General features: G+C 44.7%; 1 protein-coding gene across 2 annotated transcripts; it reads left to right on the top strand.

Annotated features, from left to right (window-relative positions):
- The first annotated feature begins 90,674 nt into the window (after positions 1-90,674).
- PLXNC1 (plexin C1) lies at positions 90,675-229,324 on the top strand. 2 transcript variants are annotated; one of them, XM_077111612.1, is made up of 31 exons: positions 90,675-91,727; positions 109,608-109,748; positions 122,075-122,209; positions 125,702-125,802; positions 145,419-145,533; positions 151,788-151,935; positions 155,437-155,521; positions 157,459-157,561; positions 157,704-157,805; positions 168,919-169,058; positions 171,710-171,889; positions 174,126-174,213; positions 177,270-177,473; positions 177,587-177,772; positions 180,599-180,701; positions 183,405-183,506; positions 183,801-183,904; positions 186,835-186,873; positions 187,127-187,251; positions 187,801-187,999; positions 192,335-192,481; positions 205,667-205,844; positions 208,152-208,255; positions 217,169-217,223; positions 219,523-219,554; positions 219,651-219,758; positions 220,966-221,129; positions 223,005-223,152; positions 225,322-225,462; positions 225,551-225,625; positions 226,816-229,324. In XM_077111612.1, exons 1-31 carry the CDS (start codon positions 90,675-90,677, stop codon positions 226,918-226,920), a joined length of 4,710 nt encoding a protein of 1,569 aa, XP_076967727.1. In that variant the 3' UTR covers positions 226,921-229,324. The 2 variants fall into 2 exon arrangements, 1 of the variants encoding a protein (XP_076967727.1); XR_013155866.1 differs by lacking the exons at positions 223,005-223,152; positions 226,816-229,324.
- Positions 229,325-229,536: the final 212 nt, after the last annotated feature.

Consider the following 229,536-nt stretch of genomic DNA (forward strand, 5'->3'; position numbering starts at 1 on the left):
ACATCTAGACAAAGGATCAATAAAGAAACAGAAAATTTAAATAATACAATAAATGAACTAGACTTAACAAGCATTTGCAGAACATTACACCCCACAACAGTAGGATACACATTTTCCTCAAGGGCTCATGGATTATTCTCAAGGATAGGCCATATGCTGGGTCACAAAGCACAACTCAATGAATTTAAAAAGGTTGAAATCATACAAAAACTTTCTTGGATCATAATGGAATGAAGTTGGAAGTCAATAACAAGCAGAGGGACAGAAAGTTCACAAATATATGGAGGCTAAACAACACACTCTTAAACAACCAGTGGGTCAAAGAAGAAATTATAAGAGAAATCAGTAAATATCTTGAGACAAATGTAAATGAAAATGCAACATATCACAATTTTGGGGTGCAGGAAAGGCAGTGCCAAGAGGGAAATGTATTGCCTTAAATGCCTATATTAAAAAAGAAGAAAGAGCACAAAACCAAAGAATTAACTGTTCACTTGGAAGAATTAGAGAAAGAACAGCAAACTAGCCCCAAAGCAAACAAAAGGAAAGAACTAACGAAGACTAGAGCAGAAATAAATGAAATTGAGAACATGAAAACAGTAGAGAAAATTAACAAAACCAGAAGTTAGTTCTTTGAGAAAATCAATGGACCCTTAGCTGGGTTGACACAAGAAAAAAAAGAGAGAGAGAGAGAGGATGCAAATAAATAAAATCAGAAATAGAAGAGGAGACATAACCACTGAACCTGCAGAAATGAAGGAGGTAATGAGAGGATACTATGAACAACTATATGCTAATGAACTAGACAATGTAGATGAAATGGATAACTTCCTAGAAAGGCGTGAATGACCAACATTGACCTGAAATAGTTGACTTCAACAAACCAATCACAAGTAAAGAGACTGAATCAGTCATTAAGAAGCTCCCCCAAAAGAAAAGTCCAAGACCAGATATCTTCACATGTGAATTCTACCAAGCACTCAAGGAAAAATTAGTACCAATCCTGCTGAAACTCTTCAAAAAGAGGAGGGAATGCTACCTAAGTCATTCTATGAAGCCAACATTACCCTGATACCAAAGCCAGACAAAGATACAAGAAAAGAAATTGCAGACTGATCTCTCTAATGAATATAGATGCAAAAATCCTCAACAAAATACTTGTAAATCAAATCCAGCAGCACATTAAAAGGATTATACACCATTACCAAGTTAGATTTATTCCAGATATGCAAGGATGGTTCAATATAAAAAAAATCAATCAATATAATACACCATATCAACAAATCAAAACAGGCCAATGGGCTGAACCCTCGATCTTGGGGTTCATCCCTATGAAACTTATCCCTGCAGAGAATAGGCTAAGCCTACCTAAAATTATGCATAGGAGTCACCCCCAGAGAGCCTCTTTTGTTGCTCAAATGTAGTCCCTCTCTCTTACAAGCTCAGTGGGTGAACACCTTGTCCTCCATCCTGCATGGGACATGGCTCTCAGGGGTGTAACTCTCTGTGCAATATGGGATAGAAATCCTGAGATGAACCAGGACCTGGATTCAAGGGATTGAAGGGGCCTTCTTGGCTGAGGGTTGGGGGGGAGAGACATGAGACAAGGTGGAATTTCCATGGCTGGTGGATTTTGGGCAGAGTTGGGAAATTGTCCTAGAGTTGTTCTTATGCATTGTGTGGATATCCCATTTTAGTTTGTGGTGTGTTGGAACAGGTGGAGGGAAGTGCCTGGAGCTGTTGAGCTGTGTTCTGGTGGCCTTGATTCTTGAAGACAATTGTATAAAGATATAATGTTTATGGTGTGACTGTGTGATTGTGAAGGCCTTGTGTCTGATGCTCTTTTTGTCCAGGGTATGGACAGTTGAGTAAAAAAGTATGGGTAGAAAAATAGATAAGTAATAGAAGGACAAAGGGTAAAATAAATTGGATACATGGAGGTACTGGTAGTCAGTGAGAGCAGGGGGTGGGGTGTAAGGTATGTATGAGTTTTTTTCTTTTTGTTTCTTTTTCTGGAGTAATCCGGGTGTTCAAAAGGGTGATCATGGTGATGAATGCACAACTGTGTGGTGATGTTGTGGGCCATTGAATGTGCACCATGTGTGAATGTATGTGTGTGAGGATTTCTCAATAAAAATATTTTTTAAAAAATCAAATCAATGAGTTGAGGGAAGATATGGCAAAAGAGATGAAGGATATAAACAAAACATTGGGCAACCATAAAGAAGAAGTCAATGCTTGAAAAAAACAAGTGGCAGAACTTCGGGGAATTAATGGCATAATAGAAGAGATGAAAAACTCAATGGAGACTTACAACAGCAAATTTGAAGAGGCAGAAGAAAGGGTTAGTGAACTAGGGGACACGACATCTGAAATCCTACACACAAAGGAACAGATAGGGAAAAGAATAGAAAAATATGAGCAGGGTATCAGGGACTTGAATGACAACATGGAGCACACATATATACATGTTATGGGTCCCAGAAGGAGAAGAGAAGGGAAAATGGGACAGAAATAATAATGAAGGAAATAATCACTGAAAATTTACCACTTCTTATGAAAGACATAAAATTACAGATCCAGGAAGCACAGCATACCCCAAACAAAAATAGATCTTACTCTAAGATACTTACTAATCGGGTTATCAAATGTCAAAGACAAAGAGAGAATTCTGCAAGCAATAAAAGAAAAGTGACCCATCATGTATAAGGGATGCTTGATAAGACTATGTGGGGATTTCTCAGCAGAAATCATGGAGGTGAGAAGGCAGTGGTATGATATATTTAAAATACTGAAGGAGGAGAATTGCCAACCAAGAATGCTGTTTCTGGCAAAATATCCTTCAAAAATGGGTGAGAGTTTAAAATATTTTCAGACAAACATATATTTAGAGGGTTTGGGAACAAGAGACCTGCTCTACAAGAAAGATTAAAAAGAGCGCTACAGGCAGATAGGAAAAGATAGAAGAGAGATGTCTGGAGAAGAGTGTAGAAATGAAGACTATCAGTAAGGGTAAAAAGAGAGAAAAAGAAGATATATATCTGAATATAGTTATGGCACATGCAACAACATGGATGAACTTTGAGGACATTATGCTGAGAGAAATTAGCAAGAAACAAAAAATAAATATTGTATAGCCTCACTAATAAGAACTAATATTAATGAGTGAAATTTGAGAGTTGAAGTTGAGAACACAAGCTATTAGGAGATAGTAAGAGAGTAGAGATTGGGCATTTGATGCTGAAGGAGTATAGAATGTTCAGTAGGACTGATTATAAAGATCCAGAAATGGATAGCACAGTACTATCTGATGGTAGCACAATACTGTGAGTACACTGAATGAAGCTGAGTGTGAGTTTGGTTGAGGGAGGAGGGCTGGGGGCATGTATGTCACCAGAAGGAAAGATAGAGTATAAAGACTGGGACAAAATAACCTAGCAATGCCGAGAGTGGACAATGATTGTAATTAAATGTGCAAACATAAGAATGTTTGCATGAGGGAAAGTAAATGAATGTCAATATTGCAAGGTGTTGAAAATAGGATCATATACAGAAAAAATACAATGAATGCTAACTAGGGTCTATAGTTAATAGTTACATTGTAATATGCTTCTGTTACATGTGACAAGGCACAGGACAGGAGTCATGTGATGTCTCCTGGCCCATTTGGTCAGAAGTCCCTGAAACACACATCTGTTTATGATTTAAAGTCATGGTTTAGAAATGTCCTAATATTATGTTTGATGGGTGAGTATAAATTTATGATTTTGTTAACTGGTGTAATTAGTAAATGGATTATTTTACATTCAAGACATGTTAATTTAACTGATGGTTAGTTGAGAACGACAAATGCATTTTATTTTAACTTTGCTTTCTTATCACAGAGTATAGAAGCCATGGGTTAACCCCTTGTCCCACAGTCATGGAGGACACCCGTTACTTTGTGTGACTATTGGGTGCTGTTGGGTTATGTGGGGACATAGACTCTGAAGTCCACTGGTGTGTTTCTCTGGAACTGCCGCCTGTCCCCTCTGCTGCTGTCACTTCTCACGGGTGCTAATCCGCTCCTAATGAATAATCGGCTGCTTAGATCAAAGTCCAGGAATGTGCCCTTGCCCTGCCTTCGAGTAAAGTACAACTATGCCTCTGGAGAGCCATTCCTTTGACTTCAAAGTTAGGTTCTATGCTCTGGGCGGTTGGCATTCCTAGAAATATGATCCCGGAGAAGCAGGGCATGGCTTAAATGCTTACCTGTTGATCTATTTAGCAAAAATATATGCTCAAATCATAAGACTAAGTTTATAAACTACTCTTTGCTTAAGCAATTAGGCTTCCAGAAATCTCTGACGCCCGAAATCTTTCCAGGAACACAAAAATCAATTGACTGAAAAAAACCAAAAGCCTAAAATGCCATATTCTTTGTCTTCAGAGAGGACACTGAAGTCCCTCAGGGTTCTCTGGGAAAATCTGTGATTGTCTCGGGTTTGTCATTGTCAGTAGAATCAAATTGAACATCAGATCTGTTGGAGATATTTAGAAATAGAGATCCGAGGAAGATAAAACAGTACATGTTTGCAGGGTGGCTCTCCCTCCCTGATAAAGAGTGCGTAGCTATGGATAAATTGCTTTGGGTGAAGGGGCAGACATTAAATGTTTTAGGCTTTGTAGTCCAGAAATATGCTCATTGTTGCATATTTGTCTTTGTGGTTTTTTCCATTGCTGTAAACTGTAAAAGCCAATATTAGCTCACAGGCTGTGTACAAGCAGGCTAGATTTGGCCCCTGGCCCTGGTCTGCTGTCCCCGGACTTAGAACACTGAGATATGTGAATCCTGACTCCACCACTAGCTACACAATCAGGGAAAAGTGAATTAAGCTTTCTAAACCTCCATGTCACCATCTGCAAAATGAGAAGACTTACCTCCTACATCGCAGGCTTCCTGCTTGGATGCTTATTCATAGTGCCTGGCACATGGCAAGTCATTGCATGAATGGTGACTGGCATTGCTATTTCCTGAATTGTCACAATCTCTGTTTTGATGTGGCTACTTTCTCTTTGCTTTTTCTTTCTCTGTAAAGATCACTCAAATGTTAGGGTTAGGGTTACAGGGGAGGATTAGGTCTATACGTGTTAGTCCTGGAGGGGTAAGATGGGTGAGACGATGGCTCCATGTGCTCACCCCACCCTAAGTGCCACAGACGGTACCACACACAATGGACAGATGAGACCAACAGCAGTTGATGAGTCACAAATACTCACAGCCCAGGGAGGAGGCCACCACATACCATGCTGGACACATGGGGATGTCCTCAGGAGCAGGGGCTGTGGGAGGCTTTGTAGTAACAAGAGGGTGAGGTGACCCCTGGTTCCTACAGGAGGATGTGATTGGCTTGCTGGAATAATTACACAAGCTGGCAGGGAAGTGAAATCCATTACATATGGAGGACTAGATGGGGTGTAGGTGGCCGGCTGATAGGGGGAACAGGTTGTGGGGGAAGCCCATCTCTCTGGGTGGGGGACATATCTGGTGAGAGCAGGGGACTCATGATCAGGACTTTGGGGCTGTTTCAGTTAGCTAAAGCTGACAAAATGCAATATATCAGAATTGGGCATGCTTTTATAATGGGGGTGTATTAACTTACAGGTTTACAGTTCTGAGGCTGTAAAGATATCCAAATTAAGGCATTGACAGAACCATACCTCCTTCCTGAAGAAAGGCTGCTGGCCATCTGGGACTCTTGTCACATGGGAAGGCACATGGTGGCATCTGCTGGTCTTTCTCTCCTCAGTTTTGCTACTTTCAGCTTCTGGCTGTGCCATCTCTCAGCTTCTCTGGCTTTCTCTCAGCTTCTCTTCTTTCCCTCTTAGCTTGTGTGTCCTCTCTCAGTTTTCATGTGTCTGTTTTCTGGATCTTCTATCTTTTATTCTCTTATAAAGGACCCCAGTAAGAGGATTAAGATCCTCCCTAAATGAGGTGGGTCATTTCTCAACTTAAGATCATACTCACCAAAAGATCCTATTTGCAATGGGCCCACAGCCACAGGAAAGGATTAACTTTGAGAATGTGATCTTTTCTGGGGTACACTGAGCTGGGGTACACAGGGGCCCTGTGAGTCTCAAGGATATCAAGGCAGCAGTTGAAATTTTGTGTCCTACAATTCACTCCATAATGGCTTTCCTTCCAACCAGACAAAAGCCTGAATTTGCACCATGAGAATGGCTCTTTTGAAACATGGCACCAGGTCTCCAGAGTCCCCTGTTAGCTGCGGGTCATCTGATCTCCCCGCCAATACACAGTGCAAGGTTACGGATCAAATTCGCTAATGTTTGAGCACAGAGCCTGAGGGAAATGTCCACAATACAGACAGGCCAAGGAGGAGATGGGCAAGGGTTTGTGAGAGATGGGGGTTGGAGGGGAGGGGAAGAGGCTGGAGGGGAGACTCCAAGAGGGGAGGGAGAGACAAACGTCACAATCTGGTGCCTGGTAGATTTTCCTGCTTCTAGCCCCTTCTCGCTCTTAGTTTCTGGCACCAGCACCCTAGGTTACTGGTGCTTGAAATTTGGTTTATTCTCCCAATCCCAAGTCTCATTAGCCGCATCCTGCCTGGAGGACTTTTTAAAGAATCAGCCCATGTCACTTGCCAACAGAGCAGCCTGTTGTTCCAGAAAGTTTGATATACTTGAAGTGAGGTTCAAGGGGTTTTATTTTTTCCTTGTTGTTTTTATGAGGGTGAATGTGCATAAAACAAGAACCTACAGTAAAAGAAACACCCATTTAAGCCCCAGTCCCCTTCCCCATCAGAGCACCTCCTACCCTAGTAGTAGCCAGTACCCTCACCATCATGGTATTTATTTCCTTGCTCTTTGTAAAAACGAAAGAAAGAAAAATAGTTTTGCTATCTAATTATGCATACCTGGACAACATACTTAAATATATTCTGCTTTTGAATTTTACCTAAATGGAATTGTGCAGTTTGCATTTTTGTGTGCCTGGTTCACGTTTGAGATCACATCTTTAAGAAGTATGCCTACGATGGTGTAAAGCGGGACTTGTTTCCTTTGACTGTGTTGTAAGATTTCACTCTCAGTTATTTACAGTTAACAGACGTGTGGGTTGTTTCCACATTGGGGCTGTTACAAACAATGCTGCTGTCAACATTTTTACACACACTCTTGATGCCAGAAGAAAGCATTTCTGATAAAACTTAGGATGGAATTGTGGTCCTAGAATAAATGTAACTTCAGTTTTATTAAGTATTGCTAAATATTTTTTCAGTACAGTTTTTTTTCCTGCTCTTTTCTCATGGCAGAGCAGTTTTTATTAACTCATATAATAAGAATAAAGAAAGAATTGTTTCCACATTATTCCTAATCATCTTTGATGCTTCTATCACAACACAATGCCTTCATTCATTCAGTCAACAAATGTAGAAAGCACCCTGCATGCTAGCACCACACTAGGTGCTGCGCTTCTTATAGCAATGCCCCAAACAAGCAAATATCTCCAAATTTACACGGCTTATATTCAAGTGGGAGACAATTACAAATGGATTAAAAGGTCTTTTACAATATATATATCAAATGTAGAAAAATAAAACAGGGGCAGGGATAGGGAGTGTTGTGAGGGGGCATGCAATTTTAAATAAGGTGAAAGAGGAAAGTCCTGAGAAGGAAACATTTGAGCAAAGATCTGAAGGAGGGAGGGAAGTAGCCATGAGGATTAGGTGGGTGGGAGGATGTCCTGGGGAGAAGGGACAGCAAGGTAGGGATATGCTTGGGCCATCAGTGGGCTAGAGGAGAGCAAATGAGGTCCAAGTAGGAGCAGGAACAGAAGGGATGATTGCATGGGGCCACCAGAGGCACTTCAATGCTTCAGTGAAATGGTGAGCTGTTGTGGGGTTTGAGCAGAAAGCATGACAAGAGCTGACCTTTTTCACCCTGTCTGCTGGGTTAAGAGCAGGCCCAGAGGCCCAGGGTGAAGGCTGGGAGACCAGTTGAGAGGTCAAAGCAGTGATCCAGGCCAGGGATGATGAAAGAGTGGACAGGAGTGATTGCAAAGTTGGAGAATTGGTTGGGTTGGGAATATATTTTGAGGGTAGCATCAAGAGGAGTTACTGAAGGAGTGGATATGGGGTGTGAGTAAAAGTGAGAAGTCAGGAATTGCTCCAAGATTTGGAGCCTTGAGGCAAACCGTCTGAGAATAAAATTTATTTAGGGTTTTCACGGTGCATTCATTTTAATTGTCTCGGTTTGTCCTCTCAAACAGGGTTTCACGGAAGTCTCCATGGGCTGAGCTCAGGTTTGGGAGATGCCAGGCCTGGGTCTGGTACGTACTCTCACAATGACCTTGCCCAAGTCCCTTAAGGTCTCTGAGCCTCAGTTCCCCCATCTGTAAAATGGAGACATAGATGAGCCATAGATTTGTTGTGAAGTTGGCAGTACCTGGAACATGGGAGTTGGCCAATGGTGATAGCTGTGATTATTTTACTAACAGAACTGAAATTAGAACATGGACCTCTGTCCCCAATCCTGTGTTCTTTCCCTGACTTCTCACTGCTTCTCATTTCAGGACAACTTACATGATCAATTGGTCACTTTTCTTGGTAATAAATAGCATTCCATTTTCAAGCATTTTAATTATGCTCAATCTTATTTGAGGAAAGTTTTCTTCCAATAAACTCTTTTCTAAGAGTCAAATGACAGTTCTCAATGTAGGACATGCTCTGTGGGTGCTGGGGCCGAGGAACGTTCTTTGGGTGACTTTTAGTCCCTATTGTCCCCTTCTAAGCAAGAGCCATGTGCTCAAAGGATTTCTTCACCCGTGGTTTAGACTGAATCAACCAGACATGTTGGCATGTATCAAGCACTGCTTCACTCTAGCCAAAGACTGAATTCTATAAAGCAACAGAAGAAACTCTCCTTCCCCCTCCTCTCATAATTTAGAACCTAGACAAGGAGAAAGGAAGAAATGTTGACACCATCACACGGTGAGCCTCATGGGGCTTAAAGGAAGAGCAGAAGGGTCTAGTGGAAAGAATACTGGATGAGGAATCGAACACTTAGTCTTTTACCAGCTGCGAATCACAATCACAACCTCTCTGAGCTTTAGAGTCTTTGACCATAAAATAACGATAGCAGTATTTGCCCCTGAATCTCATAAAATTATTAGAATCATTAGAGTAATTGTGCAACTCTAAGGCATCATAGGTCATGAATCAGTAAGTAGAATTACAATATTTATTAGGCATCAAATGCATAAGCCATAATCCCATCCGTCTTCTGCTGCGTCCCAGAGCATGGCCAGTGGACCTTCATTAGGATCACCTGGACCTGCTTAGGATCATGCTGAATTCTGGACTCCGCCCCAGCCCAAGCCTCCCCCCTCCTCCCCCCTCCCCAGGTAATTCTAAGCACAATAAAATGTGGAGCCACTGGCCCAGGAAACTAACTTTGATGGAATAGGAAAAAGAGATAAAGGATCATTATTACTATTTAAGAGCCCATAGATTCTTAGATTCAGATAAGTGCTAACCCATAATATAAATGATAGACCCTATTCATCATATTTGAATCTTCCCAATAGGTGTTACCTAGAGTTCCATTTAAAATAGCTGGATAATGCCACTTGCCAGAATTTAACATAGACAATCTGAGCTGTTACACAGATCCCTTTAATGCACGTCTTTTTTTATCGTTTAAAGATGAATTTCCAATACCCTTTCCATGTGTCTCCTATGTCCCCAGAACACTCAGCTTTGGCTTTTCTTGGTACTTTGCTAAGTGCCACACTGCTTTTATGCCAACATTTCAGCACTGAGCTCATCTCTGGCAGCCATCCTATGTCTATGGTCAATTTAGCAATCACACCTGTGATACTGATCTGAGCAAGTGCACAGAGGACAGCTCGTCCTGGTTGAAAGCAGGTCCTCAAATCCTTGCTGTACATTGACTCAGCAGGACCCAGATGCTTCCAAAAGCCAGAGGGATGCTGGGAGTTTTTAAGCCTTCTGCCTGCATTCTCTTTAATGCAGATAATAGGCCTACCAGCTCAGCTCCAAACCCCAGAGCTTTTGACTGGGCATTTCTCCATTCACTCAGGACACAATAAGCTGTGTGGACACACAGATTCTCCAGAATACATTTGGAATAGGCTGAGAATGTGGTAGAGGAAGAGGGCAGAGGAAGTTCAAGAATGACCCACAGCATTTGGTGGTTTGTTTTGGTAGATACAGCTCCTTTTTCCTCTGACACTGTGGTCTAACATAAAAGGACTAGGGACTTCTCTCTCCACCCTCCTTCCCCTGACACACACATGCACTCACTCACACACACACACACACACACACTGCTAAATGTAGGACTATTCCAGCTCATGGGACAAAGGCAGCTGCAGAGCACCTCTCAACACCAGGGAAGAGGGCAGCCAGGTGAGGGCAGGCAGTGAGTCTACAGCATTCCACAGGACTGGGGGCTGTAGCCAAAGAATAATTTTCCTAAAGAAAACTTCCAAGCACCTGATGATAAATTGAGAGTGAAAAAGTAGCACAGGACTTAGGAAGTCATTAAAGATCAATGCCTTCAATGCAGGAATGTAAGATGCGGTAAGGACTGTGCGAGTTAAGGTTTAAAATGAAGTCCGGAGCACAGTACCTGATACCTAGCAAGCACTGTATTAATGGGAACTATTGCTGTAATTACATGAATCTTCTTGATGACTCCATGGGCCCAACTGCCTGGCTATTGCTTGTTCCTCAAGAGCAGCCAATCAACCCAACAGGCAGTGAGGGGAAGGGTTAGGTACAGTTTGTAGGTCTCTCAGTTTTCCAGGGCTGTTCTGACAAATACCAGAAAACTGGTTAGCTTAAACAATAGGAACTTATTGTCTCACAGTTCCAGAGACCAGGTATGGAGAATGAAGGTCCTCAGGCCATTCTCTCTCCCAGAGTGTGTAGCATTCTGGTGGTCTCTCATTGGCAGCCCTTGGGGTTCTCTGACTTGCATCTCTGCTTCCATCACATGTCAAGCTGCATCACTCTCTGGCTTCATCTGCTTTCTGGCTTCTACTGACTGACCGCTTCTGAATTTCCTCTGTCTACAAGGATTCTGGTCATATGGGTTAAAGCCAACCCTGATTCAATTTGGCCTCAATCTAAAGAGGATCTTTGCAAATCCTTTTAAAAATAAATCAACACGGGGATGCCAGGGTAGTTCAGGGGTAGAATTCTCTCCTGCCATGCGAGAGACCCAGATTCGATTCCCGGCCCCATGCTCTTCCCAAAAAAACAGACAAGCAAACAAAAAATTCAACAACTGGTGCTGCAATAATGGGATACTCATATGGAAAAATGATGAAATGTGACCCCCACCCTACAGCATACAAAAAAAAAGTCAACATCTTCAAAAGTCCTGTTTACAAATGTGTTCACACCTACAGGACTGGGAGTTAGGACCTAAATGTGTCTTCATGGGGCCATAATTCAATCCCCAACAAGGTCTGAAGGCTCCTCTAGCACTGGAGACACCCCTCCCCCATCACCCCACAGAACAAAGGCTGCCCATTCATTCATTCATTCAACAAATATTTAGTAACCATTTACATGTGTTGCACACTCTCCTAGGCACTGAAGCTAAAGCTTTAAGAAGACCTGTGAGTTTTTATACTCACAACACTTCTATTCCAGTGTAGAAAGACAGACAGAAAATAAATAAGGAGTAATCTATGGCTTGTGAATTTAAAAAGGTGGGGTTTGGTGATGGACAGTGGCTGAGCTGTGCCTCTCTGTGGAGGTGACATCTAAGCTGAAACCTAAATGACAAGAAAGAGCCACCATTCCAAGAAGTGAGGAAGAGTTTCCAGGCAGAGGGGACAGTGTGTGCAGATGGCAATGAGAGGGAACACATCTGCAGTGTTTGGAAAACCAAAGTAAGGTCAGTGTGGCTGCAGCACAGACATGGAAGGCCAGGGGCCCAGGGAGGTGGGAGGAGAGCCAGGGCCAGAACATGCAAAGAGCTGGGATTTATTCTCAGTGTTGTGAGAAGATCACGAGTTAATGCAGAGAAATGTTATGAGAACTTCCTATGCCCATGCAACTAGGCACGTAGCCTGGCTGTTACCAGACTGGCCCCTAGAAATGAGGTGGAAGCAGGACTGTGCATAAATCATCTGAGCCCTGGGCCTGGAGTGACCTTAGGAAAGCAACTCTCCCATCCAGGAGGGGAAGGCATTTTGGGATGAATAGCATCTCTCCTAAAATTCATTTGTACCCAGAAACCTCAAATTGTGACATTATTTAGAAATAGAGCTTTTGCAGATATAATTAGTTAAATTTAGATGAGATCATACCAATTTAGGATGGGCCCTAAATCCAATGACTGGTGTCTTTATAAAAAGGAAAAACAGAGACACAGATGCAGAGAGAGAATGCCGCATGAAGACAGAAACAGGAACTGGAGTGACGCATCTACAAGCCAAGGACATTAAGGATTTCTGGGAACCACCAGAAACTAAGACAGAGACATACAGCAGATTCTCCCTCAGAGCCACAAAAGGAACCAACCATGCCAACACTTGCTTTCAGACTTCTAGCCTCCAAAACTGGGAGAGAATACATTTCTGTTGGGTTAAGCCACCTCAGCTTGTGCTCCTGTTACGGCAGCCACAGGAAAGTAATCCAGCATGGAACATGTGCATGTGCTGAAGTTGTCTACATATCAAAGGGTCAGGAGACCCCAACTGCAGCAGGTTGCATTATTATCTTGCCATTATTTTTGTTTTCATAATTCCCCTGACCCACTGTGGCCCCAGCCCATGTTGCTTGCCCATCTGGAAAGCCCTTCTTCTTCCTAGCTAAGTGGTCACAGCTCACCTCCTCCAGGCTGTCTTCCCAGACCATTCAAGGCCTTGCTGACCTCCCACAAACTTCAAAAGACCTTAAAACTCATCTCCCTTGTGGCATTCTGTGCACATGACTCTTACGTTTTCAATTAGATTACAGCAGATGTCAGGCTTGGGAGTCCTTCCTCATTCCACCTCACCACCTAGCATGAAGTTGAGCCTCAGCAGATGCTTGCAAAAGGCTTCCTGACTAATTAGCTTGAGCGCTCAGCTGGGACATGGAAATAATCTTTAAAAACCTAATTGAGTAAAACAATAGACTTAATGAAAATAGATGCCATCTGAATGCAGATGAGAACCAAATTTTGGCAAAACAAGCCAATAGGATTATTCCATCATTCTGCACCTAAAAAATGTGAGGGACGAAGAGCAAAATGAGTGTGTCCGGTGACATCAGCTTTGGCAGTCCCTAATGGAAAGTGACCCTGCCAGAGCCTGCTCGCTCATTCAATCCGGGAAAGCTTTCCATTAACACTATTAACCTGGAGCAGCGGTCAGAGGCTGCTCAGCTCCTCTGACCATGTGCTCAGCTCCAGTGGCTGAATCATCTCCATCTCTTTTGGCCTTCCTAATTCCTTCACAAATTTAAAGAAGCAAAGGAAGCGGAGTAAAGCACCAAATACTATCCATGCTCAAGAAATCTGTAATAGAAAGTAGCATGGCCAGTTCCTTCCATCCCTGGGAACTCTTCCCATTAAAAACATTTCTCCCTTATATCCATTGCATCCTCAGCTCAAGGAAAATTCTCAGCTCCCCAGCCCCAGCCACATACCAAGAGTGATTTCATTCTAGGGAGGGAAACTACCCTTTTCAATTTACAGGTTGATTGTTTGACATCAACCAATATTTCCCAGTATGGTGGGCTGAACAGTGCCCCCACTCCCCCAAATTCATGTCCACCCTCAGAATGTGACCTTATTTGGAAATAGAGTCTTTTTAATTTTTATTTTAATATTTATTTGAGGATGTAATTAGCTGAAAGTTAAGATAAGGTCCTATTGAATTAGGGTGGGTCCTAAATCCAATGGCTGGTGTCCCTATAAGAACAGGAGATGACACAGACACACCTAGGGGAGCCCAGGTGAAGACAGAAGTAGAGATTGGAGTGAGGCTGCTACAAGCCAGGGAATGCCAAGGAGTCCTGGAAGCCACCAGAAGCTAGGAAGAAGCAAGAAAGGACTCTTCATTTGAGGCTTCAGAGGAAGCATGGCCATGCAGACACTTCAGTTTTAGATTTCTCGCCTCCAGAGCTGCGAGAGAATAGACTTCTGTGGTCTTAGCCACCCAGTTCATGGTACTCCTTTGTGGCTGCCCTAGGCCATTAACATACCCAAAGCAGCCTGACCGAAAGCCTCCCCTCCCCGCTCCCCTGAGCCTGGCACCCTCACAAAGTGCACAAAGACCCCTGGAAATGGAGGTGTGAAAAAGAACACAAGAAAGAAGTAAAAGCCAGACGTAACAAGAAGTAGACAAATTGCATCCTCTCTGAGCTATAAAATTAGTGCCAAGGGAATTTTATTATTACCGGAGAGGCTCAGCAAACCTGTTCTCAAGGCTGGAAGGGGCTGGGCTGCAAAGAAGGTTACACTGCCCTCTATTGGGGACCTCTAAACCCTCTGCTGAGGGTTTTTCATTCACGTCTCAGTTGGTCATTGAGAACTATTATCTGAGATAACAGACCAATAGCTTGTCCAAGTTCATGCAACCAGGAAATGACAGAAGGAAGGATGCTAAGCCAGGGCAGAATGTCTCCAAGGTTCATTTTCTTGCCATTCGTCTTTATAGTTAAGCTTTCCTTCTTGGACACTTAGTTTCAGGTACCTTAATCATGCATGGTGGGTCTCTAGCATGGTGGTTCTTAATGCGAGCTGTATATTAGAATCACCAGGAGACATTTTTCTCACCTGCCAAGGACCCAAGTCCCACCTCCATGGGGAGGGGGGGTTGCTTTTAATTGATCTCAGGTGGAGTCCTGGCTCAGGTGGGATTTATTATTTATTTATTTATTTATTTATTTATTTATTTATTTATTTATTTATTTATTTATTTATTTATTTATTTATTTATTTATTTATTTGGCATGGGCAGGCTCCCAGAATCGATCCCAGGTCCTGACAAGTCAGGTGAGAATTCTGCCACTGAGTCAGGTACATTTTAAAAGTTCTCCAAGTGATTCTAATATGTAACCAGTACTGAGAATTCCTGCTCTACCTGCAGAAGGGATGGAGACAGAAACTGGTGGTGCCCCCCAACCTAAGACTCAGTGTTTAACAGAGAGCAAGACTGAGGGCTTCACTAAAGAAAAATTACTTTGGGAGGGTGGTGGCTTAGTAGTGGAAGGCTGCAGGTAGACTCTGGGGGTTGTGGGATCTGCATAATGACCTCTCAAAGATCCCCACATCCTAATCCCCAGGAACCTGTGGCTAAGTTACCTGACATGGTGAAAGGGACTTTGCAGGTGTGATGAGGTTAAGATGGGGAGATTTTCCTGGATTTCCCAGTGGACCTGATATAACCACAAGAGACTTCCAACGTGAAAATGGGAGACTGGAGAGTTGGAGTCAAAGATTGACAATGAAGCAGAGGTTGGAGTGAGGTGAGGAAGCGATTCAAGGAATACAGGCAGCCTCTAGATGTTTCTCAAAAGACAAAGAACCTGGATTAGGGAATGAGATTGTGTTATTCTTTACTGGTTAAGGTAATACCCTGATACATTCCAGAGTATTTTGTGGGCAGAAAATAGAAAAGTATTTATGAGGTCCCTTGTGGGACTGGGGAAAAATGTGGAACTATTAAAGTTCCCCACCTTGGGAATTCCTGATATTCTCTCAAGCATTAGGGAGTTCCAATTTAATAAGCCAAGCCCTTGATCTTGAGGTTTGCCCTTTTGAAACTTATTCCTGCAAAGGAGAAGCTAAGCCTACTTATCATTATGCCTACGAGTCACCTCCAGAGAACCTCTTTTATTGCTCAGATGTGGTCCCTCTCTCTCAGCCAACTCTGCAAATAAACTCACTACACTTCCCCTTGCATGGGGCTTGACTCCCAGGGGTATAAGTCACCCTGGAAATCTGGGACATGACTCCCAGGGTTGAATCTGGCCCTGGCATTGTGGGATTCAGAATGCCTTCTTGACCAACAGGGGGAGAAGAGATGGAACAAAATAAAGTTTCAGTGGCTAAGAGATTTCAAATAGAGTGAAGAGTTCATTTTGGAGTTTATTCAATAGATATTCTTTTTTAGTTTCTGGTCTATTAGAATAGCTAGAAGGAAATACCTGAAACTGTTGAACTGTAATCCAGTAGCCTTGATTCTTGATGGTGATTGCACAACTATATAGCTTTTATCATGTGACCATGTGATTATAAAAACCTTGTGACTAACACCCCCCATATTCAATATGGACAGATGAGTAAGAAAATTTAAAAAAAGTAATAGGGGGATAAGGGATATGGACTGTTTGGGGTGTTCTTTTTAATTTTTATTTTATTATTTTTTTCAGAGTAATGAAAATGTTCTAAAATGGCTTGTGGTGGTGAATGCACAACTATATGATGATACTGTGAGCCACTGATTGTACGCTTTGGATGGATTACATGGTGTGTGACTGTATCTCAATAAAATTGCAGTCAAAAAAAGAGAGAAAGAAAAAGATTCTCTTCTGATTCTCCAGAAAGAACCCAGCCCTCCCAACACCTTGACTTTAGCCCAGTGAGACTGCTCTTGAACTTATCTCCAGATCTGTGTTGTTTAAGCCACTAAGTTTGTGGTACTTTGTTATAGTAACAATAGGAAACTAGTACATACGTCATGCCTCTTTACTTTACTGAGTCTTGGTTTTCTCGTTTCTAAGATAGGATAATCACACCTACTTGATTGTTTTGAGGATTAAATGCAATAATCATAAACAAAATGATTGGTCCAGTGGCTGACATACAGGATGTGTTTAATAAAGAGTGCTTACCATACTGACCATGAGGAGTGGTCTCTTTGCAATACGAGATTCCTGACATGGTAGCTCTGGGTCAGAACAGGTGGGGCAGAAAGTAGAATAATGTAAGAAATTAGAAGTCAGAGACTTCCAGCTGTTCCAAATACATTTCTATGGTACAAGGGATTGGGGTGAATAAATTAGCAAAGTCTGGTGGAAGAGAGCAGGAGAGGCAGGATTTTGCATCCAGAGGGCCTTTGGGGAAAGTTTGCACTTGATTGTTCTAGCATCCCAGCTGAGGTAATTCAGTATTCCCAGCACTGTTGAGTTTCCTGTCCTGGGATTCAGTACCTTTCTTGTAGGAATTCAAATAAAAAAGGAGAAAAGGGAGGAGAACCATCATGACATCCAACAGGCCTGGAAGCATGGGTTCGCCTGCATTTTGTTTAGGGTCCAAATGCAGCCAGTGGGTTCATTTCTGAATTAATGGACAAGTTCAAGTTCTTAAATGCTCCCATTTAAGAAGCTATTAGCTTCCACTGAATAATGTATAATAATGTGCACTCTGACACTTATTGGACTTGTGACCTTGGGCAAATTACTTAACATCGCTATTCTTCAGCTTCTTCATTCTGTAAAATGAGGAGAAGAATAATACCTGCTGGTAGAGTTGTTATAAGGATTGAATGATATAATACATGGAAAGAGAATACTCAAGTGTCATCACACAGTCATGTGCTCAGTAAGTTAACCACTAGCATGTCTATCAGGGTTGCTTTTATTTTGGGAAAAGATGTATGGATGGGTGAAGGAAACCACCCACTAAGTAGAGCTGACCTGACAGTACTTTTCAATGTCCTCAGATTGTTTTATTGAATTTCTTTTAAGGAGTGGCAAGAGAAGGCAGTCCAAAACAGGAGCTTATTTACCTAGCCAATCTTCATTGAGTGTCAATTATGCACCAGCCACATTTCAAGGAATAGGGAACATCATGAAAAAACCAGATCCATTTCCTATCCTGAAGGAATGTTCAGTCCAATAGTGGTAAGTGACAAATCCATTATAAGACAGCAAGATCCATACTACATAGAGGTAAGTAGAGCATGATGAGGAGATTTGTAGGAGAGGCCAAAATCTAGGCCTGGAAAAGGGGGCATGAGGGAAGACTTCCTTCAGGAAGTGAAATGCAAGCTGGCTGAGTAGTTGTTTCCCAGATGAAGGGATAGGGCTGTGAAGAGTTTTAGAGAAGGAAAGGTCTTCTGTAGGTCCGAGGTGAAGAGCAAGCATTGTTTTCAGGGAACTGTAAAAAGTCAGGTTGAGTTAGGGTGGGGTTAGGTCCAGAAGTGGGGAGGCAAGAGATGTGACTGGAGATATAAGTGTTATTCAGATCATAGTGTAACTAAGAACCACAATAAGGAGTTTGGATTTTAGCTTGAGGACCTCGGGGAGCTGTCAAAAGGATTTAAGCAAGGAAATTTTGTAATCAGATTTGAACTTTAGAAAGATCACTCTCAGGGGAAGTAGTTGAAGAGGACAAGATGAAAGTCAGGAAGACAAGCCACGAGGCTACTGCGATAATTCTGGTGATAAAATTGTGCAGAGATCAGTGGCTGAGAGAGTGCAAATAGAGCTGAGAGACTATTCTGGAGGTTACCTTATGCAAGCTCCAGCTAGATATTGCTAATTACCATGGTTTGCCAAATCCCAGCCAGAATCATTCCTGTTAACCCTAAAGAACACCTAGGACTCTTCCTGAGATTCTACAAAAGTTTCACACACTAAGATTACTTTCCAGAAACCTACATCCTCCAGATGGGTCCCTAGGCCAGATAAGTCCTGAAACCCAGAGGGGCCAGTCTCCCCAAGAACATCAACTAGTTCCATCTCTGATCCCATATTATCAACAGCATTTTCCAACATAAAAAAGTTAGAATGGGCATAACCCAAATACCCCTAAAGACTGGGGGAAGAATCAAAGGAAGAGGAGGAGTTATAACAGATAAGATAGGATTTAACAAATAAGTGTGATTGCTGTATCATTATATTGATGTTTCTCTTAGTCTCCAGTGTCTTGGAGCAGCTAGAAGGAAAAACCTAAAATTGTGGCATTGTAACCCATACCAAACTCTTAACTCTGTTCTATTACTGCTTGTCACAATGTACTTTTAAATGTATTGCTTCTTTTGTATATATGTTATATTTCACAATAAAAAATGTAAAAAAAAAAAAAAAAAAGTAGTGTAGAGAAAGCCCTGGGGACTTCTCAGAGCCAAAAAACCCATGCCCTAGTTCCTCTTTGAATTCCCTCTTGAGTTTCCTTTTGATATCTTTTGAAATTTGAAATCCCCACCAACACAGCTGACCCAGATAGCCAATCAAGCCTTTAGCCATATTTGACCCAAAACAAAATAAAGCCAACCTGCCCCAAAGCCACCCCTATAAGATGGACAAACCCTACTTAAAATAGGAGTCCAGTTGACTTCCTTTTTATATCTATAAAAATCTTTTGCCTTTCCTAGAACCCTGAATTTACTTCTGCACTTGCAAATGACCCAGCTTCCTTTGCTGCAGCAAAATTTTGGTGTCCCAAATAAAATGCTGTCATCTGCTAAAACTTGACTCTCATTTGTCTTTTGACACTAGTGAAAGATAATGGAAAATGGAGCTAAGGTACTGGCTTGGGGGTTAATCAGGGATAGGTTTAGTGACATTACAGCAATCAAACTGGCAGACTCTGTGGTGGGGTAAGAGAAAGGGAGGGAAAAAAAATGACTGACTCCCAGATTTCTGACTTGGGTGACTGGTGCTACCATTCACTAAATCAGGAACTACAGGAAACAGAGCAGTTTGAGGTAATGAGTTCACATTGAATGTGAACACCTTTAAGTGGAGATGTGAAAGTGACAGTTAAATATACAAATGTGGGGTCCAAAAAAGAGAGTCATCAGCTCATAGTTGGTCTATCTGAAGACATGGGAATGGATGAGACCACCCGAGGAGAATGAAGAGCAGGAAGAGATGATGGCCAAGAATCAAAAGTCAGGTAGAGGAAGAGTAGAAAATCCAAAAAGAAAACTGAGGCTAACATCTCAAGAGAAGAAGGACCAGAAGTCCAGGAAGTGAGTGTTTCAAAGAAGGGAGTGGTGCATAGTGCTGAATGCTCGATTGGAATCAAAAGAGACAGGGATATGGGCTCGACAAAATGAAAGCCACTAACAGCCTTTGACAGGAGCAGTTTCAGTGGAGTCTAGGGGGTGGAGGCCTGATGGGTAGGCAAGAAATAGAAGACAAACAATCGGAAAGAGCAAATGGGTACTTCTCTTTCCAGATATGAGTATGATCTTCTCTTGCCAGAACTTTATCTGAGGAGGAGAGCAGAGGGATAAGGCAATAGTGGGAGGGAAGCAGGAGGTGGAGGAGAAAGTTTTTTTTGGTAACACAGGAAAGTCTTCAGAGTGTTGAAATGTTGCTGGTGAGGAAGAAGGGATGAAAGGGAAAATTGAAAGTACAAGAGAGAGAGGGAGAGACAGAAAGAGGTCCCAGGGAGGACTTGGGGGCCAGTCTTCTAGCATTCCTGATCCTATCATCCACTAAGTTTTCTAGAACAAAGTAAAGGCACGTGGAGACAGCTTTCAACCAGGCCTTGCTTTGAACAAGCAGCCCTGAGTGGGGGGAGAGCGGTAGGGTGGGTAGTGGGAGGAAGTGACCTATAAACAGGGGCAATTTAACATAGGATGTGAGGGAGAAGGAAGAGAAAGCCCCGGGGTTTTTTGCTCTCTCTATATTTTCAATTTATGAGGCTTCTGAGTTCTGGTCCCCAAGAGTTCCCGATTTCACAATTATGTCCTTTCTGGCAACACCAAACTGTTTTGACTCCTACTCTGAAACAATACCATTTAATCTTGATTTTGGCCACACCTGGATTCAGGCAGAAGTAAATGCCAGACAATTCAGACGTGGCATTACACAGTAATCTCTTTATTAACTCATCTCAGCAGTTGAAAGCATTGGAAAAACACTGTAAAACCATTGTAACCAAGCTTATAGGCCCAAGGGTGACACTACGACATTTCCCTTCCTACCTCCATTATCCTATAATATGGCAAGACCTCTCTACTCCCAAAGAGAGCACAAGATAAAGGGGGAAGCTCTACTTTGTTTTTAGACGGTGTTGTGCACACTTTGAAGAAAAGAATAAGACTCCAGACAGAAGAAAAACATGGTATCAATTATGACTTTCCTTACTAGCTGTATTAGTTTGCTAAAGCTGCCAGAATGTCATATACCAGAAACGGAATGACTTTTATAAAGGGAATTTATTACATCATAAGTTTACATTCTAAGGCCATGAAAATGTCTGAATTAAGGCACCAACAAGAGGTTACCTTCACTCATGAAAGGCTGATGCCAGCAGGAACACCTCTGTCAGTTGGCAAGGCACGTGGCTGGCATTTGCTTGTCCTTGTTCCTGGTTCTGTTGCTTCCACCTTTTGATGCCAGTGGTTTCTTCTTTAAGTGTCTGTGGACTTTCACTTGGTTCCTCCAGCGCACAACTCTGGGTTGGCTTGCTTAACATCTCATGGAAAGGTACATGGTGACATCTGCTGGGTTCTGCCTATGTCTAGGCATCTGCTCTCTCTGTCAGCACTCCAAGCATCTCCAAACATCTGTGTCTCTTGTCAGCTCTGAAGCAACTGTTCATGAAGTATCTGCAACTGAGGTTTCTTCAAAATATTTCCCCTTTTAAAGGACTCCAGTAAACTAATCAAGACCCACCTCGAATGGACAGAGTCATGTCTCCATCTAACAAAAGGTTGCACCCACAATTGGGTGCACCACATCTCCACAGAGATAATGTCTACCCTAAAATACTGAATATTTTAGTATTCTACCCTAAAATACTGAATTGGTATTAAAGGACATGACTTTTCTGGAGTACATAATACTTTCAAACTAGCACACTAGGCCAGGTGAAGTTACAACGAAGTTCAGATATTGGGGGGATGGGGAGCCTGGCCTCCAACATATTTCCATGCTGGGTCACCAAAATGTGAGTGCATTCTCACAGCAAGTAGAGTAAACCATATTCATCCTGACCCTGATCCCACTAAATTTGTAAATTATGATTATTCAATATGGCTGGACAAAAGCTTATTTTTGTTCTATCTGGATAAAAGCATCTCTTAGCAGACTGACAAGGTAAACAAGCTTGACATATTTAACAAAATTTACTTTTAAAATGTTTTAGAAGCACACAAAGCATTGTCATATACATTAACTCTTTGTAATAGTCCTGAAAGAGGAGGTTTTATTTACAGAAAAGGAACTGACATTCAGATGGGCAGGTGACCTGCAGAAGTTCACACAGCTATGAAAGTGGCAGACAAGATAAGAGCCTAGATATTCTGACTTTTCTAGTTATGTAATTTTTAAATACCATTTGTTAGTCCTCAGGGCTAATATTAGTGGAACACATTTCACTGTGTGAATATATAATAAAATTCATTTACAACAATGGGTGTATAATACACATATTTTATTAATTCAAATTGGACATCCTAATTAATTAAAAATAGGTCAGTGTGATCCTGATGATTGAGGAATTTTAACAGGTCTATCGTAGTATAATTTACATACCATAAAATGTACCCATTCTAAGTGTATAATTCAATTATTTTTAGTAAACTTAGAGTGTTGGGCAACCATTACCACAATCCATATTTAAAACATTTCCATCACTTCATATAGATTCCTTTTGGCTACTCTCGCCTCCAACTCCACTCCAACTCACTTTCACCTCCAACACCAATAAATCTCTACTCTCCTCCTTGCCTACTTAAGTGCTGATCCTCTTTCTATCTCTATAGCTTTGCCCTTTTCCAGAATTTCACACAAAAAAATAGATCACAGAACATGCAATGTTGGACCCAGCTTCTTTTACTGAGAATAATATATTTGAAATTGAGTTTTTGATCAGAGTCTGAAAATTTGTGAAGAAAGTATGAAATTCCTGGCTCTAGCACATTTGAGGGAGTCCGACCTTAGAATACTAGGTAGATCCCGAAACTTATAAAAAGGGAAAAAACATATTAACGTCAAAAACTTGAGAATCAGGTTAATATCTGAACATTTATAAGCAATATAGAATACTAAACAACAGAGGAGCACTGTCTACAAAGTTCTGAGGAAAAATTCCATATCCCTAAACTATTTATCAGTAGTCAGGTAAAATAAAGACTCTTCTGAACCTCCAAAGCATCAGAAAGTTTATCTCCCTTTTTGAAAGAAATCACTCAAGAAATTACTCAAAATAGAAAAGAAACTCAATCAAATGAGGACTTGAGATCTAAGAAATATAGAAATTTAAGAAATAAAAGAAATCCCAGAATAACAAATGCACAACAGACTTAGGAAACAAGCAGCCCAAAATAGTAGAGGAAGAGAGAGAACTCTAAGAAAGATGACCTCAAGAAGAAACTGTATTCTAGCCACAACATAGAATGATTAAGAAACTGGAAGATTATAGTGATAGAAATATAAAAGCATAGGTCCTTTCACAGTGAACAAGAAAAAGAAAGGCAATTAGAATCTCTGGGAAAAACAAAAGCTCTAAAAAAGAATATTTGGTCTGAAAGTGAAATATTGAGCAACTCATAAAATTAAGCATGTGACATTGACACTTAGAATCCTCTCTTTCACGTTTCACAGTACTAATGCATGGGTATATATTTCCCTAGAGATTCAATCATACTACTCATCTTTGCAATTATATAATAGTTATAAAAGCATAATATTCTGATTACTATCTGTTGATTTTTGGAAGCTATTTATAGAAACTTGGAAGACAAGAGCTGTTATAGAAAAAAACAGATGCATTATAAATCTTGAGACTCTAAAAATAATGGTGTGGCTAACAAAACTCAAGAAGTGTGTGGAGAAGTGGCAGGCGGTCTAGGGTGGTAAGTTCCTTGGCCTATACTTTGAAGACTAAAGAGATACTACTTGGGATGGGCTAAGAAACAGAGGTTATAAAGGTTAACTAGTAAAAGACTAAAAGCAACTTAACAAAATTCAGGGGTATAAGAGAAGAGAGCTGGAAGAGAATGTAACTTGAGCTAAATTCCTCATGTTTCCTATTGAGGAACTTCTAAATACAGTTTAGAGCTGAGCAAGAAAATAAGCTGTATGTATATGTGGTGTCTTGGAGCTATATGCTTAAAAAACACAGTTCTGTGGGCGTGAACCCTTGTAAATAGGACATTTGGGGGGGGTGGTTCCTTCAGTTCAAGTGTGGCCCAGTCTGGGTTTTAATCAGGATGGACTTAGTCCTTTGACCGGAGTTCTTTATAAGCAGAATGAAATTCAGGTGCATAGAGAGAGAAAGTCACAGGAAGAAGTCGCAAGTCAGAGGAGCCCAGAGAGGCCAGGGGAAGCCACCATATGCACTGTCATGGGACAGGAAAGCCAAGGAGCCCAAAGGATCGCCGGCAGCCAGTACTGGAATACCACAGTCTTCTGGGAGAAAGCATCACTTTGACAACGCCTTGAGTTTGAACTGCAACTAACCTCAAAACCATGAGCCAGTAAATTCCCATTGTGTAAGCCCCCCCATTGCATGGTATTTGTTTTAGCAGTTAAGAAACTCAATATATACTCAGTATATTATGTATAAGTATCAATAACCATCAGAAGAACTCCAAACAGAACAAATTCAGAGTCATCCTCGCTGGGAAAAGAGACCAGAGTTTAAAGATCAGGAATAGGAGGCTTTTCTTTTTCCTTTGAATAATTCTGCACTGCTCAGATTTTCTCTAACATGTCCATATATTAATTTTTTAAATGTTTTAATTCACTGAAAAATTTATTATAGGTCTCAGAAGCAAAGAGATCCAGAGTGGTATGGATGATGGCATATATGTATGTGCTCAGAAATGCAGATCATAATACGGTGAAGAAACAAGACAATTTGTTTGTAAACTTAGATGCGGTTACAGAAGCAACAGGCAGTATCATAGTTGTTGCTTCCCATGGACTGAAGCACGAAGAATGTTAAGGAATGATGCGAAAAACAGACAGGATCAGAGGGTCTGAAGTTAGGAGTCAAGGGCTTTCACCAGAATCAATAGTTACCCAGGCCCAGAAATAATAGTTTGAAGACGTTGAGTGAGACCATTATTGTCTCTATGTTTCTCTTCAACCTTTAATGTCCCTCTCATTCTTTCTATTCCTTATGCATTCATCCTGATTCATCAAAATAGTATTGAATCAACATCAGGTATAATGAGCATATGATTTTTATACATGTGTTTATAATTTTAATATCTAGCATTTGTTACATCCATTTTACATACACTGTACCTGACATTGTATACCAGGCACTTTAAAGCCTTATCTCATTTAATTATCACAAGCTCACGTTGAAATAGCTATCCCATTTTCATTTTATAGATGCAAAACAAAACAGATCAGGACAAAGTGAAAGGCAAAGTGATTCTTTCAAGACAGAACCAAGATCCAATCTGTGTTAGTTAGGGTTCTCTAGAGAAACAGAATCAACAGGGAACACTCGCAAATACAAAATTTATAAAAGTGTCTCACGTGACCGCGGGAATGCAGAGTCCAAAATCCGCAGGGCAGGCTGTGAAGCCGACGAGTCCAATGGAGGGTCTGGACAAACTCCACAGGAGAGGCTCACCAGCCGAAGCAGGAATAAAATCTGTCTCTTCTGAACCCTCCTTAAAAGGCTTCCGGTGATTAGATTAAGCATCACTCATTGCAGAAGACACTTCCCTTCGGCTGATTACAGATGGAATCAGCTGTGGATGCAGCTGACATGATCATGATCTAATTCTATGAAATGTCCTCATTGCAACAGACAGGCCAGCACCTGCCCAAACAGACAAACAGGTACCACAACTTGGCCAGATTGACACATGAACCTGATCATGACACATTCCTATAATAAATTTAAAATTGTCATCCAACCCCTTGTACTCACTTAGCATTATGTCTTCCTCAAATTCATTTCTAAGCAGGGGATTAAGTTTCCTCTGAGAAATAAACTCTTGCAACAAGATGAATAAAATGACATTAGATCAAATGCTTGGCAGGTGAGGAGAATCAGGGATAATTCATCTTTTGGGCTTGGACATATAGGGTCAGTACTTACTGCTAATTTACTTGCCTATTTGCCCCTCTGGATAAGAAGCTCTGGGAGAAAACCCAGAAAAATCTACAACAAAATTACTAGAGCTAATAAATGAGTACAGCAAAGTAGCAGGCTACAAGATCAACATTCAAAAATCTGTAGCTTTTCTATACACTAGTAATGAACAAGCTGACGCGGAAATCAAGAAACGAATCCCATTTACAATCGCAACTAAAAGAATAAAATACCTAGGAATAAATTTAACCAAAGAGACAAAAAACCTATATAAAGAAAACTACAAAAAATTACTAAAAGAAATCACAGAAGACCTAAATAGATGGAAGGGCATACTGTGTTCATGGATTGGAAGACTAAATATAATTAAGATGTCAATCCTACCTAAACTCATCTACAGATTCAATGCAATACCAATCAAAATCCCAACAACTTATTTTTCAGAATTAGAAAAACCAATAAGCAAATTTATCTGGAAGGGCAGGTTGCCCCAAATTGCTAAAAACATCTTGAGGAAAAAAAACGAAGCTGGAGGTCTAGCGATGCCAGACTTTAAGGCATATTATGAAGCCACAGTGGTCAAAACACCATGGTATTGGCATAAAGATAGATATATCAACCAATGGAATCGAATAGAGTGCTCAGATATAGACCCTCTCATCTATGGACATTTGATCTTTGATAAGGCAGTCAAGCCAACTCACCTGGGACAGAACAGTCTCTTCAATAAATGGTGCCTAGAGAACTGGATATCCATAAGTAAAAGAATGAAAGAAGACCCGTATCTCACACCTTATACAAAAATTAACTCAAAATGGATCAAAGATCTAAACACTAGGTCTAAGACCATAAAACAGTTAGAGGAAAATGTAGGGAGATATCTTACGAATCTTACAACTGGAGGCGGTTGTAAGCCTCCTAAAGCAAGAGCACTGAAGAAAGAATTAAATAAATGGGAGCTCCTCAAAATTAAACACTTTTCTGCATCAAAGAACTTCATCAAGAAAGTAGAAAGACAGCCTACACAATGGGAGACAATATTTGGAAACGACATATCAGATAAAGGTCTAGTATCCAGAATTTATAAAGAGATTGTTCAACTCAACAACAAAAAGACAGCCAACCCAATTACAAAATGGGAAAAAGACTTGAACAGACACCTACCAGAAGAGGAAATACGGATGGCCAAGAGGCACATGAAGAGATGCTCAATGTCCCTGGCCATTAGAGAAATGCAAATCAAAACCACAATGAGATATCATCTCACACCCACCAGAATGGCCATTATCAACAAAACAGAAAATGACAAGTGCTGGAGAGGATGCGGAGAAAGAGGCACACTTATCCACTGTTGGTGGGAATGTCAAAGGGTGCAACCACTGTGGAAGGCAGTTTGGCGGTTCCTCAAAAAGCTGAATATAGAATTGCCATACGACCCAGCAATACCATTGCTAGGTATCTACTCAAAGGACTTAAGGGCAAAGACACAAATGGACATTTGCACACCAATGTTTATAGCAGCGTTATTTACAATTGCAAAGAGATGGAAACAGCCAAAATCTCCATCAACAGAAGAGTGGCTAAACAAACTGTGGTATATACATACGATGGAATATTATGCAGCTTTAAGACAAGATAAACTTATGAACCATGTAATAACATGGATGGACCTAGAGAATATTATGCTGAGTGAATCCAGCCAAAAACTAAAGGACAAATACTGTATGGTCCCACTGATGTGAACGGACATTCGAGAATAAACTTGAAATATGTCATTGGTAACAGAGTTCAGCAGGAGTTAGAAACAGGGTAAGACAATGGGTAATTGAAGCTGAAGGGATACAGACTGTGCAACAGGACTAGATACAAAAACTCAAAAATGGACAGCACAATAATACCTAATTGTAAAGTAATCATGTTAAAACACTGAATGAAGCTGCATCTGAGCTATAGGGTTTTTTTTGTTTTTGTTTGCTTGTTTGTTTGTTTGTTGTTGTTTTTTTTACTATTATTACTACTTTTATTTCTTTTCTCTATATTAACATTTTATATCTTTTTCTGTTGTGTTGCTAGTTCCTCTAAACCGATGCAAATGTACTAAGAAACGATGATCATGCATCTATGTGATGATGTTAAGAATTACTGAGTACATATGTAGAACGGTATGATTTCTACATGTTGTGTTAATTTCTTTTTTTTTTTTTCTTTCCGATAATAAAAAAAAAAAAAAAAAAAAGAAGCTCTGGGAGAAAAGGAACTATGTCTATCTTTCTCACTATTGACTCATCATTGCTTACATATTCCCTGGAATAAAAGAGTGCTCAAAGAGCAGTTGTGAAGCAAATGAATGGAAGGATGGATATCACTGCCTGTGAGGAGTAACAACCATACACAACTGCCTCTGGAATCTTTTTCTGATATTTCTCCTTTAGCTCTTCTGGTAGTTTTTCATGAACTCTTTCATATGACCTTTTACTTAAGATATTTTGGTCCTTATAATTTCAGCCATATCCTATAATGACAAGATGATCAACACCAAATTTCCTAATCATTTTCTTTTTCTGCTACATAACAAGGCTCAGACACAGCCTACCATTTCTCTTGAGATAATATTTATACACCTGAGCTGCTTCCAGTACCCAAATCCATGTGTATGTGGGTATAACAATGTGAATAATTTTTGCCTTATACCTTCTCAGTAGTATGAATGACTAAAGGAGCTAATGGAAGGAATATTGGGTAAATACTGTGTAAAGTCTAAGTCCTAACTCTAAGCTCTGCTTGTAAGTCTTTCCAGTAACAGAAAATTGCTTCCCTTTGGCTTCCTTAACCATGAGATGGGTATAAAATCATGTGGTTCTTAGGACACTTCCTAAAACTAATTTTTTCCCACTTAAATGAAAAAAACAACAGATGTTAAAGTGCTTGGGCATTTCACTGAGTTATGTCATTAGGGTTAGGAAGCATTGAATTCAAGGCCTTAAAGCAAATGTTGCAAGCTGCTAACTTGAGGGATCACATTGGATTCACAGAAGTGTTTTATTTGTCCAGTGGGTATTATTTTTAAAATTGAATTCAGTTACTAAAGTGTTTAAAATTTGGGAGACCTCATTAAAATTCTGGCTGCTTCCGAAAAATCCAAAGATTTGGCACCCTAGGCCCACATTGCTACTCGGTCTCAAGTGGCTGGAGCTGAGCAGTGATTGCCTCCTTTGAAGGGCATGAGCCCTCGAGCCTACCGCAGCCCCCACCACTTCCTATTTTCTCACTTCCAGTCTTTGACTCACTTATGTTACTGTCTGGTTCCCAAAGGCGTCTGAATTTGGCAACCTCTGTTTTAAAGGGATTTTCATAGCCTGTAGTCAAATCCTCATTCTGCAACTACCAAATTGATCCTGTTCAGAAATAGTTCCAAAGAAGAAACTCCCATCCTACTCTTGTTCCAACATTGAAAATGTTCTCTTCTCTACTGGAAAATGTCCTCTCACCATAAAGAAACCCAATAAAAATAGCATAATCTTAGCACTAGATGATATCTTATGGCTTATCTAGCCCAAACCCCTTATATTGTAGGCGAAAAAACTAAAGTGCTAGATGGTTAAGACGCTTGCTTGAAGCCCAACAACTAACAGAAACCAGAACTAGACTCACAATGGAAAGCTTCCCAGGCAGCCATTTGTGCTCCTTGCCAGGGTAGTCATGGAAAACAGCTGCTGACTTTCCTTTACGCAAAGTACAATTAGACTTGAACCCAAGGGCAGGAACTTTTGTTTTGTTTATTTATTGTTCTAGACTTTAGATTCTCTAGGAGCTTCTTTTCCTACCCTTAAATACTGTGAAGCCCTTCTTTTGATCCTTCTCCAAATTTCCCAACATTTTTCCTAGCGGTGTAGTCCACTTGGGCTGATTATCTCAAAGCTCCTAAGTGCTCTATCACCGTTTCTTTAGGCCACTACAATGCTTGTTTTTAAGAGGTACATTTGGGCACTTGTTCCCCTTTGGTCCTTTAGGTCTTTAGCTGCCATGCTTACAGTGAGCAGCTGTAGGACATAATGATGAAAAGCTTAAAGATCAGGCAGGACCTGAGTTACCAGCTGTTTGACTTTCATTTTTTATTTAGCTTGTCTCCTTGCAGTTGTAAGATGGCTGGCACAGGCACAAGAATTATGTCTTCATACAATCACGTCTATGGATTGGAACTATTTTCTAAATTTTCTAAATGACAATGTCCTAATTGAGGTACTCAAACTTTTTTGGTTTCAGGGCCCCTTTACATTATTAAAATATAAAGAAGGCCTCAAAGAACTTTTGGTTTTGTGTACGATATTTATCAATATTTACCATATCATAAATTAAGGCTGACATTTCTAAAATACTTACATATTCATTTTAAAAGAACAAAAGGAAACCTATTACACCTGAACATCAATAACATATACTATCTTCCAGGGTTCTCAAGAGAAACAGAACCCACAGGACATACTTTGTATATGTACTGATTTATTTTAAGGAATCGGCTCATGCTGAAGCAGGATGAAATAGGACAACTCCCAGTTCCTGGTTTCCTATTCAGCTCTGATAGAGTTAACAGACAACTGCCAGTTCCTTGTTTCTTATTTAGCTCCAAAAGAACTAATACAGAGCTGTATGCTTCCTGGGACCAAAATTTCCCTAAAGCCCCAAAACCTTCCCAAACCACTGAAACCTCCCGAAAGCATGAAAGCTTATAGAATTCTGGGCCCAAACAAACCCTCTTAGTTAATGACAGGAAGCCTAGGGTCATAAAGGTCGTTAGCCATTTGCCCAAAGACAAATTTTAGGTGTGACAGAAAACCACAAGTTATCCATCTCCTCCAAAAACAAAGAAAACGCCTGCCTGGCACCCAAAGAACACCATGGGAACCAGCACAAAGAAGACACCTAGTGTTCAAAGATTACTATGGAAACCTGCCACCTACAAAGCTTTCCTATAAAACTAGCTGGCCAGCTCCACTCAGGGCATGTCCCTCTCTTGGGCATGTCCACGTTAACCACTCTACCATGTACTCTCTCTTATTGATAAACTTCACTACCTATTCCTACTGACCCTTTTGTCTCCGAATTCTTTTAGTTTCAAGGCTATTGAACCTGGATCAGAGCTCAGCTGGCATCATTTCCGGCAGGGCACCAGTTACAATTGTGGAGACGACGAGTCTTAGGATCTGGAGGGCAGGGAGGCAGCCTGGAAATTCTGGAGAAAGTGATGTTGACATCTAGACTCTGAAATCTAGGGGAGGCTGGCAGAAATTCTGAGGGAGTTGTTGTTGTAGTCCTGAGGCAGAATTTCTCCTTTTTTTCCTGTGGAACCCTCAGTTCTTTGTGCTTCCAACGGATTGGATGGGACCACCCACAAGATCGAGGATAATCTCTACTTATAGTCAACTGACTGTAGATGATAATCACATCTACAAAACACCTCCCATAGCCACATCGAGGCCAGTGCTTCACCAAACTACTGGGCACCATAACCTAGCCAAGATGACACATAAAATTAACCATCACACATATTTTTTATGAAAAATAACTGTAGTTTCCAAAGAAAAATTTAGTAAAAAGAATAGCACTGTTTTACATTTTTTGCAAATCTTTTTAATGTCTGCCTTAAGGGAAATAATAGAAGACAGAAATAATAGAATACACATCTGCTTCTGCATTCAGTTGTGATATGTTTTGTTGGTTGACGCATACATAGAAAAATCTAGCTTCAAACAGATATGTGACTAGAAAAAGGAGGAGTCTATTAACAGACTTTTAAGATAATATTCTTCTTTGATGTTGCACCAAAACTTGACAAGTTGTCATCTCTTAAAGTTTAGCACAATTGTAAAATCTGAAAATACATCAGTGTGTTTTTCATACTTGATTATATTAAAGTCTTGCACATTGAATTTTGTAAGATCATGAAGTAGTTATTTGGAAAATACTGGTTCACTGAGTTATGCAGATCTTCCAAATGTTGACACATTTCATTATGTGGTATAAAAAAAATCATATTCATTAATATCACCAGCAATCTCATTCTAATTTCTCTTGAAACCTTCATTTTATCATTGGCAGCAAATACTGTCTGGTGTTTTCTTGTTTTGACTGACTCACTTGATTTTTTTAGAGCTTTTTCTACCACATACCCAAAGTTTGCTTTTCAGTTATTCTTTCAAGTAAAATGGTGTTCTGTAGAGAAAATACAAATGGCTCAAGAATATATGAAAAAGCTATTAGGGAAATTTAAATCAAACCACAGTGAGATATCATCTCACACCTACTGAATGGTCACTATTGAAAAAAAAAAAAAGCAGAAAACTACAAGTGCTAGAGAAGATGTGAAGAAAGAGGCAAACTTATTCACTGTTGATGGGAATGTAAAATGGTACAACCACTCTGGACAGAAGTTTGGCAGTTCCTCAGTAAGCTAATTATAGAATTGCCACATGCTCCAGCAATCTCATTACTAGGTATACAGTAATATATATATACCTAGGAACTCAAGGCAAGGACACAAACAGACATTTTCACACCAGTGTTTACAGCAGCATTATTTATGATTGCCAAGAATGTCCATCAACAGATGAATGGCTAAACAAACTGTGGTATACACATGATGGAATACTATGCATCTGTAAGACAGAATAAAGTCATGAAGCATGTAATAACATGGATGAAACTTGAGGTCATTATGCTGGGTGAAATTAGCCAGAGACAAAGGACAAATACTGTATGATCTCACTAATATGAACTAACATTAATGAGTGACCTTTGAGAGTTAAAGTTGAGGACATCGGTTATCAGGAGATAGAAAGAGGGTAAAGATTGGGCATTTGATTTGGAAGAAATACAAAATATTCAACAGGACTGATTGTAAAGATCCAGAAATGGATAGCACAATACTATTTGATGGTAGCACAATATTGTAGGTAGATTGAATGAAGCTGAGTGTGACATGGTTGAGGGAGGATGGCTGAGGGCATGTGTGACACCAGAAGGAAAGACAGAGGGTAAAGACTGAGACCTACAACTTAGTAATGCCTAGAGTGGGCAATAATGGTACAAATATAAGAATGTTTTTGCATGAGGGAGAACAAAATGAATGTCAACATCCCAGGGGGTTGAAAATGGGATAGTATGGGGGGAATACAATCAATGAAAACTAGGGTCTGTAGTTAACAATAACACTGTAATACGCTTCCATTGACTGTAGCAAAGACATCATACCAAAGTTAAAATATCAATAAGCAGGAGATATGGGGGAGAGGTATGGGGTTCTTTGCCAAAAAATGGAAATGTCCTCATATAGACTGTGGTAGTGACAACATGGCTGTGTAATCATACCAGGAACCACCGATTTTTTACTTAAGTTGCATTGTATGCTATGCAAATAAAACTGTTTAAAAATGAACAGAGAGATACAAGTGCTAAAGAAAATGTGGAGAGAAAGGTATACCTATTGGTAGGGAAGCTGAGAGGTGCAGCCTGTCTGGAGGGCAGTGTGCTGGCTCCACAGGAGGCCGTAGTTGGCTGTATACTTGGAGGAACACAAATGGACATTTGTGCACTGGGTTATAGCAGCAGTATTTGCATTATGCAATGGATGGAGGTGGCCTAAGGGTATATCAACTGAGGAATGGAAGGGGAAACTATGCTATACACATACAATGGTCTACTGAGTGGCTGCAATACAGAATGATGCTGTGAGGCAAGCAACATGGTGAATGAGTGTTGAGGACAGTATGCTGAGTGAAATAAACAAGAAATGAAAAGACAAATATTATAATGCCTCAATAATATGGACTAATTATAATGTGAAACTCTGAGAATTGAATTCGAGAGCATTCAATTATCAGGTGGAGGCTTATTGTAAAGGTTCCTAGATTGTAAACTCTTACAGCAGACATGAATGCCAATATCATCTATTCTGGAGTTGTGACTGTTATTTCTAAATTCTGAGATGCTGAGCTCTTTGTGCATAACCTGGAACTTAAGGTATCTGTGTGGCCTGAGACTCAAAGCTAGAGTTCTGTAGCTATGAAAGTCAGCATGACCCCATACTGCAAATGTTAAAAACACTGGGAAAATGATCAGACTTCAATTAGAGAGGTGAATGAAGCTGATCTGAGTAGGACTAAGGTAAATCAGACGAAAGGGAAAAGGATGATATTGTCCATATTTTAAAACTTCAACTTCTGGTGAGACCAAAGGAAAAGGTGTTTATTTGGTGCAAAATATATATTTTCGGTAGCACATTATCTAATTTGATTTGTATGGTCAGCTTATGCAAACACGATAATTGCATGGAATCCTGAACAGGGAGTGAGATCATGTTGGTTTGTACAGGTAGGAGCGATGCCCTGATACATCCCAGAGTAATCTGGGCAGAAGATTACAAAGTATTTGCAAAGTTCCCTTAAGGGACTGGGGAAAATGGTGAAAATATTAAACTTCCCCACCTAAGGAAGACCTGATATTCTCACAGTCACTGGAGACTGCCAAGTTGATGGCCAGGCCCTTGATCTTGGGGCTTGCCCTTATGAAACATTCCTGCAAAGGAGAAACTACGCCTACTTGTAATTATGCCCAACAGTCACCCCCAGAGAGCCTCTTTTGTTGCTCAGATGTGGCCTCTCTCTCTAAGCCTACTTGGCAGGTGAACTCACTGCCCTCCACCACTATGTAGGACATGGCTCCCAGTGATACCAGACAAAGGCCATGGATTCTTCTGCCCAACGCGTTCAATAACCAATTCTTGAGACACCAGGGTTTCAAAGAGAGAAAGTGTTTATTACCACACATATAGCAGGACACTAGATGGCCTAATGGCCCAAAGTCTGTCTCCCCCGAACAAAGGAGTCTCGAGATTTTTAAGGTCTCTAGCACAGGGAGATGAGGTCATTTACAAGACAATAGTGTTCATAGTGAGTGCACAGGTGAAAAGAAAACATTGTTAACATAAATTGAAAGGAGCTTTCTATCCTTCAATGGCAGAGCCTAGCGGTGCCAAATGGCAGAGCTCAGCAGAGCCAAAAAGAGATTGTTGTTAGCATAGGTTAACATAAGAAGGCAGAGCTATCTGTCTTTCTATGACAAAGCCCAGCAGATATAATTTACAATTGTGAGGGACTGCTAGTTAATTGCTGTTCTCTTTAGAGCTGAGGCTTGTTAGAGAAGAACCAGACAAGGGGCATTATGGTTCTCACAGCCACTTGGATACCAGGTAAAAGATAAGGGCTTTTAACAACCCTCCACCCCATGTCCAAAACATTTAATTATAGTTCAGGGCTTCCCAGTACTTCCCTTTGTTCCAAAATCTCAAAAGCAAAAGGGAACATTTATATAATAATTCAGTAATTAAAATTATCCCATAACTCCTAATTTCTTGGTTACACCAAGGCTGAATATTTCCCTGGCAATGTGGGATGTGATTCCCGGGGATGAGTCTGGCCCTGGCATCATAGGATTGAGAAAGCCTTCTTGACAAAAAGGGGCAAGAGAAATGAAACAAAATAAAGTTTCACTGGCTGAGAGATTTCAAATAGAGTTCAGAGGTCAATTTGGAGGTTATTCTTGTGCATTACATAGATACCGCTTTTCAGTTTTTGGTATATTGGAGTAACGAGAGGGAAAGACCTGAACCTGTTGAAATGTAATCCAATAACCTTGATTCTTGAAGATGATTGTATAACTATAGAACTTTTAAGATGTGACCTTGTGATTGTGAAAATCTTGTGACTGACATTCCCTTTATCCAAGGTATGGACAGATGAGTAAGAGAATAAACATTAAAAAATAAATAAGAGGGTTTTTTTTAATTCTTAATTTAATTTTTTTGGAATAATGAAAATGTTCAAAAATCTATTGTAATGATGGATGCACAGCTATACGATGATACTGTGAACCACTGATTGTACACTTAGGATGATTATATGGTATGTGAATATATGTCTCAATAAAATTGCATCAAAATAGTATTCTGTGAAAAAAAAAAGCAGAGTTCAGTTTGCAGCTTAAACAATTGCACAAGCAATTTTCCTCAACACAACCATCCTTTGCCACGCAATAGAAATTATTTATATGTACTTCCCAAATCAAGGTCTAATGTGTAATAAAGTTAGTAACTTTTACTACTTCAAGGCCATTCTGAAATTAAACTCTCTCTCTTTTTTTTGTACTCTGAATGTGTGGTGGTGAAGAATACAACGACTGCAGTTTAGTGCCATGATTCACACTAAGCCACCAGCAGTTTTACCCACCACTGCTTCTGTACCAACAGTATAACCAGTGCAAAAGGGAAATAGCATCCTGAGATTATCTATCTACATATATATATATATATTTTTTTTTTTTTGTATGCTGTATGGCAGGAGTCACATTTCATTCTTTTTCCATGTGAGTTTCACGTTACTGCAGCACCATCTTGTTGAATTTTTTATTGTTTTCTGTTTGTTTGCTTGTTGGCTAGGTTGTTTGCTTGTTTTTTGGGAAACGCATGGGCCAGGACTCAAACCTGGGTCTCCCGCATGGCAGGCAAGAATTCTACCATGGAACTACTCTCACACTCCCAATATATATTTTAATATATATAAATTTTACCTGTATATTTTACATATATATATATATTCAGTTGGATCTATATACTCACTGGATACAGATATGCAATTTTTTTTTTTTTTTTTGGCATGAGCAGTCTCCAGGAATCAATCCTGGGTAGAGAATTCTGGCACTGAGCCACGTTGCCTGCCCAGATCCTTAATTTTGAAAATAATTTTGACCTTACAGTCTCCTGCAAGGGTCTCAGGAACCCCCAGGTATTTACACACTTTGAGAATCACCAACCAAGGTGAAAGGAAGGCCAGGAGAATGAGTATCTAAGATTTTCAGCCCCTTTCTCCGGGAAGCAGACACTGCCAGCAAGCAAGAAAAGGTGACGAGGGGCTACTTGATGGTCATCAGTGGTACCTGTCGCCGCCATCGAGGCGTGCTCGGCACAGAGGAAGCATGTGATAACGTTGGATTTGCTGTTGTAAGTATCATCGGCCTTTAGAGGAGCAGTTTGTTTTCCCTTCCCATTCCTGCACGTTTTCTCAAAGCGACTGGTTTACCTTCTCTTCTTAATACCCTGGAAGGTGCAATGGGCATTTTTCAGAGCTAGGTTAGTTAACCTAAGATCTCACACAACCGGGAGTGGATTGTACCACTACTCCAGGGCAATGCTTTGGGCCCCACACTGAGTTCTGTGAGCAACTCGTGTCCATGAGGGGCCTTATCTGGTCGCCTGGACCCAGGAGTCACAGCTCTCAAAATAACATTAACTCAGACCTCCAGAAAGCTCCTTCTAGCCCTTAGACCACAGAACTAGGTGTGGGATTCTAAGTTCTTTGTCCTCTGTGATGCTAAATCTGGTTTCTCAGTTAGCTACTACCGCAAATGAACATTTTCTAAACTCTTTCCCTGTGTTAACTTACGTCAGTGGAGAGCTTGCATTCTATTCCTATTACTTCATCTTTCTGCAGAAATGTTTTCATTGCCTACCATATATCACCGGTTTTAAGATGCACTTTTTTCACATTTTAACATCTCTTAAATTAAAATCCATTTTGCAGTCCATGGCAAATGATAATTTATTTGGCAGGGTGTTTCCTTTCTTAGTGAAACGTAAAGTAATGGCCTATCTGTGATTAATGGGGTCTTAGATCCAACAAAATAGGTATTTAAAATTTGATCTAGACTTTCCCAGCCCTGATAAAAGAAATAACCATTTGAAGAGCACCTCTATACTTGCTGCAAAACTGTTATTTAACAGCATGCATTGTATGGTTTAATGTCTCTAAAACAAAACTGTCAAAATAAATTTCATCGAGTTCAATGCTAAGGAAATAAAATGACCTCTCCCATTGAATTGCCAAGTCTCCCTTATTGGAAGTCCATAGCAATAGACTCTTGCAGCGTTCTTTTTTAACTCAGACAGCCAAGAAGCTTAGAACTAAGTTTTGTGCCAAGTTGCAATAGCCTTCTTTATTCTAGGTTCTTGCTTCTAAACTTGCATTTATCATCTTTATCCTCATTTTAATGTTGGTGAAGAAAGTGCTATTTGTTCCTTTTCAGAAGTAAGTGGGACACAAACTAAACAAATAAACAAAGTGTCCACATTCTCTAAAATATGGTAGCTACAGGTGAAACCACCCTCCTAGGTCAGTGATTCTCAGCCTTGCTTTCTGCCCCCAAACGCCCCCTGACAATCCCATCTCATTACCCTCAATGAATCGGTGAGGGAGGAGGGATGAGAAAGGATGGCCCTCTGCTTAGAGGAGCACAGGGAATCCCTCAGGCTATGCCATGAGCCCATGTGATTCCAGCCTCCACCCACCCCTGCTTTTAGCCTTCTTTCTATGCCCAGGAGAGTGACCTGTCCACAATAATGGCTTAATTGTTATTGAAAATGATTAAAATAATATATAATACAAAATTAGGCATAAACATTTGGGAGGGGCCCCAGCAAGTGCAAGGCTCTGAGGTTGAAGCTTCGGTAGTCTTTAGGTGTGGCCATGAGTCTGACCAAAGAGATATGCACAGAAGCGTTGTGTGAGAATTCTCAGAGTTTCCTTAAAGGGAGGGAGCAGACTTCTCTTTTCTCTTTCTTCCATCCTGCTGCCTGGAACTCACCTATGATGAGCAGGGCTCCAGCAACCACCTTGAACCAAGAGAGTGAGGCTCATACACCAGAGGGTAGAGCAGAAAGCCTGGGTCTCTGATGACTTCATGAAGCTGCCTATCAACCCTAGGGAGCTCCCTCGCAGAATTCTTTTTTTGTGTGTGTGAAAGACTAAAACTTTGACTACCAAACCACCATCTTATGGGGCTCTCCTACTGCCAGCCAGGCACAGTTCCTCACTGATACAGCATCATAAAATGATCTACACAAGAAGGTCAGGGATTAAGGTCATGAGCTGAGCCCCTGGCCCTGGGGTCAAAGAACTTCTTTCCAGTCCCTGTTATGCCAGTGCTCCCTATATGGTCTTAAGTAACCCAGCTAATTCCTGTTTATTCAAGTTCCTTCATTAAAAAAAAAAATAGAACTTCCTCCCTAGTTATATTGACTAAATAACATGAAAAAGGAGAAAGTATTTTGAGATGGTAGAAACTTTCATCTTTGTAATTGTTAGTTGTAGTAGTGATGCTCTGTGAAATAATCTTTCCTTTGTCCCACTCCTGCTAAATGGGTTAGACTTTCACATCCTTGGCAGCAATGTTGAGGTTAAAAATCAAATCACAAACAGTGGCTAATGGAGCTAGAATCGTTCAACTGGAGAATAGAAGGTGGGAGAAAAGCAAGCATTACAAGTCTTCAAATTATGGGACATTTGCAAAGAATGATCAGGGGTTTCTGATCTCTTCAATGAATAAAAGATCATGACCAGGGAAATAAGAACTTTCTAGTGGGGTACTGTCTTAGAGCCAGTTCCCTAGGACCAGAGTCTGTGGAATAGGAATTCTTGCAGAGCTGGTTTCTTGGTCGCAAATTCTCTCAGTGACTTTTTGTCTGAAAATGTTTTAATTTCTCCCTCATTTTTGAAGGACAATTTTGCTAGGTATAGAATTCTAGGTTGGCAGTTTTTCTCTTTTAGTAATTTAAATATATCATCCCACTGTCTTCTCGCCTCCATGGTTTCTGCTGAGAGATCTATGCATAGTCTTATTGGGTTTCCCTTGTATGTGATGGATTGCTTTCCTCTTGCTGCTTTCAAGATCCTCTCTTTCTCTTTGACCTCTGACATTCTGACTAGTAAGTGTCTTGGAGAACGTCTATTTGGATCTATTCTCTTTGGGGTGCGCTGCACTTCTTGGATCTGTAATTTTAGGTCTTTCATAAGAGTTGGGAAATTTTCAGTGATAATTTCTTCCATTAGTTTTTCTCTTCCTTTTCCCTTCTCTTCTCCTTCCAGGACACCCACAACACGTATATTTGTGTGCTTCATATTATCATTCAATTCCCTGAGTCCCTGCTCATATTTTTCCATTCTTTTCCTTATAGTTTCTGTTTCTTTTTGGATTTCAGATGTTCCATCCTCCAGTTCACTAATCCTAACCTCTGTCTCTTGAAATCTACCATTGTAGGTTTCCATTGTTTTTTTCATCTCTTCTACTGTATCTTTCATTCCCATAAGTTCTGTGATTTGTTTTTTCAGACTTTCCATTTCTTCTTTTTGTTCATTCCTTGCCTTCTTCATGTCCTCCCTCAATTCATTGATTTGGCTTTTGATGAAGTTTTCCATTTCTGTTCGTATATTCTGAATTAGTTGTTTCAGCTCCTGTATCTCATTTGAACTATTGGTTTGTTCCTTTGACTGGGCCATATCTTCAATTTTCCTGGTGTGATTTGTTATTTTTTGCTGACTTCTAGACATTTAATTACCTTAATTAGTTTATTCTGGAGATTGCTTTCACTTCTTTTACCTAGGGTTTTCTTGCTAGATGAGTTTGTTGTCTATCTGTTCTTTGACCTTCAGTTCAGCTTTTTCTGGGCCTCTAGCTTAAGTTTTGTTTAACAGAGGGTAATTTTTCAGTTCTTGTTTTCTTGTTTCTTGTCCTGCTTGTAAGGTGCCTTTTCCCTCCCCACCCTTAGGAGGGTCTACATAGGTTTTACAGACTCCAGCCAGGTTTTCCCGGACTAAACTGGCCTCCTATCAGGGGGAAGGAGTCACCTGCGTCAGTTTTCCCTGAGGGTGAGACCCAGCAGGTTGAAAGACTTTCCTGTGAAGTCTCTGGGCTCTGTTTTTCTTATCCTGCACAGTATGTGGCGCTTGTCTGTCTGCGGGTCCCACCAGCAAAAGATGTTGTGGCTCTTTTAACTTTGGAAGGCTCTCCCTGCTGGGGGCGTGGTGGAGACAGAGGAGAGGTTGTAGACTGGTTTTAATGGCTTCAAATTGCCAAGCCCTGGGGTCTGAATTCCTTGAGAGAGGGATTCCACCTAAGTTGGGCTTCACCCCTCTCCTGGGGAAGGCACACGTGGGAGATAGCCCTGAAAGCAGTCTGTTTCTGCCTATTCCTGGGGCAGTTGCAGCCCGAGTAGTCCCACCACTGATTCCAGAGGCAGCCAAGCCTCCGTAGAAACAGCCACAAAAACTTGTTTCATCCCCTTTCCTCTTTATCGGTTAGCCCAATAAGCAACCTCCGCCTTGACCAGTTTCACCTGAGCTGGGGGCCTATTTTTAGTAGTCAGAATTTGTTTAATGCCACAATTGGTGTTTGGTTGGACTCAGTCCCTGCTACTGTTAGAGTCTCTTTTCTTTCCCTCCGGGAAGCCTCCTGTGGGGTAGAGGCACTGGGCGCCGGGGCTTGGGGAACTCACGGTTCCGGAGACTCGCAGCCAGTCCAGCTGGTCCAGACTGGGGTACGCTGTGTGTCCGGTCACTATCGTGGCTCCGGGAGCTGTTCTGTACTGTTTCTGGTTATTTAGTAGTTGTTCTGGAGGACGAACTAAGACGCGCACATTGCTAAGCCGCCATCTTGGCCCCTCCCTCCCAACAGCCCGAAATAGGAATTCTTAGCCAGAAGAAAGAAGTAAGGGAGTGAAGGAAGCAGGTTAAGGCAAGGGAGAAGATGGATGAAGATGTGGGTTCACATCTAGCTTCAGCCTGATCTCATAGGGAGCACGTAGAGTGACTAGCATCAAAGAATCACCCTGCCTCAAGACAAGGGTGCCATGCTTTTATACCTCTGCACCAACCAGTCACTGGTGCAGGCCACCCTTGAGAGGGTGAGTGTTGCATAATCTCCCAAGCATCTCTGGTGAGGAGGTTCCCATTGACCAAGGACAATTCTCCAGAAAGGGTGCAGCTCAGATCCAATAGTAGCCAATGCTTGTAGCAGCTGTGGTATGGATGCACTAGTCCAATAAATGGGCTCTGAGTAGGGCACCCCTAGTGTCTGCTATAGGAACTGACCACAGAAATGCCAGAGTGAGTGGAAGAAAAAAAGTGTGTGGGTGGGCGGGATTTGCAAGAAAGAGATGAGTAGAGGAGATTCCATCATAGACTATGGAGCCCTGCTGTTCTCAGCTTTTCTGCCCCTGGCAATTCTATTGGGAATGGGAATGCACGGTATCCAAGAGCCCATCCTGAGAATATGTCAAATACTTAGAGGACAGAGATGAACAGGGAAAATTTTTTTCTTCTTAATCCTGGCTTATTTTTCTTTCCCCCATAATCAGTGGCCACTGTTAGAGGCAGTTGGGAATAATTGTTTAAGTCAACCCCCTGTTGTGTCTGCCCTTGGAATAGTATGAAGCTTCCTGAGCCTCTTTTTACTCCAACTGTAAATAAGGATAACTCTCGTGGAGAGATGACTTGCTGTCCACACGTCCCCACTGCCAGGATATGCTGCCCACTCAGACCCTCCAATTCCCAGTCCCTCTCGCAACCCCATGTACCTCATCCTCACCAATGGGATGTGATTAGAAGTGATAGTTTCTGATCCCAGGTGGTTAAGAAGTGGGCATAACTCATCCCCATCTCTTCCCCAACCTAAAACTGAAAGGAAAGGACTCTGAAGACATAGAGGAGATCAGAGGCATAAGAGGGAAGGAACCTGCTTCCTCCATCACAACCCTCCCAGAAGTGAATGGGAAACAAACTTTTTGTTTTGTTAAAGCACCAACATTTGAGGGTATTGTTAAAAAAAAAAATTATGCTACCCTAAGACAATTGGAAAGCCCACTTTAAGGTTGTCACAAGATTAAGGGAGATACTACCTGGGAAGAACTTAAGGTACCCTGATACTCTCCATCAGATTCCCCCCCAGAGTCCCCACAGAGGAACACAGAGTCTATGTGAAGGCCATATGACTGATGTTTCTCAATATTTTGCTGAGGAATGTGCACAGGCAGCTTTAAAACGAATCTCCAGCCCCTCTAGCAATCTGACACATAGAAATCCTGGAACCACAGTTGCTGAGCTCAGTGTGTGTTAGATAATAAGTACTTAGAACTGTCAGTTATCATGAGCATTAAGAAGGAGAAGGGGTAGGATATTTTTTTATGGAAAACAATAATAAAAATGCACAATGCCAGTCATTTACTGTATACCTGTTATGTGCTAGCCATTGTACTAAGGACTTGGATATGTTCATTTAGTTCTGACTGTAATCCAATTGAAATACAGATATCATTAGCTTCATTTTACAGATGAAAAGACCAAAATTCCAAAAAGCTAAGTAGCTTGCTAAGTTCATAAGTGCCAGAACCAGAATTGGAACCCAGGTCTATTTAGCCCCAAAGCCTCTGCCTTTTCCTCTCTACTATATGCATCCCAGGCTCCCCACAGGAGAGTAATTTAAGCACCATGAAGCTAATTCCAGCTCTCTGTCCCTTGCTAGATATTTTATCCCCTTGAAGTCAAAGGGGAATGCAGAAAGCAGGCAATCCCAAATGGAAACCAGATCTCAAAGGTACTTTTTTAAGCTGTGGTTTATATAGGTCACCCTGCTGCAACATTTCACAAGCTTCTCTTAATTTTGACTCCTCCCCATATCATAAATTGTCACATAATGGAAGGGAGGAACCAGAAATATTAAAAAAAGAAGTATAATGCTGTGAAGTTTAATTTCATGTGTCAATTACCTAGGTCATGGTGTCCAGTTGTTTGGTCAAGGATGGGGCCTGCTTGTTCCTGTGAGAGTATTCCTTAGATGGGAATTGCAGCTATCATCAGTTCACTGCATCTACAATGAACAAAGGAGCTTGCCCTCAGCAACATGGAGTCTCCTCATTCAATCCATCAGAAGTCATAAAAGCCAAAACTGAGGGTTTTCAAGATCAGAAGAAGAGTTTCTGCCTCAACATCAGCATTTGCTCTTGCTGGGATTTCCAGCCAGCCAACTTCCCCTGGGGAATTCAGCCTAAGGATTTCAACATCACCTTTTTTGGAGTTTTCAGCTATGGCCTGCCCTGCAGAGTTTTTCGGACTTACCAGTTCCCTGGTTGACACAAACCAATTTCTTATAATCCATCTCCTAACATCTCCCCCACCACACACATATCTTCAGTTGGTTTCAGTTTTGTTTCTCTGGAGAACCCTAATACAGAGAAGTTAGTGTTTTTTCCTCTCAGGTTGGAGATGCTACCTTCTGCGGTCCCCTCTGGCTTCCCATGTGAGCTCTAAGCCTTCCATGACTGCCCACACCACCTGCGAGCCCAGGGACCTGATTCTACCAGACCATCCCCAAGACTGACCTACACATACCCTTGGGCCAGTGCCAGTAAATCAGACGTAAACAAAGGTTCAGAGCCTCCAATTCATCTCGGAGAAAGGGGAAAGGCCTCTGCAGGCCGTAAGTGTCTCTATCATGGACAGCACAGCGTGACCGACAAGAAGGCATGGGGGTTGGGCTGCTAGGGGAGGGGATGAAGGGCCATGTCCCCTGAAGAACAGAGCAGATTGGGCTTGACTTAAGTCCAAAGAGCTTTTCAATTTCCATCGTTCACACCTTCTAAACCTTCCCGACCTGGTGAACTGCAAATTGGGTTTTTGTCAACAGTGGTTGTGCTCTTGGTGATAAATGCTGATTTTGCTCTTTGCTATCAACTCAAGGAAAGAGAAACAAGGCCAGGGTTGCTGACGCTTATACTTGGCCTTTCACTTGACAGATTTCTCCACAGCATTGGGGGATTTGCAGGTGTTAAACATATTTCTCCTGCTCTCTGAATTCTGAACCAATGGAGAATTCAAGGAGACTCCAAGTTCACGACAATGTGCTATTGCCAACAAGGAGGGTTTGAAGGCATGGCTTGGATCCAAAGCCAAAAGAAGCATCCTCCTCTTGCCCTGAATTGAAGTCATGTTGGGTCATGGGAGGACAGCAGCAGGACATGTGCAGAGTTGCAGACCAAGCCTGCCACGTGGGGGAGGAGGGAGAATGGGGAGCACCCACAGACAGGCAGAAGGTGCTGAGGGAGGAGGCTCAGGGTCCTTTCCCATTTCCCCCATCAGTTCAGTCTCTCTGCCTGCTCCAAGGAAGATGAATGAGAAAGGCTGGAAGTGTCCTTCCCATAATATTCCTGGGGATAGGGAGGTGGGTGGGGCCTCTCCTCTTCTGTATGGATTGTGAGGAATGGGGCAAATCAGCTTCCCTCCCAACAGACTGCTAAAGATGGAGAGAAAGGACCCGCTAATTCTGGAGGTGGCTTGGAAAGCCTATTAGACACTGCGAGAAAGAAAAACCTCTGAATTGGCCACACAAATGCCATCTTTCAGCTGCCCTGGGTCTCATTTTTTGCAACAAGAAGCTCACTAGTTTTATAGCTCTTAGCTGAATAGGCTGGATGCATTGGTTTCTATTGATCCACATTTGCCTGTCAGGCTTCTCCAGCCAGTGCCCCAAGAATGTTTTCCAGGTCCCCTTTCCTGAAAGCATTATGCAGTTTGAAGTAAAGGCTGGCATTCTGAAGTATTGCTTTTCTTGCACGTACTGTACTGTCTGTTCTTGGAGGTAATGGATTTTCAACTCTGTTTTCTTTTGCCGCTGTCACTGTTCTGTTGTCTCCATAGCCTCCAGAATGCATTAGTGGATTAGGCAAGGGTGAAAATTACAGTGTCTTGGGCTCTGCATGCTTTCCTGGTCCACCTGGGGTTTTCCAATCTGCTAGTATTTCACAAAGAACACATTATTTTAATTATTTTTGACTCTGTAGATGCATCATATTTTTCTCTGCCTTCTCCTCCTTGGCTCCCAAACCCTGCTCATTGCTCCATAGCCATCTACTTCCTGGCCTGTTAAAGTACCTGCTGTTGCGGCGCCTTCTCCCAGGACCTTGGGATCTTAGGACACTGGTCCTTGCTTAGCACCACACGGGCAGACTTGTTCTGCTGCCTGGAAAGCCAATGATTTTCCAAATCAAGCTTGACGCATAGGTTTAGTTGATTGGCTCTTCTAACCACTGTCAAGTTTCCTTACTTAAAATACGTGCACACTGGAAATTACACCCTTGCTCAAGCAGGGCGAGATGTTCCAGAAGAAGCCACCTAAGGGCAAAGGTTTAACATGGTGGGTTCCACCTTGTTGTGCTGTGGCTCTTTCCCTGACGGGCCAGCTGCAGCCAAGAAGTCGAGGTGAGCCACGTCCCACGGGAGCCAACAAGAATTGTAGGCAAATATCCTTAGGCTGATTAATAGCGATGGTATCTTGAGTTTGTCTCCCTTCCAAAGAACTCCAAAGAACAAAGTGTTTTTTACATATATATGCTCTCAGCTTCATAGATTTTTTCCTATTTTATTTTCTCAAGCAAACCTATTTTAAGAAGCTCTAAAACACCCCTCAGTCTACCCAAGTCCAGGCCTTCAGTCTCCCTGGACTGGCCTTTGGTTCTGCTTCTCTGCTGTTGATCCCCAGCCATCCTCCCCACGGCTGCCAGCTTCAAGCTCCTGGTGCCCAGACTTGATCATGTTTGTCTCCTGGTTAAACCCTGTTGGAGACATGCCTTATTGACTTGAGTACAACTGCCTCAGTTTTGGCCCGAGGCACACCGTGAAGAAGACCTGACTCCCTTTCTGAAGCGTTGGCTGCTCTCCAGAACTTACTCTTTGCTCAGTCCAGTTAGACTGTACGCTGCTCCCTGCACATGTCCTGAGCTACCCCTCCTCTGCCCTTGCCTTGGCCTTCTCTTATCAGGATCCTGCCCATCGTTCAAGGCCCACCCTAAACGCCACTTTCTTCAGGAAGCCTACCCTGATTTCCTTTGGATGTGGATGTGGAGTCGCCATTTTCTGTTCGGTTCTCTACCCATTTGTGTCCTCGCCTTACCCTTCTCTTCAAGGGCAGTTTCTCTTCTGTTCCTCTTCTATCCCTTACAGCACTTGAGACAGTGTCTTACAATTAGTAGGTGCTCAATAAATAGTAATTGGGTTGATTCAGAGTTATATTAGTCACTTTTCTTATTATGGACATGGAAATGCCATTCTTCCCAAACGTTTGCTATAATATTATAAAACCCATTTCCAAAATGGCTTCAAGATAGAAAACTTGTGCTACTCAATTTTCAGAATAGTTTGTCTTCTTTTCATGAGATTTTTAGGAAGTATGGTGGTATGTAGTGGGGAAAGTGGTAAGGGACTGGACCTAGTGACTCCAAGGTTTTGAATCCTCATTCCACCACTGGCTACTTGCTTGCCCTGAGCAAATTACTTAATCTCACTGTAATTCGCTTTTATCTAAAATGGAGACAAGAATACTTATTTCATACATTTATTATGAGAATTAAATTAGAAATGGTCTATGAAGCACCTGATTCAGTGCTTCATACATAGCAGGTTTCTAGTAAACGACAGTTTCCGTCATCATTTTTATCCTGCTCATATTTCATTTCAGAATTAAATGTTGAAAGTTTCACTGAGTATGCATCAAGCACCTACTATTTTCCTAGCATGCTACTGACTGTGGGGGGCTAGGGGTGCAAAAATTCTTAGGCCTCAGTGTGCAGGATTATAATCCGACTGTGAGCAAAATAGGACATGAGAACATTTATTGAACTGTGCTATAGACAGACGTTCAAATGTATCTTAAAAGGTAAATGATATTTACTTATACCAAAGGGAGACGCAATGCAAATGAGGCAATAGAGGCTGTTGGTCAGGCCCAAGGCCCCAATTCCAAGGCCCCGAGTCCCCTATGCTACTGAGTCATACATTTAAATTACCTTAAAGAGGAGGATTCTTAGGCCTGAGAGTGTGCAGTTCCATCCAGCCCCATGCTTGGTTTAATGCTTTGTTACTGCTGTCTTGAAATTCGTAATAATTTTTGAACAGACCCTATGCTTTCATTTTGCACTGAAGCCCACAGGTTTTATAGCTGGTCTTGCTTGTAGGTATCTGAGTTTGCAAGTCCTGCATTAGTGTCAGCTTTTGGAAGCTGGGGTTACACTTAATTCATTGTGTCTCCAGTGCCTGGCGCCTCACGTGTTCATAAATATTTCCTAAATGAATGAATGAGTTTCACTTCCACAATCATGTGGGTGACAAATGCTTGCACACCCACCTTTACCTAAAGTTTTAAACTTAGAACTTACAAAGTGGGGTGCTTGGAATTTTTTTTTTTAATACAACATTTGCCTCATTCCACAAAATCTGCAGGCAGAAGAAATAAAGAGAGCAGCCAGCTGCCAAAAGGCTTTTTCACTTCTGCTCTTAACACCTCAGTTTCACATGTTCTTTTTATGCACCTCGGGTTACAACCCGAGATCTCCCAACACACACACACACATACACACTCTCCTGAGATTGCTCTGAGATCAACTTGCATTCTTGAGCAAATTGATAGCATATATTTAAAAACAATTCAAATACAATTTCTGAAAACTGATGGAGTAAAACAGACAAGCAAAAGATACATATGAAAAGCCCTTCAGATCTACTTTGAAAAGAAAGAGTCACAGTATTCCTTCATAGTTTTTACATTGTAGAGTATCTTCTAAAGTCTTTTTGATGATGAGACTAATTTCTCTCATTGCCAGCACCACGCCCCCTCCCGACTCTATGATCACAAGGAGAATGTGGCTAGGAAGAAAGAAGAAAAGACCTCTCCAGAGGTAAACCTTTGCTTAAACCAGGATTTTATTAAGTGGTATCTCAGAAATGTCCTTTCAACATTCAAATGCCCAGCCTTATGGAAAAAAAAAAAAGACAGATACGGAAGACTTGCGTCAATTTCCTTACACCCCCAGAGATCATTTCCACCTTAACCCAAATGAGCCCCCAAACCACGGCACCAGATGTGCAATTGAGCAGCTCCTGGCAGGTGAGATTTTGATCCTCTCTGCCGGCCGAGGAGGTGGGCTGCTGTCAGTACCTGGGACCAAGACTGGCCTGCCGTGGGCCTGCCAACCTCACTCCCAGGCTGGATTAGCCAAGTCAGCCACGTGCCTGCAGAGTGCCTACTAAACACGCCACAGGTGACCTCCTGAGCACTGGGGAATACCAAGGTGAGCACATCAGACAAGGTGCGTCTTCTCAAGGAGGTGATATACTTATAGACAGCAAATGAGCAAACAAATGAACGAGATCAACTCAGACTGTGGTTGCAACCTGTCCAGGAGGTAGTCAGGAAGATGCCCCCAGAGAGGGCTGCGGGAGGGTGGGGGCTCGCTGCCCTCTGGGTCCTGGGGAAGGGGCTCAAGGAGGTGAGTCCCAAGGCTTAGATGAGCAGACCCTGTAAGGAGCTGCGGGGAGGGCACTTCAGGCAGAGGAACCAACAAATGCCAAGGCCCAGATGTGGAAAGGGCTTGGCTGTTCACAGGCAGCTACAGCCAGAGCATAATGGGCAAGGGGCAGGTGGCGGAGGGAGGCGGGACCAGGTAGGCCAGACCAGGTAGAGCCCAGGAAGGATTTTGACCAGGTATGGGAAGCCACTGCAAGGTGTTAAGCAGGATAACGACCTGATTTACATATTTCAAGAGTGATTAGTTGCAGGTGGAGAATGGATTGTGGGAGTCTCCTTTCTTCTTCCTTTTGGGAATATCACAGGAAGGGGAAGCAGAGAGTGCACTCTCACCTTTTCTTACCCAGTGGGACCCCAGCCAACACGGGAGGCTGGACTCCGGCCCCAGGTGGATGCTGAAGGGTCCTTTGGCTCTGCGCCTGCCTCACTGCTGGGCCTGCGTCTAAAGCATTCTGTTGTGTCACACTCCCCTTGGGTAAAAATGAGGAGAAGGTTTTTGTCTCCAAGGGAGCTTCTGGGGGGAAACTCTGGGAAGCCCTGACACCGGGCAAACTTAGAGGGAATTTCCAGACCAGTGGGTCTCTCTAGATGGAGTGTGAAGATGGCCCTGCACCAAGGAGCCGGCAGGGGCATCAGACATGCTGCTGATGCTGCCCTAAGTGGGCAATGATGCTTTGGGGGTGGAGCGGGAGGGGCTGCGTCACTTCCTTTTTGGGAACTGCTCCTCCCTACTCCATGGGTTCATAGAGAGCTTCAAGTAATTGGGTCTCCTTTCCTGCTGCAGGGACGGACCTGCGACTGCCTAGGCAATCAGACCAGCAAATCACCCAGAAGAGTGACTGGCTCAGAAGGAACCAACAGAACCAATCCAAGTTCTTTCGGGCCCTGCCCTACATCCTCACAGTAAAGAGAGTGTCTCTTTTTCTCAGGTGTTACAAACTAGAAGGATGACATAAGCATAATAAACCGTCCAGTGGCCATCTCTGCTGCCTTAAGGTCAGAGCATGTTTGAGCATGAACACAGGAAAAAAAAAATAAGAAAAAAAAAAGACCGTTTTTAAATGACACTGTTTGAACTCCTAGAACCAGCAACACCTGAAGCCCTTAGATTCATACCCCACCCTCTTGGATTCCCCAGATGACTAAGCCAATAAATTCCCTTGATTGCATTGGCCAGTTTTAATTGCATTCTGTCATTTGCAGACAAGAGTCCTAATTATGACATGGGCTGTCCAGCAGAGAAAAAGAGAGAAGAAAACCTCCCCAATTAGCAGTGCCTAGCCAAGAGCTCGGTGACTTGAAATTATCAAAAATTATAATTTATGATTTAGTTATAATTTTAAAAAGATGAAGATATCTGATATTTAAGGAGTTTGTCTTTTATTTCAAGACAATAGGGATCCAGCAAGGCACATTAAGCAGAGGAATATGTTTAAATTTACATTCTGAACTAATCACCATGGCAACAGAGAGAGGTTGTTGCTTTAAAGCAAGGTGGGAAAGTACAAAGAGCTGTGGCAGTGAGGATGGAGCTGTGACATATTACGGCAGAGTCATTGTCAGGGCATAGTATACTTTATTGGCAAAATTAGAATTAACACCCCCAAGTCAGGCCCTATGTCAAAGACTGCTAGGAATATAATCCTGAGGTTTTAGCTAGACATGTGATTGCCCAAAATAAAAACTACATTTCCCACTTTTCCCGGGAGCAAGGAGGTCCACGTGACTGAGTTCTGTACAGGGAATTACAGACGCGCCTCCTTCTGGGAACGTTCTCTGTAAAATATCTACTACCCACCCGTTCTTTGTCCTGTCCTCCTTCCTGCTGGATGTGATGGCTGGAACTGGAGCAACCATCCATGACCTTGAGATGACCATGACCTTAGGAATAGAGGTCAGGTATAGCAGAGAAAGAAGCTAGGAGTAGCCTCTGTCCCTGATGGTTTTTGGAACAGAACCTTCAGGTCAACCCAAGAGGGCCAACCTCCAGATTTTCACGGTAGAGACAAACTTGTATTTGATCTCTTTTATCCTTTTACCTAATTAGCCAGACCTGACCCTAACTATTAAAGCTCTCATTTTAGGTGTTCATAAAATTCCCAACTCTAAGAACCATTTGTTTTTGTCACCCCCTCTGGCCTTAAGCATATTCCACCTCTGTCTCTAATGTCTTTTTTTTTTTTTTAAAGGCAGGCACCGGGAATCGAACCGAGGTCTCCGGCACGGCAGGCGAGAACTCTGCCTGCTGAGCCACCGTGGCCGCCGTCTAACGTCTTTTTTGCATCCTTGGCACCCACACATGCAAAACACCAAGCCCCAAAGCTAGTAGGTGCTCGACAAACGCTGAGGGGGTAAAGGAGGAGGAACTGCAGTCCCAGGAACTTCATCATCGAGCCTCAGAAGAAATTTCTAAAATGGATTTCATCATGCAAAATAGTGAATGCCTTGCCCCAGCTGCACTCTGGCCACCCGGGTGAAGGATAGGGAGGGGCTCTTGGGAGATACTGACCCTGGTTACTGCACCTGGGGACGAGTGGTCTTGAAAGTACTGGCTCATCGGCTCCTCGGGGGCCATAATTTTTTATCAGTTTACAGCTGCAGGAGGAGGAAAAACATCAGGGTGAATATGGTGAGATTCACCAGCGGGCTTTAGACAGCTCCCTGTTGCCCCCTCTCCCAGCAGCCTCTGCGTTTCCTTGGTAACACTGATCTCATTTATAACTAATTAACATTTCTGTAATTATTTTTTCACTATTACTCTCTTACCTAGACCACAAGCTCCTACCAAAATCAAGAACCAAGTCTGCCTTCTTCATCCTGGTATTTGGCGCATAGAAGGCACTCAGTAAAATAATGCTTGAAAAATAAGCGAATCAATCAACGTTCTCATGCAAAGATGAACAAATAGGGCGGGTCAAGATTTAGCCTTTGCAAATTTTAAAGGAAATCATTTTATTGATGGATAGGGCCATCCTTATGTATGATACCTGGTAGAAATGAGTCAGTTCCTCCGCTCGATTTTCATAGTCTCAGGTGACCTCTCTCTGTTGCCCAGAGCTCCAGGAAATGCAAAGTAATGTTAATATTTACTTAAAAAAAAAAAAAAAAAGGTTGGGTGATAAACCGGCTGGGGCCAAAAGGGAGAGGGCATTCAAAGTCCAAGCCCAAGGTCAGACAGAATGACAGACATTCCCGGCGCAGGACTGCAAGCTAGGGGCGCGGCGGGAGGGGCTGGCCCCGCGGGGTGCTGGCGCGGGGGAAGGGCGCCCTCTACCGGGGGTGAAAGGAAAAGCGTGGCGCGTTGGTCCCGAGCCCCGCGCGTGGAGACCAGCTCCTGAAGGCCGAGAAGTGGAAGGGAAGAAAAACCAACCCAAACCCCCGCCGCGGTGTTCTCACGAGTATTTTCTACCCTCCCCGCTTCAGCCCCCAACTCCCCCCCTGGTACACCCGGAAGGAGCGCGGTTAATTGCTGAGGTTGACCGCCAGGGTCCTGGGAAGGCGGGGCGGGCTGCCCACTCCCCACCCCGAAAGTTCAATGGAAGAAGAGATTGCTTGGGGGGGATGAGAAGTGGCAGAGCCCTCTTCTGACCACGTCTCTACCCTCTTCCGGGTTCCCTGGCTCGGATCTCCACGGAGGGGGCCGAGCTCGGCCTGGGCGCCTGGAGCTCATTCTGGGGGGCATCCGCAGTGCGACCCTCAAACGGCGCAGGATACATTTGAGGCCCGGAATCAGACCCCCTCACCCACCCGTGGCTAAGTGGAGGGTAGGAAGGGGCGCGCGGACCCACGCGGGGACTGAAGCCTGGCTTCACACGCACACACCACACGCACGCACGCGCGCGCACACACTGGTGTTCTTCGACAAAATCGGGGGACCGGATCAGTAGCTCCAGATTCTGTGGTCTTTTGCGATCCAGACCCTCGGGAGGGGAGGTGAAGAACGGACGGTGTGAACGTGAAAGAGAAGACGACCGCGGGAGGGGCCGTCAAACCTGCGGCTTCCCACGAGAGACGCGCGGGCGGCCCGGCCTGGCCCCTCTTTACTGGGGCGGGGGTGACACCTAGTGTTCAGCCGCCTCGCCGTCCGCGCCTCGCGCCGGGTGTGCCGAGCCGCGCTTGCCTGCCCCGACGCTGTCTGCTAAAATCCAGACGGCATCTTCCCGGACTTCCCAGGGAGCATCTTCGGTCACATATTAACAGCCCTTCACAGGCAGTGGTAGCCACTCTGGTAAAAACGCCCTTGTCGTCCGGAGGACTTCGCTGGTCCGTCACTCATTCACTGAGCCATACTGGTTCCAGGCGCTGCGGATACAAAAATGAGGGCAGCTGGTTCCTGCCCTTGAGGAAATCTGCAGCCCAGCTGGAGGAAAATGGGCCAGTGAAAAACAAAACTGTGCTACAGCGGGCAAATGTTACGTTAAGAACATGTACTGGATGCTCTGGGGTACTCGGGATGGCCCTGACCCTGCCTGGGGGTGTCAGGGAGGCAGGCACCCTCGCACTGAGTGTTGGAAATGACATGGTATGGAAGGAGGAACTCTAAGACAGCCCCCAGCACCCCCAGCCCCTACTGTGCACACACCTTCTACTGGTTATGCGATCAAACACTAATCTAGGTCCTACTGTGGAGGAATTTTGCAGATAAATTAAAAATCCCAAATTAAAAGAGAGTATCTGTGGTGGGCCTGACCTAATCAGGCGAGCCTTTAAAAGGAGCTGGGTCCTTCCTGATGGAATCTGAAGCATAAAAATGAATTCAGCATGGGAAATATTCTCTTTTGCTCACTTTAGAGATAAAAGGGGCCATGTGGCAAGGAATGCAGACAATTTGTAGGAGCTGAGCGTGGTCCCTGGCTGACAGCCGACAAGGAAATGGGGATCCCATCCTAAAGCACTAAAAACTGAATTCTACCAACAACGAGTGAGCTTGGAAGTGGATTCTGGGCTGTTGAGAACACAGCCCCCAGCTAACACCTGATGTTAGCCTAGTGAGACCCTGAGCAGAGAACCCAGCCACGCTGTTCCTGGACTTTTGAGCTACACAATTATAAGCTAGTAAATGGCGATTGCTTTAAGCTGCTAACATTGTGCTGAATTGTTATGCAGTCACAGAAAAATAATACTGATGGTAACCTCAAAGAGGGAAACAGCGTGGACAACAGCTCAGAAGCATAAGGCAGCAGGGCACATGGGGAACAGAAGTCACTTCGCTCAGCTGGATTTTAGGGAGCAAAGGAGGAGGTCAAATGTCATGGTACTTGACTTTGAATGAGGGGTACTGTGCCCTTGAGCTCGTTAACCTAGCTCTCTGTGACTCAGTTTTCTCAAGGTAAATGGGGCCAGTAGTGGTAGTTAAAACAAAAAGTTGTGTTTATGGGACATAATACATATAGAGCGGATAGGACTGTGTTGGGATAGGATAGGTGTTCAGAAATGTTAGGTAATAGGAGTTGCCATATTCAGTCATATGGAGAGTGGATTTGGATAAGGAGAGGCTGAATAACGTGGTTCCTTACAGAGTGGTCTGGGACCACTTGTGTTGAAATCACCTGGGGGCTTATTTAAAAAATGAATGTCAGTATCCTATATTAGGATCCTGTATTGGGAGTGCTGAATCGGAGTCTCTGGGGGTGGGGCCTGAAAATACGTACTTTTAAGATGCTTCCCAGGTGATCTGTTTTAGAACCACTAGCAAGAGACAAGGAGACTTGTAGCTAGGCTATTTAATAGTCCAGGAAAGAGCAGCTGATGGGCTCACCTGGGGTTTTGGCACTGAGAAGCGGGAGCGCTGTGGTGGACTGCAAGCTGTGCATAACTGATCAGGCAGGGGTCGTGGAAAAAGGGAGGGCAGAAAACCAGCAAACTGCATTTTAGAAAGGTGGGAGGAGTCTGTTGGCTCAGCTTGGCTCATGCAGGGCTGGGAATCTGTGGGACGTCCGGGTGGAAAGTCATGTAGACAGACAGACTACATTTCCAGGGAGAATTTGAGACTGGGGATGCAATCTTGAATGTCCACGAGTAGGTGGAATCAGGGGATGATCTCTGCAGATGGAGGACAGAATTTCAAATGGACTGTGGGCTGGGCAGGAGCTAGGAGACCGAGAGAATGACCTCGAAGGGTTGATGGGGATACTGTGTGGGGAGGTGCCCAAGGAGGCAGCTGTTACCAGACAGATGGAGGAAGTCAGATGCATTCCTGGAATGCAGCTCCCTGAGGGCCAGTGGTGGCGTTTCTGAGGTCCATCCTGATGGGCAAGGAGGAAGGACGCCAGGGAATAAATAGGAAAAGGGGGAGTAGAGATTTTTTTTTCAGGAATCTGGCTGTGAAGGAGAGAAATAGGGCAGGGCTAGAGATATACCTCAACTCCTGTTCCTTGGTGTAAACCTAGACACGTGCTGACAACGTGGTCATAGCTGGCTGCCAGGCACCTGCCCAGCCCAGATGGTGCATGTTGCGAGGGGGGGAGGGGGCTGGCAGGGGTGAGGTTCTCAGAGAAAGCAGGGAGCCTGCATGTCAGAGATCAAGGATACAGATATGCTTATCAGTGTGGGGGTGGGACCCAGGAGGCAAGAAAGAGGGGCGGGAGTGGAGAGAAGGGCTCCTCTCTGTTGGGAGTGAGACATGGAGATGATGAGGTCTTCTCTTCTTTTTGGCCAAAGGATGACCGAGCCGTGGTGAGGGGTCAGCTGGGATTAGAGAACAAAAGTCCTGAGTGGAGGAGCCGTGTGACTGTGAGAAAGCGCCTCAAGTATTCTTTGCCTCAATTTCCTCATCTGCACCACGGGAATAACAGTAACACCTGTCTAAGAGTGCTGTGGCAAGGACCTCCTGAGATGGCGAGCGCACATACTGTAGGCACTGAGGTATGACAGCTATCCCAAGGTTTATTATCGTTCATATTAGAAAAAGGCGCATCTCTGTTCAAAACCCTCCACTTGCATCCCATCTCACATAAACTAAAAGCCAAAGTCCTGAACTATGACCTACACTGCCCTAGATAGCTGCCCCGACCCCCTGCCCCTCTCTCCCTTGGTTCTCTCAGCTCAATGTCTCCTCCGCCGGGCATCAAACACATCAGGCTTCTCCTACCTCCAAGCTTTACCTTTGATGCCCTCTTGTCCTAGATGTTGCTGTGTTTGATTCCTTCACCTCCTTCAGAAGTTGGCTCAGATGTCTCCTTCTCAGGGGAGCTTCCCTGGTCACCCCAATGTCACCTGACAATCCCCTTGCTCCACCCCCATGCTCCCTCTCTGCTCCCCTGCCTGGCTTTGCTCCCAGAACCTGCCACTGTGACCACCTCCATGTTTTATTCATGCCCTTCATAGAACGCCTGGCTTTTGTTCATGGCCATCTCCCAGAGCCTACAACATACAGTTGGCTTTTAACAAATATGTCATGCATGAATCATCCCTTCACTAAGGACTTGCCTTAAATGGTGCTCCTCAGAGAAGCAGCACCGCCCCCCTGCCCCCCCCCCCACCGTGACCATTCTGTTTAAAGTAGCCACCCAACACTCTCTATCCCCTGACTCAGCTGCAGTTTGCTTCGTAGAACTTATCCATACTTGATGTGCTGATTTGAAATTGTTATGTACCCCAGCAAAGACATATTCTTTTAATCCAGTCTTGTGGGGGCAGACCTACTGAGGGTGGGAACTTCTGATTAGGCTGTTTCCATAGAGATGTGGTTCCTCCCATTCAAGGTGGGTCTTAATTAGCTTACTGGAGTCCTTTAAGAGGAGCACATTCTGGAGAAAGCTCAGACACAGAAAGCTGAGAGAGGAAACCAAGACACAGAAGCTTGGAGATGCTAAGCTAAGAGATGAAACCCAGAGTCTGCCCTGGAGAAGCTAAGTGAGGAACCACAGACATTTAGAAACAAAGTCACAAGAACCATCAGCTGAGAGAGCTGTTTGAAACCAGAAGCCAGGAGAGAGGACAGCAGATGTCACCATGTGCCTTCCCATGTGACACAGGAATGCTGGATCCCATCGGCCTTTCTTCAGAGTCAAGTTATCTTTATCGGGATGCCTTAATTCAGACATTTTCATGGCTTTAAGACTGTAAATTCATAACTTAATAAATCCCCCTTAAAAACACCAATTCCTTTCTGGTATATTGCATTCTGGCAGCTTTAGCAAACCCAAACTCTTTGTATCATGTATTTGTCTATTTGCCTATTGTTTGTCTTACCAACCAGAGGTCAACTCTTGGAAGGCAAGGACTTACTTTAGTTCATTGGGGTATCTCAAGTGTCTATCATGGCACCAGGCACGAAGTAGACACACAATATTTGTTGAATGACTGCATGATCATTATTTACTAATATTGTAATACTAGTATTGGGAAGCAGGTCAGGAGCAGTTCCCTGTGGGAGAGTGGACAATGCCCTTTGGACAAGATGATCTTAAACTCAGCACCCAGAGGAAGCCACAGTGGGGAACAAGGATCTCCAACCCACCCCAAGCCTGGGCCAATCCCCACCCCAGCACCCTGGGCTCAAAGCATGGCCTGCCCACAGGCAGCAGCCAGGGTGCTTTCTTTTCTCTCTTTGCAGAGCGCCTGGAATGGGATACACTGGTGTTCTATAAAGGCTTGTGAGGGGAATACACAGAACTTCCTGGAACTTTAGAAGGAGCAGCATTAACACATCTGGTCAGTATGTTCTTGGGCGTGTATGAAGCAGCACTTAATTTTCAGTGAAAAACACTTGCTAAAGCAAGCCATTTGGGTAATGTCTCTGCCTCAGTTTCCTCCTCTGTAAAATGAGGGGAATAGTACCCACTTCCTAAGGCTGTTATAAGGATTAGACATTTATAACAGTGCCTGGTATCATGACTCAAGTTCTCTGAGATGTCTTCCTACTTCAAGCCAACAAATTAGCTGGCCATTGTTTGCTAGATGCTGGCAGATGACACCATACTCCTGGTCAGAGGCCAAGGGCTGTATATCTCACAGCCCTTGGCCAGAATCACAGCCTTGGTGCCAGTCCTCAGAGCTCAGTGCCCATAGGATGATGCAAAGGTGACACCTCCACTCACAGTGGGTTCCATCACAAGACAGGAACCCTGAGCATAAGGAACCCAGATCTTTTATCATGGGCAGTAAACATGCCTGCCCTTTGCTCTAGAAGACACATGTCTATCAGCCAAGGCTGTTCATGTCTTGAAAGGGTAATCCGGAACCCAGGCAGGCCACGCCTCCACTCACAAGACCTGCAAAATACAAGAGAGCCATTGGGACGTGTCTCCCAACAGCATGTGGCCGAAACTACTATTATTATTATTATTATTAATTCCATGAAAAGATGTACCCATACTACATTATTTCATTTCTTTTGGTGTCTCTGAAATTGATAGAAATTATGACAGAATAAACCTAGGCTAAAAAGAAAAAGTTACAAGGACTAATGACAAGTCACGGAATTTGAGTTACTGTTTGGTGATTAGACTACCAAATGCGTTTCACAAATGGGTTTCTGGAAAACCTGCGGTCAGCAATTGATTATGATACTGAGCAAATGAATTTGCAATCTCATGATGAATAGTCTATTACTCCCTATCTTAGAATCTCGGGCTCTCAATCTTATTTGACAAAGTGGCATGTATATTCTATTGCCAGGAAGGAAGGCAGCTGTCAAATTCCTAATTTTTCTCTTTGAAAAATTAACATTTAACTCAAATGTGAGATCTGGAGGAACACATAAGACCTTAATTATAAAGGGGAATCCGAGATTTACACTAATTAATAAGCTGGTGAAAAATTCATTGAAACTCAGAGGAGAACCAAGGAGAAAAAATGGCCAATGTTAACACCAAACCCTATAAAATGTTTATCCAAAAAGGCAGCTACCCCTCTGTCATGATTATAATTTAATTGCTCACATGATTATTTCATTTGTAAGACTTTAGTTGCACATCAAAAACCATACAAAGAATATTTCTTTAAATGTTGCACTTTCTAGCAGTTACACTAGCATATTAGAGATTTTTGAGGAAGACCAGCTTATCTGGAATATGAAATTATTTTTTAATGTGAAATAAAGACAGCCCTATGCATCTGGCTTTGCCATTCACGGGCCGTGACTCGCAGCAAGTTGCTTAAGTTCTTTGAGTCTTGTTTCCCCATCGGGTGAGTGGGGATACTAACTCCTGGGGCTGTTGTGAAGGGAGAGGATTATAATTGTAAATTACTGCATTTCTCCTGCCTTCCAGGTTCTTCACCACCCCCGACCAGGAACAGGACAGGGACTGAGATAAAGTGACTGGTTTATTATTGATACAGCTGGATTGGTGGTTAAGATTATTTCCGGGCTGCAAATGGGCTTCCCACATACTCCGTCCCCACGCACCCCACTCCCCCACCTCCCTGTCTTGGGATCTAGCTGTGGGAAGAGTTGGATCTGCAGAGAACTTGGCCTTGAAGGAGGAAGCTGGTGAGGCAGGTGGGGATGGGGGGGGTGGGGGGCGGAGGCATTGGTGAGCAGAGGGGCGTGGCAGGGTGGGCGGAGGGGCGGGGCAGGGTGGGTGGGGGGCGGAGGCATTGGTGAGCAGAGGGGCGGGGCAGGGGGAGGGCGGAGGGGCGGGGCAGGGTGGGTGGAGGGGCGGGGCAGGGTTGGGCAGGGGGGTTGGGGCGGAGCTTGCCCTTTGACCCCACCCCACCAGTTAGACAGGGGCCTACGCCCTGGAGAAGTAACCTCCAGATAGACACACGCGAAGTTTCCACTCGGCGAGCCCTAGGAAGAGGGAAATCCTCCCTCGCCCACCCGCCCCCTCATGTCCGCTCGACAGCCGTCCCCCCCCACATACTCCCCGTCCAGAGCACAAATCCAACCCCCATCCCTCAGGGTCCAGCCCAGCACACCAGGCCCTCTGCGGTATGGGCCCTGCCTCTTGCCCACGCCCCCTGCCCCCCCCCACCCTACTTCCCTTCCGTCGGCCACCACCCGTAGTCACCAAAAGCACGATGCTCCTTTGTCGTCCATACCTCCATCCGCCCGCTTTGCCCAGTCGGTGGACGCGGCACATGCTCATCCTGTAGGACTGCTGACTGTCCCCTCTGCTCTAAGCCTCCTCTGACTCTCCCGGGGTGGGGTGGGGTGGGGTTCCGCTGAGGGAGGGGTGGGATTAGAACCCAGCACCCGCGTGGCCTCGAGCAAGGTCCTCAAAGTCCTGGGTTGACTCCTCATTGGTGAAGTAAGAATAACAATAGTACCTCGTGATAAAGATTATGCAAAGTAACGTATTTGTGAAAGCCCATGAAAACGCACCTGGCTGCTACCAAGTACAGGTGCTGGCTACTGTTCTTGTTATTGTTCACTAACCTTGCAAACTGGCCACATCCCAGTCCCACCTGGCCTACTATTTACTTAGTGTACTTTCTTTAGCTTGATTTCATTAGAGTGTGAAATTGCACGTTTAAAAGGCCAGTTATGTTTATATATGTTAAAATAAAGTGCATAACTTTTCAAATGAAACCAGATCATTTGAGGACTTCCCACAGCCTTTTTCTCTCCAGCACCCCTGGAGAAACACTGTTTTATTCCAAGCTCTGGATCACACATCCACCGCGGGTTGGATCATGGAGGCGGGGCCGGGCGTGGTTCATCCTTTTTTTTCTAATGATAGCAGCTAATGCAGAACTAAGACAGCGCTTATACAGGAATAGACTTAATCACAGTTTTCCTTCAAGGAATTCTTTTTGTTTGTTTCTTTGTCTATTATTTATTTTTATTAGAGAAGTTGTATATTTATTGAAAAATCATGCAGAAAATACAGAGCCCCCGTATCACCATCCCCATGATTAACATTTTGCATCCCTGTGGTACCTTTGGTAAATTGATAAGATAATATTATTATAATTATACTATTACCTACACTCCATAATTTATATTAGGACTGTTTGTCCTAATATACTATTTGTGTTGTATAGTTCTGTGGTAGTTATTTTTAGTTTTAGTTTTACTCCAAGAATGTATATACAACCTAAAATTTTCCCTTTTAACCATATTTCAGATATATATTTCAGTGGTGTTAATTAAATTCACAGTGTTGTGCTACCTTCACCATCATCCATTACCAAAACTTTTCCATCACTCCAAACAGAAATTCAACACCAGTTAAGCATTAGCTCCCCATTTCCTACACCACTCCAGCCCCTGGTGATCTATACTTTAGTTTCTGAATCTATGAATTCGATTATTCTAATTATTTTGTATCAGTGAGATCATATAATATTTGTCCTTTTGTGTCTGGCTTACATCACTCAACATGACGTCTTCAAGGCTCATCCATGTTGTCACATGTATCAGAACTTCATTCCTTTTCATGGCCGAGTAATATTCACATCTATTTCACATGTTGTTTATCCATTCATCTGTCAGTGGACACTTGGGTTGCTTCCTTCTTTTCACGATTGTGAATGCTGCTGTGAACATTGGTGTGCAAATATCAGTTCAAGTCCTTGCTTCCAACTCTTCTGGGTGTACACCTGGATTTGGGATTGCAGATCATATGGGTAATTCTTTTGGTAACTTTGACAGCTGCTTCATCTTTTATACTCGGTGGCTTGCAAGTACCCCTGACAAGTTGCACACCCTCAGCAGTAGTTGTTATGGAAGAATGGATTTAATTGAATGGATCAACCTAGGTTTAAGAAGCCAGAACATTCTACATGGAGGTCAGAAAATAATACGCAAATTAAGAATCGCCTTGTGCTGACTGGATGACCTTCCCACTTAGGTTTGCTTCTCCTCTTTCGACAAACTAACCTCCTTGCTTATTTGACAGCAAAACAGAGGGGTTTTCAGGATGGCATGAATCCGGCGGTTGTAATGAACCAGATATTGGGAAAAAAAAAAAAAATCAGATTTCAGCAGCAGCAGAAATTTCATGTTCCTTTCACTGTTGGAAAAGCACTTGTCCCTTAAGCTCGGAGAGATGAGAAGCTAATAATTTATACTGAAATCCGGTGAAGCCTTCCACAAAGCCCAATCGCTTGTCCCTGTCCTGTGACTGACAAGTATGAAAATAGAGACTGATTTGAAAACCTAGGGCTATTTAACTAGAGCGGCATTAATTCTACCATTAGACACCAAGCAATGAGAGGTGGGGAGGGCTCCGACACCACAAGAAGCAGATGCTGCTAGTAAAAGGCCACGCCTCTCTTTCAAATGTGCAATTCACACCAGCTCTTCAAGTTCCAGTTAGCTTTCTAAACCTCCCGAACCTCAAATTGGCAAAAATAATTTTTTCCCTGCTAGTTAAAATGCCCTGAAGCTACAGTCATTAAATTTGCTGGACAACGGCAGCATTCTGATGTTATCGGCTCTGTCTTCCTGTTTCCATGAATAATGTATAAGAAGGAGCTATTAGAAAGGGATTCTTCCATGGCTGACGATATTTTCCCCAGACAAGTCCTTGAATTCTCAGGCATTTCATCTGTGGCTCTAAAATACCTCCCACCTCTCCTCTGACTGCCTTCTGGCTTTCTGCCACTCAAGGAGACCCAGAGATGCTCTCTCCTGGGTTCCCTAGACAGTAAGGCAATTGGGAGAACAAGGAAAGACACCCCCTACCTGCCATCTTTTCCATTTTTGGCCCCTGTCAGAGGAGTTGTGCTGGAGCTGCTGATGCCAGTATCCTGGGTTCGATTATGTCCTTGCCTCCTATGGGGCAGACTGGCTTTGTATGCAAACTCCCACCAGAAAATGCTTCTTGGGCACAGCTAAGGGCTGGTGGGGAAGGTGTGCCAGGATCCTCTACCCTTTGTCTAGTCAAATAAAAAACAAATGGGGACTTGGTAAGAACAGACTTCATTCAGAAAGACTATTGCAAGGAGAGAACTCTTGCTGTGGAGAGATCATGCTGACTGTAAGATCAGCAAGTAATTCAAAGGTTAGGCCATGTTCTAGTTTGCTAGGTGCCAGAATGCAATATGCCAGAAATGGCACAGCTTTAAAAAAAAAGGGGAATTTAATGAGTTGCAAGTTTACAGTTCTAAGGCCGAGAAAATGTCCCAATTGAAATAAGTCTATAGAAATGTCTAATCTAAGGCATCCAGGGAAAGATACCTTGGTTCAAGAAGGCCACTGAAGTTCAGGGTTTCCCTCAAGTGGAAAGGCGCATGGCGAACATGGTCAGAGTTTGTCTCTCATCTGAAAGGGCACATGGTGAACACGGCATCATCTACTAGCTTTCCCTCCTAGCTTCCTGTTTCATGAAGCTCCCCCAGAAGGAGAGAATCTTGACCCAAATTTGATTAACATTTTGTTCTGATTGGTCAGTGGGGACAAGCAATTCAACTTATCATTTATGAGACAAATGATGGGAATTTGTAGGGCCTGTGTCTGTCCTTGTCATAGCTAAACAAAGAGGGGGAACCCCCAATATGGGGAAAAATGGTTCTTTGCAGTAAGCCTTTTTCAGGAACAAAAAAGGTGGGTGGGATCAGATGTGGCCTCTCTCTCTCTAAACCCAGATCTGTAAGGAAAATCAGAAAACCCTTTCTCTCCCCCCTACCTGGGGCATGACATTCAGGGTGAAAATCTCCATGACAACGTGGGGCATGACTTCTGGGGATGAGCCTGGCCCTGGCACCATGGGATCGACAACTCCTTCTGGACCAAACAGGGGGGAAAATGTGAAATAAAGTAAGGCATCAGTGGCCAAGAAAGATCAAAATAGAGTTAAGAGGCTATTCTGGAGGCTGCTCTTATACAAGCTTCAGTTAGACAGTGCTAATTGCCATGGTTTGCTAAACCCAACCAACATCACTCCTGTTGACTCTTAAGAACACCTAGGGCTCAAACTGAGACTCTATATAAAGCTTTCATGCACTTGGTTTGCTTTCCTGGAACCTACAATTCCCAGACAGTTCCTAGGTCAGATAAATCCTGCAACCCAAAGGGACTAGCATCTCCAAGATCATCAATTGATTACATCCCCTTATCCTTTAGTGTGGACACCCCTTCTCAACCTGAAAAAGTCAGAATGGGCATTGCCTAAAGATCCCTGTAGATTGAGAGAAGGATCAAAGGAGAAGGAGCAGGTAATGACAGAGACAATGGGATTTGGCAAGCGAGTATGGCTGCTGAGTCACTACAGCAATATTTCTTCTAGCCTCCAGTGTTTTGGAGCAGCTAGAAGGAAAAATCTGAGATGGTAAAATGGTAACCCATGACACACTCTGGGATCTGTCCTGTAACTAGTTGTTGAAGTGTGCTTTGAAAATTACTGTTTTTTTCTTGCTTTGCTTTGTATATGTTATATTTTACAATAAAAACATTTTAAAAGGTGGGGGAGGGGCAGATTTCTTAACCCTCAAAGTTTTCCAGGATTACAGGGATCCAGTAAAGCTCAACGTTGTCAATCTGTACCTGCTCACACCTATGGTCCCTTTCCAAAGAAAGCAAAGACCTTTCAGCCACCCCCACCTTCATTCACTCATTCATTCAACATATTTTTATTATAGATGAAACATGCAGTGAAGGAAGCATACAGTAATCAGGGATTACAAAAATGAATATAACATTTTCACAAAGGAAGGGATAAACTGTAAGAGTATATAATAGAGGGATGTAGCCAGGGTAGGGGAGTCAGTCAAAGTGAGGAGTGAGCTAAGAGCTGAAAGACAAGGTACCTGTCAATGGATAAGCATCCGAGAAGCAATGGGAACGCACAAGCAAAGGCCCTGCATTGGGGTGGAGAGGGGCAGGGCCCCCGATGGAGGAACTGAGAAAAAGCCCATTGGTCCAGAGCATAGTTTGCAAGCAGGAGCTAGGACTTCTCTGTGACCTTTGCACTCATCCACGCTTTCTCCTTCCTGACACTCTCCCCTCCCTTGGATTCCAAGAACTTCTCAGGGCTGGTTTCCTCCCTGCTGCTGACTCTTCCTACCCAAGGGGAGAGTTTTCCCACCCTCCCAGGCCCCTCCGCTGTTGCCCTTTAAATGTTGGTGTTGCTTAGAGCTTCCCTCCCTCTGTGCCCCGGCATCAGGAAGAATGCCTGCCACCTAGAAGGAACGCAATGAGTGTTTGTTGCTAAGTTCAAACCAAGAACTTGGAAATATCCCAAATGCCCAATATGGGAGTGGTTAAAAAAAAAACTATGGTACCCTGACATCTTGCAATGTCATGCAGTCATCATAAATGAAGTTTTTGAAGACTAATGACTTTGGAAAATTCTCATGATATTCATTTTTAAAAACGCAATGCAAGATTCTTTATAAAGCATGAACTCAGTGGAAAAATGCACATGCAAAGAAAAAGACTAGAAGCAAAATCATTGAAATATTAACAAGGGCTGTCTCTACTGGTAGATTTATTGGAGGTTTTGATTTCCTTTTTCAAACTATTCCATTTACCCCAAATGCATTAACCGTTTAATTAATAAATAGTTTAAACTAATTGATTTAATTTCACTAATATCCAATAAATAGCCATTGAGCACTTACTCCATGCTGGCACTCCCCTAGTAATTCAGTGCCGAACAGGACACAAACAATACCTCTGTGCTGAAGAATTGCTTTTATATTTTGAAAAAAAAAGAAAGGTTATTTGAAAAATCAAGATGTAAAAAAGAATAGCCATCATCTCTTCTGGGAAACAACTGAAATAAAAATGCTCTTTCCTTGTGTCAGGAGGGTGAGTTCCCTCCCTCAGGATCTTGATATGTCTAGCTAAGGGTGCCAAGGACTGAATCTTGGAGAATGTCCATTTGTCATTTCTGCCCAAGGCAAGATGCTCAGAACAAGGACTCTCTGCTGTCAGGTACACACAGCTCCCAGCTTCTATAAATCTGGAGTGGAATGCTCTCTGTACTGTTCACTTTATAAAGTTCAGTCCTTGCCTCCCTGAAAGTTTATGGTCGTGTCATTTCCAGCTCCCCCGTGGGTACCTTTCCCAAGAGCTTCTTCCCTTGGAATCAGCCCCCAAGCGTTCTATATGAAAATGTCACATCCCCAAGCACTCCACTACTTGCCGGTTCCTAATTGTACCCAAAGCAAGGGACTTGCGATTAAACTGCAGACAAAGCAACAGTCTGCGTGAGCAAGAAAACAGCAGGAGCTCAAGAACTCCTGTGAACTAAGAGTCTGACAGTTTTCATGCAAATTGTTTTTAGTAGCAGGGAGATAACAGGCAACTGAAATACGGGTGATAAGCAGAGATTTTCTAAGTCAATATGGGAGGAAGGAATTATTTCATAAAACTCCAGCACGTCTTCAAGAGTTAAACTATAAAGTTCCCATATTTCTTACGAAGTGGAATGGGCTCTCTATATCGTGGTTCCTCTTTCAACCTCGCCTGGCGCAGCACCAGGAATTCTGTCCCTGCTTCTCCAGTGTTCCATCTCAGCCTTGTCTGAACGTCTGCTTCAGAATGGCAGTGCTCCTAATCATGCTGAGTAGATTACTAGAAAATGACTTAAAGTGGTAGCCAGAATGCACAATATTAATTCTGCTAGTTGTCTGTTTTAACGTTGTGGGAAAAACTAGTTCTAGTACATTAAACCCATGATTTTATTATGGTCTATGGCAACCTGAGTTTTTAAAGGATATTTACTATAGAGTCGATAAAGATAAAAATATGAAGTGAATCACGATGCGGGTGGTATGGAATTGTGGTGAAAACTCTGACGTGGTGCACACAAGTCTGATGTTTGGAGAATACAATGGTAGAAATTCTGCAACAGATCCCACTCGCCTCCTGGGGCAGGGCCAGGTAATGCAGTTGGTGCATTGTGGCAGCCTAAATGTCGACCTTTGCGTTTAATTCTGGATCATCAATCAGCCTCTACAATTCTGAATTCTACTACCTCTTAAAGTCTAATACCCAAGTTCTCAAGCTGGTGGCCTTTGTCTCTAGCAGGACAAATCAGGTGATTTCGCAAAGCTATGCAGTCTGCTGGTTCTCTTTAAAAGTCGGAAGCTGGCACACAGGCTGTACCACCCTGCATGGCAGAAGTAGGGTCAGCACGGGCCCGGCACTCCCTATTCTCAGCCCTGAAGTCCTATTTGTGCCCTTCTACTGTGCCTGGTCCCTGTAGCAGTTAGGCTGGGAGCCTTGATTTATGCCATCTCCACTGCCAGGGGCTACCCCGGGGACAAAGTGTGAAGAGAGCGTTCCTCTTCTCCAAAGACCGCCTGCTTCTCACGCCTCCCTTCTTCTCTTCCCTCCCTTCCCCAGCAATTCCCCTGCTCCCAGCCCCACCCCAACTACACAATAATTTATAAATTTGTACGTAGCTCCAGGAGATGAATAAGAGAGCAGAACTTCCATCTCCCGCTGCTGATTCCCGTGGCCATACTTGCCTGAATGGGTCCCCAAATTTGCTGATACTTCCCAGGTTGTTTATTGTCTTTTAGCCATTTGACTGGCAGAAGATCATCTGAAACCACCTAATGTGTTATTTTTGGGTGGGGCGGGCATTCGATTCTCTTCCTACTTACTACATCCCAAGGAAGCGCATAACATAGAAGAAAAGAGTTTGTGTTTTGGAGCCAGAGTATCTGTGTTCAAATCCTGATTCTTCCATTTCCTGGTTGTTGTGACCTCAGGAAGGCATTTAACTTCCCTGTGCCTCAGTTTTCTTACCTGTACAATGGGGATCGTTGTATTTGGTAAAGATTAAAGGAATAAATATATATATATAAAGCTTTTAGAATAGAGCCTGGCATGCAATAAGGGTTGTAAAAATGTAACATATTTATATGAGTAATATTTTCCCGTCTGTGACCCACCAGTGGGGTAAGTTTTAGCCCTGATGTGATAAGACTGGCCTATTCCTCTTTTTTTCCAGCAACTATTTATTCTGCCGTTAGATGACTGCCAAGCCTGGCGATGAGCACTTAGAACACAAAATATAAACAAAGGTCCACACCCTTCAAGGAGTGTCCAGTGTTATGGTCAGTTGATTTGGAATTTAAGGTAAAATTTGTCAAAAAATCATATGACAATTGTTTAAATAAGCAGGAGTCTTACAGAGAATGAAGGATTCAATTATTCTAGGTTTGGTCTATAAGAATCAGTCTCCCAAAGAGTCTAAGACAAATTGAGACTCTGTGAAACAATCCTAGAAAGAAGCAAAATCCTGAGCATTCGACTAAAAAAAAGTGGGAGCCAGAGGAAGCTCCTGGAGGCTTTTGCGAGAAGCTGACCCTAGGGTATGCGGTCACACTCACTCCCATACACACACACACACTCACACACACACAACCCCCATAACCACAATTGAGAGAACACAGGCTGAGGGCGGGCGCTGGGGAAAAGCAATCCAGCTGCCTCTTGTGTGTCGTGTGCAGCCCCCCGAGCGCCCTCCACCTGAGGCTTCCTGTTCGGTCAGTGGAGGTGCTAGGCGCTGTGGGTGATGTCCTTTTTCTTTTCTCTTGTTGGTGGCGCAGTAGGTTTGCACGTGGTGCACCTCTAAGGGTTTCGCAGCATCAGGCTGGCAGCGCGCCTCGGTCAGATGCTCAGCGGCCACTGGTCCCCACGCGCAGGCCGAGGGAGGGCAGGGACCTCGGGTCACAGGGGGCCACAGCCCAGAGGCGGCCCCTACAACCTTCTCTGTTGGCAGCGCCTCAAGTGACAACCACCGATGTGTTAATTAGCATATAGAATATCAATATTTGCTTTTATTGCTGAAGTTAGCAGTTTGTGAATTAGCGTGATGCCTGTAGAAACGGCTCTCCTTAGAGACAGGAGATGTAGATGGGCTCATGCCACTCAGAGGCGTCTTCCCACATGATTGGGGAAGCAGGGCCCAGCTGAGGCCTGCAGCCTGGACCCTGCAGCTGCATCCCCACTCAGTTCTTGGCCGTGGGTGTAGGGGATTTCTGATACCTGCCCGGGGTATCAGAGTTTGCCTCTGATGGACTTTGCTCCAGGTCGGTCAGAACCCCGAACAGGACAGAGAGCTGGAAGGTCATCCAGCTTACGGAGCTGTTTCCTGCCTGCTTGGCTAAAGAATCTGTGTCTCAATTGCCTGTATGTGTGGCAGGATTTGGTGTGAACCTTGCTTTTGGTTCAGCGGGAACGTGAGGTTTGGGGAGAAAATGGCCATCACCACCTCGGGTTCTGTGGCGGCTGTGTCCGTCATTTGGCATGACCAAACTGACCCAGGCTGGCTCCCAAGGTGGGGAAAGGGCCTGGGCTCCCAGGCCCTGCCCAGTTCTGCTCTTTGATTCTCTCCTGCTCCTCTTGCTTCACCGCCCTCATGGGCAGGTCCTAAAAGGTGGGCAGGTGTGGCCGGCAGAGGTGGGCTTACATCCTCAGAGGGTTGGCAAGTGGAGAAACCTCTCGGTGATCATTTAGGTCCCACATGTTCTTCTAGGACCCAAGGAAGGTCCTCTTATCCTTGCTGCCACCCCAGTCCCATCCAGAGCTTACGTACTCCAATTTTACCCAGAGGGGAACTCTCATCAATGTCCCAGTCTATCTCCAGACAGGCAGAAGGAGACAAGAAAGTCTTGAGACATGAGGCATGAGATGTGAGACAGCCCAGGCTCTCCCCATCCCCTAGAAGCTTGTGTCAATTCTGAAACAGTTTAGCTGAGTGCCAGCCTCTTTCTCCCAATCTCACATCTAACTCAATTTCCCTAACTCCCTCTCTCCTTTCTTCAACTCTCTGGAATGTCCAGGCTTGGGTGGCTAAAGGGAAGGAACCCAGTGCTTCCCAAATGCTCCCCCAGGAGGAAAAGACAGGAGGTTAGGCCAGAAGAAATGAGATGTTTAATGACTTATAGCATTCATAGAATGCCCCACTTGGAACTAATAAATCCAACAATGCTATGCATAGTAATAATGCATTATGCTCTACTTGCAAATGAGTATAAATATGTCATCACAGTGCATTCTGCATGTAAGGCAAGTAGAGCAAGAATTAGTCTCCCCACTTTATATATAAGAAAATTAAAAGTCAGTTCAGCTAATAAAATCCCCTAGGAAGTGATGATCTAGCTGGGACCAGAATCCAGATGTTTCTGACTCCTCCTTCCTCACAACTGGAATATTTGAATCAGGTCTGATTAGGGAGGGAACATGGATGGGAGAAGAGAGCAGTCTGTATTACCCCAACAGATCGGTGGGTCTGAAATGAAGTTATTTTCCTTCAGATCTTCCAAGAGCCATTTTGAATATACTGCATATTATTTCATTCTCCCACATTGGAGAGGGGAATTTGGGGGAGGAGCGGGGGAGGTGCAGGGGTAATTGTCTTCCAGAGCCTCTAATGGGCCATCCTGATCCTTCTTGAATATACTTAGGGATCAGATGAACAAATCTCTTTCTAACAGGACTTTTGCTCTTTGCACAACTCCAGAGGGCGCTATTCGTGTACGATAACAATATGCAACGAGCAGTATTTCGCTAATGGACTTTATTCCTTAACTGAGCAAACCTGTTTTCTCTTATTATGCAGCAGTTAAGTTTGTTTTTATGTTATTTTTCTGGCTTCTCAGAATAATCGCATGTTAGACTAAGTGTTCTCAACTCTGGCTGTTTATTTGAATTTGCGGCACTTAAAAAAACAGTAAACAACCACGTTCCAAGTTCTGCCCCTTGAGGAGCTGGATTGAGTCTGGGCATCTTCGTTTTGTTCCAAGTTCTCCAATGCTGAGAGCTGAGTCTCTTAGAACACTGGACCAAGATTCAGGAGACCTAAATTCCGGTGTCTGAGTCTCCCTTGCACTAATCTCCCTGAGTCTCTTTCCTATTTTATAAAGTGGAGAGAAATGAGGCCTGCCCTATTTTGTGAGATTTAAGCATGAGAGTTTTGAATTTGGAATTTTGAAACGTGGCTTTACGGTAGGAGGGAGCCGAGGGCAGAGGTCAGGCCCACCTGCACCAGGACTGATGATCGCCCCTGGTGACAGCTCCACATGTGCTCTCCTGGCCTGCTTGCCTCCATCACACCAGCTAAAAATGGGAAAGGAGTGGGTGGAGCTCAAAATAATTTAACTCAAGTGTAATAGTGTGGGCAGCTTCCACTTTAGCTAGGTAATTCTGGACAAATGGAAGCTTGCCTGCATGCAGCTATATTTATTTCCAAAACAGCTGGCGAGAGCCCCCAGGAATTCTAGACATTCATTTCAGTGGTTAACTGTTCTGAGGCCTTTAGGCCATGGGATTAGAAAGCCCCAGGCTTGAATCAGGAGGCAAAAATCGAGGAGTCCTTTATTCCCAGCCTCTGAGCAGAACTCAGGGTGAGCCCGCAGCCATTTGATATGGGATCATTTTAATTGAGGAAATCAAAGGTAGGAAAGATACCAGCCTTTTACTCTTCCTTGCAAGCACCTTTCTCTCTCTCTCTCTCTCTCTCTCTCTCTCTCTCTCTCACACACACACACACACACACACACACATTAGTTTAATGCCCAGAACTAAGCTACTGTTGAACCCTAGCTATATATGAAATACAGATTTACGTATATACTTATACGCACTTAAAGATATGACAGTACTTTCTTTTAAACTTCATGCTTTATCTCTCAGACAAACTGATCAGTTTCATTTCAGCTCATTACATTTTGTGCATTCAGTGCATCACAAATTGGCCTTAGCAGGAAAAAAAAAATGCATTAAGAACCATGGTTTTGCGAAGGCTTGATAAGGATACCGAGGAGAGGAAGTTAAACTTCTGATGACCCTGATGCAAACTTCTAATGCAGCAAATTCAAAGTTCTTCCCCTATGACAGATGTTCTCAAACTGCAGTTCCTACAAGAATTATTATCAGAAATAGACGCCAAGATCCTATCAGACCTAGAAAACCAGGAACTATTGTGTGGGGCCAGGATAGCTTCATTTTTAACTAGTATTGCCTCCAGGGAGCTGGTCAGACATTTCAGAGTGAAACTAGGTGAACCAACCAAGAAAAATCATAATCCCCACTATAAGCTCCCCTGGAACTCCTGATACTCATGTGCTGAAAGGGATCTCATATCTTTGACTTTCTGATAGGTCCCAGGCAGGTGCCACTGAAGTACATGAGATGTTTGGACTTCTGAAGACTGCCCTTTAGAGTCACACAGGATGAAATCCTGCACTAGGGACCGTATCTGAGGGGCTGCCATTTACAATAAATACTGTCAATTTGCATACACATTATTATTATAGTTTTCTGGCTGATGGCGGTAATGTGTCTTCTTCCAACAAATCATCTCAGAATAAAAATTTTCCAACAGACGGTGTAAAGTGTCTTGAGGAGGGGGTGGGATGTGCCCTTTTGTCATTTGCACACAGGTGCAGCTTGGGCTCACCACAGCCCAGTCCTGGACGCTGTCCACTGAGCTTTTCCCTGGCCAGCCCGGGCCTGGGTGGAAAAGCCACAGGGTCGGGGCCATTGCACCTGCCTGTGAATGGGGAGAGACTTTCGTCCATCGCCCCGGGAACTTCTCTGTCCCCTCCAGGCCAGGGTTCTGTATGCACTGCTGGCGACGTTAAGAGGGGGCTCAGAATGGCTTCTGACTGGGTATTTTCCACGGGGGGCTGATTTTTTCTGCCTTATCCTGGGAGAACAGAAAACCTCGCCTCCTCTTTCTCTTTACCTTCCCTTCCTAAGTTCCAACTGTGCTGTTCTTATTAATCCCAGGAGACCTGTTCTAGGACTTCTCCATTTTTTCCTCCCCTCCACATCTGGCCTTTAACCAAAGACATATGAACCATCCTTATCTCTTACTTGGAGTGTCTGAACCCAGTTCAGAGCTTTCAGAGTACAGTTGATTACCCAAAACTTTGAGGTTTGGGCATGTCCTCTTATATTTATACACTTTTCTGCCTCCCTAGAAAGTCTAAAAAAGGGAAGTAAATCTTAGGCAAAGGGTGGTGGACCCTCAAACTCTATCTTGGTCTCTCTATTTTTAAAATCCAGCTTCTCTCTAGGTTCCCTCCTCCATTTGCACTCCTCTCTTCGTGAGCCTGATCAAAAGGAGGATGCCTGTTGCAATGTATGACTAGGTTAAAATCCTCTGCCAGTAGGACACACAAACTCTAGGGTCCTGGGAGAAATGATAAGAGTATAAAGTGTTGGATTGCAGACTATTGGTGAGTGGGTCAGTTTCTTACAGACCAGCTGGATAACACACTGACTGAACGTGACTTGATTTACAACAGGAACCCTGATACATTATTTTATTCTATGTGCATCCAACAGTCCCTGATAGACTCATCCGTTGAATGACTAGGAGTTAAGGATAATCTTTTGCTAGGAGTTAAGGATGATCGGTGAGTACAGCTGGTTCCTGCCATCATGGAGCAAACATTCTAAAGGCAGAGACAGACAACGGATGGGTAAACACACAATTACAAATGGTCTTCAGTGCTCTAAAGGCAAAGAACATGGTGCTGAAAGAGGGAACAATATGGAGGAACCACCTTCAGATTGTGTGCCATGGAGGACACGTCTAAGCAGGACTTTTAAGCTGAGACGTCAAGTCATCATGTTCCAGGCAGCAGGACCAGTGATACAAGAAGACCTGAACTGAAAACACTCAGACATAAGTTTCTACTGTCCTCCTTTGCCCAAACTCCTCAGATTTCTCTTTAACCTAGTTCCTTTATTAGTTCTACTGGTAAACTATGAAAAGCACGGAGTACCATACCTAGCATGTATAATAACTAATGCGTATTACATGCTGGGTGCTGCTCCAAGTGTGTTGTGTGCACTAATTCATTTAATCCTCCATAATGTAGGGTCTATTCGTGTCTCCACGAGATGAGGAAACTATGCAAGTCAATATGCAATGATACTTGCTATTATTGTTAAAATTAGTCATTTATTCAACAACCACATATTGCACATTTCCAGGTTCCTGAACAGACTGAATTTGTTCATTTCTGTCTTCTTGTCTGATGTGCCTGCTGTCCATTTAAAGCATCCTTACTGGATTCTCTTCTTCTGTGTCATTTACAAAATGAAAAAGCTTGTTTTCTGAATCCATTGTTCATGTCACTGGTGAAAAACTTTTAACCTTGCTGATCAGGTTTATAGAAAAATCTCCTTTCTTGCTAGCAACTCCTCTTTGACTCCCATCCAATTCAGCAAATGTGTATTGAGAACCCTAATTGCCCAGTGTGACCCTGAAGACGCCAAGACCAGCTCCAGAATCCAAAATCAAGGAAAGAAACAAACACACAGAAATAGCTGTGATAGAATAAGATGTATGCTCTGCTTGTCTTCTAATGGAAATACAAATACAAATGAAGTGATGATTAATTCTGTGGCTGCTGATTAGGAAAAGTATATCCTACAGTCAAGAAGATGACGACCCTGCAGGTGTGTTCTTAACTTACTTTACTTTTTTGATCTTTTAAATTTAATATTTAAAAGGCCTTTTCCATGTGAAGATGGAACAACTCCACATTTTGGAATTCTTTGCCCTCTTAAATCCGATTTGTCTGAGAAAATTTTTTTTCCCAAGTCATCTGTTTGTTTTCTCAATTATCTACCGTTTAAATATAGATTTCTTTTTTTTGATATCATGTAGATTTTTACCTTAAGAAAAAAATTATAGGTATGCAAGCTAATCCTTGAAGGTACACCTAATAAGTGAAGCAGTCGTGATTGAATGAGAATTTGTGCCCGGTATGTGCACTATTAAATTGAAAAGGAACTTGATTTCTGCAACAATAAAAATGGGACCCACCTTTCCCAACAGTGTCAGGACACTTCCCCTTGTCTTCTGCTGTCTTCTTATTGAGGTGAGTACTAAAATGCCTGGGAAAGAGGAACTGTGCTGTACGCCGTGCCCCTAAGTAACTGGCCCAGTTGATTATGATTAGAGCTTTGGATTTGTGGTGGGGTGGGAAACAGACAGGAGTTCCTTACTTGTGTATTTCACAAATAGGAATTTGTGCCCATGAAACACACAATATTCCAGAGGGCCTGGCTTTATCCCCCATCCACTTTCCAAGAGCAGTTTCATGCAAGGAGCAGTCACATAGCTTTCCAGACGGTGAGTTTGAATTGCCTCTTCCTCGAATCATTTCCTATATCTGAAACGTCCACAGCTCATGAGGACCAAAGGATCCAGCAACTACTAAATCAGCAGAAAACACAATAACACTGATGTGAGAGAACCACATCCCAAGGAGAGTTGATGGGAATGAATTCAATTTAGACCTTTGCTGACCTGCTGCCTGATAGGGCCCTTTCTCTCTTCCTGTTGTCGTTGAATCTATCAACCTAACAATCTATTTTTTTTAAAGAAGGGAATATAAATGCTGATGCAATGACTTGCATAGGTGGGACGTGGCATGCTAGAATGGTGCCAATCGATGGCAAAACAACACAAGTAGACCCTGGTTCTCCACACGAGGCCCCACAGAACAGGGGGTCTTAACCTGGCTCTTTGAACTTGGGTGATACTAACAGAATTAGATCTTTATTTTCTCTCGCTCTAACTGAAATTTATCATTTCCTTCCATTATGAATGTGGGCAACCATCCAGAGTACAATTAGTAGCAGCTGCGATTTTGTTACCAAGAGAAATCACACACATTTTCAAATCACATGATAATTTATTATAGATACCTCGATTTATACTTACCACTATTCACTGATACTTATCATGATTAAGGATGGTAGATCTCATTATTTACAGTGTTACCGAAGAAGCACCTATGTCACCATGTCATAATAAATATATATATTTTTTACTATTTTGTAACTGCATTTCACTATCATTGGCTTCCTTTGTAATTCTATGTAATTTATGTTAAAATACACATTTAAAAAGCCTTCTGAGAAGAGTCCATAGATTTCACCAGCCTGGCAGAGGAGTTATTAGCCCTTCAAAAAAGGGTAAGGAGCCCCTTAGGAGCTCTCAGGATTGCCCCCTTTGCTTTAGGAGACGTTTAGCATTACTACTGCCCTATTGCAAAAACACAGCTTCCTGCAGTGACGGGCCTACAAAATTATCCATTTTGTGCATTTTAGTGTGCCTTTCATGGTCTTAGTTACCTCTTTTCCAATAACATACCTGAACAAATTCAGTACAATTGTGAATATGGCTCGTTTGATCTTCAAGTCTCTGGCTAAAATGGCATGAGCTTTCAGCTACTCAAAAGTGGACCATCTAAGGTGTGGGTTGCCAAGGCCCCTTTCTCTCTGGCTGTTTACCATATGCTTCTTTTACTACTGGGTCACAGGTGCGCTGACAGATAGGCAGGGCCCCCAGAGGAAATGACATTCAAATCTGACAATTTTCCTACACCATTAAGAAGTTGTGCACGGGCGGAGGCTGTCCCGAATCTTCTCTTCCTGCCCCGGCCACAGCACTCCACGGCTCTGATGAGACGCTTGGCAGATGCTATTTTGTATTGTTAGTTATCTTTGCCACGCGTAAACTCCTGGAGCTCTCCGGAACCTGTGTCATCCTTTCCTTGTGTTGCTTCTGGTGCTTGGCACACAATGGACTTGCCATAAATATGTGTGGCTGAACTGAAAAGCTGTCCACCGTGTCTACTGAGTGGGCCTTCAGGCTTGAAGACTCCAGTGCCAACAGGATTATTTTATATCTTGGATTTGTTTATACAATATCTATTTGAACACCTACTGAAGAATTACTGCATGCCAGACATCATGGTAAACATTAGAGGAAAGGTGGAGATGATACAGGCACTTTCCCCAAGGAGTTTTCCCCAGCCAAGTATTACAATACAGAGGAATACGAGAACATACTGGGGAAAACCCATACATGATGGTGGCAGCAAAGAGGGGTTGCTCAATCCTGGAGAATCATCAGAGAAGATGCTGGAGTGGGAAAGCGAAGGCTAAGGAGGACTTCGCCAATGAGAAAAGGGAGGTAGAGACCTGCCAGGCATGGAGACCCACAAATGTTGGAGTGGCAGACCCCATTCCTTCCCTACTCATCCGCCATTTCCTCCCTCATCTTCCTTCTTCCCTGACAACAGAACATTAGTCTTGCATCTGTGGTGATCTCACGGAGGGCCACTGATCTGTCTGGGATGGGCATGTGACCGTGCCCTGGGCGATGAGCTGTAAGGGGAAGTCAGCCCGGGGTACTTCCCTCTGGACATAAAAAGAAAAAGCCTTGCTAGGAAGGAGAAAGCTAGCCTTCCCTTCTCGTCTTGAAAACGAATGATGTCGGCAGATGCGGCAGCTATCTTGTGACCAGGAAAATGGTAAGAGCCTGGGGGTAGCAACCAACACTGACAACCAGACACGTCCTTGTGGGAGAATATGCTGCAAGTAGTTAGATTTTTTTTTCTTGTAGCTAAGCCCATCGGAACTGATACATGTAGCTTCTGTAAACTATTTTTCACAGGTCTCCTCAGTGAGCTCATGTGAGATCACATGACTCATACTTCCGAATTTCACCAGCCCTTGTCCCCCACCCACATAACTCAACCCCTTCCTCCTTCAGTATCTCCAGCCATAGGGGGACTTCCTAGGGGAAGGACCATCCTGAGAACGTGGCTTATTTTCTGTTGCTCTGTTTCCCCTCCCCCCGCTCTTTGGTGCTGACACAGTGTTACCCGCAAAGGCGAAAAGAAAGCCCTTCCCTCTGACTCTGAAGCTCCCTCTGTCCTTGCACCCCAGGGTGGGATGGACGCCTTGGTCATACATGTTTGGTCAAGGTTAAGGTCTACCTCCCAGTGCCTGCCTACCCCCACTCTCTAGAGGGGAGTGTCTGAACAATAGAAAGCTTACTGTTTCGATCTGCTTGTCATTCTGTCTTTCCCCAGAAGCCTAGCATCCATCTCCTCCTTTAGACAAGATAAAACAACCACATCACAAATCCCCAGGTGTATCAACCTATGCCAGGAGATGCTTCCGAGTTCAGATTTGCTGCCTCCTCTTCACTCAGCTCCGAGCGCAGTTACACATGTGCACGAAGGCCTGGGGATTATAATATTTCACAGATAGGCAGGCAGGGACCTTACCTGTCGAGCTAAGGAGTGTAAGTTGTATCTTCTAAGCCAGAGCTTCCCCACAAGCGGGCCATATGGTGTTGAAATACTAGACCATGCGCTCAGCCCTTGGGACCGAGCCAGCGCTTAGGTTGGTGAGCTGTGAGTGAGCCCCTAGGCTGGCCAGCAATTTGGCTGGTCAGTGTCTAGAAGGGTCAATGACCAAGCAGAAAAGAGCCCGATGTGGCCATGATGTAAAAAGAAGGGAAAACAATGGGGATTTATTGAAGGATTTTAAACAGAGAAGCAACCCGATAACTTTCCATTTTGGAAGAAAATGGGAGGGCATCAATACAAAGGCTGGATTGGAGGGAGTAGGCAGTGAACCTGGAAGCAGGAATACCAGTCTTACCTGCAGCAGACCAGGTAAGAAATGATGGAGCAGGAGTGAGAGAAATCTAAAAGATCTGTGATATGGGAAATCCTATGGTCACAAACACCAGTGGGCCTGAGTAAGGGAAGTACTGAGATGACTGCCAGGTCTGGTTTAGGAACCTGGCGGACAGTGATGTCATTCACCAAGTTTGGGAACATGGAGAGAAAGATCTGGAGAAAAATCGGTTTAAGGTACATGAGGCTTATCCAATGGAGATGACCAGTAGGCATTTGACATGCAGACCTAAAGCTGAAGAAATGGGTCTGGTGGAATAGAGATTTTACGGTCATCAGCAGGTAAGTGACAGTGGAAGGCCACAGGCATTGGTGACACTGACCAGTTAAGAGGATGCCAAAGGCAGAGAAAGTGAGAGGAACTCAATCCAAAGTAGTGCAAGTCAAAAGAGACGGGTATTGGGGACGCTCAGAGAATGGAGGGAGGGCAGAAGGAAGCAGGACTGGGGGTCAGGACTAGGCAGCCTGTCCGGCTGGGCTTCTCTCAGTCTCTCTCTCTTACACTCATACCCCACATCTTTCATCTCTGTTTCTCTTTGCATACGATTTTATTCTCTCCTACCTCAGGCAGGACCTTTTCTACTAGGCAGACAGCAAAGTCTCAGATTAGAGCCCCCTGCAAAAAAGTTGTTTTCTCCCACCATCCACCCACAAAACAATCTCTAGAAAGAACTCTGGTTGCCTTTCCTTGGGTCACACGACCTGTCCTTTGCCCAGCCACTGTTGCCAGGTGTGGGCACCTGGACTGGCCAGGCCTGGGCCCTGTGGGTGGGGAGGTCCTGGGGATGGGAGGCCCAGGGCCACGTCCTATGACCAGAAGTACAGGGGTGACAAGCCTTTCTGGGGAGGTAAGAATAGTTACCGTTAATTCCCTGCCCACCAACATTTAAAGAAGTAGCTAGAGGAAGGGGAGCCAGTGAAGCAGACAGAAAGCTGACATGCCAGAGTAGATGATCAGCTTTTAAGAGTCCAAGAACTGTGCCTTATTCAAATTTGTCTTCTCTTCCCCCACCCCCTCTGATACTCAGCACCGCACCTGCAATCAACAAGTGCGTTGCATTTGGGATAAATTCAAAAGCACTACATACGGTGAATAGTGGGGATTTGTCAAACCACCACATGCGAAAGACAGACAGAAATCTGATTTGGGCAATATGCAGAATTTTTTTCTGAATAGCTGGACACAGATATTAATAGATTTTCTGAAAAGAGCCAGTCCTTTTCACGATTTGGATAAAAGGACCCTGTCAGTTGGGACCAAAATAGTTTCCGATGAGAATGTGATTTGGGGAGTGTCTTATGGAAATCAGGTGGCGGTGTTTTAAAGGGAGAGCATTTTATTGCCCTTTTCTGGGGCTGACTGTAATTTCATGCTGTATGTGCAAGCCGGCGGGCAGACGCCTTAATTACTACGCATGCCAGATAGAAAGAGGAGTGCTAATCAAACCTGTATTAATCTGTGACACACTTCCAACTTTCGGGGACAGATGCTAGAGAGGAATGAAGGCTTGTAAACCACAGAGCCTACCGAATATGTGTCTTTTTTCCCTTACCAAGTATCTTTTCTGTCCACTGGGGGGCATCCCTGAGAGCGTCAGCGCTGGCCCTTTTCTGTGAGTAGTAGAATGACAGATCCACAAAAACTCGGCTGGGAGTGTCTGCTACTCTGAAAGCTCAGAGTTCTGGCATCTTGCTAGAGTTTTCAAACAGACGAGAGAATATTAATCAGGGTATTTTTAAAGAGAATCAATTACTGAAACTCTCCTGGATCGAGAATGAAAGTTCTTAATGTATACAGAAGTGCTTACCATGAAAAAGGGTGTTCATTTGCCCAAATCTTTGCTTATTAAAAAACAGAAAATGCTGCATCTGTGTCTTTTCCATTTTAAAGGGCTTAGTTTAAATACCTTAGACTTTCGCGTGATCTTTATGCTCAGCAGAGTTTTTAAAATATTATCAGCACTCAGTTGATAATTATTGTAATTATTATAAACTTGCCTAACATAATAACAATATATGACTCTTCCCTTTTCAACGCAAAGGCATTTTCAAAGTTTGAAAGATGCTACCAATTAACAATCATCCAAGTGTAGACTTGGATTTAGTTGTTACTCTTCTGTATTCCCAATAATAATATTTTTGTGGCTGAGTGTTGTTTGCCCTCCTTTCTGTATGCTCTGTCTCTACACAGGTAACCAATACACCAACTGATAATGTGCATTGTGCGTATACCAGGTTAAGTCGCTGCCTTTGGGGTGGTGGGGACTCAAGGAAGTATCCTGGTCCCTAAGGCGTTTACAGCCTCATGAGAAATGGTTTATGCACAAACACAGTTCAATTCAACTGGATTTTCATGAGCACTGACCCTGTGTGGGGCCTCCAGGCTGCGCCAGGATGGACCCATCGGGGGTGCTCGCTGCCACTCCCCGGGCCTCAACACAAACCTGGCACATGGGGCTTCCCAGGAAGTACAGGTGACTGTCCTCCTTCGCGGTTATGTTTTATAAGGCTGCCCCAAATGCTGACTCAGCAAATACCGAACTGAAGCTTTTAGGGGACATTACCATTGGCCCCCCTGCTTCATACTTTCTGCTTGCTTGTGTTGTTTAAGCCTCCTTGTTTTCTTAATCATTTCGTACCTCTTTTACGTCTTTGCCCCCGTGATGGCTGCTGTGTCTGCATGCATTCCGTTTCTCGAAGACCTTTCCATCTCTCCCTCCCTGCTGTGGGTTTTCTACCTTGCGTCTCATGCCATTTGGAAATCCCAGAGCCAGTAGAGATGCACGGCTGCTTCTTGCCTCTGACCAGCTGTTCCAGTGATTACAGATGTGGACTTAGAAGCAATTCTGACAGATCCCACAGACCTACGCATTCACCTGTTCCTGGTAGTTTCGATGTGTCCGATGACCACACCTGCAAACACACCCACTCTTATCAGTTGGGGCATTCTCCTCTGCGCCCTTATGGAGCTCAATTGGTATGGGCAAGAGGTAGGTAGATAAACTGTGAACATCTAAGGAAATTGTGCAATAGGTGACTAGAAATAAGCAGGGACAGACACCTCGGGAGAAGAAAGCAATGTTAAGTAAGGAAAAACTTGGTGGAGGATAAGATTCTGAGGACAGAGCCTCTGTTCTTCTCTGGCTGACTCTCCCACCAGCAGCTACTACATCAGTACAACCACGCAGGGCAAGAGACTACAGCTTATCAACCACGGATACCATAATGTGAGAGAATCCATGAGCAAATCTGATGTAGAAGACTTGCACACAGCCAAAACACTTGAGCTCACTGTAATGTATGAATCTGGCAAGTTATTAAATCCTCTGCACTTCAGTTTACCTACTTGCAAAATGGGATAATACTGCACAAGATTATTACAATAAAATAAATGAAGAAACCCAAGTGAATGTACTCAGTACTAGGCAGGAACATGTGCCAAAGAAATACTAGTTACAATTCTCTCCTGAGGATGAGATTTAAGATTAGCGGCGGACCAGACAGCCTCTTTTGTTGCTCAGATGTGACCTCTCTCTCTATGCCAGCTCAGCAGGTGAGCTCACTGCCCTCCCCGCTACATGGGACATGACTCCCAGGGGTGTAAATCTCCCTGGCAACGTGGGATATGACTCCTGGGGATGAGCTAGGACCTGACATGGGATTGAGAAAAACTTCTTGACCAAAAGGGAAAAGACAGAACTGAGACAAAATAAAGTCTCAGTGGCTGAGAGATTTCAGAGTTGAGAGGTTATTCTGGGTTTTTAAATTTTTTATTTTTTGTATGCTGCACGGCAGGGTCCCATGTCATTCTTTTTTCCATGTGAGTATCCCATTATTGCAGCACCATTTGTTGAATTGTTTGTTTGTTTTCGTTGGTTTCTTTGCTTGTTTGGTAAGTGCTTGGGCCAGGAATTGAACCTGGGTCTCTCGCATTGCAGGTGAGAATTCTGCCACTGAACTATCCTTGCACCCTATCCTGGAGGTTATTCTGATGCATTATATAGCTATCCCTTTTTAGTTTATGGTGTATTTGAGTGGCTAGAGAGAAGCACCCGAAACTGTTGAACTGTGTTCCAATAGCCTTGATTCTTGAAGAAGACTGTATAACTATATAGCTTTTACAATGTGACTGTGTGATTGTGAAAACCTTGTGTCTGATGCTCCTTTTACCCAAGGTATGAACAGATGAATAAAAAAATAAGGATAAACAAATAAATAATAGGGAGAGATAAAGATCGGGTAGATTGAAATACGGGTGGTTAATGAGAGGGGAGGGGCAAGGGGTATGGGATATATGAGTTCTTTTTTTTTCTTTTTATTTCTGTTTCTGGAGTGATGCAAATATTCTAAAAATGATCATGATGAAGAAAGAACACACAACTGTGTGATGATATTGTGAGCAAAAAATATTTTTTAAAATATGAAAAAAAATTAGTGGTAGACAGTGAGCTAATACAGCCCTGGTGCCAAATAATGGTAATATCGTTATTGCTGTTGTTATGGTTGTTGTTTATTGAGCATTTACTGTATGCCAGGCATGGCGATAAAAGCTTTATACATATCATCTCATTCAATAGGCATGAAAGCCCTTTGAGCTATATGTCATTATTTCTAGTCTACAGTGAGGTCACTGAGACTCAGCCCAAAAAGTGATGGTGCTGGAATTGGACCCTAGGGCTGTCTAGGGCCACTGCTAGCTTCCAGGACCTTTGTACAAAGGAAAAGCACCTCTTCCTTTGAGGATACCCAGTCCCATGCCAGCGTGCAAGGCTGACGAGCAGAGAGCAGCCTAGAGTTCAGTCCCTCTTGCCCCCCTAGCTGTGCGCCCTTGCACAGGGCTAACCCTTCATGGTGGACCACTCGGGAAACCAAACTTTTAACTATTACACTGGACTGTGCAGGGGGGATGGGTGGCTGGGGGTAACACATAGGGGAAGGAGCAGGTGGGTGCATGAAGGGGTGCATAAGGGGTGCATAAACTGGAAACACGGACCTACCTATTTTACAGCAGGGAATGAGGAACATGGAAGCCAAGGCCTATGAGTTGCAGGTCGTGGGTGAGGGCTTCCAGCGGCCCTACTGGACATCCATAAGGGGACCTTGATTCTGCTAATTGACCTCAGAATGGCTCTGGCTGTTTCCAATCTTCAGTCAGCAGGAAATCCAGTTTACTGAGACGACACCCTACGGTCACACACCTGTCCTCTCCCCCTCCTCTCCCCCAGCCCCTCAAGCCAAACCTAAGAAACTGAGACACGCATCTTTGACTATTTGACTATGGATCTAAGTTTGTCCTTCCTCACAGTCAACACTCTTGAATGTTCCAAATTTTCAGCTTTCGTGGTGGAAAAAAAAGCCTCTGACAGTGTAAATATTTAATCACCCTTAAGAATGCCCAATAAATGAGGAGAGTCGGGTTTCAAATTGGCTGGTTCAGACAACTAAAGTGCAGAAGTCATAGAAGGGTAAAATTAAAGCACCCTCTAAAAAAAGTCACCTTTAGAACTCATGGTGGTTTATTTTACTACTCATGTGTATCTTGAGCAGTGAAGGAACCAAGAATATTCAGTTACCTTGCAAGTTCTTGTGTGTGGTATGTGTGTACAATGGGGAAGGGGAGCCGGATGGGGTCGGGTCTGCAGATGGGGATGTAATGGCAATCACTTAATAATCCTGTTTTGGAATAATGAATAGAAATGGAACTTCTAGACTCTACTGCATGGACTGCTGGAGCTCAGACTTAAGGAGAAATGTCTAAAATGGGGAAAAAAAAGCAGTATGTTCAGTTTTGAGTCTTATTTGAAAATATATTTCAGATGTTCAGCAGTGTTTTAGAGATCACAACGGCTCCCTGCCCCCCAGCACCTTCTGATCCCTTAGCTCCCAGTAGTTCCTGGTTTATTTTTAAGATTCTTTTAGTTTTATGATTTAGCTGGAGGGAAATAATCCTATCCGTCAGGTTTGCATTTTTCTACATCAACCTTGGTGTGGGAAAGCCCAAGCAAAGGGAATAAAAATGTAGCATTTTCCATTGCCAGATTTGGGGGAACCAATCACTCAGGGACAAAGATTAGGAGTTTCATTTTGCCTAGCAATCTTTCATGCCTTCCTCCAATGGACAAACAAAATGTAAGGGTCTAAACAACTATTTAGATCATTTCTGGACCCATTTTTGGAGGCAGGTTGGTTTACCAGTCATGCTTCTAGCAAGAAACAGGCAGCACATTCAGATGGATATGCTCATGAAGGAACTACGGCAGGATGAAGGGAAGCCAGCAAGGTCTAGAAACAGTAGAGTTGTGGACTCCCCTAGGCCTGAAGAAGGAGGAAGTGGTTACTGAATGCCTTCTCTAGGCTGTGGCGATAGCGGTAGCTGTGCAAGTAGGGCTGCCCACAGAAGCTGTGGCCTTCAAGAGGCACACGGGCCACCCACAACCCACAGAGAAGGGAGGGAGCTGGGGGAGCACATATCCAAACTTCCCCCTCCCTGGCCAGCCCTGGATCTCCTGCTGGGGCTTCCCGTTGGCTGAATCCAAGCAGGAGTCAACAGGCAAGGGAGATGTCCAAAAATATCACAGTGCTGGACATGCAACAGGGTGAAGCAGAGTGGGGAAAGGATCTGTAGGAGGAAATAGAGAATATCCAGCACAGATGGGGAAGAAGAAGTAAACAGGAAGGATTAGAGAAAGCACAGAAAAACGAGGTCAACCGTCAGTCCCCCAAAAGGCTGTGCACTTTAGATTCTGGGCATGATGCTGAGTGAGTTTGAGGTTCTCCTTGAACCCCCCTATTCTTAGTGCCTCCCCCAGTGGGGCTGATGCATTGGGACCACCTGCCAAGCTTCCTGACATCAACAGCCCAGGCTCAGGGTTGATGCCCATTGCTCCTGGCCTACCTCAGTGGAGCGCTTTTCTAGGGAGTGGCAGGAGGGGGCTGCCAGCCCCGTGGAGACTGCCAGACCACTCACTGCAAAGTCCAGCCACTTTATCTTCAGTTCAGACCATCTCCCCATCAGAATCGAAAGGAAACGGAAGTACCAGGGACTTTGAAGTTATCTGTGTGTTGATCTTATCTTCTGCTATTCATTTCAAGAGTTTGAATTATTATTAATATAAGAGACTGGTTTCTGGCAGCTCTTCTCTTTGAATGGGTTTATGCCAAGCTGTCAGTTATCAGTGGACTCGGGGCTTAGGATTACACTGACAGGAAGCCTCAGAACTGTGATGGGGGAGCAGAGGTGTGGAAATGACATTGTATCAAAGAGGGATCAGCATTTTGGGTCTAGTCTATAATGCCCCTTTGGATCCTTATTTCAAAAGAACAGCAAGGAAAATATGAGCAGGGACAGTCTTGAATCACATGAAAATCATAGAAAAGCTGGTGATCAAGAGCCTGCTCTGCCAAGTTATACAGATCCCCAAATCTGAAGAAGTAATTAACTGATGGTTTTGCATACTTGATGCATGCAGGATGAACTCCAGCTGGTGTGGAAAGGCTCTGTGAAGCCTGATGCTTTATCATATTTTGCTTTTACCTGGTGATGGTGTCAGCCTCTCAATCACCGACGATTCTGGTGACTGTTATGACGAAAGGGCTCAAGAGAAACTTCATGGCACTAAGTAAACCACCTGAGGAGGGAAGTACTCAGGTGCCAGGGTGATGTCCTAGACACCACAGTCTCCTAAAAACAGGACATTTTCCCTTCTTCCCCTGGGCATTAGCTCATCCATCCCTAAAGCTGAATGATGTGCCTTGGCCCTTCAGTTGCGTGGACTGTGAGTAAAGAACTGTTTCCTTGAACATCCCACTCCATTTTCCCACCCACAGCTGTAAGACAGGGGATGACTGTGAGCTCTTAAGTCATGACATGGGAAAAGACAGCAACTGTCATGTTGAGGGTGAACCCAAGATCAACCTGCCCAAGCAGCACTGATGAGTCTTCATGACTTTAGCTAAAGGTACAGAGGCACCATCACCAAATACAAGGATGTTGGGTGGGCACAGAGGGTGAAGTACCGAGTCCCTTTGGCCATATCTTAACTGGCCTGTGTTTGACTGACCATTCATGTCGATTGCACCATGCCCAACTTGTCTCTCAGCACCAACTCAAACATACTAAACTGTTCTTCATCTTATCTACTTTCAACCGTCTCATCAGCAGACAAGAAAGGAGGCTGGCCCATTTCTTTTTCCTGTCAATCACCAAAAGGGGCTGGAAGCTGTGATAAAGGTGTCGCTGTAGAAGACCACAGAGATGTGAGCAAAGCTGTGGCGAGGCAAGTGGCCCACCTCGGCTCCCAGAAGCGCAATCACCAGCATGATTCAATATTTTCCAAAGGTTGCTCAGGGGTTGTGGCTATGTAGATGAGGCATTGAGAGAATTAGTTGACACTGGAACTAATATCCTTAGTTGCTTTCAATTTCTGCCTTTCCAGTTATTTCAAGAGACCTCTGACAGATTAAAAAAAAAAAGTCCAAAAGAAAACCGAAGCACCAACGATAGCCATCTTGTGACTGTGACCAATTGTCTGCTGAACAGTTCTTAATGTCCCAAGCCTCAGCAGGAAACCACCAAATCTATAAAGTCCTGTCCGGCAGAAATGAGTCTGATTGTGGATGGTCTGGTTAACCCATATTGCCTTCAGCGCCTGGGGGAGTTGATATTTTCTCATTATGAAGACTTTCCCATCTAGTGAACGCTGCAAATAAAACTGCTCGGAATCACACTGAACTGCCTGTTTCCGTGGTAGCAGGCTTCTGTCTGGAGAATAAATCGGCACCATCTTTTTTTTTCTGGGTTTCAGCCAGTTGTATTACAAGGAGTTTTGAAATGTGCTATGAGGGACATCCAACAAGATGAGCTCGGTCAGTTGGAGAGGGTAGCTTTGTGGCCAATTGGCCTTTTATCCTTGGGCCAGACTGTAGTGTCTAAGAGAAAGGGATCAAAGAGATATGAAACCCACATGCCTAAATATTTATTTGGTTGTTCACGTTTCCCACACTTTACAAATGTGAACTGTGTCCTGAAGATGGAGCTTTAGTACACAAGAAAAGTGGAAAGGGGCAAACGTGTGTACAAAATGGGGTAGAAATGGGTAAAGAATACAAGTATATGCTTCTTACTCTCTTCCATTTTTCAAGCCAAAAGGCAGACACAGATTCTTCTTCTTATTATTATTTTTTTTTTCCTGGAGGAGGCTGCAAAGAATTAAATGGGAGGGAAAATGTCTGCTCTCTACTCAGGGGCTTATGGTCCCACTAGAGTGGTGAAGAATTATGGTCACCAAAGCCATTTACACTTCTTGCTGGTGGTATTTTGAAGATGTTGTTTCTTTTTCAAACGAGGCAGAAATGAATTGAGTAGTGATCAAAATGCCGTACCATAGAGTATGTTTAATCCAAATAGCTCCCAAGATGGTCTGCTACTGATTGTACAAAGTCTACAGGACTTAGAGGAATTACCTAGTTAGCAGTGAAGTAAAACTATCTCCGGAATAGAATTGAACTGTTGCTTCTGTGCACATGGCAACACTGCGCAGCCCGTTCATGGTGGCAGTAAAGATCATTTTGTTCTTCATTGTTCACTGGGAAAACTGGTCAAAACACCAGTGCATAAATCCCATACTGTGCTGTGACGCACTCCATGAGCCTGGACAGATATCGTTTAGATACTACTTTTTCCATTTCTAGCAACACTGGAATTCTTAAAACATTCCAGGCAGGTGGGGAATGGGGGACCAAGGCCTGATTATTTTGGACTAGCTAAAGCATGTGGCTCGCCTTACCCAAGATATCCTGACTAACATCTACCTGGGACCGTAGGCCTTTCCCCTTCTTCCCCCACTTTCTCCACCTGAGACCCCAACCCCCACCACCACAGCAGAGAGGATGGCCTTGTTCTCGTGGGAAAGAATGTGCTGTCTGCTGGCAGGCAGAGATAAGATTACCCAATTTCAAAGGAGGAGACTATGAATGGAAAGATGACCATTATGAATTCAGAATATGCTGGAATGCTACGACCCCTTAACTGTACATTTAGGGCAGAAACTCATGTTTCTCTGCTGCTTCTCTCCTCACCCTCCTTTCCTTAAGCCTCCCAGAGCGCCTGCTTCTGCATTATCACAGAGCATCGGGGAGAACTTGAATCATGTTTGTAGAAGTTCAAAACCTGCAACTGCTGTTGCTTCATGGGGACTCGGCATCTAGAGGAAGCCCACTCACCCATCTCCTCTTCCAAAAAGATTCCCTCTAGAGCCGAGGAAGTGGGAAGAGATGGAAGAAAGAGGACACCAACCAGTTGCCCTCCCTGGGGCCTCTGGCCTGGAAGCAACCTAGGAAGGGTCAGAGATCATTTCTTAAGGCTGAATGGGTACCCTCAGGACCTTCCTGGTGCACCCCTTGTTTGCCTGCCAGACTGTGAGGGTGCAGGTGCGCTACCTGGTGGCCCAGGAAGCTATGAGATCTTTGTGCATCATCTAGGAGGTCCCCTTCTAAGAAATTCTGGACTGGCTCCCCTGCGTGCAATGATGCATTGGTTTGTGGAAATCCCTGGTGGCTCCGGGGGCAAAACAGACGTTATCCCCCCTCCCCCAGTGTAAAAAAGTGATAAGACCTCAGGGTGTCCAAGAGGAAAGAGGTGGGAAACAGTGAGACAGGAGGAATCCCCAGGGAAATGAGGGTACCTGGCTCTAAGATTAAAAGGCTGGGCTGGGAAGGGTAGGGCCAATAGGAACATTTAATTTGGGGAACTTTCTGGGATATTTGCAATGGCCACAGGTGGCACTTAGCTAGTGGGGTATGGAAGCGGCCCTGAAGCCAGATATGGATTCGAATCTCAGCTCTGTTGTTTATCAGCAGTAGGACCGGGGCAAGCTCATGACCTCTCCATGACCATTTTCATCTACCACTAAACGGAACGGATGATAACAGTCACGGATTAATAGGGCTGTTAGGAGGAATAAATGGATCTTAATCCATACAGTGAATTTCAGAACAGCGCCCGGCACGTAGTACAAGCTCAATAAACGTTATGCATGCTCATTAAGGCGAAGACGGCAAGCAGAACTTTCTAAGCGCTAGGTTTGAGAGCCCAGGACTCCGTTGCCAAGGGAGACTAGAAAGCCTTTTCAAACATGGGAGCTCTGGCCCAGGGGATTGGCCAGAAGGAGCGCCTTGGCGCCTGCCTTTTGCCCACCTCACTCCTCTGACGGGGAAACCCACTCCCTGCCATTGGGGCGCCTCGGTCCCCGGAGCATCGGCTCCTCCGGGTCTCCCGCGCGCACCGCCCCCCCCCCCCCCCAGGGCCTCCGCCGCTCCACACCTGTCAGCCGCCCTCGCAGCCTCCCAATGGCCGGAGCCCCCCGGCCTCCGCTCGGAGTCCCGGGCGCCCCGGCTTGTCGTTCCCCGCGCCTTGGCTCTCCCCTCGCCGATCTCGTAAACCCAACCCGGGCGCTGGAACGGCCCCGCGCGCGGTGAGCTTGGGGGGCCCGCTCCGTGCGCCGTTCGCGCACCCCGGGAGCCCCAGGCGAGCCAAGCGGCGGTGGTGGCGGCCGCGGCGGGCGGCTCAGCTTTGTTAGGAATAGATGAAAGAGGCCACCTCCACAGTAACCCAAATTACGAGACCTCCCTCCTCCCGATCTCACCGAATCAAGAGGGGAGGGGAGATGGGCGTGGAGGGAGGGCGGGCGAGCGCGCGGAGAGGCGGAGGGCGGAGGAGGAAGAGGATGAGGAAGGGGGCCAGTTGCATCCCACTTTCACAATGGGAAAGTGAAACGCACAAGCGCACCCAGCCTCTCCAGCCCTCCCCGCCTGCCTAGCTCCTCTTCGCCCGTCCCCTCCCTTCCCCTCCGCGCCTCCCCGCGAGCGCCGGCGCTGCACAGAGGAACTCTCCGCGAAGGAGGGCGAGGAGAAAGCGGCTCCAGAGCGCGCAGGGCTTGCCGCCGCCGCCGCCGCACGGGCTGCCGGAGCGAGCCCGCCGCACGCCGCCCTCCCCGCTCTCCTTCCCCGGCGAGCCGCAGGGATGGGGCGGCCGCGGGAGCCCGAGCGCGCGCAGGAGCCGCCGCCTCCCGCGTCTCCGTCGCCGCGCGCCTGAGCCGCCGTCGCCGCGCGCTCTGCCCGGGGGCGGCCCCCCGAGCCCCATGGAGGTCTCCCGGAGGAAGGCGCCGCCGCGCCCCGCTGCGCCGCTGCCCCTGCTCGCTTATCTGCTGGCGTTGGCGGCGCCCGGCCGGGGCGCGGACCAGCCCGTGTGGAGATCGGAGCAAGCCATCGGAGCCATCGCGGCGAGCCAGAAGGACGGCGTGTTCGTGGCGAGCGGCAGCTGCCTGGACCAGCTGGACTACAGCCTGCAGCACCGGCTCTCGCGCCTGTACCGGGACCAGGCGGGCAACTGCACCGAGCCGGTCTCGCTGGCGCCCCCCGCGCGGCCCCGGCCGGGGAGCAGCTTCAGCAAGCTGCTGCTGCCCTACCGCGAGGGGGCGGCCGGCCAGGGCGGGCTGCTGCTCACCGGCTGGACCTTCGACCGCGGCGCCTGCGAGGTGCGGCCCCTGGGCAACCTGAGCCGCAGCTCCCTACGCAACGGCACCGAGGTGGTGTCGTGCCACCCGCAAGGCTCGACGGCCGGCGTCGTGTACCGCGCTGGCGACAAGAACCGCTGGTACCTGGCGGTGGCCGCCACCTACGTGCTGCCCGAGACGCAGACGGCGAGCCGCTGTAACCCGGCGGCGTCCGACCGCGACACGGCCATCGCGCTCAAGGACACCGAGGGCCGCAGCCTGGCCACCGAGGAGCTGGGCCGCCTCAAGCTGACCGAGGGCGCGGGCAGCCTGCACTTCGTGGACGCCTTTCTGTGGAACGGCAGCGTCTACTTCCCCTACTACCCTTACAACTACACGAGCGGCGCCGCCACCGGCTGGCCCAGCATGGCGCGCATCGCGCAGAGAGCCGAGGTGCAGTTCCAGGGCCAGGCGGCCCTCGACTGCGGCCGCGGCCACCCCGACGGACGCCGCCTACTCCTCTCCTCCAGCCTGGTGGAAGCCCTGGACGTCTGGGCGGGCGTTTTTAGCGCGGCCACCGGGGAGGGCCAGAAGAGGCGCTCGCCCGCCACCACGGCTCTCTGCCTCTTCAGGATGAGTGAGATCCAGGCGCGCGCCAAGAGCTGCTCCTGGGACTTCCGGACGGCCGAGCACAGCTGCGTGAGTCCTGCCCCGCCCCCCCCCCGACCCGGGGCCCCCCGGGAAGCGCCTGTGCCGGTGGGCCGCCACCAGGCGCCCAGGCAGAGCGGGAGGGGGGGACCCAGGTGACAGTCACCAGAGCCCGATTCGCACAGCCCTGACCCCACCAGACGGTAGTTCTCAGCACTGACCACTCTACAGGCCGGCCTGAGGTCCCCAAATGCAGAGAGGAGAGGCGGGGAGGTTGAGGAGTATGGCTCAGAACTCCAGTGAGTGCATCCCAGCGCGTCCTTCTCTGTGCAGATGTGGACACTTGTTTGCAGCCCAGCTTCCCCCCATCCCCGGCAGCCCCTTCTTTCCCTCATCGCTGAACCAGACTCATTCCTGTCCCTTCTGGTTTGGCAGTCACAGCAGGCAGGGGTGGTTGACCCAGTGCTGTCACAGAGAGGCCTTTGAACCTAAAGGGCATGCTACCACACCCCAGCCTTTGTGGTCCCCCACCCCACCCCCGGCCAGCCGCACATGTGATGTGGGCTGAAGAGTTGGTTCCCTGCTCACCTTGGATGAGAGCTAGCCTTAAAGAGGCTAGTGCTTGTTGTAACCCACACCCCAGGTGACACAGAGCAAGGGGGCGGGTCTGTGGTCTCCAACTGAGGGGGGAGGCCGGGGAGGTTGGAGGCGGCTTTGTGGGGAAAAGCCTCACCCTAGAGGGGAGAGCAAGGGAGAGTGTTGGGGTGCTATGGGCAGTTTCTGGGCTCCAGACTGGTGGACTGGCTTGCTAGGCTCAGAGGCACCACCCTTGTGTTGTGCCTGCACCAGCAAAAGGCATCGATTCCCCCTCCTGGCTCCTAGGGCAGCCACAGCGTGCAGCTTGAGATGGGTATTTCTTTGACTGGAAAAGAAAGCAGCAGGTTCAAGAGGTTCCAGTTGATGGGGATCATGGAGCCATTGTGCACTTCTGCAGAGGCCGTCCCCCTTCCGAGGCTGCTGGCACATCCACTCCACGTATGGCCCGCAGAGGGGTGCCTGCTGCGAGCCTCCTTCGTAACTGGACAGAAACCAAAGGGCCGAAATGAACGGCTACAGGTGTTGCCATTGTTTTGATATAAAACACATCCGAGAGGAAGGGGAGAAGTCTCTACTTGGAAAACGTGTTGTGTTGGTACATTTGTTGTATAACCATACAGGGGAGGGTTGGCTGTACGATGTATCAATATGTGTATATAGAAAGAATCCCCCCCACCCCAGGCTTTTTCCTTTGTAAAGCATATTTTAGCAAACATTAGCCCTGCTTTCCAGGGAGAAAAAAACTGGGAGATCTTTTGCAAGGCTCCTTAGAATGGTCCCTTTGCTTCCTCCTCCTTGCCTATTAGCTGTGAGCTGGGATGTGGGACACCTTCACTCCGACATTGGTATATTTTAAATATATAAATATATTTTACATAGGGCACCCTAAATGACTTAATCTTGTTATACACTTAAAATTTCACATTTTTCATCCGTATTAGATCTTTATAATCTAGTGCTTTAAGTTTAGCAGAGTAACTGCTTTGTATCTCTTTCTTGAAAGACTTGAAAGCACGCCCCAAATATTACTTTGGGTTAAGATTTAGGCACTCTTTGTTTCTGGGGTTAATTACAAGTCAGCTTAGAGGCCCACAGCAGGTGGCAACTCAGGAAGTCCAAGCCTTGCCATCTGACAGCTGTGTAGATGTGTGGAGCCAAAACATTTCTCTTGACTGCGTCTCTCTACCCCATTGGGTCTTAGAGGACTTAGTTTCCTTCCAAACCCAGCAGGCTTCCAGAATGCGCGCAGAAGCCACCTTTTGGCACAATCAGGTATCCTCTGTTTTCCTGGGGATGGGGAGGGGAAGGGAAAGTCACGGAGCTGTTTATCCATCTTCATGGGAGCTTCTGGGAGAGAGCTGCCCCTTGGAAATCAAGCAAGAGATAAACACATGCTGCCAAAAATCTGGAATTGGAAAAATAAATAATTAAAATGGGTCCCTCCGCAGCATTTCTTGCTGCTGTTATTTATCGAGCACTCCTAGTGTGTTCAGAGCTGTGTATTCTGAAAGACGGGTCTCTACCCCCTGAGCTTGTCATCCAAGTTAAATAATATACTCTACTTCAAACAATAGCATGCCAGGGCTGCACAGGTGGGAGCTTGGAGTTTTGCTTTTTTTTTTTCTCATTTAAGTAAATTCCACGCTGCTAGTATGCATTAAAAAGCCTTAATGGAGTTAAATTTCAAGAGGGATTTGAATGGGGAAAAGATGGTATTGATGAAAAAGCCGACAATTTTCTAACCTATTAGATAAGCAGATAAGATGCTTAGTTCAAAAAACAATATTTGTTTGCTGCCTACTACGTGTAAGCCATGGTCTTTGCTAGCTGCCACCTATTTTGTCGCTGCAGGGACAATAGCAGGTTGCAACCCCATTTAATGGGGTCATGGGATCAGCATGCCCTCGATTGTCACTCAGAAGAATGATGTCATTTGATGTCATTTGTTCTGCATTGTATTTTCAGGTCTTGACTGTGTTTTGGAAAAGGCGTGCTGCATTACAGGTGCCTAACGCAGGAGATGGACTTGAAATGCTCTAGGGGGAGCCTCGATAGATTCTAACAGCATTGCCTTCAGAGCAGACACAGTAATTTTACCTGTAATCCACAGGCAACATGGCACAAGCGGCTAGACTTGTTGCCTTCTCCTTCTACTTCACGGCTCTCTCTCATTTTCCATCTTCAATCAACCGCTGAAGTAGAAAAGCGATGGGACTGGCTGGGTTTCATTTTGCCTTCTCTGGTTCCTCTTTTCTCACGTTAACTGGGTCTCCTCCCCTTCGGCTTCTGCTAAGGAGCCATTTATGAGAGGCTTGTGCAATGAGTGCGCACTCAGCCATTCACACACTGGGCCGTTACTTTTTCTGCCTCGCCACCAACTTTGAGCGCACTTTCCCAAGGATAGCAGATTAATTCAGTCCCTAAACATGCCAAGGCAGCTGGTTTCTGTAGGCCCTCGCTCCAGTAATCCTAATGAATATTTATACTGCGCTTCCCGGTATATTATTTCTTCTGAGCTCCTCATCAAGTGCGAGGTCAATTCTGAGGCGATTCCCATTTGCCAGATGAGGAAACTCAAAAGTGACTCAAGCAACTAGCTCAAGATAACAAAACAAGCGTCAGAGCCCTCTAACTTGAACCCGCATCTTCTAATGCCTACTTCTGCATTTCTGCATTTTTTTCCCACCATGCTGGTACCTCTCAAACTTTCCCTTGAAGTTCCCCTAACTGGAGAGGCAGCAAACAACTTCCCCCCAGCCCCACCCAAACGAGAGGTTGAGGCTGGAGAGTGCCCCGCTGAAGGCAAAAAGTCCCTCTAACCTTGGATTGTGTTTTAAAACTTCATGTGACTTTTTTCATTCTATTCCATAATATATCTGTGCTTGGGTTAACACAGAAGTGGATATTTTAAATTCTGTGCAAGTAAACTAATTTAACATCCTCTCTCTTTGAACTCCTGCTACCCCAGCCTTACCAACGCTGTCCCTAGAAAAGTGTTTGTGCAACAGTTTATTCCAGATTTGTTTGGTTGCCAGAGCTGGGCTCTGGGGCCGTTGGTGGTAGAGCCACAGAGTTGCCACCCCCTCCGCAGAAACTGAGAGTGATATGCTTTCCTGTAGTCTTGGCAGGCAGGACTGACTCCTCTAGTTCATTCTAACCCTGTGGGGGGACATACCCCCTTCTTCCACATTCGCAGTTCTAAAGCCTGATGTAATTTGATGGTCACACAGGCAACCACAAAACGCTCACATGCTCCCCAGCAGACTGCAGCCCAACATCCATCTAACTTTTGTGTGCGTAAGCGATGTCCCCTGACCACGTGGCAGTTCAGCCTGTGGACCTCAAAATCCACAATCTTCCCATGATGTTTATTCCTCTTCTAGTTTCTGTTATAATCCTGTCAAATCATTTTGCAATCTGTAGACGCAATGGTGAATTTTACCCCCATAAATGCATCTCACATGCAAGGGTGATTCAAAATGAACAACTGCAGTGTCAGCACCCACTTAGAAAGAGGGAAAAAGCAATCAGTGCCACGATCTATTGAATAGTTTTGCTGTAGCTGGCCCTGTGCTGAGAACCTCACATGCCTTACCCTCAGTTGATTCTCACAGTCACCCGATGTGGCAAAGACTTTAGTTATTATTATGACTTAATAGATGAATAAAGTGAGGCCCGGAGAGCTTTGGTGAGATTCCATAGCTGGTAAGAGGCAGAGGATTTCTAACCTGGGTGGTTTGGCTCTTGAGGTTTGGCCAAACCTCTTAATTCCTGGTCACTGGCAGTCTAACACATAAGCATTAGGTTCTGGTATCAGCCCTGTCCTGTAGGGAATAAGCGATGCCCCTCCAGCTGTGGTGTTCAGACCAGCTGCTAGTGGAAAGAGAGAGACATAGAGTAGTAGAGAGAATCCTTGGTTGGGAAGTGAGCTCCTGGGTCTGCACATTTGACCTCTTAAAGTTCTGTATCTGGGACAGTTGTGGTTTCTCAGCCATCAACTGCTAGGCAGAGCTGGTGTTCTTTGTGTTCAGCCTGTAAGTGACCTCACAGGATGGTCAGGACCATGCGTCCTCAGAGAACTACTTCCCAGTTTTTATTCTGGGAGGCATCTTAGCTCCCAAACTAAGTCCAGAGACTGCAGCTTGTCAGATTTGGACTACAGCCCTCTTGTCTGATTAACAGCTGCAATTAAAATATCAGTCCCGAAAGGTCGGGGACTTTGTGAAATGTTCTTCTCTATTGAACCCCAGTACTTAGCATAGTCCTCGGTATGGGCCTGACAAATATCTGTTGAATAAATAAATGAAGGGTCTTGGAAGACCATGTTGGAAATACTTTATGTGCTTAGCAGCAATGCTTTCCTGAGGCCAGGTACCTTGTACTTCCTTAACCATTGTTCTTTTCATGTCTGATATGTCGAGGCCTTGGCAGGAAACAGCGCCAGAATTGGACAGAAGGACCCCTTTCTTCCCTAATCCTAGGCTAACTGGTAGTATCCATTCCTCTGGCTCTTCTCAAATATCCCCATTCGTTGAAACAGCCAGGCTATTGAAATGATTGGAGTGATCTATTCCAGCCATTGGAATAGACCAGATCTAACTGGTCTGGAAATTAACTTTGACCATGGAACAGCATAGTTGGAAAGTCTACTTTGTAATTTAATGATGTGCATGATTGTGACCTTCAACTCCAAGAGAAAATGGCTTTATGCTTTAGAGCAGTGGTTATCAAAGTGTGGTCTCTGGGCCAGCAACACCAGCATCACCTAAGAACTTGCTAGGACTGCAAATTCTTGGGTCCTATCCCAGGCTTACTAAATCAGAAACTCTAAGAAGTGGGACTGGCAATCTGTGTTTTAATGCACAGTCAAGTTTGAAAACCACTGCTGTACAGTAATGTAATGATTTTCTTTTTGATAGAATCAGGGTTAGGAATTTTTCCCATTTTTTTCATTACATTTTATTTAAGGTCATAAAAAGTAAGCAACTCATTTCACTACTCTTATATTCCTTATTCCCTTCTAATTGCTCAAAGGCAATATATAGAAGACTTTCTAAAGCCTTACCTTTTTTGTACTTATGGCCTGAGACCCAGTAACCTGTAGGTCATAGTTTAATTAGCTCCTTCACTCCTGCAGACAACAGACTATTTGCATCTCATTTTAGTATGCGTATGGGGTGAACATCTAGAGTCGTCCACTCTGCGGCGCACCAGAACCGATTCCACACACTTGCTGTTCTTTCCAAGGCTCTGGACTGCACATCAGTCCTAATGCAAATTTCTATCCTAGTTGGCCTCCTCTCAGTTGGTTGCATGGGACAAAGGTCTACTCAAGCAAGCTCAGATAAGAGAGTGAGAGTTTCGTGGACAGAAACACTGGAAGAACATGGAAATTTAGGAATAGGAGCAATTCTGTAAAGTGGTTACATGCACAGACTCTGAAGCCAGGTCACCTGGCATCGATGCTGCTACCTATCAGCAGTGTGACTGTGGGCAAATTATTTCGCCTTACTGTGCCTCAGTTTCTTCATCTATAAATGGGGATTGTAAAGTGCCTGCTTCATAAGATTATTGACCAAATGAATGAGTTAGTGTGTATAGAATGCATGAAACACTACTTGACAAGTAGTAAACACTATCTGAGTGGTTGCTATCATCACAATCATGATTATTAAAAGTAATAGGGCTGGATTCTTTGACAAATAGAGGTGGACGATCATTCTGGGTTCAAGGCAGATTGAAGGAGCTCAGCAGCTTCAGTGATGGCTGCTCACGCTAGGGTTTCACCGTTGGCAGGACTTAGCATGGCTGCTGCCCTCTGCTACCACATGGCCTGCTCCGCTTCCTCAAATGTCTGCCCCTCCTGAAGATTCCACCTGAACATGCCTCAGCCTGCCTTGACCCCCTACTCTACCTCTCAGAAGGCTTCCATCTCCTGCCTTGGTGACTGACAGGCAATGGCTTTCTATGTCTTGTCATTTAAATTACCAGGGGAGAGATAGAATCAGATCCAACTTATCTTTTCACCCTAGAAAGTGAGTCCTAGTGCAGTGTAGGGATTCGGGGATAGGTACTGACCCCTGTTCAAGCAGAAAAAGGTGGTCATACATGGCTGATGGCCCCCCAGTGGGTGTTGTGGGCAGGCGCTCCTAGAATGGGATAGTGGAAGATGCACCATAACCGACTTCGACTGCAATAGCATGGGGCCATCTCCCTAAAGATTCTTGATGACACTCCCTTCCCCGACACAGTCTGGTCCATGCTGGGAATGCTTAGATGTCAAAGACTGAAGCCTGCGTTGAGAAATCCTGAAGTCCAGCAGAGGGTGATTTGTAATGTCGTGGATCTAGGTAGCCTATTTATGGGAGCAAGGGCATGGCAGCAGTAGTTTTCTTTAGGAAATGTGCCCATAGTTTTCCGTAGTTGTAATTTTCTATCTTGATGAAAGTACTAATTTTTTTATACTGTCACAAAGCAAATAGAATTGTGACCTCTGTTTTGTGGTATCCTAGTTGATTTTCGTATGCCTTTGGCTGTTCTATTCAACAGTTACACATAGTATTTCCCCACCCCAGCCCCCTGGCCAAGGCTGTTATGCTCGGGTTGGCAAACTTTTCCTGCAGAGGGCCAGATAGTAATATTTTAGGCTGTACAAGCTGCTTGCGGTCTCTGTTGCAACTACTTGACTCTATCACTGTAGTGTGAAAGCAGCCAAAAACTATTACATAAATAAACATGCAGAGCTGTGTTCCAATAAATTCCTTTATGGTCACTAAAATTTGAACTTCATATAACTCTCTCTTACCATTAAATATTCTTCTTTTGATTTTTTTCACCATTAAAAACTATAAAAACCATCTTAGCTTGTAGACCATACTAAAAGACAAGCTGCAGGCCAGATTTGTCCCACAGGTGGTTGGTTGCTGACCCTTGCTGTTATAGAAAGAATGAGCGTAAAACATGTCATGCAGTGCGATTTGCTTGCTGCTGTAGAAAGAGTGAGCTTAAAACATATCGCGCAGTTGTAAGAGAGATTTAACAGAATGATGCTGTGAAAACCCCAAGGATGGACGTCACACTCAGCCTAGGAGAATCTGGAGGCCTTGAGGTGTTTGAGCTGTGTCTTGGAGAACATGTAAGAGTTAGTCGCGTGGAGAAGGCAGGGAAGGGAGCTCTGAAGAGTAGGAACAGCTTGTGCACAAGGGGGAAGTTGTGTAAGCCTGTGAAGCACAAGGCACTCACCCTGGCTAGGGCATGCCAGCCCAGCTGGCAAAGAGTTTAGTGGGACAGACAAAGGTGTTTGGATTTCGTCCTGATGGTCAGTCATTTTCAAATTTCTCAAATCTTTCCCCCTATCCCCCACCAAAAATTAACAAATCTTCCTTGGCCTACTGCTTGCTCTGGGTGAGGGCATTGCTAGGGCTGGGTATTCAGGAGGGGCGCGGGGAATGAGAAGTTTCTAGAACCCTAGAACTTGGCCCCACCCACCCCCATGTCTGTCTCTGAAGCATCTCACAGGACTTCTAGGAGCCTGTGGTGCATGCTTTGAAAATGTGGCTTGGCTGATGGGGGATGACAGCAGGGTTAGAGCAGACGTGATCTGATTGTGCTTAAGAAAGGTCAATCAGAAGATAGAATGATGAGGCAAAAATAGAGGCAAGTACTGATTAGGACGATCATTGATTCGAACAGATACATTTCTTGAGTTCCTATTATGTACCAAGCACTGTGCAGAATGTTTGTATAAGTGGTAAATAGGGTACAGATGAGTCATCTAGCAAATATATATTTTCTATATTAAAATGATAGATAACATTTATAGAGCACCTCCAGGTGTTGTCCTTAGCACTTTACCAACATTAACTCATTTGATCCTCACTACAACTTTATGAAGTGGGTAAGTACTGCTACTCCCGTTTTATAGATGAGGAATGTCTGAGACTGGGGCTGTGAAAGAATTGAACAGGTGATGTGACAGGGAGATCCCATTATAGGTGGGGACCTGGAGAAAGTGATGTTGAGTTGACACAAATAAGATGAGAAATGGAAGTAGTACATGTCCCCATGGAGAATAGTTTGAGCGGACTGGAAGAGCAAGTGTGAAGGTTCAGAGAAGACAGGGATTTGATTGGGTTGAAGAGCAAAAAGTTAGTGAGGTTTGGTAGCAGGAGGTAGTGAGGAGAGAGTGTTGTCAGAGGAGATTGGAGAAGGAAGCAGTGGGCCAATCCCATAGGGCTTGTAGGCTGTGAAAAAGAGATGGGTTTTATTCTCAAAGAAAAGGGGAGCCTTTGAAGAGACATGAAGTGACGGGATTTGAATTTCTAAAGAACGATTGCCCTGTGGGCAGTGAATGATGGATTAGCCACAGTGGAAGCAGGAGACCTGCAGGAGGCTACTGCAGTAGTCCAGGCAAGAAATGATGCTGCCCTGGTCTAGATCAGTGGTGAAGACTATGAAGAGAAACACATGGATTCTGTTTATAGCAATAATCCAACAGGGATGCTGAAGACCTGAACTGACATTGTGGCAGTAAGGGTGGAGAGGAGGGGTTGCATGAAATAGGTTTTTTTTATGGTCAGAAAACTATATTTAGGATTAGCCAGCGGGATTCAGTTTAGATGATCCTAATTTTGTTGTCCACATCCAGAACCTATGCATTCTTCTCTCCATCAGTCCTGATCAGGAGGTTGACCTTGGCCACCGCAATGTCATAGAGTTACTTCACAGCCTATTTGATCTGGTGCTTGTTGGCCTTCACATCTGCAATGAACACAAGTGCTTGTTGTCTCCATTCTTCTTCATGGCTGATTCAGTGGTCAGGGGAGCTTGATGATGGCAAGGAGTCAAGCTTGTTTCTCCTGGGGGCTCTTCTGAGGATCTCTGGGCTGTGTTTTGAAATGTAGTATCTTGGGCCACCAGAAAGTGGGTGAAGTGCAGATCTTCTTTTTGTGTGTGGCTGTGGATGCCTTTCAGTACTGCCTTTTGGCTTTCAAAGCCTTTGCTTTAGCTTTGGTTTGGGGAGGGGTGGGGGCAGCAGGGACTTCCTTCCCTTTTGGCACCATCTTTGTGAGAAAGTTTAAATAGTTCTTAATGCAGAATTAAGAAGTATTCATGACCAGTCAGAAGACGAATTTAATTTTTGTTTATTTTTAGATGGTTTGGGGATATTCAGGAAGAGCCACTAGGTGGAAATAAATCCACCACCCAATAAATAATAAATCAGTGATCCACTCCATAAACTTTTGCCAGGCTCTGTGCTGGACCCCACACTGTCCTCTTTGGGATGCATATACCCACAGGGGAGTATGGGTCTATGTCATCTTCATTTCCTATCCATAACACTGTCAAAAACATGGAGGGTGGGCCATTAATAAAAGTTTGTTTAACTGGAAAGAAGTAATGTTTGTTGAACGGTGGAGAAGACAGATGAGAAGATAAGTGATTATAGTACAGTAAAATAGAACAACAGTAGGGGTAGCAGCGCTTCCAAAGGAGTCGACATTTGAACTGTGTTTATAGAAGGGTACAAGCCAAGGAGCCAAGAGGGAAGGGAATTTCCCGGTGACCTCATTCTCAATGAAGTGGAATTCCTTGCCACTCTCCTGTATCCTCCTTGACCTGGCTTTAGAAGAGTCCACTTGAGAAGTGCATTATCTAACACACCAGTTATTCCTGATTATTGCTCATTGACATCCTCCAGGTGCTGGTCCTTGCTTCTCTGAGGCAATAGGAGGTGGCCTGGAGGATCGAGTAATTGTGGGTGTCACCAACTATCAGCCTCTTGTGCGTAGCAATAGCTGTGTCCTCTAACCCAAGGGTTCTTTACCCTGTGGGCCTCTTGACTGGTTGGTGAAGCCCATGGATCTCTTTTCAGAATAATATTTTTGAATGCATGAACTGAATCATAAGATTGTAAAATATATCAAATGATTATTTTTTAAATTTGAGATGTAGTAATATATTTTAGCACATTAATATAAGATCAAGCTGCAGTAAACATCATAACTTCAAAGCAGAGATGAGCACCAAAGATATTTTAAGATATCTGCAGCAACTAGAAAATGATATGAAAACATCTGTTTTGGTTTTTTTTTGGTGACAAAGTCACAGGTTCCCATTAATACTGAAAGAAAATGCTAAGTTTCAGCTAGTGTTCACAAAAATAAAAATTTATGCTTTTCTTTTCCAAGTTCATGGATTCCCTGAATTCTCTCCTTCAACTGTGGCTCTCAATAGAGTCCCTGTTCTAACCATTCATTGCAGGTGCCAAGTGCTTCCATAGTGAACAAAATGAAAAGTAAAGTTCTGCATTTTGTTTTAGAATTCATTCAATTGATTTATTTTGACAATAGGGGGTCTATTCCTATCCCATAACTTATAGATGAAGTGCTTGGTCAAGAGCAAGTGCTTCATAAATGATGGATGGAATAATGGATGGATGGATGGATGGATGGATGGATGGATGGATGGCCAGGCAGGTGAGTGAATGGATGAAGACATCTCCGAGGTTCTTTGAGGTTCGATGACTGCCTAAAGACTTACAACCCACGAGTAATAGAGCTCGAACTTGAACTCACATATTTTGTATTCTAAATCTCTTATTCTTTCTACCCTTCTGTGCCACCAAAAGCTATTTTTATTTTTAAGTTATCACAATGCTAGACTATGTTCACAAAATTGTGCTATTCTAATCATGGGAAAGAATAGTCCCACTTTGATTTATTCAGAACATAAGTAAAGTACTCTGTTTGCTTCTTAGAGCCACATTTTAAGTACACTGAATCTGTAGGCTGTCTATGGCCTGAGACGGTGAGATACCCAGAAACTGTCTCGTTCAAACTGTCAGTGAACTATGGATGTGAAATCAAGGCTAAGGTACATGGTAATAGAAGGTGTAGGGTCATTTACTATTTCTCCCAAAGGCAGAACCAAATCCCGTTGTTTACAAAGGACAAATCTTGGCTCAGTTGAAGAACTCTGCAATGATTAGGTCTACTTAGCAATGTAACAGGGTTGCCTAATGAGATATTGACTGAGAGCATTCAGACATTGATCCACATGTTTATTCGTTTATTCAATAAACATTTATTGGCAACCTACTTCATGCCAGACACTGAGGTAGATGCTTGATTTGAAGTGTAGAATAAGATAGTCTTGTAAAGCATATAATCTACTAGGAGACAGACAATAACGAAATTGAAAAACACAATAATTATTATAAGTATTTTGAAGGAAATGAGTGGGATACTATGATGTAGAATGACAGCTGCAGGAAGGGATGGGAGAACTGTAGTCACATGTCCACAAAGAAGTGACATATAACTTTAAACGTGAAAGATTCAAAGGAGTCAGCCTACAAAGGAAAAAGGATAGCCAGAAGAGGTAGTGTGTGCAAAGGCCCTGAGGCAGAAATATGATAAGTTCAAGGATCTGAAAGGAAGCCAGTGTAGGAGCCGAAAAAGAGTGAATCAGGAGAAAAATAGCAAGGGATGTCGGAAGAGATATGTGGGGAGCAGATCAGGTAGGGCCTGGGGAGGCATTTGGATTTAATTCAAAGTGTGCTGGGAAGGCATTGAAGAGTTTTGGGCAAGGGAGTAATATGACCTGTATTTGTATTTTAAAGGATCACCCTGGCTGCTGGACAGAGAATAAATTTTCAGTTGAAATGGAGTGACCAAGAGGCCCTTGCAGCAGGTCGGGAGTGAGCTGAGGGGAGCGTGGGCTGGGTGGAGGTGGAGTAGTTGGGTTTGATATAGAGTTTGTGGGGAAATTCAGCAGGGAGTTTTCACTGGCTGGGTGTGGGAAATGATGGAAACAGGAATGTGGGGTGATTGGTGAGGAAAACGTGGGGAACAAAAGGGTTGGAGGGAAGAAAAGTTTGTATAACCATTTTGCAGGGATTCTGAAACTATGTGACACCACCCCCTGTTGAAAATCACTGGAATGTGACATTTCTGTACCGGACATTTGAAAGTGTGTATATGTGTGTGTGTGTGTGTGTGTGTTGGAGGTATTGAAAGTGATGGTTGGTGGTGCCCTACAGGGGCCTTGAAGGGAGGAAGGAAGATGGGCAAAGAGGTGGGAAGGTGTAAGATACAAACTTGGCATGTTTCCTGTGGCTGCACAAAACTTGCCCATGGCTTGCCAGGTGGAGAAGCCTGCGGGTACCCCTAAACTTCCCTTCTCTCTTCCTCCTGCACACACCGAATTTCCCTTTTGATCATTTCAGTCCCCGGTATAAATCCTTCCTTCAGAAAACCAGAGCGATGCCACCAATTTTTTTTTTTTTTTTTTTTAACATGGGCAGGCACCGGGAATCGAACCCAGGTCCTCTGGCATGGCAGGCAAGCGTCCTTGCCTGCTGAGCCACCTTGGCCTGCCCATGCCACCAACCTAATGAGAACCTGGTGGAAGCTGTACTCTCTAGAAAAATAGAGAAACGCTACAGGACCTTTAATGGCTAATAAAGATTACTCTCACTAACGGGAGAGTAATTGTTCTTTCCAGCTTCCAGTCTTGATAAAGACATCTGACTATCTTCACACACATTATTTCATTTGAGCCTCACCGCAATACCGAAAGATAAGCAGGGTGTGTGGAATTATTGTGCCCATTTTACAGATGCAGTTGTAGACTCAGGGACTTAATTTGCCCACACTGGGTGCCCTGTAAGGGCAGAGTGGAACCCGGACTCAGGCAGAGGGCTCCTTCTAAGGCCTCCTGACCACAAGCGGGCCCTGGACAAGTAATAGGAAGTGATGAAGAAACTGCTTCAGAGCAAGTGCACCCCAAAGGGGAACCAGAGTGAAAGTTAACTACCAAAGACAGTTGTCTCATCCGTGCATAAGAAAGTGATGGGCATCCAGGAGGCGCCCCTTGCCCCAGGGGGGACTTACATCAGGGAACCCTCTTAGCACCTTCGGGGTAGAAGACCTCACCGGGCCTCTAGCACCCGCGGCCTGCTTTGTGCCCATTTCCTTGGGCTGTTGGGGTGAACCTGCAGGCATGGCTCACCTCCAGAGGGTGCCTTGCTCCCCTGGGAATACCCGTGACTGGCGCCCCCTGGAGTTGTATAGAGCACAGCTGGGAGTGTTTATTGTCAAATGGGAAATGGTGTAGAGAAACAGGTCTGGCTATTTCCCACGTGATATGCCCACATCTCCGTGCAGACACACACTCATGCACACACTCCCACATACAGACACACACACCACATACACACACACGCACACACACAGCACAGACACACACACGTACATACATATAGACCCCACACCCCCTCCCCCCTGTCCTTCTTGGTAGCATTAGCCCCAGCTTGGTATGTCCTGCCCAACTCTCTCTTTTTTAGCCCAAATGTCATTTAAGACAAGGTACCTTTTTTCCTTTTCACTGAAGAAAGTTTCCCTGCTCCACTCACTGCAGTGTGGGCGTGCCACCCTGGTTAGACATGGCAGGAAGGAGCTGCAGAGTGACAACTCTGAAGGAGCCAAGAAAGCCCAAAGGGGAGACAAGGTTTAGAGCTAAATCAAGATTGGATTTTGTCATGAAAGGCAGAACTGGCAAAAGCATGATTACGAGGCATTAACCTTGTTACACACAGACGAACAAGCAGAGGCTGGGATTCAGAAATAAATTACACATAATAAACTAGACAGAATAGGCTGAGAGCAACATTAGCGATTACGCCCTAAAGGGAGAGAAGGGCAAGACAGAAAATAGGCCAAAAAAAAGAGTCAGAATAATCTCTGGACACAGGGGGCCACTATGCTGCCCCCATCTCTGCCGGCTCCCTGGGTGTTAACTCTACTTGTGTGAAGGGGCTTCTCTGGAGCCTGCCTCTCTTTTGTTTTCATTTGTTCAGATGAGCAGAAATAAGCCAGTCAGGGGCTCCTTTTGCCATTCGTGGGGACCTGTCGCTTTCTGTGTGTTTCTGGAACAAAAGAGGCCGTTCCCTACAGCCAGCGCGGCCCTCCGGAGTTTGCATGTGACCCAAACCTCCTCGTTCCTCCTCCCCACCCCCCCACCCCGGCTGCAGACCCCTGACCAGGTGCAGGGCGCCCCAGGGCGGCGAGAGGAGCAAACCCTGGCCTATTCGGGGTCCCTGGTCGTTGGGGAAGCGCCGGGGCCCGGGCTCGGTCCTGCAGGCCATGACTCGTGTTTCACACGAAGCGACTCGCTGTTAGCTCTGAGTAACCGAGAACCCAGCCAACAGGGGCTTCAACCAGGGCGTTTGTTGTCCACGTAATAAAACGTTTAAAGTCAGAGGCTCTGTGGCCCTGGGGTGTCTTCAGGGACCTGGGGTCTTCCTTGGCATCCGTCGTGCAGGTAGATGTTTTGCATCCAGCTTGGAGCTCATGGGAGCGAAGTGGCCGTGATGGCTTGGCACGCAGCGCCTCACAGCTGCGTGTTCAGAGGGCACAGGCAGGGGAAGACAGCACAGGCCCCCCTCCAGGGAACAGGGAGAGGCCCCCTCCAGGGCTTCCTCTTATCACCAAGAAAACGTACAGCCAGAAGCCCTTCCTGTGGACTTTTTACGGCCCACAGAGCTGGGCCCCACAGCCACCCGCACTCTACGGCCTCGGGGACAAGTGTCGGGCAGTGTGGATGGGACGGCATGTGGCGTGGACAGTCCCGGTTTCCCCCGGGCCTGAGCATCTTGTGAGCTGAACAAAAAATAAGCGTTCTTTGGCAAGGAAGAAAGTGGCAATGACCTCCGCGGGTGCGGCAGCAACCGCCTGTATTGTTGAATAAGGTGATGGGAGCAGACGTGGCTTGGGTGTTAGCAGGTGTCGGGTGCCGCTCGGAGCCCCCTGTAGGTGCTAAGTCATCCAAGCCTCACGACCAGTCTGCGGGCAGCTGCTGTACAGGCACCTCCACGGTAGACAGGAGGAAACCGAGGACAGGGAACTTATGTGACGTGCACAAGATTACTCGGCGTGAAGTGTCAGAATCGCGACTCCAGCCTAGGTCATCTGGCTCACTGCCCTACATTGCCACGATTAGGTAAGATGCTAAAATACCCTAAGTAGGACAAGTAAGTACTCGGTAAATGTTCGCTGATATTGTTATTATCATCATCATCACTATACTACTGGTTTCCTTGTCATTATCTCCTCTTTATATTGACCCAGTCAGGCATCCCTAGCTTTATCGGACTTGAGAAGGGAGAAAGCCGACCCCAGTGGGGCTTAGAGAAGTTGCCCAGTGGGCGAGGCCCAGGCTCGGACTGTCCTCTCCAAGTCCTATCCCAGATGACGTGTACGACCCCACCAGCCTCCCGAGTCTGGGATCGTTAATTTAATGGGCACACTGCTTGCCTGTGCTATTCACCCAGGACTCAGAAAACTACAGACATAGGGGGACAGTGACAAGTCAGGAAAGGACGATACAAAGGGTGAGATGGTAATTTAGGACCATTTTTCTCCTCGTTCCTTTGAGCCTTCCTTTGAGCAGAGGCTACCTGTGATGTCTTGGCTCTTGACTGATCAGAATGTCTACAGTTATTGAGCACCTGCTGTATACCAGACCTGGGAATACACTGTCCCATTTGGTCTTGGTGGATAATCCACAATCCGCAGACATTATTCCTTCTGTGTTGTGGAATGAGCTGAAGGAATGGATTTCTCTGATCTAAGAGAGTGTTATTTGGACATTCCAAGGCCCGGGCAGATATTATACACCATTCTCCAAGGGAGCCTCTCAGGACTGCACAAATATTTAATAAAAATAATAGGCATAGCCAGCCGGTCTTGAATTTGAACAATCCCGGTTTTATTTAAAGCAAAATATGCAGTGTGGTTTTATTATTACTATTTTTTTATCTAAAGGTCATCTGATTTTTTTCTCTTTCTACTCCTAGCCATGGGGCTTCCTTATCTAAACAGTGATCTATTGTCCCTTTCCTTAGATCCACAGAATATTTTTTCCTTAACTTCACTTTTAATAGTAGGACTATTTCTCATCTTCTCTGACTGCATGAACAGCGTCTTTTAACTGGAAAAAAAAATCACTCGTGGGCTTTCCAAAAATCTTCTTAAACCGAATTCATTGTGGAATATTTTATGCAAATAAGTCACTTCCTCTTAGGTTCTGACATCTTTTCCTGGAAAAGTGATCTGGCTTTGGAGGAATCTTTTGCTTGCTTATCTTTTCCTCACAGCGCAACTTCAACAAAGAAATATAGACGGCCCTTTAAAGGCTTCAGAAATCAATTTAGTCCATGAATCCATTTAGTTTAGATGTTAATGAAACTTGGTGGGTTTAAAAATAATGAATATTTAATAAGACATAAATTGAAAGACATAAACACTGTTGGCAATAGAATAATAAAGTTAATAAGTCTTAGCCTCCCCGCTGCCCACCGCCCTCCTCCAGAAACTGGGTGATTTTAGGAGTTGCTGTGATGCTTGCTGAAGTTTGCCGGTTCTGCCATTGGATGAAACCTAAATGCGCCTTTGAAACCTGTAGTACAGTTGGGAACTGAGCTCTCGCAGATAAAGTGTGCTATCACACTGGGCTCAGCAGCTACAGACGGCCACGGCGCTTTCTAGCTCCATATCTTCCAGAGATTTGTGTTACAAGCTCTGTTTCCTGTCGTTGGAGGCAGGAAGCAGCATGAGGCACTTCATTCCTTTAAACAAGAAAGAAAAAGACATTTTCGGCTGACACTCTCTCGGCTCTGGGTTTAAAGAGGGGCTTTATTTAATGATCAGGAGCAGGCGAGTGTGATTACAAGGGCTCAAAGCCTCAGATGATGTAAATGCCTTCGGGTAGGGAGTGATGGTTTGCGTTTCCTGCTCAAGAACATCAGCGCCAGGTTCCGACCTTCTGCTCGGTTCCTCTTTGGCGCTGCGGCTCTGCCTTACCCACCAGCCCTTCTAAATTAGTTACCCCGTTTAGGGGTTTCATGTTACACCCCTTGTTGTGATCCAGAATCCCTCCTCCCTGCCATCATACCCAATGGGATTGTCTTAGGAAATGGCTCAAGTTTAACCTCCCAGAAGCCAATGCTGCAATTGCTGCAGGGACCTGCAAACAGCCAAAACAGCGCAGGGCTGACTCCCTCTGCAGCAGCAGTGGTCTGTCTTCTGCAGGCAGCCAGTACACGTTAACATGTAGTGAACACATGACTGTCGTGGGTTGGACAAGCATGGTGGCTTTACCCACAAAGACCATGAAAGGTTGTTCCTGGGGATGTTGTCTGTGAAAATGTGTTTGGAGCCCAGAAGTGGATGCTTCCTGGGAGACAATGAGTGACATACTATCAGTATAAGGAGAGTTTTCCCTGTTACCAATGATCTTCTTTGTTTATTTGTCCGTTTTGTGCATGTTCAGAAAGAAGGAGATCAGCCTGAAAGAGTACAGCCAATCGCTTCAGCCACCTTGATCCATTCGGACCTGACATCCGTTTATGGCACCGTCGTGATGAACAGGACGGTTTTATTCTTGGGAACTGGAGATGGCCAGTTACTTAAGGTTGGTTCTCTGTGCCTTCTTCAACATCGACTTGAGTAACAATCCATTTTGTCCTTTTGTTGTTGTTGTTGCTTCTGGGTTATACACAAGAGTGTACCAGTTGCATCGAGAACTCCTCGGAGGCCCCCAGAAATGGCCTGAAAGAAATTCTGGAAATCTCTATATAGTAACCATTCTAGCCATGTCATGGAGCGCAGCCTCCTTGCCTCCTGGGAGAGATATTTTCCCCTCCTTACTCAGAAGCTCCCTGAGTGAGGTAAATGGGGGTTGGTCTCTGCTCCATCCCTGACTCACCTTCCTAAGACATTTAACCTTTCAGTTCTATCTTCTTTATAATGGAAATGAACAAAGCACCTGATTTCTCACAACTTCAAAGAAACGAGAGATTATAGGGCTTGAAAAGAAGAAAAAACAGGTGTTCCTTCCCTCCAGCCCACTTACCACCCACAGTGGGGTTTGTTTTCTGCCCTTTGTACCCACACACACCATGGAGAGGTTAGAGATCTGAAATCCTTTGAGACTCCACTTAACTTTTATCTCCAAGGACTATTTTTTTCCACTGTATGGTTAGACCCTTGTCTTGTTCAAATGTTTATTCACGGAGAAGGGAGAAGGGGGAGAGTGAGGGGAGAAAATAAAATCTGAGATACCAAATGACTTGGCCCAAATTGTGTAGTGGCTGACTTATCATTGTCATCAGCGAGCATTTATGGAGTATCTCCCATGGCCTCCACCATTTGTGGTTGGGAACTGCACGGTTTCTGTTTCCCTAGACTGACATTCCTTTGCCTCTCTGTCACCAATTTACTGTCATCTCAGATTCTCAACTGAATACTGACAGACATCCCCACTGAGCTCCCACTGATAGTTAGCTGTGTGACTTTAGGTAAATCACTTAACCTCTCTGAACCTCCATTTCCTCATCTGTAAATGATACTACACTAGACAATCTAGAAAACTCCCTTCTACTTCTGATTGTCTCTAATTCTTTCTTCTGTACAATAACACCCTCAACCCCAGCCAAACCTGTTTACTTGTTCTTCAAACATGAGCTGTATTGTCTTGCTTCCACGCTTTTGTTCATTTTTCCATCCCCTGCCTGGAATGCTTTCTTTTTCTTTTTCTCTCTGCTTTACTGCCTCCTACCTGTCTATGCTTTGGCTCTGCTCAAATCCCATCTCTTCATTGAGGGCTTCTGTTATTGCCTCAGCTTGGAGTGATCCTGTTTTCTACCCATCTCCTGAATTATCTGTATCATTCTTTTGGCTCATTAGAATTGTCCTGCTTTTTGACACCTAACCTTTTCCCTTGTGCTTGTCTCGCCTTCCAACTTAATTTTAAGCTACTTGAGGAGGAGGCCATGAATTGCCATAGCCAGATACAGTGATGGATGCCTGGTAGGAATTGGATTTAATCTGTTTTCTTTGGAGGAAACCCAGTAACATATGGAAGGGAGTTTGTTTGTATACACATTCTTTAAACATATACATCGATCATCTTTCCTGTTATGTGAGCTTTGTTTCCTGGTGAAAGGTAAATGCCCATCAGTGATTCTGCACGGGCTGCTCGGGGCCAGGGGTGACAACTGTCCCCACATCAACCCGGTCCGCTTCTGACTAACCTGGCAGGAGAAGCTTCCACCCGTCCTTCCTGGTCCTCCTCACCAATTATCTCCTCAGATTTGGGATATTTTGGACGAGTGTTTTGGCAAGAATGCTGTTTCCCCAAAGCGGAGCCAACCAAACTGCTACATGGTGATTGGAGGTGAAGGAACACTGGGTTATAAATAGCTCCCCCGGGGACTTGCCTGTCTACACCCCAGCGGCCCTCCGTGTGCAGCTGGCCAGTTAGTGATGTGGTGGCTCAAGCAGGGTGGGACCAAGTTGCCGAGGAGAAGGCGGCCGGCTCAAGTGTCTCTCTCCTCGGGCTCTTGGGGGCATGCCCCTTGGAGATCCACCTCCGGAGCCTTGGTCTCTTAGGGTTCAAATACCAAGGGCAGGTCGGGTCGGGGTTTTGTTCACGCGAGCGCTTAGGCAGCGCTTCCCGCCCGCCCGCCCCTCTGCGGGCTCCACCACCTTTCCTCTTAGGACCCGTGAGGGCGGCACACTCTTCCCATTTTCCAAATGAGGACAGGGGACCTAGAGAAACTGGGCGCTCTGCCCGAGGCCACACAGTGGCAGAGCTGGCACCAGAGCTGGCACTTTGTCCCCCCACCCCCCTGTGCTGGGCCCTCTGTCCTCAGCGAGGGCTGTCACCCCTGATGCTCTGGTGGGAGGCGTGTCCATAAGGACCCCTGGGGGACACCGATGCTCCCCGCGTGGGTCGTGGGTCCCAGAGGCTCAGGGACAGATGTAACCCACCCCACCCCCCCAGGGAGAAGAAGGTAGCCCCTCTGACGGGGGAGCATCTCACCCACATGATAAATGGGGAATGAATACCCTCCTCTCAGGGCGGCCCCCTCACACAGTGCCCCCCTCCGGGACAGGCTGTGTGAGACAAATTCGAGCTGACTCGGCTCCTCCAGGCTCCCCAGGACCGCCCTGTAATTCCCAAGACTTCCTCGTTTATCCCGTGTGCGGAGACCTGGGTGCGGCCCCGGAAATGAGCCAGGACGCTCAAGACGCGGGTCTGCGCGGATGATCGGAAGCCGCAGATAATCCGCAAATCCCGGTGATCAAAAAAAGCGCCAGCTTTTCTCCCTTGCCAGACTTGTCTGCAGAGCTGCGACGAGAGACGAGCGCTGGGAGACACAAGCTTGGCGCCTTACGTTGGAGTGGAGGCACTAATGAGCGCAGGAAGACAAAGCCGAGCCCGCGGCAGGCGGCGGGAGGAGAGAAGACGACCGGCCCGGAGTCCCCGCAGCTGACTCATCAGTTTCCAGCCGTCAGGGTTGATGGCGGTTTGACATTTGCCAGCCGCTGCAGGGACCTCTTGGCTGGAGCAGGGCAGGAAGCTGATTCGGGGCGCCTTGTTTTTACCATAAGATAACTCACTTCTTAGATCTTGGGAACCTCATGGAGCGTTCATATAAATTGGGTGCAGTTTTAAACATCACACTGTTTACATTTTTTTCTCATTATAAAATATGCGCTCGTGCAGAAAGTTGTACAACAGTGGGGAGTAGACAGAGAAAAAAGTACCCCCTAATTCCATCAGGTAGATGTAGCTGCTCTTCCTGTTTTGATGTCTATCCATTGTTGTTTTACGTTGCTGAGGTCAGACTCTATACAATTTTGCATCCTTGTTTTCTTTAAAACAAGGGAAACACTTATATTAAAATATTATTGCAAAAAAAAGTTATTGCAAACTCTTTGTAAACTATGTTTTTATAGCTACATATCATTTTCCATGATGTGAGCACATAGTTGTTTGAGCTGAAGCTGAGCTATTCAACCATTTTTTTTTCCATTTTTTATTGTGAAAAATAGCATGTATACACAAAAAAATCAAAACAATAGATTTTTTGGTATGAGTTACAAATCCCACAATTTAGGGTATTACTTCTATCTGCTCCAAGACACTGGAGACTAAAATATATAGCAATATGATGAGTCGGCAATCCTACTATTTGTTAAACCCTACCTTCTCTGTATAATTCCACTTTCTCCTTTGATCTTTCTCCCAATCTTTAGGGGTATTTGGACTATGCCCATTCTAACTTTTTCATGTTAGAAAAGGTTGTCAATAATATGGCATAGAGAAATGGAACTCTCTGAGTTCTAAAAGGGCTGGCCTCTCTGTATTTGAGGACTAATCTGGTCCAGGGGCCCATCTGGAGGTTGTAGGTTTCTGGAAAGTACTCACAGTGCATGAGACTTTTGTAAAATCTCAGATAAAGCCCTATGTGTTCTTTAGGGTTGGCAGGAAAGGTTTTGGCTGGGTCAACCCCTTTTAAAGTGTTTTTAAAAACTAGAACTTTTTCCAAGGAAAAAGACACAACTTCCAAAGGTAAGATTTTAATGACAATCGAGGGGAAACTGAAGACTTTATAGAATGCTGGTACCCTCGCTGCCCGCCATCCCTTGTCTTTTTTCCTAGGTTCCTTCATGAGATTTTACAAACACTGAGGGAACTTAGAGGTGAAAGGTGCTCGGAGAGCATCTAATCTACCCCCGAATTCATCCATGGGCCTTTCTAATGGTCATGAAACAAGTTATATCCAATCCTTTTTCTCCCAAGTTGAGTCCTCTCTCAACACGATCCTGTGCTATAATTTGTCACTCCTCAGCATCTCCACTGAGAGCAGCTGAAGAAGGAACCCCCCACCCCCCAGCTTTTGGGGGTTTGCTTTGCCCGTGTTGCCCAGCAAGAACTCTGCAAAAAGTGTGCATTTCTATGAACACAAACGCCCAGTCTTTCTCCAGATTCTGGGACCTCCTACCGTATGGTCTGAGTTCCTTTGAGCTGACTCTGTTTTGTATAGAAAACAGTCATTTTAAGGGCAGATTTGAATATTTTGAGGATTTCCAGGTGGTAAAATAAGTAATAATGGAATGTGCATGAAATTTGAAATTTGGAACTTTATGCATGCCCATTAACCTTTCTTGTAAGCATAAAAGATAAGAGGCAGCAGATGAGGAATAATAATAGCTAGCATTTCTGAGCCCTTCCTATGTGCCGGACGTTAGAACCAGCACTTGCGTGAGCTACCTTGTTTTATCCTTCCGAGTCAATCCTGTTACCATTCCCACTTAATAAATGAAAGACCCGAAGCTCAAGAGAGGTTAGGTAGCTTGCTCAAAGTGGTTTGAACTGAAGCAATCTGTCTCCAGAGCCCAAGCTTTTAACCACCCACAGAACTGCAATGACAATTAAGATGTAGTCTGTGGAGTTTGGTAGAGTTTGTGGAAATGGTTTTTATTTTTTATTTTTAATATTTGGGATGTGTGGATTGATATCAAGGTGCAACTGTTTGAGGTTTCATCAGAAGGGGTTATGGCTCCTGTGTCTTCAGTCTGTTCCTGTTTAGGTACAGTCACCTGGTAATCCAGCTGCGTGCAGGCTTCGGATTAGAAGGCAGAGCCCCCACTTCTCTGAGCAGCAAGTAGCACCTGGGCGCCTCAGACTCTCCTTTAGGGCCCAGCATTTTCCTAGTGACATACATTAGAGCACAGAAAAGAATTCAGTGCTCAAGTTGATTGATTTAATGGCTTTGGAGATAGAAGGTGTTGGGTTTCTCTAGCATCCCTGGGACCAAAGTGGGTTTTGTGCTGCAAGAAGGTATCTCATGTCCTTTTCCTGTATCCAGGAGAGATGCACGACTGAGGGCCCACTTCCTACGTGGTCCTCAAAACCCCACTTTCATGGAAAAGTTAGAATGGGCATAGCCCAAGTACCCCTAAAGAGTGGGAGAAAGATCAAAGGTGATGGTGGAGTTATACAGAGAAGGTAAGGTTTAACAAATGAGTATGATCAATATATGATTGAATCATTATATTGATATTTCTTTAGTCTCCAGCAAAGTAAAAATCTAAATTGGTGGAACTGTAACCCATACCAAACTCTGAAATCTGTTCAACAACTAATTGTTGCAATGTGCTTTCAAAATTATTGCTTTTTTGTCTATATGTTATTTTTCACAAAGAAGAAAAAATGAATTGAATTAAAAAAAAAATTTTCACTTTCACGAATCACCTCCATATATCCAAATCATGGCATGAAAGTAAAACTCAGCTCCAGAAAGTTCTCCCTGCGTTCAAACAGAAAACAAATAGCAAACCACCTGAGGGGTCTGCCTTGACTCTGGTTATTAAAGCTTTCAGGTGTAGATAAGAGAAAACAAAAAATTAAAATCTTTATGAAGATAAGCCCTACTTATAGTCTTACAGGATGTTTCAGATAACAGAATAGAGGCCACAAGGAAGCCAGGACAGGGCTTGGACTGGAAGTCGAGGGGTGGCTGCCTGAGCCTAGGAGTGCCTCAGAATGCAAAAGCAGCAGGAAGTGCCAAACTAGGAAATGGCCTCCGTGATTGGCTGTTTAGAATGGCAGGAAGCCTATTTCAAGATCTCCTCCCCCCCCCCCCCCCAAGGCCCCATATCATTCATTCCAGTGGGGATTTTGCAGGGATTTCCCAATTTAGAACTGCTACTCCCACGTAATCCACAAGTCAAGAACTTGTGCTTCAGGCTATCTGTTTCTCTTACTACTTACATTGAAATAAGTAGATTGGAAACAAGAGAGGAATTCGCTTTAATCTTTATATTTCATCTTTATTACTCCTAACAGCTGAAGCATATTAAATGCCTTTGGGTAACAACCTTGCTTTCTCGTGTGTGTGTGTGTGTGTGTGTGTGTGTGTGTGTGTGTGTGTGTCTGTGTCTGTGTCTGTGTCTGTGTCTGTGTCTGTGTCTGTGTGTGTCTGTGTGTTTTAAGACTCCTTCATGGTATTTTGTAGAAACTGTTCATGGAAGAAATAAAGGAGAGGATTGTTTATTACCCTTCAACTAGTTAGCCCCACAGAGTGGGGCATAAGGAAAGCAAGGTGTTGTAGAATATTTCAGCTTTCTAGACACCTATGACTTTCTCATCTCATGGTAACAGTGAAGAAATAGACTTAGTTTAATTCTCTTTCTCTCTCTCCCTCGTTTTCCTCACCATGGCATCCTTCCTGTGGATAGAGTTGAATTTGTAAAGCAGCTCTGTTGTGAAAGTCTCCACTGGATTACTTTCGGTATTGTCGTTGGGGAGGGTATTTTGGTATGCAACAAAAATCCCAAGGCTAGTTAATAGCCTACCTCGAGGATTCAGGCAGATGTCAACAGAAGCAGTGTGTTGACATGAACTGAAAGTTTCCATTGGGGAAAATTTGTTTTCTACACAGGCTTCAGCTGGAAAAATCTGAAGAGCCCTTTAAAATCTTGAATGCTAATAGAGTATTTTTTTTTCTTTTGATAAATATTCATTGGGCACCTTTTTCATGCCAGGCACCGTTCTGGGTGCTGAGGATATAAAAGCGAAAACGACAGACAAGGATCTTTCTCTTATGGTGGGAAGAGACAGACAGAAAACAAGAAAGTGGATAGATAAATCACTGATCAATAAAGTCACTTCAGATACTAATAAGTACTATGAAGAAAACAGAGTGATGGAATAAAGAGTGACAGCAGGGTATTAGAGGGAGGTAGTCAGGGAAAGCTTCCCAGAGGAGGTGATATTGGAGACCTAAAGGATGAAAGGTGTTTAGAAATACTCATGGAAGTGGCGCTGATTGATCAGCCTAGATCTATACTAAAATGGTATTCTGGGAGAAATAGATAACAATCCACATCAAGGTGGGGTCGTGGTGGGTGAATTGGGAGAGGTTTCTCTTACGCAAAATTCAAGCCATTTGGGTTATTGTGACTCACTGTTAGTTGCTGTATCACTCATTATGCTCCTTTTCTGAGGCTGCCCAGCTAATCCGAGCCGAGGAAGGGAGGTTTCTCTTGATCTGCTCGTGCTGGACTCCTCTGTGTTGACGCTGTTATCGCTTTTGCAGTTAGAAAGTCCAAGTGTTCCCTGGTACCCCTGGGCTGGGGCTGGCGTGGGGGTGGGTGCTGCAGGGTTATTCATAGAACCTGGAGGAGAAAGGCAGCCATCTCTGTCCCGTCCCGTAGTCATTTGAGAGGGATGATCCTCCAAGGGCCACAGAAGCAGAGAGCCCAAACCTCTCTTTCTAGCATACTTGGGTTCCTTGTGATGGAAAGTAAAGCATCTTCCTTTTCTGCCCTCAGTGGTATGCAGATCATTCCCTGCATAACCCAGCAAAAAAAGAAAAGCAATTTGACCCCACCCATCCACAAACAAGTCTTTTTAAAATTTAAATTGCATGTGCGGATTATTTATTTTTAAAACAACACATTGGCAGGATTCATAACTCAATGGATTAAGAGAAGATACAGTGAAAATTACCTGTTTCTGGCCTCTGAGGCAACCGATGATTATCAGTTTTGTGGGTTCCCTTGGGGGGAAGATATTCTTTACCCCTTTTTATTAAACAAATGACAGTATACTGCATCTATTGTTCTTGCTTTTTCTCACATGAGAGAGCTTTCTAATTATTTTTATGACTAAATAGTATTTCATTATTTGTAGTATAATTTACTTGACCAAGTCCCCTTTGCTGGCCATTTAGATTCTTTCCTTTGTTTATAGCACATGATGCTGCAATGAACATCCATGTACATATGTCATTTCCTCTATATGTGAGTGGCCACAGGGTCTAAGGATATGTGACTCCTATCACCAATTAATTTTGCCAGTTTAAATCCAGTATCTATAGGTACCAGCTGTAGTAAAGGCCACTGTTTCAGTTTCCTAGGCGGCTGAAGCAGATACCATGAAGTGGGTTGGCAATAAGCAATGACAATTTATTACTTTACAGTTCTCAGGCTGAGAAAAATGTCCAAATCAGGGCATCGTCAGGGCGATGCTTTCTTCCCATATACTGGCTGCCAGCGATCCTTAACTCCTCTGCCACGTGACAAGGCACACGGCAGCGTCTGCTGGCCTCCCTTTTATCTTCTGGATTTTGTTGCTTTCAGCTCCTTGCTTCCGTGGCTTTCTCCCTCTCTCTGTATTCATTTTGTTTATAAGGGATTCCAGTAAGGGGATTAGGTCTATCCTGAATGAGGTGGGTCACACGTTAGTGGATGTAGCCTCGTCAAAAGGTCCTGCTGACAATGGGTCCACACCCACAGGAGCATAATATTCTGGGGTGCATGCAGCTTCAAACCATCACAGCCACTCTAGGTAGCTTGTTCAGGAAACTGATTGGTAAATCCTGGCACACAGTACTTGAATAACTGAAAAATAAAAATTAAAGAAAGAAAGGCTTCCCTGCCATAATTTAGAGCTCTAGAGAGAATAATGGTGCCTCATCTCCAAGGTGTCAAGTAAATAAATAAATGCTGCACTGAACTAGATCTTGTCAGCTCCTACCCATCTGTCTGCATCAGCTGTGTTTCAAGAGTGAATGAAATAATCCTCCAATAAAAACTGCAGTGGATGTCCAATTCATTTAAAATGGACAATGTGGTGGTATTTTGCAATTTGTTTTTATTTATTGTTAATTGTAAAGCAAATCCCAGACACTATGTCATTTCATCCCTATATATTTCATTATACATCTCTAAAAAGCTTTGATCTTATTCTTAAATAACCATAATCTCATTATTATACCTAGCAAAATTATCAGTAATTCCTTATAATAGCCTTCTGATACCCAGTCCATATAACTAAATTTCCCTGGCTGACTCAAAAGTATCTTTTAATTTTGTTTTGTTCAAATGGGTATCCAAACAAGTTTCTCAAATCATGTTTGGTTGGTCAGACTCTTGAAATATAGAATAGCCTCATCACTTCTTTATTCCCCCCACTGTCGACTTATTGAAAGGCCGAGTCTATTGTTCCATAGAAGGGCTCACATTGTGGATTTAGCTGTTTGCTTTCTTGTGATGTCATTTAGCTTGTTCCTCTATCCCTTCTGTGTCCTATGCTAATGGAGTTTAGCACTAAAGGCTTGGGTCCATTCAGGTTCAGCTTTATTAGCAAGAGCACTTCATAAGTAGTGCTCCCAAATGACACTTTTGAGATGACAAGTTCCTTGAGAGATAGATGAGGGTAGCTCTCTTTCTTCTCTTGAGACTTACTTGAGAATGTTTCTATCAATCTTATTTTTATGAAACTGGCTTCCTGTTTTCTCTCCTTTATACAGCTCCTTTCCAGAATAGGAAATCAGCTGATAAATAAAGATTATGGATTAGAGAGGGAAAGACAAGAAACCGGTTGCTTCTCTATCTTGGTCAATAACTGCCCGATGGCTCCTTTCACTCAGTTTTTTACAAGGCAGCATTGTCCACTAGAACTTTCTGTAATGATGGAAAATTTCTCCATTTGCACTCTCCATTATGGAAGGTGTTAGCCACATGTGGCTAATGTGACTAAGGAACTGTATTTTTACTTTAATTTAAATTGAAATAGCCACATGTGACTGGTGGCTACCACATTAGACGTGAGGCATAGAACTTTCCCACCTCCTTTAGGACCTATCTGCTTCTGTTCCCTTTTTTGGAAGTTATATTTAATATATTTGGTTAGTGAGGTTGGTTTCTGCAGAGCAGCTACTGAATTTGGTGGGCAGTTTAGGGGCCCTGAGTGAGTCAGTAGTTCCCCAAATCTACTCGGGCTTGATTCGGAGCAGATATTGGAACAGAGTCACTGATTGTGTTGCAAAGCCAAGCTCAGGCCTAGGTCCTGCCACCAGTGGGGAATGCAGCGAGGTGTTCCCTGTGTCAGAAGGTTAAGGAGCCTTTGAGTAAAGGGCAAATCCCTAATTGCCATTAGGGTATGCAGTTAACAGGCATGCTATTAATTAGTAGGCACATGAAAGTAGACTTTTTCTGAAAAGAATTCCAGGTGTCAGTTTTTTCTTTTCAAACCGTGTGCCCAATGTAACTGATGTAAAGGTCTCCACTGACCAAATGTTACACACCTTTGGTGTTTAAAGTATTGTATTGGGTGAAGGGATAGGTGCAAAGGTGATTAAGACAGGTATCCTACCCACAAGGACCTTGTGATCTAGTCATAGATTATAATCTATTGAGTATCGATGATGTCTTAATATCTCTCATAATTCTCATTTGCTTCTCTCAGCAACTCTATATAAAGAGGGCATTGCTAGCCTCATTTTAGAGATGAGGAAATTGAGGCCCATGGAGATTAAATTATTAGTTCAAAGTAGCACAGCAACTTAAAGGGTGGGGCCAGAATGCAAACCCGAGCCCCGGCCTCTGTTGCATCTCTCCTAGATTATAGGCTCCAAACGGGTCCTTTTACCTGAGCTTCACACCTGCCCTCTCTCAGCAACCAGAGTGGTTCCTTTAAGTCATAACTCAGATCTGTCAGGTCATGTTCCTTTGCTCCATGCCTAGTAACGGTGAGTTCTCTCTCACCTAGAGTTGAAAGCAAAATCTGTGCATGGTCCTGTAAGACCCTCGTCTCTCTACCTCGCTCACTCACCGAAGCCACACTGACCTCCTCCCATTTCATGGCCTTCGTGCTAGCAGTTCCCTCTTTAAAGAATATGCTTCATCCAAGTATCTGATTGGCTCACTCCATCACCTCATGTGGGTCTTGAAATAAATGTCACTTTCTCAATGAGACTTAATCTGATCATTTGTTCTCCATGCCCTTACCCCATTTTATTTTGTCCCTTTTCACTTTCTAATGTATTTTATAATTTGTTTCTTTATTGTTAATTGCCTGCCACCCCCCACTCTTTCCTCCCCTCCAAAAATGTAAGTTCTACGAGGCCAGGGATTTTTTCCCCCATTTTGGTCACTGCCATTTTGCAAACACCTGGCACAGTCTCTGTTTTATGGTGGGTATTAGTAGATGTTTGTTGACTGAAGGAAAGTGAAACTTGGGTGTGTCCGATTTCAAAGCCACTGAGTCACACTCAGTATATTTTCACATACCTACTTGTCTATACCTCTTCAGTTGTCTTGGATACTTTAAAATCTATGACCATGTAGAATAATATAGGAAAATCGAAGTAACCCATGAACCCAACTTCCTTTAGTTTTAAGGTAACTCTTGGCTGGTAATAATGAAGCTGTCATCCGTGGCTTCCGATAGGATCAGACATGAACTGGAAGTGTGGAGAACAAGCTTCCACGTGTGAAGATCCTGCCCCAGCTTGAAGGGCAGCTGTTTTTACCTTTGCCACTTACAAAAGCAGAAATATTGGGTTATTGCCAGCTTTGTTGAAGACTAGGATTTAAGAGGAAAACCTAGGAACATGGTACCTTAGCCAGTATATGTAGTGAGGAAGTGTTTTGAGTTTGCTGGAGCTGCCATAACAAAATACCACAAACTGGATGGCTTAAAACAGCAACAATTTATTGTCTCCCAGTTTTGGAGTCTAGAACTCTGAATCAAGGTGTCAACAGCGCCATATGTCTCTGAAGTCTGTAGGTTCTGTAGATGGCCGATAATCCAAGGATGTTCTTTGGTCTGTGGCCTAACTTGGTCTCTGCCTCTATCACTGGTCTGTCTGTTTTCTATCTCTGTCTCTCTCCTACGTCCAAATTTCCTCTCCGTATAAGGACACCAGTCATGTTGAGTTTATACTCACCCCAATCCAGTTTGGCTTCATCTTAACTAATAACATCTTCAGTGATCAGAGGACTAGGGGTTGGGCCTAGAATGTCTTGATGGGGGCACAATTCAATCCACAACAGTAAAAAAGTATGTGGTTTTAGGACTAGGCTACATGTTTTGCCATCCTGCTTCTCAAAGAATTTAATAGAGATTTTATTTCTCTCTTTGGAAAAAAAAAATAGGTTACTCTTGGTGAGAATTTGACTTCAAGTTGTCCAGAGGTTATCTACGAAATTAAAGAAGAAACACCCGTTTTCTACAAACTGGTTCCTGATCCAGTGAAGAATATCTATATCTATCTAACAGCTGGGAAAGAGGTAGGTAGAAATGCTAGTTATTGCTCCTGACTTATGAATAAAAATCGTTTAATTGATGTCATTTTCTGAAAGCGGAGCTTTTACTTTGATCTACTGAGTTGAAACGCTGCCGCAGGCTTTGAGGAGACCCACGGTGGTTCATGGGCCTGGAATTAAAAACCTTACTGTCAGTAAGTAAGCAAGAAATATTACCTATTTAGACAATTTTATTATTGGCTATATTTCGAGGGCCTAGATTTTCCGAGATGGGTGTGCTTGCAAATGGGCGCATAATCAGTAGGGTGACTGAATTTACACATTTATTGTGTGGGCACTGAACAGTGAGATGCATTTATGAATATACTCAATGGGACTGGGTCTGGAATTTGGGGTTAATATCAGGCCACAGTCTCATACACATTCATGAACCAGGAAATATATGCCACAGGCCCCCTTCCCCTTTCTCAATTTATCTGGCTGTTTTGGTCTTTCTTCCTGCTTTTGCTTATCGAAATAAAAATAATACCCTTTTACATTTTCTTCATCTTTACAATGTGCTTTCCTTAAGGGAAAGGGGAAGGAAACTAATCTTTATTGAATCCCTACTGGCTATTTACTAGTCGATGTTTTAAGAAAGGTCTCTCTAGAGTTAGTACACATACATATATGAGTTGAAAACAATGTAAATGAAATATGCTAATTTAATACGATAAAGGGAGACTTGTTTTGTATCTGGAGGATCTAAAACTTGGAGAGCTTAAACAACTTGCTTAAAGGTGTGTATGTGTATAGGTTAGGCCTGCTGAGGGCAGACCTTAAGTTTTATCCTGATCCTAAAGCCTCTGCTAACGGGATCAAGCCCCAGATTTGTGGAAACTGAACAGGCCGTTCTGGCACAGTCATCTTGATTCATGACCATTTGGACCCACAAAAATGCAAGGAAGATAAATGGCACTTATTTAATTATATAATGGATGTACTAGACAACTCGGCCTACCCCCGTTTTCCATTCTCTCCTCACAATCATTCCAAGGAGAATGGTGATGACATCAATCAACTTTATGTGCTTTCAGAGTCACAGGGTAGGTATGCCAGCATTATGTGGTTTTTGATATTCCTAAAATGGGCCATATTCTGTCTTTTTCCCTTTTCCTTCATAACAAAACGGCCACATTGAGGTGACCGCATCCGAACGGCACATCTTTGTAACCCAGCTCCTCATCGTATAGTATCTTCTTGGCCAGTTTGCTTCACTATTCAAACACTTTTTATCATGTGTCTTCCCCGGAGATTCCATATTTGAAAGATTTTTGTCTACCCAACAAAACTGCATATATTAAGTAACGATTTCCATTCCCAGGCTTTATTTATCAAAGGCATTTCAAAACTGCCAGTCAGGGTACTAACTGTGCTACCACACGTTGCTGATAAAATTCCAGCCAAAAGCAAAGAAACTTGAAGTCTTGCTTAATCTGTGCGTGTTTTCCATTTGGCTTTATAAAGTACTGTAAATAGTCCCTAAGTCCCCATTGCAGCCTTCAACCCGCAAACTGCAGGACCCCAGGCTCGGAACCACCGTGGGAGGCACCAACAATTGGCAGGTCCTCACTTTCTAGAAGGTAAAGACTTCTGGATTCTAGCCATTCGGAGCCTGAAGTCCTGGGGAGAGTTATAAACTGGCCATCAAAACTAGTTATTCCTGTGTTCTTCATTTAGAATTAATTAACCGCTAGAGATCCTATTAGAAATACTGGTAGTGCCTGGATTCGTAGCCAATGTAACCCCCAGAGAGGCAAAAATCTAAGGACTTTTGGAGAGATGGTAATAACCAAACTAAAGCCCTGGTGCCTCTATGGAATGGTGGACTTTGTGGCCATGAAAAAGGAGATATGGTGTTGAGTGCAGGAGTCACTGTGATACGGTATTAAATGAGAGAAGCAGGTCCCATGCAGGGTTTATAGTGTTTCCTCTTTTACATAAAGTTGTGTGCATGTGTTCAAGTACGTTGAGTTGTAGTTCCCAAAGAATAGTCCAGAGGCTCATATTCTATTGGAAGTTCCGAGAAACAGTGGTCTGAGGACGGGATATCACTTACTGCCCCCTCCTGCAGATTCGTAGAGCTCAGCTGCAGGTCTGAGACTCTCAGAAGCCCTGTGCTAAGGAAACCTATTTAGCTCTTTCAGTCTAAGGTTTCACATGCTTACTGGACCATGGAACCCTTTTTCATATAATTGCAATTCCTAATATTTATTGAGCACTTAGTATGTTTCAGACGTTGCTCATAATAACCCCGTGACTCAGCAGTATCATCACCATTTTCCAGATAAGGAAACGAGTTTGGACAGATTGCATGACACTTATTAGCATCCCCCAGAATTAAAAAGGTGCTTTATGAGCTATAAGGGAATATCCACCTTCCGGTTAGTCCTGCCTGGCTCAGGGGCTCCTTGTGTGGCATCACGGACTGTGCGATGGAGGGGTGCGGTTTGCAGTTATCTGCCGTGAAGTCAACTTAGAATTGAAGGACACTTCTCAAGACACCCCCCGTTTTCCTCGCAGACCCCTTCCAGTATTGTCTGTCTCCCTAACTTGTTGAGGAAATCACCCCACTTTCTGGTGTATACAGCTTCCTGGCATGATGCTTTGCCCAGGTTTCCTGCCTACCTGGTGGGGGTCGCTGCTGGCGGGACATGCGCCGTGTGCCGCGGGGCGCACCTGCCTCTCCCGCCCTCCTCAGGGCCCTCCCCGCCTGTGCCCGCTCGTCCCCTCACACCTGGACCAGGCAGCTCTCGGGGCAGGAAAGTAATTTGAATTCCCCTCTGCCCCCCACCCCTACAGACACCGGTGGCTCCTATTTTTAGCTCCTGTGGAAGGGGTGTGAGCAAGTGAGCCAGAGCTCAGAGGTGATGCAGCCGCCTGCGAGGGTTTGGGAGGCCACCCCGTGCGTCTGTTTCCTTACTCATGCTAGCTTCATGCACTCCTGGCCCGAGGCTCTCCTTATCCCTAGGTGCCTCTGACTACACACAGTCCCTGTATCAAAGCCAGGTGACCTGATTCCATGATCCCCATGGAAATCCTTACTGGCAGATGAGAAACTTTGAGAGCACATCAGACCCACCTGAGGGAGCTTTAAAAATATGCAGATTCCTGGGCCCAGCTCAGCTCACTAAAGAGCGTCTCTGTGGCAGGGGGTCTCAGAATATGTATTTGAGGCTCCCCAGGTGGTCCTGACACAGCCACTTCCTAGCCTGGACCTCAAGAGCCGCTGCCCCAGTGTCATGATGGGGACATTAAGAGTTAGAGTTGACAGGGTGATGCAGTGGTGGCTCAATGGCAGAATTTTTGCCTGCCATGCCAGAGACCCGGGTTCGATTCCCAAAGCCTGCCTGTGCCAAAAAAAAAAAAGGGGGTTGATGATAAACACTCTTTGCAGCCCTGCATCAGAGAAGGTGTTGTGGTTTTTTTCCGGCGTTGCTTGTAATTCCTTCTCAACACCGTCATCTTTATTTTTAGGTTCGGAGAATTCGTGTTGCAAACTGCCATAAACATAAATCCTGTGCAGAGTGTTTGATGGCGAGAGACCCTCACTGCGGCTGGTGCCATCCGCTGCAAAGGTATTTCCTGAATTCTTTCTCATCAGCTCACTTTTCCGAAAAAGTAGCATGCAGTAAGTAACACACTTGTTGCCCTACTTGACAGCATATCCCTGTGACCTAGGGGAAACAAGCTTTTTGCCGACTAAAACAAGCTCATGCAATCCTCACTAATCCTCAGAGGCGTGCACAGCGTGACAGTTCCACCCACGCACTTGCCCTGGGCCACCCAGGGTGACCTATTGGGGGCAGGGTGAGTTTGCAAAATAAAGGAGGTAGGCTGCAGCGGTCAGTTTTGCTTTTGACTTTCTGCAGAGTTCTCCAAGACTCAAGAGAGAGGGAGAGGCAAAACGTGTTTCCTCAGAGAAGATAAAAGACTGGGAATGTTTGAAAATTTTCAAATGGCTCCGGGTGGTGTCCTGTGTCCTGTAACACAGCGGAAGCCTCTTTGCTGCGGTGGCGCCGCCTGCTGCGGGGAGCACTGCGGGCCGGGTGTGCAGGTGCGGGCTGCCCAGCCTGGCCTTGCGTTGCCATGTTCACGACCCATCTAGGCTCAGGGGCGACTTGTCACAGCTTCCTCTCCGCCGCAGTTCCCAGCGTCGCCGGGACCAGGCCGGTTGGATTCGCTGTTGCCATGGCAACCCAGTACCGGGGCTCTTGCTACAGAAGTGAGGAGGAGAGAGCCTTAGCTGCAGCTCAAGCAAGAAAGGGGGGAAAACACACCCGTGCCTGACAGGGTAGTGCTTTCAGTTCTGAAAGGTGAGAGAGGATGAGAGAACAAGCAGGTGCAGGGACGCTGAAGGCAGAACGAGGGGCACTTTGGGGATAGAGAAGAGACGTAGGAAGAGAATCTGGGAGCTTATGGGGGAAGGGGAAGGGAAGCAAGTGAAAAGAGGGGAGAGGGGGAAATACAATCTAAGCAGGAGGTTCAGGCAACAAACTGAAAATATGGGGATGGAATTAAAAGTTCATGGAGGAAGTCAAAATCCAAGAGGCAGCAAGACTCATAATTGCCCTTGCCTTTTGCTACACTTCCTTACGGGGCTGTTTTCATGAGAGTCACTGGCAGACAAAGGAAGCAGGGCCAGGAAATTCTCATGAATAATTGTCATTGGTAGGAACATTTTCTTCTTGTCGGTTGCCCAAGACTAGAATTTAAGGAATTAACCGATCATAAAAAGCATATTGTCATTCCAGACCCACCAGGCAGTGGCAGATCCATCCCATTTTTGTAGGTTCCCCTTCTATATTTGCAGAGCTACATGCAGGAGTTAATTCAGTGACAGTGTTATCAGTGGTGATGTGGTGATGATGGTGGAGGTGGTAACCATGACGATGGTGGTGGAGATAACAGTGGTAGTGGTGGTTGTGGTGATGGACATAATGGTAGTGATGGTGGTGGTGATAATGGTGTGATGTGATGATGGTGATGTGGTGATGATGGTGGAGGTGGTAACCATGACGATGGTGGTGGAGATAACAGTGGTAGTGGTGGTTGTGGTGATGGACATAATGGTAGAAATGGTGGTGGTGATAATGGTGTGATGTAATGATGGTGATGTTGGTGATGATGGTGGTGGCAGTAGTGTGATTAAATAGCCACATTAGCCACTGGCTACTGTATTGAACCTTAAAGGTCTAGAGTTCATGGGAAAGATCCAGGCTGGTATTACGAATTTGAAACTTGGTACCTAAAGAAGCCTTAAGAACAGATGAGGGAGTGAGTACAGATTGAGAAGAGGAGCTCAAGAAGAGAGGTTCAAGAATTGAACATCAGAGTGCTGCAATGTTTAGCGGTCAGGGAGATGAAGAGGAAGAAGAAAAAGAAATGGAGAGGGAGCAGCCAGAGAGATAAGAGGAAAACCTGGAGAGGGTGGTCTCTTGGAAGCCAAGAATGGAAAGAGCGAGTTGGAAGAGAAGGGAACCATGCATTCTGTCAGATGCTGTTGAGAGGTTCAAGCAAGAGAAGAAGAGAACTGACCACTAGACTTAGGAGATGGTCATTGGTGACCATGACAAAGACAGTTGTATGGAGTGATAATAAAGGTGCAAGAGACAATAGGGAGAGAAGAACTGGAAACTGATCAGGGACAATCTTCAGAGGAGTTGTTGTGAGAAAGGCAGCCGAAAAATGAGACAGAAGCTGGAGAAGAAAAATGGAGTCCAGAGAGTTTTGTTTTTTTAAGATGCGTGAACTAACTGTCTTTGTTCTGGTGGTAACATTCCAATAGAGAGGGAGAAACTGGGGATGCAAGAGAGATAAGAGAGGGTTGTAGAGTGTTGTCTTTCTGCAGTAAAGAAAATATGACCTAGTATGCCACTGGGGATGACAGCCTCAGATAGGAGCACGGACAGTTCATCCCTAGTAATAGGAAAAAAGGTAAATAAAATGGGCTCAGGAGCAAGTAGGTGGTGGAAGCATGTGTTGCATCCTTTCATATTGCTTATGTCTCTTTCGATGACTCAAGACACCGAGAAGGTGAGGTGGGGGAGGAAGCATTTGAGGTTTGAAAATAGAAGAGAGAGAAGGTATGAAATAGGAGAGTGGGAGATAGAGAGCAGAGTTGACAAATAAATAGTTGCCAGGACATGTTACAGCCCTCTTAAGTTTACTGGTCTTGCCTTTGAGGTGAGAGCAGGAAGCAGATGGCTTTTCTCAAGCCATGTTCAGCTCTGTTGGTGTAGTAGCAGAGTGGAGGGAGAGGGAGGGCATAGAGAACTAGAGTTAGCCAGAATTGGACCTTTGCCAGGAAATATATCAAGAGGGATATGGGAACTGAGGATGCAAGCAGGGGATGGACTAGTGATCATTATAATAGCAGGCCTTGAGCTCCAGCTGGAAGCACGCTCTGAGGAAGGAGGTGAGGTCCCAAAGGGAAGATGGATGTGCAAAAGTGGTAAGAGCAGGTGGTGCAAGGATAGTTCAGTGGTAGAATTCTCACCTGCTATGCGGGAGGCCCAGGTTCAATTCCCATCCCCTGTACATTCCCCCAAAACAAACAAACAATACAAACGAACAAAAAAAAAATTCAACAAATGGGTACTCACATGGAAAAAGAATGAAATGTGACCCCTGCCAAACAGCATACAAAAAAAAGTGGTAAGATCAACACCTTGGAGTTATGATTGGCTTTAAGAATTGTTGGAGCTAAGCAACTGGTAAGGGGAAGTGTGAATGGAGTGGGGAGGGCTTGAAATGAGGAAATTGAGGAGGTGAGGTTATTGGTAATGGCAAAGTAGAGGAGAGATGGAATCACTGAAGTAGGATGATAGAGAGGAGAAGAAGGAGCTGAAGTTCAGAGTGTTAGATGGGTCTGTGCTCTGTGTGGAGATTGGAATCAACAAGAACAGTGATGGGAGCAGTGTTGCAGGAAGAGAGGACGTATATATTCAAGAAATGAGGGGAAGTGACCAAGGAGTCTGGAGGATCCTAATAAGGATGGGTATTGGGTGGTAGACGCTGATGGCATAAGCTTCAAAGCTGGAGGATTTGGAAAGAGGGAAAAATTGACTAGAAAACACAGTGGAACATAAGCAGGACACTAATGGCAAAGAAGAGGTAGCAGCCAGCCCTCCAGAGGGCTGGAGGAAGCTGTGTCCCCAAGGCAGAGCCAGAATTCAATATAAGCAAAAAGGTGGAAAGGATCATCAGAGAAGAGGTTGAGGACATTGGGGATTTTATGGATGATTGGCTGTGAGTTCTGCAGGGCACAACACTTTCCATAAAGGCCTGCTAATTGCCTCCCCTGCTTCTTCTCTTGCTCCCTGCCCCCCACCCTACCACTTTCCAAGAGGACTGAGCCTGTTAAATTTTTCAATCAGATTGTGTTTCTCCCCAGCTTAAAAGCCTCCAGTGGCTTTCCATCTTAGATTTCAATGACTCCCTTATTGCCAGGACCTGCATACAAGACTTTATATAATCTGGCCCTTCCCCACTCTGGCTTCATCCGCTTCACTCTCTTCCCTCCTTCATTCCAGCCCAGCTACACTGACTCTCTCTGGGACATAAAAACATGCCAAGCTTGTTTCTGCCTCAAGGGCTTTGTGCCTGCTTTTCCCTTAGCCTGGATTACTCTAGACTAAAGGAATTTTTCACGGTTGCCTCTTTCTTGACCATCAGGTTTTAGAACACCACCTCCACCTGACCAGCCAGTCTTCAGTAACCTCCACACCTTACAACAGTAGCATCACTGATTATTTTCTTCATTGCTCCGTCATTATCTGAAATGATCTTATTTCTCTGCTTCCCTCTTTCTTAAGGGGGAATTTCATGAGAACGGGGACCTTGTCTGTCTTGTTCATTATTGTGCATCCAGGGTCTGGAACAGTGACCAGCACACAGGGAAGTGCTCAAAAAGATATGTGCAATGAATGAAATAGGTTGTGTAATCGGGGTGGCAGGTTGGGGTTTGTGCCTTGAGTATTATAAGACATTCTGGGATCATGGACAAGTCAGTGATCTTTCACAGCCATGTCATATCACTTGGTTTGAAATGGCGTGGTTCTGGCTTAAGATGAAATGAAACTAAGCCTCAGAGCTGTGACTCATGTAAACTCCCAGTACCATTCAAAATTAGGAATTCTAAAGGGGGATGTTTTCTTATAACTGTAGAGCAGCCCACTATGTTTATTTTAAATGCCACAGATTTATTTAGAAAAATAATTTATTTTCTCTTTTCTCTGTTGAGAAGGCTGAGCTTTCTTGCATACGTGTCTGTAAAGTGGGTTTGGCGGGGGGCAGGCAAGAAAACTATCTTAACTTCCTTTTGGTCGTGTGTTAAGAATAGACATCCAGCATAAGCAGATAAAAAGCAATTAGATAAACAATGAGCTCTAAAAAGTCTAGTATTTTTTATTGTTGGAACCTCAAATCCAACCTGTGCTGAATTTGTCTGTGTGGGTGGAAAGTGAGTTTTTGCAGGCTGAATATCTTGGGTTTGGAAGCACTTTCTCAGTTTTTCCCATATTGCAAAGCATAGCACATGTGTGCAGTTATGGATTTCCACAAAACTGGCAATCCTGAACCAATGAGCGGATGAGGTTCCAAAAGTTCATTTGCAAGTTTATTTGGCACCCAGAATGCATTTTTCCATAGAAATAATGTCATAAATTAAGGATTGATTCTCAAATCAGCCCACAAAATTCGATTAAATAAATTTCAACAAATATTTATTGAATACCTACCAAGAGCCCAATATTGGAAGTGAGATAGCTAGGTGCTATTGAAAGAAATCAGATGCCATGCTCGGCCTTAAGGAATTTACATGTAGCTGGGAAGGCAGACCTGTCAACGGCCAACATTCATTTATTCAGTCATATATCCAATCAACAAGTTGTATTGAGCAGTCACAATGTGCTAAGCCCTATATTAGGTGCTAGGGACAGAATTCCTTCTAGCCTTTGTGGCGCTTGCAATCTAGTAAGAGATATAGACAAGTGATTGAGTCAGATTTCTGCTCTAATAATACTGTGTAACCAACATCTTCCAAGTTCTTAATGGCTTCTGAGAACAATTATTTATTTACATCTATTTTTCTTGGTCATAGCTCTGCCTGCCAGCTGAGGAGGCTCTGTGTCAAGCTGTAGGTTGAGTTCAGGTCTGACTTACTTGTCACTTATGCTGAAGCCAACGCCTCCCTGACATATTCTCTTCTCAAAACAGATAGCAGAAGTACAAAAGTACAAAAGAAGTAGAAAAAGGAGCAAAGCTCCTGATCACCATATGTTTGCTAATGTTTCGTTGGTAAAGCAAGCCACAGAGCCAAATCCGACATCAGTGAGGTAGAGAAATACACTCTACCCACTCTAAGGGCAGCACTGCAAAGGGACATGGCCAAGAGTATTTGATTCTAGTGCAGAGGGGATTGAAGAACTGGGAACAATAGTTTAACCTACCCATAAGTAAAGGAGATGAATGAAATAGAGTGTAATAATGGCTAGCATAGAAGAAGCATGGGATTCCATGGGGGCACATATAAAAGCTCTTATCCAAATGTAAAAGGTCAGGGTAGACTTCCTGGAGGAAGGGATGTCTCAACTGAGCCAGGAGTGTAAGGAGATATCAGTCAGTTAAAGAGGAGGCAGGGGAAGTTGGCTGAGGGAACAGGCTAGACAAAGACCAGTAGCTATAAGAAAGCATGGCCTGAAACTCTGTGTGGATGGTATTTTCAATATAGCAGAGCAGTCTTGGCAGACAAGGGTGGCGTGGTAAGCAGGGGCACGTGAATAAGGGACTTATAAGCCAGGTTCAAGTATCTGGACTTTGTTGGGAGGATCTCGGGAAGCCATTGAATGGCTTTAATGAGAAGAGTGACTAAATCATTAATTAATAATGCAGTTATTGTTAATTAATAATAATCAGATTGCTGTCATCAGTTGTAACAAATGTTCCACACCAGTGCAAGGTGGCAGTGGGGGTTGGCGTACAGGAATCCTGTATTTTATACATGGTTGTTCTGTAAACCCACAACTTCTCTGATAAATAAAATTAAATATAAAAAAAGAGTGACTAGATCAGATGTATTTTAGAACAAGCACTCGGGGTGGGAGGGGACCCACTGGAAGCCAACAGGTCAGTTAGAGGATGGCTATAAACCAGCAAGAGACCAGAAACTGAATTAGAGTATTGGTGGGGATGGAAAGAAGTGGGTGGATTCAAGAGCTATTTGGAAAATATTGGATTTCCCCTTGAGTGTGTCACACTAAAAATAGGGTCCTAATAAAATGAAAAAATAAAACATCAAGGTGGCCACTGTTTTTCTGGAAGATGCATCTCCCTTGACCTAAGTCCTCACAAAGAAAATAAAGAAGGAATATGCAAACATATGCTGATTTCCTCTTGTATCCTAAGCACTGAACCGGGCCCTAGGTAGGAGCCCAAAGGATGGACATTTAAATCTGATGGGGAGAGGCTTCTGTGGGGTGCCAGAGCTGAGACTCAGAGTATGTGGCGGAATGAGTTATTGCTCTTTTACCAGCAATGCAGTCAAAGAATGTTGAGTGGAAATACTGGAGCAGGAGCAGTAGGAGAGAAGGGTGCAGATTCTGGAGTTGGCTTTCTTGGGATCAAGTCAGGGCATCTGTGTGTAACCTGCTAGCTTCTTAGCTTCTCTGCCAAATCTCTTCATCTGTAAAAGGGAATTAAGGTAGTCCCTACCTCTTAGGGTTGCTGAGCGGCTTACATGAGTTATTGCATGCAAAGTCCTTGGCAAGTGCCTGGCTCATCGTCAAAGCAGTGCTGTTCACGTTATGGTGGATGACCAGAAGCCAGCCATTGGTTGTCTCTAGGGTTGGGAAAGCTTTTGTGGAGGAGGTGGCACTAAAATCAGGCCTTGAAGCCTGAGTAAAATTCCAGCAAGAAAACAGAGGATGGGAACCCGGTGGAAAGGCATTTCAGGCAGAAGAACCGGTGAGGTAAGAGGTCTGTTGAGGGAGTGGCTGATTGAACTGTATCTTTATAGCTTTGGCTCTAGAAGGAAGGAAGTGGATGGGAAGCTGGGAGGGACCAGGATGTGGAGTGCTTTGTGTTTGGACTTTATTAGTGGGTGCTGGGAATTCATTAAAGGGGGAAGTAGGGGGCTGACATGATCACAGCTGTGTTTAAAGAAGGTTATCCTGAGAACAGTGGAGAAGATGAGCTGCCATACATCCCAGCATCAATTGTACCACCCCCTACCCCTGACCCGTCCAGGGTCACGTTCCTCTGGTATATTTGGGAAAGAGTGAGTTTATTTCACGTCTCCTCCAGAGCCATCTGCTTGGCAGCTCTTTCTCCCAATTTCATGTACCTCATCACCTCTCCCCACAGCACCCTGGGTCTCTCCTTGCCTTGGTCCCAGTCACCTAATGGAATCAGGGCTGGGTCCTCATCAGACCAATGGGCCTTGCATTAAAGGCCTCACTTGTCTTTCTCACTCCATCCCTTAATGCCCCACCCTGCACAGGACATGTACAGGGTGCCAAGAAAGCCCCCTGTGTAGTCATTATAAGCTATCTGGATGCTCCCTGTGATTATCTGCATAAATTTAACATTTGTCTCATAATCTCTTGTGCATTCCATGTTGACAGTCAGGAGACCTTAAAGTAGCCGCTGGCAGCTGTTTTTAGGTCTCTGGTTGCTGTTCAGCTGATCTATGCATGAAATGATAAAAGAGATCATTTCTCAACTCAGCCTGACAGCTGGGCTCTGGGGCCAGACTCTCCATCAGACTTCTCTAAGGGGTTGGGGGTCACAGAAGGGATTATTAATATGGGAGACACAAACTGAAATCTCGACGCTAAACATAATTGTCCCCAGTACCCCAGAGTAATAAATGAAAAGCTAAACGTGATTGGTCCATGGGTACTTGTGGCTTGCCTCATTCTCCCACCTTGAGGTCTACCTTCCGCCCCTCTTCCAAGAATGGCTCCTCCTCATGCTTGTCCTGGGCCAGTGGTTCACCTGAAAGGGACCCTCCCCACCAGGATGGTAATCGGACCAAAACTTGACCAAGATAATCCATGGTGCATGGCATGGTGGCTGTGTTCATCTAAAGCCTGACTTAGGATCTGCCATCATTAGAGATGGGCAGTGTGCAACAGAGAGGGCCAGCGAAAAAGTCCAGCAAAGCGTACCCCTCACTCCTTATACTTCAGAATGCAGTTCCCACCCTCTTCTGCAGCATGCCCCCCTTGACTCCAGGCCAGGCCAGGAGACAGGGTCCACGTGATGGATAAGACAGTGCTTATCATACACCAGACACTGCCCATCCTAGTCCCCGCCATGTTCCATTTGGCCCTCCTGGTACCCTGTGAAGTACCATCATAGTCCCCACTGTATGAACAAGAAGACAGGTTTAGTTCATGTATTAGTTACCTATTGATGCTGTAACAGATTACCCCAAATGTGATGGTTCGAAGCAACACAAATTTATTATCTTACGGTTCCCAACGTGAGAAATCCAAAATGGGTCTCACTGGGCTAAAACCAAGGTGTTGGCAGGACAGTGTTCCTTTTGAAAGCTCTAGGGGAGAATCCACTTCCTTGCCTTTTCTAGCTTCTGGAGGCCACCGCCATTCCCCCTTCCGTCTTCAAAACCAGCAGTGGAGCAATTTCAGATCTCTCTGACTGTGCCCCCTTCACCCATCATCATATCTCTGTTTCTGACCATGACTCTCCTGTCCCTTTTTCACTTATAAAGACTCTTGTGATCACCTTAACCCACCTGGGTAGCCCAAGGTAGCTCAAAATCTCAAGATCACTAACTTAATCACATCTGCCAAGCCCCTTATGCCATGTAAGATATAAGGGACTGGGGATTAAGGTCTGGACATCTTTCGGGGAGCATTATTCTGCCTGCCACAAGTTGCACATGAACTTGAACCAGGATTCAAATCTATGTAAGGAAATAGAGAGCATGTCAGATGGTGATTAGTGTTGTGACAAAAATAAAGCTTAGAAAGGAGACTGGAGATGCTGGGTGGAAGCTAAGAAGGTTACAGTTTTAAATATAGAGGTCACTGAGAAGGCAGCGCCCGAGCCCAGACCTGAAGGCGCAGCTTTGGAGATATACCCCTTCGCAGGTTTCGGTGACATTTAGTTGAGTGACCAGGAAGACGGTTTGGCGCAGAAGATCTTTCTAACTCTGCCTCTGTTCTGCTTCTCCTTCCAATCTGTTGTGTGTCCTCAGCAGAACCCAAGCTTGGGGGCTGTGGAGCTACCCTCCTTTATGGCCCAGTGTGACTCTTATGACAGTGATAATGAGAGTAATGGATTTGGGGGTGGCCTCCCTTCTTGCTTGAAGACCCCATTGTGTCAACTAATCGTATAGAAGCAAGTAGAACAACTGTCTGTGGGATGCAAGAAGCGGGAAGCCAAGAGGACTATGTTATTTAGGCCTTAAGACATCACCAAATTACCCCAGACAGAGAGATTCAGCCCAAGTATCTGGGTTACCAAGAATGCTGGAGGATTTTCTCAGAGGGGTCTTGGGTAAACCTGGACCTCCATTATCAGCTATTACACGTACTGTTAATAAATCCTACTTATTTGGAGGCGGAAGATAGAAAGGGGGGAAAAAGTTAAGGGGAACAGTACCAACCTTGGCATTCCAGACACGTGCCAGTGCTTGGCACAGTGGACATGCCCACCTTGCTCAGAGCCAGTTTTTTGTTTGGTAGAGTTGGGAACTGAGATCCTCAGAACTCAGCCTCCAAACCACTTATCTCCACCATCTCTTTAATTGATGCTCTCTGATTTCCAAGTACCATTAGGAACCCCCTTTTAGTAAATACATGTTTTAAGGGAATAGATTTTTTTTGAAGTGACCTTATCTCAGGCAGAGTGCACCTTCATAAGTGTGTATTGATTTGCTTGTAAAAATTTCTCAAATGTTTTCACTGGTCTTTGTGACCAAGTATTTGTCCTGTTCCCAGCAACTCCTCCACATTCAAGCACAATGTTCAGATTTTCATTTGAAGCTTTCCTGCCAGTCTTCCGTTTTTGCTTTTGTCGTGTTCAGCTCTGAACGCTTTTGTTCTCTTGTATCAAGGGTGCACCATTTCTGATATGCCAAGATGGGATTTAATGCTGCTTTCAGGAGGACTGGGCTTTAATGTCATTGCCACCTGTATTTCTGGTGGGGAAACTGAGGCCCAGAGAGGCTAAGGAATGTGTCCCAGATGCAGTGGGACTTTGTGGGGCAGCAGATTTGAAGACGGATTTTCCTGACTTGAGAGATACTATTTGTCCATTTTCATTTCCTTGCTATTAACAAAAAACAAAAAACAAAAAACAAAACAAAACAAAAAAACAAAAAATGCCTGCCCTAAGTTCTTCAGCTCATGTTTTGCACTTGGAAATAAAAACACCAACTTTTAGAACAGTCATCACCCACAAAAAAACGGCCACAAACCCCTTCTGTGTGAGTGTCACAGCCTGCCAATGTGTTTTTTGTGTGTGTGTTAAATAGCTGTGTGTTTCAAGGCAAAGGCTGATTTTCCACCATGCCACTTACCAGGCCAACCCAGTGAACAAAAATCAATGAAATGACTTATGGTGCTATCATGGAGACATAGGCAAGAATATAGTTGCTTTAAAGTTTAATTCTTAATTCACTTCAGCGAACTTTCGTTGAAGGCCAGCCGTGGGCCAGGTCCTGTACTGTGCCCTGGGGAAACAGAGATGAACGTGTCTCTGCCTGGGGAATCTCCCAAGCTAATATGGGAAGCAAACTGAACAAATTATTCCAGCACAGTATGGAAAGTTCTCTAATAGCTGAAGCTCATGGCAGAGGGAGACACCAAAACACCCTTGAGCCCTGTGGTGGGCGAGAGGATTGTGATTAAGAATCTTCTAAGAAACCTTGACCGTGTCCACTTCCATAGCTGGAAAAGGCACACTGGCTATTGGCCTGGTGAGTGGGCAGTGCAAATGGCAGCCTAGTTAACTTTGACACCCAAATCCCTTTCTTTTCACCACCACTTTATGATTGTTTGGCTATGTCATCCAATTTTTGGCCCAAATTCTCATATAACAATAACAATAAGAATAACCACTGATATTTATAGAGGCATTATTGGAAGCACTTTAAGTAGATATACATTTTTGTAAGAACTCCACGAGATGGAAACAATTATTATCTGCATTTCTGCAGGTGGAGAACTGAGACACAGGAAGGGTACATGGTTTGCCCAAGGTCACTGGCTTGTAAATGGCGAACCTGCTGTCCCTCTTCTCCCCTAAGTCTGGCCTTGCTGCTCTTTCTTTAGTTCCTTGGAGAGACCAAGCTTTAAGTGAACGTCGGGTCTTCTTCTCCCTCTTCCTGAAATGCTCTTTCCACTATTGACATGGGTAGATCATTCTCATCCTTCAGTCTGAACTGAAATGGTATCTTTCCCAACAGCCAATCTAAAATAGGTTCCTGCCTACTATGTCTTTGGTTTTTGCAACAGACTTACTTCAATTTGGAATTATTTTTTAGGTTGTCTGTTTATTTATTTATTTTTGTCTGTGTGCCCCACTGGCAGTTAAGTTCGTTAAGAGAGCAACCTTACCTCCCCCTCTAGGTGAGACATAACTCCCAGGGATGTAAATCTCACTGGCAACCTGGAACAGAAATCCCAGGTGAGCATCAAGGAATTGAGAAAACCTTCCTGATCAAAAGGGGGAAGAGGGAATTGAGAAAAAAATAAAGTTTCAGTGGCTGAGAGATTTCTAACCGAGTTGAGAGGATATTCTGGAGGCTATTCTTATGCATTGTATAGATATCCCTTTTTAGTTTGTGGTATATTAGAGTGGGTGGAGGAAAGTACCTGAAACTGTTGAGCTGTGTTCCAGTAGCCTTGATTCTTGAAGACAATTGTATAAAGGTAGAGCTTTTACAGTGTGACTGTGAGATTGTGAAAAAAGAGTGTGGCCTTAATGGCTTGCCCAGTAATGTGTCCCAAGTGCCTGGTACAGCATTTGGAACGTGGTGGGCACTCAGTGAATCTTTTGTAGATGAATACAAGTGTATTCTAGGTAGAAGATCATTCCTGGGCCTTGAGGGTATCAAGGTGAATAAGGCTCGCCTTTCTCTTATGGAACTTCCAGTCCCGTCGGAAGCACTTTATGTATTCCAGGAGCATGTGCCAGGTGCCACTGAACTCGGAGGAGGGAGCTTCTGACTTGGAATGGGCAGGCATCATGGAGGAAGTGACATTGAACTAGCCCTTGAAAACCGAACATGCTTTCACCAAAGTGTTGAGGGCCCTAGCACATTCCCAGTAGTAGGAACAGCCTCTGTGAGAAGAACCTGGCATGTTTGGGACTGCGAGTAGTCATCAAATGTCTACACTCTACCAGCCTCCGTGCACTAGATAGCACTGAGTTATCTTTAGGAACTTGCATTCTAAACAGAGACTTGGCCTCATCAGCCCGCAACTGCTTGGGGATGAGTTTGTAGAGGAAGGTGGGAGCTAGAGCGTAGAGTGTCAAGGTAAAGAGATGAGCATGGAAATGTGTTGTCATCTCCAGGTCATGAAGCCAAGTGGGCTTAAGAGTTTGGTGAAGGTGAAAGGGAATATTAAGATTTTTAAGCAGGGGAATGACATAACCAGCGTTGTGCTTGGGAATAATCTAGAAGTCGGTATGGAAGTGGATTGGAGGGACTGGAGATGGGAAGAAGGGGGACCAGTCGGAGGCTGCTGCAGGAGCCTTGGTGAGCAGTGAGGAGTGAGGATGGACCGCAGAGGGTAGCTTAGAGTGATGCCTAGAATTAATAGATCATGATCAGCTGGGTATGAGAGTTGAGAAGAAGAGCTGAAAAGGGCTCAAGGTTTTCTAACTTGATCCACTACATGGATTATTGTTCATTAATCAAGACAAGGAAGTGCTTCCCATAGTGTGTGAGTGGGACTTCTAATCCATCACATCTCCCCAGAGAAAAGGTTCTTTGGTAAATACTTGGAAGATAGTGCATCATTCATTCCTGGGGAAGTCACAAACCTGTCAGCATGTTCAAGGCTCAGGGGAGCCCTGCAGTGGAGAAACTTGTTTAATTTTATTTAACTAGTGCTTCCCAAACTTCTTAGCAAGAGGATCCTACTTTGCTCACAACCTGTATAGTAATAATTTTACCTTGCCCCAAAAGAGTCCTAGCCTTTGCCCTCAGCTTCTGGGAGGCGATCTGCGAGCCCTTGGGTGGCATGCCTGGCAGGGGTGTTTTTGTTTGCATGGGGACAGTGGGTGGTGTACTATCATCTCCACCCCTGGAGGGCCTGGAGACAGGTCAGCCACAGGATGCAACCAGGTTTATATGATTGAGTCCAGTAAAGACTCTGTACCCCAAGGCTTGGGTGAGCTTCCCTGATTGACATTGCTTCATGCATATTGTCACGTATTGATACTGGGAAATTAATGCTGTCTGTGATGCCATGGGGATAGGAAAACTGTGTGGAGTTTTCTGAAGTCTTCCCTGTGCACCTCCTCTCTTGGTTGATCTTAATCTGTATCCTTCAGCTGCAATAAAATGTAACTCTGGTTATAACAGCTTTAGGTGAGTTCTGAGAGTCCCTCTAAGGAATTAGCAAACGTAAGGGTGGTCTTGTGGACCCCGAAACTTGCAGCTGGTGTCTGAAGTGAGGACGTCTTGGGGATCCCCCAACTTGCGATTGGTGTCAGGAGTGAGGATGATCTTGGGGGGACGACCCCTTAAATTTGTCAAGCCATAACAACCCAAGAAACACACTTTGTGAAATGCTTCAGAATGGAATAAAACTTGCATTTTCCTATGTGGCCCCTGCTCTGGGAGGATCTGTTTACTCCTCATTGGCATTTATGATTTTGCTTTCCTGGAATTCCGACTCTTTTGAGCAATCTTGGCATTGCACTAAGAATGCGGATATCAGTGCCAGACTGCTGGGATTCAAGACCAGGCTCCACCTCTTCCCTTGTCATATGACTTCAGGAAAGTTATATAACCTCTTTGTGCCTCAGTTTCCTCATCTCTGAAATGGGAGGATACCAATAGTATCTACTTCATGAGGCAGTTAAAAGAGCCCAGGGGAAGGGCTCAGGTTGTGACGAATAAATGAGTTAAATCATGTGCAAGAACATTGCCTGGCATGTTAGATGTTTTAGCTTTAAAAAAAAAAAACCCTCCTAAATTGTCTCCGTTATTAGCATAATTTTATCATATTGATTGACTTTCAGCTTCAGTGATGAAGATCCAGTTTTTTTAGCTTTCCCCGCAGTTATTTTGGTCTTGTGTTTGGCTTTCCCTGTTTCTGACTCTGGAGGGCTTTGATTCCTTGGGCTGTCATGGTGCCTTCCTAGTCTTTCCTGCTCCGTAGCATTTGGTTTCCTCATCTCCTGGACTGGCAATGTTAATAAACGTGCCCTGATTCTAGAGACCACCTGGCCCCTTTGGACTCCTTTCCTTTCCTAAAAATGCAGACATCTGTTTGAAATCACTTAGCAAAAGACAAAAAGACCTTGCTATGTTCTTGTAGGAAAACGCTCCCTTGGCTAGTACAGAGTCTCCTGTTCCCTGGGAGAGAGGCTGGATTGTTTCTTGTTAAAAGTTTTCTGATATCATATCGGTGTGGAATCTTTGGGAGGGACCCATAACCCCTACATTCTAGCCAGTTACCTGATATTTAGTTATCATGTGCTTCGGGGACTGTCTGCTCTTCCTGAACAATTAGATTAAAGGATGCTGATGAAATTCGAGTGGCAGGGAATAGAAGTTACATTTCTGAGTTCGGAGTTTCTATTTCAAGGTTGAGTACGTGGTAAATTTTTACTGAGAGGCTCTAGTCTAAAGGAGTCAGATTCTCGAGGTCCCTTAGCCTGGCCCGTGGGCATTTCCCCTGCTTGGAATCTAGAAGCTTCTTTTCAAATTGGTCCCTCTCTTCTTTACGTTGGCATGAAAACAATTAATAATTTAAACCATGCCCATTTAAAAAAAACTGTAAGAATACTGCATAAATACAATACTGTAATAATAAATTTAAAAGTCAATCCGGCTGGGCTCTGTTCCCAGACCACCAGCTGGGCAAAAACACAATAAGTAAAGAAGAAAATGGCTATCTTGCAAAAGGCTGCAATCTCGTTGTTTTCTGCCTCACTTTCACCACAAATATATGGTATTAAAGTTACATTAAGGATAAATATGTTTCATGAGAAAACCTGGAAACCTAATCACCTTTAAAACATTATTTCTATGGGGGAAAATGCATTCCATGTTATAAACAGATGGTTTGCAAATACATTTTCAGAGTGCAATCGATTTGTAAGTTGGGGGCCTCCTGGAATTTTTGTGTTCAGGGCTAGCAATAGATGAAAATTAGACACACTCAGAATCCCCTCCTCTGGGTTCCCCTCCCAAACCCCAGCTACCCGTTTTATCCTAGAGATACTGCCTCACCTTCTCTGCAACCCGATCGTGAGGGTTGCATCCCTGCCTCCTCATCCTGGCCCGGCCCCACCCTCCAACCCCTGGTGAGACCCCTAGGAAGCTGAGGAACTCCGGACGCTTTTGTCCCAGGGCACCCTGTGAAGTGGACATTGGGTCACAGGTGAGGGAGCAGCCAGGCGGCCAAGCTCCTGGCTTTGAAGCCGAACGTCGGATGCTTGGCAGCTGTGTGCCACCGGCGTGTCCTCGCACTTCTGTGAGTCTCATGTCACCGCCTGTAGAATGGGGGGCCCGACTGTAAGCGCTCAGCACAGTACCTGGCACCGGGCCAGCGCCCCATCACTGGGATGCAGGGATGCCGTGGGATGTACAGATCCCAGGGAACCAACTGGGGCAGCCAGCTCACCACATGAAAGTACTTTCTTAATTTCAAATAGCAAACTTCGAAACAAGTGCTTGGAACTTCTCTGTTCATAAGTTGTGGCCTGTGTAAGTTCGGAAGATACATTTTTATGAGGACAGTTTGTGGGGATTGACAGGGGTGGCCCAGTAAAGGAGTGGCAATGTTGGACTCTATTATTTTGAATAAATTGGCTCCATGGCCAATTTTGCAGCAAACAACTAAGAATAAGCCTTCCTAAATCGTTTTATTCACTTAATTGTTTCCACATACAGAATTTTTCACCTAAGAAAAGTTGTGGGTGCTTTTTTAGATTCACTTTTTGGGCTTTTGTTGATTTCCTTTTTTTCCCTCAGGCGATCATTTCCTTGCATTCTGAGCAGGCTCTATTTTCTAATTTGCACACAGGTTAGCATTTGCATGGTGGCTTTGTCATGTAGGCATGAGATCTAGTTGGAAATAAGGATTAGAAATATAAAATATTGCTTGGGAGTCTGAGGGCTTTTGGACAGATCCTCAGTAGAGGATGGGGCAAAAAAGATAGCATAAGGTAAGGAGAGCAAATATATCTTTGCCATTTTTTTTTCCGGAATGCACTCATTCTAATCCAAATCCAATTTTCCTCTTATCCATGGCCTTAAGAAATTGCAGTGGAGCCAGTTAAGAAATCGGCCTATCTATTGAGGACTGAGACTCACCAAGGGTTGTGCCCGACAATGAGATTTTCATTTTATTTCATCTAAGGCTTAAGCATTTATGAACTTGACCACTGCTTTTCTTGATAAATGTGAGTGAGAGCTTTCAATTATTTCATGTAACTGGCTTTGTTTACTGAAAGTATGGACACTGTAAGATATTCAACCCCTCCTTAAGAAATTTGAATGTGTAGGTGGTGTGCTGTCATGAAGATTTTACAATCTGCAATATTTGAGAAGTAATAAGACACTGTTGTTGATTGGCCATCTGGTTATACATTCTCGGTGTCACAGTTTACTTTTTTCCTTTTTTTTTAAAACTGCTGAGAGGCAAGGAATGGAAGTCCAGAAATTTAAAAGGGGGCTAATAAACAAGGAATTCAGGTTTAGTTGCTTAACATGGTTAGATTTCATTTTGACCTTACGCAAAATTGGAAATGGAAGGTTTCTGTGTGTTTTCTTTTTTCTTGTATTTTCAAAAGATAAACTGAAAACCTCATCTCCTAATTTTGATCCATCTCTGGCCCCAGTTCTCAAGTTTTAGCTTTTGTTACAAGAAGTCTCTAATATAAGTAGGAGACAAACATATATCATAAGGAAACTCTAGAAATGAAAATCGCCAGCAGAAGGGACCTTTAGAGATTTCATATTCCATCCATCCATTCAAAAATATTTATTGAAACCCTAATATTTGCATATGATGCTGCCAAACACTGAGGGATTTGTTGAAGAAATATTAAAGACGTTCTCCCTTCCTTTGTGGAGTTTAGAGCTTACTCGGGGAGAAATGACATGGACATATGAAAGAGTTAAGTAGTAATTCAAGGCAGCATATGATTAAATACCAAAATGTGTGGTTCTGACACAAAGTGCTGTAGGAGTTCAGAAAAGAGAGTGATAACTCAGTGGCACTATCATTTTCTGCCTACAAATTGGCGAATGGTAACACTGTTTGTATGAAATATTTTACACTTGTTTTTTTGGCAGCCTCGAGGCCTTGACTCCCAGGCAGCATTAAGAGCTTTTGAAAATATTTGTACTCCAGTCTCTCTAGAACTGGCTTAATTTTTTTTTCTTATAGGCAGAGGAAGTGCCTTATACAAACCACAGTGCCCATGAGAGCAGGTAGTATATGAACACAGCCATTATCTGTTCAGATTAAAGAATAAGGAACCAGCCTCATCACTCTGTTTTTCAATCCAAAAGTGCAAATGCTTGCCCCTCGGTTGCAAACCCTCGCTGACATTGAGAGGCAGTTTAATTTGAAATTAATGTCCGTGACAAATGAGCTCCCATCAAGGGTCAGATAAATTGATGGCCTTGGAGAATTGCTGATGAGAATGAGATGAAGGCTCCCCCATGGTTATGCTGTTGGAGAAGGAAGAGATGCCGGTGTAGGGGGATTTGGACACAGGTGTGCTCTCTGGGAGCGGGTTCCCCCGAATGTCAGACGACGATGACGTGCCCGAGTGTTGTTGACGGGGTGATGTTTAATGAAACTCTCTGGCTTCCTGTTCTATTTTTGCCCTATTCGAATTAGCACAGAACTCAAAAGGCAAAGCCGTGGGGCCTAAATCTTAAGACTAAAACAGAAAACCCTTGTGAAGCCAAATATGCTGTTGGGCCCACACCTCAGTCTCCTGGCTTCCCCAGGGACTCCCACAGCTGAATGTCATGATTTAGTTGATTTTCAGTCTCATGATTCATGTATTTTCAGTTGTGTCTAAAAATCGCTGCCACTGGTTCTCCCCCACTACTTCGTTTTAACCTCAGGCCTTGGGGAAGCAGAGATTCTAGAGGTGTTTGGTTCTTTCCTGAACATATTAGTCAATGGAATGTCAATAGAACCAAACACTTTTTGAAAATAACGTGGCACTTGGTGTTTATTCTTCTAGTCGAGTGGAATGCCCCATCTGCTGAGGCAAGTTAGCATGACCTAGAATGCTCCAGAGAGCAAGCAAACCAGTGACCTCGCTGCTCCACTTCTGATCATTTGTTTTATCAGAATTGTTGGCCCTGGCCATAGCTCAACAATTATTTGGGGGTATCCTCTGAGCTGGCCAACATGGGCAAGTTAGCCCTGGAAAATGTTTCACCCATATCTTTTGATAAAATTTGGCAACTGTCTAAACAAATGTTATGTAGCAAAGATGATGGAATGTCTTACCAAGTTCTTGGTCAGACTCTGCCCTTGAAATATTTTTATTTAATTAAAAAAGTGCAAAGCACAAAATAGTAGCTTTATTATTATTATTTACAAAAATGTTACATAGTAGGTCGATTGTCAAGAGAGTGAGTTGCAAACTTAAAATTTACATAATATGTAAACTCTTCTTTGGCTGGTATTTGCTAAGTATTTCTTGTAGCCCTAGAAAGGAGCTCTTTATTTTAGAACCCATAGTGGATGTAGTTTGGATATATTTGTCTGTCATCTTGAGAAGTCTTAAGTTCAACATGTTGTCTATTTTGTTCTCTGTTCCTAGACATGACTGAAAAAACCTTCTGCTGTTTTCCTATTGCAATTCATGATTTCAGCATCATCTTCCTATTCTCATTCAAAATCAATAATCCACTATACTAAACCTGGCATTTTGTACTGAAGCCAAGTATGAGGAAGTTTTAACTTGTATGTGTGGCATTGCTGTTTTGTTGGTCTTTTGTTTTTAGGTGCACTTTTCAAGGAGATTGCATACCTTTAGAGAACTCCGGAAACTGGCTGGATATTTCATCTGGAGCTGAACAGTGCCCTAAAATCGAGATGATTCGAAGCAGTAAAGATAAGGTAAGATCATTTGTTTGTCTCAATTTGTAGTCTCCTCATTTTGTCCAACTCGTGCTGACTGCCTTCTGTGTGTAAAATAACCAAATAAACTTAGTTATAGGAGTCTATTCATTTAGTCAGTGAATGTTGGGTGCTGAGCAGATGCCGGGGACATAGCAGAGAACAAGGCACATCGTGGACCAGCGGAGTTTGTCACCTTGTGGGGCTAAAGATGACCTTCAGTGGTTACGTTTAATGAAAAGATCACCTTTTAACTTGATGGAAAGACATATTAACATTAAAAACATCAAGAGAAAGAAGTTCAGACTCAACCAAGAATCTTTAACTGTGGTTGAATTTTAGAATTTTGCTCTATGGTGCCTTCTCCTAATGTGTTCGGGATTCTCTTAACAACTGCCCTATGAACAAGGTGTCAGGTAATATTGGTAGAGAGGAGAGAAAATCAGTGTGGGATAACACGATTGCCCATGAGGCCCCTTGGAGAGCCAGTGGGGAAGCTTCCTGTGGCTGTAGCACTTGTGGCAGCCCTGCCCCTGGAGGAGAGGAAGGAAGCCATGAATGTATCCAAGCATTTTCTGATACACGAAACAACCAGGCCCTATGGGAAGATGGGATTCCTACTTTGCAATCTCAGTGATGCCACACGGAAATGTCTTCTCCCTAATTATGGCTCTTGTATTATGAATAACTGGACAGCATCGCCATCAGCAGCCAGTTGCCCTGTGTGTGGCGCTGTCTCCGTTTTATCTGAATGTCACATTAACAAGGAAATGGGCCATGTTCTCTTTTCCCTTACACTTTGCCATTTCAAATAGCAAGAACCAGACCACTTACGATGATTTAACATTTAATAAAGGGGAGCCAGAGCATTTAATGAGTGATAAATAATAAAAGAATCAAGCTTTCAAGTCCTAAGAGATCAGAATTCACCAATTTAAAGTTCTTTGCCCATTGCCGCTTTCTGTGGTCCACCTGGCAGTGAAGGAGCCCTCACCCAAACCTCCACCAGCCCTGAGTCAGAGTGGATAGAACCTGGGGTATCCAAGCAGAGGTTTGGCCAAGTTTTTACTTCTCTTTATCAGCCTGAAAAATAGCTGACTTTAGTGCTGATTGAGAATGGTAGAAAATATCATGATCCTCACATAAACCCAGGACTCTGCCAAGTGGTTGAGATTATGCAAGATTCTTTTATCATTTACAAGATTTTCAGGGTAACCCGTGAGCTAAATGTAGTGGGGAGGAGAAAGTAATTCATTCATTAACTAAAAAGTACTCCTTTGCACAATTGCTCATTATGTATGGGTTCACTTGTATACATTAATCACCATTTTTACCTGTTCTGGAACATTACAAAAAATTGCTTCCCACCCCACTGACCAGAAGTGCTGTCCTTGTCACCGCGCCTCCCACTGGGGTTTTCCCCTGACCCCCTGGCGTCCTTTCCACATAGCCCATCCTTCTAGCTCACCGTTGCTCTCAAAATAAAGGATGTAACAATTAAGTATTTTGATTAAAGCTACTCTTTGAATAAGACCGATTATTTTAGTAATATTGATATCTAATGTTCATCTCTTGATCATATTGCTTCAAAATATTTCCTATCATTAGGACCATCCATGACTTCCCTGAAAGTCTCAAGTCTTTGTTTGTTTGCATACCTGGTCCTGGCATCCTGAGGTGGCATCTGTAGCTTTCCCCGCCTCCATCTATTCATTCCATTGTGAGGGTGTTTGCCCTCTGCCTGCCATATGCCTGGTATCATTCTAGTAACTTTCTAGGTACAGAAAAAACCCATAGAATAGAGAGTCACGTTCACAAGAAGCTTTGTCTCCTGACACAGCACAATCAGAAGACTGTACATCCTCTTCCTTGCTATGGAATGCTGTGCAGCTGTTAAGAAGAAATAACTAGAGCTATCCCAGTTGTCTTGGAGGGATTTCTGTGAGTTTTTTGAGTAAAAACAGAAGATACAGAAAAGTATGTATAAAATGCTCTTGTATTGACCAAAAAGTCCCTATCTATGCTTATATGTTTATATCTATGTATGATTATTTGAGAATGGAGACAAATAAAAGAAGAATCACACTAGATTGTCAACATGAGTTTCCCTGGTGGAGATGGGTGTGAATGATTATGTGATAGAGAGGGAAGCTGGAGACAAGTGAAAAAAGCAGAAAAATGAAAGCCCCATTTACACAGGCAACCAAAAAAAGTGGATGCATGACATGATTCCATTTTTGCAGTATGTAAAATATGTGTGTAAAATGTTTTTCTACTGATAAGACAGAGAAGAAATAGGAATAAAAGTATTTCCCACAGATAACATGGTTCCTAAAGAGAGATCTAGAAATATTTTTTTACAAATTAGATCTAAAACAAGGAAATCCACCATCACTGATGCTATCAACAGTGTTTTTAAAATTCTGTCCAGTGCATAAACATAAGAAGCAAGTAATAGGAATAAGTTTTGGAATAGAATAGACGAAAACATCATTATTTTTAATCTGAAGTGATTATCTCGAAAATCTAAAGATATTAGTCTTATGAACTATTCAAATTAGTAAAAGCTACATGAAGTGCTAAATGCTCCATAAATATTCATAGAGACATAACCTTGCTGTGTGTCAGATGTTAACTTCAATTAGTAAAGATCCCATTCATCAAAACAGCAAAAATACTCAGGCATAAACTTAAAGAGCAAAGTATATGCTCTGTGTTTTGTAAGCATTTTTACTAGAATAAGCATTCTTACTAGAAGATACATATGGGAGGCAGCTACCAAAAATAATGATTTGGGCTTTTGCAACAGTTTGTCTTAAACCATTCTTTCTACTAGTAATTGAATAGCAGGTCAGTGGTCTATTAAGGCTATTTATAATTCATGCCTGTGAAACCTTATCAGTAAAAACATAGCATAAATAAAAATAGAAACAAAAACACACAGTACTTTCTTAGAAAGTATGAAAAACACCTTGACTATATCTAGACACATACTCTATTTCTTGGTGGGAAGATATTATTGAAATGTTACTTCTTCCCTAACTCATATAATTGAGTTTTTTCTTAGAATTAATATAAAATTCATCTGGAACAATGTGAACTGGTTAAGAATAGCCAAAAAATGTATGGAAAAAAGTTTATTTAACAAGGCTACTCCCATCTGACTATATATATATATACATAACTATATATATATTATATATATATATAATTATTGTTACTGTATGTATATATGTATATATATATATATATATATACAGTGACAATAATTCAATCCATTATTCTGATTTTAAATTAGAAATATAGATCAGTAGAAGAGAAGAGAAAGATCATAACTAGATACAAAAATTTTTAAAAATCAGATATCATAAAATAAAAGAAACGAAAGAATTATATTATAACATATGAGATAACTGTTCTACAATGTAAAAACAATCAAATTTATATTTTACATTAAATAATAAAATTTAGGTTAGTTAAGGAATTCCATATAAAATCTAACTTATAAAAAATAGAGTTGAACATCAGGTAATTTGGAAGGAGATAACTTTCTTAGCACCGAAGCAGCATCTGTATTCATATATTTGCCTTTTGTAAACTTCTACAAAAAATATATACTAAAGCACACACTGCAGGAAAATATTTGCAATAGACAAAAATATTAATGACAAGGTAATGAAGCTAGGAGAAATTACAAAGAAAACATTAAGACAAAAATTACGTGGGCAGAAGCATATATTCTCACAAGGGAAAGCTTAGGAGAGTAGATGTAAATATGGAAATATGTTCAACTTCACCAGTTATCAAGTAAATACAAATTAAAGTGATAATAAGGTATGTTATCACCAGTGTTGGTGATGTCAATTAGCACAACATTTTTGGAAAGCAGTTTGGCAATATGTTTAAAAAGTAATAAATATATTCATTCTGCTTGAAGACTAATTCCAGTCTTAGAAGTTATTCTGAAGACATAATTTGAAAGGAGAAAATCCACAAGTATAAACATGCTATTGCAATGTATTTATAGAATTAGAAACCTGTAAATAACCAAATTATTCTACAGTAAGGGGCACTTCCTTCCTGTAGGAAAATAAGTTATCCCGACCTGATAGAAAGCTATGTACCAAGAAATTTTTGGCCCCATGGGAATTGCCAGCTAATTGACATTCAGACTTTCCCTCTCTCCCATCTGACCCTTTGTGTCTTCACTCCCTCTACATCCAGCTTAATTAAAGAAAGAGCTATCAGCCTGGTAAGGAGTCCCATGTTGGGTTTATGAGGCTGAAGCTGAAGCTTTGTAACCCAGACTTTTGCAAATACCTTCAGCTCCCTTGTTACCTCTCCTTCCACTGCACCTGATAAAACTTATCTCCTAATTTCAGATAAACTCCAACCTGGTTTCTACCCCACTGTTTCCCTGAAACTGCTCTTACTAAGCTTCTTAGTGAATTCCATGACAGACACTATAAAAATCCTCATTTTGCTTGACCTACTGGCAACATTTTTGAAAGCCTCTCTTCCATCACCTTCCATGACACACCCTCTTCAGGCTCTTCTCTTGACCTACCCATGCTACCTCTATAGGATGCCTTGAATCTGTTCATGTCTTCCCATTTCCACTGGACCATCCTAGCCCACACTTCTGCCATCTCTTGCTGAACTACTGTGTGACCCTCCAATTTTAGTCTAAGGAATTTTCCCTCCTTCACTGGACTATAAGCTCTTTGAGGGCAAGGCCTATCACTGTTTGGTTCACAGATATATTCAGTCCCTGTGCAGAACCTCACACATGTTGGGAGCTTGATAAATATTTGTGAATATGCAATTGGTTACAGCTCTGTCAAAACTATGCATGCGAGAACTAGAAGAAACGTGGGGAAAATTTGAAAGTTGGTAAAATAGGATGTTTGTTATAATGTTTGGGCAACAAATTAAATTTAAGATACATGTAGAATAATCTGTGATGTGATCACGTGCTAAGATTTATGGTGCAGATATAAATGCTGGGTTGAAGAAGTCGGTTTGGATGCGAGTTGAGCCATTTGTTGAAGATGAGTTCCTGGTAATGGCTTGGAGGTTGTTACCATGCTCGGGTTCCCTCATGGTGATTGGAATTCAGCCCAGCTGAAGTTAAATTGAAAGAGTTTGCCTTCTTCTCGCATGATAGTGTGCCCTTTGTGCTTTGGAAACGGGAAGATGGGGTGACCCCTCGTGACTAGAATAGACCCTATTCTTTTATCTGGGAAATTAAGGTACATCCTCTTCATTTCCTGAATTAAAGAAAAACAAATGAAAGAAAAATCACATCTTTGAAATGAGAAGATTTAATATCATAAAGATATAAGTTCTCCTAAAATTAATCCATATATGTAGCATCATTCCAATTAGACTCACAGTCTCCTTACCCCTTTTGGATAAAGTGATCTTAAATTTCATATGGAAGAATAAATGTCTAGGAAATGCTAAGATTATAAAAATGAAGATGAACAAGGAGAAGTTTGCCTCATCAAATGCTGAGTATACTTAACGTCACAGTAGTAAAAAGTTGAAGATGTTGGAATACAAGTAGATCAATAGATAATTGGAACAGAGCAGAGCTCAGAAATAGATTCCAGATATATGGTAATTTAATATATGACAACAGTGATATTTCAGTTCAGTTAGAAAAGGATATTTTTTTAGTAAGTGGTTATGACATAACTGATTAACCATCTGGATAAAAATGACGTTGGACCCTTATCTCATATTTACAGATGGATTAACCATATATGTTTAAAAATAAAACAAAAGGATGGTTGACAAATTTTATATTTGTCTATGAACTAGAGTTTGGGAAGAACTTTGTAAATCAGACAGGAAAATGCTGTATCTGATTGCATAAAAAACCTATTTTGTAGGGCAAAAGAAAACATGGACAAAAGTTACGAGACAAACAGGAGATTGGGAGAAAATATGGGTCACAAGTATGGTAGATAAGGATTAATATCCATGCTATTCAGAGAGCTTTAACAATTGATAAGAAAAATACACACACAAAGCAGGAAAATAATCGAAGAATATTAATACACAGTCCACAGAAGAGCAAACCAAGTAGTCACTAAAGCATCTATTTCTTTACATCAATGATAAGCTCTCTGGGAACGTTTCCTTCTGATGGCAGGTCAAAGGGTGAGTTCTCCTGAGCTTTTATCTGTGATGAATGGAAATGATGAAAAAAATTGGTTTGTTTTCCGTCTCTCCTTTCCCACGCACAGACTATCGTGACACTGGTGGGAAGCTTCTCTCCAAAGTACCCCGAGTGCGTGGTGAAGAGCGCTCACTCCAACAAGGAGCTCTGCCGGAGCAGAACTCTGCCAAACCGGACCTGCTCCTGTAGCATCCAGACCAGCGCATCCTACAAAGGTATATGCGACCTTTTCTGGGTTTTGTGATGGTGGGTGGTGTGAAAAAGTGAAGAAGGCAAGAGCACCTGCTGAGTTCAGATTGCCAGGAAACAAGTAACAGGAAATCTGAGTAGTGGCATTTTAGGATCTCGCTCTGTGCCTCAGCTGTGGTTCCCACTTTTCACCATGATCCAGCTCACATCTGCTCTGCCTTGTTTTGACTGGGGAATGACCGAGCAGGGGAAGTTGGAGAAGAGAGTGGAATGAAGCCAGAGACCACTGGGCTGACCCCCATCCAACTAGTTCAGAGAATTCAGAGAGCTGAAAAGCAGGGCATGCCCAGGATGAGAGTAGAAAATATGTCAGCCAGTGTTCTATCATCTTAAGTTTGCTGCATTCATTCATTCATTCATAGAAAAAGTGTTTTTGCAGAACTACTTTTGTGCCAGGCAAGCACTGTGCTAGGAAGACAGTGATAAAAAAGACTGACGGACCTGGTCTCTGCTCGTAGTGCTTTTAGTTTTGGAGCAATGTAAGGAACATAGAGCACTCAAGAAAGCACATGAGAAGGGCGTCTAACTGGACTCGGGAGGTGGTTCAAGCAAAGTTCTCTGGAGAAAATGATGACTAAACAAGACCAGAGAGTAAGTAGGGTTGAGCCAGACAAAGAGGAAGGACAACGAGTATTCTAGGCAGAGAACAAAACAACGTGTATGATGCCCAGAAGGAAAGAAAATGCTTTGCTCAAGGAGCTGCTGGAGGTTCTAAATGGCCAAGGCAAATAAGGTCAGTGTAGGTGGGAAAAGAGGAGTTTTCATGGATACCAAAGAAGGCAACCAGGGGACCGTAAAGGGCTTGTGAGCCTTGGACTTTATTCTGTGAGTTTCAATGACTCGTGGAAAGCTTTTAAACTGGAGGTAGGCGCACTCAGATTTGCGGTACAATGATGCATTGTCTGTCTGTTCTCTAGAATGTGAGCCCCGTGAGGGAAGGGACTTTGTGAAGACATCTTCATTGCTTTGCTTAGAGCTATACCTGGCACATAGTGGCCATTTGCAATCAATGAATTTAATTAATGAATTAGTTAAGTGAATGAATGGACACGGAGAGACTGGACTGGAGGAGGGCAAAATGAGTTACAGATGATCAGAGGAAAGCTATTACAGTGATCCAGGTGAGGATAAATATGAGAGCTGGAGGAAAGGCAGAGGGAATGGAGGGAATGGAGAGATGTGAAACATCAGGAGATGCTTGGTAAGTACAACGGAGACCAAGGACTCACTGAGTCCCTTTGAGTGAGACAGAAGAGAAATAGAGTGCACGGTGCAGGCTTCCTAAGATGGGTGATGATTATAATGGAGCTGAGTTTTGTGGCAAGAGTTGGAATTACCCAATGAACCCTAAACTCTTCCAAAGAGAATTTGATTCTAAAAAAACTTAAAATAAATTTTAAAAATTTCAGGCTAAAAAAAGAATGCCTGAATTCTCTGGGTCAGAGTGGCTATTGAGGTCTGAATTGTTTGGAAAATTGCCTCAATTTTCCATTTTACTTTTCCCATGCTCTGCAGCTTTTGTAATGCACTTCTAGTTAATTTTAGTCCTTAAAATGTGGCTCTTGCTCATCTGTAAAATATGCTTCTGATGTATTTGAGGTCACCTTGTAAAGCTAGTTGGTTGCTTTTAGAGCGTCCAACAATTGCACCCAACTCTTCACTTGTCCTTTTCTGAATTGTTGCTTATCTTAAGTAGGCGAACAAACTCATTTCCCACCTCTTATACTCAGCTGATAAGAGCCATTAGCAAACCTTTCTCCATGGCCTTCCTGAGACTTAGAAAAAGGGGCTCACCCTTTCCACCATATCCTATTGCCCTTTAGCTTTGAAAACACTGGAAGCCACCTCTTCCACACAGCCTTGCCACATCTTGCTCTACCCATCACAACCATTCCATCACCACTGCACGCCCTATTGGCCCCCCATTTTTGTACCCAGATTCTACCGTGGAGCTCAGACCACTCATGTGGTGTTTCTTTGTGCTATCATTGTTGCGTACTTCCACCTAAGTCATTTTATCCAAATGCTTCCATAGCAGAGAGCATGAATATTCATTTCCTTGTGATATTTGCAAATGCTGCTTTGTGCATAGTTCATGCTCAGAAAAGGCTGACTTTTGCTTGTCTTTATCACCAGACACCTGTAGATTCCATTGAAATGTATTTTCATCAGGAGTTTCTCAGTTCTTCTTGTCCATATGTTCATTCCAGTAACATTTATCAAGTGTCTAGTCAAATGCTTTTGATAAGAGGTCCTGTCAGGCCTCCAGACCTCTTTGTCTTTTGAACAGAGGACTATGGTTTCACATATACCCACTCTGTGTGAGCAGAATTTTATGTGACATCCTGGCTTTCAGAGGGAATTTTATTACTATAGAGCTGTACCTTAAAGTGGAGATTCACAGGCTTTTGGAACAACACATCCATCAAAAGTTCAGTAAGAAAATTAGGGGTGTTGATAAAGGCAAGCCAACTTCTTAGTTGGTCAAGTGAAGACTTACCAAAAAAGTGCCATCTGTTATCCCCCATTAATTCACAAAGGAAAGAAGATTTGAATACCAAGTGAATCAAGTGAAAACTTCATCACAGTTTAGCACTGGTCCGTAAGGAAAAGGGTTTGAAAGGCATTATGTGGCTGAGTACAGCCATTAACTGGGGAGCATGACAAACTACACATTCCCAGGCCCACCCTAGGTCTACCAATTCAAAATTTTTAGGGATAATGGCCCCGGAACCTGTAGGTTCACAATTTTTCTCAAGTGATTCTGATAAGGGTTTGGGAATCACTGCCTTAGATAGAATCTATATAAGCTTAAGGAGATACAGGAAACATTACATCCTTCTAATACAGATTTAACCATAGGTTTGATCCTTTTTTACTTTATTCTTTTGGGGTTTTCTAGCCAATGGGTATGTTTTCAAAAGCAAATATGAAAATATTCATCATAGATTTGGCAACAGTTGACTCAAAGATTATGAATCCCAGCCCACAGGAACCACACCTTAGAGTTTGTTAGGTAAATATTTGTAGTGCGGATTTTTCAGAAGGTGCAGGATTTCCTTTCTAACATTCTGCTTATCATGTTCTAGACATTTCTTGCTCGGTGACTTGTTTTATTCTTATGTCGTGGCCAATTACAAGCTGAGATAGTAATCCCAGGGAGAGTTTGTGATGGAAATGGGCTGTAAAATGGCTTTTCCTAGTGATTATCCATGGGAGGCTTGGAAGGCGGGTTGGATTCAGGGCTGTTTGGAGTGTGTGATGTGCACTCTGGCTGCCTGGCGTGAATGGCCCGCGGGAAGGAACCACATACTGATTGAAATGTTCGAGAGCAGCTGGCACCCCCCACCCCCACCCTCCATGCAGTGGACGCAAAAATATTTATTTATTTTTTTTTTGCATTTACAGCTATGCTTGTCTATAGCAGGAACCCACCACAAATGACTTTTTTTCCCCCTTCCCGCCAGATGTTTTAGTTGTCCACGTGACGTTCTTCGGTTCTTGGAATTTATCAGAGAGATTCAACTTTACCAACTGCTCATCATTAAGAGAGTAAGATTTTATGTGAAATTTAAATGTTCTCTCATTGGCTTTAATTTATTTATTTGTTTTGCTCCTCAACTTCCTAAAGAACTCTTGTGTGGAGTAGAACTTTCTGAAGTGCCATTTGGAGCCCGGCCTAACAGTAGCTAGGAGAGCCCCTGAGTTAATAAGCCCAGCTAGTTCACTCAAGCCCTAACAATTGAGGTGGTGCAGCCAAGGGGGTAGAATGACAGCGCTTAAATACTTGCACTTACAGGGGAACATGTTTTCCCCAGAATAGGAGGTGGCCTTGAAATGAGTACTGCAAGGTGTGCTTCTCGTTTCCCCCCTGATCAGAATAGCTTCCGGAGTTTGGGTGGAGGGAGAGGCAGTGCTTGTGAGGTTGGGAAAGTTGCACTCAAGGAAAAGGACAAGCTGAAGCACCTTTCACCAAAAGAACCTGTTAATTCTCCCCGCTTTTTACCACCATTAGCCTCTTTGGGCCACCATTCCCCTCTGAGTTAGGGCCCCCTTCCTTGCCTTCAAAAGCAGATGAAAGACAGGAAATACATTTCTCCGATTCCTGGTTTTCCAGGTGCAAGAGGGATGGAGGTTCTCATAGAGACAGTGGCAGGCTGTTTTATTAGTGATGCTATGATTCAAATATCTGAGTGCCAAATGTGGGTTTGTTTGGGTTTGGCCTGGGAGCCATGGCTTCTTTGGGGAAAATGAATCCGAATTCTGGACCTAATTGGGAGGTAACTCTACAGTTATTAACACAGGAGAGCAACTGGAACTCATTTTTACCATAGAGGCTCCCTGAAAGAGGGATGATCGGAGGTTGAGTTTAGTTGTTTTTAATAGGCGGGATGAATTTAAGGAGGAAGAATACCAAACTTGTTACAGAAAGCCTCAGAAGACCCAGCAAACAGAAAAAAAAAAATAGCTATCAACTAAGTAGATCTTTATACCTTAAAGAAAATGTAAAGAGAAGCAGTTTCACCTGGCCCCCAGTTTTAGACGCCAGACAAGAGGCAGTGACTTGCCCGGGTTTGGGCCCACAAGTAGATAATCAAGGAGACTTCAGCCGCAGGTGAGAGCCCTCTCTGTCAGGAAACTTTCCAGTTAGAAAAGCACTTAGTGCGGCAATCATCCCTGGGAAGTGAGGAGCACAAATCACTAACTTGCCTCTAGCTCACTTACGTGGTCTGATTAAAAAAACACAGAAGCAAACCGGGGTGCTCTGCAGTTTCGGTAGGTCAGAATCTCAGAAAGTTTCATTATTTCTTGAAAACTATTTAAAATATGAGCTTCCCTGGGCCTTCTCTTCCCTGGCCTGGGGTCCGAGGCTAAGTTTTCAGGCCAACCTCTATTTCCCTTCTCATCGTGCCTCTTTTAACTGCGATTCTTCTAATGAGTGCTTTCAAGTCTTCCGCTGTTAACCATGCATGATCGGTTATTTGATTAGTAGACACAATTCTTCCTTAATTTAATTAAAATGCAAACACTGGCGCCCGTTCCCTCTGCTGCCAGGTAATGCTCTCCATCTCACATCTTCCAGGTGACCGCAGAGCTGCTGCCCCTATATGAATAGAGACATATACCTCGGGGACAGGAAGACAGGGGTGGGGGCACAGGTTTACCTGAGGGTAGATAAACAGCAGAACCGGATTCAGAAATAGGGCCGGGAGGCTCCTGTTAGCTGTGTTACAGCAGGTGACCCAGCTTCAGGTTTCCATGGCAACTCCCTAGGGCTCCTCTGTCCCGAGGGTGGCTCAGAGCAGGGCACAAAACCAGTGCTCCACCCCAGCCTCAGAGGCCCGTCCTCTCTCTCCTTCGGCTCATCACAGTCTGTCCAGGGTGTTTTTCTTTTTTTTAATGCTGTGTGCCCTGTCACAGAGAGAGATTTTAGCACCTGAACCTTTTCCTTAAAACGTGGGCATTAAGTTGGATTTCCATGTTGCCAGATGCCCGGTGTGCATCGGAACTGGCTGTGCTTGGTGTAAAAGTGAGAGGAAGTGTATCCACCCCTTCACAGCTTGTGACCCTTCTGATTACAAGAGAAACCAGGTAAAGTGCCATTTCTGGTATCACCAGGCCTAACAGAAAATAAATGTCTGTGACCACCCAGCCCTCCGCCAGCCTTTTGTGTTTATTTTCAAACTTTGATTCTCTCACCCGTTTGGATGTTGAAGGATGATTTTCATTTTAGGAATTCTGTCACGTTGCTGTTGAGAAATGGACACCATCCAAGCCACCTACAGGAGGGAGAGTCACGGAGAACAAGAGTGACAAAAGCAAGCAGGGCTTACGGGTGAGACTTTATTTTTGCATTGATGTTGGGGAAAAAAAATCCCCCTCTAACTGACAATAGCAACTCCTACTACTTTGAGTTTCTTTAAAAAAAAAATTACGGATTTTTACTTTCTATCTAAGTTCCCTTTTTCATATTTGGTTTTTAACCATGTTTCATTTAATTGGCTCAATATATCAAAGACAGCACACTCACACGAAAGAAATTAAAACTCTGTAATTATGAAAAATGATCTTGTAGTGATAGAAGCAGAATTTTAAAGGTGACTTTGTGGCTCATAGGTAGAGCTGGAAGGAATTAGAGCAAACAGCACGGATTGCATTTTGGGGGTACACGTGGGCGTGGGGTCTGTGCAGACACACTGCTCTCCGCTTCGTAGAGGCAATCTACCCAGCAGGTGACAGCACTAACACAGAGTCACTGTTGAATATATACTTCTCTCTCCTTCTCAAAATGGATATTATTCTATGGGATTTCCTTAGAAAGTCCTCTTTTTTTTTTTTTTCTTCATAGTAAATCACCAAGCTCAACTAAACAGACATGTCTGGAAAGATGGGACATGACAAGCTAAATGTTTCCAGCTTTATTGAGCCCGTAAGTGATGGCTTCACTCAGGTGGCTGAAGTTCACTGAGGCCTGGGCTGTGTAATGAAATACAAATAAAGCAAGGACAAGTCTCTGCTCTCATTAACCTTGGGGTCTAGTGTGAAAAGACAAATTAAAAACAACAGCCTATTAACTAGCTTCCCTTTTCTATTTCATGACTAATCTGTGGCCTTGATTTACGCATTTGCTGCTATTCAAAGGTCAAGTGCCAATATAAATAAGTAACACGTTTTTATCATTACTGAAAAGTTGATACTCACTTTAAGTGAATTAAGTAAAAGGCGCAGTGGATGTGAATCAAAATGGATTTTGAAGTTAATTAAAGGCATTGAAAAAGCTTGGTGTGCCAGTATCTCCAGCCTTTAAGGGTCTTCCCAGCTTTATGAAGTGGTGGGCTACTTTTCTCTTCTCATTGGTGGATAAAACTAAAGACAATGACAGGGACTTGGCCATGGAGACAGCAGTTTAAAACAAAAATTAAGGTCTTTATTTTGAGATAATTGTAGTTTCACATGCAGTTGTAAGAAAGAACGCAGAGAGACCCCAAAGACCCTTTAGGCGTTTTCTCCCAATAGTCGGTCGTTGTGGCCCCTTTTCATTTCTGATTTTTATTATTTGTATTCTCTCTCTTTTTTCTTTGTCAGTCTAGCTAAAGGTTTCTCGATTTTGTGATCTTTTCAAAGAACCAACTTTTGTTTTTGTTCATCTCTCAATTTTTTTTTTCGTTTTCTATTTCATTTATCTCTACTCCAATCTTTGTTATTTCCTTCCTTCTTGCTTTGGGTTTAGTTTGCTCTTCTTTTTCTAGTTCTTCCAGTTTTGATGTTAGGTCTCTGATTTGAAGTCTTTCTTCTTTTTTAATGTAAGCATTTGGAGCTATAAATTTCCCTCTCAGCACTGCCTTTGCCACATCCCATAGGCTTTGGTATGTTGTATTTTTGTTTTCATTTGCCTCAAGATACTTCTGAATTTTGCTTCTGAAAATTCTGAAAACAACTATTGGTTGTTTAATTTCCATGTATTTGTGAATTTTCTCTTTCTTCCTCTGTTACTGATACCTAGATTCATTCTATTGTAGTCACAGAATATGCATTGTATGATGTTAGTATTTTTTAATATACTGAGACCTCTTTTGTGACCCAATATGTGGTCTCTTCTGGGGAATAATGAGTATTCTATTTTTGTAATGTGCCATGTTCTATAATGTCTGTTAGCTCTACTTGATTTAGTCCCCTTAATCAGGATGTAATGATCATCTTTTGTCTCTTGTAACTGTTTTTGACTTAAAGTCTATTTTGTCCAATATTAGTATAGCCACTCCAGCTCTCTTTTGGTTACAACTTGCATGCCATATTCTTTTTCATCCATTCCTTATTAGCCTACTCATATCTTTGACTTTAAGGTGAACTATCTTGCAGACAGCCTATAGTTGGGTCATGTGTTTTCATCCATTCTGCCAGTCTCTGCCTTTTAACTGGAGTGTTTAATCCATTTACATTTTTAAAGTCACTACTGATTATACATGTATTTCTTCTGCCATTTCACTATTTAGCCTTTTTTGTCCCTCACTCCTTTTAAAGCCTAATTTTATATTTATTTGCTTTCTTTTGTTGTACCATATAGAGTGGCTTCTCATTTCTATCTGGATATATTTTTCATCCATTTTCCTTGTGATTACCACAGAGTTAAAATTTAATATCCTAAATATATGGTTTGCTACCAACTTAACTTCAATAGCATGCGTGTATCTTTCATATACCCTTCTTCCCCCCACTATTTTCTTACTTGTTACTACTTATATCTTTGTACATTGCATGTCCAAAAACAGAGATTTATCATTACTTTTTATGCATTTGCATTTTAGCACCTACAGGAAGTAAGAAGCAGAGTTACATACAATGCAATGCAACCCAATGCGATGCAACACAATGCAATGCAGTGCAACATAGCACAACACAATATAATACAACAATACTGGCATTTATAATTACTCAAATGGTTACCTTTATCACAGGTCTTTATTTCATCATACTGCTTCAATTCACTGTCTAGTGTTCTTTCACTTCAGTCTGAAGAACTCCTTTTAGCATTGCTTATAGGATAGGTCTAGCAGTGGTAGACGCCTTCAGCTTTTGTTCATCTGAGAATGTCCTCATCTCTACCTTGCTTCTGAAAGAGAGTCTCACTGTACATAAAATTCTTGATTTGCAGTTGTTTTCCTTCAGCTCTTTAAGAATTTCAACCCACTCCCTTCTTGCCTCCATGGTTTCTGATGAGAAACTGGCACTCAGAGTTACTGGGATGCCCTTATATGTATTTTCTCTTGCAAGTTCTCTTTTAGAACTCTCTCTTAGTCTTTTGCATTTGATGGTGTAATCGATGTATGATGTTCATATATGATTTTTTTCATGCTTATCCTATTTTGTGTTCTGTAGGCTTCTTGGATGTGCATATTTATGTTTTTTGCTAAGTTTGAGAAGTTCTCTGTCACTATTCTTTAAGTATTCCTTCTGCCCCTTTCTCTTGTTTTTCACCTTCTTAGACTCCCATAATGCATATATCAGTGTACTTGATGGTGTTTCAGAGCTGTCTTAGGCTAACTTTGCTTTTAGTATTTCTCTCATGTCAAGTGTTTTGTTGTCAAGTTCATCAATTCTTTCTTCTACCAGCTTCATTCTGTTCCTGAAACCATCCTGGTCATTTTTCATTTCAGTTTTGAGGTCTTCAGTTCCAGTTATTTTGTTTGATCTTTTTCTAAAATTTCTATCTCTTTACTTAGACTCTCATGTTGTTTATTCATTACTTTTCTGATATCCTGTAGTTCTTTCTTTATACTTTCCTTTATCTCCTTAAGTATTTTTAAGAGCATTCTTTTAAAAGCTTTGCTTGGTATGTCCACATCCTTGTCTTCTTCATTGGCATTTTCTGTCTTTTTAATCCTCTTCCTTTGGGTGGGCCATCATTTCCTGTTTCTTTGTCTTGTACTCTTGTGCGCACTGTATATTTTATTATTTCAAAATGTTAACTCTGGGATTTACTCCCTGGGAGTCTGTTTCCTGGTTTTGTAACCAGTTGGTGATAAGACAGAGGTTTCCCATCAGGAAGGTCTGCTCAAGGTGATTGCAGTGTGCAGGGTTTTCCCTGTTTTACTGGGCTTCTGTCTTGTCCTGGGCTTTTGCTTATTGGGTGTCTTGAAGTTCCTCTGTTTACAAGAGTTTGTTCGTCCCATCTGTTTGCCAGGGGACACACCTTCCTCTCCCAAGTATCTGAAGCCTGCAGGTTTTTCTTCCAGTCTGTCTGCCTCTACAGTTTTTTATAGGCTTTTCTGTGTATCACACTGCTTTTGCCTGGAGGGCAAATTCCACGAGGAGAGTCACCTACCTCTCTTCTATGCTGGCCCCTCGTGGGGTGGGGAATGAACACCAGTGGCAGCCACGTGGAAAGAGCAGCTGACAGTTACTTACCATATTTTTTCAGCCTCTTCCTCCCACTCTTCCCTGGATGCTGTACAGTGCTCTTCTGGGCTCTAGAGTTTCAAAATAGCTGTTTCAGAGAGTTCCTCCCTGTTGGATTATTGTTTGGGTGGGAGAACTGAGTCCTGGAGCTCCCAACTCCACCACTGTCCCTGGAACTCCCCTCTAGGCAGTGGCTTTTAAAACTTTGTTCATTTTAAAGGAAAAAAAATGATTATAAAGTCACTGTATCCTTGGTTTCCTCTCTGGTCTTCCTGTACCTGTTGAACTCTGACACTTCTGTGGGTTAACAGAACTGTGTCACCCACAGAGCAGGAGGAGGTGAAAGGAAACAGCAGCCCAGCTCTGTCTTTGCTGCTTCTCTGTGGATTACCCTTCTTAGTTTGGAGAAAGACATTTTGTTGGTACTGAATTTTTTTGTTTTTTAATTTATGACTCACAAGAGCAAAATCGCAATTTTGGTTACTGGGGATTGGAGCCTTCTTTGCCACGGGCAGGATTGCTTGTGGTCTGTGAAACACTGCTGTCTTCCATTATCTTTTGTTTCATTAGTGTGTGACATGCCGCCTTCCAGTTTTTGGTCCTCCTACTGGCCTTGAGCGAAGCAGCTGGCCTCTTTGCAACTCTTTTCCTAGCGCAGCAGCATCAAAAACTTTACTCTCATCCCCCTTCACACATCACATATCACCTTGTGTTTTGTATGTGCCAGGCGCCTGGGACCCAGTGGCACAGCCATAGTGGAGGCTGAGCATGGCTTTGTCCTCCCTACAGGCATTTATTGAGCACCACTGAGTTGCTATTTCACTGAGCTGGATACCATGAGACGGACACAAGTGACTCGGACACATCTCTTGCCATTGGTCCCAAGAATCTTAGATACACATATATAAAAAAAACAATTCAGGATAGAAAATGTTGATGTAGGAAAAGCACCAGAAAGTCTTATGTCAAGCCGTGTCCTGGCCATCCCTTTATGGCTAAGCCTGGCAAATGAAAGCCCTTCATCAGTGTGGTTGGTTAAGGCTTTGCTTAATGGATGGATTGATGGCTGGGGAGGCATGAGAAGTATTCAGAGGCATGGAGACAGAGCAGGGATGCACCTGAGCAAAGTGCAGTGGGGGGCCAGCACATGCTGGGGCAAACATCTAGGAAACCCCAAGTAATTCAGTTCACCCGGAGCAGAGGATGATGGGGGATGAAATGACCCTGAATATGGTACTTATGAGGTAGGGTTCCTGGTGCAAGTCTAAGTTTTGGCCACTTATCCTAACACTGTTTGATGGCCATTTGGCCTGTGCCTGTTCCCTGACCCCAAATGTGGTGACTGAAAGTCACCATGGGGACTGGTAAGGAAAAGCATCACCAAAGAGGGAAACTGACTCAGAAACCTATATTGGATCTTCAGATGAGAAGTGTTTTCTGCTATAAAGGCTAGTGTCTGTCTGTCTGTCTGTCTGTGTCTTGGAAAATCCACAGGTTTAAAAGGCGGATCCATGTCAGAGACGGTTGACCCTGTCAACCCGCCCTAATCACTTTTCCTTCCTTTTCCTAACAATCTTATATCTGGTGCCTTCACCTGCTAAAAGCAGAAACGGTTACCCTCTCTTTCCTGTTCTCAAGGAAAGGTTGTAAAGATCTATGATATCATGTCATTGTAATGTTTGTTATTCTTCAAGATATGCTTATCACTGCCAGGCAGAAATAAAACATGCTTGGACATGTCTCCTGTTCTCAAGGAATTTACATTCAGATCATTCTTTCTTTCTCGTCCTTGCACCTCCTCTTCTCTTCCTCCTCTACTATTTTTTTAAATTTAGGTTTAATTTACTTTTTAAGCCTGGGCAGGCACCAAGAATCGAACCCGGATCTCTGGCATGGCAGGCCAGAACTCTGCCACTGAGCCACCATTGCCCGCCCGCCACTGTCTTTTTGAATGGGCATTTTCATTTCTCACAGGCAATCCAAACTGACCCTGGCCTTCAATAGTGAAATTAAATTTAACATATACCTTGTTGAGTACCTTTTTTGGGCCCAGATCTGTGCTAGGTGCTGTGGGAATCACTTCCAGTTGTTCATGCATTCGTTTGTCAATTCAATTAAAATGTGTTAATTGGGCACCTACTATGTACTAGCCTTGTAGGCAAAATGTGTGCCTTTGTAGAGCTTACACTGTGGAATCTATAGTATCTTGGAGGAAGCAAGATTCATTTTAATGAACCAGTTGAGTGTGCACAATGGGAAAAAATACAAGAAAGAATACTGTAATGTACTAAATTAAAGAGTGGTGGCTAATGTTTATTGAGCATATATGTCCTGAGCTCAGTGTCACTATATTTAAGCATCACAATGGACATATTTTCCCCATTCTAGACAAGAAAATTTTGACTTGGGGTGAGTAGGTAATAAGTGGCTGATAAGAGATCTGAACCCAGGCAGTCTGACTCCGGAGCCCAGTCTTACCATTGTATGACCTAAGTTCAAAATAAACAAGGGTGAACCATGTAGTATTGATGATATAAGTCAGTCTAGCTGTGAGGAGACCAATGTTGGCTTCTCTCAGCTTTAAGCAGTCAAAGTCTGTCTCATATGTGCCAACAGTGTGGGTTGAGACCAAGTTCTCCAGCTGTGTCCAGCTGTGAGGCAAAGGAGAGGGTGAAGGCTGAGGTCCGGTCAGAGTAAAGACATGAGACCTGGGGACAGGCTGGGCATCTTCTCCAAGACCAGGAGAGCAGAGGAGACCTGAAAGAGGGACATGGTGGCCCTTTGGAGATTGGAACAGTAAGAATCTCATGCCCAAGTTGAAACTTGGCAGAGGGAGTGGATTTAGAGTTTAAGTTGGAATCAGGAGCCTCTACTGAAGGAAAAGGATGTCCCTCCCTGGTCATGGAGCCAGAGAAGTCACCCAGTCCAGCCCTGAGGAGCCCGGTGGACAAAAGTAACACCATTCGGAGGTGGCCCATGCCAGCCTGGCCTTAGATTCCCCAGGTCAGGTAATGAGCCTTGGTGTTTTAGCACAGGCCTTGATCTGTCATCTTTTCCCAGGAAGTTCCCAGGTTTTCTCAGGAGGCATTATTAACTCTTGACAGCTCCTAGGACCAACTGAAGTTCATATCCATGTTCCTGACTGGTACCAGAGACTGCCAGGAAGGGGCATTTCCTGGGGGCTGAGCATCCAATGTGAATTGTTACCTTTAATTCTAATTTTTCTTTGGTGGGATCATGTTTTGCTATTTTCTTTCCTTAGCTCGCCTCCTTTTACACTTTCCCCTCTCCACTGCTGGTTACCACTCTTGTCAATTTATACATTTCATTAATATATTACTTTCATCCTCTTCTCAGTCATTAATAAAGATGTTAAATAATTCTGAACCAAATACTCACCCCTGTGGGGCCCTACAGGACACTTTCCTTTAATTAGTCGTTCTACCTTTCATCTCTCTAATGTCCTTTGGTTTCAGAGTTCCAGCTGGTTTTCAATTTATGTGACTTTTTATCCAGTCCTGTTTGAACTAATTTCACAAGTGAAAATCTGAGAGACATTTTACTCAGTGTTGATTCAGGTTCAGACCTACAGAAAGTTTTGTACATTCAGATTTTGGGAAACAGATTAATAGAGTACAATTTGGTCTTAATAAACTGAGCCTTCCTAATGTACCTCCTTCAATATTCTTTTCAATCACAGCGGTATTTTCTCCATTAATATAATTTGAATTGTGTTCGTGTCAGACTTCAAAAAGGTACTTTTACTATCAAAAGTAATCCTCTTAGACCTTTTCTTAGTGGTTGCCCTATTTCCAATATCTTATAATAACTTAGCTTTTTAAAAAAATAGAAATAATCGGATGGTCTAGAGGTCACCTAATTAACCAATTTCTAATGTGCTTTCTTGTACAAAACAGGGAATCATTTAAGCTCGTGAGAGACCGGACCTCAAAGGGTTCTATTAAATAAGTTCAAAATTGTGCAACCATTTAAAAATAACCTTCTTAAGTTTTAAAAAATAACTGACAGGAAGTTGGCTACGCCTTTGTTAATTATGGGAGAGCAAAAGGCTGTGATGGATGCTCTCAATGGCATTTTGACTTGATGTATGGAAATCCTTCAGCCCAGGATGAAAGGACGAAGCACTGTGGGACCGGGAGAGACCTTTTGCATCCAGCTCGATTATGCTTTTAAATGAACCTCCTCTGTGTGTAAGCTTGCAGGCCCCGTTGCTTTGTGCCAGGCCATGAATGAACTCTTGATTAAAATACAAAAGTAGATCTAAAAAATTGGACCTGTGGGGTATTTATGGGGAGGTCATTCTTTGCCTTTTTGTCTGTACTGGATTTTTAAAGAATCCTTATTAGCAAAAGTAGAATATGCTAAATTTCTAAGAATTGTTGCAGCTATAGCACCGTCCTATCTTTTCTGTTCTGTTCTTTTTTCTTTTCTTTTCTTTTTTAAACCATTTTCTTGGATACCTGCACTGTTTGTTTGATGGGATCCTCTTGGTAGCTCTTTAACTCACTTGCTAAGATTAGGAGAGGTTGACCAAGCAAGCAGAGGATTCCTCATCGGATTCTCTTTGAAAGGAGTGTAGAAGCATCTGCTTTTATGAGATAGGCTAGAGCTGGATTCCATCCTAGAGAGCCAATGGAAACTTCTCTAAACAATAAGGTTTTAAAATGAAATCCTTTTGAAGTGGTGAGACTGTCTCTACTCAGGGGGAAATAGCAAAGTTAATAAGGCAGCGTGGCAGGTCGTCTGATAGTGTCTGTGGAGCTATTTAAGGAGCAAAATCTTTTTTACATTAGTTCTAAGGCTCTCTTTATCCTCGACTGGGAGGAGAGAAGAACCTTTTCCTTGGCATGTTAGAAAATTTTGCTGGAGCAGATATCAACAGTACAAATATAAGAAGCAGGAAGGACTGTCTAGAAAGAAGAGAAACAGGGAATCAATTGACATGGATGTAAATGTGAGTCTCCAGTGAGGTTGACTCAGGGAAAAAAAGTCAGACTTGCCTTCCCGAGAAGACAGTGGACTTCTCTAGTCTGAGGGTCAGCAAACCCTCTCTACAAAGAGCCAGACAGTAAATATTTTAGGCTTTGTAGGCCATACGGTCTTAGTTCCAGCTACTCAACTCTGCTGTTGTAGTGTGAAAGCAGTAGAGACAATATGTAAATGAATGAGCATGGCTGTGTTTCAATTAAGCTTTATTTATGGATGCTGAAATTTGAAGTTCATGTGTTTTCACGTCATGAAATATTCTTCTTTAGATATTTTTTTCAGCTCTTTAAAAATGTGAAATCATTCTTAGCTCACAGGCCACACAGAAAAACAGACAGCAGGCCGAATTTGGCCTGCGGGCAGTGGTTGGCCAACTCCTGAACTATAAAACCTGGCACTGTCCTTGGGACCCTGTAGGTTCTTAATAAATACTTGTTCACTTAGCCATCACCAGCAGAGTAAGCCTTTTGCCATACAGCACACACTTGACATTTGCAAGGAATTTATCTTGAGTCTTTGCTAATCTCTCCATTCTAAGTACCACTCTAGTAGATAATTCCCCCCATAAAATGCAGTCAAGTATAACAGAATAATTAAAGTGACCCTTTCAGGCCCTTAGTGATTCTATAAATATGGGGCTAAAGTCTTTTACGAAGTGATTAAAATAAATCCTGCCACCAAGATCAATTTTCCGTCGCATTACATCATTGCTGTGATGACATTAACGATGAATGGACCTCAATCTCCAAAACCAGTCCCTCACAGTGATGAGTGATGAGGACAGCTCTTCCATACAGCACCTCTGTTTGCCAGGGAGCCAAGTGATGGGATGCCCGTCTCGGCAGGAGGGCCAGCCCCCGCTGCCCAGCAACACTGTCCCAAGGAACACCACACACACTGAGGAGTAGGGACTGCACAGTCACTTCACGGAGCAGATGTTGGCCAGATGTGGGACATCACTGAAGTTCCCCAGGGGCGGCTTCTGCCTGAACTTCACCTCCAAGTATGACTCGGCATGGTTATGCATCTCTGAACCTTGGGGTATGAGCTTTCAAGAGTGTGAGCATGAAACACACTCTGAAGGTTGCTGTGGTTGTATTGGCCAGAATGATAGCATGTCATGTCCTGTTTGGGTCATCTGCTGGAAATGGTCTCCAAAAGAACAACTAGACGATCAAAAAGACAGAAGGTAGCATCTGTAGGAGGAAATGGAAAGAAATCAGGATTGTTTTGTCCTAGTAAGAGAAAGTGACTCTTGCCGTGAAATAAAGGGCATTTTTACAGAAATTTGATGAGACATTGCAGATGGAGAAGTAAGGTAGCCTACATTTATACTGTTTGGGGCCAGGTATCAGGGGGTTCTGAAGAAAACTTCATTAGCCATAGGCCTTGATAAAGCCTAGAATGGGTACCAAGGAGCAGATCATGTTATGTGCAAACCGTGGAGAGAAATCATTGGCCACAATGTTTCGGCACCCAACTATTTGGTGTTAGGTGGCTGAATGGGTTGAATTTTCGAGGTTTTCTTCTTTGTGGTACACTCCTCAATTCAAATAGCCTCCCTGAAATCAACAACAACAACAAAAATAGAAACTGCTTTCTTGAGAATTAAATTGATCTGGAATGACATTTATTTCAACTTAATGATGAGTTTGCTGTTGGCCTACGGTCAATGGACTCCTTTGCCTTCCCTTCATTGTGCTTATTTCGTGAGCCTCCAGGGGCTGGGAGGCTGCGAGCACTTCTGAGGCTCTCGTGATATCTCACTCTTCAAATGAAACATCAGGCTCCTCAACTGTGTTTTCAACTGTCTTGTGAGACAAAGACTAATTGGTTTGACCTCATGCTGTCACATGTGGAGAGACATGAATCTTCAGCACTCTTCCTTGAATTCATTGATTTCATTAAACACTGTCTGCTTGTGTTTGCAAAATGTTGTAATTTCCCAGTGATTTTTTCAAATGGGAGTGCATAAACAGATTTTTTTTTGGAATGATGCCATTGCTCCGCTTTGAACTAGTGTTTTCATCTTTTATTTCCAATAGGTTTTCTACATTAAGTCCATCGAGCCACAGAAAATATCGACCTTAGGGAAAAGTAACGTGATAGTTACGGGAGCAAACTTCACCCGGGCATCTAACATCACGATGATCCTGAAAGGAACCAGTACATGTGATAAGGATGTGTGAGTTAAAACACTGGTGATTTATTCTTGGTAACATAGTGAAAAACTAAAACCTATGCCAAAGGATCATTTTAATATTTCTGTAGTCAAATTATGTCCATGCGCCCAAGTGGGCCAGTTACTGAGTATCTGATATAACGTAATTCCAAGAAGTAAAATAATTTAAATATCACACATGAAGTTCATTGTGTGAACATCTGTCCTGTATTACCCATAAAATCCCAGCACACAATAATTTCAAGATGCTATCTGTTTTGGGTCTCGATTCATTTTCATTAACAAAATCAAGGATGTAGAGTAGCAGACACCATTTTTAAGATGGTCCTGCTTAGAAAAATATCTGAGTACCTTTGAATTTAATGGAGAACATGACAACTCTTCCAATGAGTTGGAAAAAATTACCCAATATTGAAAAAAATAAACTTTCTGATCTGTTGTATGTTGACTTTTTATTCTTTGTAGTCTTTTTATTGGATTGTTCTCAGGCTCACATCATAATTAAATGGAACATACATTAGGAGTAAAGAAGAATAAAACACCCAAGACAAATATCTGGCCAATGTAAAACTTGAACTTGATTATTTCTATAACTTCTTTTCCCTTAACTCATCTTTCAGTTAAATTTTTGAGAAAAAAAATTTCAGTTTCTCACAGATATTTTTGTGAAAATGCAACCCCCCCCAAAAGAAAAGATGTAATAATAATGACACAACAGATCATTTGAGTTCTCTGCTTGTTAGCTTTAATGAGTTTAGGCTAATTTTGAGTAAAAGGGGTTGCATTCCACATCAAATATAATACTGAGCCTTTCTTTTCATGGAAATGCATTAAGACCATCTGCTGAAGCGTGGCATTTTGGTTTTTAACTACTAAACCTGACTTGTACAGCATTTTTAATGTGTCATGCTTATTTATTGAAGTTTCTGTTGTAATTCATTTGTTGCACGTAACTGCCATCCTCTACCCCTCATAGCAGTAAATTTGATATCTGTGATTTTGATGAGGAAAGCTGCTCATCTGTAGCTTTCCTCTGTTCAGCTATTTACCAGAATTATCAAGCAACACATTAGTGGCTGCATTTATGCGGCATAAGTATTTTTATGCTGTTTATCCACGCTAAATACCTTCCTGCAGATCCCTTCATTTTATGTAGCAAAACCTGTGAAGTTAGACACCTGTGTGTTCACTGAAAGGCAATCAACTGCACTAGAAAATATGTAGTTTTTCAGAGCATTACTCTGTTTCTGACTCTTTATGTTCTCATTTCAATTCTGAATGTGTCTTGAGTTACTGCAGTTATTAAATTAAATGAATAAGCGACCTCTTTGCATGTAGCATTCAGTAACCACATCTGTATAGTGACCCAGGCTCATCAGCAGTAAACATAATACTCAGTTAATCCTATTCCTGAGTTTGTGCTGTAATCCCAAACTCTATTACAGCAGCTGTTTAATAGGCCTGATTATTCTAGAGTGAAAAATGTAAGACCTGTAGTGGGAACGAACCCTCATTTCCAAGCTTCTTTCCTTCCAGAATTTTTAAACAAAGTTGAATTGTAACGACCAGTCATTTTACAGAGAAGTTTCTATAGCTTCGCTTTGAAGACAAAAGTTAAAACGCAATTCTTGGTCATGTCTGTAGAAACTGAGTCAAATGTTTTTGGAATTTGCTTTAGATTTAGTATGAAGGCTAACACTTCTACATATATCCTTTAGCAGTGATGCATTCTCACGGAGTATAATTAGACTATGCATTATTCAGATACAACACAGCCTCCATGATGACTGCGTTAAAGGGTCGTTGTAGACCGGTCTGCAGAGGTGGCTGCAGGGCACAGAGGTGTGTTGTACAGGTCTTTGCTTTGACTCCAGAAGGCTGTCAGGTGCACCCAGGACAGCCCCAGCTAATTTCCAGTTGAGAGGCTTCCTGGGAGGTGCTGGGCCCTGCCAGTGATTGGTTCTGAGGCCCCTGGATCCCCGGCCTGGGCCTCCTCTTTGCACAGCAGAAGTCTCGTCTCTGCTTGCTCCTGGTTTCTAACCAACCTCTCCTTTGACTGAGACTTCTCCTAGTTAAGCTTTTTATTATGGAAATTTTCAAACATGTAGAAAAAAAAAAAGAAAATGTAGTGAACCTCTCTGTACCCATTATCCAGCTTTGAAATATGCCAATGTTTTACCAATCTTGCTTTATCTACCTCCTATGCTTTTTTTTTAGAGGAGGGGCTGGGTTTTTTAAAAAGCATATCCCAGACACCACATTATTTAATCCCATAAATACTTGCCTGTGTATGTATCTTTAACAGACGAGAGTGCCATCATCATCCTTAACACAGTTAATAGTAATTTCTTAATAGCATTTGATACCCAGTCTATATTCCATCGGTTTCTTAAAGGCAATGGGTTATAGCCGCTTCCTTCGCCACTTCTAAGGGAAGGGCAAATAAGATAAAATGGACAAAAGAAAGAGGAACCCAGCCCCAGATAATACCCAAACTGAATAAGAAGCCCCTGATTAATCAGCAGTTGCCTTGCAGCTGTTTTCCTGATAATTCCTGAACTGTAGTTCAAGTGAAATTCACGTTCTGCCACCTTGGGTAAACAACTGGACTAATGTCTGGGTCGTTTAAGAAGGCTCTTTCTACCCTTTTCTAGGATTCGGGTCAGCCATGTGCTAAATGATACCCATATGAAATTCTCTCTTCCGTCAAGCCGAAAGGAAATGAAGGATGTGTGTATTCAGTTCGACGGCGGTAGCTGTTCTTCAGTGGGCTCGGTGTCTTACATTGCTCTGCCACACTGTTCCCTTATTTTCCCTGCTACCACCTGGACCAGGTACTTTCTAGATTCACAATGTTCTTCTCTCATCGTGGTTGAAAGAGGCACATGCATAAAGACCGTGATTTCACTCAGAGAAATATAAAGATAGTAGTCATATCTACACTTCTCTCACAAAGGTACTCTTAGGATTTATTCCTAGAAAAGTGCATACCCGACAGGCGGTTGTTTCCCGTTGTCAGAGTGAACACTACAGACACATCCTGTTTTTCTCTTAGCCGTGGCTGCCAGGAAACTCAAAGTAGAATGTTTGTTCACTCGCAATATAGGTTTCTGGTGCAAACGCAGAGCTCTCTTCCCTACCTTTTCTCCTGTCTGTGACACAAGGCTTCTTCTTTCTTACAGCTTTCATTTTGAAACCTTTGTAGTAAGCTGTTTTGAATTCTTTGGGGAAATATTAGGAGCTATATAAATGAAAAACATTATCTACATTTCAAAGATGCTCCCCTAAGTGAGAGATGGAAATTCCAGAATAAACTCATCCAGATGAATGTAATATATTAAGTAGGGGGTTGTCTTTTCCCTAGTTTGATTTAAATCTACCTTCAGGTTTTGGAAACTTAAAGATATTTTCTTCACCTTATACAGCAAGAAACTAATGTTGAAACTCGTCTCTAGAGGAAACTTCAGATAAAGATTGCGATATATATATGTATCACTTCAAATATTCTTATTTAAGATTAAAAGAAAGTGGCCTAAGGAAAATTAAATTTCTAAACTAAGGCTCTAAGGAAAATTAAATTTCTAAACTAAGGCTCAAACTAAGGCTCACCCAGGGACTAATTCCTTCCTGTAAATAAAAGCAAACATAGAGATGGCATCTACCACGGGCCAGGCGTGTTGCATCGGTCAACTTGGTTAATCCTCACAAGAAGCCTGAGGGTTTCACTGCTATTAGCCCCTTTTATAGATTGGAGAACTGAGGCAGGAAGTCTGTAAATCACTGGCCCAAGGTCCCCAGGCAGTCTGGCCCCAGGGTTTGTGCTCTCAGCTACCACCGTGGGGTTTTTTTTGTTCTGTTTGTTTGGTATGCTGTATGGTGGGGCTCACATTTCATTCTTTTTCCACGTGTCCTTCCCGTGATTACAGCACCATTTGTTGATTTGAGGTGGGTGGGAGGGGAATGTACATGTCAAGATTCGAACCCAGGTCTCCCGTGGCAGGTGAGAATTCTACCACTGAGCCACCGAGCCACCCTCGCACCCCCTACCACAGGGCTTTGCTTTTCCGTAAAACAAGAGACTCCGTAACATCCTGGCCTCCTATGCCGTTCTGAGCCCGTGTCTCTGGCTGCCCCCAGGTGGCTGCCATCGAACAAGAATGTGGCACTGTCATCGTGTGGGACTCGCCCGGCTTGGTCTCCTCGTGGGTGACAGGCCGGCCCAGAGCCCACCCTCTTTGTGGCCTGGGGGCTTCGGGATGGTCTCAGGTCCTTCCTCGGCCCTACTCAAATGGCCACTCATGTCCCCACCCCCGCCGACCGCAGCCCCATCACCAGGGACCCATCTGGCTGAGGGAGCAGGCATGCCAGACTCCACCTGTCCCCAGGAATAGGTGTCAGGTGACTTATGTGGACGGAGGGTGAGGGCAGCCAGGGTGTGGGCAGCTGCCCACTTCACGTCCAGTGAGCACCTTGTGTATCCAGGACTACACGCCGGGAATCCGTGGCCTCGCTCACCCAGCTTCTGCAGAGAGGGAGTGTAGCCGAGGTGCATCTGGTTTACCAAGCAGGAATTTGCAGTACTGATGCCATGCGTGGTTTCCCCTTGTCCAAAGCGCTGCCCGTCTTCCTAAGTAAAGTGTAATTGGTAGGTTGAGAGCTTGGTTTTGAAAATTGTTAGATTGAAGAATCTTCCTTTAGATTAAACAGCAGCCAAACAAAAGTCTGTTCGGTGAAACCTTTTCAGGGTGCAGCTGATGATCTGGTTGTATGTGGCAATATGACACAACAAAATTCAAATTCTATAGGAACTGGGGCATTTTCCTAGAGTTAAAATAGGTTCCAACCTGAGTTTTTATATTTATATTCCTTAATAGTCATGATTTTGTGACCAATATCCTTACTTAAAAGACTTCTAAAATCAACCTTCATGTGAAATTAAAATGACTTATTTTGCTCTCAAACATAACTGAATTTAATATTACATATGAATAAATTGATGGTTTTCTTCATAGGTGCAAAATGCATTCTGTGTTTACTATGAAATGCCTTTTGTTGCCTTTTTTCTTGCAGTGGTGGTCAAAATATAACCATAATGGGCAGAAATTTTGATGTAATTGACAACCTAATCATTTCACACGAGTTAAAAGGAAATATAAATGTAAGTCTTCAGCTACCTTATAATAATAGTAATTTTCAAGGATGATTTTGTTTTCAGCACATTAAAATTTGCTGGGGGATAATTTTTATTTATATGCCTTTGTTGTACCCTTTTATCTGTCGTGGGATGTGTACTCTCTGTGCGCTCCTGGCAATGATAAGACCTTGCAGTTGAGTATTTTGCGTTGTGGCGTAGAAGAGAAAGAGGAGCGAAGTTGGGATGAAAAGACCGCTTTTCTCCTGGTGTGAGTCGTGGCCAGTCGCTTCTTGCATATGTGTGAGTGCTTTGGGCGTGATACAGGGCAGAAGAGCCGTTCCCTCGAGGGCGGGCGGTGGTGTGCCCATTTCACAGGGAAAGCTGCAGCTCTGAGAAGTTGAGTGACTTGCCTTCGTCATTGCAGATGCCTCCCCTTCTCTTGCCATTGTCACCTTCCCAACTCGGTCCTTCCTTCTGCTCTCCCTCCCCCTGCCCTTCGTCTCCCCCCTCGGTGGAGGCTGTAGAAGGGGCCTGAAGCCCCCCGACCCGGTGCCCACATCCACCCTGTCATACGTGTGCCCGTGTCTCTCCCGGGAGCCTCTAGCTTGAAGCTTCTGATTCCAGGAACATGGGTGGAGCTGAAGTTTTTCAGACACAGGTTGGGGCCTCTGAGCACACTTCTAAACACTTCCTGAATGCTCTTCCCCTCCCGCTTTTCCCCGGTCTCCCCTTCTTGCATGATAAATGTGAGGACACTTCTCTAGAACCCAGCCTGACCACTTTCTGCAAGGGTGGCAGGCCTCCTGATATTCCATCCTTACGACCCTGTCCCACAGGTCTGCCTCCTGACACACTCTAGAGCTAGTTCCAAGCTCCTCGTTGGGTCTGATTCTGGACCACATCCTGTGATGTGTATGCATCTAGTTTAATGATGCCATAGAAATTGACTCTCTGACCAGAGGCATTGGCTGAATGTGCTAGTGGGTTTCTCTCCCTTTGTACCATTGCGCCCAAATCAATGCGACTGAGTAGAATTTATTGTGTACCTACTGTGGGCAAGACATTTTGCTGTGCGCTGCAACCAGAGATGAATGAGGTAGTCACGGCCTCCATGAAGGAGATGCCAGATCGGCCTGATGCTGAAAGCACATTGTGTCACCAATGGGGCATCATTACATTCTCAGTCCTTGGTTCCCTTCCAGCTCAGAAATCCTTTGAGTGTGTTCCCACATGAAAGAGAAATTAAATATGGGTGGAATTAAGGATATCTGTAGACTGAGGAAGCCTGGGTAGATGTGGACAGGAGGAAGCAGTGAGGCAATTCCAGGGACAAAGGACAGAGAATCACAGATGCATGATGGGAATATCAGTTGGTCCTGTTCAGCTGGAACCTAGAAGATGGGTTAGGAATGAGCAGGAAGGATGGTGAAAAGCTACCCTGGGGCCATGTAGCTTAAGAGAGTGTCAAGCTGAAATCTTTGCCCTTAGTTCTGATAAGCAATGAGGAGCCATCGAAGATCTTTGAGCAGGGAGTGACATGAGTCTAGGTACGCTTTATGGTTATTATTCCGGCAATGTGTACAGGATGGTTTGGAGAGGCAGAAACTGTGAAAAGGCTGGGAGAACAATTAGGATGCAGATGCAGGTGTCCAGATAGGTTTGTGATGGCAGCAGGTTACCGAGGCTACTGAAGGGAGCACGGGGAGCTGGGGAGATGGGGAAGTGTGAGACAATCAGGTTATCTTGGTAGGTTTTGTCATTGAAAGGAGAGTCGGGGGCATCATGGGAGCAAGAGCACCAAGGAAAGGCAAAGCACACCTAGGATGGAGTGTGCTTACAGTATAGCTTCATTTTAAGGAGGGGAAGAGAACAGGAGGGCGGGTGAAAATGGCCACGAAGTTGCTCAGTAACTAGAGAAAAACGGCTTTTCAGATAGTGGGTAGTTGGTCACTAATATGGAAACTTAGAGACTTGAGGAGGAGGCTGCTGGTTTGGTCGCTGCTGATCCTTCTGGAAGGCGGTTTCGGTGAAAAGCCATCCTGCCAGGGGCTCAGGAGTGAGTGGCTGCCAGGCGGGTGGAGGGAGCTGGTGTAGTGATTTCCCCACATCGACAGAAGCCAGAAGCGTGAACGAGACATTTAGGGCTGTAGTTTGGAAAGGCATTAAGGAGGAGCGAAGGTTCTGCTTGTCTGAATCTCAGCTCAGTGCATCAGATTTTTCCACCTTGTTGCCTCTCCCTTCCCTCTTTTTTTATACTCCCATATTGAGGAGGAAAAAAGAAAAGTTTTCCCGACCTGACAGATTTCATGAGTTTTAGTTGTCCTTCTTCTTTAAAACATTTGTCAGCCTCCCCTTAGCCACCATCTCTCTTTGCCTGTCTTCATACATTTGAAAATGGCAATAATTGTGTTTGTGTTTTGTGCATGGGGGAGGGGGTTGGGAGGGTGTAATGGACCTGTAGAGTGTACCACACTTCCTGCATTATTTCCAGTTTTCATTCTCTTCACTTGAGCCCCAGGGGACAGACATATTGTCCCTTTTACTGTCGTTTTCTCCCGATTTCTGCTACATCTGAAAAGGCTTCTCCTTCTTGTGGTTAGTGACTTCTGTTAAAACTCTGCAGGAGGTTCCCCCAACAAAGAATGAGTCACCGGACAACAAGCCCGTCAGGGGCTGCGGTTGCTGAGTGTTCTCCCCTCCCTTCCCTGGTTTCCGTGCACTCAGCCTTGCTGGGTCCAAGGATGCATAGGCCCTTTTGCCCAAAGTCTTCCCTTTATACCGGACTGCTTTCTGCATAGCATGTTTTCCCATTGTATAATCCTCTGACTGCTTTGATATTAATAATATTAGCATTTGCTGAGTGTTTCCAGCATTCCAGGCACTATTCTAAGCATTTTTGCCTGTGTCATCATATCTGATTTAACCCTTGCAACCCTGCCGGTTAAATTGTATTATCATCCCCATTTGACAGATGTGAAAAGTAAAGCACAGAGAAGTTAAGTTGCAGTCACTTAGCTCTTAACTACCTAAGCTGGGATTCTTCAGTGAAGACATTAAAATGTGCTTTTCTTTTCCCCCAGGTCTCTGAATATTGTATGGCGACTTACTGCAGCTTTTCAGCCCCTAATTTAAAAAGTTCAAAAGTGCATACAAATGTCACTGTGAAGCTGCGCGTCCAAAACACCTACCTGGACTGTGGAGCCTTGCAGTATCTTGAGGATCCCAGATTTACAGGGTACCGGGTAGAACCCGAGGGGTACACAGAATTGGAAGTAAAAATTCAAGTATGTTCCTTTTCTCAGGTGGGATGCGCCGTCCCCATACTGGCGAGGTATGCTTGTGCCTGTGAGTTCCCACACGTGCCCTGATTTCTTCATCTTCATCTTGTTCTTCGCAGAAAGAAAATGATAACTTCAACATCTCCAAGAAAGACATTGTAATTACCCTCTTCCATGGGGAAAATGAGCAATTAAATTGCAGTTTTGAAAATATTACTAGAAATCAAGATCTCACCACCATCCTCTGCAAAATTAAAGGCATTAATGCTGCAAACAGGATTGTCGCCTCTTCTAAGAAAGTTCGTGTAAGTCACCTGGCTGTCCTGCCTGTTGCTATTGGTTTTTTTTTTTAATTAAAAAAAAAACTTTTTATCATGAAATAATCTCAAACTTACAGAAAAGTTGCAAGAACAATCAACGTTTTTCCATAGCCATATGAGAGTAAGTTGCCAACACAGGCGGTATCTCATCATCTCTGCATACTTGTGTTTCATGGTTAGGTACAGACTGCTCTACATATCAACAAGACAACTATCAAAATCAAGAAATCAATCCTGATATCTTACTGCTATCTAATCCTCAGACCTCAGTCAGTTTTTTGCTGATTGTCCTGACTATGATTATTTTTTTTTATTGTGAAAAATAACATATATACAAGAAAGCAATAAATTTCAAAGCACACCGTGTTGTAGAACAGGTTTCAGAGTTTGGTATGGGTTATAATTCCACAATTTTTAGGTTTTTACCTCTAGCTACTCCAAGACACTGGAGACTAAAAGAAATATCAATATAATGATTCAGCACTCATACATTTATTAAGTCCTGTCTTCTCTGTTATAACTCCACTTTCTCCATTGCTCTTTCTCCCAATCTTTAGGGGTATTTGGACTGTGCCCATTCTAACTTTTTCATGTCAGAAAGGGTTGTTGTTAATATGGGATGGGAGGTGGAACTAGTTGATGTTCTGGAGAGGTGCTGTTGTTTTGTGTTTTTTTTTAACCCGAATTTCAGTAATTCCTTGGCTGAACAGGAAGAGAGAATGAAATCACTCATGGATCTTTAGATCTTCATTTTATATAGAAAAGAAACAAAACTGGTACTGCAAGCCCAAGCATAATTCCTCCAAAATAGCTGGCAGAATTCATCCATGTGCCTGTTTGGTTGTCAAAGTGTTGAACACACTATTGTCTATAATACTAATGAGTCTTGATAGCTTTTGTTCTAGCCATACATTTAGACTGTAGCATCTGCAAGCAGAATCTCTAGACTCATTGATGAAAAGCTGTCATTCTCCCAAATGCCGAGGTGTCATGTCTCAGCAGGAACACAAAACAGCGTCAGAGTCTGAAGGAGTCCAAGTAAACTAAGATCGTGGGCTGGTTCTTTTTCCATGAAGTCATACATCCTGAGATTCATCTTCTCCCAGACATGTGCAAGGGACACATCACCATTATATTTATGTCACACTATAAAGATGTGAGGCCATAGCGAAGAGAAACATGTCAGAAATCACTCTTTATAGTGTTCATGCCATGTGAGTCTCCACAGAGTCTATAAAAAAAAAGTTATGATCTATTGTCTTAAATAATTGGATAAAGGACAGGAAACAAAAATACCAGCAAAAGAGCTGCGCTCATGTCCCAGTGCACTGGTGAGAAGCTGGTGGCCTTAGATAAGTCACTTAACTTTGCTGAGCCTCCCATTTGCCATCTCTCTGGTAAAGGAAGGTAGTCATGGTTATAAAACCAATAACAACAGCTACACTAACAAGTACCACAACCTCTCCAGTTAGTTGAGAAGAGAAAATGCTAGCATGCTGCATTCTTCGTCATCCATAAAATTGTTCCTGAGTGCCATGGTGGGGACACAGCAGAGAAGAAAACAGACGAAAATAGCTGCCTTTATGGAACGTGCCTAAAAGAGCACATAGCAAAGAAAATCAGTTAAAAAATATGTTAGACGGTGATTGTGGTCATGGAGAAAGATAAAGGCAGGGAGGGGACCAGGAGCATGGGGGCAGTGTTGCAAGTTCTACAGTGGTGGACAGCAAAAGCCTGTTGCCATGAAAACCCTCGAGGAGGCCGCGAGATGCCTGGGGAGAGGTGCCAGGCATAGGACGCATCAGGTGGCAGAGATCGTGGCTCAGAAGCATGCCTGGTAGGTTTGAGGAGCAGCTGGGAGCCAGAGTAGAGTGAGCAAGGAAAAGTGTTCAGAGAGGTTAGAGGCTTAAGGGCCAAGCTGAGGGGAGCTACCAGGTCATGGGCCAGTGGCTCGGGGTTTGCTCTGAGAGAGCTGGGAAGCCCTTGGAGAGGCTGGAGGCAGTGGAGAGGAGTGCCTTGAGTTCACTTACTGAAATGAATTAATGAATGTAGTTTTCACAGCAGCCCTGAGAAGCAGGCACTGCCCTTGTCCCACTCGAGCGAGGAAAGTGAGGACTGGACGCGTGAGTAACTAACTCAAGATCCGGCAGCTCTAAGGACAGCAGGTGGCACAGCTGGGATTTAGGACCTGGGGTGTCCAGCCACTCAGCCCCAGTGCCCCCTTGAGGCAGCCGTGGTTCCTCGGATGGAGGCGTGCCCTAATGTTTACATGGGCGTCAATGGGAAAATAAGGCTTAACAGAGAGAATTTTTACCTTTACATGTTTTAGGAAATTTTTATAACCAGAAATTGCTAAAACTGGAAAAGTCCCTTGGAGATGAGCTAGCCAGCATTGCCAAACTAGTTTTTGCCATAGAATGCTTTATTGAAAATACACCTTCCAAGGGAGCTCACGACATAGAAGCGTCAGGGTGCTCCCTTAGAATAAGGATGGGGAGCTCCCTGGCCACAGTTTACTGCCTCTCTACTACCTCCACTCCTGCAGTTTAAAACCCCCAGGGCAATGAGGGACAATGTTTAAAATATGTAGGTCTGGTCGAGCACATCTCCCCTTGCACCGCAGCAAGCCAAGAAGCAGGGAGCATTCTGGATTTACTCAAGGTCACAGAGTTAATCCGCCTCAAATATGCGATGCGAACTCAGATACCCTACCTATCTCGCAACCTCTTTTTGTATCTTGGAGGAAACCGTTTGGGGAAGACAAATGACGACATAAATGTGTCGGATGTAATGACTCTCTCTGCCCCTTAGGTCAGACTGGGACACCTGGAGCTCTTCGTCGAGCAGGAGTCGGTGTCTTCCCCGTGGTATTTTCTGATTGTGCTTCCTGTCTTGCTCCTGGTTGTCATTGTCGGTAAGTGGCCCGTTTCATTTTTACAGAGAAACGATTCCCTCGGGCCTCACGTCATGCCAGCCAGACTTGCTGTGTTCAGGGGCTGTTGGCTTCAAGTAGATATTCATGGGGAAGAAACCCAGATCAGAAGTTTGGGAATGGGTAGCTGGGAAGGGCTTTCCAAACGTTGCTTAGATACCGCATTAATAGGTGACTGGATAACAGACTTGGTGTCTGAGAAAGACGGGCTGCTCTGCTTCCCTGTTCCTTTGGTTGGCGATGACACGTGTCCCATTTACAGCAGCCCCTCAGAACGCCACTGGGGGTTTGGACTCCCAGAACCTTCTCATCTTATCCTGCCTTCTTGCCCTGCCAACCCACCCTCCACCCCCTCTCCCACCCACTTCGGAAGTGTGGTCTGTGCTGATAGAAAAGCTACCCGCCGGCTCCTCCGAGGGTCGCAGTCTCACAGAGCTTGCCCATTGGCTGAATTTGAATGTTGTTTGGCCCCCACAGCATTCTGTAAAACTCAGAAGTAGCTGACAATGTTTAAAAATTAGGTGATTTCAGATTTTTAAAAATCTCTTGGAAATTTGAAAGATTGAATTGTTGGATCTCAACTTTTCCATGATATCAGTTCCCCAGAGCTGAGTGAGGTAGGGCATGTACCCACTGAATTACCACAGTCTCCACCACTCCCTATCGCCTCCCCTCAGACTGCTTAACTCATCTGGCACCTGATCCCTGTAACCATTTAGTTTGTGACTCTGCTCCTGAGCTGCCTTTGGTTTTAAGTCAACTTCCTGTTGTCCTTCTTAGAAAAAGCAACTCTTTGGTGAAACTCTAAAAAGCAACTCTGTAATGTCGCATTACATATTCCTTGATGTAGCATAGGTATTACTGTTCTAACATTTTAGGCTAACAGAGGGGGTTAGGACTGTCTCCTTCCAGACATTCAATCCCTCAATCATTCATTCATTCATTCATTCATGCATCCCATCATCTGTTTACCTTATATAAACGAAGAACCTGTTATGTTGTTGGTGAATGTGCAAATCTCTGGAGCTAGAAATGATGAGTTAAGGCCTGGCCTCTCCCTTTGGTGTTTCATAATCCAGTGAGGAAAATATTTATGTATCTGATTAATTGGTCTAATGAAGTGAATTCATTTTATAGAGACCCTGTTTTGTATTGTTGATTATCATTTCAGGTATTTTTTAATGTTCTCCCCAAGTTTTCTGCCCTTCTTAGGGTCTTTGGAATCCAGAATTGGGCTTGATATTTTAATAAAGTCCTGGCTGATGTTGGCTTCAAGTAAGAAGAATACTTGTAAATTCTAAATGCTGGGCTCTATTGTGAGACTCGTGGCTGTTCGGCGGCCTTGTTTGTAGAGACTGTTTATGCCCTTTATTGCAAAGTAGGCTAACTTTGACCCATTGCTTTTGGCTTTGTTTCTATCTTCAGAACCCTTTAAAATTCTCATCCCCTTGACAGTGATACCAGGGAGGTATGTGTCACCAGCAGATTGAGTGAGTGTCCTCGTTAGTCCATCATTCATGTCATTAGTAAGGCCACTAAACACGCCTGGCCCAAGCCTGCCACCTGCAAAACTGCCCTGCTGTGGCTTCCCTTGTAGACTTTAGCCATGGAAGACTTAGTTTTATGGATGGGACCACTAGTTCCCTCTGCATGCAGTGGGCCAGTGTTTCTCAGAGTACAACCTGAAGACCAGTGCTCCAAAGTGATGCCCCCAGCGAAAGGGGTTCCGTGGCCACTGGGGTTTGGGATCACTGCATACTCCACCCTTTTCTGGAGATGTGCAGTGCAGGCTATGGTAGGACTGCTGACTTTATGAAATGGTCCAGACTAGAAGAGTATTTAATTTTGCTTCCTCTAGTGTAAATCACACCTACTGGTAGCAGAGCCTTTTATCACATAATTCCTTTCAAAATCCTACAGAGAAACTTTCTAGGATAATGATAGTTGACAACTGTTCAGAACTTACTCTTTTTATAGCACTATTCTGAATTCTTTGGGCTTAGGTAATCCCCTGGGCATCACGATTAGGTAGGCACTTTTACAGAGGAGGTAGCCAAGGCACAGAGATGCTAAGGAACTTACCTGAGGTCACACAGCAGGTACAGGAACATGGACCCAAGCGCTGAGCCCCTTTGGCACACTCCTTACAGTGCAGTCAGAAACAATGTGAGGCAGAGGGAGAGGGTGATAGCCAGATATGTTCATTGTGGCACCCTGTTAAATCTATGCAAGTTTGGCTGATCAAACTAACTGTGGATCTCTGGTTTCTTTCTGCATTTGATGGCTTGACTTTATTTCTCCAGGTATGATTAGTAACATTAAAAAAAAAAAATAGCATGGAACAATATAAGGGATCCATGGTGTGGGGAAAAAAATTCATTATTTTCCAGCCAGCTGGGCTCTTTGGTTACTAGTTAAGGTTACTTGATTTCGTTTTCACTTTTAAGATGGGTAGATGGGTTTTTTTCTATTGCATTTTAGCATCTTCCTCTTTAGAGTGAGCCCTCACTGGGAATCCTACTTTCTATAAAATCCACCTCTTAAATGCTATTTCTGTGCATGTGTCTGTCCGTCTCCCTCTCTTTTTTCATTTGTTTTTTTCTAGAAGAACTGAAAAGATTGGTTTTTGTTCTTCCTTTTTTTTTTTTTAACTGCACATTTCAATCTGGCCCTCTGTCTCCTTAGCGGCTGTGGGGGTGACCAGGTACAAATCGAAGGAGCTCAGTCGCAAGCAGAGCCAACAACTGGAGCTTCTGGAGAGTGAGCTCCGCAAGGAGATACGTGACGGTAGGCTCCAAAATTTCATTTATACAAAAGCAAGCATGTTGGGTTTTTTTTTTACCCTTAAGTGGAGATGGTCACAGTCATGAGAAATGTTTGTATAACAGAAGACAACTGAACAGCAGGCCTGGGCCTCGCTTGGTGTTTTATTTCAGCTCTTCTCTGCAGCCAACCAAGTAATTATCTATTGTCTCTTCTTTAATGAAAACCAAGGTCATACTCCCTGTTAGACAAAACAGCAGAAGATCTTATCCTTTGTTTGTTGAGTTAAAATATTGCTCTTGGGATTCTGTTTTGCAGGCTTTGCTGAGCTGCAGATGGATAAATTGGATGTGGTGGATAGTTTTGGAACCGTTCCCTTCCTTGACTACAAACATTTTGCTCTGAGAACTTTCTTCCCCGAGGTAAAAGAGCATTGATCATATTCCTAAGGTTGAGTCTTGAATAATAATGAAGGAGCTGGTTGCTATTGTCAGAACGGGTGTTGGGCTTCCAAGGCAGCTATGGATAAAATGCTTGCTACAAAATAATAGCTCAAGTTTGAGGAAAGCAGGAAGGAGGATAATTATGCATTGGACTGATGAGGGTATAAAGTAATGATGGGTCACAGGCTATTACTGTTTGCCCAGCAATAAAAACCTACGAGGGATAGATGTTCACAGTGATGATTTTTGCTTTATTTTATTACCAGTTTAGAACTGGATTTGTAGCTGGTTAAGCAAGCTAGCTTATTTAAAAATCGATAAGCTGCGGGCTGGCCAATTTGTTGTGTTTATCTGCATGACTTGCATTGTGGATGCCAGATTATTCACTGTTACTTCTCAACTGGAAATGAGAAAAGGGAGGAGAGCAGGCACAGTAGGAGTTGAGTTTAGGGTAGGCATTTATAGCAAGGTAGAGTGTTTATGATTATTCTTTTAACTGATCAGTTAGTATCGTCCACATTTGGTAGAAGTGACCATAGAAATGATTGATTAATTTGTTCTGGGACTCTGAAGAGTGATCTACTTAACCCTTTGGGTTTTTGGTCTCATCCATGTTCTAACACCTCCATTTTCTCACCCCGTCACTCAGCCTTCTTCATTTACCCTCCCGAGTCTTTGGCCAAGTTCACTCATCCTCTACGTTATCACCTCCATATCCCGATTCCCTGGCTCAGCCATCATGCCTTCTTTGTCCCAAGCTGGTGACCACAGAGGCCCAACCTCTGGAACACATCCACACCGATTATCGTATTTAAATCTGGGCTTCTAAGCAGAGCCCGAAAACCTCTCCAGGCCAAGGGAGAGCTTGTATCACCTTACCAGAAGCTTCTCAGCTACACTTGGCCGGAAGCCTAGTGTTCAGACAGCCAGACGCACACTGTAAGCGGTTTCCAGCTTCTCTATAATTCTAGAAGCGGACGCTATGATATGTGATGCTGTGTCTGGGGGTTGGGAAACCTCTCCATAAAACAACCACCATCATTTTTTGCCAAAGTCGTAGTATTGTAAATCAAGAAGGCTATAAATAAGACTTCAGCCTTTTGTACTTGTGAGATGTTTTTTTCTCCTTCTTCTTCCTCTTTTTAACTTATCTTCCAAGAATGCTAGGCACCAAGGTTTGCCATTGGCCACCTCATCCATTTCGATGGCAAAACAGTGCCGGGGAGGGGAGCTCAGTTCCCTGCATAGGATGAGTCGGCTGATCCTCTGCAAAGGTTGCATCCTGAGCCCTCTTTCCGAGCTATCTGAGCTCCCCATTAAGAATTTAATAGCAATAAAATAATAGAGATTTCTACCGTCACCATGAGTACTGCGGAGGCTTTTACAGTTAATGATTGCCCTTGAGTGCTGAATAGAGGAATGCGTGGCCTGAAAAAGAAATTTTCCTCTCTTCTAAATTCAGTGATCAAGAACAAGATAAAATGATGAATGTAAAGGAACACTGTTGCAAGTTGAATGTTTAAAAAAAAATCACAGGGACGGTGCTATATTATTTTACCAGATGAGAGAGAGAGAGTTACAAGAGGCCAAGATGATTTAACTCAGTGTTATGTATAATTTTATAAAGCAACTGCTAAAGTCATGAAAACTGAAGTCAGAAGGAGTCATTAAAAGAGAGGACCCAGGAAGAACAAGCATGAGTTTGTCAGAATCCCACCAAGAAGACCTGAGTGAAAATCAAATTTATAATAATTTTAGAAAGATATAAAGAACAGGAGAACATGTTTAATTCTGGACAATGCCAGTTGAAATGCATTCTAGGCTGCAGAGTTTATTTCTCTGTTTATAGCTAGGGGAGGTGACCACATTGTAACCTCAAGGTCTCCTGCTTGTGCTGACAAGTTTGAAACTATGAAGCAAAAATTCCCTTCAGAAGAAATTTACTTTAATAAAATCGAAAGCCCAAAGTTTCGACTTTTACCCCCCAAAAAGAGAAAGATCTGAATGTTTGAGTTTCTGTTTTCACTCTGTTGATTGATTTGAACTGTCATTCAGCATGTTTTAAATGCAATCGTTTAATTCCAGGAATGTTTATGGTATATTAAAAAAGAAAACTCAAGTTTAGAAGCTTATACTTAGGAGCTACAGGCAGAGCACATAAAAAGATTTTTAGGAATATTTTGTAGAAATTTAGAACAGTGGAACAGTAACAGAGTGGTGCTGGTTGCCATAAATTAGGGTTAAAAACAATAATAGTAGCTAACGTGGAGCACCTGCCATGCATTCATTCATTTTATTTTCACACCAAGCCGATGAGGTGGGCACTGCTGTTCTCCCCATTTTACAGATGAGGAAAATCGTGCCCAGAAAGGTCCAAAGTCATGTGTCCAGAATGTGACAAAACCCGGACCGGAACCCAGGGAGTTTGACTCCAGATCCTCTGCTTTTCACCACCCACCTCTGCCACCTGTCCAGTGCCATCGTGCAGTGAGACAATCTATGCTACTAAGTTAAAATGCCTCTGAAAATTTACCAACATAATTCAGTATCAATCCTGGGAAGGCAGACTGCTTGAGGAATGTTCTGAAGATTTGCATCATCTTTAACGACCTCTTCTTTAACTCTTGAGTCAATTCTGTTAAAGTGTGAGATTCCTTCATCTACCAAAAGATGGGACCGATGCAAGGATTATTATTCTCAGAGGTTTTCAGAATCCATTGGTATTTCTTGAGAGCTGAATAATTATTTATTATGTATTATAGAATATGCGGCAAGCATAAGCCCCCGGGGTCTTCAGATTAGTAAATAGTGTCTCTACTTTATTAAAAGGGACTTCGGTGTTATGACAAAAATACACTATTCATTTCCTTTGGATGTTATGAATAATAAAAGTGTCTCCTTCCTCTCAGTCAGGTGGCTTCACACACATCTTCACTGAAGATATGCATGTAAGTCTCTAAGTTTTCATTTATAGCCCAGTGCCTGCCTGACTGTCATAGTGTTAGCATCTTCATCATCATCTCCATTATTATTGCTTTGAGTTTTTATTGTGTGTGTGTTTTGGGGGACCTTAAATTCAAGAGTAAAGTATATAGTTCATTGTCTTGGAAAACCCATTGTGATCTACTCTTTAGCTTTAAGTTTTTATATTATATTATGTTGGGTTATGTGATATTATTCCTTTTTTTTTTTTTCCCCCAGAACAGAGACGCCAGTGACAAAAATGAAAGTCTCACCGCCTTGGATGCCCTAATTTGTAATAAAAGTTTCCTGGTTACCGTCATCCATACTCTCGAAAAGCAGAAAAACTTTTCGGTGAAAGACAGGTATTAGTCAATTCTTTTGTATTTGGAAAACCTTTTAAGTTGAGAAAATAAGCCTGCGCCATTTACCCTCCCCTCACCTCATGACTTTCGAGCTTGCCTTTATCCACGGCCCGTGCCGTTGGGTTGCGTGGCTCTCATGTCTCCGTCTCCGGCCACACCACCACCACACAAATTCTGGTTTGAAAACGCACACCCGGACAACCCTAGCCCCAGCAAACCTTGAAAAACCCCAACCCCAGGAGAAACCATATGTCCTTCATCCAAAAGCAGAAGTGGTATTTTCTAGCTTTAAAAGCACCCTTAAAATTCAAGACGGCTACAACATCAGTTCTTGGGACTACTGTGGGTTAAGTGCTGAGAAGGCTTAAGCTGTCCTGAACTTCTCATCGCCTGCGGCTTGTAGGGCTCTGGGCGGAGGCCGTCAGAGTCTAGAGGGGAAGTAAAGAAGCAGCCCCGAGCGGGCCCCTTCCCCCAGGAGCTTCCGTGCAGACTGCCCTCGGGCTCGGAGCAGCCCCGCGGGTGGGTAACCGAGGTTCTGTTTTTTAACAGGTGTCTGTTTGCCTCCTTCTTAACTATTGCGCTGCAAACCAAGCTGGCCTACTTGACCAGCATCCTGGAGGTGCTGACCCGGGACCTGATGGAACAATCCAGTAACATGCAGCCGAAGCTCATGCTCAGACGCACAGAGTCCGTGGTGGAGAAACTGCTCACCAACTGGATGTCCGTCTGCCTTTCTGGGTTCCTCCGGGTGAGTGTCCCGTCCCTCGGCAGGCTCACGGGGCAGACAGCAGCCGCTTCTCTTGAGCAGATGCCGGTCTCTTTGCCAGGAGAAGTCCTGAGAGCCTCGTGGTGTCCACATTCCACCCCTTTTAGCCTTGGACCACGTGGAGAGCAGAGAGAAGGAAACAGAAAAGTGGTTTTGACTCCAGCCGGCCCCTGTAAATGTAGTTCGTTTAGAATTTCTTTGGAAAAGATTTTCCAAATGAGCCCTCCCTCTCATCATAAACATTAATTAACCTTCCTAGCTCACTAGGCCCATTGAAGCAACTGCACTGAGTCGAGGGAATATTTGAAATACTGAAGAGAACAAACTCTTTGCACATTCCCTGAAGCATTTTAGAAATACCCATTTACTTACCAATCTGCTGTAAGGCCATTACAGCCCATTCTAACCTGTCATTGCACATGAAATCAGGCCCTAGAGATGCCCTTGCCCCTTGGGTTCACTTTGCTGGAGTTCCTTTCTGAAGGGGGTCCTAGGGAATGAACCGTAACATCTGCTTGGATGCAGACAGGCCAGTGGTTAAGAGCACGGACCCTAAAACGGGGCTTCAAATCCAGCTGCCACCACCGCCTCCAGGGTGTGAGCAGGTTTCTTGGCCTCATTGAGCCTTGGCTTTCATAATCTGTAGAACTGGAAGAAAAAAAAGATTTTAGGGCCATTTTGAGGTTCGATGAGAAAATGTATGCAGTTGCTTAGCACTGAGCAAGCACTCCATAAATGTTGGCCGTTAGTATTATAAAATATTAATGTGAAAGTGAGGATGTTCCTTGTACAGCCCTCCGAGGCTCCTAGTACAGAGGGTTCTTCTTCCTTGCTTTCACCGGCCATCCAATTGCATAGAAATTGCGTAATTGTGTATTTGTAGCTAGTTCTGAAATCTAATTAAACTTTGAATAAGATCCACTGCCCTGCCACAGGTTTCAACAGTGCTCCTTTAGTTCAGATCCAGAACCTATACTTTAAATAGACTGTGCTTAGTTTAATGTTTAATGCAATCTTATAAGTAGAGGCACTACATTTTTTTTATGGTACCCTTCCTCTCCTAAGGCAATACCCATTTATTAAGATTAATGAAACCTGCCTTCTTTTCTGTTTACTCAGTATAAATCATCACGTGCTTTGGGGAGGTGTGGGGTGGTTACTTCTGGGGTGCATGTTATTTGCTTCCCGCCATCGTTGCCTCAGCCCCAGCTGCTTCTAGACAAAGCCTCTAAGACGCTGACCCAGTTCCCTGGGTCTTGGCCTTAAAAGGTCCTTCCCCACCCCTCCCTGGCTCCACGCCACCCACTGAACAGGGAGCTCTGGGCTGGGGTCCTGTGATCCATCCTTTGCTGTGCTCCTCCAGGAAACTGCCAGGTGCTAGCCCCTGGCAATGGAAAGAGCCCTGGACTAGGCGTTTTGGCCAGCACCCCCAGGCTTGCTGCTGACATCCGCTGTGCCTGTCTCTGGGTGGAGCCCTTTCCTTATCTGTGTCCGTTTTCCATCATCCAAAGCAGGGAGGCAGCTTTCGTTTCGGATTTCTTTCTGGCTCTTTTTCTGGCATCTTGGGATTCGTCCCCTGAGCCTGGCCTTGCCGCTCTTGGGCATTAGAGGGTAAGGCCTCCCTCGTGGCCCCCTTGAGCCAAGGACGCAGGGTGAGATGTGGCAGTACTGGTTCAAAGAGGACCTGGAGCCCCCCCGGTGGTGAGGCACAGCCCCCGGGGGGGGAGGAGGTGACGGTGAGCCAGGCTGGTGACACTTTCACTTTCAGTGCAATAACCCCTCTGACGAGGAGAGCCTGACTTCCCTTCCCTCGCTGGGTGCCAAAGGGGGTGCGGGCCCCCCAGCCCTGTCCATCTGCTCCAGCCCAGGAATGTGTGCGTGGGGGAAGGAGGACACCAACTCCTTGGCCCCCAGAGGACTCCCCTTCTGAGCCCCCGAGCCTTGGGGGTGAAAGCATCATCACGTTACCAGCCACTCACCAAAGGCTGCCCCTTACTGAATGTGTCATTATGCCAAGAGCTTCGCTCCTCTTTTCTCGTTCCCACTTTTCAGCCCTGCACGGTAAATACCATGACCCCCTTGCATGAGGGACACGGGGCACAGAGCAGACTGTGACTTCCCTGGGACCCCTGCCGGCCACGGGAGCCCTGGGGTTGAGCGCCTGGGCCCCCATGTGCAGGGTGCCAGCCGCCAGCCCTAGGGGAGGGTGGGTGTGAAGGGAAGTCTCAGGCCTGAAAGCCTCCTGCTCATGCAGGGCCAGAGGTCTGGACTCATGGAGGAAAGGCCCACAGAGGGCCAAGCTTGGTTCCCAGCACAGGAGAGGAGGTGGGAACAGTACGGGAACTGGGCTGGGCCACAGGCCGGCTCCTCAGAGAGCGCAGCACTGAGAAGCTAGAGTCTGTGTGCCACATGAGATGCCAGGCCCAGCCTTAAGGAAGGGGCAGAGGCAGTCCTTGTCCCCAGCAGGAGGGGACATCTGCTAGAAATTTTGTTCAGTGGTGACAAGGAAACCTCAGGGTTCTATAGTTTCTAAGGAGAACCACATATCCAAGAACCCTATGTCCAACCAAGCCTAATCGGGAGAGATTCCAGCTCTGCAGTGTTAAAGTAGGGCCTGGACACCTGAGCTTTTTATGAGCGCCCCAAGAGGTTCTGGAGATGATCACCCAGCATGAGAAGTAGGATGAGAGGAGATGCTGCTGACCTCTGTTGAGCTAACATGGGGTCCTTAAAGCCACTGCTGCCCCTCCACTCAGCCAGGAGAGCCCACCTCTGTGCAGCCCCTCCCCCAGCCTCTCACCCCCATCTCCATCTGTACTAGGGGAGAAGAGGAAAGTGGGGTTCCAGATCTGTGATCAGGAGGTCACACACGGGCAAAGGGAAAGAGAAGACTGCGAGGTTGTAAGCCACAAAATAAAGGAAGTTTCCCATGAAAATGTCATGCCCTAGTCCCAACTATTTCCCCTTTGGGAAATTTTTGAACATTGCACCTTTGTCCCCCAGTGGAGAGACTCAGCGATATATCAGCAGAGGGGAGAGAAGTGACGAAGGGAGCCCCGTGGACTGCGGAAAGTGGGAAGTGAAGGATGGGAGAAGGAGACAAGAGGAAGCCCCAGGATTGGGAAGGGAAATGCTCTTGCAGTAAAGGGTGGGGGTGGCATACCATGACCCTTAAAAGAGGTCTCAGTTTATCTGTTCAAGGGAAGGCAAGGGAGAGAGCCAAGGACTCCCTTCATAGTCAGGACCGTGGGTAGTGAAGCCTGCCTTTGTCAGTGGGCGTTCCCGCCCGGGCCCGGGGCTGGCTGCCATCACTTCTATGGCACTTGGAGCCCCTGGCCCTAGCTCCAGCTCCCCTTCCCCACTTCAGCTTAATACCTGTTACTCATGAGAAGTTCAGTACCTTGTAGTTGACCCAAGGCTACATGCCTCGGGAGGATGCAGCAGGAGCAGAACCAACAGCCCTCCGGCTTGAGTTGCTCAGCGTCCATTCGAGCATAGCTTTGAGACATTTAAATAATAACGGGCCCCCTCCCTGCCCCCATGCCACACCCCACGTCTGGTCCAGAAAAAGGTACCCGTAGCAGAAGTTTGGAGAAAGAAGCCATCAGGATTGGGCCTGAGCATTTGAGAAGAGCCCTGGGGACACGGAGCTGGCTGCAACCCAGGAGAGGACATGGTGTTGGCATGTGGCCCAGCAAAGGCGCGAGGGTGAACTGCGCTGAGACCATGTCTGGGGACCGTCCAGGCACTGGTCTGGCCCAAGCCAGGGAGACACCACAGAGCCTTGTTTAGCTGAAGGTTCCTTCCTTCATTAGACGCTAGCACCAAAAAGCATCCTCTTTGGCAAATGTACGAAATGTTCTCACATTTATTCTTGTTACCAGGACTAATCGTTGTGCATTTTTTAAAATGGCACTTATTTTCAATTTGCTAAAACAGGCAATTAAATAAGTAGGAATGCAAACACAGGTTAATCCTCCTGGCTGTAGGCATTAGCCAACAGATGGGCCTCAGCCCATCGTGTTTAAGCTTAAACATAAAATACTTATCAGCTATGTTGTGTACTCCATGTTGCTGTCAACTATAAATGTAGTGTGTGTGTGTGTGTGCGTGCACGTAAGTGTATGTCCCATGCCCCTGAGTTTTGCTCCCAATGCTAAATAGAGTCATATGTATTTTCTTGGACATTTATTGTTGATTATTAGAACACACTACCTTCTGTTTCCTGTCATACTGCCATCAATCGAAACTTTAATTCTTTGGAAAGTACAATGGATTCAGCAAAGAGCTAACTGTCACTTTTGTGTCTTTCCCAAGGAAACTGTTGGAGAGTCGTTCTATTTGCTGGTGACAACTTTGAACCAGAAAATAAACAAGGGTCCTGTCGATGTCATCACGTGCAAAGCCCTGTATACCCTTAATGAGGACTGGCTGCTGTGGCAGGTTCCAGAATTCAGCACTGTGGTATGTTTGTGAGAAAGCTTTCCACCCAGATTGAGAAATATGTCTGGCTGAGAATTAGGGGTTGAGTGGGCTGGGGGCGGGGTGGGGGGGAGCGGTGTCCCTTAAAATGAAATGGTATCGCTCCTACTTGTGCAAGCCCTCTTGTATGTTTAGTTAATTAAAAACAGTAGTTGATAAAATATTAACACATGTTCATATAATAGATTTTAATTACTTGTATTGGGGGGTGCATATTGTAACGATGCCTGAGGTACTCATCAATTTCCAAAGATTTTAATATCAGGATTGCTTATAGCTTTCAGCAGCGTCAGAGGAAATGCAAAGTACTCCCTATTCAGCACTTATAATTGCAATCAGAATTTCTCAAATGGCTCTGCCCTGGAAGACAATGTGTGAAGAGATATTTCAACCAAATTGAGGCCGTCTTATTTTAGAACGATAGCACAAGACAAATCCAACTGCATTCCTCATGCAGCACAACGCCCTTACTTTATTTCCATGGATTAGTTACAAATGTTTGGTGTCATGCGCTTAATGTGCTGTGATCTCATAGATATTTTTAGAGGAATGCTATAAATCACTACAGGAGTTTGCCTAGATGCTGGAGGGGTTCACCCATTTGAGAACTTCCTTTCAGCCACCCCCCACCCACCCACTACCCTTCCTAAAGAAAGACACATCGATTTATAGCCCATTCAGGAATTGTGGAGAGGGAGCCAAGCAAGGAACGGGGCTCCAGAACTACTTAGGAATTTTGCATGCTTTTCGGTGAATCCAAACTTGGGGAAGAGATGGCTGTGTTTTGGTTGAAAATGAACAGATATCACTTCCAGCTGCAAGATCTTCAGCTTTTTGAAACTCGTTAGTGGAGAAGGAGGGAAAACATTGCAGGAGGGTTTTATGTACTGCTCACTAAGGGAGCCCTGCGGTCTCGCTGTGGAGGGCCACTGCTGTGGTCTCACCCTGGAAGAATTTCCTCCCTCATTGGAGAAGGCACCGTGTTGCTGCGGCTGGAGTTAGGTCCTCTGGTGGGAGGATCGTCCCCTAGATGAGGTGGTTCCAGTCCACAGTCCGTGCGGGATGCAGCTCAGCCCTCCGGGGAAGGTGATGCTGTGCTCAGCTGCCATCCGAGAGGCACAGAGCTGAGCCGGAAGTCAGTGTCCCCCAGGCTCCCGCTTTCCTTGCACCCATCTGCAGATGTGGTGCAGCGGGGTTCGGGGCAGGGTGTCTCAAAATTTAGAGGTTGTTAAACGCTGATTGCCAGGCACCGCCTCCGGAGTTTCTAATTCAGGAGTCTGGGTGTGGCCCAAGAATTTGCATTTCTCACAAGCGCCTTGTTTCTGCAGCAGCTTTAGGCCCAGGAGCCACACTCTGAGACCTTTGTGCATAGTGGTTAAGAGCGTGGACACTGAAGCCAGGCAGACTCGCAGTCGCCTCTGTCACTTCCCAGCTGTGTGACATTGGGCAAGTCTCTAAACCTCTCTGTGCCTGAGTCTCCTCATCTGTAAAAAGGAAATGATGGTAATGGCACCTGCCTGGTGGGGTGTAGTGAGGATTAAAAGAGTCGATATTACATAAAGCACTTAGAATATCATCTGGCATACGAGTGCCGTATAAAGCTTCATTATATTTAATTCATATCTTGTTGGGCACTTGTCAGAAATGCAGATTGAAACATACCAGTGCCTGGTCTTCTTTGGGGACCGACTAATCAAACTCTGGGGATGGAGCCCCAGGCGTGGATGTATCCCTTCAAACCTTCCAGCTAATTCTAATGTGCATCCGAATGGAAAATGCTACTGGACATCTTGCAGAACAAAAGGTGAAATTTGTGTGAGGTGGTATTGACTCTCCTTTCTAAATCCTGACAACTTTTCGGAGGAGGGTTTTGGTCTGAACTTAGAAGATATTTGTGCATTGACTTTGAAATATTTTGGAAGCACCAGAAGTCCCCCAAAGAGAAATATTTGCAAGTACATATAGGTTAGGGGAACCCAGCAACATTGAACCCAGGCAGGAAGGAGAGAGACTGAGATTTGGGAGAGAGTGTGGGGAAGAGGCCAGCATTCAATTAGGGAAGCAACTTTTGTGGTTTGGGTTCTTCTGAATGTTTTATATCTGACTATTTTTCCCCCTTTCATTTTGAAACATTATTTATTTCACATCAATTAAGACCATGTGTTTCTGATTTGTTCACACTCAACTCATCATTAAAAGTTCCTTGATGTTGAAGAAATTCATGCTAACTCAATTTTTTTTTTCTTATAGCCCCTGAGGAAATAGGCTAACAGAAAATTATGACATCAGAAATCCACATAAATCTTCCCTTGCAAACGCAGATTTGCTGGTAGACAGAGTTGAAACAGGCAAAGAGGTTGGCCAGTTGTATCAGAAGGACTTGCCTTTAAAAATGGTTTTTAATGCCTTTTATTGGGCCTGTCCCAACATCCCTTTCATGGTGCGTGATTATACTAGAAGCTCTAGAGAAGGCATATGATCCGGTCTGTGCTTGTGTGACAAAATGTTAGCAGAAGGTCAATATAAAAAATTTAAGGCTTTTCATTTCCTTTCAGGCAGGTTCCTCCAGCCTTAACCATCACATTCTAATCTTCTTCCTCCCTCCCTCCTCCCTCCCCCTCTTTCTCACTCCACCCTCCCCCTCCCCCCCGCCTGGCACATACACCTAGTGGCTTTAAGTCTTGATTTTCTAAATTTGCCTGAGGAGGTGATTTATGTCATTGAAAACAAGGTGGGGTGAACAAACTGGAACAAATAGGGTCTCTGTATGTGTGTGTTTGTGTGTGCGTAGGAAATTCTTTCAAGGAAAGGAAAGTCAGAGAAAAATCTAGAGCAGCCACGCAAGCAACTTGAAATGACAGAGCATGCGGTGGCAGGGACATGTTCAGAAGCAGGGCCCCTAAACTCTCGGTTGGCTAAATGCCCACAAACCCAGCCCCTCATATGACTACTGAAAGTTGGGTTTCACACCTCTAAGATTAGGTTGTGCATTTAGAATATAGATATCCTGCTAGTTTCTTATATGTGAAGTCATGGTATTAACAAATGGGCTGCGGGAAGCTGGTCTTTCTTCCTTGCATCTTGGCAGAAAATTTCCCGTCTTTCCTCAAAGCTTAGGCAAAGCTCCACATAGTCACAGGCTTTCTGGAACCATAAGAGGCCGTTGTCCTCTGTCCAGGCATCCAGGCTGGGGTTCGAGGAGGCAGCGATGAGGCAGAATGCCCCATGACCACAGGTCCTCTGGACTGGCTGCCATAGCCGGGAGCTTGGGTTGGAGGGTAGAGGAGAACGAGTCCCGCTGCTCTGGGCTGTGTTTCCCTCCACTGAAAGCCTCCGGACATGGTCAGCTTTACTGATGGCGAACCCCAGGCCCTGCTCGGCGTGTGCTGTCTGGAGACCCGTTTCCGAGCCCATGGCCTGAGGATTTCGGTCCCAGGAGGGTGGACCACACAGGAGAATGGACATTTGCTTCACTTTCCGGACGAGATGAGAAAACCCAATAACTCGTAGCAGGCGTGCTGAATTAGCAAGAGAAGTTCGACGTGTAATCAAAGTTAAGCGAGAAATGGTTTTTTGAACTCTTAAACCCAGGAAATGAGTCTGCCAATCTGCTGAATCTGAGCGATAGCATCCTGCGCCCTGGGAAACAGCGTTCCGACAAACGTATTATTGCTCTCATTCTCATATCTATATGAAAGTCTTTAAGATTATTAGAAATTCTTAAAAAAGCACAGATACATGCCTGCAGAAATTTTAATACTTCCATTATGATTTATTGAAGGTTTATGCCGGCTCATGCCAGTCTGTCTTTTTCCTGGTAGTTACCAGGTGAGGACAATCATGTTTAATAAAATATTTCCTATATGCTGGGGCCCAAGCTATCTCCAGCGAGAGCTTGCCATCTCTTTGCCTCGTTTAGCACGGCCCTGTGCCTACCACTCCTTCTATTCCACTTAGTTTGTCCTTCCAGAAGATCCATTATCCCCGTCATTAAACTACCCACTGTCCCGATTAAGTCATTCCCTGTTACTTCAATTACATCCCATTGTTCATTAAATCCTAATGTTTGCACTTCAGCAATCTTGTTTTTAATACTCCTAACATTTGTGGAGAAACAGTGAAGTTAATTAACAATTCTTGAGCTTTCTTTCCCCCCTTTTCCTCTCTGCCGTGGTGCAAATCATTTCCATTATGACTTGCAATAATACTAAAACCCTTGCTAACTTCAGTTACTCTTCTGAGCATCCTCATCAAAGATGTAAAACCATTTTTTATAATCATTTTAGATAAATCATTCCCTAGTTGATGGCAGGCAGTGGAAAACGAGAAATTAATATGAGGTGGATGCTTCAAATGACTTTCACACCCTTTTCTCACAACTACAGTCTTGGAATTAAGAAAATAATTTAGTTACCTAAATGCAAACGTATTTAATTTTCTTCTTTACGGCTCACGTGGGACTCTACTGTTTCATTGTTTAAGGATGCTTATTTCTATTTGTGCCCCTCAGAGAATGCTGACTTTTGTAGTAAATCATAGTGGAGATGAACAGAGTCTTCTAGATTTATCTTTCCTAGCACTGTCAGAGTCAGCCTTGCATGTGCAGTTACTGTCGTCTACAGCGGGGTCCTCAAACAACCCACCTGCAGCCCAAATCTGGCCCACTGACTGTTTTTGTAAATAAAGTTTTATTGGGTCACAGTCATGCCCATTCATTTGCATATTGTCTGCACCTGCTTTCCTGCTGCCACAGAAGCATGGAGTAGTTGCAGTAGAGATCATATGGGCCACAAAGCCTAAAATATTTAGTGTCTGGCCCTTTACAAAAGTTTGCCAGCCCTTAATCTACATCTTGACATAATAGAGAAAAATAACTAGAATCCTCCCCTCTACCAACTCCCAAAGCCTTGGCCTCTTTCCTATCCTGCTCAGGACATGGCAGTGGAAATACCCCACAAATCTGAAATTTATGGGGGTCTTTGGAAAACAAAAAACTGTGAAATGTTCTTATTAAATTCAAAATATTAATAGTGATCGTTTTGGGCTAGACAAGACAGCTTGTTCTACTTAATTCTAGGATGGCCAAATGGTAGAAAGTGCTAGCAAGAAAACTTTGTGAGAAACAAATTTGAAAAAAATTCTCTCCATTAACTTAATTTTTTGGTTCAAATGGAAAAAGTACACCCACCCCCATCCCATTATTCTATTAGGCCTGGTCGGGAAGCTTAGAGTTGTGGGAGTTTGGAGGGGAAAGGAAAGGAGGCTGCAGAAGCTGAGCCTGATAGGATGTCCCAGGGCCACTGACAGCAGCAGCTTGAGAAATCCTCAAAGCAGAAGCTTCTCTGAGACCTGCCCTTCTAACTCCAGGCTTGTACTGCCTCTCCTGTGCTACTGGAGCTGCTTTTCTTTTCTTTTCTCTCTCTCTCATTCAGCTTGGTATGAGAACCAGACTTTTCTCTTGACCTTCAGTTTGTCTCTGCAATGAACTTAGAGATGTATTTTATGGGGTTTTATTTAATGAAAACAATTATTGGTCTAAGACTTTTTATAGTAAAGTTGCTGGTTTGTAATAAATTCTTTTACAATTACTATTCCTGGTATTATACGAGATTACAGAAAGGATGCCGCAGCCTCCCTGCCCTTATGAGCTGGGAATCTGGTTGAGGAGCTGAGGAGATGGCTGGACCATCCTCTCTCTGTGTGATCCGTCTTCCTCGCCTCCTGCAGCCTCATTTTCTCTGACTGCTCAGTACCTGAAACTGCCAAATGTGTGAAGAGACAGTGGGCAGAACCGCCAATGAAACAGGAATGTGGTTGAACGTACTTGGACTGCATGGTTTGATGCAAAAGTGGTGGGGTTTGGGTGGGATGCAGTCCTTTTACTAATGAGCTGTGTGACCTAGGGAAAGTCATTCCACCTCTCTAAACCTCAGCATCCTCATCTCTATATAGGCAGTTATAAAAAAACAAGCGCTGCAAGCTTGAGGGCAGAAACTAATGCACACAAGCTGCCTGGCCAGCTGACATGACACAGAGCAGGTGGTCGCGATTGGTCATACGGCTTCTTGTCTTGGCTGTTTCCTTATCCACTGTAAGATCTGCTAAGGGGAAAGTATCCCTCGCCATCTTTTTGGGTTGGTTATTTATGATGATGGGGCATGTAGGGGAGTTGATCAGCTGAGTCCATCATCATCAAAAGCAGCTATTAAAAATGGCACACATGACCCCTGTATCTGGGAGGTCCCCCCACCCGCAGACAGATGTGCAAAGGGGACGACGGCAGTGATGGACCTGAACGACGACCTGAAATGGGCAGGTGTGTGACACGCTGCCCAGGGGCAGGCCATCCCAATGTTGTCCCTTGGCTCTCCATCCCTGGCCCTGCGTTTCCCAAACGGCCTTGCCCTTGTAACGGCCCTCCTTGGGGTCAGCCAGAGTTCCCGAACCCATTGTCTGATTCAGCTGCAAGAAACAAAGCTGCAAAGCCCCTGAGGTTCTGGGGTGGTGGCCTGGGGCTAGAGGGGCCTCTGCTGGGGAGCCCCTCAGGGACAGTCTCCACCCACTCTACTCCAGCCAGCAGGAAGGAAAGGAGACCAATGGGGCACCAGCTATCTCTTAAGGAAACGTCCCTAGCCGCCTAATCTGACTGCCCAGAACCTGGTCACGTGGCCACCCCCCACGGCAGAGGCTGGGAAATGTCATTTTTCACCCCTGGGTGAACACATGCTCTGGGAAAATGTCCACGGGTGGTGCCTGAGCCACGGCTGCTCCAGGTCCAGCCAGGGTCACGGGATTCGAGGCAAGGCAAGGCAAGGAGGTTGAGCCCGTGCTGCCAGCCTGCAGTGTCCGCCCTGTGTCCTCGGTGACCTTGTGGACCCCGCAGGCACATGGGGCTGTCCTTCCAGGGTGTGTCTTTGTGGTGGGACTCTCGGCCGAGCGGTAGAGGGAGGCAGTCACCAGCTCTCCAGTTTCTGAGCCTCTCTGGGTCACAGTTTCTTCAACTGATAAATGGGCTGGCGATGGTGTCCACTCATAAGGGGCATGGGGGTAAATGAGCTAGCAAAACCCTAAAAACAGTTCCTGGTGCACAAATGTTCAATAAGGGTTGGCTGTTATTATTGCTATTATTTTTGAAGACCTAGAACAGCTTTCTCCTCACCGTTTTTCTCTGTTGATGGTCCAGAATTCTCTCTCAGCTGCTGCTGGCGGTTTTGGAAAGGCCAGTGTGTTTCCTCAAGTCCTCCCGTCTTGCTCCCACCCAGGGAAGTGGGATCATTATCTGGACTTCCTCGCGGGTGGCCCGGGTGCCTTGGTGTGCCAGGGATGCCACAACAAAGTACCACAAGCTGGGCGACTTAAACAACAGTCCCTTTACTGTACTTGAGGCTGGAAGTCTGAGATGAACGAGTGGGCAGGCCCTGCTCCCTCGGCAGGCTCCAGGGAAGGATCCTTCCTTGCCTCTTCCTAGCTCTGGGGTCCCCAGCAAGCCTTGGCATCCCTTGGCTTAGCAGCCTTGCCAGCCCTCCAGCGTCTGCCTCTGTGTGTCCCTGTGCATCTCCTCCTCTTGTAGGGACCCCAGTCACTGGATTTGGTCCTAACCCTGTATGACCTCAGCTTCATTACATCTGAAAAGACCTTATTTCCAAAGAAGGTCACATTCTGAGAGGCTGGTTGACATGAGTTTGGGGGGTGGATACTATTCAACCCACTACACTGAGTAAAGGATTGAGGCTTGCTGCTCACCAGTCCTATCAGAGACGGGAAATCAAGTGTCTCCTTGGGTCCAGAGGCCTCACTCATGTGCTGCAGCTGCACATGAAGCTGCTTTCCAGAACTGAACTGAATGCCACCTTCTTCATGCAGCCTTCCCTGATTTCTGTTATCTACAATGCCGTGCGCACAATAGGTGCAAGGTAAATGAGTATCAGTGAATGACTTTATCTACTTCTGCCCATAAAGCAAGCTCTCTCGGTTTGGAAACATGCAGTTTGGGGACATGCAGTTTGGATGCATAAGTAAGAGAAAATCTGGCTAATGGTGCCTGAGACGGTAAAAGCAGTGAACTGCATCCTAAAGCGGGAAGTTTGAAACTTGGCAGCCGCCCAGCTGGTCCATCTGCTCAGCGGTGTCAGGGCTCTGCCCCCTCTCAGCCTCCCTCCTGGTCCTGCCCTCCTCGTCACAAGTTGGCTGCCATGGCTCCAGGCACTTCTCTGCCTTTCCGTTAGGGCGGTGAATCTCTCCTGATGGGTCTCATTGGCCAGGAGTGGGCTCACGTGCCAGTGCCCAGCAAATGAGACGGGAGTCACCACACCTGGCCATCTTCTGTGAGCAGCAGAAGGAGGAGTGGCTGTGAGCAGGACAGTCATCCATGGCTGCCACTTTCACGACAAGGCAAGAGGCACGGCCCGGGCAGCTCTTCTTAGCTGAGGGACAGATTTCTGAGAAGAGACTGGTGCACATTTTAGAGCAGTTTGCCCTCGGTATTGAAAATTAATGGCCTGTGCTAGTTTGTAGACCATCATTTTCATGTTTCGGAAGGAGGAGCACGGAGCGTTTGGGACACAGCTTGCCTGGCTCCACCGTTTACTTTCTGGGTGGCCTAGTGCAATCTACTTAAGCTCTCAGTGCCTCAGTTTCTCATCTGTAAAATGGAATAAGAGACTCCGCCATATGGGGTTGTTTCTGAGACTAGTTTGTAGCCCCTCACACGTGCCCGCGTCATTTAGAGCCATGTTGGCACGGAGAGTGCCTTTCTCACAGTACTGTTATTACGTAGCTTTACTGAGTGGTCCTGCCATCCTCGGGAGATGGGGGCAGCAGGACTTTTTAGGCTCAGTGAGATCACTCGGCCCCGCTCCCATGGCTGGGAGACGGGAGAGGGGGCAGTGGGGCTGGCTGCTGTGCCCTGGTGCCGGGGCCCCTGCCCGCCTGTCCCGAGCTCCCCGGGAACACTGCAGAGTCTGGCGGGTGAATATTGTTCGCAGGTGACGCTTTGCGCTTCCAGTTGCACTGTGAATTATCTGGGTGCAAGACTGAGCCTTAAAGGTCTCCCCTATGCCTCAGCCCCCAACAGGGCCCAGAGAAGACTCTAGTTAAATGGGCCTTGAAGTAGGGTGGGGCTGAGAGGTGGTGCTGTCATTGGGGGATGGCGGTTCTCCGGGCTGGAGAACAGTGGCTGAAGCTGATGTTACACTCGTGATGTCACACTCTCTCGGGTGGGTGGGGGTGGGGTGGGGAGTGGGTGGGTGGGGGATGGGTGGGTGGGGGTGGGGTGGGGGGATGGGTGGGTGGGGGTGGGCGGGCGGCAGCCGTTCCCCAGCTCCCAGTCTGTGCTTTCCTGGCCCGGCGGGCAGGGGGTGGTGAGAGGCAGAGCCCTCCTGCCTCCGTTTCCGCCTTAGGAAGCTGCTGTTGGAGGGTGAGCAGCATAAAAAATGAACGCAAATCAATTTGTGTCTGAATTTACTCTCGGTATTCCCTGTGGATGCTGTAAAATGCCATTTTTACCTTTTTCCCACCCATCTAGCGGTGGAGGCGGTAGCAAATTTACATTATTTTACATCCTGTTAAGATTTTTTTTCTCCTGGTTATGTTTTTAAGAACATTTATTGGCTATAAAGAGGTGTTTCGTTAAAGACAATAATGCCTGTTAGGTAGTGACAGAGTGTTAGTTGGCAAATACCTATAAAATTATTAGGCAAGCGGGATCGCTGGGGCTGCGGGGAAAAGGTGCTTTCCGTCTGGCTTTGTGAAAGCCGCTTGTGAAGTAGCTTAACCACCGTTACTTCTGGAGGGTGGCCAGTCTGTCCCTACAGGGAGTGGCAGGGCACGTCAGCCCCCCAGAACCCCGACTTGCTGGGGAAGCTAGCTGAGGATGCACGTGGCTTCAGGAAGGTCCCCAGGGCCCCTGGGCTGCTGGGGGGCGAGGAGCTCAAGGGCCGCTCAGCGCACTGGGGGAGCCAGGCTGGAGGGGTGAGTGCCAAATAGCTGCAGAGTTCACACGCTGACTCTGCACTCAGGCACGTCTGCCTTCAGACCAGGACCCTGCCAGCGACTAGCTGCGCAAGTCATGTGGCCCCTCCGGGCCTCAGTTTCCTCACTGTGAAGTGGGGAGAGTGACACACCCTTCAGGATGTGGGAAGGATTAAAAGAAGTGTCTTGAGATGTGTTTGGTCGAGTGTGTGGCTGGGGGACCACAGTACACATGGCTAACTAAAGGGAGGTGAGGCAGAGGAGGCTGGCATGAGGCTGGCCACGTGGGCTCCTTCTAGACACTCTGCACAACACAGTTATCCCTGCCCTGCTTTGCCGCCCAGGAGTTTATGGCTCGTAAACAGAGAGGCTCCCGACCCCCTCTCTAGCATGTGCCAACCCCAGAACACAGGTGTTCCCTGAGAGCAGGCCGGCCAGCTTGCCTGCCTACACCAGGAGGAAGGAGGCTTGCCCAGGCCAGGCCGAGGTCACAGGTTAACCTCAGAGCTCAGATTCTACTGAGTGGGGGTTCTGATCATGTGGTTTGGGACTGGGCTGGAGTTTACTTTTGCACGACTATAAGCAGGATTGCAGTGGCAAGATTTAAAGGCATCAAGAGAAGACATGCCTCTAAGAACATTCCAGAGTTCCAGGAGCCCTATTTCCAGGCAGCGGCCTATGGTCATATCTTCCCAAGAACTCACCTTGCTAGTCCTACTCCAACGTTCTTCTAGATGCCACGTGGGTTGATTCACTTCGTCATCACAGGATCCCACCAGACAGCTCCTGTGTGATGAGTCCCCTAAGGCTGCCGTGATGAAGGACCACAAACTGGGTGGCTCAGAACATTAGAAGTTTGTTGTCACACTGTTGTGGATGTAGAAGTCCAAAATCAAGTGTCAGCAGGACTGTGGCTCCACTGACATCTTTGGGGGAAATCTTGCCTCTTCCCAGCCCCTTGTGGGATTCCCAGCACTCCTGGCATTCCTTGGCTTTTAAAGCATCACTTCAGTCTCTGCTGTCACCTTATCACAACATGCTCCTGGACGTCTGTCTCTGTGTTCAAATTTCCCTCGTCTTATAAGGACACCAGGTGTGTCGGATTAACACGCACCCTCATCCGGTTGGGCCTCATTTTAATGAATCACCCCTTCAAAGACCCTATTTCCACATACGATTATGTCCATGGGACAGGGAATTCAGAAGTGAACGTATCTTTGGTGGGACACCACTCAACCCATGTGCTGTTGCTATTCCTCCCGCTTGTATGTGAGAAAACTGAGAATCAGAGAGCTGCCAGCTGGTCACCGGTGGGCTTAGATCGAACCCAGGAGCCTGACTCCAGAGCCTGTGACCTGCCCCACTAAGCTGGCAGCATCCGCCTTTCCCCAGCGGAGGAGTCAGTCCTAGCTGTTCAACGTGGGCTGTCTCTGTTTCCAGATGAAGCCATATCATCATCATCGTCATCATCATCATCATTGTTATCATCATCGTCTTCATCATCATCATCATCACCATTATCATTGTTGTCATCATCATCGTCGTCGTCATCATTGTCATTGTCATCGTCATCATCGTCGTCATCATCATCACCATTATCATCATCGTTATCATCATTGTCATCATCATCATTATCATCGTCATCATCATCATCATTGTTATCATCATTGTCTTCATCGTCATCATCATCATCACCATTATCATCATTGTCATCATCATCGTCGTCGTCATCATTGTCATTGTCATCGTCATCATCGTCATCACCATTATCATCATCATCGTTATCATCATCGTCATCATCACCATTATCATCATCATCATCATCATTGTCATCACCATTATAATCATTGTCATCATCATCGTCGTCGTCATCATTGTCATTGTCATCGTCATCATCGTCATCACCATCATTACCATGATCATCGTCATCATTGTCGTTTTCATCATCATCGTCATCATCATCATCCTCGTCCTCTTCATCATCATTGTCCTCTTCATCATCATCATCGTCGTCATTGTCATCATCATCGCCATCATTATTGTCACTGTCGTGGAGCACTTCCCAGCGGCTGGGCCTTGTGCTACACCCCTGACGGGCACCAGCGCATTTAATTTCCGTTCCGGCCCTTGGAGACAAGTCCCATTTTCGTTGCTCCAAGGAGCCACAGCTTCCAAGGGATGTGTTTCATTTCTTCATATTCCCGTTACTTGATCATCCTACATTCCCTCATTAAAGCCAGGCTCAAAACTGTTAAATATTTGTGCATTTCAACTCCTAGGCAAGTGCCTCTGACTCCAGGGGCTCAAGGCATCTTAGAATCTAAAATTGTATGTTGTTTATGCTATTATCCTCTTTGCTCAAATATTCTCAGTGAGTCCCTGAATCAGTTCCCCTAGGAGCTGTACTAGGTAGACCTTTGTGGTTTTAGGTCTGTTTGTTCTATGAGTAAACCTGAAATAGCTTTAAAACTTGTTTTGAAATATTCCCTGGTTATGTGTTACTATTTTTTAACACATTCACGAAGGCCTCACCTCCCCCATTAGTCTGAGTCTAAGGTTTTGCTGCACTGGGAGAACGTTAACTGACAAAATGTTAAGTAACAACACTGAAATGTAAAGTAATTAATGCAAGAATAATAGTACGGGATGGAGAGTTCAGTGTTTTAATGAGCGCTCAGGAAGCTGCCTGACTGGAGATGTTGGAAGTGCAGTGGGGAGAGTGTTCCCGTAATTAATGCTGCGTGTTAAGACACGACCTCATCGGTGGGATCAATAGGAGGGCCTGGTACCCTTTCCTGTCACCTGGAACTTCACTTGTGGGACTCTGCTGGCCGGTCATAAAAAGGATAATCACCAATGTGCCCTCTTTACCTACTTTGGAAACTTCCCAATGTTTTTTTTAAAGATGAAATTAGAAATTGCCATTTTTAGATATTTATGTGTATATATATTTTACTCTCAGACATATTTGTTCAATGCTTCTTCGATAATGAGAGTTTTAATTTTTTGTTTTCCTTTCCATTATCCCAGAAAAGAACAGATCATGGAAAAAAGATTAAAGGGGTACAGTACAATACGATGTTTGCTGCTGTACTGTCAGGGGTATTAGCGGGGATCGCCAAGGCTTTGGTCACTTAGGAATGTCCCTGGAATGGCAGTGATCTAACAGGCTTGGCATCCCTGTTTGGACTCTTGCAGGCATTAAATGTTGTCTTTGAGAAAATCCCGGAAAATGAGAGCGCAGATGTCTGTCGGAACCTATCAGTCAATGTGCTCGATTGCGATACCATCGGCCAAGCCAAAGAAAAGATTTTCCAAGCGTTTTTAAGCAAAAACGGCTCTCCTTATGGACTTCAGCTCAATGAAATTGGTCTGGGTAAGGCAACGCAGGACCTCTTCCCATCCCAGTCCCCTGGCGAGTGTCCCTCCTGCCTTCCCTCCCTCTTTGTCCACAGCAGCTTCTGATGGGGGACACTTTAGCCAGGGCTGTTCCCCAGAGAGTGTTTGGGGGCAGAGGACACTGTATGTATTGCTTTAGCATCACAATTCTTCCCAGGAATCCTTCAAAAATATCATTTTTCAAAATATTGTTTGTAAATCAGTTTTATGAGACCGCCGCCCCTGGGGCCGAGTGGGCTCGCCCTGCTTCAGGGAGCACGAAAAGGTGTGAGCCCAGCGCCCTGTGCATGCGCTTCGTTCCCCCGGCATTTGATTTGTTTGTTGTGATGCCGAGGGTGTCATTAGTGAGTGTCACAGAGCCTGGGTTTTAACTCCAGCAACCTAGAAAGGTCATCTTCCCCTCTGCTAACCGCATCCAGCATTAAGTATATTCTCCATCCTCCCCCCAGCTCTGAGCAGCGTCTGCTATGAATTCATTTTTTGGGCCCTCTCGGTCGGCTGCAGAGGAGGGCGCATGCATAAGCAGACTCACGGGGCCCTCTTCGCTCAGATGGCCATCGACATTTTAAGCTGAGCTGCATGCCGCGCGCACAGCGCACTGCCACAGGATTCACAGCAGAGAATGGGACGGGAGGTGCGAGTGAAACCGCGGCAGTGAGAGCATGACAAGGGTCGCGTCCCCCGGATGTTTCATTGTAGGCCCTGGCTAAGCAGGCATTGAAAGCCACCCCATCTGACCCTGCAGGTCAGAGCTCCTGCTGAAAGACCATCGAGCGACGCCTGGGGCCAGGGACTGAGAAGTTTGAGTGAAAGCATAAAAAAAATGTGTGGTGACTCATATGACCTAGCTCCAAAGAAAGGTGGGCTCTAAGGCACAGCTCTCCTGCCAGCCTTCTGTTCCTCCCGCCGGAGGGGCTGCTGGGCAGCTGGAAGCCCGTCTTAGCCGATTTGGTTCCTCTAGGGCTAAAGGGGCAGCCCCGGCCAGGGAGCCATGCCCTAGCCCAGACCATTGACTTTCTGGTACGGAACATACAGGTAGAAAGTGAGGCTCTGGCTGCAAAGGAACTGAGCACACCCAGCCTGCCAGCCGCGGGGAGAAAGCTCACCAGCCTCGGTCCTGCCAGTGACAAGTCAGTAGCAGTTGTCTACAGGCTGTGGTCTGGGTTTGTGCCAATCAGGTGTGCCTTGCCTCCTAGCGCAGGAAGGCAGGCACAGAGCGGAGAGATGGCATGAAGTTGGGGCTGGATGGTCAGTGGGAGCAGAGCGTGCCAGCCGTGCCAGGCTTCTGCACATGTGCTCATCATCCTAGCCGCCTACAAGGCGGGTCTCAGAAAACTAAGGCAAATCTCAGAAATCTGCTGTGAGTTCATTGCTTTAACATCCAGAATCAGCAGTAGCGACGCTTATGCCTTTCGTGGCAGACGCTCCCAAACGGGGATGCCCGAAGGGGCAGAAGTACCATCAGTAAGGGGTGCCGGCCCACCTGGGACACTAGGAAATGTGGGGCCCAACACAAAGGGGGGAAAGGACATGTGAATTTAGGGTGCGGCACCCTGAGCTCCAGCTGGCCCGTCCCAGGTGGCCTGCTGGCTCGGTGTTACAGAGCTCTTAGAGGACATCAGAAGTCCAAAACTGTGCACATCTCCTCATCTTTCAGTATTGGCCCTGAATTGACATTAAAATAGATGGATGGATGGATAGATAGATAGATAGATAGATAGATAGATAGATGATAGATAAAAACAGTATAAATGCAGGGCTGCAAAAAAGGAAAAAAAAATCTTTCTGGCCCACTTTTCAACCCCAGGACATACATAGGCAACCTCTGCAAGAGAGATTGAGCCCCGTGGTGCCATGTATCCCGCAACAGCTCATCACCCTCACACAGACCTACAGGGGATGGTTCATTTTGTGCCTTCCGCGAATATGTGCACACAGGTGCATGACTGCACAGACTGACCTTCTCAGTTTGGGGAGGTGCTTAGTCCCTCGGAGGCACTTTATTTTGGCCTCCACAGCTTCACTTCTAGGATCAGCCCTGGAACAAAAGCTAAAGGGGAAAGTGGTCCTAAAAGTTAGGGTCCAAAACTACCACTACGCCTCCCAAAAAATGCAGAGCCAAACTCAGGCCACCGTCTGACTGACGCAGTGCCCCACCTTCAAACAGATATTTACCACTCTCCTTGAGTGTTATTTCTTCACGAACGGTACCTGTGACAGTGACCCGGGAGCACTTGCAATCACCCATCCTATTTTTAAAGGGAACAAATGATTTTCTTTTCAGAGCTCCAGGTGGGCACGCGCCAGAAAGAACTCTTGGACATTGACAGCTCCTCCGTGATTCTCGAAGATGGAATAACCAAGCTGAACACCGTTGGCCACTACGAGGTAAGAGCCAGGCTCGGTGGCGGTTTCCCTCCTCACCCCCGTCTAACGGGGCTGCGTTGCTTCCAGGACCACGTCATGTCTAACAAATGAAATGAAATAAAATCCAGGCCCCCCTCCCACTTCCTGGAACGGTGTGCAGTGTGCATGGCTCCCAGGTGGAAATTTTCTTTAGTTGCTCCTCCCTGTCTCTCGTGGGGGAGGAACCCCTTCTTGGAAGGCTGCAGTTTTTGTGTCGCCTGATCACGCCCCAGCCTGCAGCTCAGGCCAGAAGCATCTCTGGGAAGTCCTCTGGCCTCAGAAGGATGCTGCTGAGCAGAGCCCCACAGAAGGGTTGGCCTCTCGCTCGACGCTGGGTGTGCTGGTGCCAAGCAGGGGCCCGGGGACCCCTCTGCGCTGTCCCCTGTAAACTTTTCTTTGGGCCCTTTTTTCCCCTGAAAGAATTTCTGACTTTTATTTTGTTTGCAATATCTGGCGGTCTGTCCTTTAAGCCCCAGTCCTGTCCCCTCCCTGTGGGAGGCCAGGTGGCTTCTCGGAGGTGCTCTGAGAGTCGGGGGGACCCTCACAGGACAGGGGAGGCAGGGATACTGGGGCTCACCCCGCACCACTGTGCAGAGCTTGGGTCATTATCCACTCTGTGCTGTGATGCAGGAGAGAGAGGAACCCACGGCCAGGCCCCGTCCTCACGGAGCCTGCAGCCCAGGGAGGGCTGGGAGAGGTGGGTGAGGGCAAGTAAAGGGGCCACAGCAGTGGTGTAATGAGAGCTGTGGCTTGGGGCATCTGAGTAGGCTTCTTGGAGGAAGCTGAGACCTAAAGAAAGAGGGGAACTTAGCCTGCCCAGCAGGGGCCAATACTTGCCAAGCCTCCAGCAGGGCAGGGAAAGCATGTTTGTTCTCCAGAAAGACTTCTAAACTGGCTAGAGCAACAGTTGGAGCTAGTAATGGCCGGCATGTATGAAGCACCTCCCCTGTGCAAGGTCCTCTCCTAGCAGTGCAATGAGGTAGGTGCTGTTATTAACCCCACTTTATAGATGGATAAACTAAGGCTCAGGGAGATTTAGTACTGCTAGTCAGTGGCAGAGCCAAGAGCCCATGGCTTAAGCAGTACCCATCGTGGCTTCTCTAGGAGGAGGGCCAGAGAAGTTGGGGAAGGAGGCCAGGAGGGGAGGTGCAAATCCCACAGTGCCTCGTCAGCTCCTTGTGGAATTTTAATTTTATCCCACGTACAGTGGGAAGCATTTGGATGGTCTTTAGCAGAGATTTGTATCTCGGAAAATGACTGTGGCTGAGCGCGACTTCAAGTGGTGAAGCTTGGAGACAGAGAGACCCATTAGGAGCTGGTGAAGAACTCCAGGGGTGGTACGATGCTGCCCAGAAGTGACGTGGTGGCTCTGGAGGTGGAGACAACCAGCTGGATTTGCGAGAGCCTCAGGAGGGGGTGCCACAAGGCGGCTGGGTCAGGGAGATGCTGGGGATGAGGGCGAGGCCTCTGTGGCACTCGTCGGGGTGGGGTGGCCTGGCAGAGGCAGAGGTGTGGGTGCTCTGCCCGAGGTGGAGAAGGCGAGAGGGCGGCGGCCATCTGCGACCCCTGCAGAGTCAGGGCCCCCTGTCTTTTATGGTCGTAACACCCCAAGATGACATGTGCCAGGGATGTGCTCTGATCTTTTCTGACCCTGCCCAGCTCTCCCTTCACTCAGGAAGAAGCTGAGACTGTTCCTTGAGCAGAGCTTTCTGGCAACAACCAGGAATGGAGAATACCTTACTCATGGGCTTCAGGGAGCCGAGCTGGGGGGCCCCGAGTGTGCCCTGCCCTGCAGCCTTTGCCCCAGCTCACAACCTGCTCCTGAAGCTCAGACTTCTCAGAACTGTCTTCCCTAGAGCAGTTGTTCTGGACTTCTGGGATTTGTGAGCATCCCGCGGGGATGCGGGGCATCGGTGGGCTGCACTTGGAGAAATGCTCACTGGTTGGAAGGAGATTGGGGGGGGGGGGGGCTGCCAGGTGCCAGTGCTGGAGAGGGGCCCCCGCGGCATCGGTTTGAAATTAGGGCTCCAGAGGGGCTGGCCTCCCCCCCTCTCCCCAGTCGGGATCGCAAGCTTGTCTCAGCCAGTTCGGAGGGGACACATCTTAGTTTCTTAGGGCTGTCACAGCAAAGTCCCACACACGGGATGCCTTACAGCAACGGGAAGGTACTGTCTCACAGTCCTGGAAGCCAGTCAAGGTGCAGAAGGGAAGGCTGTCCCACGCCTCTCTCCTGGCTTCTGGAGGTGGCCGGCACCCCTCGGCGACCCTTGGCTTGTGGCATAATTCAGTCTCTGCCTCTGTCGCCACACGGCCATCTTCTCTCCTGATGTCTGTCTGTGTCTCTTCACCCCTCTTATGAGGACACCAGTCATATTGGAGTCAGTGCCACCCTCCTCCAGAACGACCTTGATTTAACGGATTCCATTTGCAAGGACATTATTTCCAAATAAGCTCCCACTCACAGGTTCCGAAGGTTAGGACCTCAGTGCGTCTCTTGGGGGTGTATATCCCAACCCCGAACAGGACACGACACGAGGACCCCCTTCGGTGCTCCTGACTGACGAACTCTTGACTTTCTCAGCTGTGCCAGAAGGGCTACGTCCCGGTGGACTTCTCCTGGGCCCCGGTCGGGCTTCTCCACGCCCCTGGGCCCGGTTGGGCTTCTCCGCATCTCCTGGGCCCGGTTGGGCTTCTCCACATCCCCTGTGTCCATTTGGGCTTCTCCGTGTCCCCTGGGCCCGGTTGGGCTTCTCCGCATCTCCTGGGCCCCATTTGGGCTCCTCCATGTCTTCTCTGACCCGGTCTTCCCTGTGTCCCCTCTGACCCATTCAGGTATCTTGTGTCCCCTGGGCTCTGCTCAGGCTTCTCTGCAGCCCCCAGCATCTGGGTGGCATGGGGTGGGCCCCACAGGGAGGGGCGTGGCCACTCACCCCCATTAGTAGGGACAGGCAGAATAGGTCATTTCCGGAGGGAAACGAAGAGCCACCACAGCTGCCGGCAAGGCCAGGCGAAGGCCTGTCAGGGGAGATAGAGCATCAGTCTTCACTGGAGACACTGGCCGTGCTAGACACCTATCTGCTTAAGGATGATAATGAAATTAATCCGGCCTGTAGTCACTTCCTGTCCAAATGATTTATTGGCCTCATACCCCAGCGTTGCCACATGGTGGTAATAAATGACAAGAGTAGGACACGAGGGCTTAAAGGATTCTCCTTATGTTTAAAAAGCCTAAGCTATAAGGCAAATAAACGCAGCGAGCTTGAAGGAAACTGGGGGGAGTCACGGGGCCTGGTGCCCGTTCTCTAGGCCTGTGCTACCCCAGATCCCCCATTTTAAAACGAATGCTCAGAGAACAGCATCCACCAACTCCGCAGCCACCCACAGCTATATTTGATTAGGCCGAACCCCCACAGATTCGGATTTTTGGGTGATTTGTCAGGGCTGGGCTGACATTTACTTCTGCCTTTTCATTAAAGAAAATTTTTTTTCCTCAAGCACTTGCATTTCCCTCCAAAGAGACAAGATGCTAATTATCACTCTTATTCATTTGCTAAAGCACCCTAGTTTGAGTCACCGTAAGTGCTTGAAAGCAAAAACGATATTTCATTTAAAAATAGGATCTAATTCAGAGTTTTAAGTGATTCAGACTCACCTCCCTCCAATTAGTCCAAATTAGTTCGGTTTTAAAGTTAATCTTTAGTGACGGCCAGTTCCTCCCACCATCTAAACAAAGTCCCTGCTGCCGGGGTGCGCAAGCCCTACTTCTTCTGTCTCCTTCTGTCTTTAGGGGGAGGAAAAAGGGTAGCCGGGCTCCTACGGATGGTCTGCTGTCCGTGTATCTGAGCGGCAGTGTCCAGAAAGGACCTGAGGGCACAGCACCAACACGGCGCCTTGCGGGCCACGTGCAGCGCCCAGGGCCCCACGACTGCCCGCCCGCTCTGGCCGCTGTGCCGGGCCATCAGAGTCAGGGCTGCTCGCCACGCCAACGGTGACAGCCAGCACCGCCACGCTCACCTGCCCGAATGCAGTTTGTCTGCACAGCAGTCCCGCATTTTCCTTTAGCACAAACCCGGAGGTGGCCGGATGCCTGCGCCCGTCCCTGTCTGCCCTGTGCAGATGAGGGGTTCAGCCTGCCCGCGGCTTTAAGCATGAAGGGAGAGGCGTGTCTGTCCCCTAGAATTAAATCCTCCGCCGGCCTCCCTGGCTGGCTGGGCTCTGCGTGCGTTTACTGCGAAGGGGAACCGCTGGGGCTGAGGGAGAGGAGGGTGCGTGTCCGTGCCCGGAGCCTGTGGCTGGCGGGCATGGGAGGGTATGATGGTGGCCAGGGGATTTCCCTGGGGTCCAGGCTTTCTCCCTCTCACCTGCAGAAGGTGTGACCTTTTGCTGGACCGTGTCCTGGCGCCCACATCCTGCCGTAGGGCAGCACCCCCATGTCAGCCCCCGATGTCAGGCAGGATGTTTTCTGGGCCGATCGCACCTCTCTTCCTGTGTGGGGCAATTGGGAGAGGCGGGAAAAGACACCCAACCACTGAGCTCTTGGAGAGCAGCCCCTGCAGCGTGGCAGGCAGGAGGGGTCACTGCCAACACCAGATTTGCCATTCAAATGGCATTTAAAACTCATGCGAGTGGCCCAGAGGATCTGCCGGGTAAGGCCGGTGGTCCTTCCAGTGGGACGCGTCATCTATGACAGTACAGTAAAGGTCTCTCACGGAGCAAATGTCTTTAGATGCTCATTTAAATTTACTTAGCAAGCCCCAGACAGAGCTTCTTGTGTCGGGGACACTGCTCGGAGGGCTTTTTACAAGTCTTCACTCCTTCTGTCCCTTTCAGTAGCCCGATGATGCAGAGACTGTCACTGATGCCACTCTGGGGCGCTCAGACGATGGGAAACTTGCCCACCTTGTGGCCTTGGTGCCAAGCGCTCGGGGGACAGCGGGGAGCTGCAGTGGCAGAGGCTGCTGCGCCAACCCTGCTTGAACAGAATTCTTTTTTCATTTACTGCCATTTTAGTAGAAAAGGTGGCTCCAGGGATGAGCGAGCATTTGCACGTGGTGGTGCTGTATTACGTACTGTGTTTTCAGATTTTTTAAAAAATAAGTAAAAAGTATCCCCATGTTTCAGACAGAATAGTTCTTGCTAAAATTCTTAGGCTGAAATTCCAATTTTTCTCTTAGGTAAACCACATCCAGTTGCCAATATCTGACCCTTTTTGACCTATCGAAATGACAGTTTCATAGGCTCTAATCTTACATTTCTGAAAACATCTTTTCTGATGACATTATCGCCACTTCTGACATAAAGTGGGTATATAGCCGTAAAGAAACCTCATCTGCACTTGCAAATAGTTTGGAAGGTATGCAGCTTCTGTTTATTTCAGGAGAGAGTTTAAGTTGTCCATGTGGGTCCCCTCTCCCCACCCCGGGTGGTCACAACTCCTAATTTGGGTAATGGTCATCTCGGCCCCTCCCCATGGGCCGGCTGTCCCCGGGTGGCAGGGTGGCCCAGCGGAGAACCAGAGCACCGAGAGAGGACACGGGACTCCATTTGAAGCCGCTGGGCCTGCAGGTTCCTGCCTGGGCGGAGACACATTTCCCCGCAGGGCCATTGGCGGAGTTCAGCTTTCTTTGATTCAATTTGGTTTTTATCCCTTAAGTGGGGGCCCAGAGGCCACTCCCAGCCCCCCAGACGCACAGGGGGGTTCATGAGTCACTCTCAGGAAGGCATTTGGAGCACCGCCAGGGCATGAGAAGCCTCGTATGTTTAACACTTTGGATCCTGTGGCACTTTTCAAAAAGGCATTTCTGTCCTCCGTGCTGCAACAGCTGACTTGCACAAATTAGAAAGCGGAAACCTTCCCCCTCCCCAAACGTCTGTAAAGAGATTTTTCTGTCTTTATAATGATGCTGAAGTGTCACATGGCAGGGGAAACGTTCCAGCCCTAGAAGCAGCTGCGAAAGTTAGAAATATGCTCACCCCATACACACTCTCTCACACACACGCACGCACACACGCACTAATAAAATGCTTTTGCACTTGCTCTCTGGAGATAATTTCGGAGTAAAATTTCCTTGGTACAAGCTGCAGCCACGCTATCTTAATGCGTGAGCACAGCGCCAGTGGAGCCATTGCCAACTCTTGAAAAGACATTTGAACTTTTGGCAGCGCTCCCTATCGGAGGCCCATCGTGGGGTTTGTGATTATAGAGTGAGGGTGCTTGCTTTTGGCACAACAAAGCGTCTGACAGTAGCGGAGTATTGGCTCAACACTCAACAGGAGCCATTGGGGATTCATTCTTTGACAATTACCCAGAATGAGTCACCAGCTTCCTTTTTATAAAAAGATATTTACTGGCTTCGAAACAGACTATAGCCAGCTTTTAATGGGGAAGAAATTTGTCACTATGTTCAAGCATTTTCATAAGCCTGGGGTCTGAGTATTGCTAAGGGGGTGCCTACTTTAATTGCATTGAGTGTGGAGGAGAACTGAAAAATTAGCCAGAAAACAATGAGTGGCCCAAGGGAAAAGGAGAGGATGTTTGCTAATAAGGGCAGCGTCAAAGAGCTGCTCCTTGGGAGTTAAGAATTCCCCAGTTGAGACAGTTTGCAGAGACTCTGTGGCCCCAGCTCATCCCTGCCTGGGCCCCCAACCCCCAGGGCTCCCCAAGATGTCCTGGACACCAGCAGTCGGGGCCTCTGGCTGCACACAGCTGGGTGACGGGGCTTCCCCAGGGCCGCCCTTTGCTCTGTGCTGCTTCTTCTGGAGGAGATTAGGCTGTAATTCCTTGGTGCTTGCTAGGCAGGCTTCTGCGTTCTGATAATCCACATGTAGCAGGCCAGAAGGGAGTTTTTTCCAAGCCAGGAAAGGCCTGGTCCAAATTAGTAGTATTAGAACCCAGAATGGCCTGCGTGCTTTCGAGTGGAGGGAAAGTCACTTACCTGAGGAGTATGTTCAGGAATGACAGGGTTTATCCTCCAGCCACACTCCCAGAATGCAGCCTAGATCTCGGGGCCCCTGACCTGCCTTCTCATCACTGCCCCTCTGTCTTGTATTTCTGTGGGCTGGTCCCTCGGCACACTTTCCTCCCACGTGAGCCCGTTTGACACCCCCTCCAAAGACCTTGTGCATAGGCTCTGCAGCAGGGGGTAGCTGAGAGCAGGTGTCAACTGTATGCATTTAAAATCCATGGCGGGTAACAGCTCTATGGAGATAGATTTTACATTGCATAAAGTTTACCTGTTTAAAGTATACACATGGTTTCCAGAATATTTATGGAGTTAGCATCATCATCACTCCAGAAAGAATCCTTGCATTCGTTAGCAGTCACTCCCGTTCCCCCTCCCCACCCCCCACTTAGGGAACCACGAATCTGCTTCCTCTGTGTATAAACCAGCCTGCTCTGGGTATTTCATGTAAATGGGGTCACACACTCTGTCATCTTTTCTGACTGGCTTCTTTCACTTAGTGTGGTGCTTAAGAGGTCCATCCGTCTTGTAGCCTGCATCAGAACGACAATCCTTTGTAATATGTTCCTGTTGTGGACTCATACAGGAAGTTTTTAAGAAGACTTGCAGCTGGTCACTGCACAGACCTTATATTGAGCCTGGAAAGCTTCACACAAAAGAGCACATACTGGGTGATTCCAGCCACAGAAATTTCAAGAACAGGCAAAACTGATCGATGGTGATGGGAGTCAGATGGGGTTGGGGGTCCTGGGCTGGGTGGGGATTTGGGGGGACTCCTAGGGACCTCGAAATATTTTATATCTTGACCTCGTTGGTTGATTGCACAGGTGTATCCATCTTAGGTGAACATTTATTGAGTGGGACACTTAACATACGTGTGCTTGAAGCACTTTCCTGTATGTTATACTTGAATAAAAAAGCTTAATAAAAACGTATATGCAAATTTTATAGTTATAAGTGTGCTAAAAAATAGCATGCATACAAGAAAAAAGAGAGTGCATCTTAAATGCACAGGGGGGATGAATTATCACAAAGGGAGCAGCATTTCCTGTGATTCCCAGTCAGGGTGGGAAGTAACCCTTTGCCAACAGCGTGGGAGCCCCCAGCTGGGCTTCACAGTCCGTGCTGTCTCGTCATAAAAGACAGCATTGCGTGTGATCCCGTTTATATGAAATATCCAGAACATGCCACTTTATACGGAGAGGAAGCAGTCGGTGGTTTCCTAAGGGGAAGGGGGAGGGGAGGGGAGGGGGCGTGGCTGCTGATGACTCCGCCCCCAGAGCCCGGCAGCCCAGCTTTGAGGGCTTCCCCCTTTAGCTTCCTGCACGTGGAACTACGGGGCGCGCGTTCTTTTGCGCCGGGCCTCTTGTCCTCAGCGTTATGGTTATGCGATTCATTCACGTGGTTTGGAGCAGTCGTTTGTTCATTTTCATAGCTTTGTGACGTTCTTCTGGATGAATGCGCCCCCAATTCTTTCTTCGTTCCAACGTCACGGGGCATCGGGGTTATTTTCGGCACCGGGCAGGTACGAGAAGTTTACCACCAGCACACGCGCTTCTTTCTGCTGAGCGGAGATGTGAACTCGTCCTGTCGCCGGGCAGCCGCCAGCGCTCTGTGCCGCGATACCTGAAGACAGGCTTCGGCGTTTCTTCATTTCCTAAAGTATAGTGGAGGGACCCTCCCCCCGCCCGCCCGGCCCCCCTGCCTGGCCGCCCCCCGCTGGGCTCCGGGCCCGGATGAGGCAGACAGGGTGGTCTGCTCGCCCCCCCTAGCCCGGCCCCCAGCGCAGGGCTCGGAACCCAAGTCATTCCAGATACAGATTTGATCTCATAAGTGAGAGAATGCAAGACCCGTCCAGCCGCCTAATTCCTGAGTGCCGTTGAGAAAGACATTAAATTTTGAAAACTCATATATTTTTTATCTTTGCTTTCAGATATCAAATGGATCCACTATAAAGGTCTTTAAGAAGATAGCAAATTTTACTTCAGGTAACCGAGGTCGTGCTGTTAACCTTTTGTGCTCACCCAGCTCTATCAAGTACGGCTTTTTGCCTTTCTCGGGTTTTGCCTTTCTCGGGTGAACTATCATCAAGGTGAGATGACGCTGTTGCTATGTAATTCTCTGAAAGCTGAGAAAAGCCATTTCGATCTGTTTCTAGTCCCAAGACTGGGAGCCCTGCAAGAAGAAAGGAAGGAAAATGTGACCAGCGGTTGGCCGGGCCGGCCGGTGCCCAGGAAGCTGCTGCCTCTGCACAGCCCCACGCTCAGGGCGGACTTTCAGCCCTTGTAGCTTCTCTCCCAGCCCCCCCCCCCCCCCCCCCCCGGTAGGACGGCAGCCAGCAGAGGGGATCCTGCCACCAAAGTCTTGCAGATAGCCACACAGCCCTGCCAGCCACTGAATAAACAAGATAATGCACTTAGAAAGCCGCGTGGTTGCCCAGGTCTCTTAACTGATCTTTTGCCTTCCTGAGAGCTTCAGGGCAGGAAACTGTGACGGCGCCTTGAGAAGACCCTAGGTCCCACTGCAGTTTGGTCTGTAGGAAAATTAAACCCCGTTCAGGCAGCCCTTGGCCCTCTCCAGGCTTCTGCCCACTGGGTGTGGCGTGGTGGAGGGACAGTGGCTCCTGGCACTGGGTCAGGGAAGACAGGGCTTCCGACTTCAACAGACGAGGTCACCTGGCCGGTGGTAGAACCCCCTTTGGGGCGTCCTCTTCTACCAGGCATGTGAAGAGGCAGCTGTCTTCCACCGGTGGCTGTCATTCTGGGATAAAGGCCGTGGTGTGTCCTTGTGTTCAAAAAATTGGAAAGAGCTGTGTGTTTTAGGCTTCAAAGTTTCAGCTTGTGGTAGAAGTGGTTATCTGGGGACTGAATGGCAGAATCCTGGGCTGCCTCTCTAAACGGAACCTCCAGCCAACCCACACCTTCGCTTCCACGCCGCGCGATGGCTCCCTGTCTTCTCTCCCTCCTGGTGCAGCCAAGAGCCATCGTTTTGATCACTATCCTGCTAACAGTCCAGCCCCCCTGCCTCTCTTGTCTTTTCATCACCCCCTCTGCCAAAACCCCAATCCTGGAGGAACCCCACTTTTGCCCTTTCCTTAGCCTACCCCCAGGCAGCCCCAGGGGAAAGGCGTGTGATAAATTTGGGTCACTGTAAATTCATCACTAAGACCCTCAGCACATCCTCCTCCCCCTGTTTCTCTGGGCGCCTCACTCTCCGTTCTTCCCAGTCTCCCTTCTTTGCTCGGAGCTCTGACCCACGCAGCTCTCCCGACTCTCCGACTCTCCGCAGTGGGCTCACCCTCTTCTCAGACTGAGAAAATGGAACTCAGAACCCCCCTAACATGCAGCTCAGGCATCTTCACCTACCGCGGCTGCCCCATTCCCTCCTCTCTGCCCCCGAGCATGGGCGAGCCAGCCTTCCTCCCCTCCAAGGCCACTTCTGCACCTGTGCTGAGGTCCCACCATCCGGCCACCTCTCTAGCCTTCTTCCACCATCCGCAGTCTCTCCTCTCTCTGGAACTTTCTTTCCCTCCCTCTGCTGCATCCTTTCCATTAGCATTGCAAGGTGTGCTGTCTCCTTCCTTTTCAGAACAAAAAACCAGGTGTCTTAATCCTTTTTTATCCCTCCAATTACCATCTCATTACTCTTTTGCAGACCCATCTCACCCAAGGGTTTCCTTGCTCCGTGCCACTCCCCACCTGCTCTGTGAACTCCGCCTCCCCGTCCTGGGTGCATCTTCCCTCCCCAGCACCTTTGGTTGCTTCCTGCCTCCGTTTGCCTCAAACATGCCTTCCTCAGAGAAACCTCCTGGGCCAGGGCAGTTCCTTTTAGATACTCTCTTAGCACATAATTCTCCCTCAGTCTTTATCACAATTGTAATTAAATAATTAATTCCATAATTAATTCTGTGGTTTGGTATCTTGCTGTGGTTAGACTAAATTCCAGTAGTGTGGGAAATAGGGCGTCCTTCACGGTTCTATGCCTGGTGGCCTCTGGCACATAGTAGGTGTTCCAGGAATATTTGTTAAATGAAGGAGGCTTGATCCTCTCCTACCCCAGCCTCTGTCCCAAGGACAAGGTACCTGCTTCCTGCCCCACTCCCTGGGCCATCTTCGCATGATTCTTAGATCTTTGGATGCAGCAGGAAAGGAAAAATGAAGGATCTATAAAGGTCTCAAGTAACCTTTTTAGTTTGTAGCACCCGTGGGGCATTTTATGAGATGGCCAATTAGCCTGTGGCTGTTTTGTTAATGAGCTGTTTTCTTTCCCTCCTTCTCTGGCCGTCAGATGTGGAATACTCGGACGCCCACTGCCATTTGGTGAGTCAAGGCTTTCTCGCGCTCCCGCGGAATTGCATGCCTTCTGCGGCAGGAGCCGTCTCCTTGGGTAACGCGTCTGCTCTGCCTTCCCTTCAGATTTTACCAGATTCGGAAGCATTCCAAGATGTGCAAGGAAAGAGACATCGAGGGAAGCACAAGTTCAAAGTAAAAGAAATGTATCTGACAAAGCTGCTCTCCACCAAGGTACACTTACTGTCTGGGAGTTTTTAGGGTTACCTCGGGGTGGGGGTAGGGAGGGGATTGTGCTGTGTTTCACTTAATTTCCACTGAAGTGTGAAAATGTTACAACCCCCCTGTGCCTTCTGGCAAAGCAAAAGGAAAGCTTAAATTGTAAACACTCCCTACCCCTATCTTCTTCTTGTTTTACTAAACCATAAAGATAATGGCACTTTATAGATTTCTAGGGTAGCGTCTTTAATCAGACTGGTGGGCAAACCAGTCCCTTTCCCCACCATCTCACGTTGTTACTTTTTAGGTTGACAGCATAATTCTTCCTTTTTGTTTACTTGTTATTATAGATGAACAATAAAGCTCCCTCTTTGAATTACAAATAAAATGAAGAGGGTCAGTGACTATAAGCCTAGTAAATCTTACTGATTTTGTTTTTCATTTTTAAATTAAGAATTCTGCTCACATATAAAAGCACAGGGTGTGAAAGCCAGTGGAATACCAAGTCGGGAGCCAATTTTATTTTATCTGGCTTTGGGTAGGATTAACCGAAGTTGGTGGTGGTCCTTTATTTATGAAACGACTAGCAATATAGATGCTGTTATCTACACCTGGCCGTAGTACCCAATGGACATGCTTCTCCAGATTACAGCAGAGAATCTGCTCCGAGCTCAGCAGAGTTATTTAGTGGGCAGAGGAGAACCAGAGCCTTTTGATTTTCTCAGCTGTCCCACGGAGCTCTGCCTGTTTGGTTTTTGTAAAATGCTCAAATGCTTTGGAAAATACACAATAAAAGCCTCTGATGGAAATAGATGCAACAGGAAAAATTCTGGGAACAGCACAACATCGCTTGAGTTTTTCCAGGCTGAACATAACTAATAAGAGCCAACCATTCGTGGCTTCTTGGTTTGTGTATACAGCCCTGCAACTCACATATCAGCTGCTGGAGATTTTAAAGATACCCTCCCTGTTGACTAAACAATGTCCTTATCAGCAAGAAGCTTATGAACCAAATCCAAACCTGGGTACAGGCTTTCAGTGCGCCTGTCCCACGCTGTGAGTGTTGGCCTCATTTGACAGTTTTATGTATCTTCTCGTCCACCTGTTTTTCTCTGTTTTGCACATCATAGTCTCGTCACTTGGATTTAGTTTTCTGTCATACTTTCGAAACCACTACCATGTTTATTTTAATCTCAAAAGCTTGATGTTTTCTGTCTTTCAGGTGGCAATTCATTCTGTGCTTGAAAAACTTTTTAGAAGCATTTGGAGTTTACCCAACAGCCGAGCCCCATTTGCTATAAAATATTTTTTTGACTTTTTGGATGCCCAGGCTGAAAACAAAAAAATCACAGATCCTGATGTCGTACATATTTGGAAAACAAACAGGTGGGAATGTAGGTGATTCTTGATTGCTTTCAAGAATCTAGGACAGAATATAACTAAATTGAGGGCAAAGATAGTTATAGGATTCATTTCTCCCCCTATATCAGAATCTTTGGCTTGGTAGGCTATCATGTAAAAATAAAGGTTTTTTTTTTGCTTTGTCACTATTTTTAAACAGTAAATGAAACTATCCCTATGCTGAGAATCCCATTCTTAAATTAAAATAAATAAAATCTATTATCTGTAGTGCATGAAAAAGACTTTGTCTAGAATGTTAACATAAGTTTAACTTGAACGGCAAAGGATGATAAATTAACATGTTGTGGTATTATCATACAAATTTTCCATTAGAGAATGCTATCATTTGCCCCTAAAGGAATCAGTCACTTTGCAGTTTCCAGGCTGTCTTGTCTCTGCTCTGATTCATTATAGAAACCTCTTCTGTCTTATTAAATGTAGCAGTCAGATGCCATGAGAATTAGCCAAAGGTTTATTTTGGTTTTTAACATTCTACCCTAAGCAGAAACAAGGCATGCAGATTTATTCCAAGGGCTTCCACATTAAAGAAGCATAGCTCATTTGGAATGCTTTGTGCAGAAGCTAAATAAGACTCAGAGTTATGATGTTGGAGAACATCTCCATGCAGCCCCCAGCCCTCCCAAGCACTGGGGTTCACCCCAAAGCATTTTAAATAGTTATTAAGAACTGAAATTCCAGAGCTGTCGGTCTGAGCAGCTCCCCTTTAACCCAGGTGTATCCAGACTCTCTGCTCTGGCCCACTCCCTTCCTTTGTTGTAGCCTCTTTTCCCCAGGTCCTTAAACTCCCACCCCAAGCCTGATGATGGTGGCATCTGAGCTGGGGTAGAGCCAGGGAACAGCAGAGCTATTGGGCAGCCACCTGGTGGGGTCAGAAGTGTGGCTAGAGTTGAGAAGGAGATAGTGGAAGGTATCTTATGATACCAGATTCGGACGCACATATTTATTTGAGTCCCTATTATATGACAAGTGCCATATGGATGCTGGAGATGTAGTGAAAAACAAAACAGAAAAAAATCCACATCCTCACAGAGCTTACATTCTAAGAAGAACTACAGACAGTGAAATAGGTAAATTATAGTATATTCTAAGGTGGTGAGTGCCATGAAGAAAGCAGGAAAGGACTGGGAGAGGGTCGGGCTCAGGGGGTCTTGAAAGAGATTAGGGCGTAAAACCGAGACTGTCTGGGGCAAGAGAGTTTCAGGAAGATGACGAACAGATGTCCCGAGGCGAGAGCTTTTCCAGCCCGCAGAGAGGAAGCCAGCTGAGCTGGGAGGAATGCGGCAGAGGGTCGTAGGAGGGGGACAGGGTCAGGCCATGCCGGCCTCTGACCCAGAGGGAGCTGGGGAGTCCTAGAGGATGTTGAGCAGAGAAGGTACATGGCCTGATTCTGTGCTGAAAGGATCACTGACAGCCACGTTGAGAATGAACTGTGGGAGCTGGTGGTGCCTAGTCCAGGCTGCAGCGAGTGGAGGGGCTGAGAAGAGGGCAGGTCCCGGCGATCTGATCAGGAGCTGAGCTCACTGGTCAGCCATCGTCTAATTTATCAGGAACAACCTGGAGAAAATTCTTGTCTTGTCAGTAGCCACTTTGAAACCTGGCCTGCTCAGGCCCTCCCCTCCCCGGGCTGTCCGTTTAACCCTCCCTGGTCGTCCCAGTGATGCGCCCTCTGTCGCGTGGCACGTTTGGCAAAGGAGACTCATGTGCTTCACTCACGAGGACAAAGATAACTGTTTACAAACTGTGGTAAATGGACAAAAAACCTGTTTACAAACTGACAAACAGGCACCGGCCTCAGATGAATGGCCCTATTGGAAAGCGACCTCTTCTCTTTCTGTACAGCCTTCCCCTCCGCTTCTGGGTGAACATCCTCAAGAACCCGCAGTTCGTCTTTGACATCAAGAAGACGCCGCACATCGATGGCTGCCTGTCGGTGATTGCCCAGGCGTTCATGGACGCGTTTTCGCTCACGGAGCAGCAGCTAGGGAAGGTGGGGGCAGCTTTATGTAAATGTTTTTCAGCTCTATCAAAAATAACGGACAGGCAGGCCACGGTGGCTCAGTGGCAGAGGTCTCACCTGCCATGCCGGAGACCGGGGCCTGCCCACGCAAAAAAAAAAACAAAACAATTGGTCTAAATGACACTTGCTAAAAATGGTCAGTTGTGGTCACTGTAAATTTGCCTTTCCCTTAAATCTGTCTCATTTATTTCTTTTTTTTTTTGCACGGGCAGACACTGGGAATCAAACCCGGGTCTCCGGCATGGCAGGCGAGACCTCTGCCACTGAGCCACCGTGGCCCACTCTAGTTCCATTTTTTATTTAGGTTTTTTATTTTAAGTGCAAACTAAAAAAACATGCTACTGGACCCTTGTAAAGCATTAACCCCAAGTATGAAGCTCTTGAAATTTGCCGAAATGAATCCATCTGATATATCTTCAAGTCTGTGTTTGAATATAAACAAATTGCGTATGGGGAAAAAACTCTTGCCTGAAATTTTGAACTCTACCAGCTCGTCAGTTTATAAGCGAAGCATGTCTGTTGCTTTCTTATGGTTTTCCTTGTTGACCAAAGCCCCAAGAAAGCAAAACAAGATTTAAAAATACAGCACACACAGAGGTGTTTTGGTCTTACTTGAGCACTCCAAAATACACTAAACTGGGCACTATCTGTACCTAATGGGTACCTTTTAATGCTGGCCTGTGGTTCTTTGGTAGGAGGATCTTAGGAGTCCCTGCAGGGAGCAAGAGTTGATGCTTCGTAGACCCCTCAGACTTCTAGTCTAAATTTAAACTCTTTATCACCGCTATTCCTGCAAAACAAGCCTGCCTTTACTTTTGTCTTCCCTAGAAGTGCCTAGCCTCGCAAAGTATAATCCTCGGCATTATCCTTTGCTTCTTCCCTACCCCCTCCTCTATCCCCAATCAATCGATGAACTCTCACTTCCATCGCTGAAATATCTCTGTTCCTTCTCATTCCTCTGCCTTACTTTAGGCCTCATCCCTTCTCCACTGGGGTGTTTATTCATAGTGAAAATAGCTGTATATTGATTATCATGTTCTTGGTATAGCCCAACTCATCCTCATTTTATAGATAAGGAAATTGATGTTCTTAAAGGTTATAAGGCTTGCCAAAGATCATACAAAGTAGCAGAATTATGATCCCTGATGTGCACCCTTGAGAGCCCTTTTCTTTACTCTACATCCTTGTATCAGTAAGGTTGTCTTCCCAAGTAGAGGGGAAGCTTCTTAAGGGCAGATGCCAGTGTATAACTTTTTGTATATCCAATGCCTACCCTAGGGCCTGGCTAAAAAAAGTCTGTTGGTTGAATGAAAGACTGCATGATTTGGGGGTTCTGTTTAAACCTGACAAGTGAAAAAAAAAACAACTCAATATTATCTAGTCTAGGCATCCTTCAGAATGACTGATTCATCAAGTCATGGGCTTAGCTTCATTATCTCTTTAAAATGTGGTGGGACAATAGTCATGTCATTATCTCACCCATCTTTGAGTAGAATTTTTAAAAATTTCGTCAAAAATAATCTTTAAAAAGGAAAGCTCTGCTTATTCTTAATATTATTATTGTTAAAATTACACAAAAACCTTCAAATTCCAGGGGCCCTATGCAAAATCAGCCATCAGAGTTGCTGATCTAATGACCGTAGGCTTCCTTAAGGAAATGGAAGATCTTTACAATCTGATAAAATAAAAGGGACAAATCTGCCACTGCCAATTACTTACCAGTTTCATGGTTATATAAAGGGCTCCATCAGACCTACAATCAAGTCTTTTATAAATGCCAAAATTCGCTGGTGGGTGAGGATGAGAGCAAATGTTTTAATTCAGGCTTTTTTACAACCATTAGTAACGAACTATGATTGAAATAAGTTCCATTGTTACAGTAACTCAAAATCATGCAAAAATAATCATTTTCCTTCTTTTATGAGAGGAAGACAGAATATATTAGCATTTAATCTGCCTGAAAATAACAGTGAGTCACCAGAACCAGAGAGATGGCAGTCAGTCATTCAGGCAACGTTTATTAAGGCCTACTGCAGGGAGCCTTGTTACCAAGAGCTGATATAGGAGATTGTACTGTTACAAATCTCCCTAGGTTTTAACTCAGTAATTGGTGGTTGCTTTATTTTTTCTTTCTTTCAGGAAGCACCAACTAATAAACTTCTCTATGCCAAGGATATCCCAACCTACAAAGAAGAAGTAAAATCTTATTACAAAGCAATCAGGGATTTGCCTCCATTGTCATCTTCAGAAATGGAAGAATTCTTAACTCAGGAATCTAAGGTATCATTAGAAATCAGAAATGCTTGTTTTCTTTAAAAAAAATAAAAGGTCATTTCAGAATCTCTCAACAAGCATTTCTTTCTTTAAGAAACATGAAAATGAATTTAATGAAGAAGTGGCCTTGACAGAAATCTACAAATACATCGTAAAATATTTTGATGAGGTAAGATTTTAAACTATAACTATTTTTTTTTTTAACCTATGACTCATTCAAAGGATTTGGTCCTAGCATTCTATGGGCCTCAGGACAGCTCTGGCATCCCAAATGGCCAGAAGGGGAAGCCAGGAAACCTATGTGCAATGTGGGATCCTGGCACCAAGCCAGACCCTGCCCCTGGCTGTCCCTCCTGAGGTCCACTTTTGGACCCGACTGAATTTACATTTGAGTTCATGTGATCTACAGCCACACTGACTCGAATTAACTTTGCTGAGTATGAGTAAGTAGTGGTCTTAATAAATGGGGCCAGCTTATGCTTGATTGTATTCTGCTAAAATAAGAGCTAAGCTTATGTTAAATCACCTAGATTCTGTATTCAATCGTTATATGGAATTATGACATACTTCTAACTTAAGAAACTATTTCAATAAACCATTCTCCTTTATGATTAATTCTCCTTAATCTGGATTTTTTTCTTTGGGAATTCACACAGACACATTCGTCAGATGCGCTGTTTCCAAATATATGTTAATTCCCCCTTCCCTGATTCCCCCCACTCAGTTATGCTGGGACAGGCTATCCATGTCAATGGTGAGAATAGCTCACCAATTCCATTTGCTACTTGAAGATCAAGTGAAGCGCTAAGGTAGGGTAGAGGCAATGAGTTCCTTAAACATGATAAGCATCCCTCTTTCCAGGGGTCAGGGGTGAGAAGGGAAGCACTGGGGAGGGGAAGGGAGAGGAGGGATGACTCTGCACAGGACGGGAGGGCAGAGGAGAGGGGGAGGGAAGTATTCAGCTCTGACTAGGAAGCCCCTGCCTGCTGCATTTAAGGAGAAATACTTGCCTGCATGTTGGCTGCCCAGGAATGCTTGCTGTGCTTGGAATGGCTGTGACTTAATGCATAAAATGGGGCCATGGAAGTCTGGCCCCATATTTGTAAGTAAATAGCTGGTATTTCTTGTGAGCTTCTATTTTAAGCCAAAGTGTTGTTGATCCTGTGATAATGACTTAGCAAAACAACTTGCAAAGTGAGTATGTAAATGACCGAAGAAAATGTTGGCATCTGTTTCATACAGATTTTACCACTCACAGCATCAGGAAAACAAAACAAAACAAAAAAAAAACAAAAAAAATCCCCAGAATTGTAATGCTAAAACCACAGTATCTAAAATAACTGTTCTAATTGTCAACAGATTCTAAATAAACTAGAAAGAGAACGAGGGCTGGAAGAAGCTCAGAAACAACTCTTGCATGTAAAAGTCTTATTTGATGAAAAGAAGAAATGCAAGTGGATGTAAGCACTCTGGGGCCTGGCTTAATCTGGCAAAACTCTTCAGACGACTTGGGAGCAAAATGGCTGCTTGAGCTACTCTGTGTCGTTCATGTTTTAAGTTTGCACATAGGTTCCACTCTGAGCACTGTCTTTGTATGAGACCAAGGCACGTCACAGCTTTTAGAAAGCAGACCAACATTGTGCCTGTGTGTATTCTGTGGGAACCCTTCTGTAAATAGAGTTGAAGTGGTTGTTGCAAACAGCCTCCTTGTTTACAGAGAATACGGGGCCAGTAAGCAAGTGTCAGTATTGTAACTACAGTCTCCACTTAAAGCACAATGATATAAGTGGTTTTGTTTGAAAACTACAGCTATGTAGCACTTGTGACTATGCTGCACCTGTGCAGAAAGGGACACTGCCAATGCTCAATACAAAATGTGAAATGACTCATTTGGAAACAAGGTGGGGGTGTTAGGGCAACCTCGAGGATTTGCAGCATTGAAACTTTCCCCAGTAGTTCTTGGAAAAGCTGACCGCAGAATTTGGTAGTCTGTACACTTAGCATTTGTGAGTGTGTGTGTATGTGTGTGTTTTAAAACCAAAAACTAACAGTGTTGCAACATTGTTGAAAGGGCTCGTGTTTTTCAGTGGTCACCAACTGCACTCCATCAGACTCACCTTCATTTCACCAAGGAGCTCTAAAGCAAGGAGAGAAGTAGGCTTCCCATCAAGGCAATAGTATTTTACCCAAAGACTTTGTCCTAATTTATGTTCCTTTTCTTTCATTTTATTTTTTCACATGAAATGTATTTGATAGTACACATACTGGGTATTGCAAAAAAAGTCATTTCTAGCTTATTTCTGTTGGAAAATCTCTGATCAGAAATCTGTCTGAGAGAGCAAATCATTCTCCCAATCCTATCTTTTTACACTAGCATCTCCTTGCTTTAGATTTCAAGTGAACCCTGTGGTTATAAATACTAGTGTGTGATATTAAAAAAAGATACATTTTACATTTCATTAAATTGCTGTTCACACTGGAGTATTATATATAAATATCTATATTAAGGCCCAAGGCCTGAAAAATATTAGTATACAACTTGGTATCTTAGTCTTACTATGTACTTTTTGAAAGTATTCATCACAGGAGAAAGAATTTAAAATAACCATTTTATTCATGCCTTTCTTTTTAAAGAATTCCCTTTGCAGTTATACTGTAGTCTTTTTATTGCTGATTTTTTATTCCTGAATTTTTGCTGCTCATGACCAATTTTAATACCACTGTGTTTTCCTTCTATTAGGCAAGAAGTAAACAGCAACTCTCTCAAGCTTTTCTTGTGGCACCTTTTACCCTTGGTGCTCCAAATTCCCATCTAGGAAAGAATTTTTTCAAATAGTAAGCAAAACATTGATCACACATTTTCTTAAAATCATTTACCAACACTGTATGTAACATCAAGATTTAAACGTGAATTTGTCATAGATAAATGCAATTCTTCTTTTTGCTCCTCAGTATCTGTTAAAAAGTGAGAGAGGTGATACCTCAACCAACTGATCAGAGAAAATCAGCAGTTACCGCCCTGACAGGCACTGTCCCAATCCTGTCGCTCCTGACCACTGTCCGTCCAGTGGACACACCTCGAAATACTACCAAATAGGTTACTTACAAGTACAAAGGTGAGAGGTCTGGTCACCATGTAAGGCTGCTACAGTCTTGAGAGATGTGAAGGAGTTCATAAGAGAACAGAGAAGGAGAGTTGAGAGCCGAGGGTAGGAGAGTTGCCCAAAAGACTTCCCCTTTTTAGGGTACAGAAATGCTAAGAAAATGCAAAGGATCAGCTACAGCTTTATCTAAGTATTTACTAAATGCTACAGATGAGGGTGTCCCTGTCCAGCTCTCTGGCACGAGTCCTGTGTGAAGACTTACCTGCTCTTCCAGGGACTCTGCTATTGGGAACTTTGGGCAAGTCACTGACCTCTTTGTGCCTCGAATTCTGTATAATATTTCTAACCTACCTCACTGAGGTGGTGTGAAGATTCACTAATGTATGTAGCGTGTTTGTCAATCCTCCAGTGAAAAGCACTATCTAGATCACATTTTGGATCACATTAGCCAAACACAGTAAATGGCCAAATCAGATGTGTGCTGAGGACAATCAGTCACTGGGTCCACATTAAACAGCAACCTGAGAAACAGATGACAATTTCTATTTTCAAGTTTCTTTGCATATTTTTTTGGTGCAAAACAATTCATTTATAAACTTTTTTTCTAACACTAGTGTCTACAGCAGCATTCAAAATTAATTCTGTTACCTTTTCCGTATTAGGATTTAAAGTCTATTTCTTATTGTATACTTGATTGAAAATGTTCTTGGAGATGAATGTTTTAAATGTCTATATCCAAAAATAAACATTTTGATGTAACCATGGACTGTTTATGTGTCTTTTTTTTTTCAATTTTCTAGTTATAATAACTTTTTTTTCCCTAATGGGCTCCATGGAAATTAATTAATTTTCAGGAACCAGGTGTCACTGTATAATCTACGTAAATAAGCAACTATATTATGGAGAAAGTAAATCCAAATCAAGTTTCTTACTAAATGATGCCAAAGGCTGCTCAACTACAATCCTTGCCTCCACT

The sequence above is a fragment of the Tamandua tetradactyla genome, chromosome 7, assembly GCF_023851605.1.
Source record: "Tamandua tetradactyla isolate mTamTet1 chromosome 7, mTamTet1.pri, whole genome shotgun sequence".
NCBI lineage: Eukaryota > Metazoa > Chordata > Mammalia > Pilosa > Myrmecophagidae > Tamandua > Tamandua tetradactyla.

Bases quoted from the DNA above. Each gene is read 5' to 3' on its own strand.
- PLXNC1 (XM_077111612.1), top strand. From the start codon at position 90,675: ATGGAGGTCTCCCGGAGGAAGGCGCCGCCGCGCCCCGCTGCGCCGCTG. The intron at 151,936-155,436 runs GTATATGCGACC...CCTTCCCGCCAG, and splicing joins GACCAGCGCATCCTACAAAG to ATGTTTTAGTTGTCCACGTG. The intron at 187,252-187,800 runs GTATTAGTCAAT...GTTTTTTAACAG, and splicing joins AACTTTTCGGTGAAAGACAG to GTGTCTGTTTGCCTCCTTCT.